This window comes from Homalodisca vitripennis, chromosome 3 (assembly GCF_021130785.1).
Source record: "Homalodisca vitripennis isolate AUS2020 chromosome 3, UT_GWSS_2.1, whole genome shotgun sequence".
Classification (NCBI taxonomy): Eukaryota; Metazoa; Arthropoda; class Insecta; order Hemiptera; family Cicadellidae; genus Homalodisca; species Homalodisca vitripennis.
In genome coordinates, this window is record NC_060209.1 from 57,288,187 (window position 1) to 57,576,544 (window position 288,358).

The following is a 288,358-nucleotide window of genomic DNA, read 5'->3' on the forward strand; positions in this document are numbered from 1 at the left end:
ATGTAACAATATAAATATTTAAAATATGTAAGTCAGGTGGTTAAAACATAAAATCTCCAAACTATAAAATAAAGGTTAAAAAACTTAAAACTTGACTAGACAAAATTATAAACTTAAGAAACTAATATCACAGGCCAAATATTCATTCACAGAGTAAAATGCCTTTTCTTTAAGCCATTTGCTTACAACTCGTTTAAACCTATTTATATTTACAATCCATCCTCCTTTTGGTAATTTATTAAATAGTTTTATTTAAGGTAGAATTACGCCACACCATGTGTTGCGTAACAGGCTTGGCTAAGGTTGCTTGAAAAATTCCAAGTTATTTCATTCTCGAGATGGCAGTGAATATTCCTCCCAGACAAAAGAGAAATCATGTTGTACTGAGTGATAGGCTTCAATTATGCTCTGTCAAATTTGATGTTTGCACATGCACCATCATAAAACTCATTCTTGTCTATGTAGAAATGAACTTTCATGCGAAATTTAAAGTATATAGGTCAGTTTGTTTTCAACATATAATACAGACATACACACAGAAATGAATTTTTCCAGCCTCTTAAGTGATAGACTTTCCTAGTGCTTAGCTAAAAACAAATGAGATACATATTAAAATATGTTTTGTCTTTTTGTGCAGCTAAGTGTATTTAGATTATTTTTGTTCTTATGTAATACTTTGTGAAATGTAACAAATCTTTTCAAATTATCTCTGTACTAAAACCAGCAAAAATATTGTTTTACACCATGCAGTTGGGTTGTAATAACACAAATATTTATACAGAAGTACAAGGATGTACCTTTAGTCATTCATAGTTATGCATTTTTAAATAAGAACATAGGCAAAAGATGATATATAGGGAATCTTTTACTCATTTTAGTATCCTCAGTGTATTTCTCAAATGTTGCTTACCATTTGTAATTTTCTGGGTGTATAAAATGTCGAACAAATGATTCATTAATTAGTGGAACTGTTTAATTTGAAACAGTTCAAATGTTTTCTGTGCACCTGTAAACCAAGGCTGGATATCATCTGCATTCTGTGTATGCAGGTGCTTATCTGATATTACAAATATGGCTGATGTAATGCTATGAGTTGGTTGTGTGGTATAAATCTTCATGGTGAGATTAAAGAGTGGTGGAGTAATTGTATAAACTGAGAATTTATCCTTTTTCATCTACCTAATTGTTCATTATAAGAGAAGAAGTTTGGTTTCCACTAAATTGATGGTGTAAACGTAAAATTTGTCCCAATTCCTAATGGGTTAGAAGTGTCTATCTTGATGATTAGCATATTCTCCGAAATGTTATTGTATAAAGTATTTTTAGTTTAAGAAACATTTTCATATGCAATATAACTTATCTATTTGCGTTACAAGCAACACAAGTGGGAAAAAATGGAAAGAGTCCATAAGACTACAATGCAGTTTACTGAATACCTGTGTTCTCCATTTTATAATCTTTAAAAATAAGATAAGATATAGCTTTTCTCAGTTTCTTACAAACTGAAGAAGTTAAGGTCATTTCATACCCATGGACATGCTAATTCACACTGCATGTGGACGGATTTGTAGTGAATGTGTCATTTCCTTGTCCATTCCCACCTATTTGCACCAGCTAAAACATCACTCTTCGATAACAAGATAGTTTTTTCTGACAAGCTGTGTTGAAGTGAAGGATACCATAAAGACATGCCGTGGCTAGAATTGATATTTCCAGTATTGGTGAAGAAGCATTATTATACAGTGTTACAAACAGATCAAAATGGGTTCATCTAACAAACAAGAAACGCAAAACCTTTGTTGAGTACCCCCATTTGATCTAGGATCTGGAATTGGATGACGGCAGATTCAGGACTCCTAGCATAAAATAGAGAAACTGTATCAGCCTACTGAGTGGTAAGCTTCAATGATGCTCAGCCAAATTCCATGGTATGATATGCAACATCATAGAACTTATTCTTGTATATATAGAAATGAGGTTTCATGCTAAATTTAAAACATACAGCTGAAATCTTTCTTGAAATATTTTGCCACATGATTAATTCACATTTTTTTCATTAAACTTGGTCAGATATCAGTGTTTAAATTGGTAATAAAAGCCTTCACACCAAGTTACCATCAAATTATGTAGGATGTATTGGGATAGTTAGGCGACATTTGTTAATATTTTAAAATCTCTTTACGATTATATTGAGTTTGTTTACAAATTTATTTATTCAGCAATTTATTTATTTCCATCATGAATACCAATACAATACAAAGATATTTGCTAACGCTCAGCCAAATCCCATGGTGTTCCTCATATAGAAATGAAGCTTCATGCACAATTTTAAGACTATAATATGTTAATTCGTTTTCAATATAATGTGCGGTCAGACAGACAGACAGAAATGACATTATCCAGGACAAGAAGGTTGTTCTTTACAAACCTACCACCATCTCATTGTTAGTGTTCTGGTACTTCTAAATTGTGATAGGAAACAAGTCAATGACCTTAAAGTCAGACTGTGGTCCACAATCAGGGCACTATTTTTCACTTTCACAAATGGGCGGGTAGCTTGGACAGAATCGCCTCTGTCATGATCAGCTTGCAATGTCTGGGATACAATGGGATCAGGTCAGAAAATGTATAAGGGCACTATTATTCATATTCCTTTTCATAACCAAACACCTACATAGATGTGAGGATGAGCGGGTACAATCTTTTACTGTACATTTATATTTGTAATTTGTAAAGTTATCCAATGCTATTTATAAAACTACTTATATACAAATTAATAGCATTCTCACTCAAGTCCCAGAGTAGTTGCTGCCAGCAATGTGCAATCTTTTCTACAAATAGCCGAGCTTAATGGTACTCAAACAATAGCTAATTAGTTATTATTAGTACCAAATACGTGCAAGTATATAACTGTAAGCCTTAATTGCTTTTTTATCCATGGCTAAAACAACATTGGATATAAGTACTGATATCACAGTTAAATTTTCATCAATATTAAAATAAAAGCTAGTGATGTACGATAGTAAACTAGAGGAATCAAGGGTATAAACAACCATCTAAAATAATTTCTTATATTTTTATTTGAAAAATCACAGTGACATAATGCTTGATTAAAGAGACATAGGAACTAAATAAAAATCACTAAAACTTCAATAATATCATAAAAAGAACATAAACTATCATAAACTTGTCATGTTCAATTAGTGTAGAAAAAAACTAATAATTTATAAACGGTTTTAACAATAATAAAATAAAATTTACTATTATTACCATAAAAATTAATTGAGTGGAACAATAAAATCTGTATTGTAGATAAAAAAAATTAAAAAATTATTTGAAAAAAAAAAAAAACATTTACACAATATCAATAAAACAAATGTTTTGAAATGCACATTTCTGCTCATATATCAAAAGTACTAAAATCAAATTTGTACAATCTTTGAATGTAGGCTAAATAAATCTAATGATATAAAATTAAAATGGTATTGTTTCTTAACAATACTTAATTTAAAACAAATTTATACATCATCTCCCAAATTAAGACTTTTAAATCGAAAGTCGTCTAGTATCATTGAGACCAACCAATAAACTTAGCTCTTGAGCACTTGACAGTTAAATGGCTGTTATTGGTGATTAATTATCTTACAAACATGAGTAGTATATTATTGGAATTAACATTCTCCACATAGACATGGAAACTTATTATTTAACTATATTTAAAATTATAAGAATTAGAAATATCAACAGAACCACGAGAACTGAAAATTTATAATGCAAATTTCAAACTATATGTTTATTGCAATTTGTTATGAGATGTCTTGTAGATGTTTTACAAAACGATGTACTTGTATACACAACTGTAAAATTATGGATACACTAATGGCTACATTGTTAATATTTTCATTGACCTTTCTAGTTTCAAATATAATATTTAACTTTTTATTTATTTAGGAAGCATAATAATATGACCATCCAAACATTAAATAATACATTATTTTAAGATATTACCATTTTTATATGAAAATAATATAAAGTTGTACTGAATACAAAACTCCCAATTGAAAAGAACAAGGGCAGTGAATTATAACCTCAAAAATCTGTCTTAGGCATAAAAATTTACTTATTAATAAAAGCTCTAGCACCAATAATATAACTTTCACGAATAAAATCCAACAAATTTTAGTTTAGGGAGTCATTTGGAAGAACTTGAATGCCTCAAATAGTCAAACAAGATAAAGCTGAGTTCCAGTATGAGGGTTTACATAGTGTAGTAAGCACTCTGAATACAATCTCAAGAGTCAAGGTGTTTCCAAAAAAGCTACTGTTTACTATTAAACAATGATAGAAGTCATGCCTTGATAAATTATCGTTGATCTCATATTAAACAACAGATGTTAGGTTATAAATACTATATAACCTTCACATTCCAAGATTCCTTACTCAGACCAGGACATTAATCAGCTGATGGACTCGTTAACACACTGAGTGATAATAGGTAATGAAGATAGTTGCCATCAAAATTAACATTTTGTTTATCTTAAAATCGTTCTCTTGCTAAAATAAAATGACGTTATTCTTAGTTATATAAAATAATACATTTGATACCTCCTTCATTAGGTTAGGTTACGTTCGTAATGCAAAACACAATTTTGTACATAAATCAACTAATTAGTAGCTATCAACTAGTTTATGTGTTACATCAATATGCAGTTGTATTAAACCCTGTCCTCAAGGCACAGTACATCATCATGAGTGTTTACAAAGTACCTTAAACCTACATACAGCAATGGACTTACGTTACGTGGGAAGCAAATAGATTATAAACTTCTGTGTAAAACTACTTAACAATTAGTATAGAATAACTTTAATAAACTGTATTAACACTCCATTAAATTAATGTTTTAGATATCCTGCATTAATTTCTTTCAAAATATCTCCTTAAAGATATTCCTCATGGATTTAAAAAAAATTATAATACTGTTTTAAGAACAGTTTGAAATATTATTTTAAAATGTTACTATTAGCCTATGTTTTATTATGCTGCCTTACTATTAATTCTGCCAAAACGACAAACATTAACAGTAGTTTTATATGAAAACTTGTAATAGTTTTGACAGTTGCTTCCTACAGTTGAACAACATGGACATCTTTGTTTATGAAGCCATTGTCACAAACTATAGAAATGTAAAAATAATAATATTGTTAATAGTTGCATCTTTATAGAATTGTTTGAAAATCTATAACAATGTAAAACTGTAGGTGAATGCAAGGATAGAGGTAGAATACAATAGTTTCAGTAGTCAAAATGTCCAGGTCAATATTGTGTATATCAAATGCAAATCGATCATAGATTTCATTACTCAGGTGGGTTTTCTATCTAAATATTTGAATCATATTCATCCAATTTATATGGTTGACTAGGTGATTCAAAATTCTCAATACAGACTGTAGGATGTTCTTCCATGGACTAAGGAGAGTTTTGAAACAAACTGTATAAATTCAAAGCAAAATTATTCATAACAGGTTTGGATTATTATATCCACCCCCATCCCAGGGAAAATGGCAAGTATAGCAGATGAGAGCTCATGTCTGTCACATCTAGTGTCAAACAATTAATTTTTACTTGGCACGAAAAGCTTTGTTATAAAAAAAAAAAAAAAATAGAATACATAGCAATGTATTCAAAAGCTATACGGTTTAAGTAGGTAAATAAAATTGAAACCGAATAAAGTAAGTATATGTTTGAGAGACTATTTTGTATTTTTAGTATATTAATAGCTTAATAGGATATGATTTTAATACCATGATTATTGAATAAACCCTTCAATATCAAATACTTTGGCTTATGTTTGTTTTACTTAATTATCAATTAACATTACTTAACCTAACACTCTTATGGAAACTGTAATCTTTCACACATTATTGAGCTGTTGTTTTAACAAAAACACTAAGTATAAGAAGGTATACAATCAGTTCTCAGTTTATTTCCCCCTCCTCCCCTTACCTCTCCAACTGTTTTAGTAACCAATGAAACTGTTGACTATAAGGATAGTAGATTGTATAGTACATCCATAAATAAACAGTTTTTTAACTGTTGGTTTATAAAATGACATAGACACACCATTTTTGAAGTCAAAATTCAAAACAGTCATAAATGACAGTCCTGTATTTTTGAGATCTTGTGATCACTGTCCCATGGATAATAGTTGAAATCAGGTTAAATCAACATTAATATTATGAACCCCTGACTATTTTATGTGCTGCAACCACATTTTTCTTGTTTATTTTGTTCCTTTATATGAGGACTATCCTGAAAATAAAGGTAGTTTTGAAAAAACAATTAATAAAATTAACACACAAAACCTTGTATATACAGGTGACAGGTACATTCTTAACCTAATCACCATTCGAATTAAGGCACTCACACCATGGAACAAGTTTTTAACACTATCTCTGTAGAAATATGTTGCACAATTTAATCCTTGGTTAACATCAGTATGCTCTTTGGCATCACTATTGACTGCCTTTTCGTTTTGCAACAGATATATTTCATCCAAATTTATTTCCCAGTACAAAAAAATTGATGACTTTTTTACCACATTTGTCATAAACTTTGAGAAAGGTCAGAGATCCAGCCAATCTCTGTTTTTGTGGTCTTTCATAAGGAATTGCAGAACCTGCTTAGTATACAATTACACAAAAATCCAAGCTTTTCACAAAAATGTAAAATTTAATGAAATTTGGGAGAAATGTTCCAAAAGTTAAACAATTGTGAAATATTGAATATCACAAGTTTTATTGTTGTTTTCTTCAACAGTTTATCAATCATGAGGGTAGTTGTACCGCTGTGGTTCTCATCGTGAACATGAGAATAGATACTATTGAAATCAATGAACCATTGTTTCACTAATTATTTATTTTTTGTAGACATCACAAACTTGGCCATAAATTTCAATTGGTTTATGGTTTTTATAATAAAAACCTACTCATAGAAAGCACCACACATGAAGTGAAATTTATTATTGCAGTGCACATTAAAAATTGTCACAGAGAGCAAAGTAAAAGGAGCATGAACCATTCAAAGCTAAAATGAATCTGTTGCTTACTGGACAGCACTCGTACAAACAACCTTTAATCTAATACAGATCTGGTGTCAGAAAACACGAATCTACTATTGTATTTTTTTACTAAATTGCCAGAACATGACTAACAGCTAATTTCAGTCTTTCTTTAAACTGTGAAATGATTGGATAAAACAAATCACAAATCTGTGTTCTTAAGGTAAAATATAAGACTTTTATACATACTCGCTAATTCATGTTAATGAAATAATGTACAATTATCTGAGACACTACGTATATGCATGTTGTTGATTTTTTAAAAGTATACTTTAAAGAAAAATGTTTAACCCTTTGAGTGCCAAACCAAATTAAAATAAAATTAACCATAATTGGATCATTTTTGTTTTATTGTGTAGGGAGGAAAATAGGTTGTAACTTGTGATATTTGTTTGAATGATAGAACCAGTTTAGGCATTTCAAATAAAAAATACTAAATACTAAAATTTTTACATTTTGAAATACAAAAATTGTAATTTTACCATCTTTATTTATTTGCATACACTTATTTATTGTTTTATAAGTAAATAAGAACAAATATACCAAGTAAAAAAAAGTATCTGGAGCCGATGTTAATAGTAGGTAACAAAACTCACACAAAAACTGCTAAATAGAAACTTTAGTTCTTCTAGTTTCAAAATATATCAGTTTAACCCTGCGAGTGGTGAAAGACACTGCAGCGTCTATTAAATCTCGTTCACGAGTGGCAGAGTCGCTCTAGCGTCTATTAACGCATCTCTCTCTTTTGATCCGCTATTTCCGATGTTATGCAGCGACTTAAACTCTATATATTAGGTATGGTTACCAGATTCCAAACTTTATTTTGATATACTATTTAGATATGCTGGCACTAATGGAACCCTTACAAACGGTTCATCCACCAACTGTACTACCTCCTGGACGAAGTGAAGATCTTCCGCACGGGATTGCTCATGTACCAGACTTTGTGCAGTGTGTGGACACACCAAAAAAGGGGGCAAAAGTAATTTCTGGTGCCCAGCTTGTAATTTTGGGATTCATAGGGAGTGTTTCCCCTTACTTGGAACATTACTGGAGGCCTCTCAAACCAGGAAGAATGAGGTTGGCTCTGATACTGACTAAAATGCTCTAAAAAGTGTACATAAAAGTTTCGATCAGCAACTAGTGTATTGTTTTTATGAATAATACATATAAAATATATATATTTTTCTTCAGAATTAAATTTTAAACAACATGGCTATTTTGGATTTATGTTAAAACATTAAATTTAGGAACATTTACTCAGCCTAACATAAAACAACAAAATTTGAATATTTATTTTTGGAATTCAACCCATTTGTTTTTTACCCCAATCCAAGGTAAGTGTTTCATATTATTACCATTCTATTGTGTGTGTTATGTAGTTTAAATTGATATTTTTTTTATGATATGTCATACCTATATAATTCACAGTAATTTATATAGATTTTCTTTTGCGAACATACAAAACCAGTAAAAATGTCCCGCCACTTGGAGAAAAAAGTACCGCCACTCGAAGGGTTAATCCTAAAAATATACCTAAACAGTTTTTACATGCTGAAAAAGACTATTTGAGTCACTATTCATTATAGAGAAACACATGAGCAGTTGCTAGGTAACTCATTTTTTATATCTCTAAAAAAAGGTAGAGACTTGTAAAAAACCATATGTTTAGAAAGAGATGCTCTTTTCAGTGATGTAAGTTTCATTATAACAAAATGAAAATTCCTTTTGGTATGATACTTGAGAATATAGGTAGTTTTTACCCTTCTCGCAAATTTGAGGCTGGGACTAACTAAGCAACTAACTTATTAATTGCTATTAAAGTCAAGTGATAAAAGTTAATTGAAAAATTCAATACCTCGTTGGTATGGTTTAGTTCATTGGGCATACCTAAATATCAATTTTTTTCAGGGTTTAAGCCTTGCTTGATCAAATACATTGTAGAAGTGGAGATGACATGTAGGTGGGTTAAAAACACAAGTTTCCATAAGAGTACTAATAGTAATAAAGCATAAAAATCTTCTCCCGTGTGTAAGAATATGGCAATAATCACATAGTTTTATGGAGTCATATTACTTTCAAGTATCTCTTAAATTATCAGGTACACTCTTGCAGACGGTTTTATCTGATAGCCTAGCATATTTAAAAAATCATGGTTATACAATGAGTTAAAAGTACCCTAAATTATTCCTAATGTTCTGCATTGCTAAATAAACAGTTGCAACAACCAAAACAATTCATTTATATATCATTACTGAAATTAACAATTCTCTGGAATGAAATTAAGAAACAGATGAAAACATGTGTTTTGATGCTGCACTCACTTGGAATTTAAATTGGTGTCGCTTTTAAATCACATCCTTGACTTCTTAATCATTTATAATAACATGTGTTTCAATTATGACTTTAACAAATGCTTGATTCTTATATGAGCTTCAATTTCTACTCAGCACATTGGACCTTACAGATTGAATAGTTTAATCTAGTATATTGATCTGTGCAAAATGAAATACATAAATTGTCCTCTTACAAACTGTATTAAACAGCAAAATTACGTATGTGCTAAATTTTCTTAAATATGTATTTACTGTAAATAAATTAGCATAACAGTGTTGTGGAAGGAAGGCTTGGGTTTCAGTTGTTTGATTGATTGTCCTATAACTTACACAGTTTTGAAATTTGAACAGAGTATTGTACAAAATGCTGGCTAAATGTTACATAAAAAATATCTGTTTTTATATTGTTGAGATTTTAAAATGTTGAAAATCACTGCTATGCTTCAGTGTTGTGGAAGCATGTTTTACATGTAACGTACAGAAACTAATACATGTATAGTGAGTTTTAAACAGATGTCTGGGGGGGAATCAATGTGAAATGGGCACAAACAATTGTTCATACAGAACCAACCATATTCTGTGCCAGCTGATATAGCATACAAATACATTATTCTGAAATTGGTTGATAATATTCTACAGTAATCTATAGTTTATATACATAAAACTGTAGGTCTAGTTTGATTTTATGATTAATTATTGATAGAGGGAGCGATTTGTAACGCCATGTTACAGTTTGATTACTAATTAGCTGACAACGCTGCCATTTCATGAATACAATAGAGTCCCATTTATAACTATTCAAACTTCAATGTTCTTGAAAATAAAAACCTTACTGTGAACAATTGGTTAATTAGATGTTAACACACTATAGTTCTCTCTTCCTTAATTTTTTTTGATACAACACATAGAGCACTGTTCAACCACCAGCTTTATTAGCAAACTTGACAGGGGTGAGGAGAGTTCATGGTCTTTGGGTCAAAAGTGGAAGTAATTAATTTTATTACCAAAGCCCCAATTTTTACGCTTTAAGTGAGTGAATTCCAATCCAACATATTCTAAAACTGTTTACATATCAGCATATTGTGTTCAAATTGTATTTATCATGCTATTTAGTGAATTAAGAGTCCAACTTGATATAGACAAAATTAACCTATATTCTACTTTTATGTTAGAATTGAAAGACATACTCTGAACATGACTACAGCGCTATCTCCAGGAGAGTTTACTTCTGGCTGGTTTTTACCTGCCCACACTGTGTTCAGCAAAACCACAAATGGGCAATCCAAAAGTGTGCTGCAAATGTTGAAGTAAGGAACAAAGGGTTGTAGATTAATACAGAGGATGATTGGAGTGGATTGAACTCCCTTATTGTTAGTTTTTTGCAAGCCTAAAGGATGTGGCCCCCTAACCCCTACTCTTACCCACCCTCTTACAGTTGTTTTTCATATCTAACGTGCTCTCAATACCATTTACTTCCGTTGTGTGGGACTCTATTGTATTACATAAAGTGTACAACTGGAAGACCACTAGTGGGGATATCAACGTTTTCCATCTTTGATAAACAAGGGACAGTCAAATTGAGGAGGCAGTGTGACACAACACAGGCAATATCTTGAGACAACTCCATACAATCGATATGTAGTTTTATTTGTCTTTAATGACACAAGACATTGTCATATGACAATAAGAGATGAATATGTGTACAACAATGTGGGGGCTGTATAATAGTTTAACTATCCTCAGATCAACTGATCCTCAGACAGTGATATTAATTAATAGCCCAACTGTCTAGTTTTCTATCAATAATCAAGGACTTTATTGTTTTAAAAAGAGAACACGCTGCTTCTAATATTAAATTTGATTTAACTGTTCAGAAGACTGTTGTACAGTTCTAAATAGGATTAGCATAAAGTAATATGCATTGGTAAGCATTATAAGATTAGGAAGTCAAAATAGGAAGACATGCAGTGTATATGAAGCTTCTTGAAGTTAGAAACTATAAGAAATTGTATTTAAATATTTTATAGTTTTTAAAATCGATTTACTATCTTAGGCAGAAAAATATTTTAAAATGTCAACCTTAATAGAGAGGTTGAGAAGACTAAAAACTTAATAATACAAAAACTTAATTACTACGATCAGTAATAATAAAGTAGAATAATAAGTAAAGGTGTATTATATACACCATTCCTCCCTTAAATGTCAGATATATATACAGTGCTATCACAGATTATCTTATCTTTCCTCTCGATATCTTCCATCTCAACATGAAGTACAAAGCTATTTGACTTATAACAACTGCAAAGCAGAGGACGGCAACATTAACCCAGTAGCTACCATTTTCAAGGCCCATCTCTTCAAGAAACTTCTTTGGCCGTCGGAAGTGACAATAGTCCTCCGAGCAGCCAAGCATTTTGCGATCCAGACCGAACACAGTGATGGCTGCAGCCTCGAGGCTGTACCGAAATATACTGAAGTAGGAGAGCCACTTCATGTAGGGTGACAGATCGTTGAGGTGGATGAAGAAACCAGAGATGAGAAACATCGGCATCGTGCATGAGGCCACCAAGAAAATAGCCAACTGAAATGCAAACAATGCCATAAGAGCAAAATAGGACATATGCAAAATATATTATGAACAAACTAATTGAGTAAGATTAGACCATTCTTTTAAATATTACCAGCAACACAAGCAGAAAACAGTGCGCATGGATCAATTAGAAAAAATCTAACAATAAATACTACGTAAGAGTATACTATGACGTTATCACCTTTAGATCTTTCCGCAAAATCAATTTACAGAACCATTCAAGCTGCTTATCTGTAATGTCAAGGTCATGTGTAATCTGACCAGTGGATTTGATTTAAGTTGAAAGTCAGTGGTTAGTGATGATGTTGCCACAGCCTGAACTGCTATCAATGAAAAAAATCCATTGATATAGGTGGTAACAGACAAATATACCAGATCATAAATTATGTTTTTTCAAGATTAACCAGTGCTCTCAATATAGGCTTCTTCTAGTCTACATAATTGTTAATTTTCCAATAAATTAACACCATGACTTATTACAACTTGCTTTGTAATGAGGTTGTTCAACATATAAACTTTTGAATGTTTTAAATTACAAATATTACACATCTCTAATTTGGAGTTGAATTTAGAACCAAAGGCCAAGCATGCATAGCGCTTGAATAGTAGTTTTTAAAATTTTCCTTGCTATGTGTTGGGAAACTGGCAGAGAAATTCCGCTTTACGTATATTATTAAAGTTATGAACATTAAGGTTTAGTTTTTCAATACAAATATAATTTGAAATTCAATTCGACTTAATTGTTATGTACACTAAAGCTATGTAGCAAAATGTTATAAAATGCTTCAAATTAGGATTATTTTATATTCAAATTAGTCCTGATGTCTTTCAATTTTATTTCTTCAGTTGATATAGTTTTCCAAATACAATCGGACTCTTATTAACCATTCAGGTAAAAACATACATGCACATGTTAACAAGCACTTACTAATATATACTGTATAAAGGGTACATCACGCCATATGTCATCTAACAGGCTTCACTGAAGTTGAATGCACAATTATTTCAAGTCTATAGCTCAGTACTCTGGTACTATGTCACATGTTAAGATGTTGTATAATTGTACTTAGTTTGTTTACAAAATTGTTTATTCAGCTATTTTCACATTGCCAACATGGTTACCCTTAAGACCAATATAGAACTGTTCACTAACATTCAGTCAAACCCTATAGAGTGAAATGCACCATCATCAAACTCGATTTTGTCTGTATAGAAATGAAGCTTTATGCAAAATTTCAAGTCTATACGTCAGTTTGTTCTTGAGATATGTGTCAACACAAACAGACAGACAGAGTTGAAATTTTTCCAGCCCTTCGAGTGATTTTTCGCTAACACTCAGCCACTTAAGACAAATTCTCCTTTGTTTTAATTCAGACGAAATCAATACCACATGAATGATAGTAATATGTTATGTTAAAGGGTAAATTATGAAAAACATAATTGTTCTGTATCGTCTTTATCATCTGTGAGTGTCAGCTGATGACAAAGTGACAACTGAAGTAGATTAACAGAGTCTGATTACAAGGCTTTTGCCTTCTGTGTCAACTGAACATAGACTAATAATATAAATCTGCATTTCTTATTCATTGGAATGATAAATAGACATTGTGTTATTCCTGACAAGTAAATGACATCTATAAAATACTAGCTGACCCAGCAAACTTTGTTCCGCCTTAAAGGCAATATCACATGATCACATTTTTTACTTTTTAAATTAAGATAATTGTAAATAAAAAAAAAATATAATTATTCAATGATTCTTTATTTGCCATTTATTGTAGCACCTTGTGAAAAACTACAATTTTTTGTTTTTTTATTATGCGTGAAAACAAATAACGCGGAAGGTCTTCCGATCCGAGAACATGCCACATATAATTGGCCACGGGAAAAACATGGATGTTCGAGATCAAGACCACAAAATTTCAACGATTGGCCTTGTGACTTATTTACAGTCATGGCGAATGCAAGACGGATCGGAAATTGAAGCCGTTTAAACTCAAATGGCTTGTCGGTTGGGATCATCGGGACCCTCGGAATGAGAACTTCCTCACCTTTGAATTTTCCTTTGAGTATTGTGGCGTAAATCAAATTGTTCATCAATTTACTTACCACCAAACGTGTTCCGTTGCACAGTTTTGGTTGGTTTAAGTTTCGAAGCATGATTACTACGGAACCAATCTTTAGTCGTAAATTGTGCAGTAAGACAGGTACATCCAAGGAGTTTAAAAATTCAATTGGATAGTAGGTGGCATCATCTTCATTTGTTACACAGTCAATAGATTTGAAAGAATGCAGTGTACTAATGATCTCATTCTGAATTATGTAGTTTAAGTCATCTACATATTTATTCTTAGCTGCCAAAATTGCTCGCTCACTAAACCATTCATTATTTTTGAGGTTAGTAATAATGTTTGGGAATACTTTGTTGATGAGTTCATTTTCCGATGAGACAAAGAGACATAAATTCTGAGGAAATTAAATCAATCCGCTCGATTCGTCGACAGGTACTCGACCATTACCGATAGTCAGCAACTGCTCAGAGAAATCTTCAGCAGATGTATCGTTCAGCAATGCAACTCTCATGTTTGTTGTCAGCTGAAGTTTCTTAACATAGCACCATAGATTCGATGATTTGAGGCAAACGTTTATTTTGTTGGCAGCAGTCGATCTGGGAATTACTGGCAATGTTTGGTGGAAATCGCCAGACAGTAAAATCATTGCGCCTCCAAAACATCTCGAGTCATTACGTAGATCTTGCAATGTTCGGTTAACTGCTTACAATGCACGTTTATGCGCCATTGTGCATTCGTCCCAGATCTTAGATTCTGATTAAACTTTGGCTATAGCGGAGCGCATGTAATGTTGCATGTTGGTTCTTCAATAGATTGAAGATTTAACAGCAATTTTAATGCAAAATGTGCCGTACGACATCCTTCTAGCAATGTGGCTGCTATTCCAGAAGAAGCAACTACAACCGCAATGTTGGATCTTGCACGAACAGTGGCTAAAACTACTGACATGAGGAATGTCTTACCAGTTCCACCAGGGGCATCCAGGAAATATAAACCACCGTTTCCATCATCAATTGCCTTCATTAATGTATCATAAACTTCCTTTTGTTGGGGATTCATCAGGGGTACATTCGTTTGAACTACTAAATCTAATTCCTGGTGATCATATTCACGTTCCCGTTCCAATTCTCGATTAAATGCGTCATTCATTTCACGATTTGGCGCTGGCATTCCTAACCTGACTAATAAACTACCGCACATGAGATAACACATGTCTTCGATCAAGAGCAAGGCCCGATTATGTATCTCCTCATTAATTTCAAGATCGGAATTTCTTGAACTGACTCGAATTTGATGTAAAATATCTTCTGCCATATTATCCTTGTATTTGTGCCACAGGTTAGATGGGTTTGATGGAAAGCATGTCGAAATGATGATAGCAAATAATGTACGTAACTGACTTGGAGATGCAGAGATAATTGCTTTGAATTGTAAAAAATTAAAATTTGAATTGTATTATCTGGATAGTAAAGTCTATGCTTAACAGTGATTGCAGAAACAGTTGAAACAAAATTTGCTGTTTCTCTTAAGCTTACTCTATGCTTTCAAACTATAAATGTAAAGAAATGTAAAATGGTAATTAAATGATATAAACACATATTTCTTTTGTTGCATTATATATGTTTACAAAGAACAGCTGATTAAATTTAAACAGGCTCTTTCACTTAATAACATATGTTTGCTACAATGCATTTCTTACAGGTATTTCTGTAACATTTAGAGACCAGTGGGGCGGAATCCTGTGAAATTTTATGATATTTTAACACTTATTATCCTATTCCCAACGAAGACAATTCCAAACACACAAAAATCATCAAAATCGGTCCAACCCTTAAGTTATAAATAGTGTAACCAACACGACTTACTTTTATATATATATATATATATATATATATATATATTTTCAGCCATTCTGATTACTTTCTAGCCTAACAAATTATATTTTAAGGCAATGAAGCTTTAGCAGCTTTGATATAATTTATTTAGAAACACAAACAAAAATCTTGTCTTTAATAAAGATTAGAAATCCATAAAAACATGTGCTCTCTATTGTGGTTCCGTTTACATTACCATTGTATATCATGATTTGATTTTCTGTTACCGGTGTGTGAATAATAAGTTATGTTGCTTCTTAATGGTAAATGATCTAAACAAGTACAAAAAAAATCACTGTATTCTCATATGCCCTGTGTTTTTTCAGGGGTTTTCTCAGTTCAAAGTGTTTTTACTCATTAAATAAAATTATTCAGTACTCCTTAATACATGTTATTGATGTGTTATATTCAAGCTCAGAATGTACATAAGAAGGAACATGAAGACATGATCCCATACTAGAAGTTGACCTGCCATGATGGACAGGTAGAGTACAGAATATCTGTAGTACAACATATATTTACCTGAGGCTGGAAGACAACTCCAAATGCACACCCAATAGTCTGGGCTAAGATGGTCAGAACAATGCTGATAAGAAGGAACATGAGGAAACGGTCCCATACTAGAAGTTGCCCTGTCAAGTAGTACGTGATTGACAGGAAGAGTACAGGACAGAATATCTGCATAAAAATACATAATTTTAATTGAAAATAATTTAAACTCAAAACTATATAACATAAAAAGTACTTTTAGGCATATCATATACAAAAATAAATTTAATACTTCCCATTTTCAACACTGGTTTTTGTTTTTTCAGAAGCTAAAATAAATAAATAAGTACAGGAAAAAAGATTTTATTATAAGAATATAAGAGTGCAAACACAATAATCCTACTAAAACTACTACAAAATAATATACTTACTAAATTAAAAACCTAATAGCAAAACGATTTAACACTTTACTTCCGAATCTGATTACTTTTGATCAATATGTTTATCCATAAATACTGTTACATGACCAATATAACTTTTATATTAGTTGCAAATCTCGGAATAAAATTAATACCTTGAGCTATAATTTCCTTGTAAGATATATTTATAACAGCTGAAAATCAATATTAGCTACCATCTTTATGTATGAAAGAATCTTTATGTGGCAGAAGGCAGCAAATCAAACAAACATAAAACGATGCTTTACTTGGCAGTGATAGAATATGATGCAATTTGATATAGATAGACAGATGAGAAGACAATGATACAGCCAAGTTTTTGATATTCAAAAAGTTTATTTTTGTCAGGAGTTATCAAGAGCTGATTTCATTGTAATGTAAGGTTACATTTAATTTATGTTCGAGAAAATTGAGGTATAAAAACAGTTGTATAAAATAAGAGAAACAATGTTTTTTTTTTCAAAAAAATTAAATGTTGTGAAACCAAAACTTTTGAAACAATTATTAAACAAGGTTTGAATACACCAAACAAAGTGTCGAATAACAGTTTCACTGACATTGCATGCAAACCTCAGTGATAGACTTTGTTAACACTCAGCCAATTAAATCATTTTACTTTCATTGACATTTTAAATGACTTACCATGAAAGGCAAATCACCGAGAACTTTGGCCAGGTAGTACATGCTCAGAGCATACCAGTTGTTGAAGTGTTCTCGTACAATCACATTCGCTTCCATCGGAACTATAGCAAGATATTGTTTACTGTTACACATTAGCCACTAAAATATTATACGTGAAAATAATGAGATTAAGAAAAAATATACTACTAGTAATACAGTAAACCTGATTTTCTATATATTAAAACATATTATGATGTAGGTAAGGTTGTAGAATGTAGTAACTAAACCACTGTCAACTAGTGTTGTACATTTATCAAACACAACCATCATAACTTTTAACCATCGGGGAAGTTACTGGCAGCACTTAAGTGACCACCTGTTTGTTGGAACGGTACGTCATTGTTTTTGTTAGACAGCTGCTAAATGCAAGGTTAGGACCGTTGTTTGTTTTTGTTTAGTTGTGAGATTGATCGTAATGGTTGTAACGAACTGTGGGAATCTGTTGTTGCTTTCTATTAGAGAACGATTACGAGTGCAATTCTGATATCAGTGATAATGATGTAAATGTGGCAGACGTAATTATTTCCCATACTGAAAAACCATTTGCTGATTCATAGTTTGTGCGAGGATAAAGAAATTACAGCAAGATTAAGGTTATTTCGATTATTTTACAATTATTGTGTAATATCTTTTATATGTGTGTATATATATATATATATATATATATATATATATATATATATATATATATATATAATGTATATGTATTTTTTCCACAAAGGTTTATATGCTACGCCCATTGATGTAAGTTGCCACCAGGTGGCACTGCAAAAGATAAAAGTTTTCAAAGCACCTGCACATTATAAACTGCAATTATGAGACAGTTACGCAATTAAATAGTAAAACAATATTTGAAGGCATTAAGTTATGATGTATACTTGTTTGTCTTTCATAGTCGTCAGTCTGCTATTTTGGCAAGTGCAGTTATGTTTGCATTTGTTTATAATGAATTGTAATATAACCAAATCGTGTGTGTGTGTGTGTGTGTGTGTAATTTTGGTGTGTAGTGAAGTATTATGAATCGTTCCAGGTCCCAGGAACTGAGTGAAAACACTCTTAGAAGAAGAAGGAAGAGTACATGACAACTTTGTAACTGATATTTCTTTTATCATGTAAATAGCCAAAATCATGTTAGGCTTATTCTTTTTCATTCTATCCTACAGTGTTATATGGTTATTTTTATGGCAATCACTCATAAGAAAAGTAGTAAGGTCGGTAAAGGACATGGACATTTACTAATCAAGATATGCATTTCAGTTCCTCATAAAAAGTGAGCAGTGTTAAAATGCTACATTTTTTCGGGTGATAATTTTAAAAAAATTAGTGGATATGTTTATAATAAAGTGTTCTTTTAGTGTTCTTGATTTTATTGAGTGACAGAATTTTTTGGGTGCTTATTTGAGTGTTGAAACTGAAAATTAAAAAGAAAAACAAGGTAAATTTTATTTTCCTTGTAGTATACAAAGTTTTTGAGTATATTTAGTGTTAATATACACATTAGTGTACAAAACAAAACAAAAATTGGCCAATAATTAACAAAGTTATGACATTTTATGATAACCGTATGCATATTGCTAAAAATGGCACAGGAATTTGGATAACACCTGTAAATTATTGAATAACACTCCAGATATTATTGACTAATATTCCAAAAAATGTCTGGCACTGATAGGGTTGTGTTGACCTAATATATATTTTCATCTGAACTATATTCATTGTTCATCCTAATGGTGTATTTTCCTTATTTTTACAACTAAAGTACTCTTAGGCAAAACTCAAAGTACTAAAAGGACTAGTCTATAATTTTAAAATTATAGTTTATTAAATTTTTGACGTGACAACGTCTTAAATTAGGTTGCGGCTCGGAGTCACTCATGAAAAAGTGTAACGCCCGGTAACGATACGATGCCCGTCCAGTGGGTCCGCCGCACGGGATCCGCACGGGATCCGCACGGGATAAAGCAGATAACTATGTTTATTCGTGAAAATGTGGAGTGCTTAGATTCGTCATTTACAACAACTACAACAATAAAGGTAAATAATTGTACACTGATATTTCATTATCGTAAACTATGATTGATTGATTAATTGTTAGATTGACACACAAAAGTTGAGAAACTGAGTTTATAGGTTATGTCATACTATTGACAAATGTTGATAGTGTTAAGTAAATTATTAGTTTAAATCACTCTGCAATCAATCGTAATTCAGTTGATTGAGAAGAAACAGCGCGTATTGCTAGTCAAACATTTAAAATAACAAATTATAACCTCTAACCTGTCATAACAGTGCGACCAAACAAACGAACTAAACCGACCAATCACCACGCGCGGAGTTAGAATTTAACTGTGTTTAGCAAGAATTTCAAATTCCAATTTTAGTAAATGTTTTATTCAACTTTACCATTTACAATAACAAATTTTAATTAATTTCAAATTATGTACAATGTTTTAGTAAACAAAATATATTTCTATAGTTAAAATTTGTGCAATTCTTATTTTCATTCAATTCCTTGTTCCTATTGTGCAATTTAATAATATTCATATCAATAAATATTCTACCGAGAAAAAGACGTTGTCACGTAAAATCTTCGCCCGTAAAACCGACTTTACAGGCAACCATAATTTTTTTATAATACAATATGATAATATACAACAGTACAGGAAATTTTTACAAACACTGATCGAGCTTAGAAAAGTGGATTTCTTTTATTAAGGAAGCCTTCTTCCTCTTAATCTTTAAAATAAAAATTATAATAAATAAAACTGAAATAATTGAAAGTATTAGAACATAAATAATATAACAACTATTTCTCAAGCTTTTCACTGTGCACTGTGTCATTGAATATGTAGATTTTATCACAAGTTACAGACCTTGAAATACAAAGTAAAGTGCAAATATGATAAAAACACAATAACAAAGGCAGGCACAGAATGGTATAAATTTTATGGAGTAAGGCAGTCTCAGATACTAATGCATGTTGCAACTAAAGCTAGGTTCAGAAGGATATTTGTTTAAATAGTCTGCACCTTAACCTTAACCTTCCCCTTACTGATGTTAATATGCACCGATACTGTGAACTGACAACTTAATTGTCAGCTGAGATATTTTGAACTAAACCTGTAAAGGTAGCACATCTGAGCTTTTTGAAACATCAGCTTCTGAGTAACACAATGGAAATCCTTAAATGACTCTTTCATTAAATTTCTATGAAGAGTGAGGAATCTAAAAGCTTTGTGCTCACTAGTAACAAAAGTTTCCACCAAGGAACACAAAAATTGTCTGATAGCACACTTGCACAGCACAGCAAGTTTTGACACGTTATGACTAGAACTACAACAACTTCCTTAGCAGTTCGGATGTAGTTTATGACACACCTAAATCAAAGTGTCAATCAATGGAACATAGGTGCATATCACCAATGAAGAAAAAACTCTACTCTTGATAAAACAAAATTATGTGCTGTGTACATTATTTCAGGAGAGACAGTGTCCATTCAGTGGACTTTTTACCATAGGCGAAATAGGTACTTTAAATGCTCACAGTAAGTTGCTTAGATAACTGTAGAAAATAAAATGGAATTCATCAGCAGCATTCTTTAATCCATGACATTGGATCTGCTCTCAATCTCGAACTGTAAATATGACACAACTTTTAGAACACTTTGTCTGGAAACAATACAACCAGCTCCCATACAATCCAAAATCTGCTCATAATGACAATTTCACTGAAAACTAATCTTTCTAGCAAAAGATTCAACAACGACAATGACATAAAAGATGAAATTACCACTGACTGAAATCACAGATGTCAAATCTTTTGATTCAAATATAATATAAAAGTAGGTCTATTATTCTTTGGCAATGAATTGTTTCTCTAAATATGAATTTGTTTATTTTACCAATAATTAATTTGTTAATTTGTTACCAATAAATTGTGCTTACCTTCTGAGTTTTCTATACAATCCATGTGCACATTAGCCTAAATTAAAACAACTCAATTTTGAAAATTTTACACTGCAATTCAACGCAGCTTCAATTTTAAACATATTACAGTTAAAACAATGTTTCACATCAAACAGTTATTTTATATTTACATACATTATAAACTTTGTATACAAACTTTTGAAAAATCACCAATAACGAGTTACTTAACATCTTACTCTTACTTAAAGGGATAAGAAATAACAAACCCTTTTTTAACACTAAAAAGTCAATTTCTGATTGATTATAAATAAAATAATTACTGTGATGATCTATTTATACTTACATGTTAAGACAGTGTGCATTGCAGTTCCGTAGAAATGGAAGAGGACTATGAAAAATATACAAGAAAAATTACTTGACACTTTGGCTCCATCATTTCCAAAGTCGTAATAAACTACTCCTAACAATAAGGCCACAAGTATGTGTGCTGCGAGTCTCAGGAAGGCCAACCTCTGAAAATTAGAACAGTTAAAGAATTAGTTCAAAACAAATTTAAAAAAATCTTTCGACTTTTGTAAGAATCTAATTTTTTGTAGGTAAATAATAATTAGTTTTTAATTAGTTACTATAGTTAAATTTTATTTAAATCTTTACATTTAATATACTCTCAAATGTGATAAAATTCAAATGTGAGGGTTGTTAAGAAACTTAGTTTCCTTACTACTGGTTAGTTGGTAGGTGGGGTAGAGACCCAATGTTGGCCTAGCTGTGTCCAGGTATGGTTCGGTACACATCTGGCAGTGATGCTATGAAGATTTTTCCACAATTTTTTTCGCTCCAAATTAAGAGTCCAAAATAGCCACAACAATCAACCTTCCTGCCTACCGCCTACTGTGCTATTACTCAATTTCTTTGGGCAAAACAATTCGTGTAAATTATTATGTTTTACATATATTGAGGACATAGGATTGATACTTTTAATGAGAAAATGGTATGTACACTTCATTCAGGAAAGACACCTAAACGATCATTACGAAGAATTCAACTAATAGTTCGACAAAATTTAAAAATCCATTAAAAGATTGTGGAAGATTAGAGTTTTACAATTAAGTTTTTATTCATTTTACGTGATTTTCAATCGTTCCCCAAAATGAAGATATTCGTTTTTATTTGGTTTTTAAATTTACCTTACTGTTTGCTATTGATGGATTTTTAAGTGCAAAGGTGGCAGAATGTTATTCATTAGGAATTAAAAAGCTAGTATTGCGGTTAAATTTAAATAACAGTCATGTAAATAAAGCAAATGAAAAGTATCGTAATAGATGCTTTTTCAAATGTATGTGCTAGTCAGTGTGATTAATCAGTCATTATGTATAATGTCTGGTTATTATGCATAATGAACAAACTTACTAGTCAAAGTGATTAATTAATTACCTTACCCAGTATAATAACTAAAGCCCCAGTATAATAACTAAAGCAGTTTGGCTAAATTAATCAAAGAAAATAGTAAATATACTGAGTATTTTGTTATAAACAAAAGGGACTTAATTTTTGACAGCTTTTGTGTAGCTACATACAACTAAATTGGGCTACTTGGATTCCTGGAAATTTGATGGAACAGGGCTGGAAGTTTCAAATTACCTAAAATATTCTTACCAAATCCCTAATGTTGCATATAGTTGATCGCCTGAACAATATACAGAGTTGTGTGAATCTTGAAACTGCATAAGGGTTAGTTTTCATTTTTTGAAGTTCTATATTGATTTCTGCACCCTCTTTAAGGTTTATTGTCACTAATCCATCCCTCCCATTGGTTAGCATACTACCTGGAACAGAAAAATTAATGAAATCTTACATTTATGAACTTAGTGTTAATAAACAGAGTTATGTTATAACATGCAATGATGGTATTGAAATAGTAAACGTCCTAAGTTCTAGTAGAAAGTATTTTCTTTAAAATCTTATAGATACTGATTTGATATTGCATAGCAATTCCCTCTATCCCTTTCCAGAATATCTGTGCTGCAGAATATTTTGAAGTGAGCAAAAAGTTCTTAACAAAAAGTTCTAAATTATATTTATAACTTTAATACATATTTCAGTTTTACGTTCTTATAAACATAGTAAGTATTAAACTTAAATTGTTATTCAATACTTTGAAGATTTCTGTTGCTTATTTACAGGCATAACTTAAATACCAAAGTTACATTTTAATTTTATGCTTTATAAAACTTAAAGCATTGAAACACTTTAAATTTTAAATTTCACATTAGGAAACATTATGTGTAACTTTACTCCAGAATTGAACTAACCTATAATAATAAGACTAAATAATCTGTATGGAAAACTACGTTGGATTACCACCATGTACCTAACTGTACTCACAATAGTTGTCATGCCAATATTTGCACTGATCAAGTGAAAATAAGAGACAGTGGTTAACTTGCTACATCAATATCTTTACGGTTTCAACATAAATGGGGGGAAGTGGAAGATATAATATTTGAAATCAAATTTTATTCAGCTGGTAATAGCTTGACTGGAAGAGTAACAACCTAATGCAATATCACATACATGATCAGTCATTTAAGTGTCAATAGTTGCTAAATTTTTGTTACTTTATTTTAAATGAATAAAAACAGAACATTTTCATGAACATATTTAAAAGTGTTTTTCAATTCTGCAATCAATCAAGATGTATAATAATTAATGTATTCAACCGATCAGTGATAAATCTTTACTGATTTTTGTATAAATAATATAAGTAAATAATGGAGTATTTGAGCTGCAGTTTTACGCATAACTACAAAATAGATACTGAGGTCAACAAAAAATAAACATTTCTCAGGTAAGTGTAGCAGGAGTCAACAATTGGGAGTAATACAGGAAATTCTCAATTATAAACAGACAGTTCGCCTGCTTTGTAGATTGTCTGTGACATCTGAGGTAAACAGTTTTACACTTTGAAAGCACATTACAATAAATTTTAGAACTAATAACCCTTGGAAAGAAAAATATAAAAATAATTTAATAATTTGTTACTGTAACTTATAAAAAATTATCAGAAATAATAAAAAATAAACTGCAATACTGTAAAGTACAGTACTCTATAGCCCTATTCATTTTTTTGAAGAGAAAACCTGGATATGACAGGCAATGTCAGTGAGGTTATTTATGGTGGATCATCCAGTGTTATTGTCATTTTGCGAAAAAGTGAAATGGAGGAAGAGGAAAATGAGGTGTAAAAGAAAGAGAGACAAGACGCAGCACTAAGGCATGTGAAAAAAAGGAGATCTATCTTGGGGAACAAGACATGCATCACTTTGTAAAAAATGTTGTTGAAGAAACTTCAATCACAGATAAAGAGGTATGTGCTTTAACATGAAGAAACTAAAGTGGTTGACCAATTTTTTTGTAAAAACTAAACAAAATGTCCTGCAATCACTATACAGTGCATTTAACATAGTTTTGTTTTATCATACACTTCTATTTGTGTACATTGTTTTGTTATTGTACAGATTGTATGTTCTTTTATTTTAATATTAACATAATTAACCCTACATCGGGCGCTAAACGGAGTTTTCCTCCGTGTATTTTTTATTATTAAAAATAGTACTACTTTTCTGATGTTGGCAGTCGTTTCCCGCAGTGTACTTCACGAGCATCTTTCGGGGAAGCGAAACAATAGCCTCCCGCTTATCTTTGTCAAAATCTGTCAGTATGAGGTCTACTTCTGTGCGAGACTGGACCATTCATCCGTGAGCGCCCGATGTTGTGTTTGTAGTGCTTGGACAAAAATCTCCGTGAGCGCCTTATAGTGTTTAGTTTTTTATGGAGTGATAATCCGTGTGCGCCTAAATGTGTGACCTGTGATGGTTTCTTTTTAAGTTTTACAATGTATTTTATTTGAATTTTGTGAAATGGAGAATGAAGACAAGAGACTTGTCAGTACAGTACCCGTGTGCAAGGGAACATTTCAGTACTGTTTATGGAGTGAACATATTGTCGTTATAAGAACCAGAAGGAAAATGTTTTGAAACTTTGTGTAGTGTTTAAAAAAATTTTTAGTAAAGAATAAATTTTGATTTTAGAGTAATAATTGACATTACAATTGTATAATATCTCAAGAATTGAAGTATGTTGTTTTTCTAAGAAGTTAAAAAACTAAGTTAATTTCCATATATTATTACAGTAGGTTTAAAACATTTTTACAATTAATTGCATTATTCCTTAAAATAAATCACATTGTTATTATACAATAACATTTGTTAAGATTTTGAATTTCTTATTTGGAAAATTCATTCATAAGAGAGTAATTTTTATTTAACTTCTAAAAATGAATACATTACATTGTAATTAAATCAGTATGAATATTTAAACAAATAAATAGAGTTTAAACGATTATGATATCCATTATTCGCTAACCTGGAGGAAACCTCCGTGAGCGCCTGTGGTGTTTCTAATTTTAAGCGCCTGATGGAGGGGTAATATTAAGTAGTAACAATATTTTAGCCAACACAGCCTATTTTGTGCCTTTTTATCCATAAAATTTGCTTATCCACAATCATTGTGCCATGCAATTCTGCAAATAATTCTATTTACTGTATTTCTAATTAGATTATGCTTAATTGATTTAATTAAAAATATCACATGGAGAATTGGTAAATAAAGTGAATTTGGTTTGTTTTGCTTTATAAATCTTGCAAATCACCGTCCTTTTCATATTTAAGTCATCTCTAGACCCATGTATATAACAAAACACACATTAATGATACTATTGTTGATACATTCCTCACTCATAACTACAGTATAGTAACTGTCATACTCTGTTCTGTAGCCGAAGGCTTGTCATTACAGGTGGGCAGGATGTCCTCGTAGAAGCTTCCGGCTCGCTTGTTGTGTTTCTGAGTGCTCATGGCCACCAGCTCCTTGATGTGGTCTCCACGTTCCTTACAGGCCACCTCCAGAGCTGCACAGTCAGAGTGTGCGATAACAGACAATTTCTGTGTGTAAAATTGATCTTGTTTCTTTAAGTAGCGTTTACTACAAATCATCTTCAAATCACAAGAAAAAAATAGTACAGTAGACAAAAGTGCTGCACAAGTTTATAATCTGCACATTTTGATTTTTACAAGAGTTAAGAAAGAAAATGTTTTCTATATTGAAGGATTAAAAAAATTGTTGTCTGTGTATGACTACATTAAAGAAATTGATGAAAATATAAAGTTGTATGTTAAGACGTGGGAATTTAATTTGACACGATATTACCAAATTACTGGCACTGCAACTAATAGTTAAATGAAATTTGCAATTTGTCGCTCAGCCACAACAATAGTAAGAATTTCTAGAATCAAAGTTAAAATTTATTAAGATATTTTGACAGTCATGAATTGGGGTTCATAGGCTCCACCTCTTATGTGTAATTCCAGGTTTATTTTAAAGATACTTCACCAAACTCTACATAAAAATATCAACACTTTTTAGAGGGTTTCTTAATCCAATTAAAACCTACTGGGAACATATTAAGGACCTTTTCATCTTTAAAAAATTGGTCTGCAGATGCCTACTTTCAGACTAAGTGGCGTCCAAAATAAGCTTACAAAAGTAATTACATTCCCTAGTCCATCAGTACTACTGGGCCTTGAGACTTCAAGCTTAATTTTAGCAATTAATTGATTCGATCAGTTTATGGCAAACAAAAACTCAAAATAGCAAATTTTGTCTATTTGTTTATTAAAAAGCAGAATTTTGCAATTTTTACATAATGTTTCTCCATTTAAAGTTAAATGGAGAGAATGTCACAGACATTTTTATAACCAGAATCAAATTAAGCACCTACAAATATCCAGATATACCAAAATGTGTAATTATTTTGTTAATTACTTTAGTTATTGCAACAAGCAAACTACAGTTTGATCTTTGGGGAGTTGTAACTCAGAAAAGTAACATTTTTAAATCTATCTTAATAGGAAAACCGCCTCTTTCCTCCAGTGATAAGAGATCTGCAGGCTGAACCTACCAATCAGTGCAAACAACTGATTACTACCTGGCTGCGGATGGTTAACAGAGTCTCTCCTCACTCATACTTATAGTTTTTAATTTCATTTTACTATAACTACTTTCAGCTGCCTTGCCATTGTGTCAACATATATTAGCTGTTCAACTTCTTGGTTAACTATTTTTTACCCTCATAATTATAATTTTATTTTGTACGTCTTGATTTAACAGTTGAATTGTGTTTATTGTATTCATATATATTTAAAAATGTCTGTTATTATTAAAATTATTTTAAAGAACTTGCCGCCATAAACAGGCTTCAGTACATGAAATTAATGGTATTTTCAAAGAAATGAACTTGTAATTATTATATTACATTTAAAATAAAAACTAATTTGATTTCATTTGGTTATAACAGGTTCAGAAACATGCTGTATTATTATTCATTGATTTTTACACATAATTGTAACAATTAGCATTGACTTAAACTTGATAACCACTAATATAATACTGTGAAAATACTGGAAAACAACAATACTTTAGGTAACGTTAGTTTTAAAACTGGTAATAAATTGAGCGATTTAATTTTTTAATCTTTATTATTATTGTATACTTCAAATATTATAGTAGGTAAAATAGTGAAATAGAATAAGTATTTCATAGAGGTTAACTCCAATCGCCTTATTTTAAATACTCTCGTATCATTTTGAAAACAGACATGACAACACATACCAAAGTCTGCACGATTGTAGTACTGTGGACACTGTAGCCCAATGGCCTCGAGGGTGGGCAAGAGGTCCTTCAGAGTGCCGTTATAGATACACCGACCCTCAGCCAACATGAGCAGATCATCTATCAACTCCAGCAGTCGGGAGCTGGGCGAGTGGATCACCACAATGATGGTGCGGCCACCCATAGCCAGGCTCTGCAGGTGTGTCATCACTTGAAATGATGAGAAACTGTCCAGGCCACTGAAATTAACAGAATAATTAGTACAAATTTGGATGATTAAATACAATAAATACCAATATACATTATGATATGAAAACATATAGTCCAATCACTCTGCTTCCTTCCTTTATAAAACATTCCAACCAATAATTTTTTTCCTTCAAGAGTTACCTTAATATGTTCATGACAATGTGTACCCCATTGGTTACACACCAAGCTTTCGTAAAGTGCTTTGTGCGCCCAATTGGGTACATGTTGTTAAGCATTTCCTTATTGCATTTTTATTGTTTACTTGTCACGACTATTGTGTACTCCCGGGGTATAAGGAAAAATCTTGAAAAAAACGTATTGAAATAATTTTATGGGGGCAAAATTGCGAACGTAAAAAATTGATTATGGTTTATTGCCATTATTAATGAAAAATTTGATGGTGTATAAAAGTGTGAAAATTAGCCGTCTTCGGAATGTGTCTAAAATTGAAATCCTATCACTATCAGTAAACATAAATCTATTGAGTTGAGTACTGAGTAGAACCATAAAAATAATATTAAAGTTATACACAAAGTATTATTTTTAATTTATCTTGAGCCTCAGATTTTCAAATCTATACAGAGAGTGTATGAGAATCTAAAAAGTACTTCATAAATCTTATTGTAATTTAGAACATTGCAAAATTAAACCTTTATGCTTAGAAATTAGATTTTGCAAGTGCTGGAAATTGAGTGCTACCACATAAGCTTGATGATAAAAGTGGTTAGCTCGTATGTATACAAATGCAGTAGTATCCATGATAGTACTGCAAATTAGATTTTGTTTAAACAGTTATCATGTTATTAGTTAAATAATAGTTTTGTAAAATTTCTGTGGAAGGTGATTAATTTACTCACCACATAACATTTCAGGAGAGTGCTTTGGATGCTGCACATCTCTCTCTGATGAATTAAAACTAAAATTCAACTTTAGGAAAAAAATTCAGTTATGTTTAATATGGATGATGTATTAATACTTAATTTGTTAAGTAATTATGAATATATTAAAAATGACAATTTACATAGGTAATTTGAGTAATTTACAGAGTTATATGTTTATACTATGTCAAAATTGTAAAAATACCTGGTCAATACCATAATAATTGTACATTAACTGATAAATAAATAAAAAGTTCTGTAATAGTTGGACAAAATTTGAACTTACACTCTTAGAAAATATAAAGAAACTTTGTAAGCAAGTTATTCCAATGACATGTCACCGATTAACATTGGTGTTACAATAAAAAGGGAAAATCAGAGAGTATTGTGGAGAAGAACACGTATAAATGGAACTAAACACTTATGTAATATAAATTAAAGACTATTGAGGGTAAAGACTGACCTGGTTGGCTCATCACAGAACATGATAGGAGGATTGGTGACTAACTCTAGACCGATGGAGACCCTTTTCTTTTCACCCCCTGAGAGACTGTGTACATAAGAGTCCAATACTCCCACAAGACCGAGTGTGGATGCAACCTCTTCTACCTAACAAAACCATAAACTATACTTCAAACAATGGTATCATGACACGTAAAACAACTTAAATCTGTGGTATGATACATATTAATATTAAAGACCTAAAATTATGTTAGCAAGAGTAAACCATATTATGGTTCTAAAAATATTTGTAAAAATACATTTAAAATGTTTAGAATAATCCATCTTGGTCTATTGTAATAAAATTATAAATTAATAATATATCTAAGTGTACTAGGCAGTCTAACGACCATTTCAATTTATCTAACATTGCACTTCTTTTTCCAGAAGAAAGTACAAAGATAAAATCATAACTATTTTAAACACTAAACTGATCTAGGTAATTTAGATGAAATTTGTGGAAAATTGTGTTTAAAATGCATGAGTGTATAACCCCTAAATAATAAAACCCAATGACCAGAGAAACACTAAGCGGCTGCAGTTCCCTTTAGGCTCTAAAGTAGTGAATATTTTTCTAATATATTACAGTAATTGTGTACATTATTCATACTGTTGCACATTCATACTGCTGTGGCCTTGTTATTATCTGGCATTATACTGTCTCATTAATTGAAATGATGAATAAAATGATCTTTTTCTATTCTCCTTGAACTCGTATTTCTTCCACTGTACTATTTTACCTATAATATTCAATAATTCCTCAATAATTAAATATGTTGAAGAAAATACTCAATAACTACGACAGTGAAACAAGCAGTAAAATATTAAAAATTAAAAGAATCTTTTATAATTCAAAGCAGGTGAAAGTTTTCAAACTGAAACCCATCACTTTCTTATGAGGAAATGTTATTGAACTGTAAATGAATACAGTGGAAAATTGTGATGTTAAAATAATTCCAAGAATTCAAGATAGCATTCAGAATTCTATTAAAGATTTTGAAAAGCAAGGGTGTTTAACTATATAGAATTTATTTTGAATATGTTTCAGGACTATTTTTACTGATATTTTATGTAATGCATATACCAAATTAGTTTGTAATACATATAAAACGGAGAGTAAAATATAACAGATGAGCTCTAGCAAATTTCACCTCATTTTACCATGGTTCCAAAGTGAATTTCATTAGTGAAACCAATTACAGCTATATTTATTCAAACCAAATCTGAAATATTACTAAAGCATAGAAAGAGGAAAGCTTGTGGAAAAGAAAGAATGAAATAAAAGAAAAGTATCAACATTGCCACTTGGAAATAAAGAAACCTAACAAATCTATTTTAAGAGAAAAAAGTAGTACACAAAACACAGCAAATAGCCAAAGTGTAAAATTTTTTCTAATGAAGAAGGAAAAGTGTACTATCTCGTAGATTAAAAAACCTGCAGCCATGTAAACATAACCTAGTTATTGAGTTGCTCAAGCAATCTTGCAGCTCTAATTAAAAGACCTTGACATCTTAATTAATCGTGTCTCTCATTAAGTTCAAATGGGAAACTAGCTCATCTCAGCTATCAGAATGTTTGCAAGATTGCTCCTCTTGTTTGTAAATGTTAGTTGTGCCAATCAATACATGAAATTACAAAGTAGGAGTTCACTACACCATATATTGCATAAAATATTTTGCTCAGGTTACATGCAAAATTACAAGTCTATAATTAATTTCATTCTCGAGATATCCTGTGAACAGATAGACAGACAGACAAACACTGAAGTCTCAGCCAAATTCCATGGTTGGACATGCACCACTACAAAACTCATTCTTGCCTATGTAGAAATAAAGTTTCATGCAAAATCGAAAGATTACAGATTATTTATTTATTATATTACAGATCTCAAGATATCTCACCACATGGTAAATTAAATTTTTTTTAAATAAGTTGGGTTTCATAGCAGTGTTTAAATAACAAAAGTCTATCACACCATTCAAGTCACACAGTTATTATGTTGTATGTGTTAGGGTAGTTTCTACCTTATGTCCATTTTTCCTTCTTGCTTCCCCCCCCCCCCCAACAAAACCAATCACACCCAACCTTCCTTCTTCTGATCATGACTGAAGATTAAGTACTGTCATGTACAAGGACTCGAAAGTGTATACAAAATAATCTTTTAGTAAGTACATATAAAATTTTTGTAGGATCAATCCCCCAAAAACTAAAAAAGGGAACTTTAACCTCCTCCCCCCCCCTTGTGACAACCCTAGGCTTAAGGACTTTTAGTATGTTATACTTTTAGGAACCCCGGAAAACTTCCCATAGTTGGGTTTTCCGCTTTTAGCTTTCCTTCTAGGCCCTTCATTTGCCATTTGTTAACTAAACCATTAAGCATTATACTTCACTGGCTCATCTGTCTGTTGCATTCACAATATTCTTGTTCTTAATTGAAAACAGTGAATTTCATATTCAAAAGCGAATATAAATGAACAATAACTAGAAGAGGTTTAGCTGCCATAAATAGTATTGTTAATAGCTAAAATCAACTGTTCCGAAGCAGGCCTGCATGTGGGGAAAACTCAGGTCATCATTGTTCTCAGCAAACTGTATTGCGCTTTGTAAATAATACTAAATCTAATAGACTTTGAAATAGAACTGCTGGTTTTGTATTCTTCGCTACTTACCTAAAAACAAAGAAATGGATCCCAGGTTTCTCTCAAGTTTATTTGTACAACTATTAATAAAACTTGTATCACACATTCTGTGATGTTTTTGTATGGAAGGACAAGTCAGAATATGCCAGAAAATTACTCTTTTAATGCAACAAATGTTAACTGATGAGACAAAACTACAAGATTGTAAGGATTACTAATTGCTGTTAATTGAGTACATGATAATTACACCTAAGTTACTTGTGGCTTGTTGATGCTGCATCTCTCATGCATATGACAGTGCACTCCAGCAAATGAACAATTTATAGCACTAGTTTAGCATAGTTTAGCACATAGCAATTGATGTTTCTTAGTTTTTACGTTAAAATACATCAAAATTAAGTTTGAAACCAACTTTTTCCAAATTGTCAATTTTGAAATGAATAATATTGGAATATTTGAAATAAAGAACCTATTTGGATTATTCTTAAGATAACACATATTATCTAATTGAATTCGGTAACTGTGTATTTAAATGTAGAAAAATAATTCAAGTAGTGGTTTTGTCTTTACCTAACAATAAGTAGTAATATCATTTTTAGCACATTATAAAAAGTAATTTCAACATTTATAATTTTAACCCTGAATTGAAATAATTCTATAGTAGAAAGGCTTTCGACTTTCCTGTTACCTGAATAGTATTCCACATTTCCAAAACTCTTTGTGACAAGTTATTCCTTTACTGCAAAAGCAAACACCACACACCCCTGTTTCTAGGAATGATGTTAAAACTCTTGCCAGGCGATGACGTAGCAGTAATCATTGATATTTGGTAGAGATGGATACGGTTATATTCAGAACACTCAAAATATATATTCTGTAATTAAATACACAGATGAATATTCTGTGCACAAATTTAACATTGGCTGGGAATAGCACCAAACTGTATTCATTCATATATCAAGCGATGTTTACTCACTACAATGTGTTTCTTCTGGTTACTGATGGTAGCTGGCAGCTTCAGGCAGGACGCAATGTGCAGAGTCTCCCTCACAGTCAGGTAGTCCAGCATGGTGAACTCTTGCGTGATGTAACACGACTGTTGTCGCATCTTCGACAGGTTCCTGGGCTCCCCACCCACAGTGATGGTGCCTTCCAGACACAATGGTGATCTGAAATAACAAATTTGTCACATTATGACAGTAAAATCAATCATACTTTTTTTAGAGTGTACATACATTGAATAGGGCATAATCTAATATTTTCTAAACAGAATTCCTGAAGTAAGGACTAAGAAGCCAGTCTGTATAATGTAACCTGGAACCAATATCTTAAAAGTGACTTCCAAACCACTACCAAAGGCCACGCATGCCAGCGTATAACACTCAATAACAACATGGCATGGCAGCGCATGCATACGTTGGGGTTGTCCAAGAATGCAAGGACAGGATTGGTCAGCAGTCACCTCTCCACGGGGCAGCCATGCTTCATGTATTACAGAATATGATAATATAAGATAAGATATTTATTAACTATTAAGAAATTACAAAAACTACACTAGGTCTAACATCAAAAACTATAAAAATACTAATACTACAAACAGAAGTGGTACACAACTATTGAAATCCAAAAAGAACAAATGACAGTGTATTGGCCCCTTTAAGATCCTCATTGTTCAAGTAATATTCTAACATGTTAAACTACAATATTAAATAATAACAAAATCTCAAATAACAATAGCCAATACAACAACAACAGATATACAATTTTGAGAGTCACAACAAAGTAACAATTTAAATTAACAAAAATAGAAGCTTTATATAAAAACAAGTTACCCCACACAACCAAGCCATAACTCAGAGTACTTTCAAAAATGCATGATAGGCCATTCTTAAAAAAACTTTAGGAACAACTTTCTTTACAATACATAGTAAAAATACAACTGTAGACAATTTCTTACAAACAAACTAAATATGGATTTCCATGTTAATTTACAATCCATGTAGTTGCCCAAAAAATTACATTCCAGAATATTTATCAGATAGATATGCATATTCAATGATACAGTAATCTTTATAGTTTTTTTCAGTATTTAAAAACAGATCATTGACAGTAAACCAGTTAACAGTTTTGTTAAAAATCCCCTGAGAGGTTTGTTCAAGAGAATTAGTGTTATTGTGACAAGAAACCAAAAAGGTATCACATACATATACAGTGGAAAAACAATCAACATTAAAAGAAACATCATTAATTAAAATTAAGATGATCACTGGTCCCAAAATTGAGCCTTGTGGAACACCTTAGTTAACATCTAATATCAGAGATATCTTACCAATTACCTCAACCAACTGTGTTCTATTACTAAGATATGAAAAAAATTTAAGTTCACAATCGTTGAGACCATAATAATGCAATTTATAAATAAGAATATCATGTGCCACACAATAAAATGCCTTGCTCAGATCACACAATGTGACCTGGCTTCTCCCCCAAGTACAATTCTATCACAAGACTATTCACATGCCATTAATGTGGAACTCTCTGTAGCCAAATTGGTTATCATAAAAAAATTAACTCCTTCAAAATAAATACACAACTGTATTTTTATAATTTTTCTAGAACTTTTGCCATTTCAGGAATAAAAGAGATAACTGGATGGTAACTTAGGATAGCCTTTTTTACAAATGGGAACAACTCTAGAAAACTTTAAACAATTAGGGAATACCCCTCAAGAATACACAAATTAAAACAATAAGCTAGAGAGACTAGAATGGAATAAATAACTTACTAGTAATGCCATATACATCTTTACTTTCTGATATTTTCATTGACTTCACTACACTAATCACTTGCTCAAAAGAGACCTGAGAAAAACTAGTATTAGGTTTCACAGATTTTTTCAATACACTTTACAGCTTCACCAACACTACCCCTCATTTTAGCACTTATTTCTTCCACAGAAGAAAGTAAGCAGTTGTTGAAGCTGTCTGGAGAAACGTCACTCAGATTTCGCTTCAAACACTTCCCAGCTGCCTCCATTGATGATGGTCTAAGCCATGCTGCATTTGTTAGACGCTTCTTCAATTCTTGTAGCATTGATGGACAGTTTACGTGTTTGTAGAACTCTCTTGTATGCCTTTCTCTTGTCACGCAAGATCTTAAGGATTTCACAATTTTTTGGGCTTTTGAAGATGTCCAACAGGAGCAAAATTTCATGTTTCATTTTTCTGTGATCATCATTATACGATTTGTTTATAAAACTCTTCCTGGATAGACATGTATTACTACTCCCATATACTTTCTTGGTTGTGCATGAGACATAGTTTTCAAAGACAGAAAAAAAGTGTTAAGGAAGGTATCAAAAGTGGTTTATGTTAGTCCTACTCCACTCTTCGTTAGTTTAGGCACAATATTTGTAATGTTTCCTTTATCTATTCAAGGATCTGGGTGAAATGTAATCTATAACATTTTAAGATTTAAGAATAATACCGCTAATTTGTCGTTAGGAAGAAATCAACAATAAGGAACATGTTAGGAACAAAAGTATCCAATTCGGAGAACAACATTTAAAATTTAACATTAGAATTTTTTATATAAAGGAGAAAACCATTTACTTGTTAGTTTTTATATAAATGACCACAACCTAATAAATTTGCATATGCCCTTTCAATTTGATTTTCAAAAGAACAAATTTGTAATCATTCTTATTAAAACATATCTATTTTCTAAAAATGAAATAAAAGGAATTTAGGGTGTTTTATTTTTATATAATAAATTAAAAATACTATTTAATGGAAAGGACTCTCAGCTCTGTTAGGGAGAATATTATGATACAATGTGATTTTAAGAATACACTGTCTCTAATTAATTGAAGTCATAACTCACATGAAGCCGGAGAGAATGTTGAGGAGGGAAGTCTTGCCAGCTCCTGAGGGCCCCATCACGGCACTGAGGTGTCCTGATCTGAACCTGCCACTCACCCCATCTAGGATCGTCTTCTTGTTTACTATAACAATAACTATACATGTAAGCCCGTAAACATATATTTTATATCAGTAGTTGAAACACATATTCCTTTGTACTTAGAAAATGTTTACTATACTGAATTCAATAGTGATAAAATAAACTGAAACTGAATATAAATGAATTACAATCTATATTTATTAGTGCCATTACATTTAGTTTAATTCTTAATTTTTGCCATTTTAATGTAGCTATTTTTTGACTATCTTGAATATAGAATCTTGAAATTATAAATGATTTATTATTTAAATGTAGATGAACAAATAATAGCCAATTACAGGTTTCAAATACAGATATAATGCATTAGTGATTTGTAAAATCAGCATTAAACTATACATTTCCACAGTTGCTAGAGTGTTTGGCAACAATAATTCAAGGTACGGTTTGAATATTATTTTAATTCAATTTAGGTACAGACAATTAAATTACAAAAGAGATCCTAATTTATTTTAAATTTGAACCTACAACAGCCTAAGTCATGGTGATAAGGCCACAGAGTAGCGATCATACTCATATTTGTTATTTTACAATGAATTCAGACATCAACACTTCCAGCACGGTGCTAACACTTTATGTACCCATTATAAACCATTAAATTTTAATTTTCCTTTAACTAGAAAATCTATTTTTTTAAGCAATTAAAATTGTTTAAGTAACTATCAATTTTTAAAATAGCGGTTAACTTTAGTTTTTAAGAGTGGATGGATATAAACTTTTCAACATTTGCATTTCTTAGAAAAAATTCAATCATTTTTACAAATATTTTGTATTTACCCTACTTAGAAAGAAGTTAGTTTAGGCATTCAAGTTGGTAAGGCATTAAAGACAAAAACTCTTATTAGAATTTGGACGAAATTTTGCATGATGCTTTTATATGTTAGGAACATCAAGTTCGATAATGGTGCATTTTATTCCATGGGACCGAGCATTAGTGAAAATTTTTATATTGGTCTTGTGGGTAACCATGACAGCAATAAGATAACTGGAGGAAACAAGTTTGTAAATGAACTGAGTACAAATATATGATATAGAATTACGTGAAATAGAAACACGTGTAGATCTAGACTTGAAATTTTCCATGCAATTTCAGCGAGTCCTGTTACTTGACACGTGATGGGGCATCCTCCTGCCCTTATTATTTACAGTTATTTCATAGACTACATGAAGTCAAGCATTTTGAACTCAAACCTCTACACAATTGTTGATGAAGCTTAGTGAAAAGATCAGCAATGATATAGTGTGTACAGTTCTCTGAGTAGTGAAGTTGCAGGGAGTACTTTCCGAGATACAACACACACTTTAGAACAGGAGGTGGTTTGGATTCTGGGGGTCATGTTCAATGAAGTTATGTAACAATTAATTGTTCTTAAGAGCTAACATAAGGACAATTGCAAAAGGCTGATGTTGTATACAAAATCTACCTAAAACATCTGTTTGCTTCTAAGGACACAAACTCAATGGAAACATTCCAAATAAAAAATACTTTAGAAAGATTTGTTGTAAGTGTTATAGATATTATAATAAAGATGATGAAAATGTGTATGTATTTAAAAGTTAACTTAAAAGAATTTGCAAATAAATCTAGAAAAATCAGTACACATTGAAAAACTTCTAAAAGTTTACTTAACTTTACAAATCAACCTCATTTTCAACTAGATTATTAGCACTTCAGTGGTACTACATAAAAATATTAAATTTTGTATGTTTTTACAATAAGAATATAATATCCCCTACAAAAAACATTTCTTCTGTGTATTTCCACAAGAAGGCAATAATAAGTTACAGTAACAGAGATGTATAAAGAGTAAATTGATCAGCAACAAACAAGACAAACAATTGTACAACTTCAAAGTCTTCCCAGCGTGGGTGAGCTATGGTAGGGGGAGGATCAGGGGGTTAAGAGGGGCTCATAGGGTTGGTGACTTGGGGAGAGTTACACAATCATTCAAGTGGTAATATTTCCCTTATACTGAATCAAAGATCAGATACAAGGATATGATCCACCAACAAGTCATGTTTCTGCCTCCAGGATTAACAATGACTTGCTAAATCTCAAACCAGCTGGCCTTGAGTTTAGATGACTTAAGGCTTTTAAAGCTGGCAGTAATTTTAAAGTCATTACTGGTTGTTTTACATTTGACCAAGGCAGTAAATTAAACATGTGCATGTAACTTAGGCAAATTATCAAAAACAACATAATTATTAGAATTAACTTCTTTTTTTCGTTCAGATTACAACATATTTTAAACTTTTAAGAAAACTTTATATGTCTTATAATCTAAAGAAGTTTATTTACATGTTTTATTATGACGATTTTTGACATTATCAAAACAGTTCTTAATAAGTGTAACTTTTAAACACTGATTTGTTATTCTTGATGAAAGATCAAATCAGCAACTCTACTTAGATCACTCAGGAAAAAAGAAATTTTATAATGACAAAGTCAACCAAATTGATTGTTCATAATACTTCAAAATTGAGGCTACAATAAATTACTGAAATACCGCAAATTTGACCTAAAGCTAAGGGTGCATAACAACCTATATATAGAGATGTCGTAAAGAACCAAAGTTAGCAGATAGTTTAAAGTCTAAACATCAACATACTGGTAATAAAAGAACCTTGGCTAAAATTTATGAACTGTACATTTCAAATAAGCTTTCTGACTTGATAGTAGCACCTTTCTGTATGCTTTTTTTTATCAAAGCAAGTAGTATTTTGTAATTTTTCAAAGGAAATATCCAGTGAAAATGAAATATGAGCGAAGTAATAAAAACTGGTTTAATCAATTCTTGGAACATTTCTTAAATGAGAAGGCGTGTTACAATGTGAGTACATTCAAATAATCCCAAAATTGAAGTAACTGTATGGTCTGGATTTTAACGTTATATAAATATGTAGAAGGGTACAAATGTGACACTCTGGTTACGAATTTTCTTTCTCATATATAACATTAGATCCCAGTTGAACAAAAACCTGAAATGATCCCAATTATAGTTTTATTTAGGGAGTCAGCCTGAATGTATAAACCAAACTGGGCAGAAGTACTTTCCAACACTATTCTAATATTCATTTAGCATTAAATTTTATATTATACATGTCTGGTTGTATAGGTTTTAATCTTGTACATAATTTTGATAAATTCATATTAAAATATCTTGCGATAGGAAGAATTGACTTCAGAAGTTTCTTACACCAACATTAAATTACAAGAAATATGGAAAACAACAGTTTTTAATACTAAAAGTTTTTTTTTTTAATTTTTGATGTTAGAACATTAGTGCACCCCTTTTACCCTAAGCATACTATACCATAGCAGCAATGCCAGTGAAGATGACATTACCTTTATAATTAATAGCTGATAAATCTGGCAAAATGATATTTAGAATGCTTTGAAGGTTATCCATTCAATTAAAATAATCAGTAAGGTGACAATGTATATTAATCTATAATTCCTTAACTGTCTTGTACTTACTATATGTACTATTAAGTTAAACAATCTAAAAGCTACGCTATTGCATTTGTACATGTTTTAGATAATAACTATTTTTAGGCTAAAATAGTGTATACAAACTAAACTTTTCTGTTTAAAAGTATTTAATTCTTTAAAAGTTTTAAGTTTGGGAAGATTACATTCTTCGAAAATAATATTGGACATACCAATATTGCCTATATAGGTGGAAATTAAAATTTTCTATTGGTATATAAAGTATTTTCCAGCTGTAACTGAAAAGGTATTTTTAATTTGGCTATAACCCCATTAATTGCTGTATATGTAATAAAAACTCAATTAATGCCTTAATAAAGTCAATATTGTATTTTTATAACATAAAATGGTAGCTAGAATTAAAATTATAAAACCATTTCAGCACCAATATATAAATATACAGTATATTGTATATTGTATAAGCTATCCAAAGAGTCCTGGGATGGTTAAATGGTTTTGAAACTATATAAGATAGCGCTACAAAACTTGGTACAGACTCACTGGACAAAAACATCAAATTTAACAAATATCCAGTGACCCGCTACTTCCTCAGAGGTATGGCCCATAAGGAGCCAGAAGAAAATTTTAAATGTAAGCAAAGATTAAATTAAGGCTCTTTATTAGTAAAGTAGAATGATGTTATCCTGACCTCAGATGGAAAATTGTTGAAATTTGGCTTGAAGTTTCAGTTAAGCAATGTGAATAATAAACAACTATTTGAATTATTGTCAGTTAATCCCTAGATTATGCCATTGTAATGGGATTCAGCAATCATAAATTGCTCTAGTTTTATCTGTGAATAAATAAATTAAAGTGCCATAACAGGTACAATTGAATGATGACTGGTGTCATGATTATAAATTGTTACTTTTTAGAGAAAATTCATTTTGAAAAAAGATGAACTGTATTAAACCTTAAACGAGATTTTATACAAAAAGTCACAGGTAAGGAAATTTGATACTATAGTAATACTTTAAATAGTTATCAAAACCAGTCTGTTTTCATGGCAAAATATGAGGTACTGTCATATAACGTATTTTGCACATAATAATAAAAATATTGCTATAAACAGTTACAATACAAAATGGTAGAAATTAAATTATTGGCGTATTGTTAATAGAGAAAAATATTGTATTAATAACTTATTTTTCTGACACGTTCTGACTTTTACTACTAATAGTCAAGGAGCACTGTGTGGTGTGTGTGTGTGTGTGCCTACATTTAACACTATGCTGGAGGTAGTCAAAGGGTTAAATCCCCTCCCTCCTTATTATTACTTACTCAATTTAAAACCTCAAATTTACTCAGGATATTTAAACACTTAATTGTTTATTCTAAGGATTAATAATCAAAATTAGAAAAAAATCAAGGAATGTTTGATTATAGGTAATGTGATAACTTTTTATGTTAACTACTTTTGTTAAGTCAAGGTTACTGTGTCATTTCCAAGTGCAATACAATGTAATCAAGTGCTACTTGCAGTGAACTCTCTGATAAGATAAAACTGCAGTAAAACAGTCAGGATTTTCGTATAAAGGCGTATCAAGCTGGTTTTAAGATAACAGAACATTGTGTGCTATTAAATGTAAAAAAACGCACTGTCTCATTTTAAAACCTATTTTATTGTCTCATCAGATAATTATCTTGTTACATCATAAACAATTTGTGTTACGAATATAAATAAAAAAGTATTTAAGAGACCGGAGGAGATTTGGCGACGTCACCCAATAACCATCTGTTCCAATATCTAAAAGGATTTTCCACAAATGAGGGAACACATCAAACGCACATATGCGCGCGCGCGCGCGATTAATGCACTTTAATGTGTGTCAAAGACACATTTTTACGCATGCATGTATTTTTAACTAATAGACCATCCTACGTTTGTATCCTTAGCCAAAATAAATACAAAACAAGAGATATAGCTTCTTGTTCTCTTTTATTTAAATTCGTTTTAGATGCTTCGAATTGCAAAATTACAACAATTAAATGCTAATCATGACCTTGTACAATCCAATATTAAACTTGCTTACGTGTTTCGAATATATAAAGACACCATCAAAGGATATAAAGAATACTTATATCGGCATTAGCTTGTCAAAATTAATATTCAGTTGCATAACAGATAACACACGACACAAATGAACAAAGACTTTTTTTACGTGTTTTTTTTCCTCTGATGATGTAGTCTTTTATGCTGAAACGCGTAGACGTTTTTATTATTTTTTATTTCTGAAAAAGTTAAGTATCAAGTGGCGATAGGTTACCCCCCCCCCCCCCCAACAAGTCTCGAGACAACTTCCTGTTCACCCAATGCCACCCATTGTTTCAGCTCTGCATGCGAACCGTCGCTTTAACAGATAAGTGTTTCCGGAAGCTTTGCAGACACGGCAGCAATAATAAACGCAGTGTCGAAACTTCACAGTTTCGCTCGTATAAATTATGTATTGCTACTGTTTGAAGTTATGCAAAAATTGTATTAATTTTGTTTGTTTTGTATGCATAAACTTGCTAGTCATATTATGAAGTGGTCTAGTTTTATTTGGCAACTCCGTTTACTGAATCGATCTAATTACTATTTAAGGTAAAGTTTCCATAATCCCAACAGACATATTAAATGTTATAGTGCGCAGATTTATATTTTTGCATTGACCAAGCATTCAAATAATTTAATTCGATAATCTACTAGATGACTAAAATTCTGTTTATTTAGAACTTCATATTCAATAAATGTATAGATTATAATCTTGAGCAATTTTATTAAACACTATTTTATACAGGTTCGTTCTATTTACATACAATGAACACCAATTGTTTTCTTTTTCAAATCATCTATATTGTCTTACTCAACGCGAATATTAAAATCAGATTTTTGACATTGATTGGACATTTATGTAACACTTTGTTATCAAATATTTAATCGATCTTATAAAATGAACGGTTTACTTGGAGTTCCATTAGAAAAGTTTTCAATATTTTAATGTAGCAAACAACATGACTTATTTGGAAACAGGCTCTGATTGATATTTTATGTAAATTAATTCTTATGCTTGAAAAGTACATCATAATTCATATTCGAACTGAAACTGTACTATATTTTAGAACACTACTTTATATGTTACAACTCATCATGATAATAAAATACCGAGTGCTTGTTAAAGCACTCTCTAGTTATGAACATTCCTATGGATGGTACTCGTTGATATAGGAAAGTAATAATGCTTTGGCATTGTTAACTTTTATTTTCGTACGTTAGTTTTAGTGTGGGTATTACGTAAGGCGGCGCGCGGCGCTCCACTACAAACAACGTGTGCGCGTAGCCTTAGACGTCTATTTCCCAGCAAGGTGTATGGGTAAATATGGCCAGATCACATGACCTACAAACAGCCCAGATATTACCACTTGGAATTGTTTATGGGATTCATAAAGAACTTTGTGTATGCAGAAGATACTTGACATTGATCGTCTTCGTCAGAGAATCAGCGGCAGTAGCACATCAGTCAACGAAGACAAATATAAGGAGATCGGAAACCGATTCCATATCTGCAGGGCTACAAATGGTTTACGTACCGAGACACAGTAGTGCTAAAACCCCAAATATATTTCCTTTCATTTCATGTATTAGTTATAGAAATATGTAGGTTCTACTATAAGTAAAAGTCATTCAAAACTTGGGGGTTCTTTTTCGGACACCCGGCAAATATAATGACATTTTTGTAAAAAATTATCTAAATCGGTTCAAAAGTGCTTTGCGACACTTTTTGGTGTATCATTCATTTTATACAATTGGTTAATTCATGGACTATCTCACTAGTTTCAATGTGCGATGGTATGGGGGGGGGGGGGGTTGACATCCAAAGTTATTTTTTATTATATATTAATTTTACTGCCTGACAACTTTTATTGTTAACTAAAACGATATTGTTTACGATATTTTAAAAACCAGCATAAGAGATTTTATTATTTTAATGAATACAAAATTATTATTATGTGACGCATGCTATGCAATGTTACAATTGTTTCTGGCAATATAGGTATATTGTATTGTAATGCTTTGAGTGTCCGAGAGGATGCGATCGTACTATGAAGTACTACGATCTAAATGCCGATTCACACCGAACGTCCATCCATCCACTCTAGAAGGATTTTATGTATTGGACGTCTACGGAGTACTACCTCACACCGCAATCGTCCATCCAGCCTGTCAGTTGAAGTGATGCCGTGCGCATGCGCAGCTGAAAACGTTCACGCGAAAGTCTGTAGAATTGCTCGGAGAACGATTTGACGTATGTCGGTGTGCGAATGGATGGACGTGCGATGTGAGGCGGCCTTAAAGAGTGGAGGTCTAACCTGAGGAGAGCAATACAAACGACGTTGTTATGTAATAATTACAGTATTATTACCGACGGGACGCACGTCGTATTTTGTTCATCATCCGCATAGATTACAGGCTTGGTTCCTGCCAATTACACTGGCAGTGTAGTGTAACCTCCGGAGTATAACTGGCTACGAGATGTCGAGGCCCTGAAGAGTTTCCTGGACGAACAACTTAACACTGCTGGATAGTCTACATCTTCACTGTGTGAATTTTGTTGTTCCACAGTTAATTAACATACGTGTAATCAACACTCATATAATTAAGTGTACCATAACATCGGACAAAACTGTTCCGTTAGTGGTTTTCTGTGGCCAGAGTTACCGTACTGAGCACAATGAATATCTAATATCTCCAGGGCACCTAAAGAAAGAATACAAAAGACCGTGTTCAAGTCGGAGTTAAAATATTCTATTTCAGGCTGGGTTTCAATAAGAGTTGTACTATTCTAATTCAGGTCGTGTCCTAATAGGAGTTCTAATACCCTAATTCAGTTTGTGTTCTAGTGGGAATTCGATATTCTAATTCAGATAATGATCTAATAAGTTATAATATTAAATTTGTTTTCCAATTAGAATTATAATATTCTAATCCAGATGTCTAATACAAGTTTTACTATTAAATTCGTTTTCCAGTTAGAGCTCTAATATTCTAATTCAGATAATGTTCCAATGAGAGTTGTAATATTAAAGTAGTTTTCCAATTAGAGTTATAATATTCTAATCCAGATAATGTTCTAATAGAAGTTGTAATATTAAATTAGTTTTCCAATTAGAGTTATAATATTCTTATTCAGTTAGTGTTGAAAGTGAATTGGTTATGTTCTAACCAACACTATATATTGGGTCACAAGGAGGTACAATATGGAGAGGGGGGAGGGGGGGAGGGTACAGTTGAGTAGTGTTTGTCTTCAACTGTCATAGTTATCGAACCATCTTTTCTCGTCATATAATCATATTTGAACTATCGATAAGGAATACAACCTTATCTGATTTTTTGAAAATCTTTGGCGATGTATCTCTTTCATTGATCTTTATTTTGATGCCATTTATTTACTACAATGGTTAACTTATTCACAAAATATATTACGTATAAAGTAAATGGATTAAATAAAATAGTTTATTTCTTTCTACAGTTTTCAGTTCCAAATACTAATAAATAGCCCACCAGTCCAATTCTTTAATTTTATTATGTTCTTTGTAGCACATAAAATATAGTATAAAACCCCACCTAAAAAATTTCTTTATTCATAAGTTTTCTCAAACACCGTTACAGATATTTATTTATCATCTATAGGTATGCTTTGATAACGTAAAACTTACAGTGATCTTTAATATTCTGTAAATATCTGTCTGTAAATATTTATTAATAATAAAACAGCAAGTCATACATATTAAAAAAGAGATTTCGTTTGGAAACTGTTTTGCATGTCCTAATAATGCAAACAGCTTTTACTTATTCAAGTACCTACAAATTTTACAGAATTTATTCGTAGTAAAATGTATTTACCATGTCATTTAATTTGAAATTAAGTGTGATTTTTATTATTTACTTACAAGTATAATTTAATACATGTTTAATATACTATATCCCGACATAAATGTATTTATGGCATTAAAACTTTAACTGAATTATTGTTTTCAGTTTGCAAAACATGTCACCGGATTAATTAATCTAACTATTGTATTTTGGTTCAATTGTAAAGCAGCCCAAAAATGCCAGTTTCATGACACAGAAAATTAACTCTACGAACAAACCAAGTATTAGGGGCACGCGATACCCTAAATAACTCCAACCGCGTTTATCGCCAGATTTTAATTTTCCTGCTTCCAAAGATTTTTGTTGGTAAATGCAAACGTATAAGAATTTTGTTCGCCGAACGAACATGTGCAAACAACGGCATGGACAAAGCGGAGGTATCAGATTATTTTGCAGAGATATGCAGATTCTAGTACGATGACAGCATCGTCTGGGAGTCACTGCACTACGTACAATGAATGCATTAGGATACATGTGAACATCTGTATTCGAACAAATTCAACTCAATAACATTTAAAATACAAGAAGTCCAATAGAGAAATAAAGAAAATTATTGATATTGTGTTACGTTTGTAATGCTGAAGAATTGTATAAGACCGTCAACTTGAAATACAGGAATTTGAGATATTTTCATTTCTAAAGTCTCACATTACAATACCAAGATATAATAGTTGTACAATACACTTTATTTTGATTGATTCAGTGGACAATACATTGATCTAAGAACTAATAACGGAAGAGTTGACCACAATACATTTTTTAGGAAAACGCCTTATTTATTATACATCATACTTCTTATTTTGAATATGCTATCACTTACTTTATTTCGAGCCCTTAGAACAACTTTCCTATAAAAATAGAGACTAGTTAAAGTTTTAACAATTTGAACAGAATTTAGCAGCATTTAAATTTAGCAATAATGTTGTATTATATGATTACAGTAAATACAAAAACCACAGCTCTTACTGTAATTTCATGTCGTTGTTGCCTAATAATACGATCACAACAGAATAATAATATATTATAAAGGTGACTTACGTAACATGAACCATCCTTTTCTTCTTTTATATTCTTGGTTAGTTGATTAACGCGGATTCGAACCTCTATGGGTTCGAATCAGTCAGATCTTAGCGCATGTTGTTTTTCTGTATTTAGTGATTTTTATGCATTTTAACTTTGTGAAAATTCGTAGGAAACCCATAATAAAAAATTCCAGGTCTCAAGACCAATAGATATTTGAAACCACGATAATGTACTAACCAAGGATATAAAATAACAGAATACTGACACAAGGAGGTGGGGATGTTGAAGAATAAACGTGAACACAATTTGCCGTAATTAAACTAAATATGGAATAGTACGTTTTAAAGTCAAAAATCAATGATTAATGTTTTAAACCACTTCACAAAATGACCTTGAAATTTATAGCTGATTTTAACTTTCGTATTACAAACATATTGATTTAAACCAATGAATACAACTTATAAGGCTAAATTTTACTAATATGTTATTATGTGTTTTTTTTAATAAAAAAACAAAGCTTCAGAATTGATTGCAATTACAATAACGTATACACATTGTATTATATAGAAATGGTTGTAACCATAACTATATTTTCATAAACGAAACGGTTCCCCATGTATCGTATTGTGTGTATTATGTATCACCAATGCTGCACATAAGAAATATACCACTGACACACAGCCTCTCCTCATACGTCTGTTCCATAATCTCTAAATAAAAGGTGACACCGACGAGAGATAAGTGTGACAATAAACGTATAATTGCAAGCTCGTGTGATGATGAGATACGCTTATCAAACGTATGCTTCGATAACGCTAATAGACGATAACCGTTGCCGTATGTTATTACTCTTGCATGCGCCGATAATAGATTGATTTTAATGTTTCTTGCACGTCGGTGATGACAGAGTTTTGATGATAAAATGTGAGCCGACCTCTTGTGCCAGTGCCTATCTTATCAAATTACAGTGACATTCGTTATTCGGTACCAGTTCATAGCGATAATACTCCAATGTACAGTAATTCCATAGGGGAGGTTTTCGATACATGTTAGTATGTATTTTTAAAAAAATATAATTAATTATGTTGTTGGAGCCTGAAATCAAGCAATAAATTACACCTCGGTGTTAGAACACATCGCCGCAGGCCAGGATGGCGCCTAAGATGATAGACCTGGATTGCGCACCCAGGCTGCAGTTCAGCTCTGAAAACGGTCCGTCGCCTCCGCGGTTTGACAGCCAGGAGAAGGGGGATAAGCATGACTCACCCTAGAATTGAGCGTCCCGGCTGCTCCTTGCCCCACCTGCATCTCTGTGGTGCCAATGACAGGTTATGTAACCATTGTTTATACTGTGCAGGCTGTGCTTTTGGATGCCGTTGTTCATTAATTAATAACGCTGTATTTAGTCTCAAGAACCTGATGTATTTTTAAGTAATTATTTATTTTACTACTAGTTCAATAGTAGGGATCCAAATGGGAAAGGGTTTAAGAAAACCAATTAATAAAAAAATACTAGTAATTTTGACACACATTTTCTTGACAAATTGTATGAATTATTTGAGCACTTTAAAAATAAAAGGCGTCTCCATCTTAAAAATACAAGGAAAACATTTGCATTATCAGGATTCATAAATAATATCAATGTGATTAAAATCCTTCATATTAGATTACTAGAAGACCTTAAGTTCAGTTAATGGAATATATTATACGTCGATGGTACTACCAAACGGGCTGGCGTCACGCATTAATAGGCTATAAACAACATATTGATCATGTGTAAATCTCACCTAACCGACGGAAACAAAATCAGCCCGTTAAAAATGTATAATTCCACGCTAGACGAATCTACTTAAGATATTTTTACATATGTAAGATGTGTTAGTCTGTTTACACTTATAAGGATCGTCGTAAAAAAATGTCCAAGAGATAACAGTACTGTCGCGTACTGAGGTTATTTTCAGTGGGTAGCATCCCTTGGAAGAACGCACACCAAGTTTCAGCCTGACCGGTCTATTAGTTAGAATCGAGGAAGTCAAGTGATTTTAAAAAAAGACGAAGAAGAATTTCTTGTGTTGATAAAACACTACTTTATGAAAGGTAAAACGTCTCAGGAGACTAAACACAAGTCTGATAAACATTATGGTGACTGTTCACCTGCGACAAGAACAGTTTATAAGTGGTTTCAACATTTTCGGACTGGTCATATGAGTACAAAAGACGCTGAACGTTCTGGACGCCCTGTTGAGGTCACAAGTCCACTAGTCATTGAAAACATCCATGATATGGTGAAAGATTATAGAAGAGTGAATTTGCGTGAGATTGCTAGTACTGTGGGCATCTCGAGTGAACGGGTACATTATATTTTACCAATATTTGGACATGATAAAACTGTCCGCAAGGTGGGTACCGCAACTGCTCGCGATTGACAAAAAAACGAAATCGTCTGAAGAATTGTAAGCACGGCTTGCAGCTGTTCCAGCACAGCTCGGAGGACTTTAAGCGTTGTTTCGTCACTATTTATGAAACGCGGATACACCAATATACTCCTGAGACCAAAGAGAAATCTAAAGAATGGGTTGCCAAGGGGGAATCTGCACCAAGAAAAACAAAAGTAATTCCATCGGTCGGGAGGGTTATGACGACCATTATTTGGGATGCGCAGGGAATAATCTTAATCGACTATCTAGAAGAGGGTAAAACCAATACTGGTGAGTATTATTTATTGTTATTGGATCGTTTGAAAACCGAGTTGCAATATAAACGTCCACGACTCTTCCACAAAAAAGCCTTTTCTTTAATGACAATGCACCAGTTCATGCCTCAGCAGTTGCGGCTACAAAAGCTATTGGAAGTAGGATTCCAAATCATTCCACTTTCCATCTATTCTACAGACTTGGCTCTGGACTATTATTTATTCTCTTATAAGAAGAAATGGCTGGCGGGAAGAAGATTTAATTAAAACGAGGAGGTGATAGCGGAAACATATTATTATTTTGCAGACTTGGAGAAATCCTATTATTCGGAAGGGACCAACAAGCTACAACAGCGTTGGATGATGTGTATAAGCTTACAAGGAGACTAAGTTGAAAAGTGTGTTAAAAAATTAAGTAGTTTTTAATTGTGCCTGGACATACTAAACGACCCTCTTACAATGCCGGACAACTTTTATATAAAACACGTGTTCTTTACTGTAGCTTAGGGGTAAGGTTGCGGTTCTAAAACCAAGAGGTCGTGGGTTCGATACTCATGGAGGTCAATAAAAATTAAAAAATGAGTTTAAACTATTTTCACGAACAAAAATTTTTGAATCAGCCATTACAATGTCACTGCCTTAGAAAGAAACCTCTAAATAAAAGAAACAAAGTAACCATCTGAAACAGTGGCAAAGTAAGCAATCTTTCGTAGAACAATAATAAATCTGATAAATCATGTATTAATAATTACGATTCCAGCAAAGAGGTACAATAATTTAAATACAACTTATACTGTTAATTACAAATATATACTTATTTATAAAGGACTTAAAACGGCGAATTTATATTTCGTTTACATGATTGGACGTATGTAGGGTATAAGGAGGATTGATCCTACTCTATCAAATCAACACAATAATAGCAGAGAAGTAAGTACATGATGGCATTTTTATTTGGAAATAATGTTTGGCAGAGTACAGTTAATGATTTTATTAATACAATTAATAAATATATTTTAATAACACTGTTTATGCACGTGTATAATGTGTGAGCACACGGTAAGCCGGATATCGTGAAGGGAAATGCTGTGTCACGCACCATTTAATTGCTTCACAAAATCTTTGCTGTTTCGTTGTTTTCAAGTAAATTACATTGTTTAACTGCTAAGGGATTGAAGGGATTAGGGAAATGAACTTTAGGAATACTAGTTAAAACGGGGGCACAATTCCTTAGTAAACATTGTGGAAGAGACCTCAGGAGTCCTCACCCAGGAAAGATATTATGAATTATACATTTAATGTTCATTCCAAACCATACATTGAGTCCCACATGCATAATTCATGTGCACTCATCCAAAATGTATACCACAAAATAAGAGTTTTAGATATCTTTAGTACTAAATATCGAGTTTTACAGGAATTATACGTCACGTCCCCACTTTAAAAATTTGGAAAAATATGAAAGAAATACTTTAAAAAATAAAGAATAGATATATTTTCTGAAAGAGTGAAGTTGATACATTTTTTTTATTGGCAAATAAAATAAATGTATAGAGTTCCACCGAACCAATTTTGACAACTAACGCAAAATTAAAAAGTTCTTACATCGAAAATAAACAAAACATTGTGAAAGTTTAACTTTTGCTACCTTCTGCCAAAGAAACAAAAAAAAAAAAAAAAAAAAAAAAATTAAATGCTTTCCGGAAGATAGACAAAGATACATTTATTTAAACCACTAAACGTTTTTCTGACAAATAGAAATCAATTTCCTATATGTATTCACATAAAATTACAATGCAAATATAAACTAATTTAATTATTGAAAATTCACAAATTAAATTAATTTTTATTGTGTGTGCTAAAACGAGCTAATATAATGCATTAAGATACTAGTTAATCTGTAAAATATGGATATTTTGGAAGGTCCAGATTCGTTGCGGTCTGATACTAGCAGAAACTTTCGGCAGATCGTTTCTGATTGAACGTGACAGTGAACGTGACATACTACTAAAATATAGAGGCGACTGTCAATTTGACATCGTATCGTCGGACTCTCCGATTTAAACTATGTATTATGACTACCACCGAATATACTGCACAAAGCAGAATAATTCTGCTCTCTCTTCCTTCTCCAGAGTATCTTTTGCAACACTTGCACAATATAAATATGAGGTTCCGTCTTTTATACACCTTGAATATTCTCAACTATTTTTGTACCTAACGACATGTACGATATGAATTTGATCAGTAGCCTCTCCAGTGGGGAGATTACCAGATGGATTTAGCGTTGGCTGCAGAACGCACACAGACTTTGTAACGAATGACGTAAAGAGTGACGCGCGCCTCCCTCATATAAGGACACAGAGCACTGTTTCCAGCAGATGCTATCTCATTGTAAATCGAATCGGACTGCAGGGGTATGGAAGGCACGTCAAATGGCTGTACTTTGTTTCAAGGACAACGTCCAACATCTTCACCTTTCCGTACCAGAATGGGCAGATGTGTTGTCGCAACCAGGGAACGAGTGAAGGCATAATTCAATCCGAGGGAAAATGGCAGCTCCGCGGAACAGAACAGTGAAATGTAGAACCTGATTTACCACAGTTACTTTTGTGGAAGAACACAATGTCCACAAAGATCACCCAATTTTGGGTGTTGGGGAACCAACATCTTCCCTAATAATTATCACTATTCATAAAAGTGCTCTTGCCGCGTTGTCCTCAAACTAGCGCAGTTAAAAGTTCTCTGTAGCTAGCCAGCTTTCGTGAGGAGATAAACAAGTTGCCGTCTATCATATCTTTTTAAACAGGAAAGTTTTAGTAGTAGAGTTTAGTCTCTCACACTGGCTAGGATGTTTCTCGAAAATACAGCGAAGCTCTTCCTCAATCTACAACTAGCGACATTTAGATCGTATAGACACATCTTGTCTATCTCCTCATTAATCACGCGGATCATCCGTCGGTGACTCCTGCGTCTTGCACTTCTTCGTGTGACTGACGATAGATAGATACAGTATCTCGAAACGCTTACAAGTAAAAACGTTACTTGCGTTCCATCTTAGACTTTCTCACCTAACGTGTACAACCGTGCATGTTGACAATCGGCACACAAAATAATTTGGTACACGTTTCTCTGCTGACCGAGAAATGAAATTTTGAACTGACATATCATGCCGTCTTCCCCGAGATCGATAAAAATCAAGATACGATTTATGATCTCGCGAGCAGATCTCACAGCTGGGTTATCTTGAACTTATTGTATAATACCATCGCGCCGCCACCTTCTTCACCTTCTTCAAAGAGGTCGATACAAGTCAAGATACGGTTTGTGATCTCGCGAGCAGAAATCACAGGTGGGTTCACTTATATATGGAATTTAATGTATGATACCATCGCGCCACCACCTACTTCACGGCACCAGCTCTATTGCTTGCGTGCCGTCTTCAAAGAGGTCGATACAAGTCAAGATACGATTTGTGATTTCGCGAGCAGAAATCACAGGTGGGTTATCTTGAACTTATTGTATGATACCATCGCGCCACCACCTACTTCACGGCACCAGCTCTATTGCTTGCGTGCCGTCTTCAAAGAGGTCGATACAAGTCAAGATACGATTTGTGATTTCGCGAGCAGAAATCACAGGTGGGTTATCTTGAACTTATTGTATGATACCATCGCGCCACCACCTACTTCACGGCACCAGCTCTATTGCTTGCGTGCCGTCTTCAAAGAGGTCGATACAAGTCAAGATACGATTTGTGATCTCGCGAGCAGAAATCACAGGTGGGTTCACTTATATCTTGAATTTAATGTATGATACCATCGCGCCACCACCTACTTCACGGCACCAGCTCTATTGCTTGCGTGCCGTCTTCAAAGAGGTCGATACAAGTCAAGATACGATTTGTGATTTCGCGAGCAGAAATCACAGGTGGGTTCACTTATATCTTGAATTTAATGTATGATACCATCGCGCCACCACCTACTTCACGGCACCAGCTCTATTGCTTGCGTGCAGTCTTTACAGAGATCGATACAAGTCAAGATACGATTTGTGATCTCGCGAGCAGATCTCACAGCTGGGTTCACTTATATTTTACGGGAACCAATTTTTGAGCAAAGGAGTAGATAATTTATCTAGTGAAAGTTGTTTTGACACTATTTCGTCTCTTCAGACGCAGGTAGACAGCAGATCCCAGCTTTCACTGTGGTACAGCTTCTCAGTTGAAGATCGAGGGCTTCGCTCTCCCTTCTAGAACCCTCCCAGCCAGCGTAGGGGAGTAAACTTAACTATTAGCTAACTTCGTCTGAATTTCCCGGATTTCCAGTCCGAAGCAGTGGCTGACCAGGCTCTTCTGCAATTTCCCTTGGGCTGTCCTTATTCAAACATCATGTTCGTGTATGATGATGCTACATATCGTCAGCGCACTCTCTGTCTTTTATTCTTTTCCTAGATACCATAAAATGAACACGTATTGCTGACTATATAGATGAAGTAAATAGCTAAAATTCCCTGACGAATCATTCCAGTTCCAGGCAATCTTACGAAGAAAGTAGCATTTATCTAATACAATAAACATAGTCGCTCCTGGATTGGAATGTTTTCAGGGAATATCATAAGTCATAAATCTACAAACAAACACACACACACACACACACACAGACTCCAAACACAGTCGGCTATCAGGTTATTTGCTAACTCGCACCTGAAGTATTTTTAAAGTTATTTTTGACTAGTTTATAATGCTCAGCTGAACAACACGAGTATAAAGAGAATACAACTAGAGGAAGTATTAAAATTTATTCGTTTGTTACCATGTATTTTCATTTAAAAAAAGCATTCCCAAATTACTTTCCACACATAGCGATTTGTTTGAGCACACCAAATCACATTTGTTGTTCCATACGGCAATTGGTGTGGCCACTTCAGTTAGTGACACCATGGGAACAAGATAATAAAATCATGAAAAATACGGTTTTGTTATCATTGCACGTACATGTTTACGTCATAAATCACAACACGCCAGAGCGAAAGGTCAGCAACTATTACGAGCTGGAATTGACTAGGAAAGCAGCAAGCAAGGTAGTTTCATAGTCCGTCATGTAAACTAAAGTGTTCTTAATAATGCCGAAATCTCAGAAACTGCAGACCCAATCTCTATAATTCAAGCGTCTTAAAAGAATCTACAGGCCTGTATTTGCTAAAATCTTAATACTCAATATTCATCCCAGGCTAGAATGCTAAATTTTATTTTAAAATCTTATCTTCGAAAGTAATAGTTATATATTAGAGAACTGTATACATTCTACGAAATTAGAAATTGTTTATAGAAATTTTAATTAAACATTATGTTCTATAATGTTCTGAATAAAATACATACTTAAGCTGTACTTAACCATTTGGATATCCAGTATTATTCGTATGCACAGGTCAAACGGTTGGTTATCGGTCTGTAAAGCTAAAAAATACGAACTAAGAAAAAGATTATGTCTTAATATTAGTTTAATCCTTTTGTTGCCTTATTATTTCGACCCCTACTAAAACAAGCGTCGGTTATGAAAATTTTCATTCTTAGAAGAAATTTATATTACGATTTGACGAAAAATTACTTTGTGTTGCCTATATCGTACAACGCAAATCGGCTCTCGGCACCTAGACTTAGATCTCAAGACGCCATTAATATTTCATGATGTTGAATCTCGTTAGCACTACAGGCCACATGAACTAAGAATATATAAATATTTCAGTTGAACATTTACCTCACATGAATTCAGGTATTTAAATACGATTAAAGCTGGAGGGGGGATTGACAATTAACTCTCCTGGGGGTGTAAAATCAGGTACTAATAACGACCAACTGCTGGAAATATGTATATCCTCCGGGGGGGGGGGGGATATCGCTCAGCCAAATCTCATCGCCAAAGGAGTATCGTAATCAAATTCATTCTTTTCTATATATATATATATATATAAATTAAGCTCGATACAAAATTTCAAGTCTACAGGACAATTCGTTCTCGAGATTTCCTACGGAAGAGAGACATCCACACATAAGAACAGGCAGTCTGTCTATCTTTCCGCACGACATCTCGAAAACGAAATGATCTATAGACTTGAAATGTTACATGAAGCTTCAATTCTATATAAGCGACGCTGACTTCGATGATGGTGCACGTCACTCCATGGGATTTGGCTGATCGTTAGCGATTATCTTTACTTTGGTATTATGGGTAAACATGACGGCTACGAGAAAATAGCAGAATAAATACATTTGTAAATAAACTGATTAACCATCATATGAGGTTTGAACATGTGACAGTTTGATTCATATAGTAAAACGACAAAGTAATAGAGTGGAAAGTCACTGTTCAAGGTCGGTGACGAGATTTGATTTAAGCACACTCTTGCGTCGTAGCACCTTGTCAAGCCCAACGGAAATTGTATTATTACTCCAATAAAACTTAGCTTTACGAACAAAAATAAAGTTTCATAAGTTAAGTTAATCCCGGGTTTTTAACCGTATACTTTAAATTTTGCATGAAACTTCATTTCTATATAGATAAGAGTATGATTTGTCTATGATGGTGCATATAATGTCCATATGATGGTGATTGTACAACCCTGGAGTTTGGCTAAGCGAATGTTTTACGTTAATTACTGTTTTGCATGATTGTCTGTCTGTCTATCTGTCTACGGGACTTCTTGAGAATAAAATTAGTTACCTCATCTATTTGAAATTTAGCATGTAACTTCAGCTAAGCCTGTTACGCGACACGTGGTGTGGTGTAGTCATAATACCTTGTTACAAAACAGGACTAGGCCGACTAGGACTAGTGCCCCCCCTCCCTCTTCCACGCGAGCGTCAGTCCTATTTTGTAATCAACTCAACTATATCACTATAAGAAACACACACTAAAGAGAACATAAACCATTAATTGTTACAAGTTTAAAAACTAAATCGGTCACAGAGTTTATAGCATATCGACTGGTGTTGTTCGGTAGGACATCATCAAAGTATCAACCTGATATAAAAACTGTGATGGCGACACATTTGTGCAGTGAAGAAGTGTGAAATTGTCACTACCAATATCTAGAAACCTCAAAATCGAATTGGCAGAAACAGTTATCTCAGTTTGAGAACATACTGCAGTAGCAAGTTGCCGATTGTCACAACCACAGCCATTAGCCTATTTTGTAGTATATTTGTTAGTTTAGTTATCAACCAAAGGAAGAGATAAGATTGCAGATCTCGAAACGCAATGTTACTGTGGCAACACTTATCGACTGCATGTCTGAATACTTGTTACCTTCACATGCTATTTAAACAATTGAACCTTAAGCAAAATATCAAACCTGTCTCACTACAAATAAAAAAAATGTATGAACAATTATTACAACTTGTTAAAATGTTGCCACAACTTACGGAAAAGCCTTCTTTTTTGTCGTCATTTGTGTTCATATTTTGTAGACTAATTAGCCTATAATTGAATATTAGGTTCTTAAACTAAATGTAGTTATTAATATAACACCGTTTCAATAGAATGTTTTATTTGTGTATTTTATTTTTACAGTTGGCTTTTTGTGGAGTCTTCTCTTTTGGCTCTTTTAATTTCGAAAGACCTCGCGCAAAAATAAAAATAGAAAAGTGAAATTATTAATTCAATTCTAGTATTCAATTATGTGCTTAGTTTATGATTAAAGGGAAAGAGTATAGCTTACGAACTCGTATACCTGAAACAATTTAAAGGAAAAGAGATAAGCGAAAAATGTATTAACTGACGGTTTGGCTATACAGTGTTGTCATACAATAAGTCCAAGATAAAAGTGAACCCAGCTGTGAGATCTACTCGCGAGATTCCCAATCGTATCTCGACTTGTATCGATCTCTAGGATGACGGCACGCAAGCAATAGAGCTGGTGCCGTGAAGAAGGTGGTGGCGCGATGGTACCATACAATAAGTTCAAGATATAAGTGAACCCAGCTGTGAGATCTGCTCGCGAGATTCCCAATCGTATCTCGACTTGTATCGATCTCTAGGACGACGGCACGCAAGCAATAGAGCTGGTGCCGTGAAGAAGGTGGTGGTGCGGTGCGGTATTTAGGAATACACGTGAATAAAGCAGCTTTTAAACGATGCTGTTCCTTATTGAATTACGCTCAATTTTAAACACACTAATAGTAATACGTAATATTAATCATTACGGAAGTTAGTTTAAATGTACAGTGTTAAGAATTCATCACATAAAAACAAACATAGCACTTTAGTGATTGTACTGCCTCTTGTCACAAGGATTGTCATTGTACATAAACGCTACTACGTCCTCCTCCGTAGACTAATGGATAAAGTCTCGGCTCTCTGACTGAGAGATCACGGGTAAAAAAACCCAGGGAAGACCAATGATGTATAGACACGAACAGTGTGTGTACTTTGGCAATCAAAACCAGTGTTCTTCAAAGACAGCACAGCTACCGCAGAGACTTAAAAAAGAGAATTAAAAGAACGCTACTACATTATTATTTAATATAGATTTCCCATAAGAAATTATATTTTGAATATGAAATATAAACATTTAATACTCGTGGTAAGTACTAAACAGATAATAGTATATGTTTAACAATTGATATATTCTGTATATTGTATCATTCTGTAAAAATCATCTTAGGGAGACCTAACTACTACTCTAGCGAAACGACCCTAATAAGGCCTTTATAAGCTACATAAAATACCCGTAAATGAGATAAAATATCTAGTACAAATTCTCATTATGAGTTTACAATTTCTACTGACTAGTCTGCCACTGCAGAAACACGGTACAAGCTATGTTTGCTCAGAGTGTAGAGCAGGTGGGTAAACAAACACAAACGTGAGATTATACCTGGCTACTAATCTATCACAAGTCGACACGAGTGCAGTTCAGCACTCACAGTTCCCACTCACAGTTAAGTCGGGTCGTGAACCAAGCCCACTCGTAAACGAATAGAAAGTAACCTTGCCCTCAATTGATATTCACCTCTGGAGATCTGCGTTTGTTGGAAATATATTAAAAAATTACATACACAATACTATCTTAATGTAATCCTAGAACTGTAGGACACTACGTACTGCCATTAAAAATTAATCGAAATGAAATCATCCATGTAATTCGATTAAATTAATTACGCCGAATTTGTTGATCCCTATATTACTAAAACATTTTTCACCTTTTTTGTGTCCATTCGTAATAATTAATAATATAAAAAAAAAGAAATATAATGAATACATTTAACACAAAACTGTATCTCTTTATTGTAGAATGTTTACCAACACATAACATAACATATAACAATCATATGAAAAACACACCATATGTTTTTAACAGAGTATTATGAAGTTATTTGTAACAATTCTCCCACGCTAGACACTTTGTTGTCACCAAGCACTGTATACATCTTCTTACAAGTACATCGTGAAGGTTGAACGTACTACTCGTCGTGAGCGGCGTAATTCAGTTGGCTCAACATCTGTGATGCCTGGATTGCTTTAGTAGTCGAGTTTAGTGTGTCTTTTATATCTTGATTCCAACTTAGTTTCTCTCCTGCTGTTTCTGACATACTCCAGTTTATTCGTCGAATATAGCGGTAACATTTTCTTGGTTTCCGTGTTTTAAGAATAGATCGCTGGATGTGTAGAGATGTTGGACAACTCATTGTGGGATTAGCTTAGTCTAAGTTTGTTTCCTATTACTCCGCAACTGGTCCATTTTTTGTGTGGAATAACCTCTGACAAGCTCGACAGTATAATGGAGTCTGCCCAGTTTATCTACGACTATGACATATATCCAAGAACCTGAAGGAGAATAATTTCGTGCCTGCACCTTTTCTCCCGCGCTTAATGAATTAGCTAAGTAGCATTGAACTGCTTTGTTTCTATCAGAACTTTGTGAGCTAAGTAGGTCGGGTCCTTTTCCACAAGCCAGAGCAATGACTCGGAGCAATATATTTTTATTTTATTCCATCCCAATCACAAAAATCTTTGAACTCCGATAAAATAATAATTGTGGCATTATCAATGACAAGTATCTCGGGCAAGCCATTGCGTAAAAATATTTCACGGAGTATTCCAATTTTGAAATTGGAAGTTGGAGAAGATTTTGTTATTCTGACTTCTGGTTATTCTTTGGTATCTGCAAGTATCATTAAGTTACGTCTCCTGCATGGACCTACATAGTCCATATGAACGTACTGCCAATTCCTGTCCTGCTGGTCCTACACTTGCAAAGGTACTGTGCATGAAAGGAATAAATACAACCTATTATAATTTTATGTACCTGATGAATAAAAACAACTGATATCTCTCTGGATCAAACTTGCGTTCGCTGGCTACATATTCCTTAGAATTAAGAATCGGGCGTAGTGAAATTACCTCGTAAAACCTCATGCACTTTTGCGACCTTACTTTTGGTCATAGCGTTATGGGATGAGTCTTATTTTAAAGATGAAATTAATAAGCATCCAAACTTTTTTTATTTTTTCGTAAATTGTATACGTTTTAAATATTTTACGATGAAGAAAAAAAGAACTTTGAGGTGATTTTTCTGAAAGATGTGAAATACATCGAATTAACAAGAAACTGTTTGAATACGTATTATTATATCTCTAAAATGAGAAATCCTTCATAATTCTAAGACTAAAATTAAGAGCTAGATTAAAATTTGAGCTTCTTCGTCGCTGAGTCTTTTTATCTCTTCATATTTATATGACTCCCCAGATTCCAGGAGTCAAGTCTGTGACAGTGTCAGGTTTGTACTAAGCGGAAGGTGAACTGGTACTAAACTCAACGTTCATATTAAAATTTAAGGTCGTAAAAGTGCATGATGTTTAACACTGTAGTTATGGGGGTACCATCAAGATGGATGCCAGTACAAATCTTTGGTATAATATGGGTCAACTGAAAATCCAATTACAATTTGTTATCTATTTATACTTTCTTGTTATGCATCTTACAACTCATATCTATTTGTTTCATTATGTATCTATTATTTTGTTTACTGGTTGCATATTCTATTGTTTTTGTTTTAGTCTACTAATTAGTTTCTTTGGTCAATTGTTATGCATGTAGATAAAATTGAAATTTACTTGTTGAAATGGTGATGCCGTTGAAATAATAAAAAATAAACTTGATACCTTTTTGCTCGTCTCAAATATGGATAACTTGTTCAAGTAAACGTGCTCGATCTCGTCTTAACAGGACACACTACTGTTAGCTTGTATTTGCGATTGTAAAATGTAATATAACATATTCATATTGTTACAACCGAGAACTAACAGGGTTAATCTTAGTGTATGACCAACAGAGCAAAAACAGTCAAATGTACTGTAATCATTTAATTCCATATCTACCTTCGAAGAGGTTGATCTGGTCAGGAGGCATACGGCATCGTACAAATGAATAATTCAATATTTCTTCATCAAAAACAGTTCTAGAATCAGTAGTAGCCTAAACCGAACAGATATTTCATCATTTCGCTATCTCATCAGTATGTCTCACAACATCAGAATTACTTCTACATCTTTGTCCAAGTTAATAATTTCCATGTTTATTTTACTTCATAAACAAATAATAACTAGACCATAAAAATATCTGGGAGTCTTAACATTATTGCCATTTGTCAGTAACTAGCGAATACTACTGACCAGTGCCATTTCTGTGTTGTGTTTCGCCGTAACACAGGAGAGTGTGAAAATACTGGGCCACATTTTACATCATAGCTTCCGTTATATTATATCCAATTTTCGTAAAAACAATTATTAGATTTACGAAAAAACAATAAAAATTGTGTACTCTTATGTATTAACCTAATAATATTATAAATACAAAAGCGCCTTTGTTTGTTTGTTTTGCGTTCACGTGTAAACTATTCTACCGATTGTACTAAAATTTTATATGGACATTCCTATAGGGTCCCTAGGATGAACATAGGCCTCTTCTTATTTCGTACATCCTTCTACGCCCCACTGGTCCTTAAATCATCAAAAATCCCAACTTAGTTTCTAAAGTTTTGTAATGTGAATTCAAAGAGCCAGTTACAATATTATGCAACTGTTATGTGTAAACATTGTTTTATGACATCACGATCATATGTTTAATTATCTTAACCAATATTTTAAATTTGTTTACATTACAGAGTTACAGCATAAGAAAAGTAACAACGCTTTACAAAATCGTGGTAACAAGGCAAACCAATTTATTTATTCTGGGCCACAAAGCAATAGACGAGTAGTATGATACCTATAGCGAACATGGGTTATGATACAATAACTTTACTTTATTATATATTATCTTTACATATAGATAGCAACTGCCATAATGTAAGTATTGAAATGTGTTAGTCTTATTAATGTTGATTTTAGTTATTAATTTTCAATAACAATATCTATATCCATAGAATTAAGAAAATTATACTGTTTTGAATCCAACCTCATTACAAAATCATATGTAGGTCTATTCATATTATTTCTAGGAGCAAAATAGCAAACTCTATATAATATAGTTAATTTGAACTAGAGGTGCAAAACTTGAATTAAGAATTACACACACTTTTGCGTAACTTCTGGTCCTCTTAATCATGAACACTGTAAAATGGTTACTTGATGCACGATATGTGACTAATTCCACTTTAAAAATATCATAGGACCATATTATCGTATTACATCACACGTACTTTCACTAAGAGAACTATAAACTTCGACTTTGGAGTTCCTCTACATTAATCCAGAAAAGTTCAAGTGTTACTGAAATCGTGGAACCTATGCAAACAAATACACCGAATGTTGGATAGAAATAGCGGTCGAAGCCGCAGGTATGTGCTAGTGTTTATATCAAACTGATGCTGAGTTACTCCACTTTGAAACTTTCAAGAGGCCGTCATTTTGAAACAACAGAACAAATCTGACTGAAATGTTTAATCTGTTGTAAATGTTATCTTTGTAAGCCTGTATAGAAAATTTTATCACAAATCTAAATATCTTTTATCAGCATAGCCAGTGTATAACGAAAATAATTCTCCACTTAGACTTAGGTAGGACCTAGGCATAATTCTTTAAAACAGATTCTAATAAATAGAATTACTTGTGTTCAGGCAAATCGGTCGCTCTTCGCATGGTAAAAATGTTCAGATCTGAAATAAATTATTGAGTACTAGTAGACGAGAATTTTTATTTATAGCACTGACTGACAGGGAACCCTATAAACGATCTTCACTTTAACGTTTATTTCATCAACATGGTTAATGTAATATTTGAAAGTTCTACTCCTCTGGCGAGGACAACTGACGCTTCTTCAATAATGTATCCGCTTCGAGAGGATACAGGCGCCACGTGAAGCGGGCCTAGAATGGTCTCGACCGTGTTAGTATAGTAAATAATGCCCGCGAGGCGAGGGCAAGGGCCAGGATGAAAGTCAAATGCAGAATTTAATGCAGCAGCTGTACAATAATGTATGAAATGACCCTCCTTCGGGCGAGCATTACGTGACCAGATCACCACGTCGCAAAAAGTACAAGAGTGACAAGAGCGTTGACCACAGCGAGGTTACTATCCCACATGCATAGAATCCTTATAAGTACAACCTCAGTTACACTATGTACAATAGCATGTAACAATACGACTATAGTACACTTAATTGACTGTTTCATTACGACATCAGCCATTTATTTAACGACTTGGAATAAAAATACACAAGGTTTGTCAAATGTTACACCTACTATGTCCGTGTATAATGGTTGTATAAAACGCCTAAGCAGACGAGCCAGGACCTTCAGCGTGAAGGGGTTAAATATCACGATTCTGAAGTGTTATCCTATAACTCCTTTACTAAAAGTCTATTAGTAAGTTGTTTTTCTGTATGTTAAAACAATGTTCACGTAAACTGAGGACCAGTGAAAGAACCATAGTATGTCTTAGGTATTATTCTATAATAAGATTTATAATTCTTAGACAGACGAAAGACTGGCCGTAAACAAGGAAAGAATTCATACAAGGAATCTCGAGTTGTATTCTATAATCCTTTTACTCCAAAGTCCGTTTGTAATAGTCAGTTATAACAACAGACGGAAGCCCTACCATTGACAGTGAAAGAGTTAACATCGTAATTAAGAGGTCTTATCTATAACCTTTTACTCCAACGTTGGTTTTGTAATGATCTATTATAACAACAGACGGATAGTGAAAGTCCCTGCCATTGACAGAGTGTTAGCATGGTGATTAAAAGGTGTTATCTTATAACGTATTAATCCGACGTGCGTTTTATTTGCAGCAATCTGTTATAACGACAGACGGAGGTCCTACCATTAACAGTGAAAGGGTTAACACTGTTAATGTTGTGTGAGTTGTTATCTTATAACGCTTTACTTATAAGTGTTATAAATAGCGATTTACTGTAACTTATAACGCGTTTGTAATAATCTGCTGTACCAACATACGGTGGCATTACTATTAGTCATTGTATGTTTTATGATAACATATACATAGACATTGATCCAACTATTAATTGACAGTTGAAGAGTTAAACATCGAGGGTCTTGGATTTAATTCTACTACCCGTTTACTCCCACGTTCGTTAGTATTAAGCTGGTTTTATAACAACGCCTAGACGACAAGGGACGGCCATTGACAGTAAAAGGGAGAAACAGTGATTATGAGGTGTTATTCTATAACCCTTTTACTTCCCCATGTTTCCCTCTTTGTTATAACCATGTATAGAACAGAGAGCCAGTGAAAGGGGAAGATATCACCAAGTGTATGTTATTTTATATTCCTTTTAATCATGTGTTCATGAATAGTGTACAGACAGAGGACCTGCCGTTGACATTGAAAGAGTAAAATAAAAATTAGATAAACTTACCCACTAAGACATTTGCGATTATATTTCACCAAAACATTTCACATAAAAGACACACGTTCAACATTGTAAATATTGCTGCAGTTGGTATAGTATCAGTGGCATATGTAGACCATTATTTCGGAGAGCGAGAGGGTGTGCTAACAAACTAGGTGGTTCAGGAAATATAGAAATCCTCCAAAAATAGGGGCTAGGGAAAAATTTCTTTCTCTGGGAATTGTTTGAACTTTAAGACTTCATAAATGTCTTATAGCTTGTAATAAACTACTGGGTGTCCTTTTAATGTTTGCCTTTCAAAATTTTGGGAAAACTTGTGCTCCCTGAAACCCCTTTTATATACACCTTTATGTGGTGTGATAGAATAAGTCTATTTATATTTTACTCGTATATGGACAAACACATCAAAATAAATACTAATTTTAAAAACTTAATAAAAGTGTAAAGTGACATAAACTTACTAGTAATGTATACAATATGTATAACTTGAGGAAAAAAATTAATTTTGACTCTGGTTCAACAATCTATGATGTAAGCGGAGCAAATATATCAAACCTGTTCTCAATATAAACTCGAAGTCAAGGCCCTGTCTGTTTCTTTTAAAGTCAGAAACATCCATCATATGTCAACGGCCTATGTCACTGACAAGCTACTGCTTGTGACCTGTGATATAAAATTTTGTTGTAATAAACTGAATATTAATTTAACACAGGGAATTACAGTCACCTGAAGGTTGTGCATCTGAGCCTCCCACTTTTAATATGGGGATACAGTGTAAATCAGTGTTATAAGAGTAAATATGAACTCATCTCAAATCCATTAAACAACTGTACTTTGGTATTATTCGGATACCACTAATTTTGGAAGGGTTTTACTTACCGGGGACCTAAAAAAACTACATTACTAAAAAGAACAGACTTCATTTAAATTACTGTGAAAATTACATGCCATTATGACAATCGGTTCTTGTTTTCTGCATCCCAAAAAGAAGCGGCGAGAAGGAGGCCACTCCGTCCCTATCTACTATTCCTATACACTAGAATATAAGAATGGAAAAACAATCACTGAGCCTAATGTTTTTAGATACAGTATTGCGTGAGTATTTAGTTACAGCGATTAAGTCGTAAAAATAGCACGTTATGTCATAAACAGGAAACAATGAGTGAAAATAAATTCAGTTTATGGTGAAATTGGAATAATTACACAGTGTACCTCAAGAGTCAGTACTAAGTTCAATTTTTTTTTATATACATAAATATTTTTGTAATGGTAGTTTTTATTGTAATTCGGCTTTTCTTGTAGATGACACAGCATTTTGTTATAAAGGAAACAACCGGATACAGATAAAACACAAATGAATGATGATCTTAAAGCATTCCAATGGTGGTTTACAAATAACCACGTGATATTGAGTCCAGAAAAAAACAAAATATATAATATAAATTTAAGAAGAGGGTGTTGTGTCATAAATTATTAAACTGGAAGTGGGATGTGCTATTGTTGGAAAAAATAAAAATATTTATTTAGTGGTTATTTTGGACCAAAAATTAAAATGGAAGATACATATTTCAAATTTGAAATCTAAATGAAGGAATGAATTACTAGGAAGGTATTTTTACTTTCTAAGACAACATTGTAAAAAAAATATTCTGCAAGAATCTTTTATTTTTCGTTAGTTCACAGTAGAATTGATTATAGGCTTTCTTACTTGGACGAAATTTATTTTCCAATCTAAAAGCAATAATTATTCAACAAGAATGTTTTTAAGATTTGTTTCCAAGGAGAGAAGAATGGATGTGTCATATTCGCTCTTTGTGGAACATACAATTTTTCCATTGAAGCATTTGTGTATTTTTAAATTATTAAAGACATTTTATATTATAAGTGGTAATTTACCAGAAAACAATAATGCGTACGAAAATATGTTTTAAAAAATCCACAGTTATTGTTTACTCTTAGACCTCATTTTAATCATTATGAATAATGCTACCTTATTTCAAGGGCCAAGAATTTTTAATACTTTATCAGTAGAAATAAGGCAATGGAAAAATATAAACATGCTTTTAAAAAAGCACTGAAAAATGTTGGTTATTGGGTCAGGACAGCATTGAATTTTTAACTAACATTCAAAGGTAAAAACATAATATTGATTAAATTAGTAATAAAATAACATATTAAATTGATGAATAATATATTTTTTTCTTGTATTTTTAACAAAATTGTTAATGCACAAAATGTTAGATTTGATGCTTTACTTGTTTCACTCTAGTACTGATCCATTGTCTATATCAACAGAAAAAATACCATAAGTGAACTTTTTACTCTTCAGTATGAATAAAAGGAGAATTGAATCAGAAAGTTAGTTTATTATCTGGGAAATATCTTTTGTTTATTTCAAAATTATATTTGTTATTGCTTGTGCACTATAAAAAAATCAAAGTTAATATTATGTATAGGTATTATGTATAATTAATATTATTAATTGAATATTAAAAAATCTAAGATTTTACATATTTTTAAGTCCGACAACAGGCACTGCCTTGAAAGGTTTTCTTAGAAAATGTTCACATTATTTTTCTTTTTATTAATTATAATATATATATATATATATATATATATATATATATATATTTAAATATTAGTATTTAAGCATGTAATAACCTATATAAGTTAAGAAGAATGTTTTTATAGACATTAACGTTGTTGGAAGGAATAAATTTATTTTTTATTTATATAATGTGTCTATTTTACATTGCTTCTCTGAATATTCAAGAAAAAAAAACGATTCTTTATTACCTTTATTATTGTTTAATTCTAAAATATTTGAACTAGTAAAGATTGTTTCATAATTCTAAAACAATGCGGCCTGAGAGTAATTGGGGTGTGCTCCTTTTAAAACAACAATCATGGATGTGTGCCTCTTGTAATATCAATTAGTACTTTTACTGTTTTACATCATTTGTCATTTTAATACAACAGAGATTTTGTTACGAAATAAAAATTCAAGTAAAGACTTATATAAACATACAAGTAATTGTTTATAGTCTTGCAAAGAGAACATTTTTTTGTATGACTGAAATTAAATTAAAAAAGGTAAGAATACACCACACATGTCATGTAACAAGCTTCGCTAAGGTCGTATGAAAAAGTTTTAGTGTATAACTCATTTTATTCTTGAGATGTCCTGTGGACAGATAGATAGACAGGCAATCATACAGTAAAGAGATTTTTATCCTCTTGACAGACAAAAGAGAAATTGTGTCAGCATACTAAGTGATAGTTCTTAATGGCGTTCAGCCAAATTCTGTGGAATGACATGCACCATCATGAAACCCAGTTTTACCAATTTTGAAATTAATCTTCATGCAAATTATCAAGTATACAGGTCAGTTTGTTATCAAGATATTGTGCAGTCAGGCAAGCAGACAGATAGACAGACAGATACCCTGCTCCTGTGGTATGCTTCGCTAATTCTCAGCCAATAAAAATGAACACTCAGTAAAGAAAATCTTGACTGAGGAGCCTGACTGATACATCTGGACAGCAGTAGTTTTTGTTGCTTGTTGACACATGACAGCTGCACTAGTCACTGTCAGCTGAATTTCATCTTTTGTTTTTATACTACATCCAAAGGCCTATTACTTGAAATATTTTAAACCACTAATATTGTAGTTATTTGTTTGTTACTCTCATTTAATATTGCAAAATTATAAAAGTAGTGAATAGTATAATTAATTACTAATTTCATGACTAATTTGCCTAGCTTAATAACAAAACAGAATTTGGAATATTAAGAATATCAACATAGAGATTCCTGGGTAACCAATAAACATTATGGTAGTATTGCAATTTATGTCTGCGTGGTTGTCAAATTCAGCAAACTTGTCGGCTAACAATTTAGTAATGTCCATAAAAATAAGTAAAAATAATTTAATTCCATTAAAAATACAGAGTTTAATTACTTCTAAAAAGTTTAAACAAATTAGTACAAATGCCTATTAAAATTATTCCACTATTTCTGCTTTACAGTAAAAACATAAAAATAATCATTGGAGCACAAAGTTGTACCAGTTTCCATGCCAATTCATGATTGGATGCAAATCATTTAGTCTTATCAGATGATTGTTGACCATATTTTAGAATGGTTAATAGTATTGATAGCAGTTGTTCCACTTGGATTCAAAGTTTAGCAGAAGTTTATGTTCTGAAGAACTAATGAACTTCATACATTCAAATGTTGTAATTTTTTACAGTATGAATAGTTGTGAAGTTCTTCTACTGTGACAATGTCAATTATTTTACTAATTGCTAATGATAATTTATTAGTCCAACCATTTAATTCCTTTCTTATTTAATAACTTTGAAATTAAAACCAGTCTAAAATTTAACGAAACCCTCGCCCCTTTGTGCAATTTATTTATTTGGAGTATGAAATTTAAACTTTAAATCAGCCTGAAAAAAAAAAAAAACAGAGGAGCATACAGTTTGGTTGGCAAATGGTTTCTTTCAAGCGAAAATTCCTCTATAGTTTAAATGTAAAACTAGATTTTGTGCTCATGCAACGCAGATTACCTCTTGGTTTATAAACTATGATATTGAATGAATTGACTGAAACTGAACCTACCTATAACTATCACTTATGAATTCAAATGTACAAATTATTTTCAAGCTTGAAATCTAAATATCCAAGAATATACTTTGTTGTCTATCAATAATGAGTTGCATAATGAGTGTAAAGGATGGGCAAGATACTAGCAATAATTCACTCATGATTAACAAATGATATTAATTAATACAGTATTACAACGACCAATGACAACTAGAAGAATTCTTCATGAACTGATTGAAGTACAGGAATTCTAGCTTTGGCAGATTGACAAAACCAAATTTTCTATGTTAAATTAATCCTTTTTCCATCTAAATAATGAGCAAGTGTGGTAAATAACTATGAATAAATGGCAATCAACACTTCGGCAAATAGTACTTCTTAGTAATAACATAAGTGAATACAAAATATTGAATCTGCTCTGGAAAATCCATTTCTGCAAAATGCAATAGTGGAATGATGCTAATGAGGGGTAGTAATAATGTGATAAAACTTACTTTTGACCAATCAGTCTCTGTGATTTAACTCTCCTATGAACCAATTACAGTATTCAAAAGTAAAATATTTAACTTGCATGTGATATTATACATTATTTACTTAACAATTTAGTAGGGAATCTTGAAATACATGGATTTAACTGTACTCTGTTCTTTTACTACTCATGTGTTTCTGAAATTGTTATATTGCATGGATTTAGTATTAAACACAAATTATGACCCATGTGAGTGTAACAAATGGATTTTGCCTTATTCCAGACAAACATATTTAGAACATATCACACAGCTAAATAAATAGAGATTCATCAGAAATACTGTGTAGGATTTAGTGTTCAGAGTTTGAATTAGATACATTATGACCGTGATTTAAGATTACTCTTTTACCAGAAATCAAACAACACATAGAACTTATTGATCATGAAATGCAGTAGCAACTATTTCACTGCTGCAACAAAAACTCTTTCTGATTGGTTATGATTATATGAATTACGTTCAAAAGATGTATTTAGGTTCTTTTATTATCATGTAGTTAGGCTAAATAATTCTCAGAGTGTTATTAGAGTTTTAATCTTGATATTCAATATAAACTATAAAATTTATTTTCTACTTAAATATAAGTTTAAAAAAACAAGATTGCTATAAGTACTGTATTAGATTAGAAATAAATAACTTAGTATTTTGGTATTAAAAAACTGCATTATTAGAAAGAACAGATTTTATTTTCCTAACAGTGAAAATTAAATGTCATTATGACGATCGGTTCTTGTTTAATGACTCCAAAAAGGAACCAATGTCCCTATCTACAAGTTGTTATTAGGTTATATAAGAAGATTTAGATTAATGAATTATGTTGGAAGTAGTACCATAGTTAAAGTTGTTAACCTTTATGAGTGCTTGAATTTGGATGCCATCTCGGGGAATGTACATTTCTTTTTCGTCAGAAGTACGGGATGGTCAGGGGCATTTCTGATCGGTACTTTCCCGACTCCTCATAACGTCCCAGATCGTTCAACTTTGCCGACATCAGATCACGTTGCACCATCTGGCACATAATCTGAGGTTGGGAATGTAGCGATCGGAAATGCCTCTGGCATCAGTGTAGGCTTTTGGCGTCACTCTGCACTTCTGACAAAAAAAGAAAAACATCCCTCGATATAGTACCTAAATTCAAGGTCAGATCACGTGAATGCTCGTTAAACCTTTATATCCATAAAAGTACATATGTATTCAGCTACTTACAGTATATATAGCCTGATAACAATAGTAAACATGAACGGAGTGGCCTCTTTCTCGCCAACATCGCTTCCTTTTGTGAGGCAGAAAATAAGAACCGATCGTAATATTGATATTTAATTTTTACTGGAAGTCAAATAAAGTCTGTTCTTTCTAACAATGCAGATTTTTTAGGTACCTGGTAAGAAAAAATCCTCCAAAAATAGTTGCCTCTAACAAATTGCCTTGCCAAAATCCTCCCCTAACAAATTAACGAATAAATAAATTATTATGATCAGTGCTTGATTTCTAGAACAAGAGCTAGCGGAGCTGCCTCCCAGGGGTCTCCAAGTCTGGAATACCTCCCAGAAAAAAGGGGAAGTCGATCTTTCCCTTAAACAATTTTAAAGATATGAGTTCTTCTTCTAGAAAAATATTTATGGTTCCTACATTATAATCAAGTGTTTTTTCTATTAGTAAGCTATGTTGTACAACTTTTTATTTTCTTTGTTCAAATGTAAAAATGACTTTAGTTATCTAGTTTAGGAAAATTTTAAATACATTCAAAAACTGGCAATAATTATTAGGCAACTACAGTTAGAATGTTTCTGTACTTGTTAGGTTAGGTATTTCTAATTGGTGATTTGGTTTGCTGATTCAGTTGATGTGGTGGTCACTTAGGCTAAATACTGCAACCAAATTTTTAAATGTATATATATATATATGTGTGTGTGTGTGTGTGTGTGTGTGTGTGTGTGTGTGTGTGTGTGTGTGTGTGCAAAAATATAAAACTAGACTGATCATAATTTGTGATGTATTTAATCATTGTACAAAATTTTGGCTTGTAAAACTGTGAAATTTTATTTTTGAAGAATTTACAAAATTAAGCTATTAGTTTAATTCTAAATCATAAATATTTAGTTTCTTTCTTTGAGGAACAATTATGTTATTTCTATTAAATGAAAAAAATTGATTTGCTTATAACATTATACGTTCTACATAATTTGTTGTTACTAAGCTTATTACTTTTAAATCATACAATACATAAAATTGATATGTTCATATGGGTATATCCATATTATCGAAGCGAAGGCACCGATTGATAAGTCTACCTATGTAATAATAGTGATTTATTGTATTGGCACAGCATGTGTATCTTAGATAAAGCATCTATAGTAAACTCACCTTTGTATGTGAGATCTGTAAATTCCACGTTGAGACTTTGTGTGTGGCGCGCACAACTCGCCATACCGCAGCCAGCTTCACTCCGAACTTACTAAATGATTCAATAATGAATATTGTTGATATTGCCCACCGACGCGACGTTCACATTCAGACAGGCCAGATCCTAACCGCTGCTGACAACACTGCCTCCATTCAACAACAATCAATGATACAATAATGCATATGAACTAACCGACCGTGTCTATCTGACACAACCAGCTGAGTAGCTTTTGTCACTGTTCTGTAGCAGACTACAAAGCTAAAAGCTCTGTGCAATCAGCTGTTGTCTGACGCTCCCCAAATGTTGATGTAAAACAGCTGATTTGAATGTACAATTTTTTCTAGGATTCCACCACACCTTCATAACACTGAATTGTGTCGTTCATAATTTATTTATTAATGACGAACGCCATTTACAATTTTTATAATATTGATGTTTATAGTAAATAATCACAATAGCCCGAACTAAAAAATAGAAGCAAATATAATAACAACTAGGAAAATAATAGATCAAACAACGAAAAATAAATGCATAAAACATATAATGTACTTCTATACGATGTAAAACTCGCATAGTTATTTTATAGCAAGAACCTAATGGGTCTTTCAAAAGGGAATAGTTAAATTGTCGTTAAGTAATTCATAATCAATATATTGCACCATATTCGACTAAAAGAAGTTACGTTTAAATGTAAGAAAAATGTCTAAAGAGGTCTAAGAAGCCTTATTCACATCAAGATCCAAAATGTAGGTTACGTCAGTAGATTCAATCAAATCCTTCTTTTGACATTTGACAACAGTTAAGTTCAATTATTTAGAACAGTTGAGCGAAGAGATGTTGTGTTAGACTATGAAAAAAAACATCAAATTCAAAATTTTCAAGTCTTATAGCTTATCAGTCTCTTATGTGGTCAGTAACAGTAAATTCACCCATATAAAGTCGATATTATTAGAGGTTTGAAGTTTGAAAATGAGTGGAAACAACGTGAAGAGAATTTAGTGTAATGTGTCGCAGTAGGATGAAAATTGTTGTTATACCGAACTGCCAAGTATCAACTCGATAATATATTCAAACATGTAAATGTATGGCAGTTGCCAAATGTAATACTAATAAAATTATTAGGTACGATACATAGAGTAATTCCAATCAACCTGAATAATGAAACGATTTTTCTTACACTCAAATTATAACAAAAGTTATTATAGATATGTTTGTTTTGACTTTCAGGTTAGTTACTGCCGTATGTTCAACAATAATATCATTATAAAATAATACATTATGTACATTCTAGGTTGATAATACAGTTCGAGGGCAATTTTTAGGTGCTAGCTACTATTTTAGTTTACACAATATCTGTAGACTATCCGTATATTGACAGTCAAAAGGCACATCAACCGCGCATTTATCCTCAAACATTGATATTTCCTTTCCTCTATGTCCCTTACAGTGGAACGGAACACAACACAAATCGATAACATATGGTTCTTCTTGTTTGTAAATTTAAGTGAGGTTATGTTTCATTGTTTATTTTGGTTTGAACTTGAACTAGACCAAAATATTTTATAGCCTAATCAGTGGTTAATATTTGTAATAGAAAGGTTGTTATGAAAATTAATACCTATTCATTTGGACAATGGACTGTAGAGCACATAAAAAGACGATACAATGTGCCGACCGAATAGCTATACTTGATGTATATAAACAAATAAAAAAGTGCCATCCAGAAGAAAATGTAACATTTTGGGTTAGGAAAACCAGTGAAATGACTGCAGTAAGCCAACGCTCAATATACAGATTTCGGAAAGAGGAAAGTAAAGGACAGATGTTGATTCCAAGAAAGACTAGACGGAATGTGGAATATCAAACAAGTAGACGTTTAAAATATGATGGTTATGTTACTGGAACCATAATTAGAAAGGTAGAATCCTTCTTTGCTGAAAATTCCTCACCAACACTGTCTTCAATTTTACAAAGAGTCAATGATGACCCAAAACTCCCTACATTTAAGAGAACAACTTTGTGGAGATTACTGAAAGAAAATGGATTCTTGTTTGAAAAGAACCATAGGAGATCAATTTTATCATGTCCATTAAAAGATGACCGATTAAAAAAATGGAATCAAGGAGATGAAAGTAATAAAGTATTTGATGCAAACAATCAAAATATTGACAACAGTGACACTGACATTGAGCCTCCATTGATAATGTTGTTAAATGAATCATCTTCAGCTGAACCTACTCCCACTGATTACGCTTGCAAATCGTAGTTTTGAGTTCTATAAACATATGTAATTAATTCCAGAGGTACTGTTTCAATGTTGTCTTAATCAAGCTAATGTGTAGGATAAGTATCAATAAAAACCCACATAGGTTTGTGATGTAATGAGTTGAATACTGTAGTATATTTAATGACTTTAATTACTCACAATCAAATACTTTCAGTTGTGACTCGAGTCAGTTGACTTGTTTTTGTTTTAGTGATCGCTGAATTAATAGTAATAGTTATGACTGCAGTATAATATTAGGCCACCACCACAATAGAATCATAGTATATCCTTTAAAACAGAAAAAAGTAACTAAATGTTAAACTGTTTTGTTTGTTACATTTTATAGATACACAACATAGATAGTTTTTATATAACGTAATTCGTGTCAATATTAATTTTTTTATGGTTTAAATAATCATAAATATGATTCTATTGTGGTGGTGGCCTCTTATTGTACTGCAGCCATAGTCATGTATTCGTCTTGCCGATTAAAGCCGACTCTGATTTATTAGTCTACTCGATTGTTTTCTAATCGGGCAGTGCACGATAAGCGGAATCATTTTTTTTTTTTTAAATTGATTGTTATAGTCATTGATACATAACATTTGTATGTCAAATACAAGACTATTAATTGATATCAACATATCTACAGTTATAATAACAATCATGTTTGAAATTGAAATAATTAGTTTAATATACACAGTGACAATATCATTAATAATAAAGGAGCTATAACGATTAAACAAACAATTAGAACAGTAAATAGAAAAGTTGCGGAACTATTTGTTTTCTTTTGTTTGGCAATAGTTAACTGCTGTTAAGGAATGGTTGAAAGCATCCTCTCCAGAAAACCATTTCTCTCCCTGTACAAATACTCACAGGGATGAACTGTAAGCAGGTCGGTTGGTACGCCACTTTTTAAACTTTGTTTCACAGACCTCTTTTTTGATTGTCTGATTATAAGTATAAACAGCAGTTGCCGGCTTTAAATAAGTTGTCACTATGGTTGACGGTAAAATGCACATAACCACATTCACACAACAAAAAATAAGCCTTCTACATATCTGTGATTTCTGTTGTCCACAATATAATTTCTGTGGGACTATACCAACATCATGAAGCCAAGAAAAACAAGTTTTATCATATTTTAAAGTAATTTCATTAAGTTTTCTGAAGTTGACAGCAGTTTTGAATTCAACAAAGTCAGTTATTAAAAAGTAATAATATGCTATTTTGACTATCTGAAAAAGTGTTTATAGATGATATGAGTTAGTTATTTTTCAAACTAATAAAACTATCTAAATTGAGATTGAGATATGATTTTCATAAATCAGTGACGATGATTGTTCTGGGTTTGACATATGTTATGACTAGTGGTATAATTGTGTTAGTATCCCTTTTATTATCTACCGAAATGTTCAGTCTATATGGTCCACCTCAACTTTCACGCTCGTTTCTGTCCACATCTACGTTAATGTTGATTATTTGTAATAACTTTATTTACTTGTTTCCCTTATAAGGAAATTATAATCCAATATATTTATACTGAAAAAGAAGTAAATCACTGTTAGAATGCATCTCACTCCAAACATGGATCCTTCAAAAATTGTATGTTTAAGCGTACTAAGGGAAACTTCATGTTTTGATTATCAGTTTTGTAGTAGCGAAATATGATGCACTTTTCTCCTTTAATTCTCAACTTCATCTCATTATTGCACACTTTACAATTTGCTATTTTTGGTTATAAACCTTGTTTTTGTGAAATTCAACAGTTTCTTTCCTGTGTATTTATGATATTTTCACAGTAAATCTTTATATTTGATTTTTCTAACATCTTCATATTATTGTGTTTGTAAACAAATTGTAATTAAAAATATAGAAATAGCGATATATTGCCATGATACACAATAAATCATTTTACAAAAAACATGATAAAATAATCTATAAATGCTTCACAGGTCTAACTATTTTATTGACCTGGGTCAACCACCGACAATATGTTGTTAACCGAGGGGTAAAAAATGAGATATCTCAATGAAATTTGGAACGAAGAAATACTACCAGATTTCCTATATTGTGCGTAAATTTGAAGGCTGTTGGACAAAATTAGGTGCCTAATTATGCATATTAACCGTTTGTTTATTACTGTATATTACCTGGGTCAATTATTGACAGTAACCCACTGACCATGTGCTAAGAATTGAGATATCTCGATGAAACTTGAAACAAAAGGTATTATAACATTCTCTATCATTCCAAGTTTCATTGAGATATCTCAGTTTTTAGCACCTGGTCAACAGGTTATCGCTGTCTTAACAGCCGTTATTATGCATAATTAAGCATATATATAGAGATATACATATGTTACTCTAATGGTTTACTTTTCGGCTTTGAATATAATCCAAGTTTCATTATATGATGTCAATGGGAATATAAAGTAAGCTGGCTTATTATATTCTCAATTTCTGCTTTTTAATTTGATGATACAAACTTTAAATTTTATAGCAAAATTTATCATCCAGAGTACAGTTGGAGGAATTTAGCTGTGCTCATAGGGTCCTAATGCTACCCTTTCAACAAATAAACGCTGTCTGTGTGGCAGATTGCGTTTACATGCTAGCCCCTGAGATGAAAGAGCATCAATCTCTTTAATAACTTTAAACTCGCGATTTCGATTTGCAGTATTGACAAATAAGTTATTTTTAAAAACACGTTAAACAACACTATAACAACTGAAAAACAAGGATAAGTCCTATTATTGCTATTATTTGGTATTCTCTTATTATTTAATTCCACCACAATCAGCAATGTTACAAAACAGACTGATTTTAGCGAGTGTGATGAGTTATTTGGGCCAATATGATTCCTGAAAGGAGGATTTTACGCATGAGTCACAGGAAATGTTTTCGGGACGCAGCACATAATTCTACCCCACCACCCCTCCAGCCTATCAACACACACACAAGGTCAGGTGCGCAGCTAAAGTCCTCGAACTGTAGTTGCGATAAAGTCGAGAATTAGACTACTTTTTTTACTATGTCATAAACTGCTGTAAAATAGGTACTAAATTCACAAATGAAAAGTGGCCCAAATTACTGTAATAATGTGTTTGTTACATAATATTACAATTCAAATGGCAGGATTTAACATATTATAAATATAGAATAACTTCTATGTCCTTTTCTTACTGATAAGTATTGTATTTAGTACATACAAAATGGATGACAAGCCAGATGCGGAAAGGTTGTCGAAATTTTCTTAGCAGTGGTTGTGAGAAAACCTAAAACGTGATGCAAGTTGGGGGTTGTGAAATATATTTTTACCCCAAAGAAAATTATGGTAAATATTTATAATACTGTACCCTCACTACACAGTATAAAATGTGCCTGTGTCATACATGTAACACATTTCCGATTCAGAATTTGAAATTTTTTCATTTGTACATATATTTATTCTGAATGTCCTGTCTGTAATTTCATGTAATTCATCATTTTACAAAAAGGTTGCCATGTGCTGGAAGATTACAAACAACAGCAGTAATTATGAAATCTCACTCAGAAAGGAATTTACACCAATACTCTGTTAGTCTGGTAGATAGTAATATAAGATGAAGTCAAATTGGTGTAACTATAATCTCAACAATCTATGTTTGGAGTGTATGTGTAGTACACACCATGCAGAATGCTTTCAAAATGTTTTCAGTTTGAAATTTAACATATTTGAAACGATTGAATTAAAAACACTAGTAGCATATGTTGGTTTGTTGATTTGATACAGAATATTCCCGCTTCAAAATTTTTGAAATTGCATAACATTTCCCAAATACTAAGCTGTGATATTTCTTTGGGTACAACGTATGTGATATTTCTATTTTCAATATTTCTTTTCAAAAAGTTGCAGTGGTAACATCTGTGTGTTATGTAAAATCAATAGAGGAAGGTTTTATCCATTCACTGCCAGTGTCTAATTTCAGTACCCTTAGTACAGTGTACCAATGAAAGGTTTAGTGGTTAAACCTTACTAGCTGTAGTACATTTTAACCCTTTTACTGCCAACATCAGGAAGTGTTCATACCCCTTAGTAGTTCTAAGTAAAGTCCACTACTACTGTGCAGTGTAAAATAGTACTAGCCTACTTCAGAACTGGGCATCTGAAAAATTATTAGAAATCCTTACTCTATACACTTATGTCCTGAACAAAACCATTGTGAGATTCTAGGGAATGAAGATCACCATAACATTTTTTGTTAATGTTCTATTCCTGTGTTGTGAATCTATTTTACATTTTCTGATTTGTATTTAAGGATTTTGAAGTTTTGGTTATTACTACAACAACCAGTGCCTCTGGTACTACGTTCTTTGCAAAAGCATGGGCACAATATTGTAAACTAGTTTTGTGAGTGGTACTACAAATGATATTGACCCTAGGTATTTTTAGTTTACAATACTTTGAAGTCATACAGTTGAAAAGTTAAAGTATGTTAAAGTAGTCAACTAAAGACCTGTTTGGGGTTTCCCCTATATATATGTCTTAGGTTATATTGTAGGTCTTAGGTTGACAACTTTGAAGTACTTTTAACTTTCGAATTGTATGACATAAAAGCATTGTAAACTAAAAATACCTAGTGGCAATATATAGCCACCTTTATATATATATATATATATATATATATATATATATATATATATTTACCATAGCTATTTAAAAAAATGATTGTTTATATATAAGTAGTGACTACTATAGAAATTGTCTTTTTTTTAATTTTGAAAATCCTTCTTTTCAATGCGGAAAGTAAAGCTATTTTTCTCAGAATGATAAAAAAGCTAACTACTAAAATATTTCTCTAATAAGTGCAGTGTTCAAGACCAATATCTTTAAGAAATTTTTCAGGTTCATTATATAGGCAGAATATTCTCAACGTTCCAAAGATTACATAAGAGGCTGCCTTAAGAACATGGTGGAAAATGCTGATATAAGGGAGCAACTCAATGTAGGGGGTATGGTCATCCTGGTGAATCCTGATAAGAGGAACATTGGCATCATGCAAGTTGTCACCAAGAATATGCCCAACTGCAGGCTAGAAGGAAGACAGTGAGTTGTGACGCAAGAAGGAGATGAACGAGGTAATTATGAAGTGAAAATATAACATATAAATTACCTTCAGTGAGATTAAAAGACCTGTAAGAAATTTATTCATGTCTTTTAATCTTAAAGAACTGCTCAATTGTGCCACTAGAATTACTGATCATAATGAGTTACTACTTGGAAATGTTATAACTAATATAAATTCTAAAATAGAGTCAGAAATGTCCTTTATCAACTCATTATCAGATCATGAGTCCCAATTGATAACAATAAAATCAAATTGTATTTACCAAACTGAAATTACCTGATATAATAAGATTTTTTTCCATAAAAACTATTTTTAATTTAAGAATGGCTTGTCACAGGCAGACTGGAGTTTTTTAATACATTTTTAAGGATTAAAAAATTTAATTCCTTTTCTGAACATTTTGAATAATCGATTCCTTTCAAATCCTGTAATAAATTTAATAAAAGATCAAAGGGGAAAAATAATGCTCTTGGAGCAAAGAACTAAAGGCATTTACTAACAGTAGTGTTGATTTGGGGATTCTTGCCTGAAACATTAAAGATTTTGGCCTTAAAAGCCTTTTTAAATAAAGGAAAAACTTTTCCGTAGTTTTTGCTGGAGCAAAAGTTTTTAAATGCTTCACATAACCAAAAATTCAGTTTGTATCCAGAAAACCCTCTAGAATACTGTGCATAGAGGGACAAGTGAGTCAGAATCATCCTCTTCAATTCCTCTTATTAAATATCTGGGTGATTCATTCAAGCCAGCATCTGAAGCTGTAAAAGTTTTCAGCAATCATTTCAAAATATTGCTGATGTATCATACTGCACTATGCTGTACAATTCTTCATTTAATTTTATTCAGAATCACACTCTAGTTCATTCTTTGTTTTTGTTTGTGGTTTCTTCTGGTGAATTTGAACAAGCGATCTTTTCTCTTAAATCAAAGATGTCTTCACATCAGGAACTGATGGAGTTTCTACTTTTTTTTAACACATTTACACAGTCATCAGTGATCCACTAGCCCATCTGTTCAATGTCTCGATTTCTTCTAGAATTTTCCCTGACGTTGATAAAAAAACTACAAGTTTTTTCCCCATATTTAAGTCAGGGGAGTGACTTCAATAACTATAGGCCTGTTGCTCTTCTTTGTACTATCCCAAAGGTGCTGGAAAAAGTTATCTATTTGAGGTTATTGAGTCATCTAGATAATAGTATTACATGATTTTGAACATGACATGACTAAACTGGAATAATAGAATATCAAACAAGCAGACATTTAAAATAAGATAGCTATGTGACTGGAACAATTTAGCATGTAATGGTCACTGCCAACATGATTGTGCACTGTTAGAGTTGTGTACAGTTTATGGGCAAGACGGTTAATATATTTAACCAACAGCCAGACATGTTTGTGATACGTTTGCCCATATATTTTAATTATATATATATATATGTATGTATGTTAATTTATATTAACTGATTAATATATATATATATATATATATATATATATATATATGTGTGTGTGTGTGTGTGAAAATGGTTTGTTATCGGAGAGGATGGCTTCAAATAGTATCTGTGGAAAGAGAATGGGTACGCTTATATTAATTGAATATATAAAATAAAAGTGCATATCGGTTTGGTAAAACATGAATTTTCTCGAAAACGGCTCGATAAAAGTTTATGAAACTTAATTGGGTTTAAATTAGGCAGTATAGATTTTTATAAAGCATATTCTTTAATATTTTTTTAGAAATTATTGTTTAAATTTCAGCCACTGAAAGTAAATTATTGCAAATTGCATCACACAGTTATTAGCTTTTATTTAAGATGTTATCAGGAATAAATTCAAACTATATGCACCTTAAATGGATATAAATTATTTTAAAATTATGTACTGATTGCTTTTTTGTCCGCTTAGAACAAGAAGATAAGGATTCAGGATTGGAAGCTTGGCGGTACGAGCCTTCTGAGGAAAGATAACAGGCTCTATCTCGGTGATGTCACCTTGGAAGAAGGGAAGACCAGCTTTGTTCACTTAGAAGAAGAAGATAAGGATTCAGGATCGGAAACTTAGCGGTACGAGCCTTCTGAGGAAAGATAACAGGCTCTATCTCGGTCATGTCACCTTGGAAGAAGGGAAGACTAGCTTTGTTCACTTAGAACAAGAAGATAAGGATTCACAATGGGAAGGTTGAAGGTAGGAGCCACCTGAGGAGAGATAACAGGCATTATCTCGGTCATGTCACCTTGGAAGAAAGGAATGCTAGCTTTTCAGTCAAAGCGGTCGAGGGAGACAATATCCCTCCACGTCTGGGCTTGAAAAAAAAAAACATTTCCACTCCAACACCTATCCTCCAAAGTAAACTCGACCTACTTTTTTATCATGCGGTTAGTGGTAATGTCAGTGCCGCTCCTGTACATCCAAATAAGGTTGTCCAGATCTTGTAAGTGACAAATCTGTTTTTGCTGTACTCATTATTGGTTCTACCAGTAGTTTTAAATCAGCTCTTAGCAAACTCTTTTGGAAATACTGATTGCTTACTTTTACATTTACTAATTTATCCATTGTGTATTATTTTGGATTATTTGTTCATTGTTCAGTAGCTTCTAACAATGTCCATGACAAGAGAAGCAAAACTTAATATAGCGAGATTGACTAAAATTTTTAATTATATTTGAAATACTTGCTAACACTTTATTATATATACACTCGCCAGCCCTCAATAGTATGACTTTGTGATACAGATTTATTTCTCGATAACACATGCATTTTCCTAACCCCCTTGAATTCACTTAATGTTAAAATGACCTTTGGACTGATGAGTCATTGTTTACAAGAGCAGGAATTTTCAATTGTCTTAATATGCACCACTAGGATAAAAAAACCTACACCGGACAAGGGAACAATCCTTTAAAACGCGTTTTACTATTAATGTTTGGTATGGAGTCTTAGGCGACCAATTGATTGGCCCTCACATATTTTATGGAACTGTAAATGGAACAAACTACTTAGATTTTTTGTAACAGGACCTACCTAACCTTCTAGATGGTTTGAACAATGTTGAAAGAGACGAGCTTATATTCCAGTAGGATGGAGCCCCTCCACAATTTAATGCAACAGTACGTCAATGGCTGACTGAAAACTATCCCGAGTGGATTGGACGTGGGGGAACTGTCACATGGCCTGCTCGATCTCCCAACCTTACACCTATGGACTTTGTGTGGAGTTTTTTTAAGCAGGAAGTTTATTCCACCCCAGTAAACTCAGAAGAAGAATTACGAGGCAGAATTAGTCTGGCTGCTCAAAGGTTTCAGGAAAAACTGTCTTTTAAAATGACCGTAGGAGCAATGAGAAAGCGAGCAAGAACTTGTGTGAGAAAAGAAGGTCGCCATTTTGAGAATGAACTGCAATGATTTTACTTTTAATGTTTTGTGTTCATGAGGTATTCTAATTTTCATTTACCTTATTGATAATTGATGAAAGTTCCATTATTAAATATCTTTACTAATGCTAAAAAATTATGTTTATTATACCGTCCTATGACTACTCAGTGTAAACTTTTAACCTGTACTGATTTTTTTAAATGGTAAAACACCTAAATAGTTGGTCATATGGCCGATGGTCGTATGGCATACCACTTTTCCTATTAAATGGTAAAGTTTTTAATATCACTTGACACATTCTTGTGTACAGGGTGTGGTAAAAAGATGGGGTTCAATGATATTTAAGTTTTTCTGAAACTTAGCAACTTTGCCATTTAAATCGACCTGAAGCTTAATTTTCTTTTCTTACCGTTTGAACCGATAACTTTTTCAAATTGAAAATTTAACGGAGAATCTAAAAATCATGTAGTTTGCTCAGATATGTCTATACGTTGCTGAGAAATATCAGATTTACATACAAAAACATGGGTTTCTTAGAAAAACTGAAAATAATTCATAACCTAATTTTTGGAGTTAGACCTTTTTATAACCGCCATTGTATCACATTTACATTGCATTATAACCCAAAAAATTTTGTCACACCAAGAGCCACTCACCCTGTATAGTAAACCTTAATAGTATGAATTTTTTTCTCCAATTCAGGTCAAAAATATTACTTTCCATAGTAAGTTTTTTTGCAACATAAAATCATTATAGTATTGATTTAACCTCAGTAGTATTTCATTTAATGTATTAGAACCTTTATTGCATGAGTTCACCTTTCCCAGTGCATATAATCCACGGTTAGTGACACGTTTTGAGGGAAACAATGTTTTTGGCATAGTTCTAAAACACTCTTTGTATCCGACACAGAACACCTGTCATATGTGCGCTACTGCGGTATGTAACACCAATTAATCATGACAATAGGTGCATTTTTGAATGTTTTAATGAGAAAATATAATGTAACAGTAAAAGGGTTTGAAACTAGTTATTAAACTTGATTGTGCGCTGGATCACATATATTTAAGTAACTCAAAACAATAACAAAATTTAAGAATCACCAGCATGACTTGTGTGTTGTGTGCAAGTTGGGATAAACAAAAATTAGCTCAATTAATCATTTCTATTAATAATTTAGTTATATAATCTAGTCATTAAAATTGTAATTTTGATTTTAATACCTCATCACTGATATACATTTTTGGAAAATATTTATGCACTAATAATGAATTCAATTCCAAATTAATAAATATTAATAAATTCCAAATTATTTCCCTTCCCCACCACCAATTGTAGTACAGTGCTAAGTGACTAGAAGAAATCAGTGATGTGATCAACCAGTGCCAACTTCCTTTTTCATTGTTGAAAAAATTAAATCATTAACTGTTTCCTGAAAATCATTCCCTATTGACTTCCACAAGCAGAAGCAGAGGAAGATCTGCATTAGCTTATTTTTTGGGTACCATCCCAACAAATTTCCCTAAGAGCTTATCCTAGAGCTAAATTAATTGATGAATTATAATGAATGAAATGATGAATGAAAATATAAACCTAAACTTGAAAAGCCTCAAACTATTAGACAAATATGATTTCACAAATCAAATTATGATTTACAATAAAAGAAAGTCGTATATTACTGTTTTATCACAACATTAACAGGCACACCAAATAACTCGGACTGATAGGAGTTCTTGCGTCGGGTAATACAAGAACCGATAAAATGGCTGCTTTTGAAACAGCTGTATCCATGATGACTGTCAAAGTAGAGAACAGATCTTAGGCTGTTGTGTAGTATAAATAACATTACTTAAAACTATTTTATATTGGGTGTACAAATAAGATAATATTCGTTAGTTTTCTGACAGATGAAACTTTTGTTTGTAATTTTTCAATAATGTCATGATTTCAAAATCAGTTATGTTGAAACTATAACTTCTACATACAAATTCATAGTTGCTCCAGAAATGGAACTTTTCGTTGGCGCAACTTTGAACTTTCTACAAAAAATAATGAACATGAAATTTATGAAAGTTACAGAATTATGTAGATGCAGCTGGTAAACTGCCAAGAATCGTGACTTTTACAAAGTATTGCACTTCTTCTTTTACAGTTCATAAACAAATAAAGAAAGGACAGTTATGTTTTATGTATGAAAATGTAAGTTCAGAATCTTGTCTTTTTGTTGGTATATGCTATGTTCGGATTAAAGTTAGTTATAAACATTAAATCATGAGTTAAAGGAGGATAGTACACAACCCATTGGAAATCCTATTAATGCCACTTCTAGGGTTAATTGTCACTAAATATGGTATTAGCATTAAATTTTAACAAATAAAAACGTAAATACTTGTGAAATATGTAAAAAAAAATTATTGATATTAGGTACAATTTGCTCAAAGTGTTTGCTTTACACAACAATACACAAGAACAATGAAATTAGTGAAATATTTTTTTGGAGAGAAAGTAGAAATGTATTATAATTATGTTTTAAACAAGCATCATAGGATTATTACTAACAAATTAGATTAACAAACTCTATATTTTAGGATAGCTTTCTGCATAAGTTATTTTATTACACGATTTATGAACAAAGTAAAACAAAATTGATTTTACGTTAATAACACTGTTACCACTTAAATAAGAGTAACTATTTATGTTTGCAGTATAAAAAACACAACTAGTGTTTTGTGAAAATATTTATTTGTATTATTAAATTATAACGTATACAATATATTTTATCACTCTTAGTGTGATAAAAGCATTTTGTAGTATGTTAGAACGTACATATATAATTTGATTATTAATATACTGAAAATATAATTTTACTTATTGATTATAGCTTTTAATGTCATTATATTTATTGTTTCACTCTTTATTAACATGTGAGCAGAATTAGTTAGCATGTCATGCCACCTCATTGTGAAGGTTGGGTCACAGTTCTGAGAAATAATACATATCAATATTTCAGTTAAAGTGTTAATTACTTTCATGTTTTTGATATGAATGTGTATATTAAAAAAATAATAGATACAATTAGGCTTTTTTAAAGTATTAATATTATGGATATAGTTAATGCTTCTCTAGAAGGTTTGTATAAGTATTCTCTTAGTAATTGAAGGTACTATGTGTACTTTATAGAAAAATTATGGATTTGTATGATGTACCAAAATAAATATTTGAATTTTTCTGTTGAATGGAACAATTTAATCACTGATTTATTTGAAACATTTATGCTATTCTGGCTTCAAAATAATTAAGAACATCCTCTTAACAAATTATTTTATGGTATTAAGTAATGATTCATAAATTCTCTGACTTCATTGCATTGCTTTATTTTTAACCCATTCACTTCAAGTAATAACCACAATCATTAACATCTGCAGTGCTAATATGTAAATTATCTTTCCTTCGATTTTGAAATCCTTCTTTTCAGTGCTACAAATACAGCTATTTGACTCACAATGATATAAAAGCAAAGTACTAAAATATTTCTCCAATAAGTGCAGGCTTCAAGACCCATATCTGTAAGGAACTTTTGAGGGTCATTATATGGACAAGATATTTCTGGACATTCCAGGGGCTCTCGGCCAAAGCCAAAGATTGCGTAAGAGCTTGCCTCAAGAGCGTAGCGGAAAATGCTGATATACGAGAGCCATTTAACGTAAGGGGAGAGATCATCCAGGTGGATGAAGAACCCTGACATGAGGAACATCGGCATCGTGCAAGTCGTCATCAAGAATAAGCCCACCTGCGAGACAAAAAAACAGTGAGTTATGGTATAGCAAGGTGATGCTGTGAGACGGAGTGGAAGTGTAAGTGAAGAAATAAGGAATGTAAGTGAAGAAACAAGGAATGTATGTGTATCTTCTCCACACATTAATTTATGTTCCATTTTCAATATAAATATTTCAAGAATCAAGTTCCAGAATAATCCATATTCATAGCAGAATCTCTATTGTATTACTGTAGTTATTAACAATGATATTGCATACTTTTACAATTTCTAAGGTTAATTATGAACATTAAAAGTGGGGTTTTGCGCATTCAATTCTGCAGAGATAGGGTGTTGCTGGTACTGCATATGTGAAATTTTGTGTTAACTTGCATATTAATTAGTATCTAATTTGTACCAATTGTTATTAAAGTAATAAAACATCTACTCCTGAGAAAGATGATTTTATAGTGCATTCCATTCTGGTGGTCAAACAGCATGCCAGTGATACGGCAGCTTGCAGAATTTCAAGTTAAAACTAACACAATAATTAGTACTTAACATGAATCAATGGTTTAGTACCTCTTACGAAAATGAGTTATATTGCACATTGAATTCTGATAGACTAGCGAATGCTAGCCTGGAATTTTCTAATTTTGAGTTGGAACTTACACAATATTTAGGATGTAATTTATACATGATTTATGGTAATTCAAATTTGACAGACCATCGATATACTAGCCTGGCATGTGTTGAATATTGAATAACGTACCAGTTTGTACCGAAGTTTTAGAATTAGTGCCAACTACAGCGATCATTGAGAATCACTTCTCCACTAGACCAGGAATATTAGGATTTTTAACAGGGGTATCATGAGGTATCCTAACCAGGTTGGTGAAATGCCTTCAAGCATTCCTGAGGTCAGATATGGAGGATGGGAACAATTTCCTTCTCTACAGTCATTTCGCTACACAAGCTCAAAAAGTTTGGGGTCCTCTCATTATCATCTTGCATATTTACTTATTGAACATATTAAGGCAGAGTTTCCCAAAGTGTGCGCAGCAGCACCCTGAGAGTGTACAACTGGTTGAATTCCAACAGACATTTTCTTAAGAACTGGATTTAAAATGAATTATTTGCCAGAGATTTGGTGTAATATCGAAAAAAGTGAACCCACAAATTGCCAGGAAAGCAACTCTTTGCTACTCCCCACCTTTATCTCAACCGTGGCTGTCATCAAATTAAAATACAGACCAAACTTAAACATTGAAAAAAGAAGTGTGTTGCAGTTTTGAACATGAGTTCAGATTTTGATGTACTAATTGAAGGAAAAAATCTCACCTTCGCATAGGCTTTTAGCAGATATATCCGATTGGCTTATGTAAAACTTAATATGAATATTACGAACTGTGATGAATTTGAGTAAATATAATCTGACTAGTTAAAGTGTAAGCTTTATGAAACAATCATCGAATTATTAAAACAATATTTAAAATGTTAAACGCTTTTTACTTACTTACTTTTCCCTCTATGTATTTACTTGTGCTACTCCAAGTCTAACAATATTAGTGAATAGTACATAGTTGTACATAATTTATTAATAACAGGGGTTTTTTACTTCGTATGTTTATGATGGCTAATTTACAATAGGCATGCAGTCAAATATTTTACAGATGTGAATAAATTATTATGTGAATTATATAGTCACAATACTTTATTGTTATTCTACATCGACTCTATTAAGATGATCTGAGGGGGTTGGGTGCGGTAGAAAGCAGTACAAACATAAAGGGAGCCTTAAGTTCAAAAGTTTGGGAAACACTGCATGAAAGTAAGCAATGGGAGAACACCTCTTCATCTAGATTACATTTGATTTTGTGATGTAGGTGTCTGTCGAAAGAATGCAAAAAGTTTGTTTTGATCTTCTTTGTTGTTAAATCTTTTTTGGATCCCTTCAGATGGGTGTGAACTCCAGATTCTAGAAATTGTCTGTAATAGTTTCAGATTTCAACACTGCACTGAGTGGAAGGTGAAACGTAGTTGAACTCAACAATTGCATTTCCTTTGTCTTAAAATCTTTTTTACTCCCTGGGGCAAAAATATGCATAATAACTTACAGGATTTGTTCAATAAGAATCGGAACTGGTTCCAAAATTTATTCCAGGTATCATTACAATTACTTAATAATTTTCAAAAATCATTCCTCCTGCAGTTATCGGAATACTGTTGAGATCTTTGTCATCAACTCTTGAACTACCTCCATGGAGTCAAACCGATATCACTTTTCAGTCACAGAAACAGGAAAAAGTCTGGTGGAGCCAGGTCTAGACTGAAGGGGGGGTGGTAAGGCAATGTCGAGTATCACCAACAGCAGCCGAACAACAATCGCACCATTGCACGGCGCATAGTCATGGTAAAGTTTCCAATTCTTAACAATGGCTGGCCGCACACACGTTATGCGATTTAGTAGGCGTGTCAGTACTTGTACGTAAAATGCAGCATTTACATGATTTTGATTTTCGATTTTGATATTCAAGCTTTTTATGGATGCGGAGACCCCTGCGTGTGCCATTCTGAACTTTGATGTTTTGTTTCTAGGTCATACTGAAACACCCACGATTCATCGCCAGTAATAAAGTTAAGAAAATATTCATCTTCATGGTTGCAGTCCAATATTTCTTGTGAAATTTCTATCGCGACAGATTTTGTTCCTCGCTCAAGACTCAGCATCAGCTTCGCACACACTTTCCTCATTGTAAGATTCTCTATTACAATGGTATGGACAGTTTTTACTGAAAGGCAGGTTTCCTCACTAATAAGAGCGATGGTTAAATGCATGTCAGAGTCCAAAACTGTTTTCACTTTGGCCACCTGAGCATCGGTTCGAGTAGTTGACGGGTGTCCGACGTGGTGATTGTCTTCGACGAGCTCCCGGCCTTCCTTAAACATTTTGTACCACACAAAAACTCTTGTGCGGCTTATGGCATCATCCCCATACATCTGTTTAATGAGTTTAAGGGTTTTCAGATGTGGATTTCCCGAGTTTAAAGCAAATCTTCACAGCGTAGCGTTGCTCCATGCTGACGTAATGGCACAATAAAAATTCAAACATGACAAAAATCCACCTCCTGTCTCAACGCATGCCCATAGGCGACCGAATTAAAGTGCGCCTGAGTGAGGGACTCCTCTACCGAGGTCGACCAGTCAGACTTCACTCCACCGTTGAGGATACAGCGAACTAGTCCCGATACTTATTGAACAGACCATATAATGTATCAAAATGTATAGGGGTTAAAATGTTATTTCCTTTCAAAAGATATATGATTTTTAATTGTTTTTACAACGTAGGATGTGAGGTTACTCACCTGAGTGTTGAAGGAAACTCCGAAGAAACAACCGACTCCTTGTGCGAGAATGGTTACGACAACGTTGGCTAGAAGAAACAGTGAGTACCTCTCCCAGTCCCTTGGCTGGTCTGTCAAGTAGTAACTGATCGTGACAAACAGCACAGGGCTTAAGATCTGTAATACATAATTATTTTTTAATAATTACTATGAAATAAATTTTTATTTTAAGTAATTAAACTAACCCAATGAAGGGTATTGAATTATTTGTTCAGGGCGTTCCAGTAAATAACTAAAACTTTTCAAATTCACATACAATTTTATAATATTATTTACAAATGTGGTTTTGAAGTTGTATTGTAGCAAAAGAGACTATATTTTATCTGATGTGATACGCTAGTACAACACTGAAAGTGCGAGTAGCAGTTGTATTGTAACGAAATAGACTATGTTTTGTATCATATGATAATTATTCTAGTACAACACTTCAAGTGTTAATGGCAATTGCACCGCCTTCAGTAATCATTCTTCAGTAATTGGCCTAGCGTGCTCATTCTTTGCTTTAATTTGAGAAATAAAAATGAATAATTGATTATACAATGTAATTTTTGTATAGAATATTATGACAATTTTTGTATAGAATATTATGAATATTCTCCCAATAGCCAAGCAATTTAGGAATGCCATATTGTTCTGATGAAACTTTATACTCTTTAACGAATAAAAATAATTTTTAGGCCTCACTATGTCAAAAATTCAGAGAAATAAAGGCTTGATTATACTGGTACCATGAGATGGCTATTGTCACATAAGCTTCTCCTGCAATGTAGCCTACACATTTTGGCACATATGCAACGATCGGCCGCATCATCATCCTTGCGCCGTGCTACACATCACTTCCTATCCCAATGCTCATCACTTCTCTTTATCTTCTGAAACATCAGTCGTCTCATCACCAAGCTCAACAAGAGCCATGAAGCCCACCACCTCACTGCTTCTCTAGTTTGGCCATGTTCAATAATGTTAAGAACTAATTGGACTATCCCAAAGAAAATACTAGGTTATCTTTAATACTTTTGCAGGTCCACAGAAAACAATACACATATGGGGATAGTTTTTTTTCAACATTCGATCATATTGTGAATCAGCCAATCAAATTGTATTCTGCAGCAAAGTGTAGCACCTCACGCATTGCCGAATGTCCGACGCCATTATGAATTCATCTAAATACAGGTAACCTGGCTACTACCATTGATTTCCTTTAAGTATAAAGTTATTCGATTCTTGCAACCTGAAGGACTAATTCACTGAAGCAGAAATTCACTGCAGAATGTCACGAGTGTAAAATGGTGAAAACTTTATGAATAATTGTATCGTGTTTGAATGGTGCAGAAAATTTAAAGATGCATTAGTTGATGTTCATTATGATGGAGGCCAAGGATGCAAGTCTGTCGCAAAGGAAGATATCTTTTGAATAAATTGATCATCAAAAGCAATTAAAGATTCACTATTATTCAGTTGTCTGATAAATTTCTGGAAATTTCAAGATCAGCTAAGATGATAATGTGAGAAGACCTTGAAGGTCAATACTCATTTCAGAAATGGTCTTTATCCATGACAATTCTTGTCCTCACAGTGCTGCTCTGATGAAACGGTTTCTTGACAGATTTCAATGGTATATTTTTGACCATCCAGCCTCTATATTCCTTATCTAGCATCAAGCGAGTTTCACCTGCTTCCTGATTGTAAGAAGTAGAGCAGCAGAGCTTCTGAACAGATGGCGTACTCTGAAACACTGTGGAATACCATCTAAAGTCACTGGCAGTAATATTTTATGAAGAGGATATTGAGAAGCACCCTGGAATTACATTGCCTTAATTTAAATGGTGATTATCTTGAAAAGTAACCATATGTATACTGGGTGTTCTGAACACCTTGTATATAACTTTTGATCATAAATTTATTTCATTATGCTCATTAGTTTTATTTTTATAACACATTGGAGGCCTCATAGCACACTCAATAATTATGGATGAATTGTATTAATTTAATTCTGTATTTATATGAATTTACCGGCTATTGTCCAAGTCCCGTAAAAACGCATACATAATACACCTTTCAACACAATACCTACTCAGAGAACACACAGTTTATTGCCATAAATATCCTTTACATATCACTAAATTTTTTTAGTAGTTGTAAGGACACCAATCCCTATACCTTATCAGTAAATGCATATCATTTCAGTATCTAATGGAACACAGCTACTAATAGTCCAGAAAAACTGCTCAAAGGATTTATTGGAGTTTTTTACTCCTCTTAAGTGATATTAGATACCCAGCAGGGATCACTTCTGGCTGGTTTATACCTTCCAGTTGAACCCACCACTGGGAACAGCAAAAACCGATGTGTCACTTAAATCTGGGCAACCTTATGGATGTCCAGGAGCGGCACATCACTAACTGCAAATATTGAGATACTGGGGTTCATGAGCAATTCGATAGGTCTAGTCTACTGCAGGAGATGACTGTTGGAGTTGGTGGGGTTTGTTCCCTAACCTCAAGAGGTTCTTGCTAGCCTCAACAAGGGTGTGCCACCCCCTGCCTACTTTACAGTCAAAACTGGAGAGGCTGGTCCACAGCTGGCCTCCCCTTCTTCTGGGGAGATATGACTTTGAGATGTAGTGCCCTAATTCTTCCTCATGGATCTCGATTGGAAGCGGCCCCTACCCTCTAACCTTACCCATCCTGAATATCCTGTCACTCCGGAAGCAACACATAGAGAATGTTGACAAGCTGTAACATATGCTCAAGATTATTTTCATTTATTTCTAGTTCAGTCTCCTGAATTGTCATCCTCTCTCACTCCTTTGAGTTATCATTCAATACAATATAAACTGTATGATCAGTAATAAATTTCAAAAACCATATTCAATAAATATCTCACAGAAACCGAATATTTTATTCACTTTATGCCAAAAACTAGATACTATTGTTGTAAAACACATTTTCAACTAACATAATGAACAAAGAGCATTCAAAGCACAACAATTACAGTGAAGAGAGCAAAGAGATATTTATGCGAAGAAGCATTTGTAATTTTTAAACCAATCAGACTTCCACTCTTTTTGTACAACTTTTTCTTAAATACTTCCTTTGTAAGTTGTTTGAAATGATACTGTAGATTGGTGATGACCTGTATCGTAATGTTGTATGATAATGAATGGTCCTTTTTCTAGTTTGTATAATACAAACAATGGTTTAAGATGAACACAGGAAACACTTTATATAATATGACACAATGCTGCACTAATGTCCGTAATTACCATGGTCAGATTGGTTACGTGTGGCAAGTTTCATGGCTCTCATATTCACTTGAGAAGATTTTTCTAGTGGAGATTGATCAAAGATACTTTGTAATTTTACATATACTTAACATAACTTTTTTCCATAACATTGAAAACAACCAAGAGGAGAATTTCAAGTTTTTTATACTAAAAATTTTATCCTTGCTATAAAAATACCGTCCAGTACCAAATATTTTAGCATATTAATGATTAGTTTGATTGTAGTAAAAAAATTACTATTTTTATCATACTACAAAAATAACACCTCTGTTTTTGATACTTAACTTGGTCCATAAAGTTTTTTTTTTTTTTTCATTAGATATAACAGAGATCTAAAAATAAGCTGGCATACAGTTCAAGGATTTTTGTGCGATAACCACAAACTTTGTTATTATTCCAGTAGAAATAAATGGAAAAATACAGCTGTTTTTTATGTTTTAAATTTTGTTTCCCATGTGATAAAAACCATTTAAAACCTTTAAGCACTTAATCATATTTACTACCTCAGCTTCGCCTCATATAAAAAAAATAACAACCACATGTACTCATATTATTTTATAAGCCTACTTTGCAGCCCTGTAGCTATGAAAGAAACAGGTTGCACTACTGTGTTCATAGGAAGAAAAATATTATACTTTGACCTTTAGGATGTGCTCCAAGAAGGTTTCCGCTTCTGTTGAGTTTAGGAACACCTATTATTTACAAAGATATTGTTTTCTTACCAGGTAAGGTAAGTCTGCTAGCATTTTGGCCAGGTAGTACATGCTGAGGGCATACCAATTGTTGAAGTGTTCTCGTACAATCACACTGACTTCTAGTGGATCTGTAAAAAATAAGGGAGATAAATATTTTTCATATTATGATGTCTCAAATCCAAAAATAACGGTTACCATTCAATAATAATTTCAGTAAAATATACCATATTTACTTCACATATAGTTAAGTTAATTTTTGAATGATATCACAGAGTTAAAATATTGTCTAGTGAACATCTTTGATTTTACTGTTTTGTCATTGTAAAATTTTTATTTTAACTATTCTGTCATTTTAATTTTTATATATAGAGTTAAAATAGTCCTCCCAGCTCAGTCAGAAGAAGCTGGTAGATTTTATGACAACTGAATATTATTAATGTATTTCTCATGAGATTTCCATGTACCATTTGAGACCATTTGAGATATAAGAATATTGTTAGTGAAAAAAGTTTAAGAATTGATATAAGCATTCCAAAACACTTGTTTTCTCTAAATTTATAAATAAAGAGTTGTGAATTTTTTTAAAGTTTGAATGACCGCCATATTGAAACAAAATGGCGTACCAAACTAGCCATTTTTACCAAGTTTGAATTTGTTTCAGTACTCCTCCTGCCAGTTCTTGATGATTGAAAAAGTCTTAAGAAAATTTACACATAATCAATATCTTGAACTGTTCAAGATATAAAAAAAGTGTTAGTTACAAAATGTTATAAGCATTCCAGAACACTGTTTTTTCTATAAGTCTATAGATAATAGTTATGAATTTTTTTAAAGTTTGGACGGCTACCTCAGTGAAATGAAATGGCATCCCAAGCTAGCCAACAAACTTATCCGAGATATTTAAAAAAAATCAGTTTTGGTCCCATTTCAACTGTCTGGGCTTGCTATTGGGACAGTTATCGTTTACATAATCCGCTTTATACGTAGCATATATCTTATAAATAAAAAAGAATCACTAAATGTGTTGCTAAGTACGAATCTCTGGAACTGCTGGACCAATCCAGCTTTAAAGTCCTTTTATGAAGAGAAAAACTGGAACATCTTTTTGAAATTTTATAATTTGGAAAAATAATGATAATTTTTATGAAACATAATCCAAATTCAACTGGTAAACACCTGTTCACATTTTCAGCTGAAGTTCGCCATAGAAGCAGAAACATTTGTTTACACTTACATTTTAGAAAATATTAAATATACAGTGCTTGATCAGTTGTGTAATGGAAATTGCAGACAAAATTAATATCTGATTTTTACTACTGATTGCACAAGTGACGAATTAAAACCATATAACGCATGAGAAATAATATTTCAGCTCTGTTATAAGGCCCACCTTAATGAACAAACCTGCGAATGTTTGCACATAAGGGTACCCAAAACTGGTTGCTACGTTACAATTGTGTATGGCATTTTTAGTGTCCCTTAAGGAAAAACAGGAGGATGGACACAATCGTCAGCAAGCCATTCTTTCACAGACTACTGTCCGAGAAACAAGACTTCTATAACGCAAAACATATACAAAAATTATTTTGAAATATTGAATGACTTAGTTTCAAGGATTTTCTACTATTCCACTTATACCAGAAACAGAATACAATCGATGTAATATAAGACTTTATTTTTGCCAAGAAGTAAATGAGGGCCATTTTGAGCATTTACTTTGAGCTTAAAAAAGGTTGAGGTAATTTTAACATTAAGTTTAATTATTTTAAGTAATAATTTAGCACTACTTAGTATTAAGAATAAGTCTGAACAGATAAGTTAAGAAAAATAATGTTTTTTAGCGTAATTTTTCAATAAAACTTTGACAAGCCGTTGTTTTGTACTGGATTGAGATAGAGACCTCTAGTCTGTGGCATTGTTCTTCTTTTATAAAGACCTTTAAAATAAAGTGTCATATGATGGGGGTTTGCATTTAAGAACTTTGACTTGGCCCCCCAACCTCCATTTTGGGTTGAGGGGCTAAGTTCTGATGTAGCGCAAAAATCATCATTTGTCATTATATAACTACCCCCCAAAGGATATTGGTTTGTTTAATTCCGTTCAAAAGTTAGAAGGGGGGGTGGGACTTTTGGGACACCCGTTATATTTTCTTCAAGGATTTGGGACAGCCAAACTCAACTATGGCATCACAAATCTAATTTATTAGAACCAAAAATGCATGCTCCTACAATCACAAAACAAATATGAACCAGTAAAGATTATATTTAACTTTTGAATCTTCTACCTATGGCCACTCAGGAGCGGGGTTAGGGTAGGGCGCGGTTGGGCGACCGTCCAGGGGCGCCGGACGAAAAGGGGCGCCGGTAGCCTTTTTTCGTATGTAATTGAATTGCAGTTAGGGGGCACCGAAGAAATCGCGCCCAGGGCGCTAGTAGTGCAAAAACCGGCACTGTGGCCACTGAAGCAATAAGTACCAGATATATTCCTACTTCTACTTGAAAACTAACATAGGGCTCATGTAGTATTACATCATAGATGCTTTCACTAAGAAGGCTGCACCCTTTTATTTTAAAAATTGCGTACAAATCTGCAGTTTAGAATGTGGGATGGTTTTGGGCACTGGGATTCTCATATTCGGTAAAGTTATGTAGACATTTTTGGGGTTACCATGAGGACAATTGCAGAAGGCTGATTTTGTGTACAAAATCTACATAAAATCAAATCAAAATTTGAAAAATTGAACCTGTGTTCTAATTGACATATGATTTATCATTTTATTTATAAATATTGTACGGTAATCAAATTGTAAAAGTAAACAAAACCTATTGAATACTTCAAGATTGTTGTATATTTTATTTACTGCTGAAAATACTCAAAATCATAAAAGCTAAGCTCAGTCAATGCAGGACAGAGAAAGAATGAGTACATTTTGTTCTTATTAATACAATAATATGTAATATAAATATTAAATATTTATATTAAATTTTAAATATTAAATTTTAATAAATTTATATTATTTAAAAACACTGAGAATAAAGCATACTTACACAACAGTATATTAACCAACGATACTGCATAGAAATGGTAAATGACGATGAAAAATAAACAGGAAAAGTTACTTGGAAGCTTGGAACCATCCTGTCCAAAATTATAGTATACTGCACCTATCAGCAGAGCCACCAAACAGGTCGATGTTAGTTTTAAGAAGGCAATTTTCTGTAATTTAAAACATTTGTATTAATAAAACTAATTATTGTTATTTCATAGGCAATTACATCCCAATTTTTATAGTAATTAACTAACTAGTTTCCAGTTGTATGATTACAACCAATGAATTATTGAGTTGCTTTCCTGGTAATCTTTAAATTGTACATCTATGTATACGCCACACTACATGTTGTGCCATCAAGTAACTTGTCGCAATTTTACAGCTATCTCTAGGTATTGTATTTATACAATACCTTTGCCATGATCATGAACATATTTAAAAAGTCATTGGTATGATGCTGTGAAATGGTGAGCAGGTGTTTGGCTATCTCTATCTATAAGTCGCTTAGGCAATTGTTCCCCTTCATTTATGAGCCAGTTTTAATGATTGAGTTGTGAAAAAATGTACTCAGTGTGTAGTTGTGCAAAGCAGCTTGAACTACAGCCATAAGGATAAAAGGATAAAATGGAGGTATATTTATCTCAATTTCATTCTAAAACAGTTGTGTATTCAGTACAGTATGGGAACAACAGCTAAACTTGATTTTCTTCAGTTGCAAGTCCTGAAATTGAGTGTATAGTCTCTAGGCATCATCAACTGCTTTTAGTATTACACTCGCCAGTCACTGTTTATCAAATCCGTCGAAATGAAGTCCTTGACTTGTGTGAAATAGTCTTCAATAACTTGAGTATACATGTTATTTACACAACCCTTGGAGAAGTACATTAGTCTTTTCTATTCCCTTCTTTATACAAGTCCATGAAACTAAAAGTCATGTCTAGTTGGGAAAGTACCATTAATAATATTAGTGTGTTCTTTTGTTACACATATACTAGCCATTAATTACTAAGAATTATTTTATGCTGCGTGGCTGGTATTGCACAGTATCACTAATGTGTCTTTTGGTGTGAGTTTTCTCCTTTGATTTTTATACTTATTTGACTTGTCCTCCAAGTCCAATAAAACCTATAGCTTCATGAGATTATTGAAGACTGTTTAAGTGTCATACGAAATCTTTGCCATGACTATCAGCAAATGTTAATATTTTATTCTTATTGCTTAGGCTTATGTTTTTTGGAGAGTTTTCACATATTACTTCGCTTTATACTTCATTTTCTTCTGTTGCTGATGCAGAAAATGGATTTGTTGTAATAATGTTACTTTTTTGGTTTTTTTGCAGATTGTTGTGTTTCAGTTGCATGTTCTATAAAAATATCAAGAGAAGGGCAACTATTACAGATCCAAGTCTTCAATGTCCACACAAAATTCTTAAACTGTTATTGTTACAATGCTGTATTGACCAACATTTTTTGAACACACTCTACAAGGATATTTGATTTATTAAATTTTTTAATTTTCAATAGCTTTTTCTGATATAAATGTATGTATTAGATAAAAGTAAGTGTGTAATGTAATAAACAAGATGCAGTTTATTTAATAAAACAGTGTTTTCAGGTGCAAAGAGAGGTTTAACTAATATTTTATAATATGAAGTTTATTGGTATTACTGCTATTTATTCAACAAAGAATATCAGACTTGAAATAATCTATTGATAGAATAAAAATCAAAACTCCAAATACATTTGGATGTATATAAGCAGTATATCTCACAGTTTTCAAATTTCGTGACCCAAAATAATGAAGAAAGATGGTTTATAGTTTAACATTATTCTTAAGTGACATTGGAATCGGTTAAGTCACTATTGGAATTTGGGAAATATTGCATCGCATCAAAGTGAAGGTTTAAATTATATTCTTTTTATTTCTTTTGGTTTAAATATGTTTATTCAATTTAACTTTTCATAGTGTATTGCCTATTTCTTAATATATACCAAACTTTTGTTTTAAATTTAAATAACTTTCAAGTAACTGAATACTTTTCTAAGTAAATTATTCAAAAAACATATGTGGCAAGAGACATATGTTTGATATATTGTACCATAGTTCTAATTATTTATGCTGAATCGCGGTAGGAAGTAGGCTCTTGTTAACTAGACGCGGTGCGTGGACATTGTTTGTTCAGTTAGACCGGTCAATCAGCTGATCGAGCTACGGTGATGCGTTCCGACCCGGCTCGCTGGAGAGAGAGAGGGAGTCAGTCGAGTCTTGGAGTTTCCACGAGAAGGTGTACCAGTCCAGTTAAGAAGCTGAAGTTCTTTCTCTAACCCTATAGTTGGGATTTAGAGTAATTATTTTATCGCGTGTAAATTCAATTTCAAGTATTTAATTTCTTTAGTGTGTTTTAGTTTCCGATCTGCCTCCGTAATCTTCAAAGTAGTAAGTCCCGTACCAGCGTATAGTTAATATCTTTTATTTTTATAATACTGTAATTAAAATTTCTAAAGTTTCCCATATTTCAGAGTCTGAAAATTTAATTCAATTTATTTGAAGTATTGTGAATTAAATTTTGGGTGATAAAGTAAATATCAAGTTTTGTGTTATATTAATTTTGAGTATTTTGAGAAGAGAATTTTTTATTTTGTTTTGTTAATTTAAACCATTTTTTGAGAAGTATACATTTTTAGTTTAATTTAAATTTTAATTCCTTTTTATCAAACTCTTAATTAGATTTGTTCGATTGAGTGACATTTTGAAGAAAATCGAATCACAAGTTTGTAAACTTTGTTAACTTTTTGGTGAACTTAAATTTCGGAATAAATCAAGTATTTCCGAAAAGTTGTTCTAATTTATAAAGTATTAGCTCCATACAAATTCAATATATGTACTACAATAACGGTACAATATATTTTGTTTTGTTATGAAAATAAATATAATTGTATAGCCTAAAAATCAGATAAAGCTGATATCATACCAAGTCTCGGATGTTGCAGATTGTGGCTCGCTTGAGCAGTATACAGAACTGGGTCAATCTGGGAGCTCCATAAGAGCCTCTCTTTGTGTGATGTACTTCTTGATCTCTATGTACTAAGCTTAGTTCCGACTTTGATATGCTACCTTCCTCTTTGATGGCTATAGCGGCGATCTCATCTTTTCCACTTGTCAGAGAAAATACTGCAAGCAGAACATTACAGACTATATTTACTAGGTGTTATTTTATCTTAATCATTAATCTCTCTCTCTCTCTCTCTCTCTCTCTCTCTCTCTCTCTCTCTCTCTCTCTCTTATTGATAGGTTTCTGCACAAGCTAAAACCTTGAAATAATTCAGTCTTCTGCAATAATTCAGCCCTTATTACTTGACAGATAACCAACACACTGGCCTTTCCAGAATATTGCGATTGCATAGTATGCGTTTTCCTCTTTTTATGTGGAGAAACTGAGCATGCTCTTATAATTATACACCGTTGTTGGAAGATTAACAAATCGTTTATACTAAATATGTTCCTCAGTTTGTAACAATATTTTAGTAATTAATAAGACAGGCTACTTGTTCCATAGTCCCCAATCTGTATGAACAGCATATCACTACAAATACGTTATTAAAATTAAAGTAAAGTAAAATAAGATGTCTCATTTTACCAGGTGAAGTTACAGCCCTCTCTAACACTTAATTTGGGGACCAACGGCTTAAAGGTAACCTCCGAACCACCATCAATGGCCGCACAGGCGGGCTGCTTGCAAGGACAGGATCGCTCAGCGGTCACCCATCCAAGCAGCAGCCATGCTCAACGTTGCTTGATCCTATGCTTGACGTTGCTCAGCATTATTATTTTGCAAGGAAACTTCACCTTAACATAAATATAACTTTCCAAAGAGCTGCCAGCAGTTGCAATTTGGTTTCCTTCTACACAACCCACACTGACCATACGATAATCTGGCCATATAAGTTTGTTAATGGATTGTTGTTTCACATAGTCAAAATCAGTATTGGAACACAGCCTTACCCTACATGCACTTACCATGGTTTGCAGCAGGTGGCTTATCGATGTAAAAGTTGCCAGTTCGCTTATGATGTTTCTCGTTGGCCATAGTCACTAGTTCTTGGATGTGGTCCCCTCTCTCCTTACAAGCCACTTCCAGAGCTGTACACAACAGCCAATGTGTGACTTATTGTGTTTAGGATTTAAAACAAAGTTATTTCTCTAAATGAGAAATTTATGTATGCAATAACTAACATACAGTAAAAAAATTAAACTTATAAATAATAAAGAATGCAACTTAAGAAAATAATATTTTAAACAAAATCCATTAAAAAAAACTAAAAAGTTAAAAAAAAGTATATAAGAAAGTTGAAAATTTTGTAAATAAAAAAACCTGTCACTCCCTTTAATTATTGGTATAAATAGTACATACTATACAAGTGTCATACTTCTCTCTTCAGCCATTTTTTGTAAGCGTGATTATAAGACCCACTTAAATATTACTTAAAATGCCTATAATTCATCATGGAAAAACCAAAAGTTTTTCTAGAAAAAGATCTGGGTCTACAAAATCTTCTTAATTAACCCAAATGAACTCCAACTGCACCATTTTAAATAATAAATAATTAAAAGTTGTCATTCTCTGAAGTCATAATTCAAGTACCTACTGTAAAATTGACATTTTTATCTCCAATAATATTCTTGTGTCTGGTTTTAATGCCAGTAATTTTAATCTAATGGGTCTCTAAAACAATGTTTGAACTTTTCTGACATTGAGATTTTACCAGAACAATATTGTGAGCAGCAGTCTGCATTGTGTGTTATGATTTGTTTAGTACAAAACCCACATTGGCAACCTTGAACAACTATTCAATGTGGCGGGAAACAGCCCTTTGCATACAGAACAACATTGTTGAGGTTTTACTGAGTGCCATCCATCACTTAAATGAACTAATTGAGTTATTAATGTCGTTTAAAACTGCCAATTAATAATCAGCTTATTGTTGTAACTAGCAGCTCAAATTACTTACTCATTGTTATCACTTCTGAACAGTTGTTTCTACGTTCACTTCTATGAACAACATATTGTATCAGTTGATTTTTAAATTCGGTTTTTATGGTGTACTGTGAAGACTTATTTAATAAAAGTATTCATTAGGGTATATTGTTTACCGAAGTCGGCTCTGTTGTAGTATTGGGGACACTGTATGCCGATGGACTCGAATGTGGGTAGAAGATCTTGAAGGGTGCCATTGTAGATACATTGCCCCTTAGCAAGCAGGAGAAGATCGTCAACTAGCTCCAGCAGACGAGAACTGGGCGAGTGAATCACTACGATGATGGTGCGACCGGCATCATGAGCAAGATTTTGAAGACGAGTCATCACTTGAAGTGATGAGACACTGTCCAGTCCACTGCAACAGAGATTAATATATTCAGTTGGTTTAACCAAAATGGTATTGTTTTCATTAAGGTGGTGCACATGTTTAATTTTGGTCTATGGTTTATTTATAATGTCATGTGTATACATTAAAGATGACAAAAGTGAATGAATAACACGGTTTTTATTAAAACAATTCCTCTAGTGGATAAAAAAGTGCACTTAGGGGAATCGGAGATGTTACAATCAAAATATCAAAATTGTCTTCATTAGTTCATTTTGATCTCTTGAATCTCTTCTTTAATTTTATGTCAAATTTCTTTCAATTAAACATCTGCATCATATTAAAATATAATAATTTATTTGTAATGGTCTGGGCTTGATTTCAGTCCCAATTATTGTCCTACTCTTCTACTCATAATGCAAGGACGTAGCCAGCGAGGGTTTTCAAGAAAAAAAACCGGTCAAGAACTTTTAAGAAACAAAATGGGGCCTTACTCTCTGTCCATTATGGGGAAATATCAGTTGTCTGGACCCTTCAAATTTTTCCTAGCTACATTCTTGTCAATGATTATTGGAAATGGATATTTATTATTAGATGTTTGTTGGTAATCATACTTAAATTGCTCATAAAGATATAGAAGAGGTAAAACAAGTATTTAATAATGTAATGTTGGATGTTTTGAAAACTATAAGTGTTATATACGAAATTCAATTTCTCTTTATGTAAACGGGTTCATTACTTTATAGTGTTGTTTATTCTAACTTCTAAGTAAAAGAATGTTTTTCATATATTTATAGATTGTTTATGTAATACATAATGAGTATGTTTGAATTTGAATTCTGTTTTTCCTGAAAGAACTAGTTTGCAAGAAATACAACATAGAAATAAAATTCTGATAAATGTTTGTTTTATAGTAGTGTGACATTTTCTTCAAATATAACATTTTGTGTATGCCACAATTATGTTTGGTAAACTACACTAATTTATTGTTTTAATTACAGCATATGCCAGGTGAAGTTGTTTAAAGCTGATTAAATAAAAATACTAGATATTGTTTAATTATAGAAACACTTCAACCAACTGTTGAGACAAAGTGAACACAATTTGTGCAACCAAAGGTCACCATCTCAAAACTAAAATACACCTAGAAAACACACAAAATAATTAATTGTAATTGTAACATTAATTGTGAGCTCAGCATTTATCAACTTCAATATCTAATTGAGAGAAGGTACTTGCTACATTTCTCCATACACGTCTTTGATAGTGTTGGAAAACAGATATTTTTATCATACTGTACAAATAGCACCTGTTTTTAATACTTAAATTTATTGGTCTGTACAGTGATTGTTTTTCATTCATTACTTTATAACAAGAGACTACATATTGTAGTCTATGTTTATAAGAGAGATCTGAAAATCTGTTGGTGCGCAATTCAAGTTTTTATTTTAAGTACGCTAACATTAAACTTGATTATTCTTTCAGCAGAAGTAAATGGACAAAGCACAGCTGTTTTTGATATGTAAACTTGATAGTATTAAATTTTTTTACTATTAGTGATGAAAACTACTATTATGTTCACTTGATATACCCTTGTTGTGACCTTAATTGATTTTAAATACAGCTGATTGGAGGCTTATTATTAGATTTGAAATTACATCAGATTTTGTCTCTCTAATAATAACTGGCTTTACCTGCATTTATCACAAAAATAAACTAATTACTCAAAGGTAATATGGTTTCTATATTATTCATGTATTTTTAGGAAGTATTTTGTAGTATGTACTATTAATAACACTTAGATTATCTAATCTAGAAATCAAATTACTTTAAATTTAAATCACAGGTGCTGTGTTCAATGGGATTTATATATCTTCAATGTACTGTGAAATTGCCACAGTTATAATCAATTGTAACTGTGGCAATTTCACAGTACATTGAAGATTCTCACATAGTAACCTGCATTGAAATGTGCAATTGGAATCTGTCTTTAGGTGTCAATGATTTACTTGCAATATTATCAATTTTTTCCAGGCGCTTGTTTGTTTATGTTATGTTAGGATTAGGTTTCAGGAGTCTACAACAGCATCAGATTTCAAATGCTGAACATAACAGGAACTGGAGCTAAACTCAACATACGCATTGAATCAGCTTTCCCACCATTGCTGTGTTATGTAAAAGACTCAGTTGCTCCACTGTGCTTTGGAATCGTGTCAGTCAACATCGTTGTGCACCTGATGAGACAATGAGAATGCCTCTTCACCTAGATTGCACTAATCTTTTGTAATCTGTGTGTCTCTTATGTTAAAACAATACAGGGGGTTCATTTTGAGCCTCTTCGTTCTTTGTCGCTGACTATTTTTGGATCCCTTCAGACGAACATGACTTCGGATTTCAGGAGTCAAGTCTGCTTCAGCATTAGATTTCTGATGCTGCACGTAAGACGAAGGTGAACTGGAGCTTAACTCAACATTCGCATGTTAGGTTGGTTGAGTTTGGTTTTCCTTGTTTTCTGTTCGAGGAACAATCTTATGGATTTAATTGTATTGATAAGGTTTCTTGTTTCAGAATAATTTATAATGCTATACCCCTCTTAACTGCTATAATAAATAAAAATAACAGATATTTCGAAATAATTATTTAGCTCTTTGTTTTTAAAAAGGGAAAAATACTTGTCAAATAGATTATAGATTTTGTAGCAATTTTTTCAAGATGATGGAATTCATTTAGTTAAATATAGACAGTGATTTGGTGATTTTTAACTAAAAGTGCAGTGCATCAAGTTTTATAAAATACAATAGTTCTTAACTGTGTGTAAGGGCAAAGTATATTTCCTCAGGCAAAGTTAATCGTGCTTTGGATTCTATTTCAAGTTTACCATCCTTATTAGTGATGTCACAAATTTCTAACAATTTCCTCTGCTAGCTCTGTTTGAGAGTCATGTAGTGATACAATCTCACAGTGAAAACACAAATGGTTGTGTCAAAACATGTTTGAATTCTTACACTTGTCACACTCCCAAACCAAGTTTGTGCTCTTATCAAATATTGTTAACAATTAATCAGTTCAGTTCAGAGAATTATTACAGAACAATATCTAGTGTGTACAATCTGAAAGTACTTGTGACTATTATACTAATGTCATAGGAGTATTTTGGAGTGATTATAAATATTATCAGTACTTTTAAGTAATAAAAAAATTGACAGTTTTTCAGGCAAGCTTTGGCTGGTTTCTAATGTAATGTAATTTTTGAAATATCTGACATAGAAATATTTGAATTAAAATGACATATTTTGACTGGTAAAATAAAATCAGTAATATGATAATCTAATTCAAGGGTACCAATTCTAAATTGTTTGATACCAGTCTTACGTAAATCCAGTCTTTTTGATTTCCGTTGACCTGTTCTACGAGTGTGACTAAAGTCAACTTAAAATATAATACATTATATTATATATAAAATAAATGTACATGTATTGCAAGTACTAATGACACACTTATATTTCGTAAAAGTAATGATATTTTAGAAATGTATTTATTTAGTAAGATTTTATTTTTTTAAATAAGGATAGTTTGTATTTATTGTATGTTGAATCATTTCAATTTCCTTCTTTCAATGGTGCTGATCAGGCGTAGATAGTGATTTTCATGAAAAGAAAATGTTTCAGGTACCATTAGAGACTTTTAACAACCTTAATAATTTTGTCAAGTAAAAGTATTTTCCTCAATTCAATTTGTCTGGACTGTGCAATGTGTTCTGATCGGAGAGAAGAGGTCAAATAGAACCACACAGTAAAGAACTAATTATGTTGCAGAACATACCATCATAGAACTGTTTAAAGCAACCTGAACCAGCTAGTTCTGGAATTATACTAACCAGTTTTAGCGACATTCTCCTTCAGTTTTAGTAGTCAATACTGAACTGCAGGGTCGTTACTGATATGACTGAGGTTATGAAGTTTAGATGATCTGTTGATGAAGACCCTTTGCTCGAGGTACCTGATATGGTGAGCATGATAGTTTTTTTTATAAACTGTCATCCATGATAACATTGTTTTATGGTAGTTTAAACCCAATTCCTCAAGAAATTAATGTAGACTTTCTGCTTCCACCATGATAAAAGGATGGCTAACTACAAAAAAATAATCTAAATTGATTATATGATCTAAATAAAATACTTAGGAGTCACTTTAGACCATCTTTAAAAACAAATCTCCTAAAGACAACAAGCAAGGTTAAAGATAGGTCTAATATCTTCAAGAGTGACCAATTTACTTTTTACACCTCCTCTGACTTTATTTTTTTTTGCTAGAGATAAAACATCTGTTTAAATAACAGTGATGTTGACATTCATCTTAACAGGACATTGCATATGATATCTAGCAACCTCTCCTTAGTGTTGGTATAGTTATTGTGATACATTACCCAGATACCAAAGAAGCTTGGGTGAGAGAATTGTAATTGTAAAATTCTACTATGGGTAAAATAAGCATTGAACTAACCTTGTTGGCTCATCGCAGAACATGATTGGAGGATTGGAGACTAGCTCTAGACCAATGGCGAGCCTCTTCTTCTCTCCGCCAGAGAGAGTATGTACTCGTGAATCCATGACCCCCACTAGTCCAAGCGTCGAGGCTACATCATCTATCTTACAATAAACCAACCATTGCAGCAGGTTAATTTGACTACATTATGTAGAAAATTAACACACTTTTGGATTATAATCAATAAATAACTTATCATGTTAAAAGTTAGCTAATTATAATTAATTTCTAGAACGTGAATTGAAAATTTATTTCTAAATTTGCATTATATTTAAGAATATTTTAATATACACTCAATAAAGTTTAATTTTACCATAGAATACGATAGGTCATAAATAATAAGAACAATGAAATTTTGAAGGTTTTAATAGAAAATAATGATTATTTTCTGTCAGTTTTTATTTATTTATTACTTCCAACGGTACAACGCCATTTAACATAATTACAAGATTACAGACTTCTAAGATGACTATATTAAATTAAAGCTAGAAAAATAGAATATCACATTGTACACAAAACAACAACACAGCAATCAGCATAACAGATAATCATAAGGCAAAGCAGTAACAACAATAGTTTGACACCAAAAATCATTTAACATTCATAGCAAGAATGTAACAAATCAATAACAAATATCAATATTTAACAGAACTATAATATGTAGGGAAATAATATACAATTATACATTACGAGGTAAAACAAACTATAAATTGAAGAAAAACAACATAACAATAATAACAAGCACATGCACTGATGAACTCATGACAACACCCTGGAGCACCTCCACTTAAAGGACAACCAAGAGCCCTGGAAGAAATCCACCCCATCGCAAACCAATCCCCAAGTACGCTGCATCCTCGCCAAACCACAGTTGCTAGCATAACTAGTTGGCCGGTATACTCTTCCAAACACTGCCTTTGATCTAGTTCCTCTAGAATGTAGAAGTTTACTTGACGAAGGAGGTCAGGACAATCCAACTTGCCATTAACCAACTTGTAAAGAAGCTGAAGATCTTGCAATTGACGTCTAGTGTGAAGAGGATGCAGGTTGAATCTCAGCTCCAATTCTTCAATTGAAGTCGTCAGGTAGCCGTAGCCCATTCGAACGCCCAACACCCTCAAAAAACGAAGCTGAACTCGGTACAAGTAGTCAATATGGGTAATAAGATGAGGGGACCAGATCACTGAACCATACTCAAGGACCGGGCGAACGAGAGTCTTGTAGAGGATCAGGAGCGACTGGGGTGACCTGAAGCTCCTAGTCGATCTCATGATGAATCCCAAGAGTTGTGTGTTAATGTTGTACGCTCTTGATACAACACCATCAATATGCTCCAAAGGGTCAAGTGTAGAGGTGAAAACAACTCCAAGGTCCTTAACACTGTTCACTCTTCTCAGCAACAATCCATTGATGCGGTAGTCAAAGATATATGGAAATCGACTACGAGAAAAAGACACCACTTCACACTTGGAGACATTCAGCTCCATAGCATTGGCAGCACACCACGTTTCGATCCTGGTGAGGGACCGCTGGAGAACTTGCTGATCGAACGTAGAGTGAACCCTGGTGTAAATCTTTAGATCGTCAGCAAACAGCAGACAATTGACCGGAAGTTCACAAGTAATATCATTTATGAAGATGTTGAACAGTAATGGACCCAGGTGTGAACCCTGGGGAACCCCAGAGGAAGCACAGAAGGGTGCTGACAGAGCACCCCCACATTTAATCATGAGTTTGCGGTCCCCAAGGCAACTAGCCAACCACCTCAACAACGGCCCACCAACCCCATAACCAGAAAGCCTCGCAATCAACAGTCCGTGGTGTACCCTGTCAAATGCCTTAGAGCAATCCAAGTAGATACAATTCACCTGACATGAGTCAACAAAGGCAGCCATAACATACTACTGAAAGACCAGCAAGTTAGTGATTGTAGATCGATTGCGAAGAAAACCATGCTGACTATCGGATATAAACTTTCTTAGATAGAAGTAAAGATGGTCCAGGACCAGTGCCTCAAAGACTTTCGCCAGAGCAGACTGAATAACAATAGGTCTAAAGTTAGTTATGTTGCAACGGTCTCCTGACTTGAAGATTGGGACCACGAATCCCCGCCTCAGCACTGAGGGAAAAATTCCAGAGGCCAGTAGCAGATTAAACAATACCGCCAAATGTGAGGCAAGAACAGGAGCACAAAATCTCAGTACACAAGGGGGAATGCCATCAGGGCCAGCACTCTTAAACGGATCAAGAACCTCGAGCTTAGCTTGGACATCGGTAGCGGATAGCACTATTGAAGAGAGTGAATCATTCTATCCAAAGTCGAAGTGAGGCACAGCGATGTCAGTGTCGCAAAACACAGAATAAAAATGCCGAGCAAAAAGATTGCACTTCTCAGTTGTTTTGATATTAAATTAACCAGTGCTAAAGGTTAACTAGCAGTTACTCACGAATTTGCGTGACATTTTCAAAATCGAAGACTGTTTTTAGTGAAAGCACTTATGATACATACTACAGTCAAACATAGTCTATTCCACCCGTTTTACTTCATTTTCGGTTTCATGTATTTACGGTGCCACATTTTACCTTGTTGCCATTATCAAGAATATACGTCTCAGAAACTTACTTCGGTCAAAAACGTCTACTTCCGGCCTTTGTAATCTAATCCGTTACAAACCCATTTTCAACCCCTGTAAATGGGTTGTTGATTCTCATAAGAATGCTTTATTTATTTAGTCAACGGCACACAGCCGTTGACTAAATAAACAATAATAACAAGATGGACATTTAGAATATTGCAGCCGTAGTTGGTACTTGATAACTCATTAGATTAATTTATAAAATAACAGAAAGATAAAAATAACACACAATAATACAAGCACAAGATATAATTACTCTAAGGATAAATACTTAGATCAATAGATTCTAAAAGGAATAAGAGATACAAATTTGAAAGCCATAACAAGTGATTCATTGACTACAACAACAGACATACTGAGGGGGGAAAACCATTACTTAATGTAAGTTCAATAAATACAACAAGGAACAAGATAAAAGCAACCAGAAACAAAATTAATATAACAAGAAAACATGAACAAGAAATAGAGGAATGCTGCAGGACACGCTTATAAGTTCCCTACACACTTCAGGCACCAGTGGGGAGCATATCAAATGCACGCCTGCGAATCTGAGGGATGCTGTTGCTGAACAAGTCACATTCAGAAGCCATGCGATTTCCAGGGCGAATGAACCTTGCTAGAGGACTGTAGAAGTCGAAGTTCGTTGTGCGGTGTCTGCGACTTAGCAGGTCTCGGGATCTGGTGTTGGATGGAATCCTGAAATTTATTCAGCTAGGAGTTCCTCCGGGCACTGCATCCGACCGTTAATGATCTTTAGTAGAAGTATGGCATCAGCCAAATCACGACGCAAGTTAAGGGATGGAAGATTCAGTTCACTGTACAAGATTCCACTGGGAACTCCAGGAAGTCATATCCTAGCCGCATCCCAACCAAGCGAACAAAGCGTCATTGCAGATCCTCCAGCCTCATCCTTGCATAAATAGTGTAGGGGGACTACACACTGCTGGCGTATTCCAGAAGCTGTCTCATGAAGGAGCGGTACAAAGAGCGAAGAGCTGCAGGACTGCTAATGCCTCTAGAAAAACGTGATACAAACCCCAGCATCTTATTTGCTTGGTTACATATGTGTCCTACGTGCACACTAAAACCTACGTCACCAAGACAATAGAGGATCAGCCACTCCGTAACCCTTCAACTTTGATGCTAGAATTGAATGGTTGACCTTACCGAAAGCCTTCGCCATATCAATATAAATTGCGTCTACTTGGTCGTTCTTGGGACACGTACTCTTGAATGAGAAGGAGGTTCGACACTGTTGACTTCCTACATACAAAACCATGCTGAGACGGGTGGATAGGATAGTTTTAGAACAGAAATGATTAAGCATGTCCACAAAAATTTCTTCAAATAATTTCTCGATGGCATGAAGGATGGTTATTGGACGGTAGTTCTTTATGTTACTACGGTCATCCGATTTATGAAGTGGAATGATATATCCCTGTTTCATTACACTGGGAAAGATGTCTTGTTTGAGAGAATCATTGAAAAGCGCCTCCAACGGTTCGGCAAGAAGAAAATGGCAATAGCGAAGGATAGAAAGAGGAATATTATCCATGCCGGTATCCTTTGAAGTAACCAAGCTTTCAAGTTCACGGAGTGTGTTTAGCTTTCACGCATAACAAACAACTATTTCACCGATTGTATTGACATTTTACATGGACATTCTTAGGGTCCCTGGGATGAATATAGGCCAATTTTTATTTTGAAAATCCCACCGGACTACGCCCCACTGGTCTCTAAAGCGGTTAAAAGTCCCATCTTGGACCCTTAAGTTGCGAAATATTAATTGGAAGAGCATGTTCAATGTAATCAACTGTTCTGTAAAAAACATTGTTTTGTGACAGCACAATCATAATTTAACCACTAATTCCAATTGGTTTAAATTTTTAGAGTTACATCTTGAGCAAGCTTGATAATAACAACACTTCTTATTTCAACATCGTGGCAACAAGACAAACCAAATAATTTATTGTGGATTTTTCTTAATGTATACAATTGTGAATGTTTACATGAGGTATTGAATTTGGTTTCCTTAGACATTGTGGGACATTTAAAATAGCTGAAGGAACAAAACGGAGGGACTGGGCCTTAGCATGATTCAACAAACCATTCGTTCCGTGACTATAATTTAGGCAAAAAGCAAATGTAGTCCATGATTTTAGCAAGTGGAATCGCAAAGCAATGATCAATGTACAATGATTAACGTACCACTATATTTTTCTTCTCATTTCCAACAGTTGGCCCCAGCTTGAGGTTGGCCGCGATGTGCATCGTCTCCCTCACTGACAGGTACTCCAGCATGGAGAACTCCTGTGTGATGTAACACAACTGTTGTCGCAGCTTGCTGAGGTCCCGTGGCTCACCGTCAAGGGTGATTGTGCCCTCCAGTTGGGATGGCGGTCTACAACAAGTTGGTGAAATTTACAAACAATACAAGTTTGTCTCAGTGTAACACATTTTCACAGTAAGCACTAACCAAACTATTGAAATATGTTACACGTTAAAAATACTTAAAAACACGAGTTTTTACAATCATTGCAGGAAATTACATCATGCTGATCCCTCTATGGCGTATTAAAATACTAAATATAGCAGCTTTCTCGTCAATTTACTAATTCAATTAAACTTTAGCCTTGTTTTTTGCAAAACAGTATTCAAGTAGTGACACTGAAATTAATAGAACAAAATGTTAAAGGTATTATACACATATGTATATTTGCTATACATCTAGTAGTAATTTTTGAGAGTAGTTTTGATTGATTTAAAAATAGCAATCAAGGTGTAAACATTTATATTTTGGAAAATTATGAATGTGAAAAATTAAAATTATTGCTATAACACATAGCCTACTAATATTAAGTTTATTTAACACCGTTCAGTGATACAGAACAATCAGTAACACTGCGTTTCGAGATCTGCAATCTGATCTCTTCTTCAGGTAAATAACTAACCTAACGCATGATTACAAGGTTACGCAGGTTCATACTAGTTTAAAATAAAAAAAATCATATCAGAGCGTTGTGACACGCCTAAGTCAGGAATCACAACCATGTTGTGTGTCAACTTCACGCATTTAACACGCATTTAATAAAAAAACTAAACTCTACACTAACTATTGAAACTGAACTTTACATACAGGTCATAATGCGTCTGCATTCGTCGACCAACCACTTAAGACTGACCAGAGGCCAATAGCAAATGACAATTGTCACGTCAGAAAGAAGATGGTGGCAAGGGGGACAGCAATGGGCCTTTTTAATTATTTTTTTACAAGCTGATGGATTTCTTAAAACCATACTTTGACCCTGCATTGGCTTATTACAAATATCCAATCTTTTTGGTACTTTTGGTTTTCTTTTTAGTTAATTTTTTTTTAGAATTAGCAACAAAAGCGGCCTAATCTCGACTGATTGGTTGCTCTGCCAATTTAATGTACGTTGCCTCTACTAATTTCCTTTTAAAGAAATGTGGCTCCCGATATATTATGTTGGCTTCATCTCAATTCATATGATGGTCTTCGGACCAACAATGGTGCGCAATTTTTGACTTTTCTGTGAGACCCTTTCTTGGGTCCGGATATGGCAAATGTCCGGAACAATCCTGTTTCCTTCATAATCATTCCATCGTTAAAAATAAACTTAAACACAGATGTTAATTGTTGTGAAGTTATGTACGCTTTCAAAAAAAATAATAAAATCAGTAAAGCCAGTTCTAAAAAAGTTGTGAAACCTGTTTACTGCAAGAAATACCGTAACATAATTGAAGGGCACGCAAATGCAACAGGAAAAGTGCTATGCTAAAACAGCACAACGCCTCAGAGACCTCCAAACAACCAAAAAGTGTTCCTCCAGAAAGAGCGAGAAACTAGATTCCAGGCACCAGGAACTGGATTAGGAAGCTTGACAGCCTTGACGCCTCCATAGTCCGTAATCATGTCCATTGACATTGTCTTTACTAATGTATCACCAAACTCCTTTAGATCATCACGGAGATATCAGACCACCACGCTGAAGCAGTTGTTTTAAGTATGATTAGCCCTAAATCTGACATTCTATATCAAATGATACATTAGGATATTTAATAATTTCCTCAATAACGAATCATGCCAGGTGCTCTTCGAATGTTATGGGATGGATCAGATGTTTCATAGGTTCAACACTCTGATTCATTACCATTTCGACATATCATTTTGGAGAAGAAGTGCAGAATCAGAAAAGAAGCTGGGAATGTTACCTTTGACCCTAAGTAAGTCGAAATGAGAAGTAATTTACTTCAGATATACATGGATACTAATCATCTTTACTCTTTTCATCCCTTGAGGCGCGAAAGGGGATTAATATGTCTCAATTTGGAGGCACAGTCAGTACAGCTATGCCAAATCGATGGGGAAACCTATCCCCAACTCAGTGAGAAAGTTAATTCACTGCATCTACGGCCGTTGTAATGCATTCACTCAGTTTTACCATTAGAGCTAAAAGCGGAGGCACATAAACGAAGTCTATATCTTCACAAGAAAAAAAGTTGCACACTATCATATGCGGTGACCTTGGTGGCCGGTGATGCAAATCCGGGTCATCAGGTTCCGATCTGTAGTTGGGAAATCTAATTCACAAGTTCTCTATTTTGTACTGAAATGATTGTCCACCATTCTGCTGGAAAATGAGGCCGTCTCTATTTCCCTTTGACTGTGAGAACAGCCAGTTTTCAAGAGGTATGTGATTCGTGTTACAGAGTATAGAGGAACTTGCAACCTTTCTTGAGAAATGGCGTTTAAGTATCAGTTTGACAGTCCATTTCACTTGTTCAGTTAGAAATAGCTTAAAAAATAAACAGCATATTATTGTGTAGTTCATATGCTTAGATTTTATCGGTTTATCTGGCCAATTAAATCAACAAACTAAATTAAAAGTAACCTCGTTACGAAGTAATAATTGTTTAACATAATTGTCACGTTCTTCTGAGAAAGACAATTTCTTACTGAGAATCAATCCCCACCGTTCCACATGTCTTCAGATCGTGTTATTGTTTCATAAAAAGAAGTCGCCGCAAAAACTCTAGACAGACTGTGGAAAGGTCAAATTCTCTTACTGGCGCGACGAGTGGACTGACTTCTGGGGGAATGTCAGTGAAACTCTGCTGGATTCTTCCGCATCTTCGTCTAGTAGGGGACAATGAGCATGTTCACCAGGAAGCTTGGGGGGTCCGAGCCCCACTGAACCGTTTATAATCCTGAAGTACTATAATCCTCTGACAAGCTTATATTTTAGATAACAAACTTAATGTTAAATCATTCTGTCCATATCATCATAACCTTTAAGGTTTAGGAACTGAATTACACAAAATTGTCTTATGATTAACCAATTTGAATTAGTTACATACTCTCGGAACAGTAAAATCGAGACAAATCCTCCATCGTTCAGCGGTGAGTTAGTTGAGTACGGCTGATGCGAAGTGACAAGTTGTGGTACTTTGTATTGTTATCCCCATGACAAGGGTTGTCATGCAGACTCATAAATTTCATTTATTTAAATGGAACCCCCTTTATTTTTAGATTAGTAGCCTACGTCTACAAATTTGATGAAAATCTATAAAAATTAATAAATTAATGCCAAATTTAAATCTCGTACGTGCTGTAGTTTGAGTAGTCATAGGCCATGTATGCATAAAGTTTAGGCCTTTTTATTAAGGAATCGGGTAATCGTTGGGATAAGAATCAATATTGAGTTATTACATTTTTGTTGATGCATCTTTAGCTTTACATGAAGAAAAAATGGTCAATTTCTGATGAGTAGTTTTTATTTTATATGCATAAGCAAACACAACGTAACTGCATACAGCACACCTGTTGTAAAGACATAAGCAGGATTTAGATTTGTTAGGTTGGCAGCTGCGATGTTTTATTTAGAGTTTTTGATAAGGCTCTCTCTGATATCCTTATAAAGTATTTTATTGGAGGGACACATAATCCGACTGAATATCTGAATAATGATCAAATATACTGATTACTAAAAGTGTCCTCGTAATGAAAATTACCCTATGTTTACAAGCAGTGTCAACATTTAACAACATTAATGTAACTAAATATGCTTTTTAAAACAAAAGTTAGGAATATCTCCAGGCAACAACTGCAATTCATTTGAAAAAGCTGATGAACTAAAGATTAAAAATAGGTAAAGCAATAGAGAATATCTAAAAATATAATGAAATGCCACACATTGAAAAAGTCATAGAATATTATCAGGAACAAGAAGGTCCATACAAATTCTAGTTATGGAGCTGGGGTGTTTTATAAGTTTTTAGTGTTTATTTCAGTACCCAATAGATCCTAAGTTGATCTTTAAATATGATTCCTGAAAAACAGGATTTTTAACCCTTAGGAACATTTTCAGAGATCAGTCTACATAAAACATCTATGACTTAAAAAAATTGTTCCTTAGTAAATCTTCTTTAAAATAAAGTAAGGATTTAAACAAAAATACAAAAATATATGCATACCTTTAAATATAAAACATACAATAGGCTTTTATTTAAATGTTGAAAAATAATCAAAATTGTGTTGTGTTTTCTTGGTAATATACAAATTTATTTCAATATTGTTTATTTAAGAAGCAAATAAATACAGTAGAATTATAATATGTTATAGAGATAGTTCTAGAGATAAATAGTCCTAGAATTTTACAATGAATTTAGAATTTTCGGTTTAGGATCATCCAATTCCCCCAAAGGAACCCGCAATTCAGAAGGATCCCCATAGAGAAACACTATATATGCAATACTAACAGATACGTGTGCCTTGGCACGCTGTATCATATTGAATAAAAGGTGCGTCATAGGAATATTCCTGTAAATGACATAATAAACATTGGTGAAGATAAGTTATAGCCATTGGAAGATATTCCAATCTGCTTATCCATTTCAGGATAATTAGTTTAAAGAGCAATATTTTGGAGTCTGAAGTCTGATGGTGAAACAGTTTTATAAGTACCAATAAAATACACACATTTCTTTGCAAAATTCCATAATTTGTTAGAGTCCTACAATTTTGGTCATACTTTGACTATTATGTACAGTAAATGTGGAGGAATATTGAGTCAGTTGTAGTACCATGCTTAGTTAAAGCACCATGACGTAATATGATGGAATCGTATGATAATTTTGAATTGGAAGTAGACTTATTATTTAAGTGTTAACTGCTAGTAGGTTAATTGCAACTGGCTCATATTTCAAGTTTAGCGCGCGAAGATGTATTACTGAATCGAGTTAATTGTATTCCACACGCCAAAGTAGAGTTTGCTTTGTTGCCACAATAAAACAATATAAAAAATATAAATACTCGGTCTGAGAAACCGGCTTTTTTCAAAAAGTGTCTACTTACGGCCCTAGTAATCTTCTTCCGTTCTAAGGTATACCTGATGCTCTAGTAACGTTTGAATTGTTGTCCAATTCAAGAAAACATATAAATACGTTTGTTGAAATGTCTACTTCAGTCTAAAAGTGTCTATTTTCAGCAGATTTTAATCAACTTCCAGTCTATCCAGTGCCTTAGTAGAGTTTACACTGTTGCCTGATGAAGAATATGTAACGTATAACATATGTATGTTAGTATGAAAAGTTAACTTTGGTAAAACTAGTTTAAAATGCCTTGGCCTATTCCAGCCCATATGGGTGAATCATTTCCATCTTTATTTTTTCTGTTGAGAGCATGAAGCACATGTTTGTCGAATTACATCGTTGCAGGTCATCGGGAAGTTGGAAAATAAAGATATAGTTCTTCTTTTACACAGGGAAGACATAGAGCTTGGGTTTTTAAACATTTAGATACAGATTAAAGAAAGAAACTATGTTATTAGTTAGTTTAAATTATACATTGCAAATTTTTAAACGCGGACGAAGTTTCACGCACGTTACGAACTAGAAACGACACAAGGTAGATACATTTTGTGTCCTATGAATAACTCCTGATAGAAAGCTCAAGAAACTTAACCTTGTACATACGTTCATCTGGTCGAAGGAAGAAACCTATTGATTTTTGCATCAAAATTAAATTAAAAAAAAAAAAAAAAAAAAAAAAAAAAAAAAAAAAAAAAAAATTTAGGTCATCCGTATGCCTGTCTATGTGTGTGAGACAATGTATAGCATCCTCTTGGTCTAATGATTTTGAGGAAAAAAAGGTGAAGGGTAGTCCGTCCAATTGTGCGATAACTCTTACATTAGGAGCTGTCGGGTCCACCGATACTCCTTATCTGTTTGTTATTTTGATAATTATATGTTCTTACATTATTAACATGTTTAGCCCCAGGCGTCTACGTTACTCTGCAACAAGTGTAAATATGAATATTCACGAGGGGCTGAGAGTATTAAGTTTATGGGCAGCCTTTGCTAAATATCATTCTATTGTTGGCATAATGCCGGTATTTTTTAGTAATCTAGTAGCCTAACGCATTTATTTATCTGTAGTAGTCTGATACGTTTCTCTTGCTACTCCTGGTTAGTCGTTGATAGTATGTTAGTACAGTATCTTTTATGTACATTCATGTATGCAATGTGTGATTTTTACGAAATCGTAATGTTTATATTAACGTGCGTTGCTTGCGCATGAAGAGGATTAGTGTCTGCATTATTTTGAGTCGTGCAACTTACTTCCCAAATGTGTCTTAAATATTCATTGAGATTTTACTCTGAAATATGCATGTTTTTATTTAATTTCAAATTTGAAACACATTACTTTGCATTTATTCGAATATGGTCTGAATAAAGATTTATTAGAACTTTCTAAGTAAATTCTAACCAAAACTGGACGATCTATTTCCGAAGTACTTTTATCTTAGGCCTTCAGGCATCGCTCCGATCAGTGACAATTGAATACATTTTAAACAGTTCTGACCTACCCAAAAGATGGTTTGACGAAACGACAACATTTACTACAATCAGTATCTTGAAGTAAATATTTGCATAAAGGAAATCAAGTGAACAAAATTTGTATTTTCAATTTACTCAATAGTAAAGAATTACAACATTGCGCTTAACAATATTTCTGTACACTTGTTTGGAAAAGTAACCACTGGATTCACAAGGAAATGAACCAACAAGCACGATGATATACAAATCGTGTGTATCCGATTAAAAGTAAGGTTAGGACGACCGTAAGAAATTATCATTGGTTACATGGGACTACACTCAAGGTTATCTAAGGGTACTGCGTCCTTTTAAACTTGCATTATAAATAATTATTTGAGGAATTACGTAAAGTTGAGCATTATTTCTTCCAAGTTATATTGCTCGATAAAGACTGTTTACATGATGCTTTTAAAAGCGTAATTTATTTGGATATCTTCCCAAGAAAGGTATTTATTAGAGAGAAAAGTATATCCATTCACGTAAAAATTGACCAAAACATAAAATTTACTTTTAGTCAAACATTAATCAATTACAGTCATACGGGAGGTGAGATGACGAAAGACAGACATATTACACGATTTTAATAAGAGCCAAAAAGGATATTTTGGGGGAAATAAACGCATTTCGGAAGAAATGAAATGCAGCATATAATACTACATGACGTCCCCAGTAGGGTTCACTTCTGGCTGGTTTATACCTTGCAGTTGTCTAGGGTACAACAAAAATCGATTTGTGGATTAAATCTGGACAACTTTATGGATGTCCAGGATCTGCACATCACTAACAACAAATCTCGAGATATTGGGATGCAAGGGTAGGTCGAAAGGTCTAGTCTACTGCAGGAGATGACTGTTGAAGTTGGTGAGGCTTCCTGAGTGTCAAGGGCTGTTGCTGGTCTTGACGCAAGTGCATGCCATCTGTTTTGGAGAGGCTGGTACAGCCAAAAATCCTTCCTCATGGATTTTGACAGAATTCCCTACCCCAAACCTTACCCATCCAGAATATTCTGTCACTCCGGAAGCAACGGAAATGTCTTTTTGGACTAAGTGCAATTTATCGGATTCTTTTCCTAAGAGAAAAAAAACTAAATGGCAAATTAAAACTCAGCTTCCACTCCATGTTTAACGTTCTCGTCAATAATTAAAGCACACCTGCATATTTCCAATCTGATAAGGTCAATATGCTGGGATAAGTAACAGACCAGCATTCCCTTGCTGTGACCGTGTTAGTAATGGCAAACCTATCATTATTTACGAAGGGTGTTGCGTAACTACCTACTCGCCCATGTTAAATTATGCTACTGTTATGTACCTTTTCTCAGAAATTACAATACATATAATTAATTATGCTTTCATTTTAGCAGCAAGACTCATTTACCCATTGAGCTTTTCCCTCCAGAACATATTTTAAAAATAACTAATTATTTTTTAAACACCAAATATAATTTCATATTTTCAAAATTTCATATTTTTCAACACCAAAACCTCAACCAACTGTTACTATACCAACTCAGAAGGCTAACTCTATTTTATTACAACTAGTATAAATTTGAAGGCTCATAGCTTCAAAACTGTCTAAGAAAAGGCACTTTATGAAATTTTTTTTGGAAAACAAGGATTTTAAAGACACTTAATTACCTGTACTTACCAGGAGAGGTTGTTTGGAAACAATTTTATAATAACATGTTTCACTCACTGAAATTGTACATATTATACATAACATTTTTCGGAAAGAAACGTAGATATATAAATCAGTAGAAGTACATTTTTTCAAATTTTGAAGTACGTAAACAACTGTATTAAGTGTTTGTTTTGTGTCGCTGTTTTATTTACTAGTATTATTAACCGTGTCGTTATGTTATGTGTTTTATATTTTGTTATGTTTTAATTCATCTTACGAATTACAACATACTTCTGGATAGACATGAAAAACTCATTAAAAAAAATTGAAAAAGCTAAAACCTTTTCACTGTATGACAAATAAACTGATGATGATTCAGTTGCATTGAAACATGTCCTGAGCAAACACATTTTAACTGGGCTGAACGGTATGTAAGTAATTTCCCCCGCAGCTCTCTGAATCTATAACCAGAGGTAATAACTAAATCTCTAGTTAATTTTTAATTTAACAAAGCTTAATTTCAATATACTGGAGATTTTTTTGTGTTTCGCAGGATATTATCCATTATATCCACCCTTTATACACCTTAATTGTGTATCAACCATTGAAAAGTGCTCTATGATAAACAAATTGAAACACACAAAAGATGCAAAAATATTTTAATAACAAATTTAATACATAGATCATACAAATAGTCGACAACAATTCCAGTGTTAGCTTTCAAATGCATATAGACGATGGTGAAATCGAACTGGTAAGTTCAAATAATTAAAGTTAAGGGGTGAGGTTAACTACCTGGAAGATGGATAAAACTGAGTTCAATATATCGTCTGGTTTGGCGTTTTGAAATCGCTGTTACTCAGTAAGTGGCTAATCTTACCACTCTAGAGAACGGGGTTCGAACCTCGGTCCGGTCATGGGATTTTCACACGGTAACAAAGTAAAGTAGTGTGATTAATTATTCCGGACCAGAGCTTCTTCAGACTCATTACCTGTTTACACAACCAAGGAAACAATAATTAAAACATTACGTTTGAGTTCAACACATTGGATCATTTTACATGGCTTTTCACAAAAAATATAACTATCCTTCATCAAGGTATGTTGATTATTACCATTTTGACGATGAGTGAAATTAATTTAGTTTTTCTTCAAGCGCCAATCAATCAAGCAATAAAAATGCTTTATTGTCTTAAACATATGTACATGCATAACAAGGGTCAATTCATACAATAAATACTAAAACAAGAAAATTATGAAGTCAACATGGTAATAATTGACTTCATATAAAACGTAACTTAGAGATTGTCTTCTAATAGGTCATTAATTTAAATTATAATATTCTTTTTCAACTAACATTTCTTTGATTTTGGTTTTGAATTTTTCAGTAATTACTACTCCTTGCACGGACTGTGGCAGCTTATTAAACAATAATGAAAAATGCCATCGTATCTCAAAAAATGAGGTTTTACGAGCTGAGGCCTGAAAAGGATTTCTTGTGGTGTACTGCTAGGTTGTATTGGGGAAAATATGAGGGTATTTATGAACAAATATCGGACAGCTAAATAAGTACAAGGAAGGAAATTTAAACATATTATTCCTGTTAAAAGTACATCTTCGTGACTGAATTACTTGCAATCCAAAAACAACCCGAATAACCATCTACTGAAGTTTAAATTGGTGACTGGTTTCTCTAAACTTATGCCCTTAAATGGGAAGGCCATAAACCAAGTGTGGATAAAAAAACCAAAGTAAGCAGATCGCAAAATAGCTGTATTATTAAAAAATTTAAGACTACGAAGAAGGAAAGTAGCCTTTTTCAAATTTTTAGATACTTTGTAGATGTGTCCGTCAAAGCACAAGTTGCTATCAACCGTCCCAAAATAGTGATAATGAAGCTCTCAATAACATCACCTAAAGCAAATACTAGCCTCATAATGCAGTTTTTAATATGGAAGTGGATAAGTTTAATCTTAGAGGTATTCCATTCGAATTCATCCATTGAAAAAGATAATTTGCTTAAGTAATCATATACATTTCTAAGAGACGATGGTCGCTATACTCAGAGAGGTGTTGTCAGCAACATTTTGAGCACAATTGGAAATATCATTAATGAAAAGGAGAAACAAACATTGGCCCCAATACTGATCCCTGAGGCAACCAAGATTTCACAGGCTTCGACTCAGTTTTGTGATAACCAATACAGATTATAATCTCTATATACTGAATTACATTAACCTGACGACGGTCGCTCAAAAATCAAGAGTAAGATCCATAATCCCAAGACACTCCAATTTACTGAGAAGACCATGATTTACCACATTAAACCAGACGTGTAAATTTGAATGTCCAAGACAAAGGAGAGAATATAGAAGAAATCAATCATGATATCCAATGGAACGATTTTGTTGAAAACAGAGAATTGCTTTGCAAAAAGAACAGTATTAGTCGTCAAGAAAGACCTAAGCCTTACCAAAAATATCTTTTCAAACAATGTAGAGAATGTAGAAAGGATTGAGATTGGTCTATACTCTCAGTTACTTGAGGATCGTCTTTTTTGAATATAGGCCTGACTGTAGAAGACTTTAAACAAGAGGGAAGTGTCAGAGGTGGAGCAAAAGCCGAGGAGCAAGATCGAAGAATGCAGGAGTAAATTCCATACTCACCAGATGAGCCACTTACCGTCAGTGAATTTATAACCCTTAAGACCTCTTCAGCACTAGTTGGAGCGAGAAAGAAACAAGATTTTACAACAACGTTGCTAACTAAAAGTTTCAGAGAAACCCCATCTTTTTTGCAAGGTTTTCGGCTATGCCAGAGAAGAACTTGTTGAATTGGTCAGAAACAGTTCTTCCAATGGAACGATTTTGTTGAAAACAGAGAATTGCTTTGCAAAAAGAACAGTATTAGTCGTCAAGAAAGACCTAAGCCTTACCAAAAATATCTTTTCAAACAATGTAGAGAATGTAGAAAGGATTGAGATTGGTCTATACTCTCAGTTTGAGGTCCCGCAACAAACTTCCATTATCAGTGAAAACTGCCACCTCGGAGAGTCTGAATGAACTCTTAACAGGAACAAAATTGTTGACAATGTCTCACATAGACTTAGATACATTGGTTGAGCTATTCATTTTGGCTAAGGCTAGAGAAGCTTTAGATTGCTTTATTCGGTTCCTAAACTCTCTCTTAAGGGTAACATATTCGCGCCTCTAGGGATGACAAGAGTAAACGTTTTTAGTATCCATGTACATCTGAAGGAAGACACATGTCATTTTGACTAACTCAGGGTCAAAGGTAACATTCCCAGCTTCTTCTCTTCTGATTCTGCACTTCTTCTCCGGAAATGATAAGTCGAAATAGTAATGAATCAAAGCGTTGAACCTATGAAACATCTGGTACATCCCATAACATTCGAAGAGCAGCTGACACGATTCGTTATTAAAGAAATTATTAAATATCTTAATGTATGATTTACATTAAATTGTATAAATGACAATAGCCTTATTTAATTTCAATGTTTATTGAAATTAATGTATGATTTGATATAGATCAAGCGAACTTAAATTTTGAAATGTCAGATTTTGGGTCAATCAAACTTAAATCACCTGCTTGAGCGTGGTGATCTGATATCTCCGTGATGACAGCAGAAGATTTAAAGGAGTTTGGTGATACATTAGTAAAGACATTGTCAATTGACATGATTACGGACTACGGAGGCGTCAAGGCTGTCAAGCTTCCTAATCCAGTTCCTGGTGCCTGGAATATAGTTTCTCGCTCTTTCTGGAGGTACACTTTTTGGTTGTTTGGAGGTCTCTGAGGCGTTGTGCTGTTTTAGCATAGCACTTTTCCTGTTGCATTTGCGTGCCCTTCAATTCTGTTAAGGTATTTCTTGCAGAAAACAGGTTTTATAACGTTTTTAGAACTGGTTTTATTTATTTTATAATTCTTTTTGAAAGCGCCTATGAAGGAGATTTCGACTGCTCTTTTGGTATTCCAGTTTCATAAAGTAATTCACGAAAACAGACCGTTGAGCAGTAACCAATAACAAGAGTGGTGCATTGTTGTCAGATCGAGTAATTGGTATCAATTAACTAACAAAATCTATTCGAACCCCTTAACAATACCTGACATGTAAAGCGCCCCAAGTGCTCAGCTCTGAGGTTTGCTCTATAATAATGATATTCAGATTAATTTATTCATTCAATTAAATACGATAAACCAATGAAAACAATTACAGTTTTCATATAGCGTAATACTCGTAGAATGGCTAAGAATATGTCATGAGATATTCTAATTTTGTTAGTAATGTTTCGACGCTCTGTGAATAGGAAAACTTTGTTTGAACGCACTCCGACATGGTCGGATTCCGGCAAGTTGAGGTTTATATCGGTTTGCAAAACAGCGGAAAACTGGAGTTAGCCCCCCTCCCCCCTTCGGCAAGAGGACACTGTTCCCGGCCTGAAATGTGTCTTGGTGATTAAAAAAAATATATATATTTCTCGAGTTACGGACATTGAAAAATGTCTCGAGGTGCATATTTTTTTCGGGTCATACAGGTATTCGAATATATCGAATATCGAAATGTCGAAATATCGAATATATCGGTAATTCAAGGTTCATATCGGTCGAGGAGGTGCATATTGGTTTGGTTTCAGTTCTTATCGATATGGAATCTGGGCTTACAAAAAGTCGGAACTTGTAAAAATTTCAGTCAGAGGTGTATATCGGTTTGTAAAATAAAATAATTTTTATTACATGTGCTATTGGAGAGGTGTATCGGGATATTTTAAGCATACTTAGCCTCTTGGAGTTTGTTCGTAACAATTTATTTACCGAGATACGGCCGGACAAAACAGAATAGGGACTCGAAAATGTCCGGAGGTTCATATCGATTTGCTTCCGGAGTGAATAACCCGTATAAATATCGATTTTGGAAGAAAGTTTTCTCATAATAAAAGTAAATTAACCGTGTCACCGAGCTACCGGCGTCGGAATTAATAACGAAAAAGGTTTAGTGGAGAGTCTGAAAGCTTTATTTGTGCCTAGTTTATTTGTTAGCACTTAAAATTTCAAAAACACATTAAATGGTTCGACAGGGTTATATTATAATATATTATAAAGCACGATATTGCTTTACTATAGAGTTTAACAATAAGTACTTACATCAAAACACAATTTAAATTTCGTCTACTAACAATATTTTTACGCTATTGTATTCAATAATAACTATATGGGCTTTTATGTTTATATTTTCTAATAAAAGCGTTATAAATATTTCTCCTATACTTGTTGGCAACAACAGTTGATAGGACTTGTATAACGTGTTTTTATGTTTTTTTTTATGAAGGTTAAGCTACTACTCAATAACGACACCTCTAACCACATGAAACACCATTCAGCAATTTAACATACATGGCTAAGGACCTTAAGTGTGGTACTGTAAATACTTCGCATTACGTTCGTGTTGTTTGTAGTTTGAGGTACATAAATTTGCTTAAATTGTTATACATTAGATCCAGCTCAATATCGTCTCAAAGTCCATCTCGGAATGCATTGTTAAAATTATCCAAACTGAATTACAACTGGTTGCACTATACATTGGATTTAAAAAGGGATTAGACGTAGAATTTATTAATGTATTAAAATATACAGTTTGTTAAAGCAAATAATAAATATTTAAGAGATTTTTATAAATATCACCAGAGAATTTCTTATTGTGTGTTGATAAAAATAATCTTTATAGTTGGGCACTTTTACAAAATTTACCATTGTAAAATAGAACAGAAAAAAGCAATTTTACAACTTACTGGTGATAAATCATATGGATATATTCTTGCAGTTGAACAAGAATATTCCAAATATTTACACGAATTCATGAAGACTACCACTTGCTCCAGATTATAAAAATAAATAATGAACACCTCTGTCTTATAAAACTGAATATGTTGCCAAGAAAAAGTTCAAATACTTCAAAATATTTACAAAAAATTGCGAGCCATACGTTAAAGTGAAATTTTACAAACCAATTTATATTGGATTTTCAGTTCTAGAACTTCAAAAATTGTTGAAGTACTAGTTTTAATGAAACATTTCTGATTATTGTTGTTTTAATTGTTTTCCAAAATATTTCGTAGATAATGTGTATATATTTCCGTTAAATATCTTTAGAAATTTATAAGAACGTAAAAATTCGAAAAATTCAAATTTTCTTAAAGAAGATATCAACATTCAAGTGTTTTAAGTGTTTTTGTAGTTTCTTGTAATCATCTTATTTAAGGTTGTTAAGCGTAAGATACGATAAAAACTAGGAAGAGTTCACTTTCATGCTTTATTTACAAAGACGAAATTTGACTTTTCAGTAATATAATTTTTATTTAAGAATAGTTTTTCGTAAAATTGTGATACAATGTCTTTTTTAAAGACTTGTAAGTTTATCGAAAGCTTTCGAAGTCTATAACAGTTAGTCAAAGAGTTTTTGAAAATGTATTTTCTTAATTTAGGTAAAATTTATTACTCATGCTATGATCTTAAGAACATTTAAGAGATTTTTTTTGCAAATCTTCAGCAAAAAAATGTTACTGATTATTGAATGGTTTAAAACTTTTTATGCTTGATTTCTCCTAAAAAGGCTTAGGGACATTTGAATGGCTCCGTAAGTGGGTTAGGAATGACAATATATTATCTAATTGTACATTTACATATGTATATAGGTTGTGTGTAATATTCTTGCATTTTACCATTTACGTTGATTTTATTACAATGTGATATAAGATTTAAAATCAAACTCTGACAAAAGTGGTACAAAAACTTTAAAGAAATATGAAGTGTTCGGCAGCAAAACTTACAGTTTGGTAGTTCTCATGCTAAAGTGATTAACAGACGAACTATACAGCAATTGAAACATAAATTTTGGGAACTCACGTGAAGCCAGAGAGAATGTTGAGGAGGGAAGTCTTGCCAGCTCCTGAGGGCCCCATCACAGCACTCAGGTGCCCTGATCTGAACCTGCCGCTCACCCCATTCAGGATTACTTTCCCACTAGCTGCAACATCACCATGACCATAATTCCTTAAAGTCAAGAAAGAAATTGAGGATGAGTTTAATCTAGTTAGATCTAGTCTGCAGTCGCAGAGTTTAATCATATTTATAGTTCACTCCTATTAAGCTAACGGCGATAATGTCCATCATTCTCTACTCAATACTAAAATACCAAATTCGTTTATTGGCAAAAAATATGCCTGGGCATTCATAACATTATCAGTCTACGCACTTTTTACACGACTAAAGTGAAATTATGATTTTAAAATTAAGCAGAAATCACCTACAGCTAAAACTAAAATAATGATATTCATAAAAATCTACATTTTTTGTTAACTGTAGTTTTCTTTCAAAACAAGAGATATTTGCCAATCATCAGCAACAGTCTTTAAGTAAGGATTATAAAATTTAAACCGTTTTTTTAAACATTTTTTTAGGCAATTCATAATAAAACATAGTTAATAAGAAACTTTAAACAAAGATGATATTATTACATTTTGCCATTCACGTTGAGTTACAGATCTTTAGTTGGATTTAATAAACCAGAGTTTACATTAAATCTACTTTAAACATATGAAACAAGCACTTTGAATAAAGGGTTTTCTATAACCTTGTCCCAAAATGCAAAGAAAATTCTGAAGTTTTAATATTTATTTCATGTATTATTTTGACATATTAAACTAATAGATCAATCTATTAGGATAATGTATCCAACTTATAATCACCTGTTAATATTGAGAAACAATTTGATTTCAAAATTTTAAAATTAAACCTACAGAACTAATACGCTTTGGAATTATGGAATTATAGCTTAGAGAGTAATATTTCTTAGTTCCTTTCCAAAACTCTGGAAAAAGGAAACTTTAATTTGTAATGTATTTATAAAAGCAGAACAATTTTAGATCGTAAAAGCAAGAAGAGCAGTCTTAATTGGAGTAACCTTTTAGAACGCTTCTCAAAGACTAGTTCTATTACTATCATCGATACCTTTAGTGCAGGTGGACTAGTACTCGTAGTTAGTAGTTTTTGCCTGCTTAGATGAAAATTGTAACACCGTTTACATATAAACCTAAACGCTTAGCTTTTTTTTGTGTAACGATTTAATGCAAGTACGTCTATTGTTTTGCATAAAGAATCCACCTTGTTTAGGAAGTGGTTTTTTTTAAGTTCTCAAGGTTGAGTGTAAACCGATGTTTATGGTAATATACTTTTTTCTTTCCACAGCTCACTATATGTGTAATCGCTCTTCTAGTTCTATGTAAATGTTGTGATAGTTTCAACCGGTTTGTGTCACAGTGAAGTGTTTTTGTTTAATGCTAGATATGTAGGCGGTGATATGGAATTCATAGGCAAAGCTAAGTCGATTGTGTGTGGTAATGGTACAGAGTTGTTTAGAATCAGGTTTATTAGATAATGTTTATAACTTGGTACTAGGTACATAAAGAGAGAAGGTAGTCCAACGGTCTAACGCAGGGGTCTCTAAAGCTTTTCGTCTTAGGGCTAAATTAAAAATTATAAGAGGCAGGCGGGCCAAGCACTTTAACATGTATTGTATTGAAAAAGTATGGCTAGAATTATGGTATATTAAGAATTGAAAAGTTCTACAGTAGTTAAACGAATAGAAAACACACAAAACACCTTAATTTATTAATTAAAATTAATATCCTTTTTTTTGTCCATAAAATTTGATTCTTTAACATTTTTCAATATTATAGTAGGGAGTGGGTGGTCCGTCATGCTATTTTAGTTATTATTTAGAGAGAACAACCGTGTATGGCGGCTACTAGTAAACTAATCCGGCCCACGGCGGGGTCTATAGGTAATGAATAATCAAAAGTCCTTAATTGGTTAGGGAGAAAATTATTATTATTATATATGGTATACGTTATTATTATTAAATAATACTACAATAATTATATTTTTAGCTGAAGTATTATAATAACATAATTATTTGTAACTGAAATAGTAATACGTGTTAATGACATGGACTCCACTTGTCGCACAGCGCCGGACCAAGCTTCGCAGCATTGTGCGCGTACTATTCCATTTTGCCTACCCTAGGAGTACTTACTTGAAATTATTTTTTTGTACACATTTTAAGAGCTGAAACTATTGTCTACAAGGTTTATTCAAAAATATTTCCTCTAAAACTACTAATAAAACTTTCAAATAACGATATTTCTATATGTACATTTCATAAAAATAGTATTTAAACTTTGGCAATTTATTAGAAATGAAACAACTTTTATTATAAAAAACTACAGAAAATTATTAACTGCTAACGAAATAAAAAGCCATTTTGTCAAATAGCTTAGCAGATATTTGCGTTTTTCAAGATACTACCAGTGAAGTGTACTGTATTGTTCAATGATGCTTGGATTGTGGAAAAGTCAGTACTCACAGTTGAGGCGCGAGAGGGGTAAACCGTTTGTGGGAGGTGGGGGGATGTGTTTCAGACTGTTACCTCCCCTATCCAGGCGTCATGCTGCCTGACTCGATCTATACTCGTACAAGAAGCACTTGTGCGTTTGTGGAAACAGGAGTATGTCGAGTAACCTAGCACTCTGATACGACTATAGTATACGATCGGGGCACTACTTTCATTTCTTCCTTTGGCTGAAATCCCACTTTGAGACCATATCACGGAAAACCAAGTATTTGTTTAACATACCATGAAAGATTAAATCTCAAGAAGGTTTTAGTTTTTATAAGTACTGATCAGTTAGTCGTGGTCAATATAGCCAATAAGTAAAATATACTGTAATATTTTAATAATACAATAATGTATATAGGAAATAATATAAAAATACTATTTACACATAACCTATAAATAATAAAGTTGGCAGCCTAGCTTCCGTGCATCTCTACTAGTAATAGGCGAACACTACTAAAATCGATCGTCACTTTGCTATATATATATAGACGAACTTCATTATTGCTGACTTGCCACGAGCCAGTTGAAACCCTTTCGCGGGTCAGATGATAGTTTGAAGACCACTGGTCTAAAGTGTTTGAACTTGGCTTGAGCGTAGTAAAGAGTCCATTATACAGACTCTTCTTCTTAACACGTAGAGTAGAGGTCCACGTGAGTGACAGAGCAAATTAAGACAAAATTCATTTTAGTAATTATTGAAAAGGTTTAATTGAATTTAAAACTATTTTTTTTTATTTCGTAATATTTAATGCCACTGTAATTTTATTTGAAACATCGGGTAGCATAGATTAAATTTAAATTAAAAAACTGTGACAGAAAATGAATTTAAACTTGGATTCGTTAACCTTTAGCTAAAAATTTGAGTGTCTTGTACTTGTGATACTAGCCTAGGAATCCCATGTTTAATCTAGAATTGTAATTTTATATATCAATAAACTTGGATGTTACAAAACAGGACCATAGCTTCCCCATCCACCTTTTTATAATCCATTTAATATTTAGTATAAAACGAACTTACATTGCATGAAACTATAACAAGTAAACAAAAAAACAAAAAACACTTATGAAATAAACTTTGGAAATAATTACAGCCAATTATACATAGTAGTAAAACTGTCACCTTCCCTAAAAATCAGATAGTGAAAATAATGGAAACAAACACTAGAAATAATTGAGGGCAGTGAACAATAAACAGAAGATATTTAACTGTTTATTTACTTGTGATAGACTTGAACATTATCGTCTACGCTTGTGATACCATTGTTTGTATTGTACTATAACATTTATGGTAACTTCGATTATTTAATGGAAGTGGGTTTCAAGTAGTCATCACGGGCTCGTATGGACCATTCTTTAACCCTTTACTTAGCATATATACATTTAGATACATAACCCTGACCTCTACTTCTCTCGGTGTTTTCACAAACTCACTGCCAAGAAAAGAGTTAAGAAAATGATCATATGGAAAAGAAATTTGAGAATGTATAACTGTTTCTGTGGAGGCTATTATGGTTTGTTCCAGATACTTTTATAATATTAAGTTATATATTAGTCTCTAGAACAACATATGATCGTTGTTTATTATGCCTACCATTATTCTGTATGGCGGCAGTAATCGACGTACTCTGTTATTATTAATGAAGCTATTAATATGAAATACCACTTACCATTAATATGAAATACATTTACATCACACTTCGGCGATTAAGTAATTACTGAACATTTTCATAGTAGTTTATCAATTAAAAAGTAATTAACTACGCCCATACATTTATGTAAAGGGTAGTGTTTATAGATATAGAAACTAGTACTATTAAATTTTTATCTGTGAATAAATTCTGTTTTAAAACGAAGCAAATAATATTATTATCCTTTATTTTTAATGTTACATATTCTTGTAAATTTAACTTTATATATATGAGTGTCAAGAAAAACCCTCACTCACTCACTCATCACTAACTCTACTACTTCACGTTCGCAAAAAAAGTTGAAATTTGGTATATGACTAAATAGAAAAAAACTAAAAAATTTTCATACAGATCAAACATCCATAATGTATGAAATGGCACCATTGTATGTTTTGTTTTTCAACTTACACCAGAAATCGTCCCACAGAGATGAAACTTTACACATATATGCCTTGTGACGTATATAAAAGTCAAACGAATTTTCATGAAGATCGAAACCCATGGAGTTGCATCCTCGAAAAACTACATTTTGTATTTTACTGCTAGAAGTTCGACAGAGATTAATTTTAAGACAAATACGTGCCTCATGACGTATATAGAAATCAAAAGGATTTTAGTGAAGATCAAATACCCATTGTGGTGAAATGGGGCGCAACCCCTAAAAGAACTATATTTTGGTTTTAAACTTCCAGATGTCCAACAGAGATTTGAACACAAAGTGTTCTATGACTATATAGAAAATCAAACATCCGCAGGTGTTGTGAAACCTCTAGAAGATCTATATTTAGTTTTTTATTCTCTTCAATGTCAGAGAGGTGGAATGTCATACACGTGCCTAACTCTAAATGGCAATGTTTTCATGAAGATCAACCATCAATAGGGGTTGGAATGAAGTTGCAACAACAAAAAGAACTATATCTTTGTTTATATAATTTCTCAGTGTATTAGTAAGATGTAATTGGACATACAGGTTCGTCATCACCAAATAGAAAAACCAGCCTTTATCATGAAGATCAACCACCCGTAGAAGTTAAAAGGTTAACTACCCCTAAGAGAAATAACGTTTTTACAACTTCTCAATATCCCGGAGAGGTGAAATTTGACACACACGTGCCTCATAATTTACATAGCAAATCAAAAGCAATTTTCTAAAAATCAAAAATCTAAAGGGGTTCAAATGGGGTTGCACAACCCCTGGAAGAACACGCTGTTCCAGACTTGACTCCTGGAATCTGGAATAGAGATTGTATGACGAGATCCATAAAGGTCGGCAACGAATAAGCTCAAAATTAAATCTACATAGTTCGACTTGAGATAAACCTAGACTACAAAATATAGTGTAATCTAGGTGAATAACCACTAGTTTATTAAAAATGTACAATTTTTGTAAAATGCTACTAGTATTGCATTTAATTGTTACTTATAGTCTAATAGCCAATTGTATATTGCAGGGTTTAAAATATCTAGCGGCAAACGAAGGAAACAAGGATTATAAATATGTGCCATAAAATTATTAAACACATTTTATATTGAGTACATTAGAGGCAATAATAAAAAATACTCAACATTTAAAATATATTTATTTTATTACAAGATTGAAATGGCTTAAAACTCTGAGCAAAAGAAATTTGTATAGTAGAGCTATTTATGCTTTAAAGAATAGAACCAAATTTACCTAACAATGTATATATATATACATACAATATCCATACAATCTCCATATGGATGCAAGGTTCCATTCATTCAAACGAGTTTAAATGCCCTTAACTGTTGGGTCATTTTTTATAAACTGGCAATCTGTTTATCAGTGAACATGGTCAATTATGTAAATTGAGCATAAGCGTTCATGAATCGCCGTTCATGTTTCAAAGTTCGGAAATTCTCTCTGACTCTCTTATGAGTGTGTCTCGGCCATTAATTGAGGCGCATTTTGACATCAATCAATCAATGTTTTATTGTGAAGACATGATAACATGTATAGAGAAAGACAATAATTAGATTTCAGAGCTATAAGTTTGTACATTCCCATCACATCAGGATCAATTCAACATTCATGCATTCTTCACCCATTTGCCTATTTTCCACCTACAGCGCCGAAGTCAGTCTCTTGATTGGGTGTTCTCCCAGTCAAGTTTCAAAAGATCGGCAACATTATAAAATGCTTGTAACGCTAAAAAGCGTTTCAAATGAGATTTTAGCACATTGGATGTTGCGGCATTCTTTAACCCATTGGGCAGATTGTTGATGAAGTGAACACCTGCCGTTGGGGGCAAATGTTCACAAACTCCCGTTCCGTGTTTACCAGTTTGATAGTTTCATCTGGTTCTGGTCTCATACAAATGAATATCTTGGCCAGTTGTTATGGCACATTTAAACATACAAAACAGAATTTTTTCGAAAATGTGGAGACTTGGCAGAGTCAACAGCCGAAATTTTTTGAAGGTTTCTCTACAATACTCTCTGAAATTCAAATGAGCGATTATTCGAATCGATTGCTTTTGCAATTTGAACACTCCCTTGAACTGGTTGTTTGCACAGACACCCCACAATACCACTCCATAGATAAGATGTGGGTAAATCAAACCATAGTACGCCGTCGTCAGAACCTGAATTGGGCAATACTTGCATAAAGACCTCAAAACCTAAATGCCTGAGGATAATTTGGCAGAAACATGGCCAATGTGGTTATTCCATTTCAACCCATACAGAATGATTCAGAATGTAAATAATCGCAAACTTTTAAAAACTGGTCTGCACGACTCCCTGAACTTCAACTTTGCAATTACGCTGAATGATTGTTTTTGCAATTTAAACGCTGTCAGAAATGGTCAAAAGTTTGGGCAAACATTCCTTAACACTAATACGTTTCTCTCACTAGAGATAACTCTAAAAGTGCTTAAAAAAGGTTTTCATTTCTCATTCTTCGTCACTTTCAGATTTGTATCTGTCTGAATTATTGGCCAGATGGAAAGATTTTATGTATCATAAACCTCAGTAGCCATAGCAAAACTTCATATTGAATAGGTCAAGTAGTGAATTGCTTGGCATTGTAATGCTCTTAGTGGGTGGCGGTGGTGGATGACGTATTGAATGTCTTAAACCAATGTGTCCATTGTTGAGAATAATTTGTTATCTCACGACTGCAGGTAAATTTCTCAGGTTTCAATAGTTATTTTCCATTTTTCCATGAGGTGGTAGAGGACAGCTATATACAAACAACTTACAGGAAAAATGGATAGTGTAGTTCGGAAGACGTAATTCAACACGATATGCCTATTTTGACTTATTCTCAACTTGTAATTCCGAATAAGTTCGTTTCATTGATGTTCGAGTCAAATGCCCACTCTGATTCGACTGCCGCTCATAGGTTGCGGTCTTATTGGCTTTTATTTCCAACACACACATCATTGTATGGCATATGTTAGTAATAAATAACAAGTGGCTAACTATATACTCCTAACAGAGTGAAACCCCTTCAACATAAACACACGTTTCAGTTCCGCTTTGAATAAAAACATAATTTCATTGTATAAGCCTTAACCTTCAGAAAGCCCATTGAACAGCACAACACTAACTTGTAACACAAAGAGATAAGAAGCTGCCAATCTATGACGCCTTAATTTTCTTTCCCTACCTCTAGTCCCATTGGTGGTGAATATCCCAGCCCTGACCCAAAAAGAAATTCTATTGCTGTACAAGATCACCTCCAGGATGTATTGACATGGTAGAGTCAGCAATCCAAGCATTCTGAAGGCATTCCTTCTCGACTCCCTAAAATCTAAATTTTACACGATTTATTTAGCAGTCTAAAAACTCTATGGAAACTATTTGAGGCACGACCGCCGCATACTATGATTCTGTAGACAAAGTGAGTGTATTATACAGCCAAAATAGGCTGCTCTCAAGACTTCAAACGAATAACGGTCCGCTAACTTATGATTCTAGATGCAACTTTAGAGCAGATGCTGTCCACTGTCATTACAGGCCTCGATATAGGTGAATTCCCAGGAATTGTGTGGACACTGTTCCTTCTATAAAGCATCATGATGATCTATGTTACACGTGACTGTGACTGTATCTCATGTTTGTTTGGCAGTGACACAGATGTTTTAGACACTGAAAAAGAACGGAGCAGCGGCGCGTAGCGGGGTTAATGAGAGATCTTTATTAGTGGTCTTAATCCATCTAAAATCAGACAACTTAAGAGAAGTCGAAGAAATAGCTAATTTATTAGTCAACTAAGAAACATGCGGACGCTTATTCCATGAATTTCACGTGTCTTCAATTATATTGTCACAATGGTGATAATTCTTTAAAGATTCCTACAGAAAACTAGGAACTCAAAAAGACAACTCTTCTACTGTTGCTGTATCAGTACTCAGCTCCCAACAGAAATGTTACTTTTCTGGAGAAGCGAGACACATTTCAAAAGATTACTGTCATGCAAAATGTTTTTCATTTGCAATGGTTGCTCAAAAACTGGTCATTTCTCAGGTTTTGTTAATCTAAGAATCTTAAAATAGTAAGGTAAATTCAGCCTCTTTATCAACATGTTCCATAATAGCTTCTGCAGTAACGCCCAATTGTATCCGGAACTCTAATGCATGCATGCATGACTCAATATCGATATGTACAAGGCATTTTATAATATACAAAAGGAATGGGTAAACAAAATAATGATTATAACTTATTGTGTTGAGTTTGTTTGTAAAAAGGTTTTCTTGGTTTCATTACAAGTAGGAACAATGAACTCGGCAAGAACGAACAATCGAAGGGAAACATAATGGAGACAAAAGAACCACAGCGACACAAACAAAGGCGCAACCTGATACAGCTGTGAGATATAGAAACTGATATGATATAGAGAGGAGCAGACGTAGGAAGCAGCTAATGCGCACATACGGCCTTAGACAATAAACGTTCCGCCAACATCAGCTGTTATTTGTGTTTAGATGGTAGTCAGTATGTGTTGGTCGTTCCAAAAATTCTTGCTTTGAATTTTAAGCAGAAGTATAACGTTTTAAAATAAGAGCAAATTTGAAATCGTAGAATTTATCTTTAAACTGAAAATAAATGGTGGGCTTTAGAGAAATCCTTTGCAGATTTACAATGCTAAGTGGCATAATTTTTCAAGATGGTATATACGTCATTCCTTCTCCCCTAGGTATAACTCATGTTTTTTAGACTCTGAGGAACAGACTTGAAAATGTTTTTCAACCGCCATCAGGTGCACAATGAGCAAATCTATTCACCTAGATTACACTATATTTTGTAGTATAGGATGTCGAAACGATAGAGTACACTTTGAGCTTCTATCACCGACTTTCTTTTTGGATCTCTTCTGACATGCATTACTCAATATTCAAGCGGAAGATGAACTGGAGGTGCACTCAACATTCACACAGCTTACACGTTGTGACCTCCATATTTCCAAAAAGCGTCAAGAACGATTAGCAGCTAACGATTAGATTAGTTTTGTTCTTGTTCATTTATTAAATTAATAAATTAGCAAAACTAACATAAATGTAATATCCTGTTTATTTTTCTGACCTAAATACAACTAAATATTTGCGGTTGGTATAATGAATAAAGAGCGTTAAATGTGTAACTAAAAATGCATTAGGCTTGTAGCTCCTAAACAAGTGGATTAAAAAACAAAATTATGAGTTTAAAAAGTGTTATAATGTTATTTTATATTCTATTAGGAAAAATGTAGAATGTTAAAAGTTTTAAAGTTTGCTGTTAGATTTGCATTTAACTTGTCGTTTTTGAGATACCAATCCATCAGTTAAGATTCACTCCCGTATGCTGTTATGTTTAAATTGGTAATGTGTGTTTTTGTACACCTTATTTTATCTGCCATTTTTATATACTGCAGAATAACATTATACATTTAATTTACGTGTGAAAATACCTTAGTCTAATTTAGGAAATATATATTTTGTTGTACTAAATTGTTTGACATACTGTTTAATTATATATTTATTATTAATGCTTGAGCATCTTAAAGCATTTGATTTCTTTTGTTTAAGAGCAGATATACAGGTCCTTACTTTGTGAGGTAGCATAAAACACAAAAATACAATTTGCGCGAATATAAGTGCGTATCTAAAAGAGAACAAAATGATTTTGTAAAGCTATTTCATTGTTACTACTCTAAACTTTCCAAAATACTCATTGATAGTCATTAAACGTATTCCATTGCCGACAAATCCTCCGTTTCCTTTTTCTTGGCATCATCAATGTTGAAAATCTGAGACCCGAATTTCGGGGTTTTATGAAATCATTATTTGAACGCTTAAAATAAATAAAAGTGTATTAGCAATTTGTTTTCCAAAGGTTTATTTATTGTATGTTTGTCTTTGTTTCTATAACTATGAAATACAACTATCAAAGAATCAATGTGAAACAAATAATTCTACAACACTTGAATTTAAAAATTGTATACCAATAATACTTGAGTTTATCTACATACAAAAAACCTATTGTCTCGAAATTGTTTTGTTTTATTACTATTATTTAATAACTTACTGCTTACTGGTCATTGACTTAATCATTTGAAGCTCCAAATTTTATGTGTTTTAAAATTCAATTCAAACACTTATTTATTTCCAAGTAAAGAAATTACAGTGTCATAATACATTAAGTTATTCTATATAATTAAAAAAAATAAGAATTTCTTATCCATCCATCTCAGTTAAAGATAATATTTATTCATACGCATGTGCGTGTGTGTTTGTGAGAGTGTGTGCGAGTGTGCGCATATTACATGCATCCATATACATACACATACATATACAGAAAATACATAAACCTCGCTCCTTGTGTAGTAAAGTAAAGGGCCTAGGTTGGTACAACAAATAAGGGCCTTAGGTGAAAACTCCTATATGTAATTATAATAATATTTCTATATTATAAAGTGACTTGATTGTTGCATTTGTGCCAAAGACGGTGTAGTAATACAATTTCATAGTTTACCGTTATTTTATGTAGAGTATGCAGCATTAACTCTAACTGAACGACCCGACGTCAAAAGAAAACAACAAAAATTCACGTTTCTTTCGAAACAAAATCCAATAAGGTGGATGGATACATTATTATTTTCATATATGGCTGAAAAACAATAAATAATTAAAACATTAGTTCTTCCTCTATGCATGAAATAAGAGACCACATTGCATATGATATAAATGATATGATAGAATGCATAATACGGTACAAAGTACAAACCGTCGCGAGAAGGATGTGGTATATCGAAAAGAAAATCAATCGAGAAACTTGCTGTAATAGCCATTGACTTTCAACGGACTTTATTTATTTAGAATCACACTTTCCGTTAAAGAACTGAAGAAAGAGCTCGTTGCTCTTCTAAACAGAAAAGACGGATGTTGCTAACACCAAAACAATCTCCTACTTTCTTAAAAGTCTGTCCTTTTCCAAAAAAAAAACTCTTCCAATAAAAAACCCTCTTTCAACCATCCGTATAAGAGTAGGATCTGCAAAAAGGACTAAATCTCATAATGTGGCATTTCAGTAAAATACAGCTGAATAGAGTAGTCTCTTTATCTGTACCTTCTTTTAGTAATAATATGACGTAGTACACACATCAATTGCTACTGGTACTTACCTATCTAGATTTTATTATATTAAACTAAGTAAACTTCACGAATTCAACAGGAACTACAGGAAAGTAAAAACTGTATTTTTGTACAATGAGTAGAATATAACGATATAAATATACGAAAACGACAAAAACTGACAAGTTTTGTCCATAAAGGTCTAGAAACCAGTTTACAGAGCCTGCAGTCTAATAGACCCTCGCAAAAACCAAGGTCCCAACATATTGCGCAGATAGTCTGCGGTGGTCTGGCACTGATACATTTACCATTTTATTGTTTGGCAGAGTGTTTCTTTTTAATCATCCAAACTGAATGTCAAAATTTGTATTGCCTTTAACAAAGTGCATAATATGGTTTGTACGATTAGTAAAGCCTTTAAAGTCTATTTTGCATGTACAAACAAAAAGCACAATAGGCAAACTAAAACAAAACTTTTCCTTTGCTCAATTATTCATAGGCGTAACAGATAGATGTGAATTGTTTGGCCTCAAACACGAAACACAACCATTTATTTTTTCAAACATTAATTTAATAAGGTGCAATTGGTTTTCTGTTGGAATAATAACTTATTTTTGTTTGAAGAAAGTGTTAGTTACAGCTCTTTAATATACCATTTCTGTATATAGAAAAACGTTTTCATCATTCTTCGAGAAGTGGTAGAAATTAGAAGCAAACTTCAGGGGAATCTTATGAAGAAGACAAGGATTTGAATGCTCGCGAAACAGGTAGATGTTTCTTTTAGGTTTCCAATGTAATCGTAAATGTTACTATGATACTATTGTTTGGATTTGTGTGGCCATGGTATGCAACAGCTATGGTACGTACTATGCACTGTTGTGCTGGAAGTTCGTAAAAACGCTAAAATACTATATTTCTCAAATATCTTTACTTCTGTTTCAAAATTATCATAGAAATTGATTTTACTTGTACATCCTAAGTACTTTCACTAAGAGAAAGTTAACAAACTCCGACTTTAGGATAGCTCATCCTAATCTAAAGTAGTTCAATTACTTCTGAAATCCTTTGAGTTGTTCAATAAAACATCATGGGATGTTGCGTGGAAATTCTAATTGGGAATACCTTCCAATACTCATAATTCATCACGAGTGAAAGGCCATTCAGAAAGGATGTACCTATGAAGTCCTTATTATTCAGGAAGAAATAAAAGAATGAAGCCGTGGCTAAACATAGCCTATATGTTTTTATCTACAGACCACGGAAAGCTTAAAACTATTCGCACGTCACGCAAACTCGTCAACAGTAATGTTGTTACTGTTTTAGGCATAATACCAGGTTTAATTGTTTGTGCATCTATTGTTTCAGTCTGTTATGAAAAAAGAATGTAACTATCAGTTTGGTGTAGTAACTAGTTGTTTGACAATCTTTTCACAATAGATGTAAACAGTACAAGTGAATTTTAATAGAATCTTAATATTAATCTTTAATTTGTCCTTAGTTAGATTTTTTGATCGAAATATATTTATAGATTCTTGACCTTTCCTTTATACTCTACTAGCTGTAATCCGCGGCTTCGCAAGCAATCTTTAGAAGCAAATTCCTTATATTACTTAGTAAAAGCACTTATGATGTAAAATGATGGAGTTCTATGAAAATTTTAAAACGCAAGTAGGTATACATCAAGTAGATACTATTTAATTTCATGGTAAATAGTATCAGAGCTTAATTTCATTAATATGTCATGTTTTGCACGTGGAAGAGCATTTATGGTTCAAATTAATTATATTTCCAACGTCACAGCTGAGCCTGCATTGTTACCCCGATCAAGAAAATACAATACACAGGTCTCTAAAACTTATTTCGGTCAAAAAGTGTCTTTTCTATTTCTAGCCTTTATCACATATTTCAGGTCTAAGATATTTCCAGTACCATATTAGAGTTTGACTTGTTCTGTCGAAGAAAATATATACTTACGTATAAGGCCAAGAACCCTACTTTGATTAAAAAGTACCTACTGCAGACCGTTTAAATTCACTTACTATATCACAATTTAGCTTGCCGTATAGCCTCGATAAAAATACTATATAGTTCGATTATGCAGTTCTTGGAAATCTACTTTGGTCAAAATCATCTACTATGGGCTTCTGTAATATACTTTCCGTCTCACATATTTCCAGGGACATAGTTGGGTTTACCCCAACTACTTATGTGTATATTTTCTTCATCGGACAAAAAGGTAAACCCAACTAAGTAGGACTGAGAAGCCTATTACGGCCTAGGGAGAAGTCCTACCCATTTTCTATGTACTTTCGGTATAAGAGAGGAATCCTTATTGAGGTTACGCAGCTTTTCAAAATAAAAGTTTTTTGTTACGTTGAGGCATGTTAGTATTAATTTATCTGTTTTCCCATAAGCCATTGTTAAAATTCCATATCACAATGTCAAGGAAGTCCGCCAGTTTAAAGTAACGTATGTGAAAACATTCATGACTTTGTTCATTAAGGTTGGTTTTATAACAGTGTTTAAATAGTATATAAAATCATTAGATGATTTACATTTATAACTGGCGCGATCTGGAATAAAATGTTGATATTAACTTTTTATTTACTATCTGCAGCATTACACTACCGATCAAGCACTGTTTACTTAATATTTTATCAAATTTAAATGTAAACAGATGTTTCTGCGTATTTTTCGATACAAAACTGAAGGTGCGACCAGCTGTTTAGTGCCAGTTTAATTTTGGATTATGAAACGTAAAAACTATATTTTTCTGAATTTCAAAATATTCCAGGTAACTTTTTTTATATGTTGCTTCATAAAAACCTTTCTCGGATTTCAATGGACATTTTACAAAAAGAATAAACCGAATTGGTCCAGCCGTTCTCGAGATTAGCGCTTACCAACACATTTAACGATTCAGTTTTATTTATAAGATTTGTTTGGCATATCTATAATTTAGGGAAATACTTTAAGGAGGATAGCTCAAAGACTAGTTTTTATTTTAGTGAAGTTTCGGGAAATGTTTACTTAGCCTAGATGGGCATAATTAAAATTTCGCAAATATAAATTTGAGTTACTACAAGACTTTTCACAGCAAAAATATTATTAACCGCCTGATTAATAAATGAACGAGCCATGTAGTCTCTTCCACTCAGAGTGGGCATGAAATACACCACTCTCTAAACAGTTATCCTCCACAGTAAACTAGACACACATTCACCCCAAATATTTCGACATTTGCAGTTAGTGATGTGCCGCTCCTGACGCACAACATAGGTGATATATAACACAGTAGCATGAGCCGTAAATAGCTTGTACATGATGTCACACGCCTGAACCGGTATCGTATATTTATGAAGATGAAGGTCACTTTAAAAACCTACTTAGTTAAGTTATCATGAATAATGAATTCTTACTGTAATTTATGTGCGTTTTTGTATAAAAAAGTAATTGTGAATTATAACAGCGTTAAAAACATTCCATTAAAAACAATATTGCAATCCGAGTTAATTTATTTATTTGCAAATGGTAAACATGCCTCTTTAATAATTGTTTACTAAAGAACCTGAATCATTTAGCGCGAAAAAGTATATTAAAATAATACCAAAAACAAAAATTCTTAGAATTACATGCTAAAGCAAAATCCATTAGACAAATAAGGTAAATTAAAATAGCTATAAATATACCTTTAATAACAGATTCTTTTGGTCTTGACAAAAAGGCAAACTCAATATTAGTGTGAAATATAATTCATTCGAACCAGAAGTGTTCATACACGTGCAAATTTTACGAAATTGGGTGTAGATATGAATGTGGGGTTCCTGGACAACCTTTGGGATAGAAAAATAATCAATATGGATTCTCTCTCTAAATCACCATCAACAAGAAAATCACCAAGAAAATCACAACTTAAAAATTTTTTAAAATTCTAATAAAATCAAAAGGTCGTAAAAAATAAAAAAATAAATGAAAATAGACGTCAAATGTAAGTAAATTATGATAAAAACAGCTTAACAATCTGTTAAAGTAAAATAGGCAAGAAAGCAGGGCTGCTACGCTACTTTTCAACCACTATTACAAATTTTAACATGAAACATTTTTGCCAAAATTCTTTAGAATTTTCTTACATGTAACAAGGTTTTACTGAAAAATAGGTATTTTTGTTCGACAAGTTAGGTAAAAAAATCTTAACTACTTTCAACAGAGTTAAAATGTATACGTAATTTTATGCATTTTGAGACATTTCGTTAAAAATGTTTAAATTTTATTATAAATCTTAAATGACAACACAAAAGTAAAACGTGACAACAAGAGCGTGATAAGTGAGATTAAGGAAGTAAAACGTGACACCAAAAACGTAAAAATAAACGTATATTTACACACAAATACTGTTGACTCTGACAATATCAACTACACCAAATAGAACAACCAATATTTGACTACTCTATTCAAATAGAGAAAGGTTGAACAAAGTAAACATTCTAATTTCAGTTGGTCTCTATGCTGGGGTTACTTAGAGAGCTCTTTTACTCTTTCCCATCGAAACCTCCAATGAGTTGTTATACGATGGTCGTGCGAAGGTGTATAGTGTTCTCACGAAAATGCTCATTCCTCTTTTAAAGTTTCAGAAGTACTATGAGAATATTTTCTTTTGTTAAATGTTGGGTGTTCCAAAAATAATATTTTATAACAAAATGTTAATCCATCTCCGAAACAATTAGGTTATAAAAGATGTTTATCAGTAACCCAATAGTGTAATATCTCATCTTCTAAACGTTTTTGACAAAAAATTATTAGAGTTCTCTAAATTGATTCTATACAAGAAACATAGTATCCAATGAATTACTTTACCCTTGTTCAACCATATCAACTTTAGAACATTGTTGAAGATGGAGCTCATATTGGTTTTTCCTAATTTAATCACTACATTGAAATCATACCAATCAATACTGATTTTATCACATATTTACATTCTTACACATGTAATATTCGTTATGTTTTTAAGAGATTTCTTCAATTTTAATAAAAATTGCAATGGATTTTCATTAAAAGAGTTTTCTGTTTGGAATTGGTGGATTATTTATGGTATTTTAGACAGAGATCTCACAGTGTTTATCTATCTGTTCCAAAAGTGATCGAGGAACCTCATATTCATATCTACTGCTAGTGTTACTATAAAAAAGTTTTGCGTGCAGATTACTTAAGTTGATAACGTGGTATCCAAGTTATCACCTTATCACCTACAATCTGTAGGTCTACTTGAATAATATTTGTCCCAGTTATCTTATTCAATAATCGGTGTTGTGTTTACAAGTCGTCGACAGACGCTTGTGCCTCACTTCCTTATTTCACAGTTTGTCATATTCAATTATAGGATAAAATAGATGAGGAAGTGAGTGACAAGTGTCTGTCAACTACCCAATTAATGTGTACAACTATCCAAGGTTATCAAGCTCTAAATACTCGTATATTGAACACTTCGTAGTTAGCGTTCCTGTTTCAAGAAAAAAATGAAGCTGATACGATACGTTAATGCTTATATATTCACTAATTATGCTTATGTATTCAAATAATGTGCTTATTTATTCGAAGCGAATAAAAAGCATAAAAGAATATCCAGTAAGAATCTAATGAATCGGTAAGAAAAATACAACCGCAGTAGTTGTTTGTTACCAACACACTAGTTCATTCTATGTAGGGGGGAATCTAACTCTCGCTGTAGTAGTATAACGTAACAATAAATAACATTACCACGTTTTTTTAGCGCTCACACAATTTTATCACACCCCTCAGTCCTGTTACCAGACAACAACGTACTCTCGTTGCGGTAGTATGACGTCACAATAAATAAATTTAACTCGTTTATTTCCAGCGTTCACTCAAGATGATCACACCCCTTCGAAAATTATCATTCATTCACAAGTTAAGGTGACGAGAGAGAGAGAGAGACATTGATACCCTGTACATCTATCTGGATTACTTAGCCGCTACCTGGCCACAAAGATATCTAAAACAATTACACATATTTGCATACAGACTATTTTTTCTGTTGAAAGCTAAGCTTTGTAAGATACAAGAGTAGAAAATGGGAGTGTATTGAATAGGCCCCTGTGTTTTTTAATGCACAACCAGATGTTGTCTCACTGAATTGGTATGTACTATGGTGTCTATTTCTGTAATATTAAAGTAATTGTAAAATTATATCTAGAAGTGACTATCCGAAATTCTTCAATAATTTGCTGTCCTGTTAAGAATGCCTGACGATTATCTTGTTGAAGACTACGATCTTTTCGATGAGCAGCGAGGAGGAATTAAAGGAAGAGGAATTCATCTTCGAATGAATTATGGTTATTAATCTCAGAAATTGTCTTCGATTCAGTAGTGTGCCCAATAATGCCCTGGTGAGCTGTAGCGGTTTGGATTTGATGAAGTGAGTAGGGGTGGGGTGCAGAGCTAATATTTACTAGTGACTTGCAGGGTATTGTAGAAAAGATACTGCAACAAGTATATGGTATGATGCATCTGTCGAAGGCCACGAACGAATTTTCGGGCCAGTTGCAGTTAGGAGGAATTGAATATAGAGATAAGCTTCCCAAATGTGATGTCACTGAACTAAAGGGCGCTTGGAATTTAATTGAATAGTTGATATTAGAACGGCAGAACATATCGTTTTTGGAAGCTATAGCTTTTTGGTTTCTGATACCAAAAGGGATGTGGATACGTGGTTTTGACATAGCCAACATGGCAGTCAAGGTCAATTAGTATCATCGAGATAAGAATGTTTTATGTTAGAGCCACTTGGGATATCCGAAAGATAAAGGTTTGTTTCAATTATTTTTACTGATATTGTAGTAGTTATGCCCTATTTTCTGCACCCATGTAAATGTTTATGATGAATGCATCTGCAAAGGATTACGGGGTACAAAATATATTTTAGCAAACCCAAATAATTTCTCACCTTGATCACTAAAGATGATTATGTGTGACTGACTGTCCAGATGGTTTAAAACAGATAAGGTACAAGGTCCGGATTCCTGGTGTAACGGAGCGGAAATGGTACGAGAAAGTTTCTTTCCTCACGGATTACGGACCACTCCATCTTGATGGTCATTCAAATATCTTTGATATTAATTCTACTCTAGAATAAAACGAAAGGTTCGAGGTTGTAACGATCGATGTCGTTACATAGGAACACCTAATATAACTGAAGGAAACAGGATTTTTCCGGACATTTGCCATCGTTCAGTGAAACAAAAATCAGCAACACTATGTTTCTAGATCTACAATCTGATCTCTTCTTCAGATAAATAACTAACCTAATACATAATTACAAACTAGGTTAAAATAAACAAATCATACCAAAGCGTTGTGGCACGCCTAAGTCAGGAATCACAACCACCATGTTGTGTGTGAACTTTACTAACTCTACAACACGGACTTAAATAAAAAACTATACACAACACTAATCATTGAAACTGAACTACAGAATACAGGTCACAGTACGTCTGCATTTTGCCTACTAACCACCTACGACTCATATAACTGGTAAAACTTAGAAGGTGAAAATATGTTTTTGTAGTAATATTGTGTAAGCTAATAGTGGATAGCATATAATTTAAGTTATTTCCGGTTTCGAGAATAGTATCTTAAATAAATAAAAAAAGTTGTTTAGGAGACTACAGAAAACCTATGGAACTTTACTCAGATCGATTCTATTTGTAGTTGATCAAGACAGAAAGGGAGTTTCTTTCCATACCTAAGGAAGTAAACTTCAAACTTTTAAACAAATATTTTTAAAAGTATTATAAAAATATTAATTATTTACGAAAATCAGATAAAAATGGAAAGGCAGTCGCGAGACTGACCGACAGACGTGACTGTTTCTTATAACAGGCTGTTAATATATTTATTCAAAAAGTCCGCTTGCTAATTATTAAATAGTTTTTTATACTTAATAAAATAATATGATATACTCAATTCTTTCACATAAAAAGTTTTATTCTAATCTTCTAAAGATTTTAATCTTCTATTAATGTTATACATGTTTTTGTAATGTTTTTTACATTTCATATGTTATAATGATCACCGACTTCTAAATATTAAAGTAATAAATATTTATACATTTTTATTACTATAGTTTATATTAGTTTCTACAATTTGGTCAGTATAATTTTTATTACAACCTTGTATTTCCGAAATAATCGTTTCATTGTTTTTAACAACTGAATAGGAAATAAAAATGTCGGAATAAAATTTTTCTAAATATTGTACTAACACAGCATCTATTGTTATTCTATATTCCGTTGTACGTTTTTATTGCTTGAAATTGTTAAATTTAATTTATCTTTTAAAAAGTCAATTAATCGTTTAGGTAATTGAGGTAAGAGAGATAATGAATGTTCAATCATCAATTACGGACAATATAGAGAGAAAACAGTTACAATGGTATGGTCACATGAGAAGAATGAATGAAGATAGGATCCCTTGGAAAGTATGGAATTGGAGACCAACAAGGAATAGGAAAAGAGGAAGACCTAGGTTAATGTGGAGAGATGGAATAGAGAAAGCCATGCAAAGAAGAAACATTGAAGAGGATGCATGGCTATGCAAGAGACAATGGCGTATTGACTGCGACAAACGGCCAGAATAGTTGTAAAAGTCGCCGTATAATATAATAACAAAAATTAATCGTTTTGACGTTTCTTCAGCAAAATTTGTATTAAAATCTGTTTTTATGCTATTTTTTTCTTTAGTAAATATAAGGTTATGAGTGGGGGAAATTGGGAATGCCGTTGGCCGAGCGGTCTAAGACGTTGGACTTTGGGTATGAGTTAGAGATAGCGCTTCAAAACCTTCCTGTGACTGAAGCACTTTTTATCAGTACCATCGACCTTGTATTGTATTGACACTACCCTCTATTATGTTTGATATGATCCTCGCACAGGCCATTAACCTATGAGGACGGACAAAATAAAGGTTAAAAAGAGATCGGCCTCTTCTGTTTTGAAAGAATTAAATAAAAAAAGGTAAGGTCCATAGTATTTGAGTAAGGTTAAATTATAATCAACAGAAAAACTCATTTTCGTCCAGGATTAAATTAAACGCCTTTGTTAGCTAGAAAAGATTTAAGCAATTTATTTTTAATCCTTTTTAAAATCTCGTCAGGAAGAAACAAGTGGTGAACTGGAATTGTAACTAATATAATGAAATTCAATTTAGAATCCAATGGGTTTAAATAATGCTGTTAAATGACATAGTAGGTTAATCAATTTTACGTTGGATTCATTAATAAATAGGTTAGTAGTTAGTAGATTTATTCAAACCAGTGTTTTACCATATACTTTAGTCTCTTTGCAACGATTGTTTGGCGCTGGAAGTTTTTTAGTGCGTTAAGTCAACATAGCTACTAATAGCAGAGTATGAGTTGATTTCGTAATTTTACAGCTTGTAAATGGGAACTTAAGTAACCTAACCTGAAAAATTCCATAACCAAGGAAAGTTTGCAGACGCAGGGATGAATCCAGACGTTGCGATATTTAGGACATTTACGTCAAAACAAATATGAGTAAACTGATCGAACAGTTGTAAAACACTACTAGATTAGAGAATCGTTTCGTTACTTTCATTATCATATATAACGTTGTTTGTTATTGTGATTTACACGTTGTTAGTTCAGATCAGACGTTTATATAACGGTTTGTTTACGTTTCGGTAAAGCTGTCATTCTACTTTGAAAATATGTGGAAAACATAAAAATTCGTGATGCAAAACCAAAGTTAAACATACATTCTTAGCCCCGTCACAAGTCATCGTCATTTCAATAAGGAACGATATTAACCTCTCACTAGCACGCCTGGATAGCCACTGAACGGAGAAACGTCCTCCCTTACATCAAAATAGCCGCGTTATTCCCGTCCCTAGCAGCTAAAGAGCGAACAAGTGTGACGTTATATTCTGTGTCGTGAAGTTTTTCCCCCATGAAAAACATACATCCAGAGCCCGCCAAAAGAAGTATTCACTTCAAAATTGATTTAGTATACAAATAATTAAATTTAATAAAACGTAAGGAAATCTAATAGACATGATTTTGATGAAATATCTATTTTAACACTCAGTTCCAACTCCACGTTCCAAGGTGCATCAATGCCTTTTATTTAACCTCATGATGACTTTACCATGGGATGTCGGGAAGGTGGATTCTTCAAATTTCAGACTACTTTTAAATCAGGATTCTTTCAGGTAAGACCGATTCCCACTTTGAAAATCTCCTATAGTGCAATGATCTTGAGTATGATATTTTAAAATGATGTATCTCCAATAATTATATTATCTAATCAAGGACCATACGTGTTTCAGTTTTAATATTGTTGTTATGAGAGAAAAACTAAGATGTCCAGTTCTTGTTTTTCTCTTTGGCTCTAAGATGTCCTCTGGAACTGGTTGTCGCCAGAGAGAAATAGTCTTTGATGCAATGCGGACATGTGATAGGTGAGTTTTAGGGACTACTTAAGCGAGGCTTAATGTATTGGCTAGATAATTCCGTGGTTGACCTACACTAATGTTTGGTTGGGTCTGTCGTTTGGTGTCAAAAAAAAGAAAAAAAAAACGGAGGCCAAGATGACGGTAGCTAGTCTGGCTAGCATCCAAAGGATGACTCATCTCGCTATCAACGGGTTCTTTCCAAGTGCGCCGGGAGCGGTTCTAAACTATTATCACAACCTCGGATTCGGGAAATTGCCATTTGGGCTATGGCCAGAAAGAGTGCTTACTGTCCACGACATACATGGTTTACTTCTAGGGAGCGAAAAAGGCTCTTGAGGCTTGCATGGTAATAGGCCGTCCCTTAGAAGAGAAAACGATATCCATTTATATACGTGTTTTGAAATTTCAAAGAAGAACTACAAACCAAACTAGTGAGGTGTTATTTAAATTATTAATCGATAAACGGACTGACAGATTATACTGACACCAAGGCTAAGAGTAACGGTGAGACATCGGTAATCTGAAACCGGCGATGAAGACCTGGCTGACTTGACGTCCTCGAATAGAACCAGTTACAGATTACATATACCCCAAAAACCAATACAAACAACAAAAGTAATTTTCGGAAATTTCTGTACTATGTTAATTTGTATTAATAGGCTATTTTGTTATATAATGTATTCGTAGGTACTTAAAAATTACATTACATTTTAACATTTATATAATTTTTATACAACAACCATTAAATAAACAATGACTAGTTTATATTATAATTTCAACGTAGAATCTATAAAACTTCTCAAACCAAAGGTTTTCACGGGATTTTATTTCTTGTAAATAGCTATAAAAATATTGTGGCCGTTACCAATACATTTGTTGTACAAATTAAGTCTCTGGAGGTAGAATACTGATTATCAAGCCTACTGATATAAAGATTAAATGTGTAAATGTTTGTTCCACAATCTCGCAAAAACTACAAAAACAGATTGTGTGTTTTTTAGAGTTTTAAAATTTAAAATTCTTTTAAGAGTTGAAATAAACTAAGTCACTCAAACACTAAAATATCATACAGGCATAAAATTACATTAAGAAATTATATTTGAGTGACAGGCTTCAACGACGCTTAGCCAAATTCCATGGTTAGATATGCAACATCATAGAATTGTTTTGTACCTAAAAATAAAATTATCATGTTGTGGAAAATTTCATGTCGACAGATAAAGTATATCTAAAATATTTTACCACATCAAACGGTTTAATATCAGTGTTTAAATAATAACAGTTTACACAACAAGACAACATAATATGTTAATATATCATATGTTAAAATTTAATATCAGTGTACGGAGTTTATTTACAAATTTATGTATTCTGCTTTTTCTTGTTGACATCACGGTTATACATAATAAGGCCAACGTGTAAAAATATTTGCTAAAGCTCAGTCAAATCCCACGGAGAAGAAAGTGTCTCTAACTGCGTAGTACGGCATGTTCACATTGGCGGAAAGCACGGGCACTAACCCACTCTCAAGTGTAATTTTTGGAGGATTGAGGAAATCACAATTTCAGCGATCCTGGTATGCAGTAGTAAGAAGTACAGTACTATCCATATAAAATTACTAGCTGTTTCCCGCGGCTTCGCACGCGTCTCTTAAGCTTTGCCCGTATATTTCTTTGCCTTCAAATAGTGTTTGGATATTTTAATATACGTAACTACTGTGTTGTAATTGCAGTTTATAATGTGCAGGCGCTTTGATAACTTTTATATCTTGCAGTACAGCCTGGTGGTTAGTTACATCAATGGGCATTGCGTATAAACCTTCTACATAGAAAAATACAAATTTTCATAGTGATCGGTCCAATAGTTTCTGAGTCTATAAAGGACAAACACACAAACATTCATTTTTATATATTATGATTGCAGAAACAGTTTAAACAAAATTTGTCGTTTCTCTTAAGTTTACTCTATGCTTTAAAACTATAAGTGTAAAGAAATTTATATATAAATATATTTTTTGTCGCATTATATATGTTTACAAAGAACAGCTGATTAAAAATTTGAAAAGACTCTTTCACTTAATAACATATGTTTGCTGCAATGCATTTCTTACGGGTATTTCTGTAACCAGTGGGGCGGAATCCTGAATCGGGAAAGGGATAAAAAGTATCCTATAACCTTCTACAGATCAAGACGAACAAATTAAAAAAAAAATTAGGCGAATCCGTCCAGCCGTTTGTGAGTGATGCTGTTACACACGAACAGTTTCATTTTTATATATATAGATAAGATCGGATCTTCACCGTAGCGTAGGGGTAAGGTTGTGGTTCTCTAACCAAGAGCTCATGTGTTCAATTTCTGGGGAAGTCAATCAGTTTTTGTAAATGGGTTTGAACCGTTTCCCCATAAAACGTTTAGTACTCTCAATAGAAATATCATTGGCGTAGAACCCCTTTACATTAAGATATAAATCTTAATAAAATGATCTGGTATCGTTACATTGATGTTATTTTCTTTATATGGCAGCATGGTGAAGATCTATCAAAAGATTTTCTACATTCCCTGAACAAATTTTCTATATTAAATTTCACTTGGAAGTATTCCCGCACAATCATTACCTTTCTAGATGTTGGTGTGGTTTTAGAAGAAGGCTTCCTCAAAACAAAAATTCATGTTAAGATACCAACACTATACAAATACCTAAATTCTGCTATCTCTCACACTACACATGTAAAAATAGTACTCCAAAAAATTAGCCATTCGAGCAAAGAATTTATATAGCAAAGATTATGTTAAAAAATAAACTAACACATTCAAAAATTTAAATTTTCCCGATAAATCAAGTTAATAGGCCAAGAAAATTTAACCATAAAAATATTTTCCTCTCTATGAACTTAAATTTACTACCAAATCCTACTCCGGACAAAATAAGCCCTATAAAGGAATGAGTTGGTGCATGTCCAACCATGAAATTTGGCTGAGCATTCGTGAAGCCAATCACTCAGTAGGCTGACACATCATCTTTTATTTGACTGGGAAAGAACATTTGTTCATCATTATCATTTTCTGTCTTTCTATCTGTCAATACTAATATGAGCTTATAGACTTGAACTTTTGTTTGCAACCTCAGTGAATGCTGTTACGCGATACTAGTTGCATACTATTTTAATGAAATAACAAGATACCATGTATATAGCAGTGTAAATATTCAATATTACGAAGGTCTTTGTTCAATCGATAAAACAGAGAAAATTTCCTCCTCGTGAACATGAAATGCTAATTTAAGCTTCATTATCTGTATATGTATTGGTATATCATATTGTTGTCTTAAACTTTCTGTTTATATTGTATATTTTATCTTCCAATTATAATTAAAGAAACAAAAAAACGTGTATTTGAAGTTTTTAAATGGTTATACCATCGTTACGAATCCTAAAAGGATACAATATCTTGTCCCTGCGAAATAATGTTAGTGTGTACCAAATATTCACATTAGCCGTGTTTTCACCGTTTCTGATGTTCTTGATGACTTGTAAAACATTCTGATCATAATTTGTTAATTTTATTGTTTGACAATAATGTGTTTTTAAGACTTTGTTCCAGGGTGTGAATTATTTAAAAATTGATTCAAATAAAGAATCTTTAGTGCTCAGGAGAGGCGAAAAAGTTGTTTTAAGGGGAGGCTTTAAGAGAAAAAGTTTTTGTCTAATTCACTTTTATTTTGGATTTTTAAACTAGAGTATTGCCTGAATCAAATGATGTATCCACACGTCAAAACATCTTTTTCACATTTGTAAAAAATCTATACACGTTTATATCCTTCGAACGAGTTTCTTTAAGTAAGTTCAATGTTTAAAATGAGTCCTGCAATGAAGTTTCTACATAAAATGCACGCTGTACAATATTTTCTATAAATACCTACACATATATTGAAAATAAATGTTTTACCCGTTGAGTGTATGACTTGTATGACAAAACACATGAGAAACGTGCTGAGTTCAGCTAATTGTGTTTTTCTGATTTAAGATTGTTTTATTAGGTACATATTTTAAAAAAATAGATTTTTTAGTAATTTTATTTGAATGCAGGATCACAAAAACTACTTTTCAACTTAACACGAATGGTGTGTAAAATGTTTGGCTCAAGTGCACTAATCCTGTTTGAAAAAAGAGTCCAAATTTGTGTAAAACGGGGAAGACTTGTTTTTAAAATAAAAAAAACGAATTGCTCTATTAGAATAAATTAGCTGAGTTCACTGAAATGTGCTCATTACTTTTCAGAATAATCTAAAATAAGTTAAGTGTACTATAGTATTTGTAAATATTTTTATACATGTGGATGAATACTGTTGAAATAATGTCAAAGGCTTGGCATTAGTTAGAACATAGTTGGATGTAGTTAGACAAAGTAGTTAGAGAAGCTTCGATAGACAAGTAAGCTGCATTCGCCTTGTTTAGGGGTAATGCTGAAAAATGACAAGCCACGTCTTGAAATATCGGGTAAACCTGATGAAACTGGCTGATCAAAAATGTTTTATACTCCAATCCTCAAAATTGTACATTTTAGTGATTGGAATCATATTCTCAATGTATTAATGAAGTATTAAATACTTTCGGTCAGCATAAATCAGTTCAAACTGGTTGAAAGACCACGCTGCATGCAGTCTTATAATCCTCCCCGTCAAACGGTGTCTAAGGAGTCGTTATTTATTTGAGATAGTTTAATGCCAACCACGAATAAGTTATGTATATTACCGACAATTGACGAACGATATCAGAGTGAATATACTTGTTCATGGCATTCCACTGAGGTGAATATGGCACGGTGGAATATCTAGGAGAGGAATATGCTGAATAGGATAATTGAAACAAAACCAATATTAGAACTAAAATAAATGTAGACAATATAAAACAAAACAGTGATAACTAAAAGTCTTTGAACGTTATAAAAAAAATCATTATGATTTTACTCATTTGTTTTATAAAGAGTGAACTTAAAAAATGGGTTTAGAACAAAGATATCTAATACTCCACGCGGCAAACACGGAGTTTTATTAGACAATATTTTTTACCTTCAAAGCCTCTCTGCCGTGTAAAAATACATTAGTATTAACTCTTTAACGTGTAAAATGTTGTAGTAGTGAAACATCCAAATGTGTGTAATAAAATGTTCAATGGACATAGTAAACAGTCAAAATAATCAGTGTTAAATGTGTGTTTTTTAAGCATAAACGTACTTTCTGAAAACATCGCATTTATATAAAATATATTTTTAACAGGCAACATTTTACATTTATTTTTCAAGTTCGTCTTAAACCTTGTTTATATTTAAACCCCTTAAAACGTTCACAATTTGTATTAGTTTTATATCTTGTCTCCGAGTTTTATTTTAAGTCCGAGGAAGTTGTATGTGAAGAGAAAGATTGGAAAAGTTACCTGGAAATAAATTATGGAAAATGGTAGTATTTATGTTTTATGATGCAGATTTAACTAGCACTAAAAAGCTGTTACTGTCAGCTCAAATAAACTGAAACATCTCTTTAATTAAATCTAAATGTTATTAAATTCCTCAGAATACAAAGTTAGTATCTAAATTTTACTTCAGATTGCACCAGTGATGAATTTAAAACTTGTAATGCATTATAAATATTATTTAAACACTGTTATAAAACCAACATCAATAGTTGGAAGAAAGATGTGAATGTTTTCACACAAGGTTACTTCAAACTGTAAGGCTTCCTTGACATTGTGGTATTATATTTTAACAGTAACCTATGTGAAACAATGAAATGAGAATAATATGCTTCAGTGATTCATTCTTTCCCACAATACAGACAAATAACAAGACTTTACAAAAAAACCTTATAAAAATTTTTAGAAATTGCATGAACTTAATAGTGATTTCCCCCTTTATCTCTATAGACCGTAATAGTCTTCTCAGTGCTAGGTATGTAAGTATATTTTCTTCATCGGTGAAAAATGCAAACTCAACTTGGACACTGAAACCCTAAGTAACAGCTTTTTGGGCGAAGTAGATTTCCGAGATCCACACGCGTATATAGGTTTTTGATCGTGGTCAATATACCAATGGCACTGGAAATATCTTAGACCGGAATTACATGACGAGGGCAAGAAGTGAACGCTTAGTAAAAGCTGTGGCGTTAGAAATATAATTAATTCAAACCAGAATTGCTCCTACACGTGCAAAAAACGATGTAAGAACCAGGTTAATCTCTAATACTCTTATACTATGAACACTGAAATAATATGTACCTGATTTATGCCTACTTACGTTTGAAAAATGTCATAGGACTTCATAACATTACATCATAAGAGCTTTTAATAATTAGTACTACGACTTCGATTTTGAAAATTGCGCATAAGTGCCACGAGTAAACATAATTTTGTTTGTTTTACGATTTTAGCACTGGACTTCGTATTTAACACATGCAAACAATGAAATTAGTAAGTCTAGTACACAATTGCCAAAAAGTTGTATTATATTTGAACTCAGACGGTTTGAAGGCGGAGGGTGGGTCCTCTCTGAACACGAAATTGCCACAAAAGTCTAACCAGAAAGCATTAATAATACGGCAGGTTTTTCTGACTTTAGAAAGTGTGTCCCTGTTAGTCTGCAAAACAAACCCACCAAAACAAGAGGGAGTTCCCAAGAGCAACAGTCCAGAACAATAAATTCCATATTGAAAATACAATATGTTTCAATCGAACAAATACTCAGACAACTCGTTAGCTATTTCATGATAGTTTTGGCACGACGCCAACATCTAATGTACAGTTTCTTAGTTTACCATTACTAAAATTAACATTACACTACTCTAAGATTGTCAGAATTGTATCACATATGCTCGGCCAACACCGACAAAGGAATGATGTTTCAGACCAAGCATGAAACATGAAAATTACGTCAAACTGAATAATAATCTGTTCAAAATAATATAAAATTTCATTGTTACTTCAAGAAAAAATTAAAAATTTTAAAATGTAAAAAGTCAAGATTAAAACACGATTAATGTTTTATAAAAAGTCATTTATTCCAATATAGCAATTCTTAATAAATCGGTTTTTGTAATATCAGACCCTAATTATTTTGCAGCATTAACTACTCATCATAGGTTATAGAGTCTAAGACAGAATCATAATATAGCCATATGGCTTTGCCTGTCTTAGAAAAAATGTAGTTGAAGGTGCAGATGTGAACTGATTTTCTTAAAGTGGTATTGTAATCAATTAAACTACGCGTATTAAGGTAAAGGTTTCACATAAATTTGCAAATAAATGAATACAAAGAACTTCTGAAGGATCTAAGGAACCTAAAGAATGTTTTTCACTACGAAATTACTTGCAACTATGCTGCCATTTGACTATTTATTCCAAAATTAATAGGATTCTTCCTTGGATTAAAATAACGTACGTACCAAGTTTCAAGATTCTTGGAGCTTTCTATTAAGAGTTATGGCACAGATGCAATTACAAAAACAGGATTTTAAGAGGACTTGTCGAGTTATTTACCGATAACAGCTTTGATATTGTATTTTTGTAAAAGAAAGTTCGAGGTTTTGCCAGAGAAATACAAAATTTAAATAAATGGGTACAAAAATGATCTTTTATTACTAGTTTAAAGTTCTAAATGTTCCTTAGTCACATTTATCTTATTATGGTTTCAAAGTGTTAGGGTTTTTAGTACTGACCTTTAAATACGAGATCCGAAAACTCAATGGTGAGGCCCTTGGATCGCCAAGGTCCTGCATATCCGAGCTCCGCGGCTTCCATAACCGTCTCACAACCGCTGCCGAGTCCAAGTGGACTCTACCTGAGATGTGGGACTCGGATTCACTCGCTCACTCGCTAGCTCTTACTGCGTTCACGGCTAGCAACGCCTCCACCTGCCTCACTGCTTCTACCTCGTGTACAGTTTTTTTCTTCCTTGTTTGCACACAATACGAAGGCGACAACGATAAAAACCTAGATAGATAGTATTGCCAATGGAAGCTTGCAAATGCGACATTCTTGTGCGCTACTTTTCGTCTTTATACTTCAAATCGGTAGTAAAGTTGGATAATACGTTGCCTATCACTATTGGCCTAAACACCTTGCAGCTAAATATGGCCGAGAGTCAATAACATATCAGGAATTCATTTCCACAGAATTCGAAATTGGATTCAAGAAAATAGTTTTAGTTGAACTAATAGTCTATAAAACTGAGAATCAAATTTGAATAGTTTAAGCACATATCCTAGTTTTTCATGAAATCTTGGCTAAAAGTTTTCCCTTTCTCTCAAAACAATCATGCATCCAATAATAGTTAGCATATTCAACGAGTTGTGTTTGGTAGTTGAATATTCTACCAAAGGATATCTGAAATCTCATAACCCCATCTTGATCTATATAAATAATAGTTAATATGTTCAAACACTACTGAAAGAAAAATATATAATCAAATAAAGATAAAAAATAATTTATGCAGTTCAAAACTTGTTATTGGCGACAGGTAGTTTGAGAGGGTAATAAGATTAGAGACATTTGGCACCTTCATACGTTAAGAATCTATCCTCTTAATCAGGTATCAAAAAACTGCTCATACAAGATTGTATTTTCTATACAGAAAAAGTAAAAAATATAATAAATATGTACAGAAAAACCCTTCGAAGTCATGTTATTTTAAGCCTACGACAACGATGGCAAATGTCCGAAATCCTTTTATCTGTTCCTTGATTGTGATAGTGACATAATTTTAAACGGTTCTTTATTTCTTTGGCTAAAAGGACTGTAATTTCTTACGATTGAATTCTTCAACATTTTTTACACAAATCTTACATCTTACAGTGACCGTAAATATCAGAGTTGAAAGATGAATAAATGAACCTCTCTTCCTATATACAATAATCTTAATGATTCCAAAACATCGGTCACGAATTTACCGCAGCTCATGTGAAAATAAGTTCTCTAAGTATTCACCTAACAGATCTCTCATATGAAAGTTTATTATCTTTTGTGACGACTTGGTAAAATCATCAAATAAAAAAACGTACAGTTTAATACGAAAGCTAAAACTTTTTCCTGCATTAATTCTATAAAGATAAACACAAAAATAATATTTGTCAAGACCGAATGGTTTTTATAGGGTTTTATACCAAACACTTTTAATGTTTTTAAAATTAAATTAATTGCACACAGTTCTTTCACATATCATTGCTAAAAACTAAAATAATTCTTGTTTCGTTCTAAGAAAGGTTGTAAACATTTGGAGTAGGTTAATATTTGGAAATAACTTGCAGTTAGCGACAAAAAATAAGGCTAAAGAACAAGATGAAAATATTTGCAACATAACTATAAGAGATGAATGAGGAAATTTTATATTTTTAGTCATAAAAATGTAGTCTCCTTAAGGAACATTTAATTCAAACCATGTTGGATTAATAGTGTTAAATTGTATTTTGTAAATTCATAAATAGTTAAATTCATCTGATTCCCTGAATCATAGTTAAAAACAAATTGTAAATAACTCACATTTTGTTTTTGGTCGTTTATCCTTAGGCTGTTATAAAACTGCCCACAATTCTAGTTTAAATACCTACAATGGTTTATGTTCGAAAAATCTTTGCTATTTTTCTTTTTTCTGTTTTTAGAGGTATCCTGGAAATCTAAGGCTATATAACACTATAAATTTAATAAAAACTGGGCCGGACTAAAAAATATTTCACCATTTAAGAAGTTATTATAGCATAAAAATATTCCGGAAAAATCACCTTCGTTGGTCAGAAGAAACATGATTAAAGAGTGGTAAATATTATATGTATTGGACAAGTTCAGAAGTAGAGAGATAATTTATACTATATAAGCACACAACTTTGTTTTTTTTTAGCATATAAATTTTGAAGAAAAATACGGAAAAGCTGCGTGAGTTTTTGTGGCAGTAGATATGGCAAGGTATCAAAATAGTGATATTTTTCTATCATCCTTTTTTCTAAGCTTGACTTAAAACCAACCGCCAGGCACCGAAGTTATGTAACAGTGAAAAATCGAAATAAAAAAGATCTTTTGCCATTTTCAGCCAGAATTTTGCTACTCGCATGATTGACTGACCATACTGCAGGTTTTAAGTACGTGTATGAAGTGTGTGTGCGTCACAAGTCCAGTAACTTAATTAAACTCGGGATAAGAGATGAGAAAAGAACATTAGTACGATGTTATTAACCATATCAATGTCCACCATTTCGACCCTACCTAAGCTAACGATTATTTTAATTTTCAGGGTAAATTTCTCCGTATATTTCTAGAAAAATTAGATTGTGTGCTCATAAAGTATAAACTGGTTCTCGGCTCCTATGAAATATGATAACCAGAGAATAAATGTGGGAGTTTTACGAGTACATCCTCTTTGAATAAACCACCCTTAATACAGACAGTATTAATATATGTTTTTCTGATACTTAATGTCCAAAAGTGGATGAAATTCAGACAAATTTTCATAGACACATTTTCATAAGGGCTGTTTCATCACATACTTAAATTAATCTTAAGATAAAATAAATACAGATTATGTGAAACCGATACCTTTCATAAATGATTATGACGAATGGTCCTATACTATATTCTACACACGGAGCAGGTTTTTGGTTTTTTAACACATGCTTGCACATAAAAAACAATATTCAGTTTTAAGGTAGAATTTGTTTACCAAATTAGCCTAAAGTTATAATTGTCCTCGTTGCAGTTACAAAAAATGATATCCAAACCTGAAAACCACCCCCGTTCCATAATATGGGTATAAGCCGGCTTGTGGAAACCATCTCAACAATAACCCAAACAACTTAAAACTTGGTAAAACATTCATATTGCAAATGTCTTGGCTAAGTTTGTTGGTTAGTCTGGTATTCCATTTCATTTCAATATGGTTGTCGTTCAAAAAGGAATTTCATAACTCTAGACAAATCAAAACGGTGGTCATGAATACCTTTAATATTTCCTAAACATTTTGTATAACAGATTGATATATTTGATCTCGAACAGTTTTTAAGATACCTATTACATGAAAATCACATAAGAATGTTTCTATCAAGAAAAGCTGAGGACAGAAATGCTTTAACAAGTTCAAACTTAATGAAAGAATTGATCGTATAAATACGAGTATCTTGGCTAAGGCCTTTGACCAGCCTGGTATTTATTAAGGCCTGGTTAAACAAAAAAGTGTTTTGGACAGTAAAAACACTACCTACACTTGCTTTTATATACCATTATTTTGTAACCCAAACGGTTTTAGAGATATTTAGTACATGTAAATTCCACGAGGAATACATTATAAAATTGTCACAAAATATTTCATTCGAGAATTTTTGATGACAAATATGGTGAAAATTATGGCTCACGATTACTACCAAACCTAGCTGAATTAATACAATGCTGTAATTAAAAAAAAGCATAGTTTGCTACATAACGAAACAGAAGTAAATGCCCGGAAATTTTGTACAATGAATAAATACCCTGCCGTGCTTCCAAATAGAGCAGATTGCGGATTCGGCACTGTTTCCCAGCTGAAATCGTGTGGGAGAGCTAGGAAGATGGAGCATGTATTTGTGGTAAACTCAAAAGTAGGGTAATTACCACATGCGGTAAATGAATCAGCTTTCTGCCGGTTGTTTTAAATTTTATACCTAGATCTACAAGATACCTTTACTAAAGATACGAAAAATAAGTATTTTTATAGTGACCAGACGAAATTTAGGAACTTAGGGAATCGGGGGCACGAAAAATCGGTTGCAGATAATATTGTCAGTTGTTGAGAGTACACGAAAGATGACGGCAAATTTTTTAAAACACTAAATTCTCTAAATTAGTATTCAAAACGGATTTTAACTACGGTATTTCATTACAACATATTATGCCCTACATTCTCAAATTAAATACGTACTTTAAAAAAATATACTTTCAATTATTTTTCTTTGAGGCTTGTTAAACATAAAAATTAATAAAGCTTCAAATAGCTTTAGCCGTTATGGAGTGATTCAAACTGTTTTCTTTGACATTAATGTGACTATAAATTTATAATACATTTACCAGCAAAAAGAGCGATCTCTTCATCTGTACTGTCGGCCATCTTATAACAACTCCACAAAAACCTAATATGAATAATCGGTACGCCCGATATTTTAATCGTTGAATTATGGAAGATGTCTATTTTTAACGATGGAATTAATATGTATCCCAATATATAATAGTAATTTTTGGTTATTCATGAAAAAGTTTAGTTTATACTTCATAGTTTAAGTCCTTTTAGTATACAGTATGTATAAAATTGATACAGAAGACGAAACAGGAATATGTAGAAATATAGTGTTCTTTTTCACTTTCATAAACAAAACAAAAATACTAAAATGTCACCATTTTCGCGAGCCATTTCCAAAAGGGTACGGTGACATTCGAAACAATTTGACATCATTCCATGCAAAAGTATATACAAAACACAGTACATGTAAAGATGTAAGTTCTGTATATAGTAACATTAACTTACGTAAGATAACCTTCCAATTATTTGCTTTAACTGAAGGCTTCCTGAATATATATATATATATATATATATATATATATATATATATATATATTATATATATATATATATATATATATAATATATATATATATATATGCCTTGTAGGTTGCAGTGTGATTTGATATACATCGATAAACTGCTCGCTTGTAGATCGATCCTTCATCGCAAAAAGTTAATGAACAAATTATAAAACAGATATTGAGATACATTTACAAGCTCACATTATGTTTGGAATTCAATATTGCATTAGATAAACTAGTCACGTAAAAGTATACTTCCCTTAAAAAATAGGGAAGTATTATACTCGTATTTAGTAGGCAAGAATGTAAAAAGAGTGTTCTAATAATTATTAAAACCTAATTAAACGTAAACTCCTGCCGGAGAGTTTTCACAAGGACACGGCGAGCGCAGGCGACCTTACATTGGCAAACAATGTAACACATTAGATGCAAAAGTGTAGATTCCGTGCAAATTAACTTAAATCGTGTACGAATCTGTCATCTTCTAGGTTAGTGTACAATTGTATCTTAAGCCTTTATTTGAAGGCTTTTTGAATAATCAGTGGGTAACGACTTTAAACGTTGGAACCAATTACTGGTACTCTCTCGGTTATTACGAATGGTTACATTTTAGGTCAATGTTGGAGAATAATCGAGTAACAAAATTAGCACCTTGATATCTTTTATTGGTTGAGACTGGCTGTGTGCAGATACTGTCTCTGTAACAGACATGGCTTGGATCTACTTAACATTACAGCAGTTACAGTGTTTACAAACATTTCTGTAATATTGCAGTGTACTACTGAAAACTTTGTACGTTCACTATCTTGAAATATTTCGAGAGTAAAGTTATTCCCTCCGGTTCAGTCAAGGGAAAGGTAGATTTCTCATGTGGCTATCATATGTAAACGTCTGACTGAAAATGCATTATTAGTTTAGTCATTTAACTCGCACAACATTAATGAGACAATAACTATTAATTTAAGCATATCAATGTAATCATTTCGAACTTTTTAAAACTCCATAATTGTCAAACCTTGGACTTGATCTAGTTACAATTAACCTGAAATTATGTTTCTATTCACTTCTACAGATTAAATTGTATACTTCTGTAATTTCAATCACCCACCATCTTGAAACCTCAGGAGATATCGAAAAAAGTAAAAGAATAAAGGTTGTTTATAATTTACCTAATACATTAAAAATGTATCGTTTGGGTATGCATTGGAAATTTGTCGAGTTGAAAAATCTTGAAATATATTGGTTAGCATTGGCTAACGAACTCATCCGAGCTATATGGAAAATGCTGCAGTCACACCCGGTTTAATATGAATTTATTAAAAAATACGGCAACTATCGTGTTTACTCGCTTGCCTTTTGCCATACATGCACATATGCCCATACATACGTATGTGCATTTTGGGGTTACGAGAGCTATCGTCTGAGTAAAAAAAACTCTGGGAAATACCGTCATGAGGGTAATAAACGAATTTCTACGAAATCTACATATGGGGTGATGTATACTTACACAGCTACGTGACACATTTAAATAAAATTTTATTGATTAGTTGTAACAATTGAGGTTTAATACCTAATAATATTAAATAGTACCCATCCCCGCGTTTCACTATACCATTTTGTTTTCTATTCTTAGGATTTGCAGAGAATGTGTGGATAAATATCACCTTACAGTTTTAAAGCAAAGAAACGGAGAAGTAGAGAATTTTTAAAATGTTGAAGTTAAAACGAGCATTATCTTTAACGGATAAATTGAGTTTTACTAACTACATCTAAAATGGTTTTACGGACTTCTGATGTTTCTAAAATAATGTTTCTTTTTTCAGTTTGTGAGATGTTTTTATCTTTATACATTGAAACTGGGATATGTATGTATATATATATTTTTGTTTTTACTTATTGCTCAAAATGGTATGTTCTGTGGAGCATATATCTTATCATTAAGTACCCGAGGAATAAATCGTCTGCCCGTTTGAGCGATAACGCTTGATATTAATGTTATAGAGACTTGAAACTTGTTACATAGATTTCTCTTGGCACAAGGAATAACTCTATTGATTTTGGATGTACAAGGTCAAAATCAAAGGTAAAACCCAAATTCTATAATTTTTACATTAATCTTAAGAGTAACTATGATCGCAACTTGAAAAACGCAAAACATACCAAGGTTACAGTAAATAACTGTAAAACTAATCATATCACATTTTTAAAGCTGCCAAAACGTATAATAAAATTCCTTTGTTAGATTGCTTGGTAAGACTGTATCGGATCCTTCGATATTCAGTTGAAATAGATATGTTCATTTCAGTGTGTTCATAAACCAAATTCATTGGAACCTCGTCTTGTTATACGTAAGCTTTTTGTCATTAAAATGTTTTCGCTATTGTGCAAGTTCATGTAGAAAAACGCCTCAGATACTGTAAACAACTAGAGATAATAAATTTACTCAATATATTTGTGCTTTGGGACTTGCGTCTTTTTTGTGCTGCATAATTTTTTATAATTAGTTAAATTATGGCTCAATAATTGAACTTGGTTAAACTGGTTCGAGTATTTTGAACAATTCATGACCTTCTCTGAAAGTTACAAGGTTGATATTCCCATAACCGGACACATAATTAAGTTATTCGGCGTTAAAAACCAATGCTTCCCATGAACTGAAAAAATGTTGTAACAATATTTGTAGGAAAGGAAATAAATAAATGGAACAGTTTTACTCGTCCAAAATCTAAATATACTTCCATGTTACTGCAACAGTTTGAAGTATTCTTGAAGTGAGAGAATTATAGCACAAAACATTATACTCAACAGTTTCATTCTCTGCCAACCATTGTTACTATCAGAGTTGTTCTAGAGGTGATACGAAGCACTCTGTGTCAACAATCTTGCCAAGTACCGTCTATAAATATAAACTGTTTACTTAGCCAGAACTTTTTGAATATAGCTGAATAAATAGGTTACGGTATCTGGAGTGTTCAAATGTGATCATAGACTAAATCGAGCATTTCATTAACAAAATGTCCTAATCTTTTATGAAAATTATATTTTAACGCATTAGATGCAATGTCGTCCTTTTGGACAGTCTGTATCTAATCAAATGCTTCTAAAATTAACAGAGATGCTATTTTGGGCTGTCCCGCGCTGAAATGTAAGGCCATGTCTCAGAACAATATCCTATTTCTAGTTTGTTTTTTACGTTTTTTTAATGAATTTTCAATTATATAAATATTGCTGTGTTTTATGCGTAGCGCCTTCCCATGGTTAGGTATGACGTAAATTAGTACAGCCGAACCTTGCCGTAGCCAAAGTAACCGAAATGAAGGCGACTTCTATAATTTGTTTGACATTTTTGCTTATTTAACTAAATATGTTATAACAACTTAATAGTATAATTTTAATATTTTTTCTGATCAATCTATTCTTTGTTACAAGTAAATTATTGATGATTTATACATTTAAGGGATAAGATTATTATTACATTCGTTTTTATCACGTTACCACAAATCCGTAACATTGCAAGGAAATATGTCAAACCAAGTATTTAGTTTTTATCGCAAAAGCTATTAGATATTATGATTAGAAATCTTCACGTACTGTAATTACTTATTTAATTGCATCTAGAAAAAATTTCACTTCAGTAAATGTGTTACAAATTGTTTATCATATCGTATTAATTCAGAACATTTTGTATATTTAATTTCAAAATAGCTGAAAGTTATCACAGATGTTTTAATATGTAATCATGGTGACGTTTTATTTTACTTGCTACATATTCATTCTTATTTTATTGACCTGATATTTATTGAAAATAACTGATAAACAATCAAAAAATTGTAAAATATAAATTGTGTTTGTTAGGCTATATAAATTGATTGTATTGTATTTTTAATTTCCAAGTAATTATATTATTACCTGATTGATTTTATTTTACTCCAATTGTTAAGAAACACATAACCAACATTATCATACTTAACATTACAATTTTATTTTTATTTTATTTTATTCCAAAAGTAAAACTATTACATATGCGAACAATAAATAACAAGTAACAAACGATAAACTACATATTAAATAAACAACAATGGATAACAATCCACAACGATAACACAAGAATATACAGTCAATTTAATATAAATGTTTATGAAGGAGCATATTGGGACAGACAGTATTCTTCTTCGGACTGTTGAGGCACATTTTTTGAAGAAATCAATTGTATGGCAGAAACTCATCGTTCTCGCAAGAGGATCATGGAAGTCGTACCCACGTTAGACGCCTGCCGAACAGATCAAGTGACCGAGTCCTTGATGGAGTACGGAAATCCACTTGGGAGAGGAGCATTGAACAGTCGATAGCTGTTCATTAATTAGGCAAGAAATAAGACATCGGCGACTTCACGTCTGACTTGAAGATCCGGAAGGAGAACTCAGCCTGAAGTTCAGCAAGTGGCACCTCCCTAAAACGCAGTCCCTGCTCCATTCCCACTAATTTTAAGAACTCCCTCTGGATAGCTTCAAACATATTAATCAGATCAAGCTGGTATGAGGACCAGACATGGCTAGCATACTCCAGGAGTTTGCGTATTGTTCAGTAATCCTTTAGCTAAAATTGTTTCCCGGTGATGCAAATGATAACTTATAATTCCTGCTGTACTGATATATTTCAATATTGAATTTTAATGTTATGAAATATAATTATATGTTTAACAATATACTTACTCCCTGGCTTTAAAGTACTTGAAGAACCAGGGACACAACAGTATTCACTTATCTGTCTTGGACAGCTCTCCAGGCCTCACTTTTATTTTTATCTAAGTGTACTCTAAGTAATCACACGTTGTTGTCCCTGTCATTTTCCTCTCCTGAGTTATTTAAGAAAGCGTTGTTTACATTGGAGCATATGTGATAGGCTGCATATGCCTGCACATATTCTAGCATATTTACTATAATATAACCTAATAAAATATAATGATACGTCGTTCATTAAACAACACTGCTCTTCATTTCCCTATATTCACAATCCACTAGTCCATTCACCTTTCTCGTGACCTCCCATACCCTAAGCCGCCTCCGTCTCTCACCTCCAAATTACAATATTAGTTTAGACTACAACAGCTTTTTAAGTCAGTTTTAACATCAGTTGAAGATGTATAACAATAATAATATATTTTTGAGAAGTTCAGAAATAAATAATTAAAATATAGAATACTGCCAGTTATAATAGACAAAGACAAGAGTTTCACGTCTCTGGTACGTAATCACGGCTCAAGTATTATCACAATTTATGTTCATACGTGAAAGCAATGTTATCATTGCATATAAGTCGTGGTTATGAATTGAAATATGAAAATCATATTTTTGTCTAGTAATAATATATTTTTTGTTATTTAAATGTTTTTACGTTGTCAAATTATATACAATAGTACGTATGCAACATGCACTTTTAAGGTAATTAATTACATTATTTAATTCACTAAAAGGAAGTTATTCACATATTCATTATTATACGTTAGCGAACATTAAAACATGTATAACACAACATAAAAATATGAGTCGTGTATTTAGTGTATTTTAAGAAAAATACAATCTAATTAAAAAAAAGGCACAGAGCCGGTTTCAACAGGCAAACAGTGGGCTCAAAATTATTGTGTTGAAACAACAAAAATATATAGTTTTGGACTTGTATTCCTATATTTTTCTTAAGAACCATCACTACACAAGAATAAAAACGGAATTGTGCTAACGTGCCCTATATCGCAGTAGAGCAGTCTGCATGGTGAAGCGGAATCCGACTACCGCGGCGCTCCTGCCTCACTGTTAATAGTGCAGTAATAAGATCGCTTACGGACATCCAGTCATCAATAATTGATTTGTAACCTTGAAACCAAGGTTTCTTATACAATGTGAGTATGGATACACTCTGTTTAGTTTTTCATGGATAAAGATGGAGGAATGGAACTCGAGACACCTTTTTAGGAAATAGAAGTGACTTTTTAGTCACTATTACAATTTAAATAACTTCAATAGACAACCACTTTCCTATAAACTCAAACCTGTTTTACAGTTATTACCAGTTCCATCCCTCCATCTTTATCCATAAAAAACTAAACAGAGTGTACCCATACTTTCAACTAACACTGTATTATTTAATTGCTGCAAGTTGTAGAACACATAGTCGCATTTTTGAATGCTCACGCTATTGGAATAATTATTGATTTCAATTCAACTAAAACTTTTACTTAGGTCAACCTACTGATTCCGTGGCATTTCAAGTACCAGTGTGTTCTAAATATTCTACTCTACTTTTCAGTGTTAAATTTGACTGCTCCAATGTGTCCCCTCGCAATATAAGGGGGTTCACCTAAATAGTTGTTTAAAATTTAGCATTGGCTTAGTAAGTATTTTTGTGAGTAAATTTGTTTTAATGAGATTCAATTATTTCTTACCTGGTGATATAATTCGATCAAATATTTAATTCTAAAACTAAAATTATAATTGTTCATGTTTTTGGGCTAACATGTGTGTATATTTCATATGCTTATTACGCAAAGGAGAATTCATTAAATTTAAATTTGTTGTACTCACTGTTAAAAATAAGTTAATTACACATTTAATTATACATGTGTATCGTAAAAAACATCGTTTTTCATTAAATCAATATTCTTATTCCTGAGATTGATGAAGGGTTCAAAGATGTACACACATCAGGCTATTATTTAGTAACCTTACACAATAACTAATAAAGATTCCTGAAAAAATTAATAAGTTATTGTTAACTTTTTTAGACAAATACAATTATTTAATTATGACCCATACAATACATTCCTGTTCCAGGGCGGAAAGTTTTTCAAATATGGACTGTTAGATAATCTTTAAGAGAATTTTTTTCTAATACCGATTTGTTACCTGGAATAAAAGGAAATCATTATAGATTCGTCAGGAGATTGATGATGATAAATTCAAAGTGTTTAACATGCGGTCTCCTGGTTTTCATGTGGATATCATATTATTATAGATAAGTTAACCATCGTGTCCGACATCACCGACTGTACGCACGATTCTCATTGATAGGCCGTTAACATACTTACTTAAGCCATACTATGGAACATGTTGTATACATCTATAATAATGTGTTAATGTACTGTTGGGTCAGATTCTGTTATATGCCCCCAACGCTTAAACTTTTTTCAATGAACTTAGAACGTTATAAAACGATCTAGTTGAGTAACAGAACATTCTATCAATCAACAAGCATTTCCAGGTTTTGCGGTTGGTATTGTTGTCGCTGTTATCTTATCTTTCTCAAGAATCCCGATTACGGCAGGCCGCGTGGCATCACAACGCTTCACCTCAACTCTGTTACCTGTTCAATTAAGTAGGTACTGATATTTTACATATTTTACTGATAGGTACTATCTCGAGGAATGTTTTTCTTTCGTTCCTTCGGTGCTGCCCCGCGCTGATGGCCGGAGACACTCGCATTTTGGGTGGCGGAGTGTGATCAAGAATAAAAACAAGTTTTGTGTGTTTTTTCAATAAAGAGTTTAGTTTTTGTTTCGTAATGTTTGTTTTTGTTGAATTGTTGTGTTTGGAGAAATGTAGGGGTTTGGTCGATATAATACGTAAGTACCCTTTTTTTAAGAAGGCCTTTTAAGAAGTACCCTTTTTTTAGCTAAGGCTAGTAACCAATTGTAATTCATTATAATCATCCGTAAATAAAAAATTGGCGTTGGGGGCATAATGTTAGTTCTGTTACTCAACTAGATCGTTTTATAACGTTCTAAGTTCATTGAAAAAAGTTTAAGCGTTGGGGGCATATAACGGAATCTGACCGTAAATATAATACAAAACATAGTAACCTATAATAATACGATGTGAACTGTTCAGGTACACGACAAGGCTGTTATTAGCAACCACATCTATTAACCATTTACGAGATGTACTTGTACTCGATATAGATGTACTCGTGCTAGAAAGGGTTTACTGCTTCAGGATCTAATATGGCGTGGAACGTAGCTAGATCTATTACGATGGCAAACTGCTTAGGAAGAAGATTTACCAACTCTCGTAACCATTCTTCGTAATGTTGAAGATGGGGCTCGTATTGGCAATTCTTAACTTAATCACTACGATTAGAGCACATCAACCTATACTAACAACTTTGTATTTTTGTGAGACCTTTCGATAGCAAGGCTATCTTCATCAGACACATCAAAAAAGTAAATATTTACTTTTGTAATATGTCTGATGAAAATAGCCTTGCTATCGAAAGTTCTCACAAAAATGAAACGTTTTTAGTATTGGTTGGTGTGTTCTAAAGCTTTCGTAATGTTTCCATTTATTTCATAATAATAATCAGAAGATTTAGCTTTTTCAACGGAGCACTTTATCCTGGTAAAAAACACCTCTTCACTTCCTATTGTAATATTAATGCCCGTTTACCATGCTTGATGACTTGAAAATACCTCATATCCTGCCATTAGCTTGTTTAATGTCCTACTCTTGACAATATTCCTCCGTCAATACTTAAAGTATTGTTACCATCCGTGCGACACTAGTGTTCAGCGCAACGCCACATCTAATCAGTTTAATACTCGTAAATGGTATATCCTGACTCCCAGAGCCGTTTAATCTTCATCAGCAACTTAATTCTAGCATCCCTAATGATCACTGCTTACATTAGAAAAGGTTTACTACACAGTTTCTTGATCGAAATTCCATTTAATTTTAATAGTTTTAGAAGCGAATGTTTACTTACAATTTGAAAAGCAGACATTTTTTCAATATACCTCTGTAGCTTAATTCTCTACAGTTGGGAACAAATTAAAAAAAAAAAAATGTAAAACTGGTGTACTCTACGTTTTATTATCTTCAAATATACTTTCAAAATCTAAGGAACATGGAGTTCTATTTACAGGCACATTTACTTTCTAACGCAAATCTACATTCCTTTTCATTTTCAGAATAAGTTCTAGCAATTCAATAAACTCCTTCTGGGATTTCCAAATTTATGGAAGGAAATTTTTGTATTTTTACTAATGATTTTTGACATTAAGACAGTTTTTATTAAATACATGTAAGGAAATAACTTACAATCAGCTTACATTTATATTATGACTTTTAATAATACAAATAGTCGTTGGCTTGACATGACACGCCCCAACAATTGCTGATATAGCAAGTAAATGAAGAATAGAATAGACCGATAGAAGAGATCCCACCATTAACAAACAACAATTACAGGAATATTTATCTGTAATAGATAAGATAAGAGATGCAAACGCCGACCATACACAACAATGCCCGACGCTCGACAGTTGGAATTGACTGTAATTATAGCCCCTCAACTCACCGCTGCCGAGCGTGCTTGAATACTTTGAAATTAAAAATGCAAAGTAACATTCTTTCACGCTTTATTGATAGTACCACTGTAGATAAATAAGTTCATTATATATCTTTTTGTAATCTAATGCAAAAATAACCTGTTTAATTGAAAAGAAAAAGCAACTGGATAAATTACTAACTTAGACATGGTTTAATGTTTAGTTATGAAATTACAGTGTATCATACTCAACAGTACAAGTTAACGAAGTTAATGAAAAATGTCTGAATACTCTTCTTATAATTAAAATTCTATTATGAAGTTGTGTAAAACTATGAATTTTTAGTTTTACCTAAGGAACATTTCAACGAGAAATAATAAGATACAGAAAGTTTATATGGATGTTAGGTGCATTAAACAGTGAACACGAATATGTGATTGCATATTTTTAGCGACTGTTTTGAGAATATAGTCTATAACATAAAGCCAAAACTTGCCATTTGTAGATGTCTTAGGAATAGGCCTAGCCTGGCCCAATCTCGTAACATTTCACTACACTGCACAACGCTCAAAACCATTATCATTCCACAGATTCACTCTCACTGTACTATACCATTCTTTACTCACACTACTTTACCCACTGACCACTAAATCTACTTCACACAGTCAGAAAACAAAACATATAAACATAACCCAAAAACAAAACATAACCTAACTGCTCACGACTAGCAGAAACTGTTTCGACCAGACGACACTACTGCACACAACTGGGGACAGACAGAGAGGAACAAGAACGGACATGCACGGACGCATACATTCATAACACTGCACTGATAAGAATTATTTTCGAATATCAAACCACGTTGATGTTATTTATATTGATTTTGTTTTATAATCATTATATTATTGTATTGTTATTGTTATATTAAATTCTAACCGCATTCATACAATTTCCAAATATAGATAGAAACACGATGCTTGCCCTAAACCGCAAATTACTCATCATTAGTATTTTAATTTAGTGAATTTATTAAAGCGATACAAGACAATATAAGTGGAACAATAGAAGTAAGGGAATATCGCTGGACCTCGCCGACAAGTTTTTTATGTAACTTTGGTGAGGCCAAACTGTATACAACAATTTAATTGAATAAATACAAAATCCTTTGTAAAAGTTAACGGCACTAAAAGCTGTCTTCACTAGAGCTACCACCCACCACAGGTTGTGACGCATATTGGCGCTTTGTTGGCACAGCCTCTGTAGTCAGCGCGTGCTATGCCACCTGGAAGTGTTTAAAACGCCTTGTTGTCTTGTCTCGTATAATGATGGAGGTGAATTGAGATTCAGGACATGACGTGACATGACGTTTGAGACGTGACGTACGTCTTCAGCCGCGCACCTACAGAGTTTAACATTGATTGATTCGTTGAGGTTTCTTTGATTACTATCAAGATAACTCAAGTTCAATATGTGAAATACATACATTCAGACTTCAAACAAACTGAAAATTTAATTATATGTAAAACAATAATTCTTTATAATAAATTAAAAATATAATTAAAAAATGTCATAAATACACAATTTTTCCAAAAACATTGCGTCATTTAGAAGGAAAAAATTTAGAAAAAAAATTAACCACTGTATTTGGATCAGGTAAACAAATAATAATATACTTTGACAATAAGCTCGACTATATTTTGAAACGCTTATTACATAAAAATGTATGCAACTTTATCTCATTGTACACAGGTAATCACAAGCTTTCACTTTTCATAATCTAAAATTAGTTTTGATTCAAAAATCAAAACAATTTTCAATTTGGTAAAGTACATTTTTAAAATTCATCATATTGTCAAAAGTTTTGTTAGCATAGGTATCCAATTTTTGAGTTGGGGGTCCATATACGGTATATAGTGTTTATTTCTTACCTGATTTGAGTGAATGATTAACACCTGTTGACTGTAGATGACTTATCACAGTGAGACCGAAAATTTTCAAGACTTGAAGTTTTGTAAGGTATGTTATAACACGGTGTGATTCGAAAAAACTTACAAGTTAGTTACACGGACACTTGTTTGAAACGTCATATGTTTCATAGCATACATTTTTAAACAAGATTCTTGTATTTTTTGCATGATCTATTCTCGCATATCTCCATAAATAACAATAAGGTAATTTTGATTACTGAATTACCTTTTTGAGTACTTAAGTATACAACATTTTCCGACATATCAATGAGTTCACTTAGGGCATTATTGACAACATCTGCTCTAAATTTTATTAAGATTCTGTAAAGAACTTGTTCGTATATTTATTACAGAGAACGTCCTATCGGTGGCTTTTGAGAGTTAGTTATCCTTCTCATGGATTGTGTTTTAGTAATACTGATAAATTATATACTATTTATTCTATTTCGTCCAACAAAATTTTCCTACTCAAATGGCTATTATAGTATCAGCCACTTCCTGGGCGTATTGTGACAGAGAAGGTTTTGACTGAATGTTCTTTTCATACAAAAATCTAGTTATTGCTATATGTTTCACACATTATTTAGTAATTACTAAAACGTAAAAAAAGCGTTAGCCTACGGTAACAAAGCATGAAGTAGTCGCAGAATAATCTGAAGGCATGACATTATAACTCTAAGACGTATGGCTATCGATTAAAACCAGCATGTTTTTAATCTCTGTCGTTAGACTTTTAAATTAGTGTTAGATAACTGATAAGAAGTTTCCTCATTAAAAACAAAACTGTTTAAATATTTATAATACCATTTCTTTCATAGCGTAAATTTAAATTAGGTTAGGGTTGCTCTTCATGTTGCAAACATCAAGTTTAATGCATACCTCAAAAGCCCAGTGAATCACTGACATTGGTGTAGTCAATGAATGTTTAAATATGGGGTCTATAAGGAAATTGGATAAGCGGAAAACCCATCTATGGGACATTGTTCAGGGTATTTGTTATTATAACATACTAAAAGTCGTGTAAAAAATTAAAGCTGATAAAACTAAAAACATTATTGCGTTATAGCGTTTTTGATATATGTTATCCTTCATGAAATATAAGCCCTCGTAAGTTAGTAATTTTGAAAGACCCCTTATAGCGACACGTTATTCGCCAAACTTCTGTCTCCAGCGTGTCAACAGGTCCTCGTTCCACAGAAAACTTTTCATAAGTAAGTTATACAGAATTAATTTTACTTTAACATGAGTTGTTTTATAATTTTAAACGAAATAAACCGAACGTTGGAGTTTTAAACATTTTTATTGCAATTAGCGATTTTGGTAGCTAAATAAAAAATGACTTTCTGTACACTTTTAACTCACTGTTCAGTCGTTATTGGAAGACGGTGGGGTTGATTGAGATTGCCACGGGTAGAGAAGAAAAGAAAAATAGAAATAAAAGTTAATTGTTAAATAAAAGAATATTTTTCTTACAAATTGGTTTTTATTTAGATTAAAAATCGTAAATCAATGTTTACAAATAAGTCACAAGTGTGTCTGATGATAAGGTCAAGTGAAAACTGAGTGGTAACATTTTCCCACCTTTTTCCCTCTGTGTTTTCCGTTAAGACTTTCCTTGTAGAATCATTGGTAGATTGCTGCAGTACGTTTCTTCGCTACAGTATACAGCGTTGCCAATAATCAGTTTCCCGTGATGGTTTGACACAATGTTGCCAGCATTGTTTATGACTGTCAGCTAAATTAACCAGATAATGTTTTTACAATTAGGAAAAACATTGACTAAACTTCTTGAAATTATTTTCTGCTGAAATTGTGTTAATATACAAGGGGAATTCGGAAAGTAAGGTCCGATTCACGTTAACCAGACAAACAGTAAGCGAGCAGCGAAATGCGCATGCGCCCTGACTCCCGGCATGCATTGCGCGCAGAACGACGCCATTTGCAGTGAAATCGTTGTAGTCTGGTGTTTTCTGTGCCTTTTCAAAATGTTTAAAACTATTGAACGTCCCGCCGACTGTGAAATACGGTCTGTGATACGGTTTTTGACAGCAAGGAACGTTTCAGCAGCGGACATTCATCGACAGATAAATGAAGTGTACGGTCCAAATGCAATGAGTGACAGCAAAGTGCGGAAGTGGGTGAGAGCTTTTAAAGATGGACAGGAAAATGTCCATGACGCACCACGATCTGGTCGGCCGTCAGTGATCACCGAAGATTTGGTGAAAGCCGTCGATGAATAAAATCGTGAAGATCGGCGATTCACTGTTTCTTCATTAGCAATAGAATTTCCAAATGAGTAGAACCACTTTGTTTAAAATTATTTCTGAAATATTTGATTTTCGCAAGTTGTGCTCACTTTGGGTTCACAGGCTGCTTACTGACTAACACAAAAAAAGAATGGGTATTGCTCATGAATTTTTGATCCAATATCATCAGGAAGGTGATAACCTTTTAGACCACATTGTGACGGGTGACGAGACATGGATTTCCCACATAACCCCAGAAACGAAACGCCAGTCGATGGAGTGGCGTCACTCGACGTCACCGGCATTTGCGTCGTCACTCGACGACGGCGGCCGACTTCTATGACACCGGCATTCAAAAACTTGTAGATCGTTATGACAAGTGTTTAAACAAAAGTGGAAATTATGTAGAAAAATAGTGATTGATGTCAGGAATCAAATAAAACAAGTTAAAAAAATTCTGTTGTGTTTTTTTTTTTAAATAAACGGACCTTACTTTCCGAATTACCCTCGTATTTTCACACTCAAAAAAGAGAAAATTTTAATAACCTTTTAAATTTGGAGGTCCTGGGCTGCTTGTCCTCCCACGGGTACTCGTCCATTGTCCCTTTAGTATGTCATTTTTATAGTTGTAATTAAACATTCTTGATGAGATATATAGTACTCAAAAATCTACAGTTTAATTTAAAATTCATTACATTGTTACTATTATCACACATACATTCTATCATTCTATCATTGGATCGCCACATCTACATTCGGTTTAAGATTGGACACACCAGTTGATTAGATACTACTTATGGTCCTGCCGATAGTGTTAAACTGGTGGTGTGTGATAAAATGCTCATATTCCTTAGTTCTAACATGCTTCTTAGACAGTGCTCACGGGATTTTCAGTGAATTGGCATGTCTGGGAAATCGCAACTTGCCGGGATCAAGCAGACTCAAGCACGTACTCTCGCTTTTCACACCACAAGTATACCGGTTCCACACCTGCGACCTCCAATAGCCTGCCCCATGCAACCTTTTCCTGTTACACTCAATATCAAGAGTGATTGATCAAGAGTCAGTGTCAATCTGCCATCACCCTTACTTTGCCCTTCTTCTTGGGAAACAAATGGTCACCTATTTTACCAATACATTTGTTTTTTTATGCTATGCACCTATGCGATCTTTATGATGAATTTGAAGAAATTCAAAACCAAATAAATTCTATTTATGGTAATACCGAATTATACTGCTATACTTTTCATACTACACAGTGGAGAATCGGAGTAGTAGCAATATTTTTCACTAGTTGGTAGAATATACACCATCATTCATCATTAACATTACACACAAGCGGACTCTGTACGCAATTTTTTCACTTTCAGAGAAATATATGAAGGTTGGATCCGTATGGTTGTTTATTTACACTACTTATTAGTCAGAATGACAGTTTCAAGGTACGCCAAAGTTAACTATTTAAGGGCATCTGTAAAGGACGAGGTCAAAAACATTTTAGTGCTCACAGTTGGTTAAAATGGGTGACCCAAAAACAGTTCCGCAATATCATACAAAGACTACAGTAAGTTCTATTACAACTTCTAGATGATCTGGACCAGACTCATGTACACGAAGAATTTCTGTCTACTATAAAATATATTTTCAACAGAACATTTTCACAAATGAACAAAGATACACTTAATTGCCGACATTCGGATACTGGCACAGTCTGCATTGATGGACGGATGCATTAGTGCCAGACCGTTTGAAAACTAAAAATACTTTCTAATCTTGTTTATTATTTATATAGACTGTTGCCTTGGTTTTCATTACATTTCAGTAGTTTTAGATCCGATACTAAACGATCCTCCGGCCATCGGTACATGATACTGCAGCCGATGCTACGAACGTAAACATCACTGGATATACAGTAATTCTTATCACGTAACAGAAAACAATCCTAAAAAGTTTTCAGAAATGACTGAGACAGGTATAAAATATAATAGTTTAATTTGCAAATATGTATTCTATACATAACAAGCTGAAATTCGAAGTTACCTTGGGTTGACTCACCACTTCCAAGTTCGTTATCTTCATAGTGATAAGACATTTGAGAATTTCACTGATAACGCTGTATCGCTTCCGTGATTCCCAGTAGTCATTATTAATGTAGAATAATGCATGAAATGACTTTAGCTCTAAACAGCTATATTAAAAGAAACATTTGCGGGCCTAACAATTATGGCCACTTGGACATGTTTAAAAAAAATCTCTAAATATACCACAAGAATTAACTCATTTTCGTGATATAGTGTACGCTAAATACAATTTAAATGGAGCCAGGAATGTGGTGCACTTTGTTGTACATATAAAGTAGGCATATCATGCCATAACAATATAATACCTCTCAAGCATTTAGATATAAATCTAAAGCTCAATCTGTAACGACAATAATGAAGATATTCTAGTGCCAGCAATTACTATATAAGTTTCCCTAAATGAACGAGTAAAAAAGATAGCTAATGTGAAGCAAGTTTTAACTGTTTAGGATCCGAATATACAATTTATATACTTTTAGCTTTGGAAACGGTAGGGCAAAAAGCGCACAGGTCAACATTATCCATTCTGTGACGTCATATCCAATTTCCCTCCATCAAGTGTATAGATGAAAAGGAACCGAAGGTATAAGTGGTGCTAGTAGTAAAATTAGTGTTGCTGTTAATAGGAAATGTAGTCAGTCTGGATGAGGGCAGCCTTGAATACTCTACGTGTTTGGTTAATTACAAACTAGAGTTTCATGACGGAATCACTTTTAATACAAATTGTCAAAAATAGGAAATGTCAGGTATGTCAGTGACATGAACTGTTGGAGGACCTACTCATGCTTGTGCAAAGATTGGCAATATTTAAATTTATAACTACGAGTTATGAAGAAATGTGATATTTGTAGTATTGAACAACATTTCTACTTTTATGTGTTGAAATCTTTGTGGAATATTCCTCAAATCACAACAATAGCAGAAACTACAGGCTTTATAAATATTGGTCGGTCTATTTCTTTGACATCCAAGACAATGGTTAGATAGTGAGCCTGGCATGTTTGTTTTAGGAAACAATTTCATTGGGTTCTACATGAAAGTGTTAACTTTAGAAGTGGTTGTAACTAGCTGTTACCTGAATATCATGGACGGCATCTATGAAAATCTTTTAAAAATTAAGCTAATGTTTCCAAAAAAGCTACAGTATACTTTGGAGGAAAAGATCTTTGAAGAACTTTATGCCAACACTGTCTGAAGAACTAATGACGGCTGCAACATTCTTATAACATGCCCCTTAAGAACAGCGGTGTGACATCTGAGGAAAATACAGTTTGTTGCTTTCTTCAAGTTGAAAGCTCTTCAAGATACTTGAAGTTGTTCGTCAAGAGAGCACAAAACTAAACCAGTACGAGAATCGGCACATATATAACTGATTATATAAGATGACCAAATGAGGGATTCTACCTACCACTCAATCCTGTGGAAAATAATATTACAATTACAAAAATGCGGTCGTCTTAGAAACTTTAGATAAAACACCGGCAGGGGTCCCATTTAATGATATACTGCTTCATATCCACAATACATTTGATGTTTTCCTTGATTATTAGAATTAAAGTTCACAATCATGTATTTATAGCTGACAAGAAGGATGGAAAAGGAACAGGCGAGACAAAACAACTTCAAATCTCCAGGCCGAAGTCTTCAACACTTACAGTATGTTGGATAGCTTAAGCATATTACGTAGTAGTTGTGATTTCACGAGCTAGCAAACCCTCAAGAAGAGTGATCTCTTTAAACTACCAAAATAGTTGTTAAAGATTTATGATTGTGACGATAACTTATGAAGGATTTTTTTGTTAGTTTCCCTTACATAAATTGCAAGGTAAATGACAATTTTTTATTTCAGTTTACTTTAAATTATTTTGCATTATTTAATTTAAAGTTCCATGTTATTGGCACAGTTTATGAATTAAGTACAAATTAAAAATATTATTGTTCTAAAGTTAAAGATAAATTTATATAAAATAATATCCTTCAAAACTTTTAAAATGATTCTTTTTCGTTAATTGTATTCACAAAATCAATTCTGTTAGATAAAAATAAATATTTCTTCTGCCTAGGCCTTATTAAAACACAATAAAGTTCTTTGCGTTCACAAGATGTAAAATAAATCAAAACAAATATCTTCCCTGAAGTATATTATACATTTTTTAATTAAATCAGAAGATATTCACTTCTACATTTTCCTAAAAATATCCACTTTGAAGGAGGAGACTTTCTTGTAGCAACAAGTGGAACTTCAGTTGCAACAATAATCCTCTATTAAAATTTGAACTTCAATAGCATTAAAATATAGTTGTTAAAATTTGTTCTACTCATTTTTAATAATCCCCATAACAATTTTTCTATATTTTACACCATATTATTTTTAATATCTTGTAATAAAATTCATATATTATGTAGTACCAAGTTTCAGCATCAACTCACACAAAACTACTCGTTATCATTTATTATATTAACCCACTTCGACAAAGGACACAGACTCTCACAAATCTCGTAATGTTCTAACTTCAATCTAATATGTTCAGATCGTGTTTCCCCCTCTTACTATTTACGTAAATAAGCGTGAATTTCAGCCGCACCGGGGTTGGTATTGTTAAGACAACAAGCACACATATTACTAAAGTTTTACTTCAACACCAAGAAGACCTTAGCTTAGTGTGTGACCACACAAGACAGACTGATATCGAGTTCAAGACCCAAGGTTTACCCCCTTACATCCACCACCACCAAGAGGACCTTAGCTTAGTGTGTGACCACACAAAACAGACTGATATCGAGTTCAAGACGCAAGGTTTCCCCCCTTACATCCACCACCACCAAGAGGACCTTAGCTTAGAGTGAGTCCACACAAGACAGACTGATATCAAAACCCAAGGTTTCCCCCCTTACATCCACCACCACCAAGAGGACCTTAGCTTAGAGTGAGTCCGCACAAGACAGACTGATATCAAGACCCAAGGTTTCCCCCCTTACATCCACCACCACCAAGAGGACCTTAGCTTAGAGTGAGTCCGCACAAGACAGACTGATATCAAGACGCAAGGTTTCCCCCCTTACATCCACCACCACCAAGAGGACCTTAGCTTAGAGTGAGTCCGCACAAGACAGACTGATATCAAGACCCAAGGTTTCCCCCCTTACATCCACCACCACCAAGAGCACCTTAGCTTAGAGTGTGTCCACACAAGACAGACTGATATCGAGTTCAAGACGCAAGGTTTCCCCCCTTACATCCACCACCACCAAGAGGACCTTAGCTTAGAGTGTGTCCACACAAAACAAACTGATATCGCGTTCAAGTTGCAAGATTTCCTCCTTACATCCATCTCCACCAGAGGGTCTTAGCTTAGAGTGTGTCCACACAAGACAGACTGATATCGAGTTCAAGACGCAACGATTCCTTGTACCTATGTATTATATTTCCTAAATGAATGATAACTAAAATATTTGTATTTGCTATAGGGTTTCAGAAATTTGTTTATAAACTTCAACATTATAGCTCTTAGAGCTTTAAAGGTGTTAGCGTACCAATACTTATGAGTATAATGAGCTGCACGAGGCAAGGTCGCGTACAGCTGTGTAACATTTGCTCTCAGAGAAAGTATATGGTTATGTGTAGTAAATAGTATATAGATCAAACAGTGGGTCTAATTTTTTAAAATTCAAGGTAGCTTCACTGTAAACTGGGTTGGTAGATTGTACCTTAAGTTTAAGTTAAGTATAAATGGTATGTTGGAGTTTATAATTGTACGTGTTCAGTGGGACCCCAGTGTTATAACCGACGTACAAAGACATGGTTAGATCCACCTTAACTTCGTCACTACATACGAGTATGGTGTAAACCATCAAAGTACGAGCATAAGGAAAGGTTTCGTAATAATCATCCTGTCCACAAAGCAGATTCTTTGTGGTTTGTGAAGTATCAACATTTATTGTTTACTAGTCATATTTAGGATAATACAGTTTGTTTCAAAAAGTAATTTATCATGTTCTCAATTAAAATTATTGTTACCCAACGCAATTGGATTGTCACAATTTAAAAAAAGGTAAGACAGGAAGAGAATTAAAACTTGCCCTTGATCAGCTTTAGGCTCTGACGTCATTGATTATATATATATATGACCGACTATAGTATTACTAATCGCTGTTACCGTACAATATGCTGTGGTGACGTACAGATTGTAATTCAAGGATAACTAAAGCAGTGCTGCCGCATCACGTTGTCTCGGGTCGTCAGCTCTTGTCATCTTACTTTATAATTGCAGTTGTGACGTTGCTCGTCGCCTTGGCGGTCGATGACAAGGGTTTGGCCGTCTTTGGCAGTGATGTGTCATGTTGTCACGCTTTAATGTCAAATACAATACTGCTTTTTAAATTAAGATTAATGTATTAATTTGAAATGTACGCAACTGCCCACTCATTTCTTGTTTCAGTCTCTAGCTGAGTACAATTAAATTGGAATGCGGATTCTAATTGCGAGTGTATAGTTACAAACAGAATAAGAAGTTGGATTTACATAAGTTCAAGGTCTCCAAGATGAGAAAACCACTTTTTTTAAAGAAAATATCAACAACTTGCAAATAAAAAGTAGCTATCATTACGTTATGTTCCACTTTGGGTTTGATCGCTATTCTGCAGGAACTTGGAGGTTGTCCTTGAAAACATAATTTGAGAATATAATACATACAATATAATACATATTTAAAAGAATTACAACAATAACATAATTGCATTGGAGTTTTTTGTATTATGCATTGCAATATGACAGTATTAAAACAATGCATTAAAATCATTATCATCATTATTTTCTCAAATTGCATTTTTATTACTATATTAGTATTATATATTTGTTGTATTACAGAACACAGCTAAAGAAAAGCTTTGCGATGGTACTGGAAAGTGTGCCTTCATCCAACTAAATACTACTATCTTCCAAGTCTCGGTCACATTTTCGAATTCTAAAAGCGTTCGTTCCATCCAACCATACTCGAACATAGGTTGGTTGTGTTTTCCTGAAAATGAAAAATATAGAAGTTGTCAATAGAGTTTATTTTGTGAATTATGTGCACTGGAGAAGATTTGGATGAAAATAGTTTTATTCTCTATAATTTTGGAATATTATAAGCAATCACGAGTTTTGTAATCTCTGTCAGGAAGAAAAACTAGTGTAACGAAAATTGATGTTTTCCGAACGTTTTAAAATTCTTCCATGGAGAGGAACCATTACATGAGTAAACTCTTTTACGTGCAAAGAACTAACTAGGTACGTCATTCGTAGGCCTGTTTTCAGAACCTGGGTTACTAGACTCCATTTTTTAGACACAGCGCTCTTAATCACTATGGACTTGATTATAAATCAGTTTATGTTTTTAACTCTACCCATACGTTAGATTTATGGCAGACCAACGCTTTGTGAACCATTTAGAGCACACACTCAATATTTCAACTGCAAACCTACACAAAGTAAAATAGCTTCCTTTCATCTATTTATAAGACACCAAAGGCTACTGCACACTGAAAACACAATATTCACTAAGTAAACATATCCCATAATATACCAGCTGACAATATCCGTTGCCCAACTCTACAGATTGTGCAACTTGACAATTTTGCCAACTTTTAAAATATACGGTGTATTGAAAATAACAAGTACACATCTATATTAGGGCAAAATTTGTGTACTTTACACTTAAAACATGGTTCTTTAAATGAAAATAACAAATAAATACACAACAAAAAGCCAATACAAAAACAAAAGTGGGCCTACCAAGGTCCAGCTGATTTGCAAAAAGTCCTAAATTTCGCAATTTCTTCTGTTTTACAAAAACTTAGAAAATTACACTAAATGATGCTTGAAATTAATTCAAATATCACAAAGGTCTAAGGATATGTCGTTTATGTAGTTTAAAAATATAAAAAAACAAAATAATTAAAATGAGAAAAATTCACTTTTGTACGAGGCGGATGTTTTTAATAAACAGTTATAAACCTTCTTTGCTGTACCTTCTTTAAATGTAACGGTATAAAAAACGTATAAGAAAATGAGATGTTGTAAATTATAGTACTTTTTAAACTTAGAATTTCTACGATACTTAGTAATTACAAAGTATTGAAAGGCCGCAAGCGATCTCAAAACCTACGCAGTGTAAAAAATAAACAGTAATAACTTTTAAAACTTGTATTATTTGTTAATACTATCTAGGAACCTTTATATCACCGGACTCACGGTTTAATAGAAGATATATAAATTACGCCCAAATGCGGCAGGATAAGTTAGAGGTAGTTATCAAATATTAATCCTACCACTGTTTATGTTACTCCAATCGTCTCAAAATGTTTCCAGTCCCGACATTGAAACCATACATTATAACAAAATCATATGCAAACAGAAATTATTGTAAATGATGACATGATTTAAAGTAGGTTTCAGTTTTGCTCTAAGATACTAATCATTGATAAATACAACTATTTCCGTTCGAAACTTTTAACGGCCGCCATCTTTGATGAAAATACAGTGGGTACAGCATAGCCGATATGTCACATATGGGGAACCTCATGGATGTGCTGAAATGGATAATATTGAATTAAAAGGGTTGGTGGCAGGTATTGATTACTGAGGGGATGTCTGTTGGAGTGGAGGGACTTACGAAGCATGAGTGAGAACTGTATCTTACCCGATTTAACTGGAGGAGGCTGGGACAGAGCTTCACTTTCTTCTAAGGTAACATATAGTAAAGACATAGTAGGTGGGATAAGGTGAAGACCTACTATTCCTCCTCCTGATGGCTGTACGACGAAATGTAAACAAGAGTTGATCTCCATCCTCAAAAGTTCTCATCCTGAATATCCAGTCACTCCGGAAACATAAGCAAAGTTTATTATTGCACTAATTGCAATGAAGGGTTCCTCAGCTTCTAATTGAACAAAAAAACTTCCATAATCATGTGTCTTTCACTATGATTCACTTTAAATTTAAATAGTGATTCTAAAACTGATAGTTTTTCACTAATTAGCTGAGCATTATCAACCTCTTGGCTAGAAAAATTTTATTTCGGTTTGCATCTCTGTCTGTACCATATTTGGAGGACGACTTGAAATTTTGCTCGAAGCTTCATTTAAATTTAGGTAACATGAGTTTAATGATGGTGTATATTACTTTATGGAATTTGGCTGCGCCTTACAGTTCACATTTCAGCATTAGTCCAATGGGTAACTACGATAGAAATGAACAAATTGTAGAATAAATCAATTGAGTACAATCGTATACCGCAGCGAAGTCTGTTATGTGACCCGTGGTGTGGCGTACCCCAACCTTGTTTTAGACGTAAACACATTCACAGGAAGGGAAATAGGATCATTATGGCTGAAGAAACTGTGGACTGGTTTTTATAATCGTCACTTAAAAAGCCTAGGAATGTGCCGGATAACGACCATGAACGTGACAGCCTAACATATATTCACTTTGAGAATTTAGAGAAGAAACATCATGATAGCCAGTGCAACCTTCAGTATAAACTATTAGTAAGATTGATTGGGTGCAACTAAGTACAAACAAACGTACATGGTTTGTTTTAGTACAACGAACGAAAGGTAATTCTTTAACAGATGAAGTAAATAAATTGAGACGAAAACATTTCCTTCCCTGCACAGCCCTGAAGTTCTGATTACATTGTATTGAAACTACTGAGTTCGTAATCAATTATGGTTTACTTACATAACCTTAGTCGTGGTTTTTCCAGTCGTGTTGACTCAACGTACCAAGATCTCCACGCACTGAGACAACCAAGCTATCGTGCGCCAAGCTATAGTGTACTACGAGAAGAGATGCTATCGACTTTGACATTGTACTCATTGTTCTTTTGAGACAGATCAGATAACAGTAATTACTGATTATCTTAATATTTGGGTACCTACCGGTGCCAATTTTCGTATGGAATGCACACTACTTAAATGTTAAATCAGCGCCGACTAACCATATAAAAACTGTGAAATAGGTCATTTTCTAGTCTTTACCTAGTTTCCTGAAAATAAAATATTTATTATTTACGTATCTGATGGGTGAGTACTAAGCTAAACATATATGATCTAATAAACTATTATAGTTTCATATTTTTAGCCCTTTTGGTTCCCTTCTATTTCGACCTTCGCAAGAACTATAAGAAGAAGTTTGATAGACTTTTGTTAAGGAAATTTATAAGTTTACAAGATGAAGAAAAACATTGTTTATGGCACTGGTGCTCTTTTATTGTACTTGTAAAAATACCAAACTCCGAGAACTGGCAACTGGAACTCCGCAATTGTTTCTATAAAGCAGTAGAGATTTTGAATCCAAACTAAAAAAAAAACCCCAGTCTAAGATGACTGAATAGCGTGATGTCAAACAGATGATTTCACCTTGTCATAATATTTGGCCATTTTCGCAAGTCACAGGCCACTGAACACGCATGACCAAATAGGTGACAGTGCCAAACGAGACTTCTAGATTATATCGTACTCTCAGCAGAGTTCGTCAGCTGGATTGTGCCAGAGTCTAACCATCACCAGATGAAGTCACAATGGCAGCCAAGTGTCAGTTGCAATGTCATGACCACTGAGGTTAGCACTAGAATACGCTGGTATAGCGCTGTGATAGTTTCTAAGTCTGGTCGTTGGACCGCGCTGTAAACTGTCATCCAGTGAGACTTTTATGTTTTATGTTTCCTATGATAATGACGTTTGATGCAACCACGATGAGTTGTAACTCATTATCACGGCAGTAAATTGCATGTGCTTTAATCACTGACACATAGCACCGGCTTGACATTGTACATCTAAATATTACATTTCTTTTGCCGTACACATTTTTGGGGAGGCAGGGGGTCTGAATGTGACGAACTGAACATGATTCTGTTTTGGAATTCCAAAACAATTAAAGTCCTGACATGTGATTGATTGCAGTGACGTTTGATTTCTGCCTGATTTTAATACTTCCTCTCAAATTGTTCACCAAAAAACTCACCGGATTTCCTACAGATACATTGTAAACAGCCGTTCTCCACTGCCATTACTAAGAGCATTTCAATCTAAAATAATCGTTTATCGTCTCATTCGGGATGGGATACCTCTATTCCGATCGGAAATGATGACTTATACAATGTGAAAGTTCATAGACACATCATTCGATAGCCGTAATGTCACAGAACTGAAGCACGCGCGAACAATGATGAATCTAGTTGATGATTTGGAAGATTGGAAGATGATTTAGAATCAACCTTGGAAGACATTGGATGTCTTATTAAGAACTCCAAAGATACAGAAACCCAGGTTTAAAGCAAGAGAAGCAAGACAAGGTCAGTAATTTTTACACATTGCTTGCTAAAGTAAGATATTTCTTAGTTTATTTACTCCAATTTGGTTAAGGACATTGGCTGAAGATATATAGTGTTAAATATAACCATCCGGTATAACTAGTTAGTTGAGCAACTTAACATCGCTGAAGCGAAAAGCAATACCTTTGATCATGGTTTCTAGAGCTTATTTTGAGTAACTCCTATTTGGATAATTTAGATAAAGATATGAACTAAGTAAAACTTAGTGTACAAATATTTTAAACTGTGATCAGTAGTAATACGAATTCCATGGGTCGGTCGTTATTATTAATTAGCAAACAATCACTAAGGGTTTGATTACTACATTTTTCAAAGGTTTCAAACCGTGCTGTTTACAAATTTGGAAAACTACCTAGTATTAGATATAACAAGGCAGTTCTTACAGGTTAGCTCGTTGCATTGATACCATCACGATTTACACTTATCAGACTTAAATACCTAAAGTTGCTTTTCTCAGCTACCTATATTTTTATATTTAGTAAACGGGAAGTATATCAAGAAATGAGTAACAACTGGAAATCTAATTTCCAAATCCCACTTAAAGGCTGCAGCTTTAATTATGAGTATAGTTGGATTCAAGAGAAAAAAAAACGTGTTTTCTTAAAATTACCCATAAACTAAAAGCTTTACACAATTATTTAACAAACATAATGTTACGTAAATCCTAAATAAAATAATGAGATGTACGTTGGTCATCTTGCATCAGATAAGTGGCACATCAGTCCAAGACCACCGAGAAGGTCATTTGATAGTGACATAACTAGAAACTGGGTCAAGAGCTCTTTTATAACTGTTTTGCTTAAAGAACACAGTTGTTTATCATATCATTTTTCTAAATCTAATGACAGCAAAAGATATAGGGCAAAACAATGGATTTGGATGTATACTTAGATTCCGAGTTAATTGGGCACAATTGCACATCTTACTATGTCTGTTTGGTAAAATTAACGAAGAATAAATATTCAGGTTTATAAAACTTCACTTTCTCCTTAAAAATCTAGGTCACAAAATTAATAAAACTTGATTTATTTCAGCATTGATATATGTCGTTCTATGCTACTAGTCATCTCCGAAATATTTATGTTACGTTGATAAGTTACCAGGTCAATGGCTAGAGAGCCCGGTCAGGTGGGTTGCCTGTATTTGAAAGGGCAGTATCACAGACAATCTATTACATTGGGCAGTATCGCTCAGCGGTAACCCATCCGAGGAGTAACCACGCCCACCGTTGCTTGATTTGATTATCTTGCAATAACCGCTGTAACCCCGAGACTGTGTCATTGTCACACTTTCAAAACTGTTGAAAGGCATTTACAGATCTCACAGGTGTATTGTGAGACAAAACAATACAGTATTATGCTGGCAGGTGTTTAACCGAAAAAGTACTGTGGTTCTTTTCTTATAATGTATCTTGGCGGACTCTTGGAATAAAAATATATTCTCATCTGACCTTAGAGAATCTTGTGAAGTCAGCTTAGAAAAGCTTGATGTTTGTAATTAAAATAAATAGATTTTCAGAAATGCCTAAACTGTTATTGTGGATTTAAATAAATACTCGCAATAGCCAAGTTCATTATAATTTTAACGTTTTATAAAAATGTTGCCTGAAGTTTGACACAAATGTGCCGTTTCAAATTAAGGAACGTCATACTAAAAGTCGAAGAAGGCACAAAAATAACGGTATAAAACACAAAATAAAATATTGCTACGTTGGGAATGGTTGTTTCAATGTAAATGTTGAGTTTAACTCCATTCACTTTCCTGTTAGTGTAGCGTCTGGAATCTTACGTTTTTACAGAATTGACTTCAGAATTTGGAATCATATTTGTTTAAAGAGATCAAAAGAAAAAGAAGATATAATGCACTCTTTACATTGTATCTACATGAGAGACAATTAAACTACAAAATATGCTGTAATATAGGTGGAGAGGAATTATCATTGCCTCGTCTAGTGCACAATTAAGTGGACTACGATGTTTTAGACACGATCTTTAAGGACGACGGAGCAACCTAGTTTTCTACACATGACTTAGCTATGGTGGAAAACGTTGATTCAATGTGAATGGATATTCATTGGGAATAAGAGAGCGCTCCGCTTCAAAAATGCCCATATTTTTTAGTTAAGATAGTTAATGTCATACTTGCTAAAGAACATTTTGCATTTTTTAAATAGGTTATATATTCTTTTATAATTACATTTTAACGTGGCATACATAGGCTACTTTTAAAAGTTTTATACTTAAATTAAAACGTTTGTAGCAGACAACTAATAACCTGTGAAATACGTGAGGAGTATACAGCTGACCGAACCGATAGTGGTCAAACAATTTTAATTTTTTCAGAAAACGGTTAAAATAACTTACTAGGATTTTTATTATTTCAACAAGGCCTTTGAATACAACTGGAAATAAAACTGGGTTTGTATTATAAAATGTGGTTACTATAAATGTTCAAATAGAACTCTAAAATAGTTTGAATTGTAAAAGCTATTACGGTATATGAACAAGATATATTGTTCCTTTCTTGAGAACTGAATACACAAGCAGTGAAAAGTAAAAAGTTTCAGCGCAAGTACTAGTGTGCTGCAAAGTCCTAGAAGTAACATAAAGAAAAATATATTTTATCATTATTTACTTCTTGACACCGTAGATAAATATAGCTTACATTGACTTAAGGCTCTCTATTCTATGGTTTAGAATTATGAGCTATTACATTTTTATGTAGAGTACACAATTCGGAAAAGTATACATAAATCAGAATTGATCCACACAAATATTTTAGTTCCATTTTCAAACGGAAGCTGGGAATACCTTTTGTTTGCCGCTGGTGAATAAAATAAAGTGAACTGGGCTTACGGGTCGATTACACGGTACACGAAAACATCGACTAAACTGCGGCTATTTCATGTCGATTTTGACATTGCCAACAGCGAAAAGTGTCAATGCCTAAACAAACTCAGGCGATTTTACAGTTGTTGTTGAACATCTGGCAAGGTCTTTGGAATAGAGTTAACTCGCAAAAGGGAAATTTATTTTTCTTATTTTAAAAACGATAATATATCACTTAGGTTTTGTCTCATTAGGAAATCTTATAACGAGGGTTATGTTTCAATCATGGGAACCACATTTAAATAAATGAATAATACATTTTGTGAGGTAATTTCCTGTGCGCATCGTCGCAGATTGTGTATTGCAGAAAAGTTCATACTTTGTTCTACGTTTTGTTGCGTTTTATTGAGGAAACAAAGGTGATCTTTCCTTTCAGAATGTTTCTTGAAACCGTATCCTCTAAATTCATGTCTACGCCATTATCTTAGTATTCTTCTGCAGTAAACCTATAAACACGGTATAAATATTTAAAGTAACAGATAATTTTCAATTACTTCTTTGCGTGTGATAACATTATAGCACTACCTCCTTTTACTAGTATATTTTAACAGATATGTATTTACAGCGGATCAATATTTAGAAAATAAGCCGGCAACACGGCTAACGGTAATTGACAATTATGTTGTATCTGTAATAACAAATCTTCTCAATTAGTTCTTAATTACTCCCATTCTAACAAACAATATTGTTACAGTTGTGTCTCTGCCCAGACGCCTATTAAGGCCATATTCGTCTCCTCGGGTGGTTCCTTATCTGCCACCAGTCGTTAGGTGCCGCTATTCCCACAAAGATAAACATCAAAATCTGTTTATTCGGTCACGTTCCAGAGAACTGTTTGTCTGGAGGATGCTGAAGCAGTTGCTGGAACGACACCGTTCCTCACGTCTCCTCTGATAGCCATTAAGATACGAAAAGTGAACTCAATTAGTTAGCCATTTTTACTTTGTTCAATGGATAACGGTTTTCGACCTTTAGGAGATATGTCCTTTGTTTCTTAAAAATCCGATTGGCAAATCCGGCTCGCCACGCCACGACTTGCTCGGGATTTCTCCACAATTTGTGTGGTTATCGATTGAATTGTACAGGAAAACAATTATTCTACTAAGGTGTGTAAAACCTCAACGCTTTCTCTATTGTAGAGTAAACCTCTACTTTAATTCAGCCATATTTACTCAATACATTGTTTCTGATGTGTCAATAGCAGACTTTACATTTAAACCGTCAGCTAACTGTATAGTTCAGAAGTTGAGAGCCAATATGCATTGTATAAACCCATAAGCAAGTTTTTTTGACATCGCTAAATAAACTATTTCCAAGAAAAAGTCGGTTGCGCAGTTGTGGTATATGTTGACATTAAAGGATATAAAAAAAATTTTAAAGTTTAATTTTTACTGACACCAAAGTTTGTTATTGACGATGGAAGAAGGTTTGAAAAGATAACAGGATTTCGGACATTTGCAATAGTCATATGTTACAAAAGGTAAAACGCAACGTCTCGAGGATTAGAATCTATTCTCTTTTCTAGGTGGGGGAGGTATTTAATCAATACGAATCATGGTCCGAAACCCTGGTATTATTTCAAAGTTTGTTAGCTTGACACACTTCTAAAAGACAGTAAGATAATTAAATATTAGTTATATCGCCGACAGACCACTACATAAAGACAATGACAAATCATCACTTTAAGCCAAATAGATGGTCTCTGTATAGTCACACGTATGATAATACGTGTCGCGTCGTGTACATGGGGGGGGGGGGGGAGCTTACCCTCATTTTACATGTATTTGCGTGTCTGGCGGTAGTTCCTAAATTTGTCTACCTAAGAAAAATACGATCTGAAAAATGTCAGTTTTTTTAAATTTTGTTAACCGTTTTAAAGCAATTCGACCTTAACCAAAAATATAGTGGTTGTCGATTGATACGTTTCTTAGGAGAAGTTTGTCTATTGATTAAAAAATCTCAAACTGTAAACTCATGGATTGCAAATCAGCTCTCGCTTCATGGAAGAGTACATCTGTGCATGACATACACTCAGCTGATACGTAAGCATTATCATGCTCGGAACATACTCGTATTATTGACAGAACATTATCCCGATTGTGAATACGGATTGTGTCGATTGTCACGGGAAAAAACATTTTTGTTATAATAACTTTATTTTATTTTTTAACGACTTTATTTTTTACTTTTATAAAATGACTAGCAACTTTTATAGTTATTTGGATGTTTCTGGTGTTCCACAACGCTTAAGACCACTCTTGTTTGTTATATATATATATATATATATATATATATATATATATATATATATATATAAAATTCTAAAATAATAATATTAATAATCTCTTTATTGCATTATTTTAACAATATTTACATCGTATCACATTATACACATATTACATCCAGCACTCAAATATACCAGCGGCTTATCACGAATTCATCAACAGATCTTCAGCAGATCTTCAGCATCAACAGATTTCATCAACAGTCTTTTGTTGGACAGCAAAAGGTGTTTGAGACTCGTTTTACATTGATTTTGATTATTGGAATTTGTGATTTCTTCGGAAAGCTTGTTAATTAATCTGACACCAACTTCTTCCGGTAGATATTGCCCTAATGTCAGTCTGCGTCGATGAGTTCGAAAGTTGTCCCTGCCTCTAGTTTTATATTGATGAATGTTCCTGCCACGAATCAAGGTGCACCTTGATCTGCAGTACACGATCACCACAAATATATAGAGGCAGGACAAAGTCAGCAATCTCAACTCCCCAAAATACTCCCTGCACGACTCTCTGCAATTCAAATTTCCAATGACTCTGACAGCCCTTTTTTGAAGTCTAAAGACGGGCTCCATTTTATTTTTTGTACAACCTCCCCAAAGTCTTATTCCATACGCAAAATGAGGATGGGTTAGGCCGTACTAGGTCATTTTTAAAAATTCTGGGAACAACGTTATGCTAGATTGCGCAGAGCATAGATGCCTGAAGTAACTCTAGCACAGACCCTGTCAACGTGATCGCTCAGGTCAGTCCTGAAGTGCTCAGGAATTATCATATTGAACATTGGAAGGCCACGACAATTGGGCTTATCTTACCTAACCATCATGGTAAATAAGGTAAGTGAAGAAGTAAGCTGTAATTTACTAAATGTTAACTTTCGGATTCCAATTGGCTCAGATTAAACGAAATGAGTTTAATGTAACTCATTAAATGAACATAACCGAGTTGACACACCACGTGGTGTAGTTTAGTTGAAAGTGGGGTGGAAGTGTCTTCTAATGGCGATAGTTTAATGGTTTGTGCCAGTTGAAACTCTGGCGCCAGTTGTACACCGAAGGTTCTCAACACTCAGGTTAAGAAAGATCAAGTTAATGTCTGAGCGTAAGCGAAGCCTATCACTCGAGGGGCATACAAATATCATTACTGTCAGTTTGTCTGTCCGCACGTTATCTAGAGTTTCATTTCTATATAGGTAAAAGTGAGTTAAAAGATTGTAGCGTAATTTAATAGATTTTGGTTGACCATAATAGGAACAATAAACTAGAAAAGTAAATAAATTTATAAACTGCTCAGTACAATTATGAGACTTTTGTATCTCTTTTAAGCCTCAGCTCTTGGATATACTGGCTTATCTGGGTTACTTTGGGTGTTATTCCTGTCACGTCATGATTGGACCTCCCCGGGATTTGAACCCGTGATCTCTCAGATAGAGAGCCGTGACTATGTCTACTAGTCTACGGAGGAAGACCATATTATGAGACATTAACATTTGGCATATTAACATGTAGCACACAGTAAAAAATCATAGAGTGAAAAGTCAGTGACAAATTTGATTTCAGTGCACTTTTGCGATGTACTGCGTTTCGTAGCTTACTGGATTTGTATTATTTGTACACTCATATGAATCTATTGCAATGAACAAAAATGTGAATGTACCATGTAATAGGATATCTCAAGAAAGATTTCATATGTAGTATTTTAATATTTTTATGTAATTTCATTTACATAGGCAAGAATGAGTACTATGATGGTACATGTCGAAACATGGGATTTGGGTGAGCGGAATTGAATCCTGTCACTTGGTTGGATGACACAATTTTTCTTCTCCTGACGGGGAGATTGGCATACATGTAAAAATGTGTTTTCTGTATAATTATCTGTGGTATCTGTAAATTTTAAGCTAACCTCTATCAGTTACCCCTTCAGTACCTTTGTTTATCACTGCTTTTATTACTGCACACTTAGGTGAAGAATACCTCTAGGATCGAAAAAATGTAAACCGGCAGTAAAACAGTATTTAGTGAGGACTTTTTCGTGACGCCCTCAATACTGTAAAGTACTAACGTTGTATGGCTTGGAAAGATAATTTTTTCGAGAGCAAGCTTCTCAGGATAAACTTTTGTAGAAATTAGTATCGTGATTTGGATCTTATAAAAAAGCAAGTTGCGTTTAGGAGCTGTTACATTACGAAAACTTCGAAGTTTTGTTATAAACTGCTGTTATTTATGTCTGACTAATAAATTCCTCCATTTATAATTTACGTCAAATTGTTATCCTATATTGGTATTATAAATAAATAAAAGTTACTAAAATAATTTCTGATGTTCCATAATAGACATAATCTTAAAATAAGACCTTATCATGGTTTAAATTTTCCAGCAAAACCATATGTGTACATAATGATAAACTCGTATATTAATATGTTACTTATCTGGTCCTACATAAATATTTGGGTCACGTATAGAAATAAACATTTATTTTTTAAGCATGTATTTACAACCGCTATCTGTAGTCTCACTTGACCAAGCTTTAAACACTCAACCTTTAACCATACAATTATGAAATATTTAATATATTTGAGTGATTATTCAGATTACTCACAAAACGTGTATTTATACCAAACACATTTTCAATCACGGAGATAAAAATGAGAAACGCATTAAAACGTCACAGCCAAAATTATCAACAACCATCTTTGATTTTGAGTCAAAGATCGCACCGTGGTACTGAAACGGTTTTCAACGCTCCAGTAAAACGGCTACAGTTGATTAGAATGCGCGAGGTTGTCTGGCCTCTCTAGCAGTTACGCGTAACTAGGGGTCAAAATGATTTATATGCCTAATGAACAGTGAGACCATCATTGAGATAATGGTGTAAAGTTTTGCTGGATGATGACTGTGACGCCAATTGAACAAGCTTCTCAAGTCTTTGACCCCTTCATATCATCAGGTCGTTCACATTTTTCCTTCAGACAATGAAGAAGCCATGGTAGGCTACTGGAAAGTGTGAGAACTAAACAAATTTTAATTTTGTTCTCTAGTATGATTTTATGTAAATATATATTAGTATAGGTTTTATATATTTTAATAAATCTTGTATTTTAAGCTTCATTTTAAACTTTAGCCTTTCATTCTATTCGCCTTTCGAAAAAAATTGGCCAAGATAAATTTTGACTAGTTTTATTGATATGACGTGTATCATTATCATAAGAACCTTCTTTTTTGCATCCGCCACAACCTCTGAAAGTAAAACTAAAATAACGTTCGATCTCTACCATCTCATGCATATCTCCTCCACAACACATGTTTTAACCCTTCCCAAGGAAGTATATAAGACATGAAAGTCCTAAGCAGTTTAGAATAATCAATCACATGGTTTTACATCTCTTAATGAGGAAAAGAAAACCAAGAATGAATTACAACGAAAATGTTATAGTAAACTCTATTGTCCTAAGATTTCGTGGTGACGAACGAGTGCTATCAGCGGGCCGAGGTACTGTGGTGACAAGTGACAGAACCACACAAGGAAGGGACAAACACGATAGCCCGTCTGTAATGTGCTAATGTGCTGACGAACGAGTGCAACCAGCGGGCCGGAGGTACTGTGGTGACAAGTGACGGAACCACACAAGGAAGGGACAAACACGATAGCCCGTCTGTAATGTGCTAATGTGCTGACGAACGAGTGCAACCAGCGGGCCGAGGTACTGTGGTGACAAGTGACGGAACCACACAAGGAAGGGACAAACACGATAGCCCGTCTGTAATGTGCTAATGTGCTGACGAACGAGTGCAACCAGCGGGCCGAGGTACTGTGGTGGGGGCCGAGTGGCCGCGAGACAGCCCCAGCTAGCCTAGTGTCAGTGTCAGTTGCGTCCTACCGGCCCCTGTCTGTGGATACAGTGACCACATCCGTCCGCTCTTCTCTAGTCATCCAAAAATTAGCTGTTAAAGTGAGTAAATAAACGACATAATATTGGTTTACTTTTTGTTATTTAAATCTTCATTTATAATATGGCAAAATATGAGTTCTTAAAAATATTCAATTACTCACGTTTGTTAATGAGCTGAAAATTCACTAATACTAATGAGTGTGATTTGGTCATCCCCAAGGTCTTGTACTTGTACCAATGATTTTTTTGAAGAAAATCATATTGCTACTATTTTTATATTTTGTATGAAGTGTGCGTTGGCATATTTACAAATCAATATTGATTGAAAAGTATTATTTTAGGTTATATTAAAGAAAATAAAAATACCTTCCAAGATCGTTACATTGATATTAAAATACCTTTGTAAAAATAAAACTTAAAATACAAGTACAAGTACACATCATTGACCATAAATTTGTTATTTGGAAATGTCACCGTGATATTGTAAAAACAAGGCTGTATTGTGTGTATCTTAAAAAAAAAACGTTTCTTTAATTTGGAAAAAATCGTTTCCCAAACTGACCCAACACCTCAATAGTTACATAACTCGTTATCAGTAAGAACACTCAGTGGAGTAAATAAACAGACAAGTGCAAGGGGCGTTGATAATACCAACACGGTGATCTGTATCTATTATTTGTCAATGTGTAGTTACACTAGCAGCTGGCTCTTATTGAAAATTAGCCCAACATTTTATCCTCGTTATAAATCAATACCGCTCATTCATTGTCTTAATAAAAGTGAATGAACGTGTACAATAAACACCCACTCTTTCTTCTCTTAATAAGTAAAATAATAAACTTATTGTATCTTGTTTGTAAACTGTATTTACAACTAATAAACATTTGTAATTAGATATTTGTTATTGGCAACGCAGAAAAAAACATTTTATGTTGTTGGCTTAGTCACAATCCCAAGTTCGGATGTGTGGAATTTGTACCGATCCTAAACTTTAGAACACGTTTCATAAGATATTTTGTAATTATATACATAAATGCAAGAATATAATTTGCAAGTTGCACTTTCCAACTGATCTTCAAATTTGGCCTGTGTTCTTACTTTCTGGAATTCTTTCATCAGTTGATTTTGAGAATCTGTGAGTCAATTCACATTCTATTAGAACATAACACAGTGTTTTGTGAAATCTATAAAGGAATTTCCCTTTTCAAAGAAATCAGTTTAGCCGCTCTAGTTGTGGAGGGGTCGAGAAAGGGAGATATCGATGGGGGCCGGGTATGGGGTCACCTCACTATTGTCATCTAAACGGCAGATTTATTTACGTTAAACATATCAATCATTTTAGCATAATACACTTAAAAACATTTGCCTGGTTCGTAAATTTAATGTTTAATCGGCGTCACACAACGAATTAAAGAGTATATAGCTGGAAATGACTACTTTCAGCCATTGACCTCTTTGTGGCCGTATTATAACTATTACTATGTGCCTGATGGGTGATTTCAAACGATAGAGCGACTGTACGATTTTAGAACCAACTTATCTTTTATTAATTATAGTGTCTCCGAAACCTTCTTATTGTAAACTCTACAAAACCAGTGATGCTGGTAATCAATTGTTTTTAAGAAACATGTTTTATAGATTTCCAGGAAACCCATTTGAGTGCTTATGTAATCGAAATTGCATCTTGGCTCACGGACTATATATATCAGATTCTAATCGTAATAAAACGAATTATCGAAAAATTAATTGTATTATACTTGGAGCAACTGTTACCGTTGCACACTGCAACAGAATTTGGGAACCAGTATGACTTCTAAAGCACTCTAGAGAATTTCCAGAGAATTGTTAGAGAATTTTTGAGAATTTCCTCCAATCACGACACCGCTCTTGAACAACTGAACGAGTTATAATTTTGTATCGGTTCTGTAAACTTCATTGTTCTGCCCAAATGACACACGCTTGAATAAGATCTGAGTCTATTTAGAGATTAATGACCTTTTGTCATTTATTCGGATGAAAATTCAAAAATATCATGGAAAAAGATGTTCATATGCTTACTCAATAAAAAGGTATTTGGCAAAATAATGCTTAATTATGTTTTAAATAAATCTTTAAACAAATTATGTTTTAATATTAAAGTAAATTGAAAAGTTTGGATGAATGGTTTTGAAGTCCTACCAAAGACAAGGACTCTCGAAAAACAATTTAAAGTGAGGTTAGGTTGGTTACTGTTTGTTCGTTAACCTTTTCACAGTTATTTAACTTCAAATGCGCTTATATTAGTGAAAGACTGCAATCTTGTGCATTATGGTGAGTATAATACGGCTGTGTGTAAACTTCGAAGTAAGCTCTTACTCAAAATAAAATGAGAGGAACAGCAATATAACGTATGATGAAATAAAATCCTCGTTTTTTATGTATTGAAGAATGGAAAAGATATTTAACGTTTCAGTTAAGGAGAAGATATATTTGAGTAAATTCACGTAGTGTAAAGTTAAACATAACGACCTTGGAAAAACCAAAATCATTTGTCCTTTACAACAACATTCCTTTTCAATTATTTTTTAATTGCGGAGTTAATGGTACTGGTTCTTTTACGGTCGCAATGTTTTAATTTATATTTGCTAATTCTTTTGTTTCGAACTTTTTCATTCATTTAAAGTAAACAGACTGAACAGTGCTTGATTTCCTTCTTTGACTGAGTAAAGTCACATGTTTGATGCCAAAGGAGATACATGTGTTTATTTTGTTACAGATTTCCGGGTCTGCAAGTTGACATTGACCATGTTAGTTATGTGCTCGAAATGGTGAGGTGAAGCGTAGTGAATGAAGATTGTTGCAACAAAGGAAGATGAGTGAATACGAAACCATCCCCATGGTAACCACAGGGGTACCAACCCTCGTGCCGGCTAGGGCGCGGACACAACTGTTACACCTGCCCAGGAGCAAAGCTGTCGACGTCATCTTCGAGGACATCAGACTCACTGTCAGCACTGGCAGCGTCTTCAACAAACGTGAGTAGACATGCTTTACTGGTCTAATAATATCTTTGTGGCTCTTTCCCAGGATTATTCATTATGTCGTCATTATAAAATTATATAAAATGAGTAAAAAATCAATCTAATCAAAGATATCGTCTGAGCATCCCAGAGGCTCATCGTGCACCTAAGCTTCCCCGACATAGTAGAATCCTATAGACACCAATAGCTATTTTGACAATTTTTAAATTTAATTTAGTTGGATTTTTTTGGCTCTCATGATGTTTATTTGATCCGTCTCATACCAAAATTTGCGACAGATGTCATTATTCCAAGTTTGTGATGTTGAATTCCGGAAGTTTTCCTCGCCCTGTTCCACAGTGGAGAGTATATTCAACGAGCCAAAGTATATTAGATATTTACCTCAATGAATAAACGAACACTCTAGTAATATAGAAGCAGGGTAAACATACAGATTTTAAGCTTTTCAGAGCAGAGATTCCTCCCAAGGAAGCTTGGTTCGCAAGAAGTGGCCCCCTTCCATTAGCGGTTTACTGTTAGCCCAAGAATAAAACTTGATACGTGCGCTTGTGTTACGGAGAGCAATACCATGTAGGAGAATTGTGGTCACAGTGGGCCTGTAGTATATATTTGTCTAAGCAGAGGTCATTGCGATTTTTGATAGCATTTTTGAGAAATATAATCTTACTTTATGAGAGCAGGACTATAAATATTTTCACGGATAACCAGGCAACTTTGATGACTGGACTCCTGTGTGTTCAGGTCCAAACTTGCATGGGATTCGCATAACTTGTTCTGCATTCTCTTTCCCTCATGACCTTCTATCAGTGGACAGATTTTTAACTTCTAGTATAATTAGCCTAATCACAGGCCATGGATATTTCATTAAAAATCTACACGTAGTGCGTATCTCCGAGATACTAAATTCTACAGGTTATTCACAGGGCAAGACGAAGGTAAAAAACCGAATGTCCTTGCAAAATTCCAAGGTGCAAGGTTATTTAGAGTTAAATGCTTGGCAAAAGACTGGACAAGAAATAAAAGAGGTAGGGCGGAATCAGTAATCCCAGCTTACTGAATGATTTCCTACACGATTTCCCTCTTTACTCCAATGACTCTACCCACCTTTTTGTGAAAACCAAAAACACGCTCTTTTTTACTTTTGACACAAATCCTTAAAGTCTCACTCACATAGACCGCAAGAAAATATTATGATGTAATTGAATTTTGGTATGTTCCGCATTGTACATACATACTGGAGGCAACATGCACGTAGGTTTTTATTTTTGAGCGTATGATCTTTTTGTACAACAACATTAGGTAAATGCTGATTGAGTGTTCAGAACAATGTTGTTGACCGGCAGCTGCGCGGAGTGGCGCGGCGGCGAAATGTAGGCCACCTTATCTAAGGAGCCCTGGGACGCGTCTGATAAAGCGATAACAGGGGTCGGGGTCTTCTCTTAAATTTACTTCTGTTTCGGTGTGGGGATCCGCGCCTCAATGGCTTGCCTTCCGAAATCGGAGGAATTTATTTATGCTCGGAACTGGATTGTTTATAATGTGTAAAATGCAAAATTAAAGCATACGAATCCAATTATTTCTTCACTGTAAAGCCGCGATTATAGATTGCCGTAGGTACAAAGTTACAAGTACGCAATCTAAACAGTTGTAACTCAACTGTATAACTAAATTTGGAAGGTATGTAGCTGAAATTTTGGTTTCCATCAGTGATCGGTAAAGGCCAAAAGAAATTATATAGCTCGCCTATTAGCTGCACAAAGGCAGACCGTTTGCATTTGGTTATTTTCAAAAGCAAAATGTAGTGCTGCTGAAAATTCCACCTATTCATTATTTCGGCTTTGCAGTTACGATATGTAAACGTGGCGTAACATTGATATACTGGCGTTTCATAGTAATGTAAAAATGATAATGTTTTTAACCAGGTATTGAAGCGTGATATAACAATCGTGATGTTTTTATCATAATTAAATACGATAAATTACAGAATACATAATTTATTCTGTATATAAATAAAAAACAAATAAAAACTTAATTATTACCAAACAATCGTTCTGATATCATCTTCAACGCAATTGCAGTAATTATATACACGTACCGTGGCTTCTCAAGCAATTTCCTGCCGAATAATTTGGACGTCATAGGCTTATACTTTCTAAATGTTATACAAAACGGTCTAAAGATAATCTATGGTGCTTGAAAAGTATTCCAATCTCCTGAACTAAAATTGAATATTTGGACTTTAAGTATGGAAAGCCGTGACTTTGGGGCCATGTATTGAGAAAGTGAAACACATTTTATAAATAGCCTGCTAAACAAATACTGAATCAAGTTTCCCAACATTTAATATATTTAATTGAATAGTCCCAACGATTTCCGTAATACTTGAACTATTTAAACGATTATGGGGAAATCTTAAGACTTCTGAGTTAAGAAGTTCTCTATATCAGTAACTTCTTACATTCAGTAGACTCGTGTTTACAAAAGGCTCTGGGATAACTTACACATTAGTTTATTGTAGACGTACAATTTTTGAGTTCTATTAGTCACTATAGTGGTAAATTATGGTTTTTATTTAAAGAAGCGAACCTGTGTAAAGGTTTGCAGCCACTCTGTTAGCTTTTCTTTTACATTTTCATCTTTGAATTTAAATCAATAGTTTATAATGGACATTTAAAATCTAGATTAATCGAAGCGTTGTAAATAATAGCATAATAAAACCACATATATTTTCGTTGAAGTAAAAGTTACCTTAGGAAAAATACACTGGTTATTGACTAAGTTGGCTAATAACCCTATTTTAATAGAGACCATTTGAAAAAAAAAAAACGAATTTCCTAAGATAAGGTTACAATTTTTACTTGCGTAAGACAAATTTAATAGGACTGAGTCGCTATCACAAAAGTATATACTTCGGAAAATGACAACTATTTTTCTGTTTAAAAAATAGTGTATGGGACGTTTCTTAAAAGTTGACAAATTCCCTTTCCAATTTTGAAAGGTAATAATTATGTTTTATGTTAATATCCGCAAACTAATATTTGTTTAGGAGATATTTTAACATTTTTAACCTAATGCAGATAACCAATCACATTTACTAGTGTTAATTGATTGCTTTAATCTTTTCACGCATGTAATAGGTATGAACTGACATTTATCATAGTTTTGAGGTTGCAGAACGTAAATACGCGACACAGCGTATTATAAATAGATCTGTGTTGCTAACATATACAAGCGCACTAGTGTCGGGAGTTCAATGCCACTGCAGAACGGATTGTCAGACACTCGTGTTGTTGCGGTTCCACATTGTTTGACGAGGTGGCAATTGTGTGTGGATTAAATGTCATCACAATAATGTCACTGCTTCGACAAAGCAATTGCGAATGACTGTAATTTCAGCGATTGGTTTGCATGATTGTGATTTAGACGAGGAATGACACATTTATACGTTTCACCTTTAATGTTTCCTGACAAACATTAAGCATTTGGCTGAAATGAACGTGTTCATAACTACTCAAGGGTAAAAACACTATTTATTTGCAAAAGTGTCTATTAATATGGAAAGCGCATCTTCACATTATCACCATCCGAACTTTTAAACAGCTAAAACCGCAACTCGCATTGACTTTGATAACCTTTATTATTTAACATTGTATATTAATGAGCTTAAAGTTCGCTTTTCATAAAACTTGAGGTACCGTGCAAGGATAATTATTTAAATATGGGTATTATTTTAAATATAGTATAAACAATACTTTTAAAAATAATCAGACATTTGAAGATTTTGCAGATCAATAATTATGCTTTGGTCGGTTAAGAATATTTCCCGAGATTAAAAACATGCTTAATGGGTAAATATAACGAGACAGATTTCTTTTTCTTCTTTTCCTTTTGTTCTTTCTATTAAGATTACCCGCCAGTTCCATCTCGTGCACTTGCATTGGTATATAATAACAATTTAACCAACACATCAACTTTATAAGGCAAAAAATGACTATACTTTACAGCAGAGCCTCTTCTTCTGTACATACTTCTTTCTAAAATTTAATTTATTGCTGTAGTTTTCGTGTGTGCTTTTCAAAGTATTTTGTTATGTCATCTATTAACTGCTCTCGAGAAAAACTGAAATAGTTATGAAACAAAACAACTAATCACCACGTTGGCCTTTTTGGTATTACAGACTTGAAAAAAAAAACATCCCAGGATAGCCGTGTTCTTAGTGCTGTCTGGCCAGAGCCTGATTGTCTACTCTTTGGGTAGTTTTTATGGTTTGATGAACTTGAGGTTCACCAGATAAGGCTGGTGGAAGGGTCAACGTAAATTATCAGTGTTGTCGGGCTTATTAGTCAACAGACGTTGTATTCTTATGTACAAATACCACAAGAACGTAATTAAAATTTCTTTTCCACAGTTAAGCTGATCCGTGTCCCTTTTTGTGATTCTAAATCATTTATAATATGATAGTTGGTCTAAGCTTCCTAATAATAATTAAAAAAACATACACCACTAAAAACAAGTACAGTTAATTTTGTACTGTCTTTCCTTATTGTTTCATGCTGTCCAATTTCCCGCAGCTAATTTGCTGCATGCACTGCATAGCTGTATACAGGGTGCGGCAGACTATCCGTCCGTGATTTATAGCAGCTGAACGAAAACTCCTCATTTTGATCCCAAAGAATGTGGGAAAATACTTTTCAAACCCAAAAATATCCCAAAATAGCACTTTGGAGGAAGGAATAATATTTGAAATATTTTCAAGTGTGAAGGTAGGTCGCATTCTATTTAATTTTAAAGATCTATCTCTATTCTCTAATAATTTATTTCGCTTGTTGTATACAGAGTGGACCAAAATGCCGTGAAGAACTTTTGGTACAATTTTCCAACACTGCAAGAAAAAACCAAACATTCTGTTTCCTAGGGTGCTATTGATAGGTTTAATGAAGTCATACCAATAAAAGAAAATTTGGATTTGCAAAAATGTTTAACGAGGTATCAGTAAAAAAAAAAAAAAAAAAAAAAAAAAAAAAAAAAAAAAAAAAAAAAAAAAAAAAAACTATGAAACCATTATACAACTTTGATATTTCGAAACACCCAGTTTACAAAAAGCGAAATAAATTTAAAATTGTTTTTCAAAATGATCCGTGAATGGAGGCCTTTAAAATGAGGTACGCCTCGACCTACTTTTCCATTTGATAATCTTTCAAAAAATGATCTTCCGCCCCCAAACCCATTTGAGATATTTGTGCGTGTACAAATTATTTTCCAGAATTCTTTGTGGTCGAAATATGGGGGTCATAAATATTAGGTTTTGTGATTAAGGTGCTATCCGCCTCACCCTCTAGAATTGCAATATTACCTGAATGATTCGTTAAGGTCGCAGTAATTTGCATTTTGATACTTACCTGAAAATAGTACATTTACTATATCTTTAACAATGGCACATTCCAATTCTGTTATTGTAGAACCTATTTTACAGCTAACATTTTGTTGTGTATAATCTTAAATACTTAAAACATTTACCGATGTTAAAGGACATACAGAGTTACTCATCGTTAACGGGGATAGATTAACAGAATAACAAAATTTAATTTATGGGCAGAAATTAATAGAGGTTTAAATTTAATTATTACTAACCACTGTAGGTATTCGTAATTTTTCATAACGGTTTTAACATAACTATCAAACTATTTCCATTTATGTTTTAGTGTAGTAATAAGTAATAATAAGTGAAACAAGACTCGTAATGGCTGTATTTTCACCTTAAGTGAGTATTTGACAATATGATGCTACTTGTACACTATTAGCGCCTACCACTTGAGTGGCTATCGAATGTCACTTAACCTCAATGTCTGGCTCTGTGCGGTGGAGGCGGCAGAATTAACGAGGCACAAATACAAAATCTATTTACGACCTGCTGGAAGGCACGTTATAGCAAGGGTCATTATCTGCCGAAGGCAGCGACCGACTCTGAGGTACTGGTCTGGGAGTCTGACGACCGTTTTACAGCCAAGGATAGCCCCTAGTAGCCTAGACCCACTCAGGATCCTGCCGTCTGAGACTGACCCCATACCACGGATTGCAGATCTGGTTCTGCAGCGGCTGCCGTCTTTGGTAACTGTTTCTACAGCGCCAGTGAGTCGTCCAAGAGTGAATTCAAGTAGCCTCTTCGAATTTTAGTCGTGATCACCCTCAAAACACGATGTTTTACTGGATATTTCTGACGCACCAGAACCTGTTGAAGATTCTTCAGTTTCTTTCTATAGAAGTTACTGAGGAAATGTTAAATACATTTATTTATTGTAATGAATGCATGCATTTTAGTTTAAATTTTGCATCAGTAATATACAAAGCTGGAAATTTAAAAAATATCCCATTGACTCCAGAATTATAATGTGTTACAAACACTAATTTTGAATATTGAGCTCCATTTAAGAAAAAAAATTTTAGAATTGCTGTTTTATCAATATCTTGGACATTTAAATGAGTTTCTTACAACCCTCATCTTCTGTAACAGTACTTAGATCAATGTTACAAATTACTAAAAGATCGATAGAGTTGACTCAGAGAAGAACTAGACCAACTGATCATACGGCTTGAAATTGTGAGATCCCTATCAGAGTAAGCCAAATTTAGGCCTAGCTGAAGAAAAACAATACTAGGTTAGATTCCTAAAGAATAGAGGAGGTTGTCTAGTGGGTATCCTACCGTGTAGAGGAGACCCACACTACAGGCTGGCCACCTGTGTGCATATAGGATTTTCCGCTTCTTTCTCTGCCAAAAAAGAGGAGAACATGATATTTGGTGTTTTGGTGTATTTCTTCATTCATACCCAAAAGAAAATGAAAAAAGTTCGTGAAACAATTGCACTGGTTCATAGTTTGCTTCTTAGTGACTTTAAACTTGCTAAAGTTGATCTAAATGTTGTACTTGTGACAGCTTTGCATACATAAATGGAAATTAAAAAATAAGCTTATTTAATTTTGTAAAATCTTCTGATATCTCATGAACAAATATTTTACATATCCGTAATTCACTACGGGAGTAAGACAAACAAACCCCAGGCAGGTTCAATTCTGGATGGTTTATACCTGCTTGTAAAACCTACACTGGGTACAGTAAGCACACATGTGTTCCTGAAATCTAGGCAACCAAATGGATGTCTAGAAGCGGTACATCATTAACCGCATCGGTACATCATTAACCGCATATGTCGAGAAAATGGTAGTGAAAAGGGCTTGTCGATACTGCGAAGGATAACAGCTATACCCTCCAGTTCTTCCAACGTGACAAGTCTGCGATAGTCAGTACACGTTATCTCTCCTCATAGGGTCTCGACAGGAAGCCTCTCCTACCCCCAACCTTACCCATCTTGTCACTCTGGAAGCAGCGCAAATGGCTCTTTTAGGAATAGGTGCTATGAGGGGGTTCCTTATCTTCTTGTATAAGGTAAAAAACAAGTAAACAACAAAAATAATAAAAAACAAATTAGTAGTGACAAAAAAGAAAAAAGCAAATAGGGTTGTCACTTGCTAGGGGTTCTTATTTAAAAAGTTTTGACTCTTTCCCAAATTACCCTATTTTTGGAGTGGTGAGGGGGAACAACAATTTTCATAAATAAAATCAGTTGTTGATATAAACATGCCCTCAATGTTAATAACTTCATCTCGAAAGAAGGTTAATAGGGGGGGGGGACTTTTAAAACATCCGGTATAGTATGGAGTAATTACTTGATTTTATGTACAAACATACTAGACAATAAAGAGCAAGTTAATTCCTGTAACTTCTCACCAATCATCTGGGCAATGTAGGCATTTCTATAAAACGCAATCAAGAATAAGATAAAATACGTTCCCGAGTCCATTGAAGTCGAGTAATTATCTAAGTGAAGATATGCGGTCAATACCCTGTAGCTTGATAAAACTGTTCTCTGTTTTCTTCTGACTTCAACATGTTGTTTGCATTTCAATCTGTCACCATTTGTGATGTTGTGACAGTGACAATGAGATTCATTCACCTTATCAACACAACCTTTGCTCGACTTTGTTGAGTAATGACGGGTTACGTAAAAAAAAAAAAACAATATTTCATGGGGAATCTTTGTATAGATTTTTTGTAAGTTGCTTGTTTTAGTATAAACACAAAATGTATAGACACCGTTTAAAAACTTGACTAAAAACTTATTTATTACATGTGAACCAAATTACCGTTGTTTATGCCGTTGTTGCGTTGGTTGCCTTCTTCATGCGAGAACTTAAATTGTCCTCTTCTTAAGCAAACTATAATTCTAGGTGGTTACATAGTATTGAAAATCATACCCTGGCAGTTTTCAAATAATCTTGATCCAGTATAAACGAATTAAAATAAATTAATATTAAATAATGTAAAAATAAAGATCTATTATAACTTTCAATACATTGAACATATGTTATATAACTGCCCGGACGACAGTTAGCTATATAAAACAGTATATGCAATGAAACAGCGTTAGTATAGTACAATAGTATATAGTCTCGTTAGGCGTAACTATTTTATGAGTCGTCAGTGGTACTGGACCGTGAACTTGACCAAGACCAGGACCGCTAGTACAGCGACAGTAACCGCAGCCGGTTTGTGACGCAATAGTCGACCTGTTGCTGCAGACTGCACATTGTACAGATACTCGATACACGATTAGAGATTCTAGAACCTGGAGATTCCAAGAAGTTGTCTTTGGCATCTTTATTTTTATAAATGGGTCACATAAAACAAAATAACACAGTAAACAACAAGGCTAGAAAATGGTGTAAAAATTACCATAATATTATTTTAGTTCTACCTTTGTTTGTCGAATTGTGCAGGAGTTGATGGTGAATTTAATTTTTGGCTATAATATAGGCACAAAATAGAGATTTATTGATGATAATTTGTGAGTATGATGTAATTATAGGTTAAGCGTGATTTAGTCACCAGTTTTTTCAAACTGCACACTTGAAATTTTACAACAAATTTCATAAATAATTTTAAGAATTCTTACAAATAGATAAGTCATAGTTTTGTTTAGTGGATTTGTAAGTATCTTTTACAGAGTAATGCTTTATTTCTAACATCGATTTAAACGTACATATTTAGTTTTGATCAAGACGGTATCGTAGGAAGAACGACCAACTGCGGACTGGACCGGCGTGTGGAATCTATGAATGACGTCAAACGAGAATCATAACCTGAGGAGAGTTTCGAAAGTGTGCGTCATAACCTTGAGACAGCTTTTATTTTCTTTGTCAAATTTGAATTTCAAATCCAGAGTCGATGGGACACAGGCGACGCTAACAGTAAACAATGCCAAGGCAGTTTGTCTTATCAACCTTTCACCAGGCTTCTCTTCGTATTGTGTGTTGTTATTTTAGAACAACTCATTCCTGTTGCTTTGCTTCTGCTAGCTACCACTTTTCTTGTGCTTATTACTGATTTGCTCGTGCTATCAACTGCTGTATTCGTGCTATCGACTGTTTTGCTCATACTGCTTTGCTGGTGCTAGCTACCACTTTTCTTGTGCTAATTACTGATTTGCTCGTGCTATCAACTGCTGTATTCGTGCTATCGACTGTTTTGCTCATACTGCTTTGCTGGTGCTAGCTACCACTTTTCTTGTGATAATTACTGATTTGCCCATGCTATCAACTGCTGTATTCGTGCTATCGACTGTTTTGCTCATACTGCTTTGCTGGTGCTAGCTACCACTTTTTTTTGTGATAATTACTGATTTGCCCGTGCTATCTACTGGTTTGCTTATACTAGCTACTGCTTTGTCCTTGATAGCTACTGTTTGATTAGTGAAGCAACAATCAAGTTTACTAATCCATTAAGAGCTGAATATCCAATGTTCTCTGTGATGTTTTTTCGGTACTTCTTTAATAAAAATAACGTTTAGTTTGTATATGATTAAGTACTAAATGAGTAAAAATAACCACATATCTTTACCATATATCCTGTTTTGCTACGTTGATCGACTATATTTATGGCTGAATTTCTGGAATTTAACTGTTTAAATAAACATAAACATTGTGTATTTATTGAGTTTTGAGAAGAATAGACCATTGATAATTGATTTTCTCACTTATGTATCATTTGATAATAAAAATGACATAATGCATGTTTTTCTATCGTTATTCTTTTTATCGGTTTTTATTTGCACAGTGTGTATTACTAGTAGAAATACTATATAGTCATATCATATTTTTATTAATTGATTAAACATATGTTGGATATATATTATCCGATAAAAGATCAACATTTTTCAAAAACAGAAACATGTAGACTAAAATTTTATTTTTATAATCAGATATTAAATGAGTGAAAAATTAATTAAATAATGCTTATGTTTGGAAAATTTACTAAAACTAATTAGTCCAACTTATAACGCAAATTCTATTACATAACAATTAAAACATCAATTCCTAAATTCTATAACATTCATTTAATAGTTCACAATATAAAATTAGAAATAAATTAGATAGATAAAATAAAAAATTCAAGAGTACTTAAATGATTTGTAGAACTATCAAATACAGTTTCATGGATTTGAAATATAATGTACATCCTTTAATGCGGAATTAGTGAGTTTTATGATACCTATTATACGTACAGAGATTTTAGAATGCAGTCGTATATTGCGTTCACTATCGTGGAACTCATTCTGTTAATAAGATAAAACTAATTATATTAAATCGATCAGCGTTTCCGCTCGAAATTACTTAATCGTCCGCGATTTGCATTTAATCAGCTCCATCACCTAAAAAAAACCCAAATCAACGTAAAACCTGCCAATTGAAGGTGGAGACCCTGCTCTTATGACCTTGAGCCCAATCCATCCGGAGTCTGACTGGTCAAATTCTTTTAGGCCCAGGCAAAGCTTTAGCAGATAAGGCAAGTTTTTTTCTCACCGGAAATATCACGCTCATTTTAACACCCGGCCGTTAAGAAACTTGTTTATAATTCTATGTGCATTATAAATAGTTCCCATATTTTATTCTCTTGTTTTATGCAAAGGACGTTCCAGTACGTGTAATCTACAGTACACAAATTGATATTCAAACAAAATCAACCTGTTGTTTATCAATATGAGATCGACACTAGTGATTAGCTATCAAGAGTATATTGTAGTTTGTCTTAAACATTATTGATTCATCAATACTTGGAACATTTATACCAGTAATAAATAGGTTTAAAATAATTATGTAAAACTAGAATAAACTCACTAAATTGAAGTTTAAATTCATGGATAAAATAAAGTATTACTTTTTCATCCGTTAAACTATTTTCCGGCGCTTTACATGTGTGCAAAAATATAGTTTGAACGGTGGTAAATTATTTTCAAACAGGTTTTTGTAAAGCTATCGTTCTACAACTTCCGGTACAGTCGTGGCGACAGGAAAACTCCAGAGGACATCTACTGAATTAATTGGCATCTGCACTGCAGATTCAGTTTTTGCACCTCAGTGGCCTTGGCATTAACTGGGATAAAAACTGGTTTTATTGAAGTCTTCCAGTAGTCTACGAACAAACAAATATTTTAGCATACTAATATATTGGACTTCATCCTGAAATCAATATCCAATGGAATTTACAATTTAAAATTGAACTTGTGTTTATACATTATTAAATGAATTGTTAATATCTTATAAACTAACGAAAGGCTATAAATAAACGATTTTTATCTGACGGCCTTAGTTTTTATTCAACCAAGAACGTCCACGTATGAATAAAAACCAGCCGAGACATCTGTAATTTCTGTTTTTAATTATGTTGTAAGTTTTCGAGGAACCTACTGTTTTAAGTTTCGGACACCCTATATTAGATTATAGCAAATCAATTCCAGCCATTCATATTTGATTCGTCTAATAATTCGAAATGATTATTAATAAATAGAATGGTACATTCGACATAAGATTAGCATCCAAGATATTAAATTAAGGAAGGCTGTGAATGAAATATGGAACTTCACATGGATAATATTGTAAAGACAACCATTGTTGTGATAGATGTTCATTCCAAAAGGTAAGATATGTGTGTCTTTCTTATTGTGATAGTTCTTTTACTATTACTTTGTTTTCACATATGCAAGACACAAATGAAAAAAGGTTTATTAGCTGAACGTAAGCAAAGCTTCACTGTGGGGTTGGAAAGATTTAATTTTATGTTTGACAGTCCGCACGACATTTCCAAAACGAACCGACCTTTATACTTTAAATTGTAGATGAAGCTTCATTTCTATGTGAGGAATTTTAATGATGCTGCATGTCACTCCATGGGAGTCGGCTGATCATTAGTGAATAATTTTACATTGGTCTTATGAATAACATGTAACAACGTGGAAGTAGCAGAATATATACATTTGAAATAAAGTCAGCAGACTCATTAGAAATGTTAACATTTGACATTATTAACTCGTTTAGCCTAACTATCTCAACACATCCAACATAATTATATGGTGACTTGTTGTGTAGACCTTCATTATTTATACAATTCAAAGAAAAAAAATGTGAATGTATCGTGTGAAAAGATATTTTGAGAAATTTTGCATGAAACTTCATTTTTACGCAGACAAGAATGAGTTATATGGTGATGGAAGTCCAACCATGATATTTGGAGGAGTGTCATTGAAATCTATTAATCATTAGGCTGACAAAATTTATCTTTTGTTTACCGGAGATGCAAAAATGTCTTTGCCGTATGACTGTCTATCGTTCTATCTGTCAACAATGAAATGAGTTGTAGACTCAAAGTTTTACATTGAACATCAATACTGTTACGCAAGACGTGGTGTTAAATTGTTAATAACCTTGTTAATGAACTAAACGCAAAAAGATTTTTATGAAGAAACTAATGCAAGATTAGTAACATTTTATTCTTTCCTCTTTGTCTCAGCTACATTTGTTAAAAATGTTCTATTTTTAGAATATCAAAGTTACCATTTCTTGTCTTCATTAGGTTTAAGAGTTTCTGTACACTAAGATGACTTGCGTAGAAATATAGCTTAAATTGGATAATTCATAATTTTTTAATTGCTATAAACAGTCTTTTCCCTATTTTGGATGTTATTATTGGGGTATAACCCAATTATTCATAATATTTAACTCTTTTTAATCAATACGCTTTGACCTTCAAAAATTCATTTAAAAAATAAATATTGTCTGAATGTCATGCATAAATTACTCACCAACACTCAGCAATAACAAAGAAAATCAGGCTAAGGTAACAAAGATTGGGTCTAATGAGTCAAGTCGTTACCTATTGATTATTTAGAAAGCCTTCAATTGTATGCTAACCTGGAAGATTATAGATTTGTACGTAATGTAAGAGTATGTTAATGTACACGGAACCTACACTTTTGCATCTGATGTGTTGTATTGTTTGCCAATGGGAGGTCGCACGCACCCTACGTGACCTTTTGGAAACGCCTCGGAAAAAATGGTACGAGTTTATATTTAGTTGATTTTTGAAAGTGAAAAATGACACTCTATTTTTACCTACTTGCTAACTAACTGAGATTTTTTTTAAGGAATCAGAAAATTAGAAAATCGTTCTGAAAATTACACAATGTGTACGCGATTAGTGTATCTATTGCGCGAGCATAACTTGATATATTGATATTTGTTCGTCCATTCTTTGAAATCGTAGTTCCTGTGTGGCTAACATAAATTTATATGAATGTAAGTCCCAGATAGGTTTAACACTGGTTCAGTAGAAACGATTTTTAAGCGAGCAGTTTATCGATGGGTACCAAATAAAATGGCAACCAACAAGGCATTTACAGATCCTTCAACTAACAAGTGTTGGCCAGTAAGATGGAGGACAAGGAATAAGATACCCAAGAGTGCAACGGGTATTTACTTCAAACCTAGTGTCCTGCTGGTGGAGGAAAGTGGAACATTCTGGGACTAAGAATCTGATGATAGTTAATAAGGCCGGACTCTTGCAAGTTTTATTTAGGGCGAAACTCTCAACAAAGAACACGAAGTGTATTTATGTTGAAATCAGAACTTACAGTATTTCAACTATTTCAATTCTGCTTACAAATATATAGCCTAAATACTGTGCGGGTCCGAAACCAAGATTTAAAGCCAAACGACCTAAAAGACTGTATATTAAGTTTGCAATAAGTTGATGATTTTGTTCTTCACACGTTTGAAACTAACAAACCAGAGTATTTGACTTTTGCACCAATCTAAAGTATGATTGACGAGATGAAGAAGGGGGAGTTCCGTGCTTTGTCAATAACCGCAGTACCTTTCTCACTATACTATACAAAATGATGGGCAGCGGATTTCCACTACACCCACGAGACATGAACATGACTCCTGGCGTGAACGTTAAGCAAACAGCTGAGAGGTCGCGTTAGCAAGGCTAAACACTCATGACCCTCACTCATTTGCAAACATCTCCGGCTCCGACCTAACAGGCTACTCACGGCCAAGAGGATGCAGAGAAAATGCTGCATCACAGATGAATGAGAATTGGAATGAGGTTTAAAACATATCAACAGGTTCGATATAAGCTTTTGTCTTTGACGTGTGTACGTTTCTGTTGCAAACAATAATCTTAACAATAGTGTCACTGTAGTAAATTTTACCTGTTGTAACTTCAACATCAAAACGTTATGCTTTGGAAAGCAGTTGTATAATGGCATAAAAATTATGTTATTCCAAAGTTTATGCCACAATGTTTGTGGATAATTTTAAAAGTTCTTGATGTTTTCAGATAGATCAGTATTTATTGCCTGAGTGTTGGCAAAGCCTTTCAGTCACGGAATATTAAAATCTGTCTTCTCCTGTCTGTCTGTCCACTCTATAATTAGAGAATGAATGAGCTATGACTTGAATTATTTGTATAAAACGTTTTTACACAGACAAGATTGAATTCGATGACAGTACATGTATCTCCATGCGGTTTGGCCGGGCGTTGGTGAAGACTAATTTTACACAGGATATCTTAAGAACGAATTACGGTATTAAAGGTTTTGCATGAATATTCAGGAAAGTTCTAACATTGTTTATTAATAATAGAATCCAGAACTATTAGTGCATACAGCCAAGGTTCAGTCTTATAAATTTTGTATAGTTTGTAGGGTTTTTTATAATGTTTTGACGCGCTTAAAAATGTAAACTTTATATTATACGAATAACTCTGATATATAATGCATTGCAGGAAATAGGCCATAGAGAACCTTTATCTAGACGAGGAGATAGCCCAGAATCTCGGATAGCAAACAATATTTCTACACCCTCAATCCTACTGTCTTTGGAATGTGATCTGGACTATGTAAACAAGTTTTTGAACGTCAAATCATTAGACTGTCTGACGGAAGAAATCACGTCTCCTTGCTCGTTTTAGTTACGGGCATCGTATCAGTGAGGTCGCTGAAAGAATCCCATCTCTGCCACCCACTCAGGGTCGGTGCAACGAACCCAGAAGCCCGCAGCATCCATCTGATGTATCGCGACTCAGTGAATGGTGTTGCTCCGAAGTAACTTAGTCTTCTCACTACACTAAACCTGAATGTTCCATGCCTCGGTGGACGTATACTCAGACTGCATTTTATTTATCGTATCAATCCAAAGACCAGCATTTTTGTAATTTATGTGGTTAATTTATATTTCGGTTCTATATCTGTTTAACACAAGTCGTCATTGTTTGATAGCTTGGCCTAGTATGTCTGTATGTTTTGTGGAACACCAATACAGTATTTGTTTTTATTAATATCTCAAAATGTTTTGTTTACAAACGCCATTCCTTTGCCACCAAGGCAACTAAAAAGACGTAGTGTTCAAATTTAGATTCCTTATAAATGACAAATTTGGAGTTCATATTGGCAAGAATTACGGTGACTGAAGTTTGGAATATTTTGGCCAAATCTACACATAAACGGTTATTTTTAGACATTTCAAGCACAAAACCGGTTCCGTAGTTGACATTCCTGCATTACTGAAAACCCGCATGGATATTTCCCTTGATCTTGGAAATTATAGGACAATATGTGATTAAATTGATATTGCATATATAGATGGTTATTGGGAAAACAACACCATCTCTGAGGACGTTTTCTTTGTATACTTGAGTTGTGTCCTTAACTTATATAAAAGCATCGTGTCAGTATAAACGATTGTATTTTAAGCATGTATTATTTACTTCCGTCTTACAATACATACTTCAATGTATTCGCATTAGAATTAGAATAAAACTACCACCTCATCTCATACGTCTTTACAACGCAATTACCGTACAAAGACTTGATTTTGATGTTAAGATTAAGTGACCGTTAGCTTATCGACATTGTGGACGATGCTCGTTAGTTCGTTGAACAATCGTTCATGGGAGTATTTACTCACACTCCATAAATAATGCTGCCTTTCAGTTCATTTCTTACCAAGTGCTAACTCAATATCGTAATCGTACATTTTTGTTACTTTAAGGACTAGATATCTTATCTCTCAAAAAGGAAGTTTAATCTATATGGGTTGTATTAACGGATTGGACTCAAAGATATACTAATTGAAAAGTACAATGGTAAATGTTTCCAACTTTTATACCTTTGTCCGGTAAGTTAATATGACGTGAAATCATTTTAAACAGATTTAATCATTGTAACGAATTATAACAAAACTGTGGAAATTAATTATTCATTAATATCTTGGATGAGATCTTGAAAATAGATTTATCCGGTAGGATAGAATGTAACAATGCAAGATGAATTTTCACTGTTCATTTGTATTTGAGTATTAAGCTACAAATTGAATTACTATAGAGTTATGATTTGAAAATATTTCACTAAACATTATCAGTCAATATCAATACTGGATCCTCTATGAACAGAGCGAGTTGTGAACAGGTTCAAGAAGGCAGCGTTTTTTGGCTGCCTCCAGAGCGGAGCAGCTTCTGCGTGCAGGAATTTCTCTCACTAGACATCCTTTTGTTCCTTGTAGTCTTTCAATATTGAACTACCACTGGAGACATTCTAAACCTAAATGCCGTGAAATAAAGTGTTTTGGGCTTATGTACTCGTTAATACCGTAACATCTGAATCATTTTATGCAATTAAGAAACAAATAGGATGCACTAGATGCTGGGAGTATAATACAATTGTGGGGACATTAGGAATAAAAATCGTATATGCTGCTTTATATCAATTGAAATGAATTAAGAGTAGATATGTCTTCTATCCAGTGTAGGTGGTCAACAGCCTATTCTTAATTAGACACTGCACTGATAATGTTCTTCTGACTGCTTCATTGTGGCATATGGATATGGAAGGAAGAATCTTAAGTGCTGCAAACACACCCAATTTTGGGTGGAACTAAGGGGTTTAGAGAATACAGCTTATTTTACAATCTGCATCGTATGCTCTAAGATGCAATGTAGAAAGAGGTTGCAACATTCTTAAGGTTGTTGTTTTTCCAGGTTTAAGTAATCCACCGTTGAACTAAAATCAGTATTTACTGAAACAAAACATAATTTTTGGAAGATACTGAAATTAATATTTTTTCATAGAGTTGGGATGGTACTCAATACAAAATTTATTACATCTCGGATTTTTAGGGTTAATCCTGTACAAAACCTAGTAGCTAAGATTTCCTAAGGGAAGTATTTTTTTAGTAATGTAACATTGCAGCGCCAGATAGAATATCATTACGACTCAGCTGTTACCGGGTTGAAAACATTTTTTCCGAACCATACCGGAAACAGATGGCGAATCACACCATCGTGATCTCTCAGCCCCAGAGATTGTCACGCTAATTTCTCACAGCATTATCAAAGTAATAGTATGAATGATGATATGTATGAACATTTTATACTATTACAAACGAAACAAAACATAATCCTTTCCGTTATTTACATAGTCAAAATATCCGAGTGCAAATAAACACTCGGATCTACACATTAATGATCAACAAGCAGTAAATAAGTTGGTAACAAGGCCAGATGTCCGGGTCTCATCCAAGGCCTGCAGGACGCTGTAGGATGGGGAGAAGAAAACATGCCATTAGTAGATTTCTCGGAACTATCGGAGGGAATAAAGGCTAACAAAGGTCTGGTCCTGATGTCCAGGATGCTAGATACAGCATTCTGTGAAAACCTGGATAAATTCCTGACTTTAGTATGACAATTTCCTTGTGTAGTATTCATATTCAGAACCAGGTATGCGCAAGTCCGAGTTACTTTACTTGAATATAAAACAGGCAGATGGCTGGTTTAATACCACGGGTCAGGATATATGGTAAAATTCATGAGCAATAATCCAGGCACGTTCGTGATCTGGCGTGTCCTTGAACCCAGGAAATTGCCTCGCCGTAAATACAGGATGCGGAAAACACACAATTGGCTTCTACTTACCTGTTATCGAGCTTATTGTAGAGCATTTGAAAGCAAAGAAAATGATGGCTTTGTGTGATACGCATCCTGTCTATCACAGTTTCATGTTGCGTGCATGTGGGTCGGAAAGATTTTGTAACAATGCGAAGGCTGTTCGAAAATTGTAATCTATCTCCTTACATGCAATCAGCTCTTAGACAATTTGCATTGTGTAAAGACACATGGAATTTTGACCATAATTAAGGACTGCAAGAAGAAAAGGTATGGAGGGCTACCACAGTAACACGGTGCTCTGCTATTGTCATCTGGAGTATTGATTATATTTAATTTGTGTTATTTAAATGGGATTTCCAACAAAATACAATGTAACAGAGAGTATAAAAATAGGAAAAGGATAATCTAAATACTTAAATTATTGGAGAAAAATTAGTTTTTTCTTATGAAATCTTGCTTTACGTACATGATATTCGCAATTTTAAAATTATTTTTCATTTACACAGTGACATAATCTTATAAAAAATCTTAGCTGTCAGTTTTTGTATAGGAATAATACTAAAAATCCAAGATATAATAATTTCATGCCCTCCCAACTCTAAGACAAAATTATTAATTTAAGTACTTCTTCCAAAATTTGGTTTCATATTAGTAAGTAATGATTTTAGTCCAAAGGTAGATTACTTAAACATAGTTAGACGCTACAAATGTAGTTTATTGACAAATTTGTACTGCTCTCCTTCAGTAATCACAGGTCCTTACTTGTAAGTAGGCATAGTTTTAGTCTACAAGTAGTAAAAGGTTACAGCTACTAGTGTAACAAGTGATCAGGATATCTAGGCCTGTAACTGTTGAGGGATAACCTTCACTCGACCTTGTGCAGCCAAGGTTCAGTACTAAAATAATTATGTTGGCGTAGAGGAGCAGTCAGGAACCGACGAGCTACATTGTCGCGGGCATAGCGGATAGGTTAAACGTAGTTTTAAACACACATAAAAGAACAAATATTCCGAAACTTTAAAAAAGTGAAAATTAAAATTAGTTTTGCAACAAAGAGGTGAATCCCTAAAAGCACAGTTGAACAGTTCCTACTCGTTTTGTTGGGACGTGAATAGAAACAATTATTTGGAATATGATGTAAAATTTAAAAAAATTAATAATATAATTAATTCTTCCAAACTATGGTCAATGGCCAAAAGCTTCATAAGTACGGAGATCATACTATAATTTTTATCAGTTGAAAATTCTTTTGAATTTATCGAAAACTATTGTCTTCAATACATCCTTTATTTATTGAATTTGAAATTTAACGAATTCATCGTTTGTCTACGAAGGAAGTGAAGTATCAAACCTGGAGAACATTGTCTGAAACTTATGCTATTTTCTTCTCCCCCCCCAATCCTTAATAAACGCGCATACTCACATGCTCTTGAAACCACTCAGATCGTGTTCTAGAGGTTATGATCGATGCACATTGCACCGTCTCCATCTCAGTTATTAATAGAAAGTGACCGCAATACGTATGATCCACGAAGTTTGTGAGCTACTGTGAGAGTGAGCTAGGACCTTTAGTAGCTTCCAGTTTGCTTTCAATATTTAATTATAATTTGTAAAGATTTACCCGATCGTAGAACGACTACAAGACGTACGATCTACTTCAAGATCAGTTCAACACAAATCCGTTCACGTTGCGCGTTGGCATGAATGAGACTAGATATTTGAGAATAAAAATGCAAATGAAAGATTATATTTCTATCGGAATTGTGAGTTACTTGGAAAGTGAATGTTATTGATTTGTCGTAAAAATGTTGAATTTAAGTTATATTCCATACTTGCAACGAAACTTCTGAATAAAAGAGTGGTGCCACTTGGTTTCAACTCTTCCCGATTGTGGACAGTAATTACCAGACCTCGCCTACGTAATTTTGAATTCAATTTAGTTGTTAATTGTAATTATCTCATCTTTGATGTTCTTATGGTTGCGTTTTTTGGGGAAAAAAATAAGTGTTCTGATATTCTTACTTAATTTTGATACAACGTACTTTCAAACTAACAACTGTAGAAAATGATGTTTGTTTAGTTTGTCTACAAACCACCTACGTGATTGTGAAATGTTCGCTTATATTAAAACATAACCTGAACTTACTTATTCAATGAATGTACGTTGTTATGGGTAAATGAAGCTTATAAAATTGGTGTACAGGCTGGCTAAATTATTACATGACGACATATTACATGTTAATTGTAATTATCTCATCTTTGGTGTTCTTATGGTTGTGTTTTTTTTGGGGGAAAAATTAGTTTTCTGATATTCTTACTTAATTTTGATACAACGTACTTTCAAACTAGCAACTGTAGAAAATTATGTTTGTTTAGTTTGTCTACAAACCACCTGCGTGATTGTGAAATGTTCGCTTATATTAAAACATAACCTGAACTTACTTATTCAATGCACGTACGTTGTTATGGGTAAATGAAGCTTATACAATTGGTGTACAGGCTGGCTAAATTATTACATGACGACCTTGCGTCATAGTTGCGCCCCGATTTAAGATGTTTTGAAGTCGGATGCTGTTCTCACTCTTATCTGACGTTGATCTTGTCTCCAAATTGACCTCAAGAACGTGCGGCCTTCACAACCCCCTCCAGCCTGGGCGCCAAGGCTTCATAGTGCAGTAACTATTACAGAGATTTCTAACTATTTCTGCGATAACTTTTCCTCCATTGGAGATTTCTCCAGTTCAGTACCTAAAACGTAGCTGATATCAACTATGGGATATCACCTTAGATTGGAATGGAGCACATTGGTTCGGTAGGTACCTCTCACCTGCTGTTCTCGTTCTGTACTTGGTAACGTGTGTGCATCTTTGTCCTTATCTACAATGTTGCAATCGATACCGTAAACAGCACCTTCACTTTCTCTATTCCAATACGAATAGTGAAAGGGTATTACAATATTCAATTATATGGAATATTGTAATACCTTTATTTTTATTGAAATACTTGGGTCCATAGAGTTATAAAATCCCCAAACGGAGGATTCTGAGAATCCAGGAATAATGCCATATTTACATTTTATATTTACAAATTTACATTATTTCCCATAGTCATGTAAACATACAAACATAAATAACATATAAAACTATCTAAAATGACTATCTAAAACTATATAAAACTCATCTAAAACGCTATTATTTTATGCTTTTATTCATGTTATTACATTTAAAAATTAATGAGCTGTGCAATTTGATGTAATACCCTAGTGTGTTTTGTGTTTGTGTTACTATTGTAAGGTGATTTTGATTATCTAAGAAAACTTTGGATTCCACGTGTACCTTGAATAAACCAAATTATTTGTACCTCGAACACACCCAACAAGGGGTTTTTAAGTAGTTTTGCGCGGCTTGGGACATAAATTCAATTTTTAAAACGATTTAGCATTTTAGTGTGTTTCAAAGTGCCAATGAAAGTTAACAAACATTCTTGTATTTTTAAGAAGAGACGCTATATTATGCTAGGAAAGTTAATTACACCCTGTCACGTGAAGCATAACAGAAGCATCAAACAGTTTTAAAGCATCGTAAAATTCATAGTTATCATGACATTCACAGGCAAACATGCATAGCCATTAGTTACAGTGATATGTCATGTTTTGTGAGAGATTATCTATTTTGAACAGTGAATGTCATCTTATGGCTGATTAAAAAGAAACATATAGTTGCTATTGAATTCACACTTTAGATCTTGCTAGCGGTGGCTACAATGTCTGGATCACGGATCGCTCTCTAGCTTACCTTATAGGGTAAAAAAATTCATTCCTTTTTGTGAAAAAATTGTTACACTTTATAGCTTGAAAGGAAATACATTTCAAACAACATATACCATTAACAAATGTTGATGAATGACTTTATTACTGTACATTTCATTTATATAACGTATAGTTTCATTCATACGTATCATATAAACGGAGGAATCAATCCGTCTCATACTAAAAATTTTGAAATTCATATAAGCCTTTTTAAGTAAGAATGTCAAATATTGCTAATACATTTATGATTCCTAAATGCTATTAGCGTAAACACAATGCCTATAATAAGTCTGATGATTTTCGACAAGCAAAATGATAGTAGTCATAAAGTTTAAATTATAATGGATTTTGTGACGTGCAGATATTTGTAAATTGTGTAATCTTGTTTAACTGTGTATCTTATAAGAATAATACAAAAATAATTTTCGTGTTAATTTGCCTAATTACCTACACCCGATTTTTCAACACTCTGAAATTGTAGATACGTCTACAGTTACCAAGATCATATTAAACGACAGCATTTGACCGTTCTCAATTTGATCAATTTACCGAAATTCAGCTGACTTAAGGATTCCAAATATGAAATATTAAAATTCGATTACTTAAAAACATGAAATAGTGCAGATAATGAATGGTTTTAAATGTAATAACTTTCAAAATTAAAACGTACAGGTTTTAAATTAATAAAAAGGAGGCAGTTTCTCTTTTCAGCCACATCTGCATCGCAATTAAAATCTATAGCACCTTGGATATGATGATTGAGCAGTTGAACACAATTACAATGATACACCTACGTCTTCTGATACGTCGGGTGAGGGAGATATCCTTGCATGTTGAAGCGTGTGATGTATCATCTCATCATTATGGAACTGTAGACTATTATATATGCTAGTGAAAACAATCGCTCCCTTTTGTCCAATGTGGACATACTTTAGATAAGGCTTGGTTCCCGATCTGTCTTTATAATTATTAACGGTATCATATGCTCACAGGAACATTATTAAAAGGTGTGACATTCTTCATTTCCTAGTTGATGGACATATATTCTCGTACGATAGCAATATTCCGTCTACGACAATGATATTGCAAAATCTTGATCCTCTTAGTCTACGGAAATGCTCTCGTCTATGGAAATAGTCTATGGCGATAGTTTTGATTAGTGATTGTATCATATGTGACAGTATCAACAAACAGCTTCTTATTAACCAACGGGGACATTATCAAGAGATAAGTTGATAATACCGTGATTGTGGTTACGATACTGTCCGCAACAGTGATAACGACTTGTCTTGCGACCACGTGTACGTCTTCGTCCCCTGGATGATTACACATTGTTCTGCTAAAATGATCATGACTTACACTAACAATACCAATAATTATGGTAATAACAACGATTATGCGTTCTTGTACTTTGTTTTGTGACTTTGAATCTGTTAATTTGGATTTCCCACTATCACCAGTACCAATAATGAATGTTTACTAGCAAGTTACGGCAATTGCGGCACACATATTCTCCACACATGGGTTGAAGATGATGTAATGATAGGATTAGTACTTTATAATGATAAATTGACTACATACTGAAAACTTGTGTGACATAAATTGTACCTAAATATAATTTCTGCAGTTAAAAACAACAACTGATTTGTATTGGACAATTATATTTCGCTACATATACGATACATTCTTGGACGGGCTATGTGTTTCTTCAATATTAGATATTAAGTAATTTTATAAAATATAATTAAAGCTATAATTTGTTAGATTGATTTCAGTATACTTAATAACTGCAGTCAATAATGAATACTCTCGCGATCGCTAAACTCTCAAGTAACTCGAACAGTTGTTAGCTTTTAACGGCATTTGAACGTTCGCCGTAAAACGCGCCGTAAAATTAATTCCATACAATCAATGATGACCGTGTGTACAGCAGTAATCACGCTATTGGGGCCAAGGTAACATCGTCGTGGTCTTGTCAGTTTGTAAGTCGACGCACAGAGCCTTGGGTGGACTATCATTAACTTTACATCATACTCTCCTCACAGTGACATGTAGTAATTGCAACCAATTTGAAACGTAGAGAAATTCAAGTCAAATGTGATGATTTACGATAATATGATAATTACAGTACCGGTTTTAGCACTACTAGTATATGTTTGTAATGTAGATTATCTGTATTTTAACGCCTATTTTAGAGTTTGTCTTACAACATGTTTCGTTAATCACAATTATTGAATGCACCCATTCTACATTTCCTTGTCGGTTGAGGTAATTTATGCAATTAAAAATTCCAATACCATAAATATATTTTATGAGCCAACAATACTGGCAATCATCTTTGTTCAACCCCATAAGAACTAATGTTAGACTTCAACGCCGGTTACTCCCTTATTGTTAATAGTTGCCTTCTTGGTGATGTCTCACATTAAAGATACACGGTCAGTGGTTTGCTTTTAGTATTTTTATTGGTTAGTCAGTAATTGTATCGTAATTAATTGTTAGAAATTCCAAAAGTATAAACTTAAAAAGGAAAAAAAAATCGCTTGAATGTGTATAGATCGTTCCTTTAAGATGAGACATCTATCGTACTTCTACGACAGAAATTCGACGTAATTGCAAAATTTACCGTTTTATGAGGTTCATTCAATTAAGAAAGATTTAAACTTTAGTTGAATAAAACATTAAAATAAATTCTTAACATGTTTCGTTTCAGGAAGACACAATGTATTAGAATTTAGATACCCTAGTTTACACCCACTAAACATTTCGTGTCAAATATTTAGTGTGACGAGTTTCTACCTTGACCAGTGGCTGGTTCGGCCTCTTCTTGACAATACGTTTACGGCTCTGAGTGTACCCAGCTGATAACTGACATCAAACAGTTTACGATCATCCTTGTGCGTTCAGGAACGTGGTGACCCCAGGACAACAATTAGAGTCAACAACAAACACGTGCGGGCGCCACACGTACCTCCACGGTAGGTTTAGACTCTTCTCATTGGCGAAGTCTCTCCCGCAGGTCCTTGGAAAACCCGACATCTGTTTGTCTCTCTGGGTCCTCACGATTGCGCAGAACGGGTTGATTTATAACATTGAGGGTTTTGCACAAATAACCTTCTATTTATATCGATACAGATCGAGTCTGTTGATTGTATTTTGAATAGGAAGTAGGGTCTTTTTCGTGTAAGGGCCAGCACCTTACAAACATACTATACCTGACTGACAGTGCATTTAATCGTTTTTTTCGTGTTATTAGTTCGTAGGGCAGTAGTCCAGGTACTACTTCTAGTATAAACTCGTCTTATCTCATCAGTGATAAACGCGCGCCGCTTATCTTTTGCCTGTAATGTAACCTGCGTTAGTTCTGTCTCAGTTTTAGCGTGGTGAGTTGATCTGAGCTTGGACTTTTCAAGCTCGAGTTAATTTTTTTTCTAAAAGAGCAAGCAGCGCAAAGCGCTGCGCAGCGGGCAAGCATCGCGTAATCTGAGTTTTGAATAAGCAAGCTAGGGTCTTTTGTGCTGGCCTTTGAACGAAAAAGACCCAGGAAGTAATAATAACGGAATAAGAAGAATAGGTCGGTGACAAGTTTTACCCAAGGTGCCTATTAACGTTGTTGGTCTTACTAGAGGTAAAACTTATTTTATTCTTGAAACCAAGTTTTTTTAAACCTGAGTACATAACTTTCCACGAATAGTGACAACATTAAACTCAGCAGCGCAGTGGCGTTACAAAGAGGGGGGGGGGGGCGAGTGAGGGTTCCTAAAAGCCTTCCAATTTTAAAAGTATATAACAGTAATCCAACTTGTTTCAAATTGTGAAGGAAACAGAATTTTCGGACATTTTCCATCGTTTAGTCAGTACAGAGAAATGACTGAACGAATATGCTTTTATCATTTAGTGAGGTGGACAAATTTCCGGAAAAAATCCAGTTTCCGTGATTAAAATGTAACAGATAAATGTTTTACTTTGGATTAGGCATAGCCTATCTAGTGTAATTAAAATTATATTAATTCTACCCCCCCCCCCCCAGTGTGATGTGCGATTCATCAACTTCTCTGTTGCTATCTTTTGACTTATCTATTACGTCTGCGTTAAATAAAAGAATAAAGCATTGCTGTTCCGAAAGTGCATATTTTGGCCTTTTCATTTGACCTAGTTAAGGTCCAGTAGGGTAAATAACAAAAGTGTTGTATACGAAATGGAAAGGGTGTTACAACGCTACTCGGGATATTTTACCACGTGCACGGGGTATCGTGAGCGTGACTCTTGGCTTTTATTCACGAAAGAAATGCGAAAAGTATTCCACGGCCGTAGTCCTAAAAGGGTTAAAATTTCAATATTCGGAATGAAAATCTTTCGTAAATTTTACCCATTGGAGTGGTAACACTACTTCACGACCACCCATTTCTGTTGTACGTTTTGTATTATACACTGAACCAATCTGAGTTTAAGATTTATAAGAGTAAACTTTTAATCATGAAACATTCTACACGGGAATGTAATGAAGGAACACAATGTAAGCGCGAATGTACTACAAAAAAGAAATCACACATGACGCGTTCTTCATTTGTCATCACGGATGGCATAAGAAACAAGTTGGGTGTGGATGTTTATAGACTTGACTTAAGAAAATAATAGTTGAAAAAAAGTCAAGGCTAACTCGTGTATATACGTTGGGAATGAATCGCCACTTCAATTATATCGTAGTGTTGCAAATTCCTGAGATACTTAATGCAGATACACTACGGTCAATTATCAAGTATTATTAGTTGAGTAAAGGGCAAATGTATTTTGAAAGTATAGTGGATAAGATCACATCCGGTTCTAATTTACTAATTTATTAAATGAATTTAAATTATTATATTTAATTTTAATTGTTCGTATGATTTAGTTACAATGGTTCATTTTTGGTGAATCCAAATTAAGTTCGTTGAGCCACCGCCGAAACCAAAGGATCAACAAGATTTAAATATGAAAAGAATATTTTTAATCTTTAATTTTATGTATTTTATCCTCTTTACGCCTTTTGCGTGGGCTCCACAGCACAATAAAAATCTAAAATGTGTTGGAAAAAAATGAATCTATCTCGGTTTTTGAACTAGCTAAATTATACCTGGTATAATGCAAAGTCATGGGGTTTTAATGAGGCCCTTTTTCTAAACTGTTGTTAAAACGCCCTTTTCAAAATATGACCACTGCGTTTAGCCAATTACGTAGAAGCGCGACAAATGAAAAGAGTAATTATGCATTGATTGGAATTCAAGAGACCCTTTCTAGTTTTACATGATCGCTTAAAATTAAAGTCCATTAAGAATAGAGACAGAGAATAGATCTATGAAATGTCTGGTCAACACTAGAATAGTTCGTCACATAGCACTGAACTCACTCTGCATCATATTTTCACTTAAAAGAGCAATATATGTGGAAGCCTTTTTTGTTCACAAAACCTTGAAATTGGTCACGTAATTCTTTTGCTTCAGTAACGACACATTGTCCATTGCGCATTCACAATGTGATTTATACATTTTTCTAGTTACCTTAGCGTTATCTAAAAAAAAGCAGGGGGTGGGACGAAACCAATTCTGAAAAGTATTTTACAGTAATTGCAACCCCACAGCTAAATATTTTCATTGGACGTATTTCCATGGTTGTGTATAGCGAATAGAGGATTTGTTCGCAAGATGAGAAATTTGAAATGTTGGAGTGCTGAGGGCAGAAGTGATGCAAGACTTTCCCTCCAGTTCGTTTTCCGAAATGCATTTCTTAAGGATTCAAGTGTATACACCTCAAGACCATTAAAGCAATAATCAGGATTGTTACAGCTGAAGTGATTACAGGCAAAGAGCAATTGAAAGTCACTGTACCATGAAATTGTTCTATTTGATAGCTCATTAATTACAAGCGTAATTTAATTACGATGTTTTCTTATATTTATTGTTGATTGCATACATGTACCAGCATTTAGTACTTGTAGAATTAATGCCATTACAATGCGTTTATTTGATGTATCATGTTTGCGTACTTATTGAAGACTATATAAACACTGTAGGCTTTACAATATATTTTCCTGCTTAAGTAATTGCCTTTGCGTTTTTACTTCATTTCGGTAGTAAATGCTACCGTGGATGTGGATTTCTTCCACTCTCCCATTGTACTCCGGGGTTAAGTTTAGAACTATAAACAAATTTACGAGTGGACCAATGTTTTTACTCTGTTAACAAAATATGTTTACACTGACTAAGACTACTCCTGGCTATTTGTTCTGTTGCGAGACTTCAAGCTAATGGATGTATTCACTTTTACATAATCTGTAACATTATAGGCCGTTATTATTTAATATTTTGCACATGAACATCTATCAGTAAATTATCAGTTGAGAAATGTCAATTACGCGACTAAGAAGTTGTTTTTTTTTGACAAGGTCAAACATTGCACAAGGCCAAGAAAACATATGTTATTAAAACCAATATTTCAAGTGTTCATCTTACATCCAGTAATTAAATAAATTCAAGTAAACTTGGTTTCTAATTTCCCACCCATAAAAAGAAATTAGCTTATGTACGTTCAAGATTATAATAGATAATAGATAATATCTAATCTAATAGATAATAGATTAAAGGTTTAATATTCGAGATTTGTCTTACTAGAAGTTACCCTCGTTTTCGCATGCAACTCCCAAATGTAAAATATATAATCTTATTTTTAACAAGCAATGCATTCCTACGATAAGTGGTCATTGAAATTTTAAGGGTTTACTTTCAAATAATCGGATACTTAAGTTTAAAGGGCAACGTGTCACACCTCGAAAGTCGAGGAGGTGCTCAAAAAGCGAAACAGTTTCTATTGGTACCACTGAGACCGTGAGGTTTTATGAAAATATTTATTGTTCTATTAAATATAATTTACAGCTCCTAACATTACAGTAGTTGCTACTGAATTATTTACAGCCACAGACGAAGAGTCTTGAAGTTTAAGTTCATAGACAGTTCTTTGAGAGCACTCTCGATGGAATATGGTGAATCCTTATAATAATTTTACAAAGTTAATAATGTATTTGACTCAAACATTATTCCAGTCTTTAAACTAAAGTCATGCAAAGTACAACGAAAACATACATAGTAGACTGTTTAGGAACACATACATCCAAACTTTCATATCTATATTATTTAAAATTATGAAGATTATGAATACAATAGCGTAAAGTTTTGTTCAAAATTTTGTGTTATTTGGTAGAAAGTTCCTAAAATTACAACACCCGCAGTTGCTAGTGAAGCATTCAAAGCTAGTAGGGTACAAGCCCGTAAAGTTCGTAAGACAAAAATTGGTTGATAGAACCCAAACGAATAAAAAAGTACACGTTATCAGACACAGTTTTTCATATACTGTTAATTAAGCCTTAATTATTATTGTTAATATTTATTTACGACCATCATCCTTCTACCTGTTTATTTGAATCAGCCACAAGACATACCATTAAGTTCATCCAGAGCCAAACAACGAAAAGACCCTTCGGTTATCATTGCGGCACGTTCAACAGCTGACTAAATCCAGTAGGCAAAGAAGAAACTTTAAAATAAGAAGTTAGAAGCCATTTATTTGATCAAATAGGTCTATAACAAATAGATACAAATATTTGGCATTTTTTGGTTTAAAATTGTTATTGTTTTCTTCGTTAGTCTGTTTTAGTAAAACTTACATCGAGATCTATAGTTATTAATTTTAAACATAACTTAATACCTTCATTTTGTAATATTAAACAAGATAAAGTTTTGGAGAATTTTAATAAGTTTCTTAAACAAGTATAATCTTGTTACGTCAGACCATTAAATGTTAACAACGAATTTTAGAACCCAATATATAGTCAACATTGTTAAAAACTTTACTCTCTCAAACGGAATGCAGGAACGTTGGCTACAATCGCAATGTACACAATCCACTCTTCTACTCTAAAGCAAAATTTACAACATGACTTAACATTTAGCGTCAGTTCAAACTCCAAAACGATCTCTTAGCACGAAGAATAAATTAAACCTCATATATGCGACACCTATAGGCTGTTATTTCCTCCTGGCGCTATGTTGTAATTATATACGACTACCCTCAATCAAGTTTTATAAACGAGGAGTCACGAATGACCTCTGAAGGTCAATAGTTCCTTGCGGCCTCTCTCCCGTACTGGCTGCGTTAAATCGGTATCTTTAGGGCTCAAGGTCATTGATATAGTCCTGGCACCAATATCCTCACACCGGGAAACCCTGGGTGTACACGGGTTTATTAAAGTAGTAAACAACAGATTTTGGTATATTCGAGTTTCTTATTGATATAGTCCTGGCACCAATATCCTCACACCGGGAAACCCTGGGTGTACACGGGTTTATTAAAGTAGTAAACAACAGATTTTGGTATATTCGAGTTTCTTATTGATATAGTCCTGGCACCAATATCCTCACACCGGGAAACCCTGGGTGTACACGGGTTTATTAAAGTAGTAAACAACAGATTTTGGTATATTCGAGTTTCTTATTGATATAGTCCTGGCACCAATATCCTCACACCGGGAAACCCTGGGTGTACACGGGTTTATTAAAGTAGTAAACAACAGAGTTTGGTATATTCGAGTTTCTTATTGATATAGTCCTGGCACCAATATCCTCACACCGGGAAACCCTGGGTGTACACGGGTTTATTAAAGTAATAAACAACAGATTTTAGTATATTCGAGTTTCTTATTGATATAGTCCTGGCACCAATATCCTCACACCGGGAAACCCTGGGTGTACACGGGTTTATTAAAGTAGTAAACAACAGATTTTAGTATATTCGAGTTTCTTATTGCACCATTACTTTATACAAACAATATCTTTCCTGGCAGTTTTATAAAAAGATATCACGTACGGATATTATATTGAAATACCATTCTTATACTTGAGTGGTTAGCATCTCAACTTACTAACTTTAGGGCCGGGTTCAAATTTTAGCACTGCATTTTTGCAAACAATATAGTCATCTGAGTAATACTAGTCTGGCCCCAGGAGGGTTCATTTCTGGCTGGTTTATTCCTTCCAGTTAAACCTACATTGAATACAGCAAACACCGATGTGTCACTTAAATCTGGGTAACCTAATAGATGTCTAAAAGCGGCAAATCACTAACAGCAAATGTCGAGACTGTTGTGCAAAGGTAGATAAGTCAATTGTGAGAGATGACTGTTGGAGTTGGTGGCGCTCTCCAAGTGTTAAGGGGTGTTACTAGTCTAGACATAAGGGCGCAATGTTGTAGCGCCCTGCCTGCTTTGACTGGAGAGGCTGATTCAAAGCTGGAATCCCCTTCTTCCCAAGAGACATTAATGCCCTAAATCCTCCCTCATGGATCTTGACAGGAGGTGGCTCCTACCCTCAACCTTACCCATCCAGAATATCCTGTCACTCCGGAAGCAGCGTTAAAGGTCATTTTAGGACTAAGTGCAAGTTATACGCTTCCTGTACTAAGAAGAAAGAATACAAAACAAACAAAAAACTAGCCTGGAATAATTTACTAAACGGTTCCGGCCCAGGCTAACAAACCAAGGACAAAAAATATACTTGTAACAGTCAAATTAGTTGTTTCGAAGGTTGGTTTGGTAAAATACACTATTCGATAGTTTAGGGACCTACATACAGTCACATTTTGATATCTAGTTAAATATAACCATAACAACCAACCGACCATGCAAATAATGCTAAAAATATGTGTTTTTAAACACATTTTTATTTTTAGCTTGTATATGAGTGATAATTATTATTACAATGATGTTTAATTGTAAAATGCTGGCATAAAAAGTCTTTCATTGGTTTATAAACTACTCCAAGAGAATAATTGCCATAGTAAATGGCTGGAGACGGTTTACGAACTCCTTCAATGGCTCTTTACCATTATCATACCCGATTTGGTTGACATTTGAAGTTCAAAAGGTTATTGGTGAAGTTAAAAGGTGAAGTTCAAGTAGCTATTGTAATTTATTTACGTCGTAATATATAATTCTATAACTTTTAAACTTATATAACTGTGTATAGTCACAGACCTGAAATTTTGCGAGATATAAAAAGAAATTAGAACTAACAATTCTCTACGATATATGATATAGCATTGTACCTTTGGTAAGTTTTGTTTAAGAAAATGAGAATCAGCAGAGCTGTAGATTTTGATAGATATTCCTCTGTTAGAGGCCATAAAAACTCTCGCTTTTCGCCTCTGAAGTAAAAGAGTGAGAATAAACACAACTGTATATTTCGATAGTTAGTCCTCTGTTTGAGGCCAAAATACTCTTGCTTTCCGCGTCTGAAGTAAGAGAATGAGAATCAACAGAGCTGTAGATTTCGATACTTAGTCCTCTGTTTGAGGCCAAAATACTCTTGCTTTTCGCGTCTGGAGTAAAAGAATGAGAATCAAAAGAGCTGTAGATTTCGATAGTTAGTCGTCTGTTAGGGGCTAAAATACTCTCGCTTTCCTGCATCCGAGGTAAGAGAACAAAAACTAACAGAGCTTTAGATTTCGATAGTTAGTCGTCTGTTAGGGGCTAAAATACTCTCGCTTTCCTGCATCCGAGGTAAGAGAACAAAAACTAACAGAGCTTTAGATTTCGATAGTTAGTCGTCTGTTAGGGGCTAAAATACTCTCGCTTTCCTGCATCCGAGGTAAGAGAACAAAAACTAACAGAGCTTTAGATTTCGATAGTTAGTCGTCTGTTAGGGGCTAAACTACTCTCGCTTTCCTGCATCCGAGGTAAGAGAACAAAAACTAACAGAGCTTTAGATTTCGATAGTTAGTCGTCTGTTAGGGGCTAAAACTACTCTCGCTTTCCTGCATCCGAGGTAAGAGAACAAAAACTAACAGAGCTTTAGATTTCGATAGTTAGTCGTCTGTTAGGGGCTAAACTACTCTCGCTTTCCTGCATCCGAGGTAAGAGAACAAAAACTAACAGAGCTTTAGATTTCGATAGTTATTCGTCTGTTAGGGGCTAAAATACTCTCGCTTTCCTGCATCCGAGGTAAGAGAACAAACACTAACAGAGCTTTAGATTTCGATAGTTAGTCGTCTGTTAGGGGCTAAAATACTCTCGCTTTCCTGCATCCGAGGTAAGAGAACAAAAACTAACAGAGCTTTAGATTTCGATAGTTAGTCGTCTGTTAGGGGCTAAAATACTCTCGCTTTCCTGCATCCGAGGTAAGAGAACAAAAACTAACAGAGCTTTAGATTTCGATAGTTAGTCGTCTGTTAGGGGCCAAAACACTCTCGCTTTCCTGCGTCCGAGGTAACCGTCCTTGAACCGGTTTGTTGACCTAGACTGCATTAATTATAGAACCATGCGGAGGAACCCAAGGCATGTAATAGTATTCTTCTAGAACCAATGATTCGACCACGCTAGTAAATTTTCAAGGTTGATGTTACGTTATGCTAATGCCTATTCCAAGGAGACCTGCGTTCATAAGTGGAGTTTTATGTAAGTTTTCATCACTCATGGAAAAAAACGTTAAATTTTGTAAATACACTTACAGTTTATTGTTCCAAAACCCACATCCAGTGGTGATATCGTTTTAATGACAGATAGTTTGCGTGACAATAGTAATTGTTACAAATTATCACCTGAATACATCGAAATATTTAAATTTGTACTTGTGGGTGAACATGAATGAAATCTGTGGCACGAGATCAAGGCGAAATGTTTTACTATGGCAATCGCCTATTACTATGATATTAATTAATTTTATTCATAAATATTTCATGAAACAAGGCAACGGACTGTGTGTTATCGTTTTACTTGGTCCCAACCACGGAGACATCGGTTTTAGGTATGTTGGTAAACTGCTGAATTCAATATTCCGAAGAAAATCTCCAACTCCTAATTGGAGAACTGGACAACTATACAAACCTCTGCTACTTTAGGGAAAAGGTGTCGGCTTCTCCTTTATAACAAAAAGAAAAGAAAGAAAGGTATCTAGAAAAGATGCCTCCAAGTAGATGGATTATCCGACAACACATTAAGAGTTGCTATTTCAATAATTTGATGTACTGCCATTATGTATTACCATTATTCTTAAATTAACATTTATCTGCTAATCAAACTCATAAAGTGGGTTAATTGAGATACATTTATATTATAATTTGTGCCTATTAAAACATTAATAAAATGTTATACATATAAAAATATGTATTGCATTGTTGGATTAATAGAGCCACCAGCCCTGAATGCTACCAATACAACTTTACGCAGATTAGAATGATTATCGCTGGACAATTCCGTAATCAGTTACCTACTGAGCCGATTATCCTGTAGAAGTGACAGAATACAACTTCAGCTGGTCTAGTGACATATAAATAGCTGTTTGTGACATCCTAAGAAGTGACAGAATACAACTTCAGCTATTCTCGTGACATATAAACAACTGCTAGTGGCATTCTAAACAATAACAGTTTTGTCACGAAACGAGTAAATTAGTTTCAGTAACGAGTCTTACTAAAGTCTTATCGTTTTAATCATTTTATGTGTTATAGCATCAACCTCACAGTAAAATGGGTTCAATCTACATACCGATCGTGTAAGATTGAAAAGTAGACACTGTGAGTGAAGTTTTTATTGGCTCCCCATTATAGACAACAGTAACCAAGATAGTGTATAGTTAGTTGTACGTGGGGACTGAACCAGGGAGATATAGTTTTTGTCTGTTTTGGTACATTGCTTAAATCCAGCTTCTTAAGAATCGTCAACAGAAGCCCTGCATATCATTGCAAACCTCAATATTATTCAATGGATTCAATGCATTAAACCCAATTCCATTACACCCTTAGCACATTGTTCCAAGAATAATATTTTTAAATATATAAAAATACTACTGTACTTTCGTAATTATTAGGATTTTAAAATATAAATGAATTGCACATACATAGATAGGTTTTCAAATAGATTTTAAAGGAGATTTTTGTGCAATGTAGCTAAAGATGTTTTAATTCTAACATTTAAACGATCAAAATTGTTAATCTTTTACAAAACATGGTGTGTTGTATTTATTTTATGAATTGCAGGTTTAAAATTACAGTAATATTAAATGGTTTTTGTACACAATGTGATATTGTAATGTTCAATTACAGGGAAGAAAGAGGTGCTGAAAGGAGTCTCTGGAAGGTTCTGCTCTGGCGAGGTAACAGCTATAATGGGTCCTTCTGGTGTCGGCAAATCTTCTCTCCTCAACATCCTCACTGGTTTCTGTATACAGTGTGATATATCAATATTTTGTTACAGGGAAGAAAGAGGTGCTGAAAGGAGTCTCTGGAAGGTTCTGCTCTGGTGAGGTGACAGCTATAATGGGTCCTTCTGGTGTCGGCAAATCTTCTCTCCTCAACATCCTCACTGGTTTCCAGTAAGTTTATATTTTCCAGTTAATTACTTGTAATATGACGGTTTAAAACGCTCTGTGGATATCGTGAAACTATATAAACCAATGCATAGTTAACTAATAAACAGAGACGAAGAAAAGTTCATATAAGAATATAGAAAGATAAATAACTTAAATCAGATTAGGTAAAATATTTTGATACAACTTTATTTAATTATATGGTTTTTGTTATTTATCTATTGGTTATTAGTAGAGAGTACATAAAACGAGGCTGAAATAATTTCTATTTTAGAAATTCAGGAGAAAATTTCCTTATTTACGCAGATTATGACTTCAGCCCACAAAACCAACCTAACTCGACATGTGTTTATTTATTTACTTTTATGTTGTAGCTGTAGCTTTGGGAATCACGGTGAAGTTATTTTTACTGTGCTATATATACAAATAGCCACCTTTTCTAAGGATATTTTGTAATACACACACATCGACGGAGAATGTATTAATCGGTTGAATGGCATCTATAACTTTATGCCTAACTTACGGCAGAGGATTATTTCTGTTCTTATTTTAAAACTAGTATATTCGTTACTATTATTATTATTCTATTGGCTGTATATGAGTCAAAAAATGCCTTTTCGCTTTCAAACCTTTTCCTGAAGTTTTTTTTTCTTTTCTCTTTACCAACTATTTTGGGCTACGGATGCTTAAAACGTGTGATTAAATACAACTTTGTTGTGTAATAGTAAATGTATACGTTTAAATTACATAGACTAAATTTTAGATGAATATTGTTGATTTAATTTATTCCTACAGTTTGAATAGTAAATTTCAAACTTTGTCGTTTGTATTTTCTGAAGGCCAAATTGACCAAAGTTCTTAGAATTGGCTCAGTCGTTTCCTTCATCTTCAATATCGCCTGACCGGATATTGGCTTGTACTTATGTGCACGATACTTCAAAATTTCCAGGAACGAATGTGTATTTATTTCTGAGAACTAACCTTCAATAGTATTGTTGTAGAAACCCTTATAAGGCAGCAAGCTCTGATGACGTCACAATCGTGGTGGAGGTTTAATTGTTCTGTCAGTCCTGACATTGAGTTTTCTAACGCGTCATACTCTGCTAAGTGCAGAACTGATTGTTGCTCACCTGATTGATGTGTTTCCTATCAATCATTTCCTGCATTGTCGGTGTCAAGGTTCTGGTTGTGAATTAGCAAATGTTACTCGCGTGTCTTGCCGCTTCGTAGAACGTAACATCTGCGACCCTGTTACGTAACACGCTTGTAACGAGCTTCAACGATGGGATAGTATAGCGCCGAAACGTTAATATTAAGCTACAACACCGGTTTCCAGCACTGCGAAGTCCAAGGTCACTTATTGTTATTGTTCTCGTTAGGGATTTAATGGACGACGTTGTTCCATTATTAGTATAACAATATAATCGTTAGTTGAACCATGCATTTTAACATTACCTTGAACCATTACGTTATCACGTATTTGTGAATTTTTAAGTAATGGATAAAACAAAATAAGAAACAACCCACTTTTATTTTTATGGTTATCGGCGGCTATACAGTATTACTTTTGTAAGTTATTGTATTATCATAAACTTATTTACTTTCAATGTGTCAAACTTAACAAGGAAGAATAAACAGTAATTTAAAAATAGTTTATACATTAGGAAGGAAAAATGTATGTTTTATATGTAACTAAGTATTATTTTAAAATTCATTTATCTCTCTTTTAGGATATGAAGTTTTAAAATGTCATTGCAAACATTGGACCTAAGGATGCAAAAACCAAACCTGCTTGTAAAAAGTATAACATAAGAAGTACTAAATGAGGTGTAACCTTGGTAAACAAAATCTCCGGACGCGTTTGGCTCACAAAAAGATTTGAACGTTTATTAAGCGTGCGGAAATAGAACCCAGAACGTTACAACCTTGTCACCAGATCATTTCCGTAAAGATACGATCGTTAAAAAACTTTTAACACGCTTTGACTTAAAATATTTAAAAAAATATAAATTCCATACTTTGTTTAAGCATTGAAATAAATTTACATTGAATTTTAAAATAGTTGCTTATTGTTTTATTTTTTCTTTTCCTATAATCATGATTATAATTTTAGCCTGTTATGATCATCGAACTATATACAACACCTAAATGTAGTAGGTACATTGCATTTACAGTTTGACCTGCTTTCTTCTCTGAGATCTGAAACTCGAATTGTGCATTATGAGCAGACTCATAAGTATAACTTATTGTAAAAAATTCCTATACTAAATATTTCATCTATAGCGTTTGCTAAGTTAAAAAATAAAACACTACATACATCTGTGTTATACCGTTTGATATGTATAAACATTAGGAAATAATATTAGACACAGAAAAATACAACTAATATCACAACACATATTCCATTTTACATAAAAAATTAAGCAATGTTAATTAAATTATACAAGAAGTGTTGTAAAATTCTACTAACATTATAAATTACTTCCAATCACTGACATTTATTAAATAATGAACGATGGTGGTTTGGCATAGCTGATCATAAGTTCTTGTTTTAACTATCTAAAACGTAAAAGGTCATATGTACTTACTTACTTGATAAGAGGTGGAAAAAATGTGTGTCCACAATTTGCCCTGACTGACGAAGACAGTAACTTTCAAGATCCTAACAAGCCAATCTATGAGAAAATACATTTAAACTATCCCCAGCACCCACGTAAATTTAAATATTCTTTAACATATTTATATTGTTTATTTATTTGGTTCTATGAGAAACATATATCCACAATTTGCCCTGACTAACAAAGACAGCAACTTTCAAAATCCGAACAAGCCAATCTGTGAGAAAATACATTTAACTATCCCCAGCACCCACGTAAATTTAAATATTCTTTAACATATTTATATTGTTTATTTATTTGGTTCTATGAGAAACATATATCCACAATTTGCCCTAACTAACAAAGACAGCAACTTTCAAAATCCGAACAAGCCAATCTGTGAGAAAATAAATTTAACTATCCCGAGCTCCCCGTAAATTTAAATATTCTCTAACACATTTACATTGTTTACTTTATTTGGTTTTAACAAAAAAGTGTCCTGGCGTTTTCTATCGTTTAGCGTCGCGTCCTTCAAACAATCCCTATGTCGTCTTCTAATGTCACTGTATTGTGGAATTTTAATCCTTAACTCCTTCTTGGCATCGGTCCCACGGTCAACGGCCTCTATCACAACTTAAAATGTAAAAATTGACGTTGTTTCCTGTCTCTCTCATCATCTGCCGGTGTATGATAATTGCCGGCACTGTGCTATTCAGAAACCTCGTCACAATTAGGTGTATGTCCTGTCTACCTCGACATCTCAATGTCAAATGTTCTATCATCATTACAGCTCGTATATTCTGTCCACGTGTACTCCTTTAGTCGAACTATCTTACAAAGTTTTAATGATTTATGTATATAATCTTACTCATCTTTCCCTTTCTACATTGCCTTTTAGAGTGTTGATTGTGAATTTGAGTAATTGTTTACGCATTGTTCACCTATCGTAAACTGCTGCGACGCAGACCCCTGTTATCGGACGTTGTTGTCATCTCAGTACAGTTGGAAGCAGATAAAGCTGTCCCGGATTGCGCGCGCCTCTACTTATCTCGGCACTCGCCGACCTTTAGATCCTAAACCTAACTGAATACTTTGTTTTATAACGATGAGCGGGTGATTAATGTCATTATAAGGGATGTCCCCACGTACTGCTAGGTTCTTTAGTTTAGATCACATGTAAATGCAAGTATTGGCGATCTGCGGTAAGCCAGTAAGCTGAATCTAATTTCAGCTAACGGTCGTTAAAAAGGATAGAGTTGACGAGCTTGGTGTACATTGGTATGGTACCACAGGACATATTGTATGTGGAGGGTGGGAAGGTAGAGTAGTAAGGGTAAGATGTCTCTTCCCTGTGTGTATACAGGTTAGGTTTTGCATCAAATCGTAACCAGGACAGGCAGTACAATAAAAGATAATTCGTGTGACAAAAAATCCATGAATTTACCATAAACAAATACTCATTTTGTAACTTTTACAACCACCATGAATGTTTATTAATCATCATTATATTAAACTTGATGGATATACTGGTATACTAATAAAATATAATAATAGAACTGTTTTTAGATATAAATTCAGAGCGGTGAGTGCATTTTAAATAAATTACTAAATTTCCCATGACGTTAAGTTAGTAGATGAATAACCTAGATTAACATTTGTTACGTAGAAAGTTCAGAAACAAAGTCATGGACTATTCTTAGTTGAAATTTGTCTGATCCAAACAGAGCCAATGCCAATTTTGATTTGGAAAAAAAAACATCTACAAGACGTCAGTCCGTTCGCTACACAGCTGACGGAGGGTAACTCATTAATAAAAACTACCCTAGGGGGGTTTTAAAAGTGTTCAGTAAGTGTATGGAACTGCATCTATGGTGTCCAAAAGTACAAACCTCTCCAAAAAGCCATAAGATGTCAAAGTGTTTGCTATTAGTTTCTGTTTATTCACTTGGCATAAGATCAATAACAACTTAAATTAGAATTTCATTCAGCGCATGTCTGTGCAAACCAGTCTTTTATCTCCTACTTTCAATTTACTTTCTTAATGTAACATACAATTTTCATTGCATTATGTATAATTCAGTTTCGCATAATCACACACAACATAATCAATTAGAAACTGTTGATAGTGGATTTAATTAAAAAATATAAGGGCTTATATTAGGTTCCTGAATAATGAAGCATTTCTGTTCTTTTCGATTACTAGGGTATCTCTTATAAAGGGCATCTCAAAGGCATTAATGCTACCTATACTCTTAAAAGTGTTTCAGTAGGTACAATAAAAAACTAAAGTTTACTTATAGTTATTTTGGTTTTATTATAATATCGAGTGACTTTGCAGATTTTTAAACCGTTAAAGGAAGAATGTTGTTGCCCTCAGAAATTCATAATGCCATAACTTATGTGAATTTTAGTTACCTAATTTTTAAAAGGCTTATCAAGTTACAAACTCACTTCTTCTAAATACACTGCCTAATTTATTGCCTGTCTCACAGTACGCCAGATAAACTTTGACCATACTCGTTGAGTTACAATCATCTTTAATTTCACGGAACAACTTCAAGACTTCGGAGAAATTTAATCTCCTTGACCTTTAGTAACTAAACTAATGTTTTGCTGAACGCTGTGTCAACATTCAATTCGGTATTTAGGTCAGACAGAGTTAGTAACAACAGTCGGGCTACTGGGGCATCACATACGTGTCTGATAACTTATTGTAGGAGGGTTGCACTGTTGTGCATTCAAGGTCACTTTCCTAATTAACTGGTTGTAGACACTAGACCTTGATGCAGAACCGCTGCATCACCGTCAACAGAATGTTTTGAATTCAACTGCCAATATCAAATGTCAATTAAAAGGTTTCAAAAATGAAATGAAAATGAATAGGCGAAACTGGAGCAAACAAGCATAAACGTGTTTAGGAAATTAACTATTATTATTTAGCAGCAACCACTGGGCATCCAACAATACGTTACAAAGACAAAGTGGTCTGTAGAAATAACGGCTAGTAAGACAATTATTTGTCCATAAGACAGTGATATTAGGTTGGTATCACTGGGATGAGCCATGGTTAACTGGAGAGTCAACATTGTTGTGATCATAACCTCAAAATTAAATATAATATTGAAAAGTTCATTTAAAGATCCATCTTTGTTTGAACACTCTGTGATTCGTTTTGTACTTGCTGATGATTAATAACCAGTAAATATAGACTAAAACTCTACAATGAGAAAGGGTTACAGTGAAAGTTGAAAGAATTGCAGGAATTGCAATGTGAATAGTAGGTCTAGCAGTTCAAAATTTGGTCGAGGCTAAGTGACTGATTGTGTTTATCACACAGTTGGCCACTTGAAGTTTCAACTCGATAAGGATTTGAAACTTGAAATGATAACATTATCGTCGCATCTTACGAGTACAAATTAGCAAATATTACTCAAATATACTTATGAACCGAGTGTAGTCACAATTAAAGACAATTGCCTTAGATCTCGGAATAGGCGTGTGACTTTACACACACGTATACAAATGGTTACATTAATTTTGAAACATATTACATTTTGCTATTTGCAACATTTTAACAGTAAATTACATTTTATGAGGAGAGATTTAATAAAATATAAACAGGCTAGCGTTGAGACAATGGCAGGTTGATTGTGTTTTGCTGCAACCCACGTTACCTGTTAAGATATTTGATCCTTCCTTTCTCAAGGACGATGGACACCAGGTAACATGTATATTGATCGACAGGGCTCTTCGTTTTATTGAAATGTTTCCAAATATGTCTTTATTGGCTTGTCTGACTTTGAATTGATTTGAAAAAGTTAGATTAAGGTTACTTAAAACAACAATAAATTGTTGGCTTCGAGTTGATTCCTTGACAATACTGAACTCTCGAATATTCACTAAGTTATACATCTTATTAGACGGAATACTGTTTGAGGGTAGTATATAGTATAAGGCGAGTGATAATAGGTAATATATTCTTTTTAAATATTCTTGTGCACTATATTTGAAGTAATACAATTTATACTTTCACACAAATTTGTCATAGTAAGCAGGTGGCCAAAACCACACAGCAAACACAAACACACATAACAGAAGTTAACAAAAAAAAGTTAAATAAAGTTAAATAAAACGGAGAGAGCCGTTTGGTAATAATTTTTCATTTCTGACTTAGGCAAAACTCGAGGCTTTAATCTTCCCATTGAAATAATCTTCACAGTATTGTTATTTTAAAACTCCTAACAATATAATAAGGTTAATTACAACATAACTCAACCAACAACTCCTAAACGACTTGAGAACGCAACGACATGAAAGTCTGCACGATTGCGTGAATCACGAGGCTCTGCGGTTTCTTGTATGTGATAATCCTCACCAGTACAGGCTTTGCGGTTTCTTGTATGTGATAATCCTCACCAGTACACTCCAGGTACGTGTTGAGGTTGAGGGTTAAGGTCGTCTAGATAGTAGAAACTGTTCCGTCAAGCACTGATAAGTAGCTCCAGGCACTACCAGAACAGAGATGTCTGACTAGATCACTGTTTACACCGCGATCGACCAGCCAGACCTAGTAACTACCACTGGGGGATACAGTGCATTGCTATTATTGAATGGTCCTGGATATTGTTAAGTGAGACGCCTGGGTTTGTACGAGAGTCTTAGCCCGGCCCTCTCTTGTTGTCGTGCGTCTCATTATCTTAGCCCGCGGGGGCGGAAAGAAACCAGCTGTTTTCCATGAGTTAAAATATTAACAGTTTCTCTTATGACGTCCGTGTCTTTTTTCCTTGTGTGAGTTAGAATTGTCCACGGGATTCTATGTTTCAATAGTAAACAAGTTCTGTTATGGACCGACTCTAGAAGGTATTAATGTATTTTCGTATCAGCAGAAATGATCAAAGGCAAGCTGCATACAATAAATTACTAGAGCAATGAAAATTACAATATAATCGTTGACCGTAGTAAACAGAAACTTTAGATTTTGTTGCTCTACTGTTCGTTCCACGAAAACTTGCAAGGCGTTGATCACTTTAATGATTAACAGAAGGCCTACATGATTGATTGGGTTATGAAAATTCCGGTTATTAGAATTACGTCTCGTCTTTGGTCGCACTCTGTAAATTGAACGATGTAGTGGAAGCATGAGTAATATAGAGGGTGGCGCAAAAGTCACTGTCAGTTGGTTAAAACAAGACTAGATTTATTTGAAATTATTTTATATTACAAACAATACTTACAATTATTTTTTATATTCAAATTGTTTTCCGTCTTCATTAATACATCTTTGAAGTCTTTCTGGAATACCGTTACATACTCTACGGCATAGTGTGGGATCATTGTCCAAATCATAAAATGCGTCATGTATGTAGTCTTTCAGTTCGTCAATAGTATGAGGCTTTCGAGAATAAACAGAGTCCTTGACTACTCCCCATAGGAAAAAATCCATTGGTGTGATATCTGGTGAACGTGGGGGCATGCCAATATCTGCCCTTCGACCAATAACTTTTCTTTGGAAACGTTCGTTTAAATAATCGCGAACGGCAGTGGCGTAATGTGGTGGAGCACCATCGTGTTGAAAGTAAAGTTCTTGAAAGTTTTCTGCAAACGTCATGAGTCCTGGTACCGCGTAATTCTGAAGCATATCCAAATATTTATCTCCTGTCACTGTTCCTTCAAAAAATATGGTCCAGGTACGCCAAATGATGATATTGTACTACGTCTTGCTGTTATTTTTTTTCTTCTTTTAACCAACTGTCCAGTGACTTTTGCGCCACCCTGTAGATGTGATATGATGTGAAAGAGTAATATGAGTACATTTCAATATGTTTTACGGACTCCAAAAATGTTTCACAAATTATCTAGTTCTCGATGATACAATAGCAACAGAGTTAACCAAATACATCCAATATTTTAAATCAAATATTGTCATCATTAATTAGATTTCGGAGTTTAAGTATATTTAATTCGTACTGTAGTTTTGATAACTACTGACGAACGTTATGTATGACATATAACATTCCCCGTTCAAACTGTAACATTGCTAAGAAAACATACACTACGTTTTTGATTTTGATAGATTGAATTGATAAAATGAAAATAAATTTCAAGGATACTTGATACATGGGGTTTCATGTTTGGTATGATTAACACAGATTTATGTAGTCACAGCGTAGATAAATTTGTTTTTCTTGTTATGTAAAGAAAATGAGGATATTTTATCTAGCCAGTGATTAACACAGATTTATGTAGCCACAGCATTGATAAATTTGTTTTCTTGTTATGTAAAGAAAATGAGAATATATTATCTTGCTAGTGATTAACACAGATCTGTGTAGTCACAGCGTTAATAAATTTGTTTTCTTGTTATATAAATGTAATAAGAATATATTATCTTGCCAGTCGTCATAGAAACAGTAACTAACGGGACACAATCTGCAGCAGACAGTAACTGCAGTTCACCATCTGTAACCATGGCAACTGGTTTGATCGCCCCTGTGCATGTAAGTTAAAGTGGACCGCAGATCCAGTTCTCAGCTGTCGCCATAGTCAAGGCCTCGCGTTTCATAATCCCTAGTTCATTCCTCTAGTTGTAGCAGGCACGTTCACCAGTTACCCTAAACATCATCATCATCTGCAAACATCTTGCTATTTTACAGATGCTTATGAAAAAGCCTATAAAAAAAACAGTGGTTATTTATCTATATATTTTTGGTAGATCTCTGATACGGTTTTTCGTCCAAGATGCAAAGCCATCCCCAAAATAACAGTTTAACACTTTCATTATTGGATTTTCAAAGTTTAGGCAGCGAAAGGTGTCCAATAAAAAGTAGATAATTTATAATAAGGTTTGATTTCCCTACAGTCATTATTCTCTAAAAAGGGCTCAAACTTTAAAATCAATCAACATATCCAAAAATATTACATGGGCTAACAGACTAAACTTTAAATATATTTTGTGTTGCATAAAATTAAATTTGAGTCGTTATTATTGTTTTTATTGGGACCCTCAAGGTAATAAAAGGAAAGACATGAATATAATGCAAATAATTCATTTTTGGCGTTAATTCACATAGCTGCGTTATGTGTAGAATTCATTTTTAGTGCATCACTGTTGAATCACCGTTACAACAAATTCCAGTACTTGTGGAAACACTGAAACAAAAAGTATTAATTTTTTGTAAGAGGGTAAAATGGAGAGGGGGTTTCTGAGTTTCAGTTTTTTAACGAGACAATAAATGTAAGACGTAACATTCAAAAGTGTGTATTATAAGTTGAACAGGAATGATGAATGAATGCGTTCACTTGTTTCTATAATACTTCTGATGGACTGATTTTTAGCAAGTGTTATCAATGGTAACCAAGCTTTCCAGGAACGGGATTGTATTGGTATAGAAAAAAATATGCCTAGACTATGATTTGATTAGTAATTTTTGTGAAAATGTGTTTATAATATAACTACATCAGTGACCAGAAAATTAAACAATAACAGAGGACTACAGAAACTAAGGAATCTCAGATGCGAGGTGGTACCAAAAGGCAGAGACTCATAACCATTGGTCATAAAATGACTAGAGCTTTTATCAGTTACTAAATATTGGAGGCTCGATTATGTATGGTTTAACGTTTAACCAGAGGACAATAATTGAGGTGAGAATGGATGCCTCCAAATTACAAGTTACGAAATGAAAACCATATGCTCAGGAAAAACAAGGACAGTTTGTTCCATAGAGAGAACTTTTAAAGATCAGTTGTAGGTCCCAGAAAATATGTGAACGTAGAGGCTTTCAGAGACTTGACCGGAGTGTTCAAGGAGGTCGATTGAGAAAAATAGCTGATCCTAAAGTCAGTTATATACATAGGCTTTTAAAGATAGAGGTGGTTCTAGAGGTGGTTTACACTCAAAACAGGGCACTTTTAAGGCCAAGTGATTTAGTACTCGTAGGTTTCAAAAGGCCAGGGCTCTTAGGGCTCTTAAGAGTAATGCTTAATATTTAACTTAAGCTTGTGGCCAGGGAATCAAAAGGCTTTTTTGAAATCCTAAAATATCTATCGGAAATAATTTAGACGTTTCAGTCAGAGATGGATCAGTACAGAGAAAGAAACAGATTTCATCTTGTAGAGTGGTATTTAATCATCACTATCGGTCGAATATTAGTGTGGTTATTTTTTCTAAAATTAATTAATAGAGGCAAGTCCTGATTATTAGGCAAAGATGAAATGAAAGATGTAGAATCCACTAATCCCAAGGCAAATTACGACCACTACGGGTATCGCGGCCTTCGGTGGGCTGAGAATCTAGTTATCAGTTCGGAGATATAGTATCGAATCTTGGTTGGAGCTAGTAGTACTACCTTATTGATACTATTTAATCTATTTTGACCATTTGATTCAATCCAAGGCGACTAATCTACTATCAAAATCGAACTATTATCTGTTTAACGATTCATACATGTTAGGGTTTGAGCTATGTGAACAAATACAGTTCATAAAGGAAATTCTGAGATAATTTAAAAAAATGATATGGTTCCATTTTTAAAATGATGGCATTGATTTTTATCATTTGCATAATACAGGGTAAGGTACAGACCTCACTCTTTATAACAATTGTAAGTATACAGTTTTTTGTAAATCGTTCACAACCCTGCAGTTTAAATAAGAAGTCAAATCGTGTTGGACTGTTAGACAATAATTCTGTTTGAATTGGTATGATGAAAGTTAATTTGATAGCAGTAAATTATATCTAAAATTTTAATTCGCTTTTTTGTAAAAAATATGTATCCTCCTATTTTAGTCACCGGCTAAACTAGAATAGTGATCACTTGTTCGTTTAAACAATCTGAATTTTTCTAGAATTTGCAGTTTTGGAAACGGTGGTTGTGAGGTGTATCGTTTTAGAACGCATTCAACGAAATTGTTTAAAAAGGTCTGAATAAATACGGCAAACCAAAAAAAAATTAATTCTCAACTTGAATTTTATGCCGTCACTACAAAACAGATGAAGTGAAGTAAATGTTTAGTCCAATATATCTGACGTAAAATGAATTTAACGAGACTTATGACGATTTTTTCAGGAAATTTTGAACTTTAATACAAGCAAAAACACTCAAATGATTCCTTTGGGGTAATTTAAGAGTATTTCGAATAAAAATTTTAAGACACACCCACATGGAAGATTTTAGATCTGGATTATTCAGTATAATCGCTAATTATATTATTAAATTGTATCTCTAACTTCAAAGAATGTAAATTGGGCAAATATTTTTGTAATTGCGCGTTAAAGTATCAGGAAACATCAATTTACTTGAAATGTTTACACTTGCTCGTAAACTTAACCATCAGGTAGTGACGTATAATACAAGTATATCGTCGAACTCAGCTGGACAGCTGTCAGACACATCAGACGCAGCGTTCAGACCGGCTCTCGAGAAGTTAACCTTGTAATTATGCAAGAAATACGAATTTTTTTATCAAGCCAGAGCTTGCGATTCCAGTGTTTCCTTAATTCCTCACTTCTACTTCCTCTAAAACCTGTTTCAATGTCATGTGTTTCACTAAGCAAACTGCCTCCACAAAGAATTGTTTTCCAACAGTTCTTCTCATTGTTTGAAAATAAACAATAGTTTAGAACACACTAACGACGTTACTTTGTTACTTTCCACTATATTGAATTAAAATTAATTAATTAGATTTACGTGCTATTAAGTTACACTATTTTGTGGTAATCGCAAAAGTCTCCACGCATTAAAGGCAATCTATTAATTAGTTTAAGACCAGTTTTCAATGACTCAACCTCTTCTATATCTGGAGAGAATACATAGCACAAGCTTGATTTCAGTAATTATTAAAAAACACTAAGGCCTTCTGATTACGATATAATTTGTTTCAGTATAATAGTGAAGTGATCAAAATTTCAAAATTTTAACATTTACCTTATGAATTGTTAAAAAATGGGATGTAAAAAGAATGTAAACAATCAGTTCTGATACATTAGATATAGAAGCATTATAATACATATAAATATATATATATATATATATATATATATATATCAAAATAGGACTATATAATTTGAATATACAAATACAATATTACATATAGTTAAATAATTCTATACATTTTTATACTAAAATACAAGAGACGTTATGTTTTACATAAACCATCGAATAACTCTACAAAATAATATCTAAATATTTGGATTCGTTGTAATAAGTGTACAAATACATTTCGGACATTAGGTTTCACCGTTTGACAAATAATTAGTAAAGTTACAATAATTATATACTGATCATTATGATAGTTATAACATTATCAACACAACGTGTTAAAGCAAAGTAAAACTTTTCCGAGACTTTATTGATTATTGGTTTTTGAAAAAGTGCTAAATGCATTACTGCTATAGGCAGAAAATATAAAACAATATGAAAAACATTATACACAAACTAAAACTTTCAGAAACCTTCTCAGTCACTCAATTGGCCAACTGAGGGTTCCCAATAACATAATGTTCCTACAGAGGCTACGGGGAGTCAGGCCTTGCACAGCAGCACATGATGAACAGCAGTGGTTAGTATTTCTCTCAAAGATCATCATTACTGATCATTACATTGAATATAGGAAAAGGTTCCTAGTGATTGCCAATTCGAACTCAGGTAAGAAACTCTGGCGCAAAAAGAAAAGGTGCTGAGATTGCTCCAAACAACTTCCACACATAGAAGGGAACTTTCAGATTGGAGTCGTCATGATGCCAAATTTTTGAAGGGGCTGTTTGGGTGCATTGAAATTCCCAGAGTCTGTGCAGTAATTTTAAGATTTAAAGGTTCTGCTAATTTATTACATATCCACAAGAATGATAGGATACATCTCAAATAATATATCTGTCTAGGATTGAGTACGTACCCAGTCCTGATACAGTTTAAGTAATGTCCAATGTCCATACAGAGGTAGAGGGTGTGGTGTGTGTGTAAGTAAGAATTCCTCACAGTATCACTAAAAACATCCCACCTTAAAAACCAACTCTAACTTCCACTGACATTCACAAGCTTTCAAGATTGACGCTGCAATATACATTAATGTTCATTTTTACTATTACACAGCAATGACCTCCGAGATTATTGTCGATATCATACCATTCTACGTAGTTATTTTTATGGTACTGTTGGAAGAATTTTAGAAATTTTTTACTATAGGAGCAGAGTGGGAGGATAGTAGTTGAAGCTTTTACAACTAATCATATTAGTGTGCAGGTTTGAGTTCCTGGTGATACTTTATTTGGAGGTTACAGTTTACTCAATAATAAATATTTATTCAATGAATCATACTATCGTGCACTATACAGGTACAACAACTTGCTATTTTGAATATTCTAGATAATTCAATGTCAAGATATTTCTTAATACAATTCTGACAGCACGAGAAGACCCTACTTACAAAATGAGACACAACCACTAGTGACAGACTTCATGGAAAACACATTTCTTGAACTGCCATTTTATACTGGTGATCATTCAGTTTTTCAATCTTACATGATCGATACATTATCTAGCTCGGAAGAGATAAACTGTATTCTAGGAAGCCAAGGACACAGACAAATTAATCTTGTTTACGCGCCCCAAGTGTGCTTACGTTTAGTAGGTCTATGGTAACGATAACGAAATCCCCGTTATTTATGACACATTTCTCATGAATGAACTAATCACAGCAACTTGCTATTTTCAATATTTCATATGATTCAATGTCAAGATATTTCCTAATACAATTCTGACAGTACGAGAAGACCCTACTTACAAAATGAGACACAACCACTAGTTACAGACCTCATGGAAAACACATATTTCTTGAACTGCCATTTTATACTGGTGATCTGTCCATTCATCACGATACATCATTGCCTGGCTCAGCAGAGATAATCTTTATTCTAGGAAGCCGAGGACAGACAAATTAATCTTGTTTACGTGCCCCCAGTGTGCTTACGTATCGTAGGTATATGGTAAAACGATATCGAAATTCGCGTTATTTATGACACATTTCTCATGAATAAACTAACATCTATAAATCAGTAATAGGGTTAGGTTTTCCTTGAGTTTAAGATCCCGCAAGGGTAAAAACCGTTTGACCATATACACAGCGACTGTCGCAAGCAAGAGCTGCAATTATTGAGCAGGCCTTGGGTTTTGGGGGCAGATGCAGGCCTTGACTCTCCACTCTCGGAGGCACGACATCTGATAGCGCGTTCTGTCAGGCTCGACCGCTGCCGTGTTGGGAAACTGAATAGCTCACATTCGCACGTGACTACTAGGACAGTACACGTACACGAGTTTCCTTCTGGAGAAGTAAGCTATGACTAGAACAGCTGTAAACACAAATAATCCTTATACCTGTACCCAAAATGTGTAAATTATTTCATTATTACTCGAGCGCTTAGGGTGTCCATCGCTCTATCAAACCTCAACGGATGATTTGTCAGGTTAAAGTAAGTCATATAAATTATAGTTTTATACTTCTTAGTTTACCACCTGTATGAGGTTTGTTATATAATAATAACAATATTATATAATAGACGGTGATTGATTTGAAAGTCTAACAGGACACTTTCAAGAATATATATCCCTCTTCGTTAAACGCTAAGTTTCAAGGATTGTAATCTAGCGTCTTCTTCAGGTGAAAAAAACTTTATACACAACGAAATAAATACAAATCAATATGCAACAATGGAATTGCCAAAGCGAAAAAAAAAAACGACAATACAAAATAATTAAGCACGTATCTCTCAGTTCATAGCTGTGTGAATAGTTACCAACCACAAAAAAAAAAAAAAAAAAAAAAAAAAAAAACTACTTGAAATAAAAAAAATACTATCGGCACATTAATCCTTTCTTACATCCTATTACTTTTGGTACTTGAAAAGTGGATAAATTCGAATTCTCGATACATAACTTTCTATTCTTGTAACATTTAACGATAGTATATCTTCAAAATCCTGTTATACTTTAAATAACTGCATCTTTAAAATCGGGTAAATATATTAATATCTGAATTCATTAATTTCTAGAGTAATAAAAAATTAAATGTAATAAAAACTGCAGAAAATCGTAACATAATTTTCCATGAGTTTTAAGATTTTTTATGATTAACGTTTACAAAGTTCTAAATATAGAATAAAATTTAAACAATAATTAAAAGCATTAAGACAAAGTCGATATTGAATTTTGTGAGGTAGGTATTTAAGAAAACATTGTCTTATTTTATTTCTGTTTTCTATGATTCGTGATCGCATTTTATATATTTATCGTTTTTGAGCAATAACGATAAAACGTATGGTTATCTTTTGGTGGAAACACTTGTATTTCGTTTAGTCAAATTGCAAGCGCTTTCCTACTGAAATTATATTTTGTTTAAAAATTACAAAATGTTAGAATTTTCGTATATGAGTATTTAAAGAATAAACAACTATCACTGTTTTAAATACAGTATTCATTAGAATACTGTATATTACATTAATAATTAATGTATATTAATACATTCAGTTTGCCAAATTGTGTTTAACTACCAGCCGATTTCAGTTTTATTTTTACTATAAAAATTGCTGACACCGAAATTTGACAGAGGAGATACGTAAGAACACGTCAAAATTTTACAAACATTTACAAAGTTTCAAATTTTCATGCAAACACTTTAAGATTTTAAATTTGATTAGACATGTTTTATGTTTTATAAAAAAGTGGAATGAAAACTAAATCCTGGTTAATAACATTTGTTACAAATTCGACGGTGTCGATTTAATACAAGTTATTATTAATAACATTTAACGGGAAGAAACACCGAACAATAGTTTTTTTACAATTAACTTAGAATTTAAAAAAACTACTACCAATAAAGTGCCATATGATCCTATTCGTATTTTAAATATTAAATTTATGTACGCCCTCAAAACTGGTCAAACCAGAAGGTAATTTTATTTTCACGTAATGAACATTAACTAGTAGATATAAACTACTATTAAGATTGTTCATATATTCCATAAATTTACCCTTTAAATAGTATTTTAATATTCAAAAGAATTTAAAATTTTTTAAAAAAAAAAGGTTAAGTACAACTATTGTGTATGCATTGCCACACATAACTGGCTACCATTGCATAATTGCTTAGAGCATTGATGCTGCAAAATCCTCACATGTAACGTAAAGTTTTGCAGCAAAGAGCACTTAACCGAAAGAAGCACTAGTTAGGGTATTTCTTTTGTAATTGACTGATTGTCTAACCCCTTTTACAAGGAAAATAAAAACCCCTTTTTTAAATTTAAAGTGTCAGCTGTGATTAATAAATCAGCAATGATTAAAAATGATGCTGCTTGATTTCCTGTCTCAAGACCTTGATGTGGCTATTTTACCGTTGCCTGCCTGTAGGACTGGAGGAATGTTTTATTGAAAACAAGGAAACCAAGTAAACAAACAGATTGATCATTACCTTCGTTACGTACAGTTTTTTTTTTTATTTAACTACAATTATCGTAGTTCATACATATTATTCATACTTTTATGTAACTATGATTAAAACTGTATGTTTTTATGTTACAAATACACCAATTTTTGTCACAGTCATCTAAAAACACCATTGATGTTGTTCGACTAGTTGTAATTGAAACCAAATGGTCAATTGTTAGAATGACTATTATTAATTTTTCGAAGATGGAGTGAAGTGTTGTTGAATTTTAAAGTTGATAGGTACTAAAAACTTTCTTGTTAGTTAAGAAGATAACACAGCACCGGAGTACACGGTATTAAAATTTGTGTATCAAACTTTAACACGCGATTTCCAATTATAACACTTATAAATAATAATAATGTATCTGTTATGTACTAATGCAGGTGCCCGGTGAGTGGCATATAGGTGTATAGTCGTACACTGAACTCACTATGATTGTATCTACACTAAATGTAATATAAAATCAGCGAACCCCATTACTGGAACGTCTTAAATAATCCTCAGTATTCAAGCTTAGTCCTCAAGTGATTCTGCGAAATTGTAAATACTATATTTTATACTTCTACTTAAAGTAGACTAAGGAATATTTGTACAGTAATTATTTTACGTCATCTAGATATTTATTTTGTTTGCCAATGTGTCTAACCTTCTAGCATTGTTTACTGAGACATTAAACAAGTTTTTCAGGACAACGGTGACCTTGAGTGTTGCATACTTGTTTGATTGTGGTTTTCTAGTATTATTACTTCTTTTGTTATTTTAATTGAGTTGTATAATCTAGTTACTAATCTCTAATAAACAATCCATAACTTAATGACAACGTTTTTTATTAATCAAGTTTTACTCAAGCCTACAAATATATTCTCCGCCGTCTACAGACTATCACGAGTACGTTTTTCTCATTGAAACCCAATTACAATTAATTAAAATCAGAAACATTGTAAATAGGCTTTGGTTAGTGATACGATGCGTTATGTGGTTAAATGATTCAGAAGTCACTATATTTAGTATGTCAAACATACGTAGCGAGTCATAGCAATATGTGCTTCAAAGACTAAATATAAAATAAATTGTCGTTTTATATTAGAGAGTGCTTTTTAACACATTTTAAATTTGATTACTCATAAGTGCCTAATTTATGGAGAGTCTGTACCATACGAAAAGTATTTGGAGATTATATTTGTACATGATTTGCTTCATCACCGTCAAATACGCAAAAAACGTATAATACTTAAAATGTTTTGGTATGTGTAAGACTCACAATTCAAGTAACAAAAAAAAAAAAAAAAAAAAAAAAAAAAAAAAAAAAAAAAAAAAAAAATTAAACCATAGTTTGTAAACAACAAATAATTAACAAAATATTCTCAATTTATTATCAGTTACGAAACTTCTTAAGAAAACGGATTATTTTGTAAGGTTACAAGCTATATCATATAAGTAATTTAGAGATTGAAATTAAGGAAGTGGGTGCCATAAAACAATAAGTTGCAGAGTTGACCATGGGAGATTTTACTGTCAAACATTTAATCATTTAATCACTTGAGAGAAATAATATGACAAAAGGGTAAAAGAATGAACTTACGTAATTATGACAGTTGAAGTTCATTATTATTTTTGGGTCTATATTAGCAAGTTTAATGGAAATAATTACCATTGAAAATTAGTTGGAAATAATATCTCTAGGTCTTATTTTGGTTTTTATTATATCAGTGAACTGCTCCCACTAGTTGCACCGGCTAATTATTTGGGCGTCATTAGCCAACCTTCAGTGAAGCCACCTACTCAAAAGTGTACAACTTTTCGAGACATTTAGAACTGAATTTATAATTCAACCTCCAATTCCACTTTATCTCGCTATTTCCAAGGTGATAAATATATTTTAAGTAACATCATTTGTAAGAATAAGAATGTTAGTTTACAATATAGAAAATTAAACAGTTTGGGTAGTGTGAGGCGGTTTTAAATTTAGTACATGTGAACTGTTCTATCAAGGACAACCGGTTTGAAAGTCACATGTGATCACCACCGCCTGAGAACCTGCGTGGTTTTCCTTATTGCCGACTCAGTTTATTGTATCCGATCATAAACTCTAAACTGTCGTAAGTTCACGTGTGCGTACAGATACTTTAAAGTTGTTAAAACGTTCTTTTTTTCAAAATTCTTTCTTAGTGATTGTTGCGCCAAAATAGAAATAAGAGACCCTTTTATGTAGCATATAACTTTTAATCAATATAGCAATTTTATCGAAAAGAAAATGCTATTTATAAATGATTAATATAGCAAAGGGCGCTTGTGTGAACAAAAGATAGCAAAACCATAAACAATAGTAACAATTAAGGAATACAAGAAACTTTTCAAACATCGGTGTTTTGTATTGAAACCCAGCAGAAAAATAAATTATAATGTAAACGTAGCTAGAAGAAGATGATATTAATTTGGTATTATAAAAGCAGGTATAGTTGAAACATCATGTTGGAACAAACAAGCCTTTGTGCATAAACGTTAAAGAAATGTACAAAGAGAAAGGGATGTTGCAACCGTTATTGCGTATATAATAGAATAATGAAGGACGCAGTTGCAACATACATACGTAGATTGTGGGATGTGTAGTTTTGGGTAACACTCCATTTTCTTTACACTAACGAATATGTTTAATAATGATTTGTGTTTTACATTTTTATGAATTGTTTTTCAGTTGTGACTTCAATTTGACCTAAATTTTTTGACTTCGTATAACATAATGGTATAACGAATTTTAATTACATTCCATCACTTCATGAGATACTCAAACGGCCGACACAAATAAAAATCAGATTAAAATCAAAAGCATATTACAATTAGAACACGCTAATTAATTGAAATTAATTCGCCGCTGTCTCACTCTTCCATCCAACCTATCCATGGTACATAAATGAGGACTTCTATCGTCGATCCCTTTTGATAGTCAATTTGGACCCTATAACGATTAGCTGAGTTAATTTAAATTTTTTTTTGAAAATCTCGAAATATTAAACATTTAAGTATATTTATGTAGTCGAGCATGAATTTATTTTTGGTAAGTTCTTTCATGGTTAACGAGACAATTCTAAAAACCAATAGATTCACTTTAAAAATTTAGGATTCATTACTTTTTTATGTAAAGTACACATTGTTCCACCTACAAAATCTCCCCAGTTCCAGTGATTGTTTAAGGTTTTATAGCAACTGAGAATGATCACAATACATTATTCCATGCACATGTAACACACACCTTCCACATATGATCCTGGAATAAGATAAAGGGGCAACGTATTACAGTTCTCAATGGTTTTAATGAAAAATTAATGAAATTCTAACCAACTGTTCTGAGAAATACTAATACTATCTTTAGTTGATTGGAATAGTTTTAAACCAATGTTGTACCAACGTTTTAGTTAAGAAAGTAGGTTAAAAGGGCACAAGCAAATGTATTTATGTTTAGTAAAAGTTTATGTTACACATACCATGGTTACGTATAAGTAATATAATGAAATAATTAGGCATATTGAAAATTATAGCGTTATTGTGTTACTTTGGGTAATAGTTCCGATCGCAGCTTATTGTACAATACTTGTTTATTGGTTATTGACCGGGAGCTTAGTTAAAAATATATAACATATTACAGTTATAACTACTTTATATTTCTGCCCAATTCTAGTCAGTTATTTTTCTCAACTTATGCTTTTTAGTCAACACTTCATCTGGCAAAACAAGCTTTATTATTCTTTCAAATAAACATTAGTAGTAAACATTTTCTTAAATGATAAGTTAAATTTTTTATGACTTTGGGTACATAATTGAGGAATACAGAGAACATAACAATCAGTAACGATTTAGATAATCTAATTGTTTTAACAAATTTAACTCCATTTTTGTGAGCATCTTTTTTATACTTAATACGGAGCCTTTAATGAAAATTTTCAGGTATATAATTAACGTTTCATGTCGCTTAAATATAATCAAAACTGAAACAAAAGGAAACAAACAATATACACCATACGTAATGTTAACCAGGTGGAGTACAATCAGATTGTTAACCTCATCTATTTATACTCTCTGTCATGACTGTAACTCGTGGCGTTAATATTCAACTTAGCTGTGATTCAAGCTTGTTAACTAAAATGGCCAACGTAATGACGGAGATTAGAGAAATAACAGGTGGTGTTACTAAATCGACTGCGAAACCAGTGTAAGAGCCAAGGTAATGATACTGTAACCTTGAAGGTCGGACAGAGAGTGTTGGCAAAACAGATTTACAGAATCTCCAAATAGTGCCATACGACTTAAATATAAAAAATTTGAGAGCCGCTTGAAACCCTGATTTTATACGAAGTGAAAAATAGCTTCGTAGGTACTGAAACTGAGATACTTTGTAATAACATATAACGAGCTGAATAATGTCTCTGATAATTATGTAGTACGGAATCATCTGCTTAAATATAGTGCAGGTGCAGCACTGGCTCGTATTTATCTAAATGTTATTGGAACAAGGTCGCTATCCTGGAGAATGCTAGTCTGGAGATGGTGATTAAACTATAATAATGTACGCTTAGCACTCGCATCATCGTTAAACTAAGGGAGATTTAATTATACAAAGGTCACCTCGCTATTATAGTAGACGATTTAACGATATCACTAAATTGTTCATTTGCTCACTTAACCAAAAGTACTAATATCACTATTCAGTTGTAACATCACTTTGATCAATCTGTGTAACTGTGCTTGATGCGTTTTGTTGTTATCGTTACAGTCTCGTCTTGCGATAAATATGAATGGTTTGGCGTGATTGTGACAGATTTCCATGTCCAATATTCTCGATGGATAATTTGAAAGGATAACAATATAACGGACATTTGATATGGTTAACGATTAAAAACGAGCATTGTCTCTGCCCTCTTTTCCAGGTGTGATGTAGGTGTTGAACAGATCAACCTAGTGAACAAATCAATAACTTTAAAAACTTAGGATTTGACATGTGAAGAAGTGGACAGATAAGAACTTAGGAAACGTCGAGTTTCTGTTTTTGTAATATATCAATATGACAAGTGACTGTAGTGCTATTTAAATATTCGTTATATTACTCACCCGAATACAAATAATAAGTATATATAAATTTTTTTTTACCATTTGGTGACAACATCTTCATACATCTGTAACAATCTATTTGAACAGTCCAAATACATGTTTAAACTAACGAAAACATTATTCATTACACAATGTAAACTTGATTAACAAGTCTCTTTAGAGAAACTGAGCTCATTTTTAGTATATTTAACTTGTATGCCTAACAACACTCTCGGTTTTCAGAGTGGAAGGAATGAGGGGGAAGATCATGTGCTCAGCGCGCCAGAGGAAGAACGGCGAGATGAAGACGGAACCACTGAACAAGAAGGACTGCTGCTACATCATGCAGGACGACAACCTGACACCGCTGCTGACAGTACGCGAAGTGATGTTAACAGCTGCCGAGCTAAAACTGGAGCAGAGTATGTCCAGGAAGGCCAAGTTCATACTGGTCAGTACACTCGCTATATGCAATATAGTTAAAATTAGACAATAGTTGAACAAAAATTAGAAACCTCTCAATAGCAATTGCATTTACTTTGCCATGTGTGATAGATTTAATGTTTAGGAAACGCACATTAGCTTACAGTACGTGCGCGTAAGATGGTATGCGAGCCTGAAACTAACAATAATGAAGGAAACAGGATTTTTCCGGACATTTGCCATCGTTCAGTGAAACAAGAAATCAGTAACACTACGTTTCGAGATCTGCAATCTGATCTCTTCTTCAGGTAATAACTAGCCTAATACATAATTACAAACTAGGTTAAAATAAACAAAATCATACCAAAGCGTTGTGGCACGCCTAAGTCAGCAATCACGACCACCATGTTGTTTGTCAACTTCACTAACTCTAAAAACATGCACTTAATAAAAAACTATACACAACACTAATCATTAAAACTGAACTACAGAATACAGGTCGCAATACGTCTGAATTCGTCTACCAAACACCTACGACTGTAGGAAAAAGGATTTTTCCGAACATTTGCCATCGTTCAGTGAAACAAGAAATCAGTAACACTACGTTTCGAGATCTGCAATCTGATCCCTTCTTCAGGTAATAACTCCTAATACATGAAGAAGAGATCAGATTGCGGATCTCGAAACGTAGTGTTACTGATTTCTTGTTTCACTGAACGATGGCAAATGTCCGGAAAAATCCTGTTTCCTTCACAATCCTTCCATCGTCAAAAATAACCTTCAACCAAAGAACTAACAATTATATTTATTCTATTGTAGTAGGATTTGAAAATACAACCTAGTATGGACCATTTTAAACCTTTTCAATGTGTGAAGTATTTGGTAACCAACTAAGAGTTAAAAGGATTAAAAACACACCAGAATATGTAGCATCATTGTTAAAATAAACAATTTGACATCAATAACACAGAATTTTAATACAAATTAGCTCTGATATTTATTGAATAAGTTGGTATTTTTACATTTTAAAGAAGTTTAATCCATCTACCTTTAGATCCTTAACTGTACTGCTTCTAAGAATGGATTATTGGCAAGTAATTTGGTTTCAAAGCTCATTGGGCAGATTGACTGCCGATATGAAATGAAATGAAATGTTTAAAGCAGGTTCGTGTCTTTTTGAGGAATCTTGCCATCTTTGCTCCAAGTGCCAAAGATGGCAAAACGATCTTCTAATAAGTTAGGGTAGTCAAAAGCAAACGTTCCGCGGTTTGCGTTCCTACTGCATAGCTTATTTTTTAGTGGGTTAGATTTGGATATCAGATATTTTATATATACTGTATTTCAAATGATTAGGTCCAAAATCCGAGAAGGCTAAATGCTGTTTATGGAGAAAATCAGATGCTACTCTGTGTGGTAAGTTGAAATAGCTTACTCATATGAAAGCCCAGAAACACACTCCACGTTCCTAGTGTTCAATTTTTAAATAAATCCTTTGGGCTACACAACGATTGGAGGTTCCACAAAACGGAATAAGTATTGCTACGTTTGATGATAATCCATTAATTGAGATAAAGTTAGCCAAGACAAGCTCTTGCATTTCCTGTGATCTTTTCATACCCAATAATCTAAATTTTTCAGATAAACTGTGGTCGGCTACCATTTATTTTTTGTTGACGACATAGATGATGTTCATATGTGAAATGAAAAAAAAAACATGTAATTCAAGGTGTTTTTAGTGTGTCACGTGATTCAAGATATTATGAATATATTTCTCAGTAATGTATAGTACAGTATATTTCTCGGAAAACTTATGACGCAATGAGGTCAAATTTGAAACTAATCTGCTTGAATTATTAAAAAAACTTTTCATTACAGTATTAACTTTTTATATCTCCTATGAAAAATGTTTTAAAGAGTTGAACGAATTGTGACTAGGAATGTTTAGTTATGACGTAAGAGCAAACACGATAACAGAGTTTGATAGTCATGTGCAGCAGTTCCGGAGTTTACTAGATTTGATTCTCGCCCAAGTTGATGACTAGATTATAACTGGATTATTTCAATGCTTTTTCGGAATGGACCGCCAACTGAGAACAAAAGTTAAACATCACCACGAAAACAGAACAAACAAAATTATCAAAGTAAGTAAACCGAAGAGTGTTATCACCCCGCTTCTGCAGTTCAAACTTGCATAACAACGGAAAATAACTGTAAATATTCCACTAAAAGGAGAACCAAATGCACCACTTCACTGACATCTTCAGTGTTCGGCGCAGCTGTAGAAAGACAATTGGCCGGTACGTGACATTGGAGTTGGCCTTGTGTACCGATACGCACGTGGCCACGTGGACAGTGGAGTGTGCGCGATGAGTGGTTTGTAAACCCAGAGTTGGAAGTACAATGATGAAGCGAATGTTACTCCTCGATATACACCACAGCTGGAATTTAATATCGTCGTCAGCAATATGCAAGCAGCTGAGAAGGGAAGCTGAAATTTCTTGGAGTAACAGTAGATACCGACCTAAATTGGATCAAACATGTAGAAAACCTTACCAAAAAACTCAACAACGGGCACTTTGTGTTCAAACAAATTCTTATTCTCAGTAGCCACAAAACTGGAAAATAACCTACTTTTCTCTGTTTGAATCCAACCTGCGTTATGGTCTAGCTGCTTGGGATGGAACTGCTTCTTCAAATCTTCAACGAATACTAATCATACAAAGAAACGTATTAGAACACATACATATCTTCAAGAGACTGGTCTCCAACCTCTTGAAGATTGTAGAGAGGCATTCAAGTCTCTGAAGATTCCCACTGTCATTTCACTTTACATTCAAGAAGTAATAATTCATGCTGATGGAGAAAATTGAGCAAGAAAAAACGCTGTACACCACTACAATACCAGAAATGCTGAACTCTACAACCTTCCAGCACATCGTCTGAGGATTTACGAGCGGAAACCTTCGTGCATGGGTGTGCAGCTCTACAACCGCCTACCACCTCACCTGTTGTCCAAAAGAGGAAAGGAATTGAAGAATATGCGAGGATCCTATCAAACAGAATAAGGAGAGTCGACACAGTACAAGGTCGATAATACTGATAAAAAGTGCTACGGTCACAGGCAGGATTTCAACTGCGCTAGGTCTAACTCAGATCAAAGTCCAGCGTCATAGACCGTGCGGCCATTGGCTCTACCCAACCACACACCAACAAGCAGATACTTTTGGGAAAGTTTTTCTATATACCATTTCCTAACCTATTTTCCTACGCATTCTCCTCTTTCAATGTAGGTAATTTTCTATAAACAAACAAAATCAATTTTGTGTAAAATAGTTGGATAAATCGTTATGCACTTGTGGCAGGTGGAGGACATCATAGAGAACGTTGGCCTGAGCTCGACCATTAACACGAGGTGTAACCGACTGTCTGGCGGCCAGAGGAAAAGGTTATCGGTGGCTTTGGAGCTGATAAACAACCCACCCGTCATGTTCCTGGACGAGCCGACAACGTGAGTAGCCTATTGATCAATAGTTCCTTGGGTCCATAACCTTATTCATAACCTCCTAGGGGTTCATTAAAAATGTTTATGGATGAAATTTTTTATAAAAAAAAATTAGTATTAATCATCAATAGTGTGAGATAAAAAGTCATTTCAATTAAATAAAAATTCTTAATATGACAAAGGCAATCAAAAAGTCAGCAAAGGTGATTGCCGAGATTGATTGGTGACCTTCTCTAATTAAAATATATTATTCCAATGAAGCTAACTCTTTGTCCACTTATGCGCCAATATTGCATATATATATATATATATATATATATATATATATATATCTACAGTATATATATATATATATTGTTTGTATCGTATATACCACGTATATAGTTTACTGAATTGCAGTTAAATTTACAGTTTTATTTTTTCTTAATACATAAATACAAACAGGGGGTCTAATCTGGATTCTAAATTCATATTTACCTTGACAGTAAAAAATATAAATCAACAATATATTAACTTTATTGAGGTCTTTGTTAGGAAATGATATTACAGAATAAGTATCGTATTTTTATGTGCACTAATTTTAACCGCAGAGTTTCCAACTAAGTTTCTTTGGCAAATGCTGTTCACTTGTAATGGTCCATGTTATATGTGACATCATATTTAAAAAACGAGTAAATATATCGGAAAATTTCAATATTTTTTTATACAATTATTTTGAATAAAAAACAAAATATTCAAACGTCTCTATTCTTAGAAATTTTCATTTTAACTCGTTTAGGAGTTACAGCCTTCTAAATTAATCTTTTTAAGAATGATACACTTGTGTGTGTAACAACGGTTCTGGAAGTGATTTTATAGATATAAAAAATGAAGTTATTTTCAACTGGACTATTAGTATATCATGCGGTGCGTTCAGTAATAAACCACAATAATAATTTCAGTAATAATTTATTACTTATAAATATATTTATAAGTAATAAATTGCCAACATGAGTATTCGAATTATACTACGAATATGATGACCACCATAGCCGAAAAGCACGTCATGTTTTATGCTTTTTATTTATGAACCATGACTGATAAATCATTAAAACTTCACACATCAGTAATATATTTGAATATCTACTACATCATGCAAATATTTTATTTAATCTTGTCTGGGAACAGCTTTCATGGAGTCAGAAGAGAATATTTAATGAGAGAATTTCTCAAATATTACTTCAAAATTTAGTGTTCTCTGCTAGGAAAACACAACGCAGCAAATCCAACATCAAATGGATCAATTTATACAAAATTGTAGCGGTTTAAATGTACAAATGTTAGATTGTTAAAAAGTACAAACAGTTACGATAGAAATCTAATAATCAGCACTGGATGTAAGGAACAACATCAAACTCCATTACGTTTTCACATTTACAAGTTAAATAATTTTAGTCCGTTTAGAATAGACGATGAAAAATCACGTCTCTATCTATGCGTATGTCCGTTTGCATGAACGATAACTTTCGAAAGAGCTCTTAAATTTTTGAAATTTATTGAACTCCACTCCTATATAGAAATTAAAAATTGTATAATACATAACGGTGGAATAGGGAGTCGCTCTACAGGCCAGTATGTTGTCTCCTGTGGCCGTGGGACAAACCTGAAGCATCCCACGATGACCCAAGGTCTGGGTTTGTTTAGCCTCATTACCCAGTGGCCTGAATGAATATATCTAGTCAACATGATTATTAGTGGTTAAACTTAACGTGTTATCATGTAATTGTACAAGGTTACAAGTTTGTCTTTAAAATAAATAAAAAATTAATGAACTAAAGTGCTATTATTACATGTCTTGTCGGTAATTAAAAGCATGTTTAAGTGACTTTAGAGCCCTAGATTCTTGGGGTATTTTGTATTTCTTCTAAGTCGTCCCTCCAAATTAGTTGAATCTACATTTATTTCGAAATCGAACTGCAATGATACTACGGCTGCTATTGGCCTCCAATAGTTATCCTTGGTTTGATATTCATACTTTACTGTACAAATATCGAAACGTCTTGGTATAATTAAGGGGTTAATAAAGGGTCTGGAGACCCTGTTGACATAGTAATGGTTCATACTAGAAAAACTAAACGCTGCACATGTTTATGTATTATTATGAAGTAATTTTTGGCACAACTACTGATTCGTTCACAAACCCAAAAGGTCGTTTATGCTTAGATTGTAAGTAATTACTTCTGACTTAAAACAATTTTAAAACGTCGGCATTTTGTACTGTGTTAAGATAGAGACCTCTACTTTGCGTTGTTAGTTTTCTTTAACAAGAGCTTAAATCCAGGGTTTTGTAATTTAAAGTGTTTGAGTTGCCCCAAAAATTATCTATTTTGGGTTTGTGAACGAAGTAGTAATTATGCCCAAAAAGTATATCATAACTTGACAAAAAGGTGTGCAAAGTTTAGTTTTTATAGTGTGAGCTGTTACAATATTAACAGAGGCTCCTCAGGTTTTTTTATTAACCCTGTATAACAAGAACAGTATTCCATAAAAGAGTAACTCCTGAGTTTGCACCCAGTTTCGTAAACATACTTTGCACAAACTATGTTGATTCCAGAGATTTTATGATTACGCATTCGGTGTCAATACTATCATCTTACATTCACTGTTATCTCGTATTGGTAAGTGATTGGTTGCTTTAGCCTAGCACGTTAAAGTTCAACCCCCTGCAACTCACCTGTATAAGCAGCCAGTTTTATTGGCAGTTTCTGTTGTTGCCTATCTACGGTGATGACGAAATAATATTTTAACAATTTAATTTTGGCAATAATGTTACGACGCGGTGTAAACAGGAAATGTTAGGTTCGTTCTTTATGTTCCTAATGCATGACGCTTCCTCATGTTCCAACCCAATTGACGGAGGTGTGATGTTCCAGGGGACTGGACAGTATGACGACGCAGCAAGTCGTGAGTCTGCTGCAGAGTCTAGCGAGGGGTGGTCGCAACATTATCTGCACGGTCCACCAACCCAGTGCCTCCGTCTTCGAGATGTTCGACCACACGTACATCATCGGTGGTGGTTACTGTGTCTACCAAGGGTCCAGTGCCAACGTCCTGCCATTCTTGCAGTCCATAGGGCTGCCGTGCCCACAGTACCACAATCCTGCCGACTTCAGTTAGTATAGCTTAGATCCTTGTATTAATCATCAATCAATGCACAGACGCCCTAAAATAGGTTGCGATGGCGTGATTTTAAATAATTTATTTTAAAGACTGGTTGACATTCCTTATCCACATTTATATATTTAGATCTCCCGTTAACTGAAATTACTTTTAAAATGTGTGGACTCTAGGTTTATCTAAGAACCAATTTCCTGCATATTTTTTAAAAGTCATTGTGAAAGTAATAAATACGCATGTACTGTGACGCAACATTCCGTCATTTTTGTAGCTTGATGTCTTTCTTGTTAATTCAAAGGATTAACATTCTGTAATTGGTAATATTACCAAGTAACTTTTTAGCACAGTTTTAGTGTTTATTAACAATAAGTAAAATAATATTCTAGCAACAACAAATCTTTCAATAAGGACTAAGTGTATTTATTTAGCGGTTAACTGTAGGTTCGTTTGAAGACCTGCTCGTATTTATCTGCCTTTTAAAATATCGAACATGAACGCTTTGTTTTAAAATTTATTCCAAGAGCATTATAAATTGGTTTTATTAATCATTGTGTGCATATCCAAAACCATCCTATTAAACGCGTATCCGAAACAAAACACGCACTAACCTATGTCATACTTGTTAAGTAAATCTGATACAAGTTGTTTATGAGTATAGCTTCAAAAATCTAAATTGAGTACTATCTGTTAAAAATGAAAGTAATTTTTCTGCTTATTCTCAGAATACGTTTTATTCCCAATAAATAACTGCAAGGTAAATACCGATAGAGACAGTTCTTCCTAGGAAGAACCTTTGGTTCTTATATCTTTTTGGAATCTTGAATTAGGTAATAGTTGATTTTTAGCAAAGTAACTTTTATAGATACTAGTAGTTGATGAGTGGAGTTGCTCAGTGACTAAATAATAGCGGTGTAACAAATGTTATTGTGTGCAGTGCTGGATGTGGTGTCTGGGGAGTTTGGTGACCACACTCAACAGCTGGTGGACACGGCAACAAACTCCATCTGGCGGAGTGCACCCCCTAAACTCCACGGTGGGTGGTACAACATTTCCATCTACCTTGTGTTTTCGGAATTTACTATTTTGAGAACGGTAGTTTATACTAAATAAATATAACAGTTACTTATTTAAATTTATGGTATATAAACTTAGGTCGCATTTTGGTGATGCGAAGACTTCAATTAATAAATCACGTTTACACTTGATATTCATACAAAATAGCCTTGGGCGTATTTATTGATATTCAAATCGCAATTCACATTGTTGTACTGGAACATTTATATATTAAGGAGTATTATTCTATCTTATAAGTTGTTCCGGCACCAAAAACATAAAAGCAGTTTGCAAACAACATTCCGAATTCGATTAAAATAGAAGCAAATTTCATTCTGATATTTCACACTAATAATGATAAAATATATTAGATTGAATATCCAAACACTCTTGAATATTAAAACAGCGGAAAAATTCACATTTTTGGTACCAGCATCATAAATTGAAATGAGGGAGAGTAAGATATAAATACGAAAGGAAGGATGAACAGAACTGGCCGTGGTACTCACAGTATTTACCCTCGTTTAACGCATTTAACTCCCATATAAGGTATAATTCAGGATAATCTGGGCAGAATACATTTCTTAAGTAGACATATTTAAATGTTTTTGGTATGGCTCACCGTTTTTATGATATTAGCATAGATGTACCACTACCTGTTAAACGCAACGCCCTGTTTCATATAATTATCAAGATAAAATTATCTCTTTTGCCAACCTAACCTAACACGAACTTTACTAGTGCCCAAATCAAGCAAACGCCTCACTGGGGTTATACGACAAACCCTCCAGCAATACAAATTCTAATAAATCTATTGAAATGACATAGCCTACCTAACACATATACCTTTCTAAAACAAAATTATGCAGGATTTTATCAAAGTAACTCGTAAACTGACTTTTATCATGTCCAATTTTATGTTATAAAAACGAAATGTAATACACTTATGTATTTTGAAATAAATAATTAGGGACACTTTAAAGAAAAAGGATTGTGGTGAAAATATTATTTTAAGGTCAAAAATAAACAAGAGTCACGTTTGGTGGAATTCACATTTATATACATTAAGAGGGAAGAAATGGTAGTAAAAGTTGTTGTTTTATATGAGGAAAAGCCGAGGTCCGAAATATATTATGTGCCTATACGACACTTTTGCTCTTAATGGTGAACAACGGTATTTATCATACGGAAAACAAAATTAAAATCTGCCGTTCTATGTAATTTTTCATTATATAGGAAATCAACATAGTAATACTGTCAAGTACATACATAAACAAACAGCTGTGTTTTTTTTCATTTACTTAACTTTTTACTTCTGAAACAATAAAATAGTTGGAGGTTAGTGCACTGAAAAGCTTAAATTGTGCACCTCTGAATTTTAAAATCTCTGCTATAAGGTAACGAAAAACAATAACTATATCAACAAACTTTATGGTACTAAAACAGATGTTATTTTTAAAGTATGATAAACATGATTTTGCATTGAATTCAATGTATAACACGTTTGGCGTTGAACTGACTTCGTAACTGACACGATCTTCAAAAAATGTCTATGTACGTAGGATTTCCAAGAACAGGTTTTTTTTAGAATTCATTAGATTTATAACTAAGCTCACCCTTTCAAATGGTTTATCAAACAAGTTGTGAGATATATTTGACCACGCACGTACTTTGTTTGCAGATCTCGAGCCTAACTCAATAGAGAGAGACATCCAAACCAACCACCAGAGTCCACCCTCGGAGTGGTACAGGTTTCGAGTCTTGCTAAGGAGAACATTCAAACTCATGTTTCGAGATTGGGTAAGATTATCTCGCAGTTTTCAACCTATCTTACGTGTTATACAATAGCAAATTATGTTAATTGTGGAAGCGATTCGTTAATCCTGTGAAGGAGAGCGAATCTGTGCTACTTAACCATACCTGATAACCCCTGTTGTGCAGACGGTGGTGTACCTGAAGTTGGTGGTCCATTGTTTGGTGGGTCTGATGATCGGAGCGCTGTTCCAGAAGTCCGGTGTCGACGGTAACATGTCAGTCAGCAACATCGGTTACTTCATGGCTTCCGCCGTCTACCTCAGTTACACTTCACTCATGCCTGCCATACTTAAGTGTAAGTATCCACTTAGTGCTAACTGTGTTGCCTGTAAAGTAGCCGTCTCTTTATATAGTCAAGTTAACTGTGTCTTCACTTTACAAAGAGTACAGAGCGATTTCCACCAGACTTTTATCCCCTTTCAAAATTTATTAATTTTAGTTTCTAAAAAGGAAGAAAGGGATAATTTTATTACTCATACCATATTTGCGTACAGGAAAACCTTTGTTTTTATAATATAAACACTGTTGAAGATGTGTTTACGGATTGTTTTCATGATTCAATTAAGTACAGGTATTTGTTCTGAAATTTTTGAACCTTTTTGATGTCCTTCAATTGTCCTGTATATCTACTAATACACTCCCTATTTATTTATCTTTAAGCAAGGATTACTTAACACCTCATTTAAGTAATGACAGAAAATTTTAAGTTCAGGAGGTAATATAACAATCCAGCTCTTTCATTGTTATCGTTGTTGTTACAACAACTTGTCAATAAAATAAAACTTCATCTATTGAGGTTATAGTAAATACTAGTGTTCTTCGGTTCAGGATAAAAGTTTGATTATGCCATGTATTAGTTAGAGTTATTAGTAGATAAGCAGAATTGTATATGAAATACGGAAGGATAGGGATACCTTGTAGGCCTAATATCTACAAGAAATATCCCTAGCTTGTACCTTGTAGATGTTCCTGGTCTAGAAATTCTTTTACGCAGTGACAAAATAACATTTTATTTTCTGGAATAAGGTAATAAATGATTATGTACGAGACTGAACTTAAAAAATTTCAATCGAGAAAGATTCTGTGCAACCACTAAGCAAAGTATAGTCTTAAGGAAAGACAGGTCTCTCCTTCGATTTTACAAAATTATTATCCAGGACAACTAATTCGTATTTTACGCTTTTAGAGACAACAAATAACGTTTAACATCATTAGTCATAATCATTCATCGTCTTACTCATGTAATATTATTAGTGATAACAAGATACAAAGGGAAGTCGCGTAGTAGATACATCAGCAATCTACTATTCGAAAATGGATTTGCAATAAATAGTTAAAGTAATAATTATATTAGTTTGGTTTTGGTCAAGAGAAAATTGAAATAGGAGCTAACTAAACAGTCCTTTCGAGAGCCAGACAGAAATATATAGTTTCTCTGCTGCTCATCTAGACAAATATCTTGGGTAGGCAGTATTAAATTTGAACTATCGGATTTAAAATTACCGTCCTTTATTGCTGCATTTATTCCTTAGCACATTGTTTGATTCAGAAATGGATTTATATACCGCTGTCTGGTTATATTTACTCAATAAAGTTTAGGACTTTAATACACACGCAAAGTGTTATGTCAGTTATCCTTTCATCCATATCACTATAATGTACGCTTTCTTCCATACAACGTATTTTTAGAACCTGGAAACCAAAAGATCTGGTACACACGTAGCATTTGAAAGTCTTATTTGAATAAAAAGTTATTCCTGTCTTATCTGAAACAAACACTAAGACTCCCAGCGCTGCCAAGACAAGAGCGTTGAGATAATGAGGAACCTGTCCATATGCAAGTGACTTGGCTCGCAACATACACAACGTGCATGTTAATGGCATGTAGATCCTGTCTTTGTTGTGTCTCTATATCGGGCAGAATGTTCCACTGAGTCATCTTCTGCGTTGTATCATCACTGAGGCGTAATTACAAACAAAAACATATTTTATCAATGGATACTCAACTAAATTAGTTGACAGTTTTCTAAAAAAATAAGAATTTATTAAAGACATCAAGGACTACTTTAAAAAGTGACCAAAAAGAAAAACGAAACTGGCAATCCATTAGTTATGGTCCATTCTATAGAGAAATAAAAAAGTATTTAGAAAACATGATGACATGAACGTAACATTTTGCACAACAAATAAGATAAATAATCTAATTGAAAATCCAAAAGATAAAATTTTAGATGAAAATAAAAGAGGAATTAAAAAGATTAGCTGTGAAGATTGTGATTGACCAGACAAAAAGAACCATTAGAAAAAGATGTACGAAACACGAAATATATAAATACGGGCAAACAGAATAATCAGCTATTGCCAAACATGCATTTAAAAAAAATCACACCTTTAAAAACTTCACATTATTAAAATAAGTCCATAAACTAGAAGAAATCGACGCTTATGAAACATTACACATAAAAAACATAAAGATACAATATTAAACAATGATTTTGGACTGTTTGAAAATTCACTATTCCTTTAGAATATAACTAAATTGTTTTAAATTGTAAAGTATTTATACTATTTCGAATTGTTGATTCACACCTGTCGATGACATCTTTGATGTCGAAAGGCCTCGTTTGAAAATATAAAAAATTATTGGATAATTGTTACTTTTCTTTTATAAAATAATAGAAAAACATATTTGTTATATATACTTTGAAAGTGATACTTTCTTTTTTACTATTGATCAAGGTGTAATTTTGGTTGTTGTATTTGAATTCCTGTTGTTTCACTTTCCATTTTGATTTGCACAGCTAAAAAATTTGTTTTTTACAGTTCCTTCAGAACTGGGAATCATCAAGAAAGAACAGTTCAACAATTGGTACAAACTAAGAACGTACTACATCGCTTTTCAAGTGACGAACTTGCCTATGCAGGTAACTTCTACAGTTATATCATCTAGTTTGAAGTGAAGCCACTTTATTTTGACCAGTTGACAGATTTTTAGATTATTAAAATTGGATTTGCTCGTTGTTGACAGGTGTTGTTCGCCTCGTTCTACATAGCCATCTCATACTACCTGACGTCACAGATTATGGAGGTGGACAGGTTCTTCATGTTCTTGTTGGTGAACACCATCAACATCATGATCTCCGAGTGTCTAGGGCTAGGTCTTGGCACGTCCATCAACCCCGTGGTGAGTGTCACCAAAAATGTCACATGTCCTCCACGCCCACGACCCTATCAGATGTGCGAATTCCTTTAAAATCCTACAGCCCCCGTTTGGTGTTAGGGAATTAAATAGGGTACTGGAATCTTTAGTCTACCAATCAAATATCCGAAAGATGTTAAATGACAGGACTCTTTTGATTGGTTATTGGGTTATTCAGTTATGATAATTCTTAAAAAAAACAGATCAGAAACCTAGATACAAATGTAATAACAAGTCAATATCTTATCCAACTGTAGGTCTTAAAGGCCTCGCACTCTTTGCTTATTAATATTAACCTTAAAATACGTAGCCTTTTTAGTTATTTGTAACTTAAAGTTAGAGGTGAATTTAGGACAGTAAAATAATTTCATTTTTTAAAAGAATTCTTACCAGACGCGTATGGCGCTGACATACCTAAACGAAGCACAAGAGCCCGTCTCTCTTTTTATATAATGTTTACTCATTTAAATAAATTTTCATTTTATTTCTAAACAAATGGTACACATCTAACTGTAGGTGAAATCCTATGGCGTAATATGATTCAACAGTTATACTTCCAATACAATGCTATACTAGCTGTTATCCGTGGCTTCGCAAGCAAATTTCAAAATCAAAGTAACGCAAGTTTAAGGAACTGATTCTTGTACTAGGTTTTGCTACTGAATTAATTCTATTTCCAACGCCACATCTGAGTTTGCCTTGTTGCCTCAATCAAGAAAATGCAGATACATAGGTCGTGGAAAGGCGGTTTCTTCCAGCCTTTGTCATATACTTCGTATATGTTCATATAGGACCTACGTAGGACTGAAAAGTCCTTTGCGCTCTTATTAAGTTCATGCAACATTCCAAAATCATCGTTTATACGATTTTTCAGCTATAGAAGTCAATTATTTTTCGTACTGAAGACAGGTAAGAATAGATTTTCAAGGTATGTTAATGTTCATTGCTCTGGTTTTCCTTAACCACTGTTAAAACCCCATATCGTGACGTCAAAGAAGCCAATAAGTTTGAAGTACCTTATGTAAAATAATCGTAGTTTTGTTCATTAAGGTTGGTTTTGTAAATACTATAATGATTGCTAAAGGTTCCTGGTAACATTTCTAATCTCACTTTTCATATAAAACTTCCCTTGATTTCAATGAATACTGTACAAAATGAATTCGCCGAACTGGTTCAGCCGTTCTCAAAATGAACGTTTACCAACATACTTTGCGATTAATTTTTTATAAGTTATTTATGTATACAGTGTCAAAAAATTTGTTAAAAATAAATAGTGACGATTTAAACTTGATTTATTTCGTATAATAGATCTTTGTAATTAAGTTGATTGTAATATAATGTAAATCAATAATTATATATTGTTACGTTTTAACAACACGTGGTGCTTTTTTGTAAACCTTCCTACACAAAAAAGTTAGACTTAGTGCTATATATTATACTTGTATGCTGTTATATTACTCTCAGTTATATAATTGACTATATGGTAATTATACGTAGCGAAAAAAAACTGACCCTTTCTGTAGGAACGTGCGCGTGCGCGTGTACTCCTGCTCAATTTACCATCCGCTTAGATATCGGTACCTATCGGGACAGAGCTTTTAGTGGAAGGCTGCTTTATCCAAAAATAGACTTGGCCCCATCAACTTCGGGTAATCATGTCCGTAATACACCTAGAAAGAAAATGTTACTAACTGAGGTAGGGGATATTCCAGAATAAAGTTTATAAGAAGTAGTAAATGCTGTAGAGTTATACTATTCAAGAGTAGTCGATTTTGATATCATAGACATACTTGGATGTTTGATTGACCTTTTAAAATTCGCAAAGGAGTAATGTGTAAATAAAACTGTAACCTATTTTATTACGCCTGTAATAAACAAAACCGCTTTTGTCTCCAGAACGGGATCTTCTTGGGAGCAGTGGGAATCTGCTTCATGATCCTGATGGCGGGGTTCCTGGCGCTGTTCAAGGACATGCCTTTGATCTGCTTCTACGTTACGTACACGAGCTATCTGCGATACACTCTGGAGGGTATGGTGCTGGCGGTCTACAGCTACGACCGTGAGAACCTCGCTTGTGACGAGTACTACTGTCACTACCGCACCCCGATGGCGATCCTGGACGAGCTCGACATGAGGTTAGTGCTGCAACACACAGAACCTCTACTTATGTTACCGAAATATGCAAAGGCTTTTGTGGAAAACCTGATTCAGAGCCGTTTCCATGCACCAAAAGACATTCTGGGGGAAAAATCAGTTTGCTGGGGATGCAGTTTCGGCTTCCAATGTTTAAGTTATTTTATAAACTAAACTAGTTGTTCCCCGCGGCTTCGCACGCTTTCCGTAAGCTTTATCCGTGTATGAGCACTTCTATTTCAAGTAAATTATAATTCCAACGTCGATCTAGAGTTGACCTTGTTGCTACGATCAAGAAAATCTGTCAAAAGTGTATGTTTATAGCCATTATACGTGCATGTACTTTATTATAAAGTGGTCTAACACTTAAGCCTTAAGTTCAACCAGAAATCTATTTTAAAGACAGATATACATAAAAACTTAGCGCATTCAAATAATTGTTGGCTATTTAATGTACGTAAATGTCTCGTAACTGCAGTTTATAATGTGCAGGCACTTTGATAACTGTTATATTTTGCAGCGCCGCGTCGTCTGGTGGTGAGTTAGATCAATAGGCATAGCACATAAGCCTTCTACGTGGAAAAACACATATACATACAAATTTTCATAATGAGCGGTCAAGTAGTTTCTTAGTCTATAAAGGACATACAGGCAAACATTCATTTTTATGTGTATAGATAAAACTGTAGTATTTTAAAGTTAAATGTTTATAAGGATGCTTTCACCATTCAATGAGCTATACATTTTAAAATTTTATCAAAATATACATTGTGTTATTCGTGTAAAAAAAAAAAAAAAAAAAACTAATTGAAAACCACTAAAGAAATACGCTAGTTGTGTTTTAAAAGTCGGCAAAGAAGTGAAAGTGATAAATATCTTGTTAAAACCAACAAACATTGTTTTAGTTTTGTACGAATTTACCGTAACATATAAATAAGAATTTAGTTGAAACATATCCAAATAGTATGAAAATAATATTGTAAGCGATCATATATTTTGTATGTGATAGGAATACAAACATGAAAATTGTACTGCAATACAAAAACTTTATTGAAAGTACACTTTACGTCTTAATCCTTTAGATGCAAGTTAATACATTGGAAGTTGGTACATATAATGCGAGGTTATGCTAAACAAACGTATATATAAGAAAAGTTTTGCTCGTGGCGATATTTTTACTCTTATTAGGAATATTAGTGGTTTAGAATCGCTATGACGTCGTTGTGTATGTGGTGTAACTTTAGAACCGTCCACGTTTATTCACTCATATCTTAAAGAAAACATTCTTGATTTATAGTTTCAAAAACAGTAAATGCTGTTTTGTAGTAATTGAAAAATACTCGTAGTTCATGTATCATGTAGCAAAATTGCTATATGTGATTTAGGTAAAGAAATTGTAGTACATAAAAATTCATTAATATGAGTTATTGGAGAAGGAAATAACACTATTATGAATTTTGGCAACCTTATTTATCACACTAGCACAAAAAAATACTTATTTTATAGGCTTATTCTAGTACTTATTTTTGTCCACTAATAACAGTAAAAATCTATTTTTTAATTCTTCCGAGAGTATTATTTTAAAACAAATATGTACATATTTAAATTTGCATTTCAGTGATAGTAAATTTAATCAACTTCATTATCATTTAGTACGTTCATGTATAATATCATGATATTAATTTTCATATATTCAATGAAAAACCTTTTATAATTAGTAATTATTTACTGTCATAAACATAATTCCGATTACTTGTAAAAGGTACTCTGTTCTATTCCTTTCCAAGATTTATATTATTGTTATAACAATCCATTGTTTGTTTTTTAACTATAGGGATGGAAACTACTGGCTCGACGTGGGCGTGTTGACCGGAATGACGTCATTCTCACTACTGTACGCCTACTACAGCCTTCGTGCACGGATGAAGGGGTAGTTCTGGCACTGATCACTGATCTATTCCCTACTCCACAACAACACTTCTGAGCACAGCAAGGTTTACAAAGCCCAGCATATACAGAACACTATTATGTATAACGTACTTGTTTTTAGAGTATATACATTTTATTTTACTTGTTGTTAAAGAACTTGTTTGTGACAAATCAATAAACTTTAGTGATTTACTCCACACACCACCTTCGTAAAGAAGGTGTACCTTAACTGTGTGATACAACTAGATTAAGTGATAACTGTGATTATCCTTAAATAGTAAGGATAATCGTGTAAGCTCACTTCTTGCCTTGTTTGCATGGATATGACTTGGTTGTGATACAAGACAAAAATTAAACATGGGTTGTAGTGCATCCCTGATTGCATATTGTTATCAGCACAGGTGTTACTAAACTTTACGTTATTTTCAAACTATGAAACACTTACTCAAGATTATTGTATTAACTAATTAAGATTGTTGTTTTTAGAAATATGATATCTAGTTTAAACTATTTTTCTTTATGAGTTACACTAAAAAATTGTCACAAAATGATAAAAGATATCTTACTAGAGAACTTTATTACTTTATTAAAAATGTGCACGGCCATGAAATATATAATTTTTATTTCGTTTATTAAGTTGAACAGACCAAACATTTGGGCGCAGAAAAATATTCTAGGTAGCATTGTAGAAAAACTATAGAAGAATTTAAAATTAAACTTGACGAAGTCAGATATGGTCCTAAGTAATGAAGATAATACTGAACCTTAAAATATACAATGATGATTAGTAAAGTTATGTTAATCGTTATCCCGTATAGTAGCTTTCATATGTATGTCATGTGAATACACATGGCTTATGTTTCATTGATACCAGTCATCAGTGTGAAATCTATTGTCCATATTTCATGAAACAAGTAAGTACTGTCCATATTCTTCGAATTTGGAAAAACACCTTACCGTTATCGCTATAACTTAAAAATTTGTGGTCGATGACAAATAGCTGGTTGAGGAGTTTCATAATAAATAACATCTTAAAGAAATAAGGATGGGCGTTTAACATCCAAATTATCATGAGCGATGAAAGTCTGTGACCAACATGTTGTTCCAAAAAAAGAATAATGGTTAAGTTAATACAATGCGAACGTTATACATTTCTAAAATAAGAACCAAAAACAGGCCTCACCCAAGTATAGTGGGACATCAATTTTAAATCTCTTATCATTTATTTTTATTTTTATTGTAAATACTACATTTAACCATAAATATGACAAAAAAGCTACCAAATCTCACCCCTTACCTCCTAGATATTGAATTTTACGGTTTTAAAATCTAGTTCTAGGTTCTATATGTTTATGTTGTATTTCATAGCGTTTTAGTTAACGGGATTGCTAAACTATTTGAATGATTCTCTAAAAATTATCCATATACTTCAGCAACATTATTATTAATACCATTTATGTCCTAATGGAATCAATTGTATATTTATTTATGTATAATGAATATTAAATCTTTAGGAGCATTGTTCAACAGACTTAGTGCATACCATTTAAATAACTGTAAATGAGAAACATTTTATAAAAACACTGCAAAAGTTTAGACCGATTCCAATTTTTCGGAGGTACTTAAACAACGTAAGTTATATAACGGAGTATATACTGAGTAAGTTATATGTTCTGTATTTTTTCTTATAAGTGATCCGATATTATAAGATTTTTTTAAATGACAGAACCATAAGATTACATAATACTAACAAGAAAGATTTGATTCATTAATTTTTGAAACACCTAACTATTTTCATACTATTTATTTAGATTAAAAGATGTTGAATTAGAATTTAAAAAAAGATTAAATGCCATTTTATATTGGTTTTCAGTTGTATTTTAGAAATACATTAATCGTTGTATTGCTAAAAAATGGTTTGTGCAACTTTCTTTACAACTCATTCACCATATTTATTTTTATTTCGCAAACCCCCATTCAGCAACTAATAATTTTATTCTCTTGTAGTAAAAAGATAACTGGATTCTTGATCTCTTACTCAAACCGATCTTGGGAGTTTATAACGTATTGGTAAGCAAGGCTTTCGTATGCGATTGCGTTTAAAGTACAATACCTTCCTATCAACCAAACTGATAAATTGTGTTACTATCACTGAATGCGTTTGTAACTTTAGGATCGTGGCAGACGTAAATAAATGTATTATCAGTATATCTCTAGTCGACAGTATGTCACATGAAGTCGGAGATAAGTTCAGTGAGATAAGTGTTATCGTAAGTCCCGGTTATGCGAGGTTGCTTTAGACGTAACGACTGTCATAGTGCTCGATAACTACGGGAGTGCGAAGTCACATGTGAGGATTGAAGTATACAGCCTGTCGGAGTAGACTATAGTTAACAATATAATGCAACTAATGTGTTTAATGTGATACTTCAGAGGAAATTAAGTCGATACTTTTTTGTTTCAATCCTGCCCCTGCCCGTAGTTGCATTAACCGGCATTTTCCCTCAGACAGCTGCATCCCTAATTGATGTATAATTGGAAATGGCCAGTTTCTATTACGTTGAGTTAACGGATATATATATAGTTAAAATATTGATTCTTATTTTAGTAGAAATTAATAATAGTATAACCCCTACCACTTAAACATTCAGTTTACTTCTGTAACAACTCACGCAGCATGATAAGAGTAAATTTCCATTAAGATTGTTAACCCAATTTGGGACAACCCACCTTGTCTACCCTCCATTCCCTTCCTCAACCCCTCCCCCAAGAGGAGGAGGTAGGGCAATGGTTACACTTATAAAAAACCACTACGTTTCATTTATAAATAACTCTTTTTTTAAGTGATTAAATTTTCTATGATTTTTATAACTTATAACAGTTTAAAATGTTTATATATACAAAGACAACGTGTTTTCAACAAAGTAATTACCACAATTACTAATATCCTCATTGTTCTCATCCCACACAACACACCATGATTCGCAGTACTACTAATAAACCTACTCTATATTTTAATTTGTGTGATAGTGTTAATCATTTTTATTTGTTAGTGTTTGTTAAAATGTAGAATTGTCGAATTGTCCCTTGATATTTTGTATGTATTTATTTTGTATCCATATTTACTTCTCAGTATTTTCATAGAAAAGACAATGTTTTTTTTCGAATGGCATGTGCAATATTATAAATACTGCTGTAATGTAAATATTATTGTAGAAATATTTAGTTATTAAAAATATTTCGTTAACATCATGTTTATTTTGTTTAAACCCATATCCAATTTATGCATATTCATTTAGATCGCAAAGTTAGTTTCGAATTGTGATTGTGAAATAATTTAGAGCGATAATGCGATATTGGAAACTGCGACATCGATGTTACAACAAATACTCAATGATTCAAGAGCTAATTGATTCAAATGTCCTCTCTAATTGTCAAATCTTAAAGATTCCATTTAACAAAAGTTAAATATGAATAAGAGGACAAAAACAGTTCACGTAACGTCTTCAGTTGTAATACATAACGATGGCAAATATCCAGAATCGGTCAGATTCCGTTATATGCCCCCAACGCTTAAACTTCTTTCAATGAACTTAGAACGTTATAAAACGATGTAGTTGAGTAACAGAACTAACATTCCATCAATCAACAAGCATTTCCAGGTATTGCGATCGGTATTGTTGTCACTGCTATCTTATCTTTCTCGAGAATCCCGATTACGGCAGGCCGCGCGGAATCACATGATTATTTAAGTTTTTTGCACGGTACATAATTGCCTTTCCATTACAATTCAACTTATATTTCTGATCAGCCCCTCTAGAATTTGATATTTTACTGATTCGAGAGATGTTTTTCTTTCGTTGACATCAGCGCGGGCTTCGGCAGCACCTTCGGAGGCACTCGCATTTTGGGTGGCGGAGTGTGATCAAGAATAAAAAAAGTGTTGTGTGTTTTTTCAATAAAGAGTTTAGTTTTTGTTTGGTAATGTTTGTTTTTGTTTAATTTTTGTGTTTGGAGAAATGTAGGGGTGTGGTCGATATAATACGTAAGTACCCTTTTTTCTTAGTTAGTAACCAATTGTAATTCATTATAATCATCCGTAAATGAAAAATTAGCGTTGGGGGCATAATGTTAGTTCTGTTACTCAACTACATCGTTTTATAACGTTCTAAGTTCATTCGAAAAAAGTTTAAGCGTTGGGGGCATATAACGTAATCTGACCCCAGAATCATGTTAATTTTTCAAATATTCTGTTGTCTGTGTTCTAGAACGGTTTTTTTTAATAACTAACAAAAATTGTTATATTTGAAGTAGTGCTATACAACTAATACAGTTCTTAAACGACTTTGTAATTTTTCAACTTGGTTTCACGAAACTGCCTCTGACTGCTAACTCATCGTTTGGTTTCACGTAAACGCAACCTTATTGTGTAGACCGTACTCTTCTGCTATCTATTGGCGGCAGGCGGAACTGTTTCAAACAGCCTAACTTGATAGAGGGCGTCTCATTCTATCTTTGCGCCATTACTCCGTGTATTATTTGTTTTATTCACTTGGGATGTTTTTCGAATTAGATAATTTATATCAGCTGTTCATTTAAACATTAATGATAACGTTTTATCTCTGCTGAGTAGAATTTATTTAAACGCTTACATTTACATTTTATTCATTAGTTTAAGTATTAAAATATCACTGAAATAGTACATGCCTATTTTTAAATTTATAATTTATACAACAAAACGTACTACGAGCATCAACATTTTGTGGATTTCCTTGGCATAGCTACATTATGAAAATTTGTTTTTATTTTATACCACGTAAATATTTATAAACAAATATAGTAATGCGATAAATGTCCCTGTAATAATAAACAGAGATTTTTTTACTATATTTTGAAATGAAATGCCAAAATAATGACAAATATCAATGGGCAAGATGTCAGTGACGGTACTCTGAGTAACTCAAAATTAATGTTATGCCCTTACAGCGACATTTCCCTTGTTATATTTGATAAATATGACTCCACTCTCCCTATCAACAGTGTTTTGCATGTTTCAAATGTTTTTTGGGCCAAAATTTCTTTGAATTTGTATACATGACTTAAAAAATATATTTTCCTTAAGGTTTTTGAATTTTTCGTATTAAAATTATCCTATATCCCAGTTGTACGTTGAGTTAATAAAATCCGCTAGTTCGTCGCAGACTATTTTTATGTTAAATTTAACATACATAATAATAGAAAAACATAATAACTGCTTATAGTACCACAAATTTCACAATACTACTTTATTCTTTTATTTCAGTCAGTAAAATGCATAAAATAACAGCATTGCATTGTTTTTAAGTATGGTAATAAATAATAATACTAATCTTTCGTGAAATGACTACAAGGGTATCAGCAGGTTGAAGGAAATGAACATTTTACAAAAAGTGCTTTGTCTTTATTATACTGATTATTAAAGCAATTTCCGCATAACCTCTAATTTGACCACCACTCTATGCGCCGCTGTCACTGATCTTCATTAATTGTTTGTGGTGACTGTGATACTGGCTGGGGATCTCAACACAATACCGCATTAGCACTAATTTGATAATCGTTCCACGAACCGCTACTATTGCTGTTCATTGTGTGATTGTGGTGTTTATTATACTGAATGGGGGGTTTCAACACAATAGCCGCATCTGCACTAGTTCAATTACTCTTTTAAGTGAGACTTTTAAACTCACGACTGCAAGATTAACGCAGATTCGTTTATAAATTTTCAGATAATAAACCAGTTATGCAGTGAATGTAGAGACGTTGGGATAACGCCTCCGAGGACCCCTATTTTTTGACATTGCGAGCAAAGTAGATAATATGAATAATATGACAATATGACAATATACAGGATAATAATAGGATAGGAAAAAGCTACAGGAAAAGCGCTTAACCAAATGACCTTTTTAAGCTACATTTAACGTAGCCATGGTAGGAAGGGATCACCTTCATTTTATTACAGTGTCTGGTATCTGACGCTGTCTCAGACTTGACTTCGGAATCTGCAGTCATATTCGTCTGAAGAGATCCAAAGAAAGGCGGCGACGAAGTAGCTCAAAACGAAACTTTACAACGTTTCGACATCAGAGGCACCTAGAGTACATGATATAGTGTAATATAGGTGAAGTGGCAGTCTCATTGTCTCATCAGGCACACTCAGCTCTCACACGAAGATGGGTTAATCGATGTCTGCATATTGTTGTAGCTCGTCTGATGTTTCTGCAAAGCTGATCTGGTGTGCTATATATTAGTCGCTCAACCTTGACCGCCATGATGATCGTCGCTCGCTGATTATCCTTACACATTTTCAAGAGTGATCTTCCAATTCTGCAGCTTAATTATTTGCGATTTTGAAAAATGTCTTGTTCAGAATCTGTGTTGCCTTTGGTCTCTAATAGTGTGCACTTTTCCTGCTTTAATGTAAAATAATTTAAAAAACTCTTACGGAATTAGTAAAAATCTTAATAACTTTAAAAATTTCTGTGTAATACAAAAATATTTGTTGCATACGTTATATTGTTTAGATTTGTACTATTAAAAGCTGGGTGTAGTTAAACGAACTTGAGGTTTCTTCTCCATAAAAACAATGTTAAACCGCATGCACTTTACTCATGCTCTTATCTTTGATCGTAGTGTTATGCGATTTCATTTTAAAGATATAATTGATACTCATTCAAACACTAATTACTTTTTCAAGTGTACAGTTTTTTAATATGTAACCGATAAGGCACAAGAAATTATTTGGATTCACGACGTTTGATTTTAATTATAGTATGTAAAATGGGATATCTTTCTAATTTTCTAAAAAAAAAAATAAAGTCGTACAGGATGGCCGCCAATACAGCTAACTCTGGAAATGCCGGTAACTTTTTCTTAGATGCCAAGGGATTTTCTCTGCTATTGCAAGCTTTTTTAAAAAAATTCATAAAAGTGTTGTTTGTTTTATTCCAAAAAGGGTAAAATATTTGTCCAAAAATGTACAATGTCATTGTTCGATCAAAACATTCTTTTCAGGGTTTTTGAGTCTTTTAAGGGTATAATCTGAAGATAAAAAATAAAAAATAGCCAAAATATAGCAAATATTATGTTCTTTTTGAATAAGTAATAAAATAAAAGCATAATATTAATTTACACAAACGTTTGTTCATTGTAAATAAATGCATTTTTGTGTTACTTTTAATTCAAATAATTTTTTGCATTATAAAGATTTAAAATACATACTCGTATTTACAACAATAGTGAGACAATATACACATTTCGCTTATTTCGGCACTTAAAGTCTCAAAGTGTGTCATCAAGAAATTAAAGTCTTAGATTTTTAGCAAACAATTTCAGACGTAAAGTCCAAAGTTTGTCCCCTCTAATCGACATAATATTCGCAGGGTGTTATAAATGTAATGACACCATTCACTTTTTCAATTTTTACAATCGTTTACGAATAAACTGAAAATACTTACTAATAATACAGTCATTAATATACATAAAACTAGTAATAGCTGTAATTCTTAATGAGCAGTTCAGGGGTTTATCTAAACACATTTAAATAAAAATGATGCCAATTATTGTGATGTAAATAGTAATGATAAATAGAAATAACAATACAAATATCATGCAGTTTTGTCTACACTATCGATTTTACAGCAAGTCGAAGACAGCCTCCCTTAAATTTATAGATAAAGGTCGTCGAAGTTACCATCTATAATAAAAATTAGGAAAATGCATCATCGCATTTCATTGCATTATTGGCCAACTTTAAACACTTGTTATTTATCTAGAAAAATACTGAATGTATACTAAAATCCCAAATTAAAGTTTTTAATTTTATTAACTCTATATATAACAATAATTTTTTTTCATTTCAAATGAACCATTATATTATTTTAGGCGCAGGTTTAATACATTTTTATTGGTAAAACTTTGCCTCCCCAAATATCCTCTGGATCAAGGCCTATACATAAATAACTGTCACTAAAATTGATTGGGGCCTTGCAAGAGAATCAAATTACAAAAAGTTTAAAAGATAATTTTGAACTCTTCAATCTGTTACAGGTCACATGGTTAGACAAACAATATTAATATTTACTGTTCACTTCATACTTTTTGGGTTGAGAAAATGGACCTTCAGCCTTCAGCTCACGGACACAAACAAGTGCTGCTATCTCACGGCCGTTGTACGAACTCTTTAAATACGAGTATCAAGAAGTGCGTTAAAATGTAGTGAGTGAACCATACAGTGCTGATCTCTACTGGACAACGTCCGAACCTTTTCAAACAGAACTGTAAACGGAGAACGTAATATAGGCCTATGTTTATTTAAGAAGAAATAACCTAGTGCACTATTTCATTTTGAAATTTAATTTCATGGTTTGCACGTGATCTAATATCTAAGACATCTTTAAACACAGTTAATCCTCTAGAATTTAGGAATCTAGTTTTCCAATTCTTATTTAAATTTATATGGAAGAACATTTAGTATAGGCAATGATTGTAAATTGAGTACTTGTAGGTTATGTTTCTGCTAATGACTAGCCACATACTATTGATATGGGACGTAAAGTAAATTTAAAACAGATGTTCTTACGTTCTTATGTTCATAACTAGAACACTTACGAGTAATACTGTATTTACAACTGCAGATCTACTACCTACACAAAACGTTTCTAAAATAATTTGCGTAAAACCATTAATTATATTAATACATATTTTAATTATGTTAACCGAAGGTGAAAACATTTGAACAGCTGTGTGTATTCCGTGTGGATCACATTATTTTGATCGTCAAAGTTTATTATTAAAATACTGCCAAATCGAGGTGAATGTCTCTTTCTGTGAATTGTAATTTACTGATTGTGGGTGAGCAAGGTTTACTCAAACATTTCCGTACGGTATCTTAAATGTAAGTGTCCTAAACATGCATTATTACAGATATAAGAGATATAATTTAGGAAATATATTATGATTTAATATCTAAAATCAGTGAGTAAATAGAGGAAAGCCGAACTAAAACGTGGACTACTTCACACAAATGCTGCCAAGAAAAAACATACAGTACTTATCGAGCCGAGCATTCGCTGAAGAAATGAGGCCGACACGTAGAACATAGGAGTATATGTGACTAAACGTGCCAAGTACTAGTGAAACACTTATCTTGAGAACGGGCGTAGATTGGCAGTTTATGTAGCGTGTTTATCTATAATTATCATAGCTTAATCTGAGTTGATGATTTTTTTAAATAAATACAGCTTTTCTGCTATAAATAATTAGGTTTCAGCAGAACATACAAGACACGAAACCTGTCATCCTTTCATGAAGTGATTGCTCCAAAATTACATTTCTAAAATCCATAGTGTTTCAGATTTCAGTTAATATTAAAATGTAACAGTAATCGAAGATTTCTAATTATACCACTGTTTCATCCTCCACCATATATAATTTTAGAGATCTTTTTAACTAAGTGTCAACACTATAGTTATTTAATTTACTTGATATTCTACTTGTTAGCATTATATAAATCTAACTATAACCTTTGATACCGAACGTATATAACATTACTATAGATACATTATACAATGGTCGGGAACCATATATTTATATTATTCATTGTTAACACATTTCTTCACCGAGGACCACGGTGACTAATGCTGATATATGCACCACTCACTGTAATCTTTACAGCCAAAGCGTTTATACAAAATATAATAAAATCCAGATTTCTGTGTGTAATGGTTGTGTTTAACCAATAAACTTGTAAATTAAAATATTAAATATGGCGACAAAAGTTTTTTTTTACGCGAGAATGAATTATGGGACCTAATAAACAATCTCAAATCAACATATACATTACATTTTAACTTTTAAAAGACGAACCAGTCATAGAGGAAAGTACCGCAGTAAATCAACCCATAATGAGATTGCCTGCCTGGCCGCAACAACAAGCGGATTTGTGTGACCGCAACTAGTGTAACAAGAGTCCAGTGGGCTGCCAACATGATTTAGCCAGTACCCGGAAAATTGCGGCCACTGGGCAACACGGAAAGGATTTCGATGTACTTCTAACTTTTCTTGATAATATTTGATAGAATACCACTTAATCAACGGAGTTTCAATGTTCTTTACATGAACTAATAATGTTCAACGTCACTGTACCGATTTAAGGGCGCAAGAATCAACATACGTTACCTGCGTTATTGTAGATATTGGCTATATGTAGGCCAGCAGTCAGCACCTGAGCCTCATTCACTGATTGGGCGCTGTCTGACGCACTGGCTGGAAGAACTGGTTCACCTTTAAGCAAATGTAAAAACAATACTATATACAATAATAATTGTTGCAACTGAACTGTAAACAATAAATAAAAAACAGATCATAATAGGTCACAACGTGCTTAAATTAGGATGAGCTGAGCACATTGAGTCAGAACTCACCATACGGGGCTCATGTAATTTTAGGTATTCTGTTATCGTATGCGTTTAAAGTAAATGATGTAATTTCATGGAATCCGTACTGAATCACCACCAAGCAACGTGAAGTCCCCTGCCCCGGTTATGTGACGAAAGAGAATTATGGAGTAAGGATGCGCTTATTCTTTCTATGGCAGGTTGCGTCATAGAATAATCAGGTTGGCTCTTTGATGTCATTGTAATACATGTGACACAATCATAATACAAGTGTCACAGAATCTGCTAGTTCTAACTTTACACATACTTGAAAAAGCTTCAAAGAATCTGTGAGTCCAATAATGTTCATTGCGAGGCCTCCAATGACTCATTTATGGATTTGAAAAAAAATATTCTGTAACACTTAACTGTGTTACTAAGAGTACACAATGTACAATCCTTCACTGTAGAGTAGACTAACTAAGATGAAAGTGGTGATCACATAAACACACTTAACTGTGTTACTAAGAGTACACAATGGACAATCCTTCACTGTATAGTAGACTAACTAAGATGAAAGTGGTGATCACATAAACACACTTAACTGTGTTACTAAGAGTACACAATGTACAATCCTTCACTGTAGAGTACACTAACTAAGATGAAAGTGGTGATCACATAAACACACTTAACTGTGTTACTAAGAGTACACAATGTACAATCCTTCACTGTAGAGTAGACTAACTAAGATGAAAGTGGTGATCACATAAACACACTTAACTGTGTTACTAAGAGTACACAATTTACAATCCTTCACTGTAGAGTAGACGAACTAAGATGAAAGTGGTGATCACATAAACACACTTAACTGTGTTACTAAGAGTAGCTACACAATGTACAATCCTTCACTGTAGAGTAGACGAACTAAGATGAAAGTGGTGATCACATAAACACACTTAACTGTGTTACTAAGAGTACACAATGCACAATCTATCACTGTAGAGTAGACTAACTAAGAAGTAAGTGGTGATCACACAAACCCACTTAACATTTTTGTGTTAAACCGGGAGGATGCTTATGGTATCAAAACTATTGATATTAGGTACAAGTACATTTATCGATATGGCGAGATTTTCTGTGTCAAGAATGTCGTGTGTTAATAATAAACCTAAGATTTATTTGGCAGTCTCATGACCTTTTATCTGTGTTACTAAGAGTACACAATGCACAATCCTTCACTGTAGAGTAGACTAACTAAAATGCAAGTGGTGATCACACAAACACACTAACTGTGTTACTAAGAGTACACAATGCACAATCATTCACTGTAGAGTAGACTAACTAAGAAGTAAGTGGACGTCACATAATCACTATGTAACTATTTTACTAAGAGTACACAACCCACAATCCTTCACTGTAGAGCAGACTAACTAGGATGTAATTGGTGATCACACAAACCCACTTAACATTTTTGTGTTAAACCGGGAGGATGCTTATGGTATCAAAACTATTGATATTAGGTACAAGTACATTTATCGATATGGCGAGATTTTCTGTGTCAAGAATGTCGTGTGTTAATAATAAACCTAAGATTTATTTGGCAGTCTCATGACCTTTTATCTGTGTTACTAAGAGTACACAATGCACAGTCCTTCACTGTAGAGTAGACTAATTAAGTTGTAAGTGGTGATCACACAAACACACCTAATCATTTTACTAAGAGTACACAATGCTCAATCCTTTACTGTAGACTAACTAAGAAGTAAGTGGACGTCACACAATCCTATGTAACTATTTTACTAAGAGTACACAACCCACAATCCTTCACTGTAGAGCAGACTAACTAGGATGTAATTGGTGATCCCACCTAACCCATTTACCTGTTTTACTAAGAGTACACAATGCACAGTCCTTCACTGTAGAGTAGACTAATTAAGTTGTAAGTGGTGATCAGACAAACACATTTAATCATTTTACTAAGAGCACACAATGCTCAATCCTTTACTGTAGACTAACTAAGAAGTAAGTGGACGTCACACAATCCTACGTAAATATTTTACTAAGAGTACACAATGCATAATCCTTCACTGTAAAGTAAACTGTGTAAGGAGGTCACACAATTGAAGGCGGTAAGATACAATAAGCACATAACTTGCAACAAAGATCCCTTTATAACGAAAAATTCCGTTGGTAAAGGAAGATATGAGGGTACGTACTGAAACGCACAGATATAAAAGTTAACTGTATTTCTAGTGAAATTGAATATGGAAATGATTCATGAGACTCGAAATCAAATTAAAGTGGTAAATTACAAGTCTTGTAGAGCTACAGCCTATAGCAGCTCACTCTGCAATTCGATTTTATTACTCGACATGTTTGCTTAAGCCTCCGGTACGTTAAACATACATATATGAGGCCCAACTGTAGTTGTAGTAACGTTGAATAACAATATGTTTTTATGAGACTCGGAATCAAATTAAAGCGGTAAATTACAAGTCTTGTAGAGCTACAGCCTATAGCAGCTCACTCTGCAATCCGATTTTATTACTCGACATGTCTGCTTAAGCCTCCGATACGTTAAACATACATATACGAGGCCCAACTGTAGTTGTAGTAACGTTGAATAACAATATGTTTTTATGAGACTCGGAATCAAATTAAAGCGGTAAATTACAAGTCTTGTAGAGCTACAGCCTATAGCAGCTCACTCTGCAATCCGATTTTATTACTCGACATGTTTGCTTAAGCCTCCGGTACGTTAAACATACATATACGAGGCCCAACTGTAGTATGTTATATATAACGTATAACGTTACGTTGAATAACAAAATGTTTGATGAGACTCGGAATTGAAGGGAAAGAATATTGCACAATATTTGTAGGGATACCGCCTATACCAGCACACAAGATAATCCGTTACTAGTTGTAGAGATGTAACAGTTATTACCCCTACTGTCTAATCGTTACTAATGGCACCCATACATGCTGAAACTGCTGAAACGTCAAACGTACAGATATGAGACATGCCCGTACTTCTAGTGACGGTGAATAGCGAAATGATTGATGAGACATGGAAACAGATGAGGCGGTAATGCACAAAACTTGTAGAGGTACCGGTCACCCACACAGCCACCCCTTCTTGGTAGTAGTATATCCACCTACTGTCAACTCTTAGACGTTCACAAGCACTGTTAGTATAGCTTTGTGGACTCAACTTTGTGACAGTTTATAAAGAAATTGTATTTAATACGTGACTGAAGATGACTAGATAAATCTTGACTGGTTTTAAAAGCAATTATGACTGAGTATCAATAGAATCTCATAATATGAATAAAAAGGAACGAGTAACAATAAAATTGAAATCAATTTGTAGGCGTATACATTGTTCATAATTTGTTGAACTATTTATGGGCCTGCAAATTAATTAAAGTTATATTGTTAATATATACATACACACACACACACACACACACATATATATATATATATATATATATATATATATATACATACATTAACAATAAAGATATTTATATATTGTGATTTTTTATGATTATTTTGTAATCACTCGTAATAATAGAATACTGTATTTAAAAAATATGTGATCATCCTTAAAACTCACAGGATATCATTGTAAGATCAAATCGAAACAGAAATTTATATTTCATTTAAATTTACATGTTTTATTGCAGGTTATATTTATTTTTCAATATTTCGATTTATTATAAAGAATTTATAGTGTAATGAATATATTTTTTGTTTTAATAATGTATTATTAGTAATAGATATTCAGTAATTCATTAAAAACTACGGATCACCGTACGTACCATTCAATTTTAAAACACATTAGATCTTTATTTTTCAAATGTGAGTAGCTGGTGACAATTATTTCTGAATATACTGCAGCAAATTCAGCCAATAATGAATACATAATTCAGTAGGTTTATATGATAATGTTATCTGGAAGAAGTAAACACTATATGTACAAATGTTAAAATATAACGTACATAGAACGAGAAAAAACCACAAAACAGTAAGTCAGCACGAACAGAATGCGGTTCCTGTAACAGAAGTTGCTAATTTAAAGTA

At 33.3% G+C, this 288,358-nt stretch overlaps 3 protein-coding genes and 1 long non-coding RNA gene across 4 annotated transcripts; 2 read left to right on the plus strand and 2 right to left on the minus strand.

Annotated features, from left to right (window-relative positions):
- Positions 1–3,062: 3,062 nt before the first annotated feature.
- On the minus strand, positions 3,063–72,353 carry LOC124356931 (ATP-binding cassette sub-family G member 1-like). The gene is made up of 11 exons (XM_046808239.1): positions 72,054–72,353; positions 36,424–36,544; positions 33,518–33,710; positions 29,864–30,009; positions 28,274–28,512; positions 26,370–26,513; positions 23,201–23,370; positions 21,888–22,056; positions 17,580–17,680; positions 16,513–16,668; positions 3,063–12,035 (listed from the first exon to the last, which is right to left on the minus strand). Exons 1-11 carry the CDS (start codon positions 72,115–72,117, stop codon positions 11,685–11,687), a joined length of 1,854 nt encoding a protein of 617 aa, XP_046664195.1. The 5' UTR covers positions 72,118–72,353; the 3' UTR covers positions 3,063–11,684.
- A 1,077-nt stretch (positions 72,354–73,430) lies between these two features.
- LOC124356932 lies at positions 73,431–83,224 on the plus strand. The gene is made up of 3 exons (XR_006921906.1): positions 73,431–74,396; positions 79,250–79,482; positions 81,375–83,224. It is a non-coding gene; the product is annotated as an uncharacterized LOC124356932 (long non-coding RNA).
- A 2,339-nt stretch (positions 83,225–85,563) lies between these two features.
- Positions 85,564–157,198, minus strand: LOC124356933 (ATP-binding cassette sub-family G member 1-like). Its single transcript, XM_046808240.1, has 11 exons — positions 157,017–157,198; positions 127,011–127,131; positions 111,780–111,972; positions 106,894–107,039; positions 102,180–102,421; positions 101,046–101,168; positions 100,000–100,199; positions 97,027–97,195; positions 94,007–94,107; positions 89,960–90,115; positions 85,564–86,630 (listed from the first exon to the last, which is right to left on the minus strand). Exons 1-11 carry the CDS (start codon positions 157,096–157,098, stop codon positions 86,280–86,282), a joined length of 1,884 nt encoding a protein of 627 aa, XP_046664196.1. The 5' UTR covers positions 157,099–157,198; the 3' UTR covers positions 85,564–86,279.
- Positions 157,199–195,868: 38,670 nt separating this feature from the next.
- Positions 195,869–277,106, plus strand: LOC124356934 (ATP-binding cassette sub-family G member 4-like). Its single transcript, XM_046808241.1, has 13 exons — positions 195,869–195,998; positions 198,694–198,952; positions 234,379–234,496; positions 256,891–257,098; positions 260,433–260,578; positions 263,485–263,723; positions 264,663–264,761; positions 266,463–266,581; positions 266,723–266,891; positions 269,420–269,520; positions 269,625–269,780; positions 271,692–271,930; positions 273,763–277,106. Exons 2-13 carry the CDS (start codon positions 198,790–198,792, stop codon positions 273,860–273,862), a joined length of 1,857 nt encoding a protein of 618 aa, XP_046664197.1. The 5' UTR covers positions 195,869–195,998; positions 198,694–198,789; the 3' UTR covers positions 273,863–277,106.
- Positions 277,107–288,358: the final 11,252 nt, after the last annotated feature.

What these genes read in the sequence shown, in the direction of transcription:
- LOC124356931 (XM_046808239.1), bottom strand. Translation starts at nt 72,117, where the DNA reads ATGGCGAGTTGTGCGCGCCACACACAAAGTCTCAACGTGGAATTTACA. An exon ending in TATGCAACATTAGGGATTTG is followed by an intron (nt 22,057 to 23,200) that starts GTAAGAATATTT and finishes TCTAATTTTCAG; the next exon opens with AGGTTGGCCTTCCTGAGACT. An exon ending in TCGGTGATTTGCCTTTCATG is followed by an intron (nt 16,669 to 17,579) that starts GTAAGTCATTTA and finishes ATTTTTATGCAG; the next exon opens with ATATTCTGTCCTGTACTCTT.
- LOC124356933 (XM_046808240.1), bottom strand. Translation starts at nt 157,098, where the DNA reads ATGGAAGCCGCGGAGCTCGGATATGCAGGACCTTGGCGATCCAAGGGC. An exon ending in CTACAACAGAGCCGACTTCG is followed by an intron (nt 101,169 to 102,179) that starts GTAAACAATATA and finishes TGTTGTGTACAG; the next exon opens with CTCTGGAAGTGGCTTGTAAG. An exon ending in TCTGCAACATCCGAGACTTG is followed by an intron (nt 97,196 to 99,999) that starts GTATGATATCAG and finishes TTTAAATTACAG; the next exon opens with AAAATTGCCTTCTTAAAACT.
- LOC124356934 (XM_046808241.1), top strand. Translation starts at nt 198,790, where the DNA reads ATGAGTGAATACGAAACCATCCCCATGGTAACCACAGGGGTACCAACC. An exon ending in TGGCAGCGTCTTCAACAAAC is followed by an intron (nt 198,953 to 234,378) that starts GTGAGTAGACAT and finishes ATTTTGTTACAG; the next exon opens with GGAAGAAAGAGGTGCTGAAA. An exon ending in CTGGACGAGCTCGACATGAG is followed by an intron (nt 271,931 to 273,762) that starts GTTAGTGCTGCA and finishes TTTTAACTATAG; the next exon opens with GGATGGAAACTACTGGCTCG.